This window comes from Salminus brasiliensis, chromosome 21 (genome assembly GCF_030463535.1).
Source record: "Salminus brasiliensis chromosome 21, fSalBra1.hap2, whole genome shotgun sequence".
Lineage (NCBI taxonomy): Eukaryota > Metazoa > Chordata > Actinopteri > Characiformes > Bryconidae > Salminus > Salminus brasiliensis.
The window spans coordinates 6,120,849-6,396,481 of NC_132898.1; the positions used below are offsets into that span (position 1 = coordinate 6,120,849).

Sequence of the window (275,633 nt, forward strand, 5' to 3'; positions counted from 1 at the left end):
GTCTTCAAATATCGTGATAGTATTTTTAATATATCGCCCAGCCCTAAGAAGCCGTGTCCAAAACTGTGCCCTATTCACCATACAGTGCACTACTTTGGAGTTTTCTGTGCGCTGTAACAATCCCACAATGCACTGTAATATATAGCATATAGACGATCTACACTAACGGACATGGAATACCTATAATTCATTGCGTTATCTGGTTTTAAGAATTGCACGCAGCTTCTTCGTTCAGACAGCTATGAGCTTGCACACATAACCAGGTGTCTTCTGCTACCTGTAATAGTGCACTACACAGGGGTGCTACCAAGGGTCTTTGGCCCCATGATGTAACATTGGGCCCCACAACTCACAACACCAAAATTCTCAAAGAATACATTTTTGGGCCCTCCTGCTAGGCCAGTTAGACACAGGCCCTAAAAATCACCCAAACTCCCCGGGTGGATGTTCGAACCCCTGAACCCCCCAGTTCATGTAACTCTTAAGCTCATGCCTGGAGCAGCATGGTCCAGGGTCCAGTGTTTGGAGGTCTGGGAAGGTCTGGAAACCTGAATGGGCAACTTGACATCGACTCCCAAAGCAGACCCATCAGCCTATGTCTTGAACCCTGCACCTCTGCAAAGACCTTTGAGCCTCCTGGCCCAAAAACAAATAAACAGGTTCTCAGTCCAGGCCTCTTTACAGTGGACAGCTAACGGAAGAGACTGGACTCATAGGGTAGGGTCAGTGTTGTGCTGCAGGGACGCCTATTAACATGCATACCTGTCTTGGGAAGCTGCATGCCCCCTATAATTGCCTCTGCCTGTCCGTCTGTGTACATGAAGGCAGTGTCCAGCTCCTGGTGACCTCGCTTCAGAAACTCTTGGACCATTTTGGAGCTCAGGTCCGCGTCTGCGCGCCCCCCGAACGCCATAGACCCCAACAGAGTAGCTGGGGGCTTGGACTGGGTGGTCTGAGACGACGACATGCTGACAAACCGGCCACAGTGTGGAGATCTGAGGCTGGAGAGGAGTCTGAGCGGAGTTGATTGCAGTCCGGCTCTCACTGTACACAGCATGTCAGCCAGCGTCAAGGAAGAAAGCCCAACGTGATCTGAGGGACCGTGTGAAAAGTCCCAACCCGGTTAAAAACGAAAAGGGGGTAGGACGGTGGAGCGAAAAGCCACTGGTTCACCTCAGGAGTGGACTTTTGATCATTCTAGACTTAACGGGACCCTGAGGGGGTGGACAAAAACTATGTGTAAAAGAATTCGATCCTTCTTTTCAATATCTGGTTACACCAAAAAAATACAACCGGAAGAAATTCATGTCTCACAAAGACATGGAGGAATTTCGGGACACTTTAGTGACATTTCTAGACCTCCAGGCATAAACCTCTCAGGTCCTGTCACACCATTTCAATAGGATTTAGGTTGGGTCCTTAGTTTCCTATGCAAGGCATTCAGGTCTCAGAACGTATCACTCCCGCCACCATGCTTCACAGTTAGTATACGGTTATTGGCTTATTTTGAAGAGCAGTATTAGGTTTTTGCTACACAGAGAGAGGTCAATGTCTCAAAATGATCATTTCGGGCCATATTTCACAGCCTTGGACCTGGAGGCCCACTGAGGTTCCCTCAAATTTAAAGGCTCAAAGGTAGATTTTTGCTAACCTCAGACATGCTAGTAATGGTTCTTTTTTTTTAACCTACTTCAGTTAATGTAAAATAAGAGTTTATACAGAATCATTTAGAGCATTTCTATTTACACATTGTACAGAGCAGATACAGGGTTCCAACCATGGAAAAAAAAACCCAAAATGGACATGAATGGACATACGTGTTTTTCACTGGACAGCAGCAATATACTGTATAAAAAAATAAAATAAAATATGAGGCTGGTATAGGGAGCAGAGCAAATACAGTAACGTTAAAGTTTAATAAATACCATTTGTATTTATTGACAATCATGAACTACCAGAGTAGTATCTGTACAAAAAAAGAGTACTGGTTGTATGTACTGTATATTGGCATAGGCACTAGAGGGAGTACATTTATGTAACTGAAATATTCACACGTTGTTTATAATGATAATACCATTAATAACAGCAACCGATCAATTATGCATTTAATTTTTTTTTTTATAAAAAAGGCATTTCCTGGTCAATAAAATGACAAAACTTTGTGAAAGATAAAAACAACATATTGTAGAAGTGCTCATTTAGAAGTCAAATTAAAGTGTTTCTTCTTAAATCTGGTCAGAGTCTAACGGAAGTAGTTTGGGCACTCATGGGCCACCAGGTCCCAGCCCTGCTTGAAGGCATTTACAACCTTCTTCTTTAGTGGACCTCCTTCAGCTGCTGTAAGGTTCTCTTGGAGCTGCTCCATGCTGGACATCCCGATGATAACACCATCTCCAAGATCACCCTGAAAATGCCAGAACCAGGAACATGTGATCAATCTGATGAATCACTCAAGTAGCACCCGATCCAGTTGTCCTCTCATTGCAACATAACAGCCTCTACTCTTCTGGAATGACATTTTATGGACTATTTTGAAACAATGCTGTGAGGATTTGATTGCATTCAGCCACAAGAGCATTAATTTGATTCTGTTTACTTGAGTATCAGGATTATATCTGGATAAGGCTAAGCCAAATAAGTGTAAACACAGCCAAGACACATTTAAACCAGATTATAGCAGTTTAAACACATCCGTCTTTCCAAGACTCATTCGACGATCAAAACTCCTCCCAGTACAACCCAAACACCAGTAATAATTGCTGCACAGCGAGTGAATTTGCATATTCCATCCCACACAGCAATCAGGTTTCAGTCTGACTGACCAGAGACGCAGAAGTCTACCAAGTGTAAACGCATGTTGCTAAAATCTGATCAGGATATAATCCAGAGACTGGTCTCATGAAGTGACCAGGTGTAAACAGGTTCTCAGATGTCGGATGCTTAGTTCTACATCATAAACACCGGTAGAACTAATTCCATCCAGTAGCTGAACTTATTAATTAGAAGAGGCGTCTGGCTACTTTTGAAAATATCATATCTTTTCATGATCCACAAAAAATTCCAGAAGACCATATGTTCCTCAAAGGCCATTTCTTGTGGGTTGCCCAGATCATGGCCTTTTAGTAATGAGGAACTCTGACCTGTAGCTGAGAGTGATGATACATCCAGCGTATAGCAGCTGATGCTAAGGTTGGCTTCTCCGACCCATAGGCTGCATCAAGAGCCTTCAGCACACAATCAATGGCCTTGAAATGGCTCTCCTTCCAGTACCTGAAACAGTCACAGATAAAACAGTGTTTATAATAATGACCTTGGACACCTTGGACAGTTTCACAATCTGATAATCAAGGACTTCTTAACTGTTTAAGCAGCATTTGGACACATTCATTCCTGGCTGATCCACTAAATTTGGGAAAAAGGTAAAACTGTGCAAATGAATCTCTTGAACTAATCCCTTTAACAGTGAGAACTGGAGCAGAGATAAGTAAGATTTGAGAAGTTAATGCTGGCTGTATGATTACACAGAGAACAAGTGTTATTATCACCTGTCCAGATAGACAGCAGACCAGTGACTTTGAAAGAAGCGTCCTGCTGGCTGGCTTCCATCTTTTTCCTCATAATGATGCTTCCCAGTGAGTAGACCTCCTGCGCAAATGAAAAGTCCAACAAATGAAAAACTGCAGCATAAAAGAGTGGCCATAAACATTGAGAGTGGTGATGTACCTGCAAGGGGATTGTACGCATAGAAGCGGATGCCGAAGTATCGCAAGCATGGTAGAAGTTCTGTCTCCACTTGTCGTGTGGTGGCGTTGTACATTCCCTTCAAAAATGAAAAAAAAAAAGATCAAAACTTTTTAAAATCTGAATTTTTTCATACACCATGTGGACAAAAGTACTGGGACACCTGCTCATCCTCCAAATTAAGAGTATTAAAAGAGTGTCTCCTGCTTTTGTTGGAGTAACTGTCTCTACTGTCCAGGGAAGAAGGCTTACTACTAGAGTTTGAAAGCTTTACTGTGAGGATTTGATTGCAAGTATTAGATGGAGCGCCCAGTTCCACTGCTCTACAGCTCAATGTTGGGGGGCTTTATACCCTTCTAGCCCACACCTGGCAGTAGGCAGCATGGTGCCAATAGGTTTATGTTTATCTGCTCCAGATCTGCTCCTCCTATTCTACTGACGAGACAAGCTGTGTGTGCATTTGCACATTCGTGTCAGCAATGGGTGTAAGCTAAGTAAGCTAAGTAGCTGAATGCACTCATTAGCCCACAAACATTCGGACATACAGTGAATATTATGCGTGAGGAGATGCTTTCACGATCACCTGGTAGACTGTGGGGAGCACCCAATTGTTGTGTTTGCAGATGCAGTAGATTTCCGTCACTTCCCAGGAGGCGTAGTTCGATAGGCCCAGTTCCTTGAACTTCCCCTGGTGATAGAAAACATTGGGTATGCTTTCAAAAGATCTGAAAAACTGAAGAATAACGGTGAACATAGCAATGATAATGTCAGTCACGATGAGGTCAAACTCAAAGGTGCTTCCTCCATGTTATATGAAGCACCATCGCAAACTTTTGAACTGCTGCTTACATAATGTCGCTGGACTGCTGGACAGATCTGGAGAACAAACTTCCAGTACTGTTATGTCAGCTGACAGAAGCCCACACTGGCTAGCAGTGTGAGAGATGGGGGAGAGGGAGGGCCATTCTACTATTCTACTGATGGCTCTCTTGGACATCCAGCCACTGATGGCTGTGGTGTCATCTAGGATCAAAATTGGGATCCTCCACTCACTTAAGACTTGAGTCCAGGCACATTCGGATAAAAGGCCAGGATTGGACAATGTACACCGATCAGCCATAACAATAACAACACTGACAGATGCAGTGAAGTCTTCATCAACAGCTGAATATGTCAAGGGGAGGGAGATCAGTCTTGAAGTCAGTCAGTTCTTGAACGTGAGGTGTTAAAATGAGGAAAATGGGCAAGTATAAGAAGATCTGGACCACTTTGACAAGAGACAATAAGTGACGGCTAGACGACTGGGTCAGAGCCTCTCCAAAACGTCAGGCAGGTCTTGTGGGTTTTTCTGGTATGGAGTGGTCAGTATCTATCAAACGTGCTCCAAGAAAGGACAACTGGTGAACCGACGACAGGGTCATGGGTGCCAATGCCCTACCTCACAACTAACAGGACTTGAAGGATCTACTGCTAAATAAGTCCATGCCTTAAATGGTCAGATCCGTTGTGGTGGCATACTCACATATCAGGCTGGTGGAGCTAATCAGTGATAAGCAGAATCAAGGCAAAGTTTCTCCAGAGAAGATCCTGACATGAAGCACCTGCTAGTGCAAGGATTAGGCAACCTCTATGATCCGTAGTTCAGCCGTAATCAAGTCACAGAGCAATGAACAACTTCTCAGTAGTTCTACGTACTATGATCCTAGATTCAGGCCTTGATAAGACGGCGTATGGACAAGTTGAGCTGCCCCTACCTCTTTATGGAGCTCATTGCAGGCTTGTAGGGTGTCCCGGATGGGGGTCTGGTGGTCAGGGGCGTGCAGGTAGAAGATGTCCACACTCTGGGTGCACAGCCTCTTCAGAGAGGTCTCCAGCTGGGAGCGAACACTCTCTGGCTTCAGTGTCTTGCCTACCCAGGGGTTCGCTTTGGTGGAAATTCTAACTGGACGACAAAAATATGGAGTTTTCTTGGAGTGGACCTTTATCTTAGCTATGCGTTGCATATCTTTGAATCTAGGTATCAGCACAGACTTCAGGCAGTATTTTAGCTCAAGGTGATTTTAAACAATGCAGATATTGGGCAGTTTTTCAGATTTTTCTGAATGGACACCAAAGCACCTCTGGACAAGAACCTCTGCAAAGTGCCTTAAATGAAATGCATTAGGTTCAGGGTTAGGGTCAGTCTTGTGCTAGGCCATACCTGTCTTGGGAAGCTGCATGCCCCCTATTATTGCCTCGGACTGTCCTCCTGAGTACATGAAGGCAGTGTCCAGCTCCTGGTGACCTCGCTTCAGAAACGCCTGGACCATCTTTGAGCTCAGGTCCGCATCCGCGCGCCCCCCGAAGGCATTCGACCCCAACAGAGTAGCTGGGGGCTTCGACTGGGTGGTCTGAGACGACGACATGCTGACCAACCGGCCACAGGGTGGAAGTCTGAGGCTGGAGAGGAGTCTGAGCGGAGTTGAGTGCAGTCCGGCTCTGCACAGCATGTCAGACAGTCACCTGAGCTGCAGTAGACTGAGGAAACTGAGGAAACTGAGGGAGCGTGTAAAAAGTTACAATGTCGATTAAAAACGAAAAGAGGCACAGCGATACTGGGAAAACCAAAACGCCTGGTTTACTTCTGGGGTGAACCTTTTGTCGTGCGAGGCTCATGTGCTTGGTCTGCTCTCAAGAAAATAAAAATACACCTCTTAAAACAGGACCGAGTTCGTTTACGTACTCTCCACGTGTTGTTCCTCGTTTCACCACACGATGTCAGCAAAACACAAAGGATACAAGCGCTGAAATTGCGTCAGAAAGCCTAGTTAACAGCTGCTCACTTTACTAACAACTGGTGAATTAGTTGATTAAAAAGGTTCCCCTTATAGGAATAATTTAATAAAACGAGCCACGTCAACGTTAATAATGTTAAACTCAACTAGACATCTTTTCCAAGTCACCAACCGAAACCAACAGAAACATTTATCCTGCTGAAAAATCCAGCCCAAGACCAAAATCTGGTCACCCATGGGAAAGCATACCCCCTTCCTGCAAACCAGCTGCTTAACCAGTTTAGCTCTTGACCAGGATTGGCTGGACAAGTTGGTCGTCACACTGGTTAACAAGTTCGGTCATACTGTTCAACCAGCATGGTCATGATGGTCTTGCTGGTTGACCTTCATGTTTTTTAGCTTGGTAGCATTCCCATGTGAGGCCTGTATGAGTAGCCTAGTTTTGTCCATGGGTTTCAATGTTGGCCTCACATACGAATGCCCACTAGGGTCAGTGATTTGACCAGTTGGGGTTAAACATGGGCCCCTATCTGGGTTGTACACTGCATATGGGGCCTAGCAGGGAAGCCCAAATGAGTCCCAGTAACAACACATGTACCAACGCACTCAGAGCCCACCTGGAACTCACCTAGCCCACATTTCACACATGTGAGTCCCACATGAGTGTGCTGGCTGGTCATGATCCTGCTGGTGAACTGCTGAGGTCATGCTTGTTCATACTGGTCAGCTGGCATTGTCATGATGGTCATATTCGTCAAGTTAAGTTAGCTGACTGGCTGGTTGACTAGCTTGGTCAAGTTGGTCATGCTAGTAGACCGGCTAAACCACAGCTAAGCGAAAATATTCCCTATGCTGGTCAAGAGCTAAGGTGGTCTACCAGCTTGAACTGGCCAGGCTGATTTTTTCAGCAGGGATGTGTTGCATGTAGAAATGCTGAGCAGGTCCAGCTGACCTTGAGTTTTGATCATGATGGCCAGAGAAAATGATCTAAGTGACTCTAAATAAGGTTTCCTGAAGGGTTACAGTGTGTCTCAGTTATGCTGCAGGGGACATTTTGCTGGTATGCTTGGGGTCAACTTGTCCACACAGAGGACAGGTCACTGCCAGTCCAACACAAAGCTCCTCTTATTGATCACCTTCAACCTCTGATGAAACATTTCATCACAAAACATTTACCTCCACATGAGCCACTCTTTTAATAATGTAGTTCATTGGATGCCCAGTAGATGAGGATGTCTCTCCTGTGTAACCACTGTAAAGACACTGAAAGTCCAAAGGTTCATAAAAACCGGTGGATTGGTTTGATTCTACCAGCCATAACAGTTATCTTTAATGAATTTGGAGAGTTATATCATTTTTTAGGTAACTCTAAAAGAAATAGTCCGACTGCAAGGTCAACCAGGGCCTGCCACCTTCTGCCTTTTTATCTTCTCAATTCAAATCAGCTTCTTCTCAAACATCTCCTTACAATTTTCAATCGATTAGTCTCAGATTAAGTAACACAAAGCATGTTGAACTTAATTCAGTCATTAGATAGTTGTCAGAATTCTTTGTCTAACTTCACTTAGCACTATGCTGTTACCAGGTCATGCTGTAACTGATCCTGGTCATGGTCTTCAATCCACAAAGGTCCAGTGTGGAAACAGCAACAGCATTCAGCTTCTAATGAAGAACAACACACCTGTTTCAGCACATTAACCAAGAACTATCGCTTGGACGCATAGAGGCCCGGGAGGGTTTGGTTCTCCATTCCAAGAATGTTCTGCACAACTGGAATTCACAGCAGTGTATCAAGGTGGACGCTGAAGAAGAGCATGAACACATGTATAATTTGCAGATGTCTGCCTAAATAACCCCCAGTAGATCTGAAACACTAATGCTGTTGGTTCACTGTGTCGTGTAATACTGTATCTGAGAGCGTGCCAGTGGCAGTGGTGGTGTGATAGTGGCAGCATTATGTACAAGCTGTTTTGCTGCCCTGGGACTTTCTGCACTTTCTGAGGGGATCTTGCCGTCATTGAAGGAAACATGAGTTCTGCTTAACGTCAAAGAAATTCCTCACTGCGTAAACGTGAGCTGAAGCTGAATTGCACACGGGTCAAGCGCGAGCCAAAGATAACTGAAAAAAGCCTCCTCTAGTCAAACATGGTTTAACAAACAACAGTCCAGACCTCTGGGGGAACTAACCAGAATCTCGGAGTCCTGCATGGAGGGAGGGATGGAAATTTTCATTGAGTAAAGGAAGTGTTTGAAGGGGTCATTGCTGGTCAAGGTGATGTAATGTGTTGAGCTAAGAACATACTTAGCATCACAAATGAATTTTCTACATTTCCGCATAATTACTTTACTGGATTTGTCAAGAATTTGTCCTTCTGACTGGTTTGGTGTGAAAAGTCAGAATTGTTCATCAGCGAAGGGAACCAGACATTGAAAGAGTTGAATGCCTCTATAAGCTACATAATGCTGCCTGATGCATCTTATTGGAGGGGTACATGCAGGGTGTTGTGTGGCAAAATAGTCCCCAAAGAAAACAAATATGTAAATGTATTAAATGTATAAAATATATTAAATAATGAAATAATCTTATATATTAATTAAGGAAGTAATGCTGCATTTGTGTTGTAGACAAAGAGACCCAGAAAATGTGTGTTTTTAATTTTATTTAAGAACAAAGCCGTTCACATCAAACCACTCTGACTAACTTGCTTTAAATTTCAACCATTGACTTAATACGTTCAATTTAAAGCAAACATAAAATTAAAGCAAAATCTCTCAAAGCAAAAAATACCATTAAAGCAGATGATTTTTACAGTCCTGCAATATTCCTATTTTTCCAAAAATGAAAGCATATTGAGTCTGCTTTCATTTTGGTGGTTTGGGTTAGGTGGTTTAGCTGGTCTCCCGGGATGGCCAGCTTAACCAGTAGACCTATAAAGAATATGCTTCCACCTAGTCCTGCTAGATATCCAGCTAATCAGTCACCATCAATGTCCATCAAAACCCAACTTAGACCATCTGAAACCAGCTACCAGCAAAACCTGGTCTTAGATGTTTCAACAGGAATCTCTGTGACCATATCCTTTGTATTGCAAATGGACAACCCACATTGAACCAATCAGAGTGAGCATCCTTAAAGGTATTCCTGTAATCCAGTGGTGGGGAAGCGAGGACCAGAGTCCTGCTGATTTCACACCCACTGAACTCAGCAGTTTACTGATGTGTTGAATCAGGTGTGTTTGTGCAGGAAAATCACAAAACTGTGCAAAAATCCAGCCCTCCAGGACCCGAGGTCCCAACAACTAACCCAACCAATGTAAATTACTTTAGTCAAGGCCGATCTTTTGGGAATTTCCCCACTGCGGGACTAATAAAGGACTATCTTATCTTATCTTATCTTATCTTTATGCATGTCACATCATAAGCAGCATGCGTCTGCTGTAAAATAAGACATTTTAATGCCAATGGTGTCAGAATCACAATATGTGCAGTATAGTGATACTACTAGTATTTTGTTCATATCGTTCAGTCCTACTGTAGGTAGCAGTGATGTGTGAAAAACATACATCACTCAGTTTCCTGTCTGTGAGGTGAGTGCTTTTTTATTGGGTACTTAAAGCCCATGTTACTGTGATCCTTGCAGTTTTTTTTTGTTTGCCAAAATCAGCACTCATAAATATTGATCTTCGTAAGTGGAGTTTTGTTATGTTTGCCAGTGAAAGCTTTACAATGAAAACTGCTGACCAATCTTAAAGAGTAGTGATCTTCTTAAACATACCACCACTTCTTATATAGAGTGGCACTCAAAAGTTTGGACAGCCCTGCTCAAAATGTTGTTTAAATATGACCAAAGAGATTTAAGAGTTTTAAGCAATATTATAAGCAAGATTACCTTTTTTCCATCTGTTGCAATTTTAAAATAACAAAAAAAGATAAAGGGCCTGAGGGGAAGGGTTCCATAGTCAGTAAAACCCTCTTTATCAAGTATCCCAGCTTGAAAAGACTTGAATAGACAACTGAAAAGTCTTGTTTAGGGAATTTTCTGCCATTCTTCTTTGCAAAAGGTTTGTAGGTCTGTGTGATTCTTATTCCATTTTGAGCGCACTTTTAAGGTCTATTCACAGAGTTTAATGAAGTTGAGGTCAGGGGACTGTAAGGGCCATAGCCATGTTCTTGTCATCGTCAGATTTTTTAAAGATGGTGTGATGTTTGCTTTCAGAATTTGTTGGTATTTAACGGTATCCATTCCTCCCTCTACCAATGAAATGTTTGTTGTGCCACCAGCTACAGAACAAGCCCCCCTGTTTTACAGTCACAGAGGTTTAACACTTGCTTATTGTGGCCAAAATGTTCTAGTGAAGACGCAGGCAAGGTTTTCTTCGGATGACTCTTCCATGAAGGTCATATATGTGCAGGTGTTGCTGCACAGTAGAACAGGGCATCACTAATCCTGGTTTGTCAGTCTGTTAAGTCATGTTAACTTGAGAATCTTTTGCAGTAAAGCTGAGGTTTTGATTGGCTTTTCTACAAACTTTAATTTATTTAAACTTTAATTATCTGTTAACTGCCATTTCTTAGTTACATAAGAAACTATGGAAAATGGCAACCTGAAAAAAGTGCTGGGCAGGTACTTACATATGAGCATGCTTAATGTTTCATCTGTAACTTGGCACGACTATGCCTTTTGGAGATCACTTTGTCCTTCATTAACTTTTGACCAGGAGTGTCCAACACTTTGCATGCCACTGTATATATGGTTGCTTTCCATAACAATTGTAAAAACACTGATCAGTTTATGACAAATTTGAATACCAAAACTGCATAGCCCTTTTTTGCCCACCAGTCCCTCAAAACCTCCCCACATGTGTTTCCACGTAATGTGCATGCCTGCAAACTCACTCCCCCACCTGTCTCGAAATACCAGTAGCTGTTTTTGTAGGTGGAACCGTGGAAGGAGGCGTTGAACCTTGACTGGCATTGACCCTTGATATTTGAACCAGTGAATACTTTGCATGCTTTTTTTTAGCCCTGCTTTTACGGCCCTGTAGCATTTGTAATGCCTGGTGTATAACCCTCATTACCATTGCATAGGCTCTGAGCAAAAAGGGTTTTTATAGTACTGAACAATGGTTCTTGACACAATAGTGGAACCCTTTTTAGTAGTTCTGTGAAGCATTTGTAAAAAGGGTTTTATAAAGAAACATCTACAAGATGTTTTCCTTTATTTTTAAGGACCATATAACCAGTCAAGAAACCGCTTCAACATTTTAATGGATATTTGAGTTGTCATGTGTGTCCTGTATAGAACATTCCTTTGACTAAAGAACCCTTGAAGAACCTTTCATTAAGAGTGTAACATGTGTGAGACATCCTCTTGGCAAGGTGACTTCTCACTGACCAGGCATGGAGGAATCATAGACTGTATAGAGGTCATCAAGTTAATTAAATATTGAATTATTAGGCTATACTTTGATTTTGTGTGTTTTAAAGATGTGAACACAGATGATTAAACTCCTTAGCAGTTTCTTAATTTGTGGTTTGCACTGATTCATATTTCTTCTGATTGGATGAGCAGAAGAAACACTGGAATACCAAGAGAAGGACATGAATAGACAAGTTTCAGTACATGTTAGTTTTTAGCTTGTTCAGTAGTGTGAGTTCAGTGGTGTGAGTTCAGTAGTGTGAGTTCAGTGGTGTGAGTTTAGTGGTGTGAGTTCAGTGGTGTGAGTTCAGTAGTGTAAGTTCAGTGGTGTGAGTTCAGTGGTGTGAGTTCAGTGGTGTGAGTTCAGTAGTGTGAGTTCAGTGGTGTGAGTTCAGTGATGTGAGTTCAGTGGTGTGAGTTCAGTGGTGTGAGTTCAGTAGTGTGAGTTCAATAGTGTGAGTTTAGTGGTGTGAGTTCAGTGGTGTGAGTTCAGTAGTGTGAGTTCAGTAGTGTGAGTTCAATAGTGTGAGTTCAGTGGTGTGAGTTCAGTGGTGTGAGTTCAGTAGTGTGAGTTCAGTGGTGTGAGTTCAGTAGTGTGAGTTCAGTAGTGTGAGTTTAGTGGTGTGAGTTCAGTGGTGTGAGTTCAGTGGTGTGAGTTCAGTAGTGTAAGTTCAGTAGTGTGAGTTCAATAGTGTGAGTTCAGTGGTGTGAGTTCAGTAGTGTGAGTTCAGTAGTGTGAGTTTAGTGGTGTGAGTTCAGTGGTGTGAGTTCAGTGGTGTGAGTTCAGTAGTGTGAGTTCAGTAGTGTGAGTTCAATAGTGTGAGTTTAGTGGTGTGAGTTCAGTGGTGTGAGTTCAGTGGTGTGAGTTCAGTGGTGTGAGTTCAGTAGTGTGAGTTCAATAGTGTGAGTTTAGTGGTGTGAGTTCAGTGGTGTGAGTTCAGTGGTGTGAGTTCAGTGGTGTGAGTTCAGTGGTGTGAGTTCAGTGGTGTGAGTTCAGTAGTGTGAGTTCAGTGGTGTGAGTTCAGTAGTGTGAGTTCAGTGGTGTGAGTTCAGTGGTGTGAGTTCAGTAGTGTGAGTTCAGTGGTGTGAGTTCAGTAGTGTGAGTTCAGTGGTGTGAGTTCAGTGGTGTGAGTTTAGTGGTGTGAGTTCAGTGGTATGAGTTCATTGGTGTGAGTTCAGTGGTGTGAGTTCAGTGGTGTGAGTTCAGTGGTGTGAGTTCAGTGGTATGAGTTCATTGGTGTGAGTTCAGTAGTGTGAGTTTAGTGGTGTGAGTTCAGTGGTGTGAGTTCAGTAGTGTGAGTTCAGTGGTGTGAGTTCAGTGGTGTGAGTTCAGTAGTGTGAGTTCAGTGGTGTGAGTTCATTGGTGTGAGTTCAGTGGTGTGAGTTCAGTGGTGTGAGTTCAGTGGTATGAGTTCATTGGTGTGAGTTCAGTGGTGTGAGTTCAGTGGTATGAGTTCATTGGTGTGAGTTCAGTGGTGTGAGTTCATTGGTGTGAGTTCAGTGGTGTGAGTTCAGTGGTGTGAGTTCAGTGGTGTGAGTTCAGTGTGAATTGGTTCACAGTTCAGTAGACAGTAGTGGTGCACAGAAAAAGTCTTATCCGCTGGAGGAATGTCAATTGACAAACCAAGCTGGGCTAATAAGCTTCACGATCACAGCTCAGGCATCAAATGGCATGAAAATGATGTGATATTAGGCTAGTTCATATCTGAGATGTTGTTTGGTCATATTCAGAGGAAATGTTTGGTCTCTGAGGTGATAGTAGGCTATTTCATATCTGATATTATGTTTAATAATTTTCTGAGGAGATTTTTGGTAATTCTCTGGAGATGTTTGCTCCCTGAGGTGATAGTCGGGTTAGAAGTATTGTTTGGTCATTTTTTGAGGGTATTTTTGGTCTTTGAGAAGAGTTTTAGTGATATTTGGTTATTTGTTATCTGATGTAATGTTTCCTTTTCTGAGGAGGTTTTTAGTACTCTTTTAAGGAGATGTTTGCTTTCTGGTGTGATATTTGATCTAGAGGTGATTGTTGGTCATTTTTTTAAGAGATTTTTGGTATCTGAGGTGATGTTCGGCCATTTTCTGAGGAGAGTTGTGGGCTATAGTTTTTTTGGTATGTGATGTGATGTTTGGTCATTTTTATAGGAGATTTTTGGATATTTTCTAGGTAGGTGTTTCCTTGCTGAGGTCATATTTGGTCTAGAGGTGATTGTTTAGATGTAGATGTGTAGATTTTTGGTATCTGAGGTGATGTTTGGTCATTTTCTGAGGGGATTTTTGCTCTTCAAGAAGAGTTTTAGTTTAGAGGTGATGTTCGGTAATTTTCTGAGGAGAATTGTGGTCTCTAAGGAGATATTAGTTTATTCGGTATCTGATGTGATGTTTGGCAATTTTTTGAGGAGATTATTAGTAATTTTCTGGGTAGATGTTTGCTTTCTAAGCGTTTGCTTTCGTATTTGGTATCTGAGGTGAAGTTTGGTAATTTTCTGAGGAGATTTTCTCTCTCAGGTAATATTACGTATCAGACCAGTTTAAACTGGCTAAGACTAGCATGGAATTTGAAAAGTGATATTCAGTCACTGAGGCGATGTGTCTCAGGTAATGTTTGGTTGTGTTATCTGCCGTTTTCTGTCGGTATCTGATCTGATGTTTGGTGTGGTCTCTAAGGTGATATTAGTTTATTTGGTATCTGAAGTAATGTTTGGTAATTTTCTGATGAGATTTTTAATAATATTCTGGGTAGATGTGTCTAGAGGTGATGGTTAGTAATTTTCTGAGGACATGTTTGGTCTCTGAGGTGATTTTTGGTCCAGAGGCGATGGTTAGTAATTTTCTGAGGACATATTTGGTCTCTGAGGTGATTTTTGGTCCAGAGGTGATGGTCAGTAATTTTCGGAGGACATGTTTGGTCTCTGAGGTGATGTTTAGTCCAGAGGTGATGGTCAGTAATTTTCTGAGGACATGTTTGGTCTCTGAGGTGATTTTTGGTCCAGAGGTGATGGTCAGTAATTTTCTGAGGACATGTTTGGTCTCTGAGGTGATTTTTGGTCCAGAGGTGATGGTCAGTAATTTTCTGAGGACATGTTTGGTCTCTGAGGTGATTTTTGGTCCAGAGGTGATGGTTAGTAATTTTCGGAGGACATGTTTGGTCTCTGAGGTGATTTTTGGTCCAGAGGCGATGGTTAGTAATTTTCTGAGGACATGTTTGGTCTCTGAGGTGATGTTTAGTCCAGAGGCGATGGTTAGTAATTTTCGGAGGACATGTTTGGTCTCTGAGGTGATTTTTGGTCCAGAGGCGATGGTCAGTAATTTTCTGAGGACATGTTTGGTCTCTGAGGTGATTTTTGGTCCAGAGGTGATGGTCAGTAATTTTCTGAGGACATGTTTGGTCTCTGAGGTGATATTTGGTCCAGAGGCGATGGTTAGTAATTTTCTGAGGACATGTTTGGTCTCTGAGGTGATGTTTAGTCCAGAGGTGATGGTTAGTAATTTTCTGAGGACATGTTTGGTCTCTGAGGTGATTTTTGGTCCAGAGGCGATGGTCAGTAATTTTCTGAGGACATGTTTGGTCTCTGAGGTGATGTTTAGTCCAGAGGTGATGGTTAGTAATTTTCTGAGGACATGTTTGGTCTCTGAGGTGATTTTTGGTCTAGAGGTGATGGTTAGTAATTTTCTGAGGACATGTTTGGTCTCTGAGGTGATATTTGGTCTAGAGGTGATGGTCAGTAATTTTCGGAGGACATGTTTGGTCTCTGAGGTGATTTTTGGTCTAGAGGTGATGGTTAGTAATTTTCTGAGGACATGTTTGGTCTCTGAGGTGATTTTTGGTCCAGAGGCGATGGTCAGTAATTTTCTGAGGACATGTTTGGTCTCTGAGGTGATTTTTGGTCTAGAGGTGATGGTTAGTAATTTTCTGAGGACATGTTTGGTCTCTGAGGTGATTTTTGGTCCAGAGGCGATGGTCAGTAATTTTCTGAGGACATGTTTGGTCTCTGAGGTGATTTTTGGTCTAGAGGTGATGGTTAGTAATTTTCTGAGGACATGTTTGGTCTCTGAGGTGATTTTTAGTCCAGAGGTGATGGTTAGTAATTTTCTGAGGACATGTTTGGTCTCTGAGGTGATTTTTGGTCCAGAGGTGATGGTCAGTAATTTTCTGAGGACATGTTTGGTCTCTGAGGTGATTTTAGGGATAATGTTTGGTCATTATCTGAGAAGGTGATACTTGATGGCGTTAAAACAAACAAATATATAATATAAAACAGCATGTGTTGTGTTTTGAACATGGATATGTTGGTCAACCAGCACAAGACCAGTACCAGACCAGTTTAAACGGTCTGAAAAAGTGATATTCAGTCGCTGAGGTAATGTGTCTCAGGTAATGTTTGGTTGTGTATCTGAGGGATTATTAAATCAGGTATGAGAGATATTTAGCAGCTTGTGTCTCAGTTTTTCTTTGGTGTTGTCAGTTCGTATGTCTGAGGTGATCTATTCGATGTGTGTCTGAGGTAATCTGCACTCGTGTGTGTTTAGCTCACTTTCTGAAGTAACACTCGGTAGTGTGTGTCTGTGAGGTGGTACTTGGTCGTGTGTGTGTGATGTGTGGTGTGGGACTGGTCCCCTCCCCGTCCATCTCCGCTGCTGAATTCCGCCGCTGCGCTCTGGAGCTCCTTCCACACTGGTTTGGGACGCTGCAGCATGGAGCTCGGTTCAGCTCCCTTTTAGCTAGGATAGGCATTTTTGTAACACACTGCTCTGTTAACTAGCTACTTCTCTTGTGTCGCTCTCGACCGCTCACAGCGACCTCAGAGGATGGATATTATCCTCACACCTTTACTAATTATCCTGATTAGAGGAATTCAGGCAACATCTCGCTATGGAAGGGATCTCATGCCTTATATGTGAGTAAGCGTCTTTTTCTCTGGTTGTTGAGGTAAGTTAGTCTGTGGATTTCACCTCAGGTTCATCTTTAAAATTCTTTAAAATTCTTTAAAATTCTTTGAGCACTAGCTAGCTAACTTGTGGCACTTTTACCCCCGACGTTTACCCTGGAAATGTGCCCTTGTGAGAACTTGTTGAGGTGTGAGCCTCAGGTAAATTTGGACTGGCTATATTATATATAGATAGCAAGCTATATACTATTTTAAATAACTTGCTGTTAATAACGATGCTAAAACTTTCAAAAATGTAAAATTACCCTACAAAATACACTGAAAATTATGTTTTCAATGATTTTAGGTGGCTGTAAATGACTAAATATAGACTTTTCTGACAGGAACTGTGTTACTGTAGCTAGCTAACACTTAGCACTACTAGCTAAGCTAAGTGTAACCATTTAATTCATGGAAATTATAGCAACAGTACCATTGCCCCACCAGTCCAGGTCCCAGTAAATATATGTATTAATATATTTATTAAATGCTTATTAAATTTGTTTATTTGTGACGTTAAACTCTAAGGTGTAAGTGTATTAACCTATTTTTGTATGATTTCTGGATGTGTGTGTATTAAATGCATTAAAGTGACTGTGCTGCTGTTATACACTGTGAGCAAGATGTAAGGTGGCAACTACAACTGATGGTTCTCATAAACCACATGCTTAAAGTACTAGATCAGACCTGCATCTGTCGCACACAGTCAGCAATTATCTAGAACTTCAAGAAAGGAAAAAAAGGACAGAACATCTGTTGACTTACAGCACGTGTTTAACAGGAGTCAATGGGCAGATGCTGAATCTTAAGCTCCTGCCCACCGGCCTCTTTGGAAAGCATGTTTAGAGTCAGTGGGTTTTCTGTTCTTTTGCTAACTACAGAGAAACACACTGTGAATTTACTGTAGTGATGGACAATCGTGTGCTACAGAGCTGATAAATGGTGATAAATGGTGATGAGCACCTAAACCTGGGCTATCATCGCTCAAACTATTCAAACACCTTACAACCCCTGTTTTACATTAGATTGGTTACAGAATTTACCTCAAATGAAATCTTTCCCCTCCTCAAATATCATGTACTTACAATCTCTATCTTTGCACTGTTTCCGTATCTGCTCCAATGACATCTGGAGATGGAGCACTTACTCACTCACATGACAAAGTGGGCTCAAATCAGATGAGTAACCAGGGTTCGTAACAGGTGGGATCTTGCAGAGTATTTGGCCGACTCAGATACAGGGTGCTCAGATGAAGCAGCAGTGAAAGATCAGCAGAAACACTCCTCGACTAATTGTGACTCATCTGCCCCTCAAGCGACCCTCTCTCTGACACACTGTCTGTGCATGTGTTCCCCGGCAGGCCTAACGTGTGCACGGAGCGGGAAGTGAAATTGGTGGCTCAAATGCAGCCCTGCGTCCAGGCCTTCACCCGTATGGTCAAAGTTTGGAAGCAAGGATGTCAGGGACAGACCTGGTGCATGGGCTACGAGAGGAGGTGGGGCCCGTCCATCCATCCATCAGTACATTTTTTCACTCACTCCACAGATGTCAAGATGCAGATGTTCTATAACATAACCATTAGAAGTTATATATCTCATATATCTGTAATGAATTTGCAGTATGACCATATTGTAGTATTATGACTCAATTTTGTAAATGTGGACATCATCTGACCCGTTAAAGTGGATGCGGTGCAGTGATTTTTGAACAGAAACAGTACAGCTCTGAGTCGTCAAGGCATGGACTCCACAAGACCTTTGAAGGTGTCCTGTGGTATCTGGCATCTAGACAGATCTAAGCAGCAGAAGTCCTGTAAGTTGTGACTTGGGCCCTCCATGGATCACACCAGTGAACCCTGGGCACTTGTGACCCTGTTCCCGGTTGTCCTTCCTTGGACCACTTTTGGTAGGTACTACTGACCACTGCATACCGGAAAAACTCCATAAGACCTGCCTGATGTTTATGAGCTGTTCCGACCCAGTCGCCTAGCCATCACAGTTTAGTTCTTGTTAAAGTGACTCGGATTCTTAGGCTTGCTCGTCAACTTCAAAGCCGTACTTGCTACTTGCTGCCTAACACTGTATATCCCACCCCTTGACCATAGTGCCATAGTGACTTCTAGGGGTTAACTCCACACACGCTATTCTATTGCTTGGTGTCTCAGTTTTATATTGAGAAAATCATCAGAATCACAGGCTAAAACCAAACCACATTTTCCTCATTCACACTTGTAGACTGGGTTACTCCTTGGCAAAGCATTTTTATTGAAAGGTAACTCATTGAATTCTCATTGTATAATTAACACACTGACACATTGTCAGTCCACCTACATTTATTTAGTGTTTGGAGTTACAAGGCTGATATACCTAACAAATAATGGAGGCTTAATTCTTAGCAATTCAGATCATGCAGACCGTGAGTCTGAATGATCACACACTTCCCTCACATTAAATAACATTGTTAAGTAATCTCAAATAGACTTACTGGCTTACTGGGACACACTGATATGTATGAAAGTAAGACACTATGTTATAAATAGCTAGAAACAGTATTAGCGACAGAATCAGGCCTGTACTTTGTCTAAGTTTGTCCACATATTTTCATAACGACTGCATTTACCATAAAATATTCTGCAGTAACTTTCTTAATTCTTAATGTTAAAACACGTATACGAGTCGTCTGTCTTTTTTGCTTGCCCTTTGTTTATCTGTCCTTTGTAATCAGTTCCTTTAAGTCTTTCCTTAAGGTCCCAAAATGCAAGGTGTAGCCACGTTCTTTCAGAAAGCTGCAATTTGACAGGCATCTCCCATAGATCCAAGCATACCCCTAAGGCAAGAGCCTTAAGCTCACCCTGCGTCCCCATGACCTTCCCCCACCTACTCCCTCTCTCCCGCCCTCCCCCCGATGCAGGGAAGTTCCTTGGTGCCTTGCACAGGCCCGCTTTCTCTGTGTACTTAGCATGCTAGCGAGTTAAGCCCTGCTTTTAGTAGCCACCAGGCCTGCAATTACAACCCATAAACAAAGAGATGTTAGCATAGTCTGATGTAGCCAGGCTCCAAGGGCTCCAAACTACAGGGCCGGCCACTCTGGCTTTAACACAGGCCCGTGTTGGGTCTCCTGTTTGTGAAAGCAACATGAAAGGGTGGAGGGCAAAAGACGCGTCGCTAATTATACACCATTTGTGTTTTGTGCCTTTTACACACCGAAGCTCATCCACAAACATTAGTCACAGCCCAGGTCTCTCACTTGCTGCCTAACCACAAACACGACCCTCAGGCAAGTGTTGAAGTCCCCTTTACACATTGAGCCCATAATCAACTTCCAGAAAGGGCCTCAAATCAAAGCACTCAAGGAGCTAATAGAGAAGCTGGTGACTGAGCCACATGGCTTGAGAGTGAGTCATTACTAATGGCCCATGATGGGATAAAGAGAGACTAAAGTCATGTTGAATGTGAACATAGTAGAGTATACTGAAGGATATGTGCCTTTTGTTGCAGGACAGCCTACTATACTGCATACAGACAAGTGTATCGGCAGGATTACCAGACAGTGCATAAGTGCTGCCCAGGATGGTCACAGCTCAACGGGGAGGCTGGATGCCTGTATCGTAAGTATCAAATCACATAAAATGAAATCAGTGTTTACACACTACAACTAGCACAGCTAGCTGGTACAACAACAGTGAAGTGCTTCAAGACTCATCATATAATATACAAAATATAAATATATATGATAAACATGTACAGTACAGTTTTAAGGTGCAGTATAAAATATGAATGAGGATATGAAGGGTAACGGTAGAAATATTTCACAATTGAAAACTCAACTTTTTTTTCTCATTTTTTTATATTCAAACAATAATGGATAAATAGTTAAGATTTTCTGATACTTGAATGCAATGTAAATGGACTTTTCTTAACATTTTACAACGAAAGTAATGCATTTCTCATTATTTACAAATTAATTTTAATAGTAAATAAATAAATAAATAATGTTTTATTCTGTATACAGTGATCAGGCTATGTATTTAAAATATGCTGTTTTTACAAAATATTATATTTGGCAATTTTCTCTTACTGACTCCTTGACAGCCACAGAGCATTTCCATTATACATGTCATGTATTTTGTTATTATGGCTCACTTTACAAAGAAAACATTATTCAGCAATAAAAATGACTAATTTAATATTTATATTATTGTTAATTATATTGAAATAATAATTAAAACATTACATGCTTATATTATTGACGATAAACAGATATTTATTATCAGAATTTATTATCATTATTGTATTACACACTCTAGATACAATCTGAAATGTATATCATATGGAAGTCTATTAAAGAGACTAATGGATTTCATTTGACATCTGAATGGGCTCTATGTTTGGATCATAAAGCGTCTGATCGTGTTAAGTGTCGCAAACAACTGTTGAGCCACTCACATAAACTGATCATGCATGCCATTGTGCTCCTTTACAACTTATAAAAAACCACAGCGGAATTAGGAACTTGTAAAATGCTTAGTGTCAGACTTGCTGTAATCCCCTTGATGTGCTGGAACTGCATTGTTCTTTGTGATCCTGGCAGTTTGTCAGTGTCTACGAAGTAATTTCCCATGACACTGGAGAGCAGTCTTCCTTGCATGTGTGCACAGTGTCTGTGGACAACAGCTTGTGACATAAGCTCTTTTTGAGCTGGATTACTTTTACCTGGGTGGTAGCTGTAATTTAGGCAATTACCGACACATTCAGTTCTTTTTTATCTGTTGATAATGTAAAATAGTTGAACAAACAGCAGTACGAACACCATCTGTATTTACTCTTTTTAGAGGGTAGAGCTGTTCTATTTACGGATGCCATTCAAATTGTCCTCAAGGGGCATTTTTAAGAGGCCCATCCAGTTTGGCTTGGGTCAGAGAATTTTACAGGTCCACTAGCTTGCACTGTCCTGGTAACAAGACAGAAGAACACAAATAGCTTGGCACCCAGAGGCACTGGCTCATCTCCTTGTAGGAGCTTGGCCTTGCATCTAGTGGACCAGGCTGGAATCCTTTGATAGGATTTAACAGTGCTTGAACTCATTGGCTATAGCTTGCATACCTCAGCCAGTGGCCTTGATGCAATCTCTATCTCCTCAACCCTGTATGCTCTCAGCATCTCAGCTGATGCCTTTAAACCAGTCCAGTTCAGGTTCGGACATCATTTCTCAAATATTTGTCAGGTTTGGGTTGAGTTTAGACGTCACTTTCTGATTTCTCATCAGGGTCAGATTAACTTGTGGGTTAATTGGTGCTGAAGTCCCAAGAGCCCACTGGTTTGGTGCCCCCAAAAAGTCTATTTACTCTGAGCTTCTGTCTGTTCTTAATGAGTCTACAATACTCACTCTCATTTAAGATTTAGTAACCTGAATGGACCTCTGGGCACCCTGTCGTTAGTTCACCTGTTGTCCTTCCTTTGAGCACTTTTGGTAGTTACTGACCACTGCATATCAGGAGCACCCTACAAGACCTGCCTGATGTTTCGGAGATGCTCTTACTCAGTTGTTTAGCTGTCACAATTTGGTCCTTGTCAGAGTGGCTCAGATCCTTCTGCTTGCCCATTTTCCCTGCGTCTAACACAAACGCTCCAGCTGTAACAAAGTTACATCTTTTTCCACTGAACAAACCTACTGTTGAAGCTGCATTCCCTTCTGAACACAGTAGCTTCAAATGCAGTGTCAATAAAGCTCGATTCCCTAGTCAGACCCTGGGCCAAAGATCTTTCACGCTCCCCCCCAATCCCCCCCAGGTTGTGATATTTTCACCGGCGTTTCATTACCGGAGCCGACACTATCCTCAAAGGCCTCTTTGTCCATCGGCGGAGGTTACACTGCTCATTATGCTGGCAAGAGTGAGGCCGCCCGTTCAACCCAGCATGGGTTTGTTTTTAAACTCACTAAAAAAGTCTGTCGACACACATTCCTGCGTGTTGCTTAACGTCTCCATCCTAAGTCTCCGGGTTTAGTTTTCCTTTTCCGCGACAGTATCTGCTCTCTTCAAGCAGCGGTGCCGGAGTACGCTGGGGCTTTTATCTTTGTAACTCAAGACCTGGGTGCACTCGGCAAAACGTGGACAAGCTAATCACTCTTTTCTCTAAGCCACTGAACAAGGATAAAGCAGGAAGAAAGTGGAGGCTCAAACCACCACCCCCCTGGCAGCCACCACTCCACTGGCTGCACACCTAGAGATCCTCTATATTTGTGGCATTTCATTCAGTATGATTCAATCTTCAGGCTTTTTCCTGGTAAGTGTAAGTTCTATGTGGAAAGTCTAGGCTCTAGAAGAAGCTGTTCGAAATTGAAGCAGCAGCAAAGGGTGATGAAGGGGAGATAGATTTAGATTTATAGAAAGGCTGTCTCTAGGGTGCTGTTTTCCCCCACTGGTAGATCTGTCTCCAGGGAGTAAAAGCACAGCTAGGACAAAGAGACGATGCAGTGACTGAGGATTACTCCACCCTCCTGCTCTAAACAGCAGGCTAAGCTAATTAGCCTAATGACCGTCATTATTATTGAGCTGTTGCCGGTGATGAAAAACAAGTATTAGGACATTTAAGACTTAGGAAAAAGAAAGAATGTTTTTTGGTCATTTCTTCTCTGTATCGTTCTTGTGATTTATTAAGCACTAATTGGCCTCTCTTCTCATAACCTGATCTTTTTGGGGACTCCTTTAAGCCATTGTAATCTGTCCCTAGAGTAGTTGAGCTGCATGCATGTCCATGTCAGTCATTGTAAAATGGATCAGCATGTGGAGCTGGAGCTTTCTTATCATGATATAAAAGATAGTAAAATATGGTGTTGTCTTTATTGTTGCATGCACAGCAGTAGCAGTAGTTTGAGTTTTAAACTCAGTACTTTACGAACAGTCTCCTGTTTGTTATACATTAATTCTAGTAATTTAACTGTTTAAACAGAATTTTAGAAGCTGACCTAAGGTTCAGCAATATTTAAGAGCATTGGATATTTACCCACTGTTGTAAAAAAGAAATGTCTTCTTAAAACCCACATATGTAGTTTTTATGATGATTCAGACATTCACACATGTTTTCACATTTGTTCAATTTATGAGGGCGGTGAGATCCACCATTATAGAAACAGAGCTGTTGGTTTAAATACACAGCATGATTCTGAGAGACACGTTTTATTTTTTTATCAGGAACAAATTTAAGAAAATTCTTAGGAAGGTATTGGTGAATGAGGCCCATTATTTTTTTAAGGAAACTGACTGAAACTGTTCTTTGAAACAATCTTAGAAATAAAAAAAAGGTTTTTGAGGAATAACAATTATATTCTGATAACTGCAGAGAATCAGATTTTGTCAATAATCAGATTATGAGTTATTAGGTAAATTACGAGTTATACTTGAATAATTAGATAATCTAAAGAAAGAAAAAAAAAAGCCAATAAACTAATTGCAGTGTTTTTTATACAACCAGCCACAATATGGACATACATCATCTAGAGGATGAAGAATATTTACATCCTAGTTATAGTTTCAGCATCACTCAAAAAGTGTTCTTACTCCAGACCTTACTCCAATCTAAGAAATTGGAATATGCTGTTCACACAACCACTTGAATAATCAGATAACTGCAGAAATCAGATTGCAATTAATGGATTTGTGAGTACATGTAATTGGAGTGCACTCAGTGTATTTGTTTTATCTTTTTATCTTACTTAAGTATAAAGAAAACACTTCTTTTTAAGACAGTTTTGTGAATCCAGAGCCAGAAGCCAAGCCAGCTGTTGCTTTACACAGGATTAGCAGAACCACTTGTGAAAAGAGTCAAATAGAGAAAAGAGACCAGGATGTCCAGATTGACAGTCCCTAAAAATGCCTTCCCCATTCTCCCTTAAGTACCTAACAAAACAAGCCCTGCAAGTGCACGCAAATGGTCCTTTTGACTAGCATGTTTCCAAGTGTGCTTATAGAACACTTCTTTCTCTGTCCCTCAAGTGCACCAGTTGTCTAAACGACTCCTTGACTCTCTTCGGCCAAGAGCCCTTGGCAGTCTAAAAGATGCTTATGGAGACTTCCTTCCCCTTGAACAATATTTCCACTCTTGTCCTCAAAAAGCCTCTGTCGGGGAGACCACAATGGCCGAGAAGTAGCAGAACCTGATCAGGGAAATCAGAAGTGAGTTACAGACAGTAACTTTGATTGAGGGTGATGAGGCGTGTTGAATGCTTGGGACCAAGGCCTCTGCCACTCTCATTTGCCGTTCTTGTTAACCGGTGGATGGGAACGGTTCTTTTGTTGGACAGAAGTCCATGTAGATGGAAGAGCTGGAATGGAACAGTCTGGTTGGCTTTGGTGGGTGGTCTTTGGGTCCTTCTGTCCTTCTGGTCAACAATACCAGTGGTCACAGGGACCACGAGACTGTTCATTCTTTTAGTGCTAGACACAACGCTTTATTGACCCATCGTCTCAGGGTCTGGTCTTTGGTGTTTAGTGCATTCTCAGATGAATGCCCTTTTCAGATAGGCTCATTCATGTTATCCCCTTTGTTAGACACTTATCTGATTGAAAATGTTTATATATTATTGTTGCTTTGAGGTAATAGAATGACTGATGGAAAGATGTCAGTTTCTGCTGAAATATAATACACGTTTTAATGCTATTCTTAAGGATAAAGACTGGTACAGTTTCTACAACCAAAATTTTAAACATTAACATTGTTCAAAACCTGGTAGACCACCAAAAATATCTATATCAAATAAAGTAAAGTAAGATGATTCTGTTCATCATCATTTCAAGGAAAGATGATGACTGCATGCAGTGGGCTTAAAAATATGTGGAGCTGATTCAAGAAGCTATTACTGAAAAAGCAAAAAGACAAAAAAACAAAACATTTGATTAAATCAGCTGCAGTAGGTGCTGCTGTTCTAGTAACAATGGACTTTCCAAAGCCTGTTTCGTAGTGATTTGGATAAAGAGACGGAGAAAATGCTTCTAAAATCCTTTGAGGTGTGGAAAAGTCGCTGCAGATTTCTACAGAAAAACGAAAGAAAGTCTCTAGAAAAAATTGGTAGTTGTTATAACTTATTAAACAAACGAAAGATAGGCTCTAGATTTTACGCAGTACCTTATAGGCCATGTTAAACTTCCTAGAACAGTGCTTTGCTTCAAACGACAGTTTAGATCATCTTAAAACATCTACTTGCTTTATTGAAATGGCCCTCCAGTTCTGCACTGTGTGGGTGCAGGCCATTAGCATGTGCTGTATTTACTTTGTACCTTTTCTGTGCTGTCTTTGGGTGCCAAGTGTATCCATAGCAGCAGAAAATTTGGGTAAAATTGTGACCTCTCTTTTGTCTGGTCTGTGGGCTTGTGTTTCACTTCTGGCATACAGCGTCGCTTTGTTTGGCTGTGGCATACACATCCAGCATAACAACAACGCAGCCAAGCGTCTCCCGTTCTCTTCCTATATATGAATTTTCTGAAGGGGATTGTCCCCCTCAGTGCATTCCTCAACTGCTGTGTTTTGCAGCTAAGCAAAGTTTATGCTCAACTTTCCAAAGTCAGAGCATTTACAACTTTTTAAAACATATCTGTGACTTAAAGAAAGCTCTAAAAATGTAATATTGTTAATTTATTATTAATATTATTCTTATAATTAAAATATTTTTAAGGAAAAAACATGATTGCATGAGATGCAGCTTTCAACTGCTCTTCTTGTTTATTTCGCAAGACTTATCAAGTCAGTAGTAACTAAACTCGGAGTATTAATTACTATTTTGCCCATCCCTAAAGGAGCTTACCAACTATAGCCAATCAGGAAGACACATTTGGTGTCCATACTTTTTAAGCTTTATAAGGTTGAAAGCTAATTGATGACTTTAAGCTTCCACCATTTGTTAGCAACATTAGCTTGATTGCTCCAAGCCCTTTTTTGGCTAAACCTTTACTTTAAAGCTCATTATATTGCTGTAATGGGATTTCTAAAAGGCATGAACTTGACACCTTGTTTCCCTGGACGCTCTGTTAGCCCATCGGAGACCCACTGACCCTTCCTAGATCCGAGGACGCTTCTAATCCTCTCAATTAAGGTGCCTTTGATGGAAGAGAATGTGCAATCACACGGCCCGATTGAACCACGTCTCCAGTGCGTGCAGTTAGCCAGTCATTTCAAGGCAGATTATCCAATGACATGGAGCAGGGGGCTCAAGAATGCACTGGTCAGCTGCCAGAATGTCCATGTCTCCCACCTCACTGGGAGGAATAGAGGGACAGACTTTAGTTTTCCCACCCTACTTTACTGCACTGCACTGAGGCAATGATGGGAGAGTTGTTTTGTTGGTTGGGGTGGGGGGTGTCCTGTGGTCTGGTCTTCCTGTCTGGCGCTGAAGCCCAGGGCTGATTCTGAGCACGGTGAAGATGGGATGGCTTCGTGAGGACACTTGCAGCTGCGGGTGATGTCATGGTCCTGTTGGGTTGGAGACAATTAAGCTCAGATTATATTATCTAGATCCACTCCACAGGTCTTATGGCTTTGCCAGCTTTGTGCTAAAAAAAAGATACACTGTGAATGTCAAACTTTATGCTAATGAAACATTTGATTGTATGTTTTTCTTCATGAATGAAAAGTTACAGTGTGAAAGGAAGTCAAATATCCAAAGAAAGCAAAGTGTCCCCAAACCTAAAGAAGTGAAAAAACCCCTCCTTGCTGCAAGACTCGTTTCTACTTAATTACATTACATTTCATATGAAGCTTCATTGCATGGTCATTATCATAACAGCATCAGATGTCATCCCAAAGGAATGCCTGAAATGAAGTAAATGATTGTTTTGAGGAACTTTAAGTTGGGCTGTTCCACACTGTAATTTCACTGGGAGATTTGCTGGAGTGTTGAGCGTTTGAGACTTGATGCTAGGCAGGTGTTGGAGTTCTTATCATTGGTGAAGATAGGAATTGATCAACACCTGCACTGTTTTAACCTCGCTGGAACTGCCCCATCATTTTTTTTTAATTGTAGTCTTTGGTGATGAGCCCACATGATTTAGGTCCCAAGCTTTTAGAGGGATATGTACACTTATCTGTTCTTCATATCAAACGTAAACAGAATTACTTGGTTTTGTGGGACTCCCTTCCCCACAATGTAGTAATTTTTAGTCCCCACCTAACTACTGAGATCCTTCTGTCACATGAGGTTGGAGGCTAGCATGTGCTTCCTTTATCCTTCCTTTACCTTTAGAGTCCTTTAGAGCAAACCACTTATTTCTGAACGGCTGCTGTACAGCTAAACACTTCAAGAACACTAACTGCCAGTTCTGCTTACAGCTGGTATCAGCTAACAGGTGCCAGCACTGGCTAGCATCAAGGGGGAGAGGGAGGTCTGTCTTATCCACTCAGGGAGAGTGATGCCACTTAAACTCTTTGGGACTCTGATAGCTGTGGCATCACCTGGGATCAGACCTGCTATCTTCTGATAAGGCCACTCCAGAGCCACAGAAATGAGAAAAGACGAAACTCAAGTATGTCTCGATTCACCCATGTTATTTTTAATTTGACTTGATTGTACTTTGACCGTCTCGGCTCAGTAAAAATCAAACCTCTAACTTGATATAAAGCAGAAAGCATGAAATCAGTTTGAAAGCTACTGAACTATGTTAAGGAGTGTTACAGTAACATAGTTCAGTAGCTTTCAAACTGATTTCATGCTTTCTGCTTTATATCAAGTTAGAGGCAGCACACGCGGTAGAATAATCTCCACAGTGTGACTTTGGATTAGTTCAAGAATGCTCATCGTCCCTCTGCATAGATGTAATGTGCAAGAACTCTTGGGCAGAGGCAGAGCATACCAGTGGGGATTATTAGGAACGCAAATTCAGTGATTCTGCTGCCGCTTAAATATCATACTTTATACTGACTTGGATAGGCTGACTTGACCTAACTGAGCATAAAGACGCAAAAACAAGCCATAGAGCCTGAACTGGGAGTGCATGTAGTGCTAATAGACTGGGCTGCTTGATATGGACAAAATATTAGTGTGGAACCTCAAGGGATGGGATCTACATATAAGACAGCAAGTGAACAGTATGATCTTGAATGGTTAAGCATAAGAATCTGAGCCACTTTGACAAGTACCAAACTGTAAGGGCTAGATGCCTGGGTCAAAGCATCTCCAAAATATCAAGCAGGCCTTGTGGGGTCTGCTTTCCAGTATGCACTGGTTAGTAGCTACCTAAAGGGAAGGATCATGGGCACCCAAGCCTCATTAATGCAATCTATGGAGACCTCACCTCACAACTTACTCGACTTAAAGGATCTACTGCTAATGTTTTGGTGCCAGATCCCACAGGACACCTTCAGAGGTATTGTGGAGTCCATTCTCTGACAGGTCAGAACTGTTTTGGTGTCATGAGCAGGACCTCCACACTATTAGGCAGCTGGTTTTCATGTTATGGCTGATCAGTGCATTATATAGCATTACTCACAGGCCTAACCAAACACAAACACCTATACATACACCTGAGACATGCGAGGGATAATAGGTGTGAGAGCTATTTAGTTTGAGTGATGTGAGTTTTTGGAATCTTACATCTGATGCAATGTGTTTGCCCAGGAGGCACAGAATATCCAATGGACTGAGTGTCATTCATGCCTTGATGGTTTCAGCGCACATCAAGAATGAAAGAATGCTTAGCTCGGGGGACTCAGTGGGTCTGGCTGTAAGACTTCCTCACTGATGACACTCTCTTAGCCTCTGTTCTCTACATGTCATCTCACCACTTGAAGGTGTTTAGCTGTGAGGATTTTTAATTCTTCTTTTAGCCTAAAAACTTGATGGACCACTTTATAGCATGCACCTACCTCGTTTGTGCACCTTGCAGACATGCAATTCAGAGGACCACAGGGTGGCTGGATCTTCCTGGCCTGTTAAGAAAAACCCAGCAACACAGCTGTGCCTGATACACTCGCACCAATTCAACTACCATGGCTATCATGCCAACCAAATAATATCTGCTCAGTGGTGGTCCTGTGGTAGTCCCCTACAGTTGATGGACAGGGTAGAGTGGACTGTCAAACTGTGCAGCAACAGATGGGCAACAGTCACTGATCGTAAACCACCAATGTGCTGCTATATAGTAGATATTTCTGGTAGGTGTACATAATAACTGCCAAATTATTGTATAATGAGCAAGAACATTATGACTAAATGCTTAAAATGAGATTTTTTTTTATTTGTTCCCTTTTCTCCCAATTTGAAACTGTCGATTAATCCACCTGTTAGTAACCCTCCAGAACTAGCAATTCTCCAGACGCTAGAAGGATCTCCTCCGATACAGGCAAAGCCAGCCTCCACCTCTTTTTGAACTGACAGCTGTCACGCTCAGAGGAAAGCGCCAGGTCTCAGTTCTACTGAACCTGCCAACATTGCTTAAAAGTGATGAGGGGAGAGAGCGCCATCTATCCACTCGGAGAGAGCATGGCCAATTGTGCTCTTTCACACTCTGGCTGCTGATGGCAAAACAGCATGGCTTGGGATTTTAACTCCTGACACCTGGGCCATTGTAGAAGCACATTAGACCGCTGAGCCATTTGGAGCCCAGATACAAGGTTTTCACGTGAGTGCGACAACATATCCCAGATTGCTGACATGCACTGGTGTACAGTAAGTAATAGAACAGATGTTTGACTTAGATTTCTGTTTTTTTGGGGCACCAAAATAACAAAGGACAGCAAGCATCAGAAGATCCCCAAACGACTTTCAGTGGATTAGGTTTCTGAGCATGACGCAGCCTGTATGCCTTGCTGATGGAAATCCCTGAAGTACCCCACCTGAGAGCGATCTATAGAACACAAGTGTAGGATTTTTTTGGGAATTTGAGATTTGGCCCAGTGCCTGACAAGCGCTCCTAATTATTTGAGGAGACGACACTCCTCTTGGAGCTGCAGATCTTGTAAGTAGACCTGATATTTTCCGATAGAGCAGGCAGACATCAAGAGCCTGACCATATCAGGTGTGGACAGGTTGATGATGCATTGGGGGAATGAGGCCTAAGCGGTTGAAAGCTTACGTCATGTGACAGCTGTCAGGTGCTTTTTCATTGCTGGTATCTGTTTGTTCTTTCCTGTAGCCGTCTGCAGCTATGGTGTCTGTTTCAATGGAGGCCGGTGCAGAGAAGGATCCACTCAGCTTTGTGACTGCCCTGTCGGCTTCAGTGGGCCCAGCTGTCAGTATGGTGAGTGTATTCAGTTTATGTTGACATCCAGACTACATCCAGATTGAATGATAAACATGCAATTCATGTGTTTTGTGTGGACCTGATGCGATCGATATGAGACTTGAGCATCTATCCACAAATTGCTTTGCAAGTGGCAACCATTGGGGCCCAAGCACATGTGCCATTTTGGAGCCAGTACAAATGATTTAATTGTTCTAGAATTACCTCTAATTACAGTAGATTTCAGTGTGTTTGTACTTGTGAGCTTTGGTTTGATTAAAACGATCCCTGGTGCGATTGCTCTGTTAGTGCATAAGTGTGAACGCTGCCTTTTGACCTCTTGGCCTGTGCAGGTGGATCTTTGTCCATTTCTAAAAGAACTCTGGTGCGGCATCTAACTGAACCAAATGAAGGATGGGACTTCACATGATTGTTGTGTTTTAGGCATTCTTGCAGCTGGAGTTGAACACTGTGCAGTCTCTGTGCAGACTTGCCCACCTTTTTATGCTTTAACTTCTACAGCTTTTTGTCATATGTGCGTCATGTGTATCTTTTTTCCCCCTAAATTTGATTTGATTACAAATATGTCAGTATGAAGCAAAGCGAATCAAAACTAAAATGTATCAGTGTGTCATTTTCCTGCTTGGTTCAGACCAAGGGAATCGAACCTTTGGTTAACCTTAGTCACCCAGTGCACCATATGCTTTACACAATTTCTGTGTTAAAAACCACTGAAGTTTTCCATTTGGAACAATGCCGCCAAAGCCTGCTACAAGGATTTGATAAGATAAGATTAGATAAGATAATTCTTTATTAGTCCCACAGTGGGGAAATTCACAGTGTCACAGCAGCAAAGGGATAGCAAGACACTCAGATGGAAAACGTAGATAAATGACCAATATATACACAATATAAATAATAGAAGTAAAAAAACTCACAATAACAACAGCAATATTACAAACACAGCAATATTATTTACAGATTATTTACAGAAAGTTAGGAAAACTCAGAAATGAGAAGGAGCTGCTGCATCAGGCTGCCACTTCCGCGGCGCCATCTTGGTGATGGTGTCATCTCATCATGTTTATAAATCAGTGCATGATGAAATTTAAATATTTTTAAAAAATTGTAATTAATTTCAATGGACCCAAATATTCCCAAACTGATTCAGTTGAATCAGCACCATCATACGTGCCAATGAATTCTTTCACGCATATTCAACATTACTCTTAGCTGAGTCTTGTTTGTCTTGAGATAGTAAGGCCTGGGTTTGGTTATCTGTTCTCAGGAAATCATGTAGATTTGAAGAGGAAAGTTATTTCCAGCTGTTGGAGCACATAAGGGGGGCTTAATTATGTTCAACAATAACTTTCATCAGCTCTGACTTAAATCAGATAGCGCTATACTATGCATCTGCACAGTATCTTGGTGCATCCTTCCTTGTATTGATGTCACTGGCTGGAGTGAATCTGAGTTTCCTCCTGTCTGGTGTTGGTCTTTTGTTGCCAAGTGGTTGAAAGCGAAGAATTTTATCTCTTGCAGTTGTGGAAAAGAGGCCAGTCCAGCAGCGTGCTGGTAATGGAGGACGTTGTTGCTTTTGTGATATCCACACACGACAGGAAATTCCTGACAGACGCCCTCCCCACGAAATTGTCAGTCAATTCTATTATTTGCCTTCAGGCTATTAAATGCTTGACACATGTAGTGACCCCACCAAATTTCAAAATGCAGGAGATTGCATTCCACTCATGTTCACATGGTGTGTCAGTGGTGTTTTAAAATATTTTTAATCATAAGTCATATATTAAGAAAAATATTCTAACATGAATTATATGAATTACATACAGTCCTCTCAGTTTACACAAATGCACAATATTCAGAATTCAATTTGAAATAATATAGTTGTGTTATTATTCAGTGCATTTTTTCAATACAGCAAAATATAGAAGAAGCTGAGAATATGCTATAAAAATGATGGTAATGAATCAATATAATTATATATCAATGCATCTATTGTCAGTTTATTTATTCAACATTATAAACGTACAAAATATGAAACAAAACCTAAAAACCTGTGTCTAACACTTTTGTCACATGCTAATATGAGACAATATCAGAAAAAAAGAGGATACTGGGACACATAGTCATCCACTGAGGTTAAGGATATTGTGGTTGGGGGGCTTCAAGTAGCTTAGGTTGTAGAGACTGTGGCAGTGTGTGTGTGAAGGACTTCATATGCATTTAAAAACATGTCTTTAACAAATGATGTTAATGAACTTTAATACATAAACATTTACTTATTTACCAAGTAAATAAGTAGCCTTAAAAGCCAACATGCCAATATCATCTCCTTTCATTTCAATCAATTAATCAGTCAATCAATCAATCAGTCAACTTTTATTTAAACTCTGAATACATTGAGGCCACCCTTCATTTACAATCTAGCCGAGCATTATACGGAGGGGATTGAAATTACATTTATGATGAACACATATAGCAAAAACATGCGAATAAGACCATGAATTTAAAACAAAGATAATAAAACAGACCTACCAAATTAAAAAGAAAAAACAATAATAATAATAATAATAACAACAACAATAATAATGATCAACATTTCAACTCACTTTCAATTTCCAGCCTCACAAGTCACAAATTTTTATATACATTTTTAGAGGATGCATGGTCTCTGTATAATATGATAGCCCCAAGCTAACTAACTAGCCATGAGTTATGATACAGTGATACAGTATAAGACACTCTGATACAGTATTATTACATTCAAGACATGTTTTGCAGTGAAGCTATGATGCTAAACAGTTGTCCATCTTACAATCTGACAAAAACTGTACTACAACAGTAGCAAAAAGTAAAAAAAATACTTTATTAAATAAACTATTAAAAGTTAATAAAAAATCAAGCAATTTTTGTACTTTCAATGACTGTGCAATGGCTGTCACACAGTACTTAATATATGTGGAACAATAACAAGCATGAGAAGATAATGTAACCTCCCTGAAAAACAGACTCATTTTTGCATTCACTCTAAGCGTGTCATCCTTGGTCCACCACCATAAGGACATGAAGATTCACTGGTCATCTCTTCCTCTCTCGTTTATCTCGTTTATATATGTTTAGAATGCAGATATGCGGAATGAAGCCACTTAACTGTGTGTACATTCTCTCTCAGAAGGGAGTGAATGGACTGGTACAGAGACAGACACTGAAGTAGGTGTTGAAAGTGGAGCCCTGCGGTCGTCATGTTTGATGTGTGAGGGACTTCCTGTGCTGGCAGGGTGTCTGAGGAGCTCCTGTGGAGTCAAGGGCGGAGGAGAGGGGGGCCGCCAGACAGCTTTATCGAGCCCTCTGCGTGAGAGATAATTGCATTTGGTTTAAAAGAATGTGAACTGTAGAATTTAACGACGTCTCTTCTACAATGTCAGAAGACTGTTCACATTTGTTTAATTCTGAAGGTTTACAATTTTAATTACTTCAGTAAATATTTAGACAATTGCATATTTATGCAATTTTCCGCTTTTCATTCATGTAGCCCATCAGCAATGACGTGTTTGCTTCTTTAGTTCAGCACTACGAGCTACACGGATAATTTAGCTGTCAAATAACAGAATCTTGCAACCAACACTTAGCATTGTGCAAACTGCATTCCTAACTCATCACACACTTACCTGAAACCCAGCTGAGTGGCAGGGTAATGTCAGACAGGCTCCTCAGCAGGCACCGGGCATCAATTTCACGTCAAAAAGATGTTGGGACTCATTTGCATTAGCATTGGACAAGCGATAAATATTAGTTGAGAATGAAAACGGGTTCATGTCAAAACCCAACGTTATACCGGCGAATTTGGATGGAAATTAAAGTCACATATCTGTCAAAAAACAACTTTGGTTTGATATCAGGCACAAATGTTATACGGACGTTAAATTTTGGTAACTTAACATGGCAAATTAACATCTGACACTTTTAGAATTACACATCATGGAAACATTAACGTGCAAGTTTTGTAATTTGGTCACTATACCTCAGAACTAAATGCTGTCATTTTATGTCAATAAGATGTTGGAATGTGGCATTTTTAAGGTGTTGGATTTCAGTTACATCACTACTTATAACCAAGAAAATAGCAGCCTCTGATGTCGTCACTATTCTACATCAAACCAATGTTGTTTTTCCTGATGCTGAATTTTGGTCACCTGACGTCAGAACATACTTTTATCTAAATCTGTTCACGTTGGTGGCCAGATGGGTTGCTTATGTTTGGCACTATCTATAAAGGGCAAAAACAAAAATACATTCCACAAAATAAAGGCTCTTCAAACTAGTTCTACGAGCGATGCCATAGAAAATCTCCTGTTAATTCCATAAAGAACCATGTTTGTAATAGAAATATTTGATTCTGAAAAAGGTCTAAACACACATCACACATCTCTATTAAAAATAGAGAGATATTATTTCTTTCTTTAATTATGTGCGTATATATGTATATGCCAATGGTCAAGCAGTCTGGACGAGAAGCAAAAAAGAGAAGCCATTCCCCCTTGTGTCCTTTTGTGTGGACCAAAAGGCACTTAAGCTTAAATTAAGACCATTCGTCAGTTTCCACATGTGGTCGGCCCCCTGCCTCTAACGTGACTGTCCATGCATTTGAAGTCGTAAAGGAAACATCAGCTCCGCATGGCTGTTCTCCACCATGTCGAGACCTGCTGCCATTATCAAGCCTTTTGACTGATAGCAAGTCTAAGTGGTGGAGGCCTTTGACCTCCAGCCTTTGGGGCGTAATTAGCTTATGAATAGTGCGCTGGTTGTATTACCTTATGATTGACGTCATGTTGTTCACCCCCTTCTGATTGTGGAGAGTGATTGGTTTAGCTTTACCAGTGACAATATCTCATTGGTTGTCAAGGCTTTCAGAGGTGGAGTTAGGGGACTTGTAGACTCATTGTTGTAGCTCTACAGAGCAGTAGGTTGCTCAGGCTTGGAGAAAAGTCATGAAATGGCCCATACTGATAAAGAACAATGGGGTCAAGTAGCGTAATGACCTCAAAGACCTCAAAGATATAGAACGTTCCAGGGTCCCTGTTCTTCTGCACAACCTGATGAAATGACAACTTTAGGAGCACCAGGAACTGGGATTAACTTTTTATAATTGACCAATCTGTCAGTTATTATGTAATCAATTGTCTAGTCCAAAACTAGACTACTTGTGACACACAGTATGAACACTGTGAAGTAGGCCTGGATTCTTGTATTTCTCTCTTGGAGAACAGTTAGCTTGTCTCTTAAATAGCTGGTATGAATCATGTATAAGTCAACCTTCACTGTAAAAAATAGGCATTTAGTCTACTTAAAAAAAAGTTAGGTAATAATTTGCATGAATCTTTCTGCATTAGTTAAATAAATTCACCTACATCAGTTGAACCAATATAATAAATTAGACATATTAGCATATAAGACAATAGTTTACATTTGTACAACATTAAGTTTATTCTCCATAGTCCCAGTTTGCCATAGCTAACCAACATTTACTTCACCTTGAGTTCACATCATTTCACATTGTTTTTTTAACTTCAATATAATTGATAAACAGGGTCTATATTTAGTTGACTATATCCTCTAGTCATGTTTGCATGTGGTTTATTTTGACCTAGTAACACAGTGTAAAATGCTCCAGGTTTAAAAATGAAGAACACATCACTGACATCACATTGACTGAAAGTTGACAATATCGTTGACTAGAGGTTGGGAATATGACAATATTTTATCCTTGTCGTCATAAGCAATTACGTTTTGTAATATAATATTTAACCATATTGTCTGTCCAAAACCTACCTCTACCAACCTTTAATACCATATGGTTTTGCTGCTGAACTGCTCATCCATTGTTTCTTCCAAAATCAAGGGTCTCAAATCAAAGAGATCTTTCCAAGATCCAATTTTTTACTGTAGTTTACTTTATACTCAGCTGTCACGAATGTTCCGGAGTGACTTTCTACTAGATTTTGGAGCATTGCTGTGAGGATTTGGTTGCATTCAGTGACAAGAGCATTAGTGAGGTCAGGATGTTAGAAGATCACCACTCCACCTCAACGGCAACTCCTTAACTTATCCTGAAGGTACTGGATGGACCAACCATCATTCCAGAGAACACAGTTCCACTGCTCCACAGCTCAATGCATGTGGGCATCCCTCTAGCCCAAGCCTGGCATTAGGGCATGGTGCCAATAGGTTTACGTTTATCTGCTCCAGAGAGTCTTATTCTGTTGGCAATTCTTCTCTACAGGGACTAAATAATCTTTTTGCAGATGGGAGCAACTTAAAGTAGGATACGTTGTCCGCTAATTGTTGCACCCTTACTGGAAAGAGTATGAAGGCACTTTCTGTATTTTGTCCTGAAGTATATTTTTTGCCTGATGTCTTTAATCAGTTATCACATTCACACTTAAAAGGTATTATTAAGCAGCTGATGATCTAATAGTATCATGGGAATGGCCTGCTTCAAGCCATAGAAGTGACTAATTTAGTGTTAGTTGCTTGTTCTCTGATAGCATGCAAATTTGCTGTTACGCAAAAGCCTGATGTTGGCAAGGAAGTTGCTACACTGAACAGCAGCTGTAACCCCATTGTCCTTTATTCTGTGATTCAGTGATACATATTTTTGACATTACAAAAGCCCTCCAGATGAAGTACCAAAGATCCATCTTTTTAAGTAGCAGCTGAAATCTTATAAAGGAGGCCATACATCTGCTAACCTCTTTAACTGATGTCCAGTAGCATCATTCATTCACTCTTTTTTATTACAGCTGAATGGACAGCCAGTGTCATGTTGATGATATTTTGACAGGGGATTTGTAACAAACCAAGACCCTCATACTGTTTGCTTTATCAGGTTTATCAACTTCTGTGGGTGATTGATATGAACTCCTCGAGCTTTCAGAATATGTTGTGGTGTATGTGCATGAATGGCGTCCCCATAGAACTCTGGATAACCTCTGAAAAGATTCGCTGCACAACCTTTTTCAGCTTATGAACTTTTTTGACTCTTTTGTAAGTCTGCGGATCAGCTTCAGTGACACACTGAGCACCGTACAGCTGTCTGGAGAGGTTTGCCATCATAAAAGAACAGAAGTCTCTGGCAAGTGTACTGCCGTTTGTTTCTGCTCTGGGATGTGAAGGATACTGCAGAAGTAAGCGTTCTTCTTTATTGGAGAGTGGAATATTAAGCTTATGAAAGATGTTATTTTGAAAGGCCATGTCAAGTTTAGACTGTATTGACAGTCATACGCAAAACATTTGGCCATCTTACAGAGTCAAGTTTTTCAGTTGTGGTAGTTGGATTTTCTTCCAGCTCTTCTTTGAAGAAGGCCTGAGAAACATTCTGAGATACACTTTGGTTGTCTTACTGCACAGCTCGTTTAAAGTCTATCCACAAACTTCCTATGATGTTTAGCTGAGGGGACAATTCTGAAAGCTTCACCTTGTGTCTCTTCAGGTACTCCATGATAGTTTCTAAGGTATGTTTCGGATTATTATCCTGTTGTAAAAGCCATTGTTTTTTCAGCTTTAGCTTTTTAACAGATGGAGGGATGTTTGCATCCAGGGTTTGCTGATATTCTGTGGAATTCATTCTTCGCTCCATCTGTGCAGTACTGCCAATACCACTGGCTGCAACACAACCCCAAAACATAACAGATCCAGCTCCATACTTCATAGTTGACAAGGTGTTCTTTGGCCTATTTTGACTTCCTCTGTCCACAGCACTTGTTTCAAAAATGTGTTTTGTTTCGCCGGATGTCCTGGGACACACTTCAACTTCTGAGTTGAAACATGAATACCATGTTTATGGTTTTCTACTCATGAATCTTCTATGAGGTTATATTTGCAGTGGAACGGTGCACCACTCTCTTGGCTCAGCTAAACTCTTATGTAGGTTCTCTGCAGTAATATGGGAGGTTGGATTTGCCTGTCTTACCAGCATACAAGCACTGTAGAAGCTGCAGGCTGAACAAATGTCTTCTTATAGCCTTCTCTGCCTTGTGTGAGAGAAGGCTATAAGAAGATCTTTTTATCAGACTGTTGATAAGTGGAGCCCATGTTCGATTAGTGTTAGTACAAAATGGTATTTATTTTTACTATTAATAGAGAATGACAAGTAGGCTTCTTAACATCATGCAAGAGTTTCTGGATAATACACTGTTGTTACTGGTTGTTACTGCATTCCTGCGCAGTGTACTTACCCATAATGGCGCACCATGTGGCAGCAGGTGATGACATCTGACATATTCATGTGGTTTTAGCATGTAATGGAGTCAAGAAAGAAGGATGGAGTTGGCACGCCATGAAGGATCTTTCACAGAGTTTGTCCTCTCGGCTAAACCCCTGTCATTTTCCCCCCGTGGCTAGCAGTCAACTGCTTCTCCTTCTACTCTCTGTTTGACTTCTCATCACTACGCAAGTGGTACCCTATGAGAGAAAAGGATTTCTCAAAGCCCAAACAGGCATTTTAATCTAATCCAACATCTGGGATTTGTAAGACAGTAATGTCTTGTGTGTGGAAAATGTCTACTGTGTAGGATCAGAGTCTAAAATTACCAGCTTCACAAGCTGTTGAAGTGATCTTTAAAATTGGAGTCCACGATACACCAGATGAAAGCTTAATTTGCTTATAATAATTCATATGTTCTCTTGTATGAAGACACGAATGATGGCTTTGTGGCTTTGTGCCTGCAAACTTGTCTGGATTAATAAGGCTGAGAACATCTCTCAAATGTGGAGGTAATTAAAAGGGGAAACAGTTGGAACTGGACATGTGATGGTGAGGATCTGTGTCAGAGTTGTTGGGGCAGAGTTTAGGAAAGTGATAGAACGTGATACAGAACTATATTTCTACCCCACTGTGTCTTTAAACTGTTATCTACATATTTATTGTTCTCATTAATACTTACCTACCTACTTTCTTGATTGTGGTTTACGGTGATAACTCGTCTAAATCCAGTGTTTATTAGCAGTGTTAACCTGCCATCTCAAATGACAGATTTCAAACATATCTTGGCTGATATACTGCATCTGGGAGAAGTGCTAACTCATGTTAAGTCTATTATTTCACCAAACGATTCCTTTAAAATATACTTTTATTGACTCTCAGAAAGCAGAGCACCCTTAGCTGGAAAGAGATATGTTTATTAGGAAGACAACAAATCTTAGAATCACAATCTTAGGATCACAATAAAGCCTGACCTGGCTCTTTTCTGATTTTGTACTTATGTCCCTATTGATATTCAGGGGTTGTGACTGCTCCCTTTCAGTGTCGAATGCTTGTAGTTCTTTCATTTCAGGGTAGTGATTTCTGGACCATGATTGTGTGTACTAATCTGGAGGTCAGGAAAGTGCAAAGTTACTTAATAGCCTCAGGGACTACTCGGGAGAATTTCTTTAGTAACTGGACAAGGCTGTTGTACCTCAGTAATGTCTGCTTGAGAGCATGCCAGCCATGCTCTCCAAGGAACTTTCGGTACCTCTCCTTCCCTTAGTTTTGTGTTATTTGTGTAGTTTTGGCATGGCTTTATTCGTGTCAGACTATCTCTGGTCCTTGTTTCAAGCTAAATTCCTGCTAAAAGTATGGTCTTGTTTGTGTTAGGATTCCAGTGGTAAGTCCTTGCAGATCCAAGCTAGACCTACGGCCTAGCAGTGTTGGCATTCACCTAATGAATAGATGAAACTCCAGACAGAGAGGAGAACACTCCTAACCCTTTTACAAGTAGAGCCTCACTGGTAGGATTTGCTGTGGGGTTTGCCTATTGGATTCTAGTCATATGTTAGTGGCTGTTTCCACCAAGTGGCATCCGAAGGTTCAGCTTTTGGCAGTGCCTAATTGTGCTGGTGATTAATCTGATGGGTTAGGCCCTCAGTTCTTCTTCTAACCATTAGTCCTTCTCTGAAGGACTAGAAGGCCCACAGCATTCACCCCTGGATATATTTAAGCATCAAGATTAGCATCTTTTCCATAAATCCATATCATTTGTGAACCTGAGGTAGGAATTGTAATTATTAGAGTTTTTTTATTTTTAAGTTGGACTGGTCATACCTATGTTTGCTGTTATAAAGTGGAAAGAGGAAACTGCAGTTAAACCACTTGACATTTTGGCCTCTTTAAAAAGTATGGCACATTATCCACACTGGGAGGAATGCAGTAGTTCTTCCTATATACAAACACAACACAACCTACTGCTGTTCAGCAGTATACCACCCAAACATGAACCATGACTTCTCAGTCCTTCTGGCTTCTTCTCACTAGCTTTATAGTACAGTCCTTCACCTCCCATCTGTGCTCGGGGGCATGGTGGCAACCATTTACCGCCCCCCACTGCTCAGGGAGTGTAGCAGTGATTGGCACAAAGAAGCTTTAGGTCTAGATACCACTTCACAAGTCCTACTGTGCAATTTAAAGAGTTTCCCAAGGGAGACCTTTATCCTAAGGCTATGGTTGTGAACTTCCTCTTTGTAAGTGTGAGAGAGCCTCTGTCAATCTCTCTCTCTCTCTCTCTATATATATATATATATAAAGAGGTATTAGAAGTCAGTGGTGGACAGAGGTCAGAAGGCAGCTCAGACTGGACCTTCAGAAGATCAGAAGATGATGGCATGGGTTAGATTTCCTTTGTGGTTCTGTGCTGCTCAATGAAGTAGTGTTAAAGCTGTGCTGGAGTGACTGAGTGGATCATATGGCCAGTGAGGCTGCTTTATGTCAGGTCAGTAGGGTCATCATCTGAAGGCCTCACTAGTGAGACCCCTTTTCTGTGGAAACCTTCACCCCTACAGTCTAGCAGCATGCCTGAATAATTTTATCTGCTTTTCTATGTTTTGCCTCTTTAGTTTTGTACGAGAGCTTCAGGGTTAACGTGGCTAACAAGTAACAATACAAACAGGGGGGCTGGAATATCTGGCTGAGACAAGGAACCTCTGGGAGCTTCTTGTATCAATTCAGTCAAGAATCCAAAGCAAATGTATCTTTGCTGCTAGCCAGTAAGGACTGAGCTGTATTCATAAGAAGCTGCTGTGTCTTTTTGAGACTTTCTGGTGCTATAAGTTAGTCTCAGAGGGAACTTGTGATAATTGGATCACAGCATCTTTACTTGGAGCCTCGCAGGGACTCCCTGGAAGGTTTGAGCGTTTATCTCTCCAGCTGGACTGAAGCCTACCCATTCTGTCATTGCTTGTTCCTGATTCCAAGCTGCACATAATAAAATTAGCCATTGTACTGACAACAGTTCAGTTGAGAAGTGTGAGATAGCTCAGGTGAGCCAAGCAGGAGTGAGCAGTTTCTGGGCGAAGGCAGTCTGCAGATGTTTTATTTACTTTGGTGGTTTGTAAAGGTGAACATTAAACTTTACAAAACAGACAGCTATGCTCATAAAATCTGATTTACTGAGGCACTGTAAAGTACTCAATATAAAAAACATGCTGTATGGCTGCCCCATAGCCTACAATTAATTGCTGTATTGCAATATTTATATATATTACTGAGTATAAATATAGAATTTTAAAAATTCAGTTCCTTTAGGATAAGAAAAAAATAAGATAGTTTTTTATTAGTCCCACAGTGGGGAAAGTCACAGTGTCACAGCAGCAAAGTGATAGCAAGACAGATAATAACAGTCAGAATCTCTGAGAAAAAATAATATTACTGATGTTTTAATACTGATGTTTTATTTAACAGATACTTTATGTACCTACTTTAATTTCTTGGATGTGGTTCCAATAGAAGTTATTTGTCTCCGTCATAATTATTTGCTCTTTTTTAAAGACATGCTTTTGAACCAGAGAGATTTACCCCCCTAAAAAGTGTTATTACACACTTCTGTTACCAAAGAATAGCCCCATCAGTTTGTACAGAAGTCCGTGTAGTTACTGAATAATACACCTTGGAGTGTTAAGGGGTTAATATCATCGCTGTCCAATGAAAAACATGTATGTCCAAAATGGAGAAGGCAAAAATAACTTAAATAATAGTTTATACAGAGTAATTTAGAGCGTTTCTATTGGTCCATTCATCCAAAATTATTTACACTGTGTACAGAAGCAGCTACTGGGTTCAAACCATGGAGAAAACTAAAAACAGAGAAAAATGAAGATGAACATGGTTTACATTGGACAGCAGTGATATGTAACCGGTCACCCTTCACGGCCCTGTGCTTCTTTTGCTTTTTTTTCCAGACATGTTACATGCAGAGTTCACATAAAGCTGTCAAGCATTTCTCCCACACTGGAGAGGAGTTCTGATGAACGTGTTGGTACTGATGGTGTGAGATTGGAGGTTGGGAGGCCTGTAATGAGGGTTTCTTATTACAGGGTGCTGGCTAGCTTTGGAGCTGTGCTTAATGAGAAAGTGACTTGTTCCAGCTGTGGGTGGCATCAGTGTGTTCAGACGGATCAGAGGAAAGCAGGAGATTTGGGAATAGTTTTGTAAATGACAAGCCTCTGTAGTCTTTCCACACTGAGCTTTGCGACTATAAACGAAGGGTGCAAATCTCTGACCTCACTTTAAGCTGGCTGCTGGTCAGTCTCAGATTCCAGCAGAAATTCAGTTTATATTCAAAAGTGTTTTAATAAATAGACCTGATGAAACAAATATAATAGGTGGAACTATTTTACCAGCAGTGAAATGTGGAATTGCACATGCATGTTATGTAAAAACCAAATCGGAATGTTTGCAAACTGTATGAGTTTGTGATGCCGGATACTTGACCTGTACAATATACCGTTTAAGCATCATCATTGCAATGTGGGCTTGCGCAGTAGTCACGCTGGACTGATATCTGTTGTTGTTTGTCGACTACTGGTGTGAAATAGCTGGTTTAGCGTTAGCGTTAGCCTCCACTCGGTTCTAAATGTGCTCTTCAGTTCTCCTGTCGGTAAAACAGAACGTTTCAGTGATAGTTTTATAAAATGTTTTTCATGTTCCACTGTAAAATAGCTCCACACTGCAGACTCTCAACTCTTTTATTTACCTTCTGAGAACGTCCGCACTGCTGCCGGCTGGTCAATAGTGTCCGTTTGTGATCCGTTAAGGAGATGTCCTTAACACTGTTGACAGAGATGGCGCTCTGAACACCATGGTTAAAATAAAGGCTCTGAACTGGATTGTGATTAAATTCGATTCCCGATCTCTTACAAATGCCTGTACCGGCCTCCGATCCTGAGTCACTGGATTGGATGAGGACATCTCTACCAAAATACTAACTTTACATGAGCAGGAATAAAACTTTTAGAACTTTTAGTGAAAGTCATGCAGAACAGTTCAGTGGAAAACTGTCAACAAATGAAAAACTAAGATTGAAAAAAACAAACAAAGCAAAAATGGAGATACAAGGTTTATGTAGTAGTGGTGAATGTGAATGAAACAGACTAAACCAAGCCCTAAATAGTAATCAGAGTAGTCAGAAGTATGAGTGATTTTCTCCATCCTAAACACTTCGTTTAATTGCAGCTGTGCAGTCTTGTATGATATTGGCCAGGATGCTACAAAAACTTCTGTAAGTGTGGTAAAACCCTGTTGTATTGGGGGACCTTAACGATATTGGGAGCATGTCATTTGTCAAACTGTCATTATTTTCAACAAAATACTACAAAATGTATTATTTACTCATAATATCTGCTTTTGTGTCTTGATTATAGCATTCTTAGGTAACTCTCAGAATTGCGGCACAACCCTGTGTTTAGAAGCACCAGTGTTTCTACCTGCTGTGGCCTCCTATGCAGTCACGTCTGCTTTGGTGGATCCTAAAATTGTTCTCTAGTGTTAGATTAGTCTTAATCAGTATCTGCAGAACAGTTTCTGCTGTTAACTAAACATAAAATACCTACTTTTTTTTTTTGGCAAACAAATCTGCCCTCTTGGCATCTTGCCACAATGGAATGTGATAGAAAACAGGGTGGAAGGGGAAGAGGAGGTGAACATTTTTGGCCTCAGGACCTGTTTCACACTGTGAAGGTTAAACATTTTTGACCAGAGCTTGCTCAGGGCAGGCAAACTGTTTCTCAGATCAGTTGTCAAGAACTGTATTGAGACACTCAGGACTTCGTCAGGCTTTCGTCCTGGTTTGCAGTCGTGGCCACAGATACTAGTAAAACTAAATTATGGTTGCAATACTCACAGTAAGCATTCCCTTAAACGCTTTGGAATTTGTGGTAATGTTTAAAGGAGTTTAACCCTTAATGGTCTAGAGTTACTTTTGGTTTCCTCTACTATTTAAAATTCAAATGGAGTTCTTTTCATGAATTTTTTACTCTTTTGCTAACATAACTTTACGCATTGCAGCCAAGTTGTTGTATTTCAGCTTTATTAGTTCACAGAACAGGTTTCCAAAATGCATCAGGCTTGTAGAGCTGTAGCTTTCCTAAAGGTGAGTGTTGACAAGTCATAGGACTAACAACGCAGCGCTAACGTCTGGAACCTTGTTATGAGAGGTCAAAACTTTTAGATTGACCAAGCTTTTAATGCCAATGTATAACATTAGTCTTTAGTTTCATGCATGACTTTGAAAGAACCTGAAGGAAGTTTAAGTTATACTAAAATAGAGCTGCTGCAATTAGTTACCGCAGTCAATCACTTCGGCTCTGAAAATGCATCAATATTTTTTGCAATATCAATATTCTATATTATATTATATATATTATATATAGCATAGTTTTACCATTATTTAAAATTTTCTTTTTCAATGACCTGAGCTTAAACTTTTTAGGTCTCTAAAACACCTCAGGTCAAATAACAAACACTTTTCATCATTTGGTCAGCTCCAGTCAAAGCTACAGTTTAAGAGAACGTCTAGGGCTGCAGCAGAATCCAACCCAAAGCATCAGAAGTATGAGATCACGTGAAATTAGCACCAACACACATACACTTTAACCCCATAAATAGTCTATGGCTTGCCGGCAGGCTGAAAGTGTTATTACAGACTTCTGTTACCAAAGATTAGCTGTGCCAGTTTGTCCCTGAAGTCCCTGAATATAATGCCTTAGTGTGTAATAAGCCTGGGAGTGTTAAGGGGTTAATAAGCGGCATAAATACCCCACTGCCTTAACATGTAAACCTTTATTCACAGTTTGTCACAATAAAAGGAATTTTATTTGAAACTTTTTTGGCAGAAAATTAATTGTTTAGATTAATCAACAAAATAATTGATGGATGAATCAATAGAAAAGTAGTCGTTAGTAGCAGCCCTGTAATAAAATATTTTAACACCAAATAGCTTTCATAACTTGTATGGAGTATGGATATTTTAGCAGCGCTTATTTCAGGAACTTTATTGAAACGTGGGGAATTCAGGTCTATGTAACCCTTCTTTCAGACATTACAAAGCCTGCTGAAGTCTGTGTCAGCGCACTTGTACTTGAATAGCCCTGTCCAGACCAAATTGGAGAATCTTTTGAATCTCAGTCATTTGCATTCAGGGTGTGGAATGTCAGGGTGCATAATTTCGACTTCCATCTTTAAATAGACTGGTTCATTCACATTCCAATCACATTTTTCTGCATTGTGCTGCTCAAGGAATTAGTCAGTTATTAAAAGTCTTGTTGGAGTGCAGTGTTCCATGACCCAGCAAATGCTGTCCAGATGAAATGACTAGAGCGGGACAATAGAGGGCGAAGGGGGAACTGGGGCGCACCGAGCCTTAGTTCTCCCGGAGTCCTATTGCTGAAGTTTTCTCACACTCCTTTATGTTAGTTAGTCTCCTCTAAGTGCTGTAATGGGATTTTCTGGCTTCTTTTTCCATGTTTATCCAAAATTATTATGTTTTATGCATTACATTTCATTACGCTTTGATTATTCAACAATTCCAAGGAAAATACAGTTTTCCTTCCAGTTTATCAACCATAAACTCAGTATTTGGGCCACTAATAATACGTTTCCTGTGCTTTTATCGCATGTTCTTTGGCCCTGTTGTTCTCGTCAAGCCACAGCTATTGTCTACTTGGTGATGAGATCATCATAACTCTTCAATGGGGGTAGCTGTGGCCTGAAGGTTAAAGAATTGGGCTTGGAACCACAAGGTTGTTGGTTTGACCCCCTGGACTGTCGAGATGTCAGGGGTGGCTTTAAAGAACACCACTTTGGCTGCTGCCAATCATTCAGTGATCTGACATGCCCCCCTTCCAGTTCTGACTGCAGCCCACAATTATTTTTTATACCTTTTTGTTGCTCCTCATCCTCTAATATTTTAAAACTCATGAAGCTTAGAGGTCTTACAGCAGGCCGTCCAAGTGCTGAAAGCCTGCAGTCAGAGTTGTGTCTTTTAATGAGAGTTCTTCTGCTCTCTAGCCCTCCTGCCTGGCACCTTAATCTCGCTTAATTGCCCTGCTTTACCTACTCAGCTTGGAGTAGCTCATTACGCTCCATACCATCGCTGTGAGGAAAGGTCCCTCCTGGCTTTTGCCGAGGTGCCAGTCTTCAAGTGCATCAGGGGGTCAAAGCTGACAGGAGTTTGCAAAACACAATTACCGAATAATCTCAGGCCTCATCTCCTACTGTCTGAGCTGTGGGGTTGCTTTGCTCGCTTCTGTGGCTTCTCCTGCTTCACTGGAGCTGTACAAATCTGGCTTTGTTCTTTTGGTGTCTGTTGTTTTGGCAATCTGCACTCTAGAGATGGGGCAGATTGAAGATGCAGGTATTTAAGCAGCCCTTATTTCATTGTCTTTAGTGAAACGTTTGGCAATTCAGGTCTGTTTGCATCTTCTTTCAAAAAGTGCAATGCCTGCTGAAGCCTGTGTTGGTGTGCATGCATTTGAATAAGTGTTTTCACAGGAGATCGGCTCCAATTTGAATATCTTATTAATTTGCATTTACGATTTGTAATTTCAGTTGGAAAACAGGCTGTACAAATCCTTTGGTATTTTATATTCAGTTCATGAAATCAGTCACCAGCATTACTATTTTAAAACCTTTTTACTCTTACTGAAATACATTTGTTTAAACATTAAAATGAAAATATTTACAATGTACTGAAGCACATTAAAACAAATCCATCAAATGTATTTTTTTAAATAATTAAAAAAGCAAACTTCTAATTTCTTTACAACATAAAAAAAAATCAATTAACTAATTATTTCTCCCTTTTCCTTCAAACTTGATACTGCCAATGACCCCCCCCCCCCTTCAGAGCTCCCCCTAGTACTAGCTCCCGACACTAGGAGTATTAACACATGCCTCTTCTGATACGTCCAATTATATATATATATATCACAATTATTCAGAATTATATTTATAGTTATATAAAGTACTTTATATGCTGAAACACTGTGTTTAGGTGGTTTATAGAAGTGCTTGGTCTGAATTTCTGCATACACTCATCATGGACATGGTACATCATATATTATAATGTCATGGTAATATATGTGTTTTTATCTCCACTTTTGACCACTGGCAGCAAGACAGCTCCACAGCATGTTGCTACCACCACCATGCTTAACACTAGAAGTGCTGACATGTAAGTCCAACAAACCACTTCAGACTGAATCTGAATGAGCTACACAGAAATGTAGAAAAATTAGCAGACTTTTCTGTTAACCCCTTAACGCAGAAAGGCTTATTACACACTAAGGTGTATTGTTCAGTAACTACAGAGACTTCTGTACAAATTGTTGGAGCTATTCTTTGGTAATAGACGATTGTAATAGCCCTCTCGGCCCGATGGTGGTGCATGGTGCTTCCGCTGTGTACTGTCCAGTTATAACTACGTAAACATGTACTGTGCTGGTGCTAGCATTACAAGGACATTGTTGCAGTGGGCTGTTTACTTTATTTAATTATTCATACAGTACACCAGGTGGGGTGCTGTACCATATGATATAAGCTTTGGTGCCACAGACATAAAGTTTATTTGCACCCAGAAAATACAAAAAACAGCCCATGTGCTGGTGGCCTGTGCTAGGCTACATGTAAACAAGCTGAAATGAGAATTTCAACTTTGCCTAAGATATTAAACTTATAACTGTACTGCCTTCACGTTCATGACTATCTGTCTTACTTACTGTCATCACTACAGGGGAACGGATTCCAGTTTTGAAAAGACATCAAGCTGTCGGATGAAAAATTGTTGTGACCTCAGTACATGTTTTCTGGGCTTCGTTCCCCATGTGGTAAACTCCTCAGCCCTGCTGATAGTTTCGCCCTGCTACTGACCCTCAGCAGGCAGATGTGAACTCCCTGGTGGGTTCATTGCGAGAGGCACGTCTGCATTCGGCATGGCAGCGGTTTGAAGACATTCAGATCGACAGTTCTTGCAAGAAAACAGGTTTTACCTGCCTTCTGTTTGGAAGTGCAGTGGACTCTGCCTCTCACATCGTCCCACATGCCGGCCTTGTTGGCTGACTGTGTCTGCTTTGATAATTACTATGCCCCTGGGCTGGATTTGACAGTTATTAGATCAAAGCCAGCAGAACCTGAGCCAACACTTGGTCATCCTCCACTGCACCAGAGTACACACACAACCGTCTTAATCTTCTCACACTGTCCCCTTTTCCATGCCCTCGTTTATTAGTAGTGCTGCCCTACAGGAACCCTCCCTATTATTCTTATCTCACTTATTCTTAAAGATGCCCGGTGTCTTCTTAAAACTCACTTACGCAGTTTGACGATGATTCTGACGTTTACCAACATTTTCTTATTTCGGATTTGTTGATATTGGGCAATCCATCATTATAAGAACATAGCTCTGAGCAATTCTGCAGTTTAAAAACATCATAATCTAACATAGACTATTTGTTAGGACTTTTTTTCCCGTTGTTTATTCAGGAAAAAAAAACAGTTCAGGAATTCCTGATACTTGATATGTGAATTCCTGGTGTTAATTCAGCTTCTTATCCACTTCTTCATTGTCAGGGTCGTGGTGGCTCTGGAGTCCACCTGAAATCATTGGACATGGTTTTTTAGCTGTAGGGTGGCGCAACTGTCTAACTGCCTGCTTGTCAAGAGATAGGAGATCCTACGTTCGACTTGCATAGTAAGAATAGAAAGCCCTCACCCCATGCAATAGGGGGAGTTCGAACCTGCAGATGGGAATAAACAGCAAACAGTCTGAGGGGAGGAGCCACGGACTAAACATCATACACACTATTTAATCAGTATGAGCTGCAACTGCAACTTTTAACTAAACTGAGTTAAAACTCTTACCTAACATTTTTACAGTGAGTCTGTTTAAGCATATTAGCCCCGATTGTATAGCATTCTTTTTGAAAACTAATAAATAATAAACAGGACTGCTGTCGTGGTGGACGTTCCCTGTCAGCATATGAATTACGGCTTAGGCAAGTCGAGAAGGACAGCGGTAATTGAGGCATTCCTCCTGGTCTCCCCATGTTGCTGCAGGTTTCTACACTGCACCTACACTGTCAAAGGTCAAACTGTCAGGCCCAAACAGGCAGTGCAGCACAGACGCAGCACATGCACAAGGTTATAGTTCACTCCCAGAAGGTCTGAAAAGCATATTTTCACCCTCTGTTTACTCCACATGGACCCATAAAGCTTACTAGCGGGGAGCCAACGGTGTAGCTGGCTGAAGGGCATAAGCAAGCTTTGTTTTTGTCTGGATGTCAGTGTTTCTCATCACCCCTTTGGAAAGAACAGGACTTTCAAATGTAAGACGCAAAGAAAAGGGCGCAAAACGGTGGAGAAAGAGACCGTCTGTTGGCGGCTGGAAGGGGGCTTAGCTCTTGCAGATTATTCTCCTTTGTGCTGGAGCTGATGTGATTCAGTTGGGCTCCTGTGAGAATCTTGGCTTTTTCCCCTGCATTCTGTAAGTCAAAAAATAGTTCCCCAGGGAACCTGGAGTGGTCCTGGATGCAGGCGCTATTGCAGTGTATTCTGATGCGATAAGATAAAAGGCAGACAGGTGAAGTGCACATCCATATGCGTACAGTACTGTGCAAAATGGAATTACTGTTTAAAAGGTTTGTTAATAGAAAAGCCTTTTTAAAATATTTTCCACTTTGAAATTTTCACAATTTCAGCTTGGTGGTGAAATTTAATGAATTCAAATATGTTGTGAAGTATACAGTACTGTGTAGACGTTTTAGGCACCTAACCACTTACCTCAGCAATAATTGAGTTTTACCGTAAAAGCTCCAGATCCCCTCAGAACAGATATATTGCATACATATTGCTTTGTTCAGAGTGAGGTAAATAAGAGCTGTTGGAGGTTTGCAGAGTTGTATATTTAAGGTTGATAGTAATATGTGTTACTGACTAGCAGTGCTGTATGCTTTTATAGCAGATGTGGAATTGAGCGCTATCCAGTAGGAGATGCTGGAATGGTCCACAGACTTGAATCTGCTGGTAATACCATTGGTGCACTAAGGACTAAGGTGAAACACTAAGCACTGTTCGGCATGTTCGGCAATAGGCATTAATGCTTTAGCTTAACAGTTACTATTGTATATAGTACAACAAAATTATTGTTATTATATTGGTCCCATTGACAAGTCACCAAAACATCCCCAGAGCTAAGCGTCCTGCTTTTAAAGGGTTCTGCAGGAATTCTGATGGATTTTTAAAGCTTGGTTTGAAAAGGAATGTCAAAGCAACACTAATGGAACTGATTAAGTCCTGTTTTACCTCACTGAACCTTAGACTGGATAGCTACAATGTGGGAGGCATCTGCCTTTTATTTACAAATAGGCCAAACTCACTACCTCCAGACTTCTATTCCGCAGTCTCCTTTTCATGCAAAATTGATTAGTAAACACCAGACCTGTCTCGAATGCTTGAATCTGGAGGCTCACACATTGTAATACTGTGGTCATTGTTATCTTCTAGCAAGTACTTTGAAGTGCCGGAAAACAAGCTGCTGATGGGTACGTGTTATCCACAGAAAGATGGAGGTTATATGTCTGCCGTGTCCTGTCAACACATGCCTTGGGAACCAGAAATGTGTGAAAACAAAATGCAGCTGGTTTAAAAGAGAGATATGCAGAGAATTTGCTGAGGGAGGGCCGAGCCTATCTCCTCTATGAGAACGGCTCTTGGAGGCATTTGATGGTTTTAACTCTTTTCTGTCTCATTAATAGAGCTGCCGGAATTGATCTTAGTATTTCTAAAACTGATCTTAGACTAGCTAAATTGATCTCTATATTGTCATTTTTGAGATGATCTGAATTTGTAAGGATGATGGGAATTGACCCGGATGCTACAGCATTTGTACTTTTTAGGGTGTGTTTATACTTGTGGTTGGAATCCCTTGGTCTAGAACAAGCAAGAAAATGATGTTAAATTTTAGTTTGCTTTGAAAGCATAGTGACATATTTGCAATCAACCAAAATGCAAAAAAGGTGAGATATGACGCACATATGACAGAAGGCTGCAAGTCTGCGGCTCCTGCGTGATTCACACCATAACTAGCAGGAAAAATCAAACTGCTGGATCCTGAAACCTTTCTTATTAAGTAACGTCATCTTAATCTCAGTATTAAACCATGATTTTAATAACGTACACATGCTCATTTATTTACTGAATGATGTACGTTAAAGTTGTAAAAAATTACCGTTTTCGTTACCAACCCACACCTCTTCACTTTATTTAGGCAACTACGCTAATGAATGCAGGTCTAATGGTGGCTAGTTGTGAAACCCTGTGTAGTAGTGTGCTAGTGTGTGATTTGGGACACAGTCCCGCTAAACTAACTAAAGCATCAGCGTCAGAAAAAGTTAAAGCATAGTAGTGTGGGCAGGTCTGCTTGTGGACTTACCCAAGAGGAAGCAGGCAGATGCGGGTGGCTCGCCGTTTGTGGAGCGAGCGGGTAGGGTTGGTACTATATTTGTGGGCGGAAGTGACACTGTGCAGAACCTGTGTTCCTTTGAACAACTCAGTGTTTGGTTTGTTTAGATGCCTTTTGTCCGTATTCAGTTTATACTTCAAACAAAGCACAACAGGGTTCATTTTAATTGAACCAAAGGTGACAAGTATGAATACACCCTTAAGAGAATATCTGCTGTTTAAGAAAATCGACAATTAAGATGACAATCATTTTCCCATTCAAAGTTGACAACTGATCGTTTCAGTCAGTAAGGCAGGCCTTTGAGGAACTCTTTTTGAAGGTTTTTCAACACTTTTCCCAAACTTTAAAAAGTTTTAAAAACCTGAAAGCTGTTTTTTTAAAACCAACAGTGGTCCAGAGTACTGATCCTTGGCCCCACTAAGGTGGTCTGGCATTCGTTTTAAGCGAACTCTGATTTGGTCTACAGGATGTGTGGAAACTGCAGCATCTGCTCCAGGCGCTGCAGGTCAAACAGACTCTTATTTGTAGCTTTCTTAATGAGAACATGAGGACAAGTCACCCATATAGTAACCGATGTTTTTCACTGTCACAAAGCAACATAATTACCAGGGCATCTTTTAATAAACCTGGCATCCTTTTCAAGGTTTGGGCCTATTGGCAATCGCTGTCTGCTTGTAGTTGAAAACATTTACATTTACATTTACGGCATTTAGCTGACGCTCTTATCCAGAGCGACTTACAAGGTTACTCGTATTACAGATGTGGGCCAATGTAGTGTTAGGAGTCTTGCCCAAGGACTCTTATTGGTGTAGCGCAGCATAGTCACCCAGACCGGGAATCGAACCCTGGTCTCCCACATGGTGTTGTTGTAACTCAATGGCAGGTGGTGGTGTTATCTGTTGCGCCACACCAATCACCAGCAAACAGCAAACGTGTCTCAAAAAGAGTTCTGTATAGTACTGGAAAAGGGCTCTTTGACAGATAACAATATAGGAACCATGTTGGGACTATATAGAACCATTTTTTAAAACAAAGTACTGCTGCAAGATGTTTTCTTGGTATTTGGAGAACCATTCGAACAGGCAAAGAGCCATCCACACCACAGAAAAATGACCTTCACTGAAGAACTCCTTTTTTAAGGTAAAACCTGATTGAATTTCTGACTTATTTTCTTGATAAGTGCTTCTCAGAGCTAGCATTAGCCAAGCCCGAAGTGCAGTCAGTATGTCATTTGTTGTTTTGGCTCTGCAGTCTTTCACAGTGATTATGAAATATCATCCTTACTGGATGAAGACTCTTCAGAAATCATCAGAAGTCTCTACTCTGGACAAAGAGCCACACTTCTTTTAATCCATTCTTTCACATTGAAAAAGGCTTTAATGTGGTAAACTCTTGGAAACTCTTCTTCAGCATTGAGACAACCATAGTCATACTGTTAAACACTGTTCAAAGCCCCAGCAGCTCTTAAACTAAATGCTATGCATATGTAGATCAGAATGCTAGTGGTAGAAACCGAGGCATTGAATTTAAGTGGTTACTGGAAGCTGAACCTCAATGTCTTACTGGTTAACAAACATGCTTTTGACCTTCATACATTACAGCTGCAGACAGACCTGTTAAAAGCTGAAATTCTTTGCATGGTTTAACATAAACAGATGGCTAAGATTAGGCAGCAGAAGTGTCTGAACAGTGTGAAGTTTACACTGAAGTGTATAACAGCAGAATGCCCTGTTTAAACTCCTGTATCATCAGATAAGGGAAATCCAGAGGGAGAGAGAAGGAGAAAGACGTTCAACACGGATCAAACACACATTTTTAAGCGTGGTAATGAAGCGTGAGCAAGACATTGTACCTTTAACAGGTACGTATTTCACACCCCAGGATTTCTCCTTTAACCAGATAACCTATTCCCAAAGTCAAGCCTAGCTAAGCAATTTAGGGAACATTCCTGTTAGAAAACCTTATTCCAGTTAAAGTTCTTTTCTGAGAAATCCGGGTTTGTGGAGTACCTATGTATATCAGGCCAACAGCAGGGGGCAGTGTATGCTCTCTGATGATCCAAAACGAGGGTGCACAGGAGCCTTTCAGTTCTCCTGACGGTGGCAGCTACATTGTAGAACTCATCCATATGTATCTAAATTATAGGTCACCCCCCCTCCTTCTTCTGGGTCAGTGCTTTCCCCATCTCTCCAGGCTTTGTGTGGTCTTGCCCGTCTTATAGAACATGCTCTTTAACATGCTTAAATACAATCTTATGTAAAAGGTTAGATACCCGTAGTCAAGTGACACATTTTGATGATTGTGTGAAAGTGAGAGTAGGTGAACTGATAATCTACATGTAACAAACCTGGAATTTTTCTTCACATTTTAAACACAATTTCTAAATTTCTAAAGCTTGAACATTTAATCCAGCTGACAGTTCTTAATTAGAAATTTGTGACATGCCTCAGGCCTGATTTGCTAAATAAGATCTGAGACTTTGTCCAAAATGAAATGACAGTATTTTCCCAATTGATTTAATGAAATCTTGCATATCTTCACATTTTAGACACAATTTCTCATTTTTGCTGAATTTAATATATTGGAATAAATCATAAAATTAACTGGCCTACACTATTAGAAATAAAATTGCAATAAAAGGACCAATTTTGTTTCCATAAAGAACCGTGTTGGTAACCTTTTAATTGGTAACAACCTTTTAATTGGTTTAATGTTTTTAGACCCTCAAAAACATTGATTGAGCTGCTAATGTGTGTCACTGCACTGAATCCATGTAATTTATCTAATTATCTAATCTTCAATATAATGATGAACTCAGTTGTGTCATTCTTTGGCAGTTGTTTCTTTTCATGAATCCATTTTTTCAGCATCAACTGATGCTATCTAGTCCTGGTGGTTTTCTTTGGCTTGTGTTCTGTTAGTGTAATTCTTCAAAGCCAAGCTATCAGTGCTACATTCTACAGAGCAGCCTTCCTAGCTGGCTTCATTACAGCAAGTCATACAATGCAAGCCTGGAAAGTAAGCACACAAATCTTTTCACCAGTCATTTTACATTTACATTTACGGCATTTAGCAGACACTCTTATCCAGAGCGACTTACAAAAGTGCTTTGCTATTTACCCAAGCAAAACCTTAACTAGTTAGAATAGACTAATAGTTCAAAGATACCTCTAAGCTTTAGACATTACTAAGCAGAAGTCAATAAGGTGACCATAGTACTCAAAGTACAGTCAAAGAGCCCATGGACTGGAGACTGAGAGACCAGGCTGCTGTAGTATCGTTGGTGGTCGTGTGGTATTCGTTAGGATAACAAAATCCTGAGCTGACTGTTGTCTCCAGCTTTTCTACAGCTTGTACTGGCATTCGGTAACAGTTCCTCTAAGGTAATGAATGTGTTTATGGACTATGCTGCTATTCCAGCGAAAGAGATCCAGAACTGTTAAGTCCTGAAACTGATGGGATGGCTGGAACTGCCTGGACTCAGCATTGGCCAAAGTCTGGTGCTCACGTGCTTTGGCCCAAAGACTGAGCTTCACAGGAGGTTCAGTAAATCTGACCAGTGGCTTGTTTAAATGCATGAATCCAGGAAAGTAAACACCCTGTGACAACACTGGACAGAAACAGCTAATAAAATTAACAATGAATTCTTTTAAGTGCACAGATTTAAAACTTTAGATTTAAAAGAATTAAAAGTTAAAAAATACAAATTTGTATAACTCAATGTACAGTAAATAGCAAAGCACTTTGTAAGTCGCTCTGGATAAGAGCGTCTGCTAAATGCCGTAAATGTAAATGTAAATGTACAAAAAAGTTGTATAAATCAATGTACATTAATAACAAATGTAGATTTTATTTCTGTTTTAGTAAAAAAGATCTGAATTAAAAAATGAATAATCCAAAATACGAAAGACGTTTAGGCATTAAAATTGTTGCAGAACCCATATACATTAAAAAAGAAAGCTTCTAATGATTTATTGTCTTTTATATTAATTTATCAGTTACTACCTATTTACTTTACACTTTATCAATTTGTTTTGATTCTATTACATGTTTTCATTGATTTATCTCTCAGTTTTGTTTATGATATGAGTGGGGTGCGTCTGCCTGGGTGACAGCTGATCCATCACTGGCTAAAGATTTCTGCATTAAGCACTAATGTTTCTGAGCTGCATGATTGACTGCTCTGTTAGCATGGCATATGGGATGAGCATTTTTACCAACCATCCTTTGGGAAAAAGTTTTAGTACCCCATGACTGTATTTTTATTATTATCTTGTTTTAGGAGCCATCCTTCTTTCAGCCTTTTAACAGTTCTTTTCATTTTTGAGCGGCGTTCCTCGTCCTGCAGCTCTCATCTTGACCTCCACAGTCCTTTTGCAGTTACTTCAAGATGCCCAGGTTTGAAGAGTCAGGGAATTTCTAAAGCTTGAACATTTGATTCAGCTGAAAGTTCTTAATTAGAAATTGGTGACATGCCTCAGGCCTGATTTGCTGAATAAGATCTGAGACCTTGTCCAAAATGAAATGACAGTATTTCCCCAACTGATTTAATGAAATTTTGCACATATTTTCCTGTGACATGGCTAACAAATAATTTCAATTTTGTTAATGTAGACTGTTCCTTTCAGTCAACAAACTGTGAAATATATATTTAAAACTGATGGTTGAATCTGCTGTTGCTCACATTGCTGTTAGGTATATATTGGAGACGTTTATGAGCTATTAGGCTCTGCTAGGTCACACTACAGCCTATTGAAGAGGCATCTTATATAGAAGCATGAACTCAGCAATTAGCTGGTGCTGGGGAGGTGGCAGCCTGTTGCAGCAGTAGCAGCTCCTGCTCATTTCCAGTTTTCCAAAGTTATTGGTAGTTTAGTGTTGCTCTTGACTTTATGCACAATGAACACTAAATGTGTGGTGCTTGTGAATTTCCCCACTGTGGGAATAATAAAGAATTGTCTTATCTTATCTTAAAAAACTGTGATTGAAAGTGTGTTCTATGACTGACAGGAGAAATAGTTCTGGCTAGCTCTGTTATTATTGTCTGCCTGCAACTTACACAGTGCATACATTTATGATCTCTGGCAGTGGTTAAACAGTTTTCAAAAACAAAGATGTGAGCTAGACTCAAATGATATATTTTATTCTAATGTCTTCTGAAATGATCAAAATGCTAGTCATTCCAATTGACTTTGTTTCAGTGAGATTTTAACTGGCCAGTGACCATGCAAGACTGAGGAGCTTTTTGAATAAGTCGAAGTATGCTCTGAAACTCAAAAGACTCACCAGGAGCCAAACAAAGAAATAACCAGTTAGTTAGGCACTGTTTTCATTCAGGAAATAGATGGACAGATGGACAACAGTGCAAGCTGACTGAGATATTCTGAAGCTACAGAAGAGGGAAATTCAAGTCTACGCTTAGGGTTAGATCGAGTCAAATAGATTTATTACCATGAAATTTAGAAATTCTCAGTGTCACAGGTCCATATGCTATACGCCCTACCCTTGGGACACGGATGTCTTCTAATAAACCAGCAGGACCCTAAATAACCCCATCTAACATAATAGAGCAATATTGTCTCAACATTCTGCGGACCTCATGGCCTGAAGCAACGGATTTTGACCCTGACCTTTATCGTGGGAAGGCTGCTGATTGCTTTGTCTGGGCTTCGTGATCCACCTGCCTCTAGGGCTCAAGGCAAAACGGACCTGCTTCCCATTTGCCAGGCGCCTCTCATAATTTCGACATTACAGCAGTCCCAATTATTTGTCGATTATGTGCTGTTGAGGAGACCAGAGATATCAGTGGAATACACCCCTTAGTCTGGGCCTAAAATGAGCGAGGGGGTTTGGAGGTATCTTTGAACTTGAAGAGGAATGGAAGGAATTGTGGACGTTTTTAAAGAGCACGTTTGTCACTCAAGGAGAGTCTGGCTTATGAATTTATAAGATGTAAATGGAGAAGTAAAGGTGGTGAAATTGGGGGCATATATACACTATACACTGGACGCTAGGCAAGTTCATCAAGGGGTCTGGGAACTCTTCATTTCTATTGGCAGTTGAGTTCCATCGTCTGTATATTGGAGTTTTTTTCTGTTTGGGTACAAAGGAACTGTATCTAACCTGTGAACATCATGTTATGTACTTCTTGACTTGTTTCTTATCTCAGAGCTCAGGGAAAGTTTTGTTAACCCACGTCACTCCTCAACACACCACAGAAAAGTAGGAATTGAGTAGTGAAAGAAGAAAATTGTCAGGCCTAAATATTAAAGTCTTTCCTATGAAAATTCTTTCCTTGTTCACCTTTAACCTTGAGGATATTAGCTCGGATTCCAGCGCAGTGCATGCCAAACGTGTTTTAAACAGCTTCTTGCTCTTGACCTCTGGAGTCAAGTATGGGCATATCCTGTGCTAGACACTCTGGGCGACCGAGGCATTTCAGATTTCAGAGGTCCACTGGACCATCATCTGGAATTGAGGAGTTTTGTCAACAATGGTTTCCATTCACTTAACGGCCTTGGATGGCTGGATGGCTTGTATGTTGGTTTTAAGTTGTGCTGAGGCGGCCGAATGCTGAGATTCCATCATAGCTAAACAATAGTTGGCCGATAAGACCCACGACCTTGTTGACCTTGACTCACTATGGGTCATTCTGAAAGAGCCATCCTATCCCAGTGAAGTGTGTGTGGTCTGGGATGGATGAAGGCACTTAAGCTCCCTCTGGGCCTCTATGTCATGTACTTGATCTACTAACTGACCTAGGAACAGGCAGAGGGCAAGACCTCACACAAGGTTTTTGTATGTGGAAGACAGCTTACTTAAAATATATATGGCCTAGCATTGTCAAGCTGATCCCTACATAAATAGTCTGAATTTAACTTTCTATGCTTAATTACCTTTGGTCACTAGTGACCCATGACCTCAGTTTCACCCTCTAACTTAGCATCACTGTCACTCAAAACGGGTTTGCTTATACCGTGTACACATTACATGACTTCCAAAATGGTCAGATTTGCTGTACTGTTCACACTACACTGCACACAACAAACAAAAAGTATTGGGACACTTGTACCTCCTTTGTTTCTTCTGAAATCAAAGCTATTAAAAAATATTCTGCTTTTTGTTGGAGTAACTGTAACCTTTTTACTAGATTTTAGAGCACTGCTGTGAGGATTTGATTGCATTCAGTCTAGGCCTATTCAGTAGGCAGCACTTCTCTGTGGGGGCTAGACAAGCTGTGTGTGTGCATTTGCACATCTCTGTCAGCAATGGGTGCAACTTAAAAGTGTGAATGCAATGAATGCATTCATTAGAAGGGGTGTCCACAAACATTTGGACATAGTGAATCTAGATATTGCAGCTTCGAAACAGCTTTCTTTTTAGCACCACAACACTTTATCAACTTGTAATTGTATGAACTTTTCAAGGTGGCATTCAAATCCGTGAAGAACACATATAATTTCCCCCTCTTCCTTTAACCTCTTTACAAGTTTGGAATTGCTCCTTGGAGGCCAATGTGGTGAGGCGTTTACTGAGATTTGGGAAATGCACAGCAGCATAAACCTCTCCATGTGTTTGAGGAGAGTTGCATGCGTGCAGTGTAATTGGGCGGTTGTAAATGGGCATAAGCTGCACTTCGCTGGGCTGGGCACTGTGCCTAAGACTGGGTTTGCTTCCTCTGGAAGATCTAGTAAACTTCTTTTGCTCAGCTATTCCAGTGGTCATGGCCATATTTTGAAAAAGTCTTTATCATTGGCAGCTCAAAATGACTGTGATCTTATATTCCCAGCTTATATTCCCTTTAACAGGATGAGTTTTTGTCTTCCCAGATCGAGATGTTGTCCATGTACATTTACATTAAGATCAGTTTGATCTCCTAATCAAAGCTTCAAACCTCATTTTCAGTAGCTACTGCAAAAAAGTAGTAAAATCCAACATAAGTGGTGTAAATCCAGTAAAACCCAAAAATGTGACTAGCCTGCCGCTGCCAGTGTACAGCATCGGAAAATTAAAACTCTGGAAGTTGCTACTTTTGCCTCTCCCAGGACTACTTGGACCTTCTTGAGATGGAAGGATTCAGGACGGAAACAGGATATTATGGTTTGATAATTGTTCCGAATTTCCAACACTACTGATTCCAAACCGCATGAAACAGTCCTGACATTTTATTGAGAACATTTTGGTTAATCTTCTGGTTGCCAAGGTTGTAGCCAGGACACTGGTTGTGATAGAACTTTCCATCACTGCTCCATTAAAAAACACAGCATACCCTTTTTGCCGTCGTCTGTCTACCTTCATAATATAAATGTCAATGGTGTGTAAAAAGTATCCCAGATCAGTATTCTCACTCTGGGAAGCTTGATGAAGATGGGACCAAATGTGAACCCTGTATCCAGGTTTCTGAGCGGCCTGTTTTTGCTCTTTCTGTCAGATGTCAACGAGTGTGAGGAGACTAATGGAGGATGTGAGGTGTTATGCTGTAACACTATTGGCAGCTTCTACTGCAAGTGTCCCTCGGGCCAGGAACTCAAAGAGGACGGCAAGACCTGCCAAGGTAAGCTCCATACGTCTTCTGTTAGCGAATGAGTGTTGCATGTTTGAAACCTCATCTGGGGTGACCTTTTGTCGTTTAAAAAGGTCTAGTCTAAGGAGTTTAGATATGGACCCAGGGGACGTGGTCCTGTGCACTGTATTCACACTAGACTTTTGATACTTGTTCAAGGCCTGGAGTCCTAAAGTTTCTCAAAGAAACTCTGTGTGCCATGCATGCTGTACATATATACACACACTCATCAAAACCACCTCCCTGTTTTTCCACGCTCACAGTCTAACAGCTCCACTTCCTATATAGAAGCACTGTGTAGTTCTAGAATTACAGACTGTAGTCCATCAGTTTCTCTGCACATTTTGTTAGTCAGCCTCCTTTCACCCTTTTCTTTAATGGTCAGGACCCCACAGGACTGATCACCACAGAGCAGGTAGTATTTGGGTGGTGGATCATTCTCAGCACTGCAGTGACACTGACATGGTGGTGGTGGTGTGTTAGTGTGTGTTGCGCTTGTACTAGTGGATCAGACACAGCAGTGCTGTTGGAGTTTTTAAACACTGTGTCCTCTCACTGTCCACCCCTACCTAGTTGGTCCACCAACCAACCATCCAGTTTGTTTATGTTGGACACTCTAGTCCTTCATCAGTACTGACGGGATGTAGCCAACAGGGCGCTGTTGGCTGGATCTCTCAGGTTTGTGGACTATTCTCAGTCCAGCAGTGACGCTAAGTGTCCAGCAGCACTGCTGTGTCTGATCCATTCATACCAACACAACATAGCACCACCATGTCAGTGTCTCTGCAGTGCTGAGAATGACCCACCACCCACATACTACCTGATCTGGTGGTCCTGAGGGGTCCTCAGCATTGAAGAACAGGAGGGTGAAAGGATGCTACAGAACAGAACTACAAAATGCTCCTATATGGTAAATAGAGCTGATGGGAGCTTAATGAAATGCCCCAGTCTCTATGGTTTAGATGATGCTCATTCATGAAGTATGTAACCACCGTTACAAAACTAACCTCAATGCAGCCACTGCTTAGCTGTATACACCCCTAACTGCGGTGTTTCCAGTAATAGAAAGATGTGAAACACAATACTTACTGGGGTAAATAATGTCCTGCTGTTTTGCTTTATTTGTGTATATCTGGAAAGAGTTGAGATGAGATCAGTGTTTCGCCACTGATAGTAAAGTAGTGTTTGTAAATTGCCACAGCTTATCCGAAGTTTAGATTTCCTTAAGCCACTGTAGTCATGTGCAATGGACAAATGAGGCACCATGTAAAATCTTTCAATCTGTATATTTCATTAGTGCGTGACTAAAACACTATGCTCTGGGCTTCAGAGTGGCGCAGTGGTTCAGTCCCTGGTGATGCCTCTGCTCTTTGGGTGGATAGGATGGCCTTCCCTCTCCTCCTTCCCTCTGTTATGCTAGCCAGAACTGACAGTTGACATTCATTTTCTGCTGTCCAGATAATCCCTGCTTCAGCGACAGTTCAAAAAGATGCATAAAGTAGTGCTGTATGTGACTCAGAGGAAGCGCATGCTACCCTTCACCCTCCTAGCACTGGTGGCATCATGTGACAGGGGAATTGGAAATGACTACAGATCACTTGTCAATGAATTGGACAGTGTAGAATCCTGTACCTATTGTACTATTATATAGAAACCTCTTCACTACAGCCTCAGGACACTGGAACCCAATATGTTAACCAAATGAAGTTGGACATATTGGCTGTGTAGTTAGATTCTTCTTTATGGCTGTATTAAAATTAAGTAAATTAACTTTAAATGAAGTGAAATTAAGTAGGAAAGGGTGTGATGTGTTGCCAGTTATTGTTATGAAGTTATCTAAAGATTTTAGAAGAATTCTGAACATTAGCATTGCCTCCACGTTGGTCCACATTGGTGAGCATATTCAGAGCTAAGAGCTTGCCTTCATCTCCATATCTACTTCTGTGTGACTGTGTTATGTAATGGTAAGTGGCTTTTTACTTTTTCTTAATGATCAGACTAATGTCCAAATATTATTTTTAGCTTTCTGAGTCGAAGAGCCACACCAACCTGTATAAAAAGAGCATATTCTGCCAGCTTTACTCATATAAAAGAACTCTATTTGTATAAATACTGTGTGATCACATGATGGATATGAACTGCTATTTATCAGTTTATAGATCTGAGCCATTTGCCAGCTTATAATGCTTCCACTGTGAACTCAGGACTAAATTCTGAGCGTCAGCACTCAGAGTGCCAGCAGTGTAGCGGGAGTTCGAATTCAGATGCCAGGATTTCTTCCCAGCTTGCTTCTTTTCCCTGTTCCATGAAACCGTAGTTTCTGACTGTTTGTGTCATTCTCAGTTCTAACTTCGCCATGTTTGTTCCACTGTAGCCAATGTGTCGGTTCACTTACATACAGCATTTGAGCTTGTAAAGCGAACCATAAACAAACTATCGGTTAAGTCACTCACTTCTTTGCTTATCTTGAGTTATGCTAAAGGTCCTGATGTTTCTGGAAACCACTCTTATTTTATGGCATTGGTGTTAAAATGCACACACAGCTTGTATAATCTCCATGTAAAAGCTTTGAGGAATAAAACATCACGCTCCAGAGCAGCTGCACATGCCAAGTGTCAGATACAGGGCTATTAAACCCTCCAGTACTGGGCTGTGAAGTGGTGAAACGGTGTTCTCTTGAGTTATAGAGCTCCATCCAATACTTTTGGGATGAGTTGGAGTGGAGTTTGTCAGCCAGAACTAATTATCTGACATCAGTACCCTACCACACTAGGGCTTGTGTGGTTGAATGCAATCAGATCCTCACTACAGTGTTCCGACCTGAAGAGTATAAGCTGTTCCTGCAAATATTGACCAAATTTTCCTTACTAATTTTAGATAGCTAATTACCCAACCCAGTCGTTAGTACTCAGCAGCATGCAGCATTACCCAGGATTCAAACTGGTGATTTTTGGGTCATAGTGAAGCATAAGATTTTTTATAGGACCATCTAAACATGCCTGATGCCTTTGGAAAACAAGTCCTGAGATGCTGACGTTAAAATATTACTTTTTAGCTGCAATGAGCAAAGGTATGTTTGGAGAAACCTGGGGTGCAGCATTTAATGTAGAGAACACCTTTCCAACTGTTAAGCAGGGGGATGGATTGATCATGCTTTGGGCTTGTGTTGCAGCCAGTGGCACAGGGACCATTTCATCAGTAAAGAGAAGAATGGATTTAGTTAAATGATAAGAGGATGGCTTCTACAGCAGGATGATACTCCTAAGCACACCTCAAAATACACACTGGGCATCCTCAAAAGGCGTAAGCTGAAAGTTTTGCCATGGCCTCACAGTCCACCAGCCTAAACTCAAATCATAGAAATTCTGTGGATAGATCTCAAAAGAACTCACAGAACTATAGAAAGCTTTTTGAAGAAGAAAAGGTGAAAGTCATTACTGGCAATAGCTCCAACCTGCAAGAGTTTTAACACTTTCCAGCTCCTTGTCAGTTGTAAAGAAATGATTTGATTGGACGTTCCAGACCCCATCAGCTTCTTATCTTCCTCTGACCGTATCCAGTATCTCCCCAAACCACCTCCCTGACTTACTTCTGGAATGTGTATTCTAATCGACCCCAGACTTGACTTAAGGGCATGAAAGATTACTCTTCCCCAGCAGACATGTCGGCATGTAGGCACGTGGCACCTAACGACGAGTCTGGAGTGGGTCAGGCTTGAACAAGCAACTGGGCTTTGTCTGGTTGAAAGGTCCATCTTACACATGTCACAGATCTATTAATGAGACACTTTGTAATGTGTTTTGGGTGAAGTTCATATCAGCTCCACAGCTTAGGCCAAGTTTGAGGAGTCTGCGTGAAGAAGCTGTTTGAAGTCTGGAAATGAGCTGGTGTGAAGGTGCAGGTGATAAGAACATTCACCAATAATCTAGAATTAAAGGTACATGAACAAACTGGGGTAGAAGAAACATATGCCAGTTTTCTGAGCAGATCACTATGGTTTCAACACAACATTGTTGGGTTTGATTGTGTGATTAAGGCTTGTGTACAGTTTTGTGAGTTTTGTAGTTTGTGGGGTGCAACAGTTTGTGCACCATTCTTATATCAAGAGTTCATTAGTAACAAAAACAACCCCCCTTAGATATGGCAGCAGCCACTTCTGCCACAACAGACTAGCAACCTCCTGGAACACCATAGCAACTGCTTAGCAACCACCTAGCAACTACTAAGCAAGTCTATAGCAACCAGCACCCTGGCACAGCAACCAGCTGGCAACACCATAGCAACCACCAAGTAGTACCATAGGTCCACCTAGCACATTAACCATCTGGGATACCATAGCAGCCATCTTGCAACCCCATATCAAACACCTGGGATATTAAGTAACTGCCTGGGATAACACCTGGCAGCACCACCTGGGATACCATAGCAACCATGTAGCAACAACATAGCAACCAAATAGCAGCACTAGATTAACAAACTTAGCAACTATCTAGCAACCCCATAGCAAACACCTGGGATATTAAAGTAACTGCCTGGGATAACACCTGGCAGCACTATAGAAACCACCTAGCACATCTACCATCTGGGATACCATAGCAACCCCTAGCAACACCATAGCAACCAAATAGCAGCACTGTATTAACTACTTAGCAACAACCTAGCAACCGCATAACAAACACCTGGAAACTTAGAATACCTGTCTGGGATACCATTATAACCACATAGTAACCAAAAAACCCACAGATGCCTTCTACCAACCCCATAGCAACCACCTGGGATTCTTCTGCAACTGCATAGCAAGAACCTAGTAACCACCTGGCACATCATAGCAACCACCTAGCAAAAACAGTTTCACCCTAGTGACCACACAGCAGCACTGAAACTGTGCTTTCCCTAGCTACCATTTTCCTTTGATTGCGTTCATATTCTGCACAGCATTCTTAGATAAAAGAAAAGAAGAGCGCACTGAAGACGCTGAGGAATGCAAGATCAAACACCTGTAACTTCTGTCTCATCACATGCCGAGAGCGGGCAGCAAATAGTACTCATGTGTGCAGCTCATCCTTTAAAGCGATGACGCAGTCTTAAAGATTTGGGCGTCTCTGTGATGTTTGATTTGTCTCATTACCTGTAATGGATGCGTGTGGGAGCGTAGTCAATCAACTCGAAAATGTCAAAACTTGTTATCTGTATTTTGAAAGCATATTTATGACATGAAAACTGATGTGGAAAGAAGTCATTTTGCTGCCAGTATGTAGTGCTACTTTTTTATCCGGTGTGCAATTTTCATGTCAGCATGATCAATAAAGGCTGTCCGAAGCTAGGCCAAGATATGCCTAGCTAGTGTGCCTTGTTAGTTAGCAAACTGTGATCTTAAAAGTGCACACAGATGTGCATTCCCACCCTGAACATGAATGAATCGGGGTGGAAATGTGAGTGGAGTGGTACATCTGTTAGAACCTCAAGACAGTGCGTTAGCCTCCTCCAGCTGGGATCAGGGGTGGGAACAGTAACAACTGTGAGGGGTGCAAGGTACTTTAATTAAACACACAAGGCTTTACAGGACACAAACACGTGGATCACGTCAGACCAGACAAATAGATGAACAGACAGACACGGTGGTGATAAGGGGCAGAGGGAAGAGGAGAACATGGACGGTACCAAAATGACAGGAAATAAGAAAACATTACACTAACCTGACTACAGCAATAAACCCACAGCTACACTGGGCTAGACTAACAAATACAGGGGGTGGTACCCACCCTTTAACCTGATGTGTTTAGACAATCTTGTCGCTAGGTGGGCACAATGTAGGTGCGCACACATCTACCCTGTTCCCTCTTCCTAGGAGATGGTCATCAACCAACAAACAAGCCTAGTAGCCTAGACTGCCACCAACCACCCAACAATGAGCCAGGAAGCTAACAGGCTTACTTCATGGAACAGCTTAAATACTAATGGTCCCACCCCGCCCCCATTTGGACCAGCAGGGTTCTTCTGATTGGCAGGTTGTAGAAGGGTCATTGAAGGCCTGTCTCTCACCTATGAGCAAAGAGGTCTGCACTGCTGCAGCTCCAGTAAGCTCCACCCACTCACACCGAGGTTAGAAGGAGTGTTTCAGCTTGGACTACTTTCTTCTTGTTGATTGAGGCACAATACAGGATGACCCATAAGAATAAAGATGCTTTACTAAAAGACAAAGACAAGCCTAAAATACAACAAGCAACCTCTTCTGTCTCAAGGCCGTGTGCATCGCCATGGTAACATAAACAGATGCTGTACACTAGTGATAGAGGCCTGTCAGTCACGCACGTCCATTAGAATATTAAAACCACGCCCAGGACCTTCTCAGAGAGGCGGTTTGGTGGTTTATGAGGCTTTAAATGTAATTTTCAAAAATTCTTCCTAATAGATTGAATTATGGGAAGAATGTTGAGTTTCAAAGCCTACAGTATGTGTGACTGGCAGTTGGGGCCGATAAATGTATTACATTTTTATATAAAAGAATTGATTAAATGGATGTACCTGAAATCTTATGAATGTAGTTCAAGACTGAGACAGGAGTGCAAAGTTGGAGAAAAGGAGGGGTATGGGTAGAACATTGTGGAGGAGGTCTAAGAGAGAGAGGGAGAGAGAGAGGGCTAAAGGAAGTCCTAATATATGTATATGAGGGAAAGAGAGGGGGGGGGTGGAAGGAAAATAAAAACTCATGGTCCTCATTTTTCTTCTCTGACAACTCAAATTCACTCTGTCTTCACCGTGACTGCTGCCTCCCTGACTGCTGCACGTATCTACACTCACGTTCATCATCCTGACCGAAAGGTTCCTCACCATGTTATCACCCAGGTGGTGGCTCCTGTGTCTTGTCAGCACTGGACTTTATCTCTTCCCTGTCCAGAGTGCCTATTATTCTGGCTATTGGCAACCGTTCAGGAACTGCTATAGGCCTCCGTGCTTCCATGTGTATAACAGGTTCAACATGGGATACCTGAGACAAGGTCAGTGTTGTTGTTGTTTTTTTTTATTAAATCCTTATCCTTGTCAGATGCTCTTCTAAGATATTCTTCTAAGAAGAACAACGCCATTGAAGAACACTTCTGGTTTATTTTTAAGGAAGTTTTTTGAAAGAAAATAATATTTCATGTGAGATTAATGATAACATTTCTGGTTACTTAACAACTGTTTGTGTAGTTCTTCATCCGTTCTTTAGATGCCTTCACTCTCCATCATCTCATGGCTCTCAAGTAGTTGCAGACAGCTTTTGAAATGCTATGTCTGGTTGTGTATGTGTGTGGTTCTAATCTACTGAAAGATGCATTGGGCAGAAAGCCCGGTTTGGACTTCTTGCAGGCGGCGTGCTTCTCCACTCAGAGACACAAGCTCAGTTTTATCATTCACTCCCAGTGTACCACCCAGATAGGCCCGCCACTCCAGTCTTTAGTGCAGTGATACTGTCAGGCATTTCCCTCATAATACTCAGGGAGGATGGAAGGTTTATCTGTGCTGAGGTTGCAGCAAGTGCATACTTGGCTGGCCTTATATCTTACTCAGCCAAGTAGACCTCAGTGTTGGCTATCACAGTTAGTAAAACTGTAAGGACATGAAGACAGAAAATACAGTTTCTTTTACAGAATGCCCTCCCTGTTACCTTCCTGGATGTGTTTATTTTGGACGTTAGACGCAGACGTGGAGGTTTACGTTAGAATAGCTTACAGCAGTGGTTCAAAGAGGCTGGATGTGCTGAAGTTCAGAACGTTCTTCTCATTTTCCTGCAAATTCTTGCTGTTGTTTCTCTACACTGATCAGCCATAATATTACCATTAAACCACTGACAGGTGAAATAGCAAGTGAATAGCAGTGATTATCTTGTTAAAGTGGCATCTGTCAAAGTGTGGAATATATATTTTAGGCAGCAAGTGAAGGTCAGAAGGTGATATGTTGAAAGAAGGAAAAATGGGCCAGCATAAGAATCTGAGACACTTTGACAAGGGCCAAATTGTGATGGCTAGATGACCAGGTCAGAACTTCTCCCAAACACCAGCAAGGTCTTGTGGGGTGTTCCTGGTATGCAGTTGTCTGTACCTATCAAAAGTGCTCCAATAAAGGACTTGAACGAGTGAATAGGGGAGTTAAGAGTAGCCAGTCTGGTCGGATTCCTTTAAAAAAACAAGATTCTCAGACCACAGTGATAACATTTTCAATAAGTTTAAACAAGGACAACCTACAAACTGATTAAAAGTTCTTCAACAGAATTTCTCAGCTTGTTTCAATTGAATTTAAATGTGGGAAATTATGTTTAAAGGGACAACATAGAGGACCCTGCATGAATAGGGTCCACAACAAGTAGTGGAAAGCCAAGAGCCTGCTGTGACAACCACATATTATATTGTCGTTGTCCAATGAAAAACATGTATCTCAAAAATGGTGACTTTACAGCATAAGGCAAAGATGTTCTGAGCTTTGAATGGAAATTAATGTACAATAAGAGTTTATTTCAAGTAATTTAGTGCATTTCTATTGGTCCATTCATCCAAAATGATTCACACAGTGTACAGAAGACCTGCAGTGTTCCAAACATGGAGATGTTTACACTAAGGATTACTAGTCGGTAACGACATGCAAAGCAGTGCAAACTGGCTGAGTTGTTCGTAAGTTACATAACAGTGGGGGAAAGGAGTAGGAGAAGTAGGTTGAAACTAGAGTTCTGGGGCAGTGTTCTGCTCTTTCTGTGTGAAAACACTGAGAAAATGCAAGATGACTGTTGACTGGAGAGTTCCTGTGTTCTTCAGATGTTCATAACTGAAGAAAACAATGGCTTTTCACCAGAAAGGAATTTCACCAGAAAAATAACAGATGGCTTTACACGTAACTCCTGTCACCAAGACGAATCAGTGATGAAGTGATCTGGAGTCTGCTTACATTAGAGAGGCAGGTGGTGCTCCACTAAACTTCCACTGAATCTCGCTGCACTTATATCTAACATTGATGTTTCCTCTCCATGATATTTCCTCTGTTTCTTGGTCTTGGTCTGCCGCTAACATTAATTAATCTATTGACTACTTTATGGATTAATCTCAATGATTAATTATCCTCCAAAATGTTTCTTTTATTTTGATACTATAAACTTTGTCACTGTCTCATCATGCGTGATATTTCCTCTGTTTTTACTTGGTCTGCCGCTAACATAAATTTTTCAATCGATTAATCTATTGACTCCTTTATCGATTAATCTCAATGATTAATTATCTTCCAAAATGTTTCTTTTATCTTGGCACTATAAACTTTGTCACTGTATAAGGCAGGAAAAAGGTAAAAATTTATATGTTAAAGTGTAACTGTAGGTTTAGACAGGAAACTCCAGTGTTATCATCAGCAGTGTAGTGGGGTATTTATACCTCTTATCAAAGTGTTTGTGCTCTAGTGTATTAATGACTTTCCTTACAAGTTATGGTGGTGTTGCCGTTTCTTGTGGTCCATTGTCCAAAATAGAGCATGTGTATTTTCTCCTCAGCTCATTGTGTGTTGCACGAGTGCTGCCGTGGTATGCCATCGGATCGATGTACAAACTACCTATTTGATTTGTGCTCATTTTAAGTATTCCCGGACTTTCAACACCTTGGATCTTTGGAAACTTTAAAAAAAACTATTTTGCAATCGATTTAGACTCTGCAGCCACCATTCATTTTTTAAGAACAGTAGCTCTGTTGGAGCCGACTGATGACTGGAACCAAAAATAACTAACCACATGCAGCGATCACATAGTGTTATTTGAGCTAAAGTGATTTAAACACCTAAATTAACAACAAAAAATAAAAATAAAATAATAAAAAAAAAAAATGTGTATATATATATATATATATATATAATTTGTTGGTTTAAAATATTGTTAGACAGTGTTGTCACTCAACTCTTCTTCATTTCTGTGTACTATATGTGTTGTATTCTATTCCAGTGTTCCAGTAGACCACAGTGAAATGACCAAATTCCCCTTCAGTTTAAGATCATGCTGGTTTAGTTTGGAACTGATGGTGGAGAAATGGAGCGCAGGAGCACGAAAGAGTGATATTAAATCAGCTTAAATGTCCCTGTGTGATCCTTTTCGTCCCACACCAATTAAATCCAATGTTTTTTTTTAAAACTATTTGTGGAGAAGAGCCCCACATTTTTCTGTAATTTAGTTAAAGCCCCAAATCAAACAAAAGTATGCTGTGTGAATGGAAACTAAGCTGTAAGTCTGGCAGCTCTCCTGCATGGAGTCGCAGTCTGTGCTTGCAGGGGTTGAGTTTACAGCTCCAGCTCCACAGTTTTGGTACTACAGCATGTGGGGGGTAGAAAAAGTGCTTATAGTAAAGGTTAGCTTGGTGGGTCTGAAGACCTGTGAAGCCCATAGACACTTTAAGAGCTATGCTTTACTAAAATGCTGTTTAAAGGTGAACTACAGCCTCTAGTGGAGCTTCAGTGGGTGCCATGGGTGCGGCTCACTCATGGCCAACTGTATAGACAAGCTTTTGGAACATATTATTTAGGTAGAGTATTGTTTTAGGTTGATTAAATCTGCTAGTATGAAACATTTCTGGCCCTTGTTTGCGTGGATGCGCTCTTTGAACTATTCTTCATTTGCTTCATGGGCTCATGCAGAGCATTTTTCATCTGACAGAAAAGTAAAACACATAATCATATCCTAATAACAGGACAACGTGCTATTACACACACTGATTAAAGAGGGCTTGCAGTCTTCATTTTGACCTGCCCTGTCAAATCTAAATCTAATATTGGGTCTTTAAATCAGGTTGTCCAAATACATCATACCACAGAGGAAAGAGATTCCTGAAGACCTTAAAAAAAGGTTGTGGATGCCTGTCAGTCTGGGAAAGGTTACAAAGCCACAAGGCTCTAGGTCTCCACTGAACCACAATTACTGTCCAAGAGAACTGTGGAACGGTTATCAGTCTTTCCATGTGGGGAAATCCTCCTAAAATCTGTCAGGTTTAAAATCATACAAGTGACATAAAGTGACAAATATCCAAGAACAAAAATAGCAGGGTCAAAGGTCAATGTTCATTACTTAACCATATCTGGGATCCATGATGGAATAGCACAATAGAAATTATTCCTCACCAAGAAGAATATAAATGCTCATGCTCAAATGTGAAAAAACCTAACACTGCTTTTCAAAGTAAGAACCTCATACTATCTGTGAAACATGGTGGTGGAAGTGTGATGGTTTGAGAAAGCTTTGCAGCATCATTACCTCCTTGATGCCCTGCTGCCATTGAGGGAACTATGAATTCTGTTTTGCATTAGTGAATTCTTTAAGACATTGTGATCGTCAAGTCATCTGTTTGTGAGCTGGAGCTGGAGCTCAAGCAGTTGGGTCATGCAACAAGACAATGATCCAAAGCACCCATGCAAGTCTACTTTACAGAGATTAAACAATAAGAAATGTACATTTTTGGATTGGCCTAGTCAAAGATTCTAACTAAATCCTACTAAAATGTGGGAATACCCTTTCAGTCTCTGCATCTACTGTAGCGTTTTCACATGTACAGTTTCAGAGAGCTTACAAATATTGCTTATGTGCTTTGATAGAATGGTGAGTAAACCTAATCAAGTTTCACATAGGTAAATCTATCAGACAGTTTCTATTAGCCCCCATATTTACTTTCCTTTCAACGCCAGGTATCCTACAGAGGCAAGAATTCTCCCGACTGCATTTACATACTGTAGGTTATTAATGGCACACATCTGGCCAATTGGCAAACACACAAAACAACATTCCCTGAGCTAAACTAACAGTGTGTCTGTTGAGTTTCATGGAAGTGGTTTTGTTTATGATTGACTGAGTGATTGAAATGAAGTTGCAAAGCCTTTCTATAAAGTGACTTGTAAACCATTTGGCATTCATTACCCAAGGATGGCTCCTGATGAAAAAATGGTGCCAGGAAAAACAAGATAAAGGTCCTGCAGCGGTGGCATGAAGATACAGTATCACAAGCCTAGTCGTTAAAGTATAGTTATATGGGCAAAAGTTATGCTCACACTAGCCTTTTGGTTCCCTTTGGAGGGAACAGTGCTTACATTGGCACAAGAGATTGCAGATTTAGTTTGAAGAGAAAGCAGAGACACACGGGGCAAGAGACTTACCCATGTGTGGATCCAGCTGGTGAAGAATGAGTCATTTTAGGATTGCGTCCTTCCCAATGGGAAATGTCACCCTCAGGAGCTGGCAGCTCCTCTCTCCGCACCGCCAAACAAAAGAGAAACCGCACTGACTGCACCTCCAGTAGGTTGCATGTTTGAATCCCTCATTTGTTTTCTCTGGACCGGACAGACAAGCTTGAAACCAGGCGTAATGGTCCTAACCTGATCTAGGAAAGCCTTGTTTATCTTTACTTTTGTGGTATTTAGCATCTATCATTTAAAGAAGGCAGGTTTCAGCCACCAGTAGAAAGCAGTAGCTGTGTTTACATGCAAAGATTTTCTCCAATCCAGATCACGGATTAAGACTGAGGTGCTCATACAGACACTCTGCTCATCAATATGATGAAAATCTATGTTTACATGCATATTTCAATCCAAATTTGATGTGTGGAGTAGCACCTAGTGTACACATTACCATGGCAGTGAGCGTCACACGAGTCCAGGCAAAGTAAGATAAGCAGCACTAGGTTACCTGAGCTTTTAATTGGTGTGTTTGTTTGTTTTTTCATTGTTTTTAAATGATGTACTTCACATTCACTTGTTAAACAAGGACACAACAGTCATTCATGATTTTATGAGACTTGGTGAAAGATTATCTGTTCTAGTGTTGCTGTTGCCATGTACAAGCTAGGTTCTTGCGCCACATTATCATGTGCAGAGTGATCTTAAACGTTACGATTGGGAATTTAATCACATACAGGTGCTTACATGACTATTATTATTACCATATCATGCCCATATGGGGCCTGTATGTCCATGTGTGCCATGTTGGCCCCACCAGGGTTAGTGATGTGACCAGGAGGGGCCCCATCTGTGGGCCCCAGCATGTGACCAGCACGGGCCCCATCTGTGTTGTACACTGTGCATGGGGCCTAGATGTGTCCCAAATGGGTCCCAGTAACAACACATTTAAAAACCGGCTCATAGCCCATGCCCACCTGGAACCCTCCTAGCCCACATTCCACCCATGTAAACCCCATTAACAGACTATCAGGCTGCATGTAAACTTGGCTAGTGCAAATCTTTCTGAGTAGCGCTTGTAAGCACAGCTGCTTATATCGTGAGTAATGGGTGTTAAAGGGAAGCCTCAAATGAATGCAGGTTTTCTGTTATTGCCTCAGTACAGTGCTCTGTTTTGTGGCTTGTAGTTAGTAGCATAACTTCGATGCCAGTTAACTTTACATCAAATTTTTCATATTTCAAATGAAATCTTCTGTTTTATTCTTTTCAGCTCTATTTCTTTCTTAATAAGCCAGTCTTTCTTTTTGAGGAACACAGTGCACAGAAAAGACAGATGTTTGAAATTGCTCTGCCAGAACAGGGCATTTTCTGGCTCAGTTCTTTATACTGGTATTTTAAACAGCTAACATATTTATGGTGCTTTTGTAAAAGTAGTCTTCTGGTCAAATGGTTTCCCCATATTCACTCTCCTTCATTGTTAAAGGTTCCCTAGAATGGAAAACTGTATTTTCCTTGGCATAGTTGACTAATGAGATTTCGCTACAAACCATGGCAAACCATGAACCTCAAACACTGTTTCTAAAACATCTTTTCATTCAAAGAAAATACAAAACAACCAAAACCAAGCAGTAAAAAGGGGCAATTCCAAAACCCCAAACATGTAGCCAAGACACAAGACACAACCCCAAAATGTAGCCAAGCCCAGCCCACTAATGAAAGCTCCATATTTTAAATAAGCGAATAACCTGATTTCAAAGTGCTGTTGTTTGATTATTTTATTATTATTTATTATAAAATGCAACAAATAGGATCTAACAAAGCCAACAAAGCATTCCCAAACCTTTACACTAACACCAAAACACTTCATGGCTGGTACAAGGTTCTTACTATAAAAAGTCAACAATTTTTCTTGAGTTTGTGTCTCAAACTACTGCTGTGGTGAATGAAACAAAAGAAAAGTGGTATGTTTTAATCATCAGTGGTGGGATATCGTTACCCTGACCTACAAGAACAATAATAAGCACTTGCCAATCTAAATTGTGTTTTTAATGTGATTCCACACTCTCTGAGACAGGACCAGCGCTCAACCATCATGTCCTCATTCTGTTGTAAGTATTATTATAGCCATAGAAAACGTAGCACTGTTTAAAATCCACAGATTTGCTCAATTTGACCAGCATGAAAAAGCACTTTTTATGCATGACCATATTATCATACACTTATATAGACGTACTTGTGTGATTTCTGGCACTGTATGTCATACTGATATCTATAAAATAGCAGGTTTTCCTCGCCGTATTTAATCTGGCCTTTGGGTCCTTTAAGTGTTTGCATTGTACTTGTTTCTTATATCCCTCAAGAATGGCTATAAAATACTGTATGTTTGTGCACTACTGTTAGTCTTACCGCCAAACTTTCTTGAGCAATTTTTGCAAGTTTGTCCGCTGAAGTCATGGGAATGTAGTCTAACTGCTCTTTTGCAGCGACGCTGGCCTTCTAAATGAGCCATGGCCCCTATAAATCTGATCTGAGTTCAGTTCTTGCAGAAGGACAATGTCTCTGTAAATGGAGCATGGCCTGCTCAGCTCTGATCTCTGTGGAAGTCTGCTTTGAAAGTCATAAAGCTATTAGCAACCCCTCTGATTCTCAATGAGCCGTGAATGAAGGCATAAGTCAGAGTGAGTTTGCAAAGTTTTTACCGGTTCCGCACAGAGCATGAAAACCAAACAGCCACTTTTCTTCATTTGTTTTCAATCATACTGGCTGGTTGGATGGAATGCATGCACAGACTCACCGATTCATGATGTCACTAATCATCCTGTTCACATTCATTTTGAAAGTTTTCAGAATTGCCTGAAGTATTGGAAGATGTAGGCAGTGCTGTTCAGGTGGCTGCAGGATGACATATTCTGTATTTTTCATAGCAGATGTGGGAGATTAGATCTTACATCAGTAATGCTGCTCAGATTGCGTGAACTTTATCTCTGTCTCTTCAGGAAGTGTGTGTTTGAGGAATCAATACAACATCTGCACTCTTTATATTACTTTTTTCATATATAAAATATTGATATATTTTTATTATTTTTTTAAATTTGTGTTTCACATTTTATGTTTTTTATGTTTTAATGCTTTTTGTAATGCTTTTAATATATATATAATTTTAGTGAAAACAAACATTTGTATATAAAATGATTTACTGTAATTGTAATTGTGATAAACTGTAATTTTCTCTGTTCTAGTGTATGCCTTTTAATTACATATTAGTAGTAATTTTGCAAGCTTGTGCATTTGATTTTCCTGCAGATATTGATGAATGCCAGGTCCATAACGGAGGCTGCCAACACAAGTGTGTGAACACCAGAGGCTCCTACCACTGCCAGTGTAATGCGGGCTTCCGCCTGCATGTGGACGGACGTACCTGCATCAGTAAGTAATACATAGTCGTTTTAAGCATTTCCATTGTAATGTTGTTTATTATACATATATTTTATCTAAATATTATGCAGAAATATTTTACACAACAGTGCTTAAAATACTATACCCAATAATATGTACAATATTATAGAAAACAAATCGTTTTTGTTCAGGAAAATGTTTTGGCTTGTTGCTGCTGAACTGCAAGATGCGAATATAAATGTTAAAGTTCTATTTGACACCATATACCAGTGGTTCTTAAACCAGTCCTGATAAACAACTACTCTACTCTAGTTCTGCTCACCTTTTTCCACCACGCCTGCTTCCAAGGGTTTGTTTCTTATGTCTTTCTTTCTTTCATTTCATATTAAATGGTTTATGATAATTAAAGTGAATACAGTCTGAAGTGGACTTCTGCTGTGGACACTGCCCATAACATATCTAGCCATGCTAAACCTAACTTCCCAACAGTCTATTTAATGCTATTTAGAGCTATTTATACCAAGCTGACTAGCTTTCCAACACAAAAACAACCAATACAAAAAGACTGGGGTGTTGTGGGACACCACACAGTACATTTGCCAGTGTTAAATCAACACTGTTAGAGTTAAATGAACACTATTGGTTTTAAAATGGAACAAGACACAAGTTTAAACTTGTGGAAAACTTTATTATTATAATGCTCCAGTGGATGCTTGTGAGACTGTCAGGTAAGATGTTAGCCTTAGAGCTAACCCAAGAGCCTCACTAGCACCTGCCACTTCACCTGAGCTTTATAACCAAGCCATTGTTAGCCATTCTCCGGGTTAGTTGTGGTGTTGATTTTCTCCCCACGAAATGATAAGAGCAGATGTATGGAGGTTTGGGTGGATGTTTTAAATTTAGTGTCTTCAACCTCAGATGCAGATTCTCTTCTATGGAAGGCGGTGGATTTTGTCCTGGCCTTGGTGTGGCATGAGTGAGAGGAACTTGTGGGAAAGCCACTATTCTCACCATGATATCTTTTCTGCAGATAAATGATAGGAGCAATGAACAGGCTATGGTGCACATGGACGTTAATTGAAATTGACCATATTATTTGAAGGTGTTCATCCGATAATCATGGATGACATGCAGCATAATGAAATTCAGCTTTCCTTCTCTCTGCCGGGAAATCAGAAAGATGTTTTCACTGCAGTCCGCACCTGTGTCCATCACAAAACGCCAGAGCAATTACACTTAACAATTTCACTTTCCACAGTGTTTCTCCGGAGAGACGGGAAGAGATCAGGGGAAGGAAGGAGATTCTTGTCTAGCACAGTTTGAGTCTCATCATTATGTGGTCATCTAATCAGATGTGCGACCCTCCACTGTATTTGTACAAGGTTACTCAACTGCAGACTCACAGGAGATGGATCTGTAATTGTTGTAATAGAGATCATCGGAACTGAAATGAGAATGAACATGTTCTTGGATTGTGGTTCCTTTAGATGTTCTGAGCTTTTGATCAGCTATTACATTAAAGCCACCTGTCTGATATTGTGTAGATCCCCCTCATACCACTAAAACAGCTCTGACCTTCTAAAGGCATCCTGCGGTATCTGCAACCAAGACGTTAGCAGCAGGTCAGCCAGTTGCCCGTCCTTGAACCAAGCCTTTTCACCATTTTTCCTGATTATTCCAGAGAACACAGTTGCACTACTCCACAACTCAATGCCGGGGGCTTTATACCTCTCTAACCCACACCTGGCATTAGGCATGGAACCAATAGGTTCATGTTTATATGCTCCAGAGAGTACTGTTCTATTGGCAGCACCTCTCCACAGGGCTAGACAAGCTGTGTGTGTGCATTTGCATTTGCATCTGTTTTAGCAATGAGTACAACTTAAAGTAGCTGAATACCTTCATTAGAAGGTGTGTCCACATTCAACATTTGGACATATAGGTAATCAATGTTATTTACTAATAAAACAACCTTTGCTTTAATGTTTTGGCAGTGTTCATGCCAGAGCTACGTATTTCAAGGCAGATTGATCTCATTAACGATGTGTGTGTGTGTTTGTCTATGTAGCTGTCCACTCCTGCAGTATAGGCAATGGAGGATGCGAGCATTACTGCGTCCAGCAGACAGCAGCTCACTTCCAGTGCCGCTGTCGACCCAACTACACGCTCGCAGAGGACGGCAAGCACTGCACCTGTGAGTGTGTGTCTACTTTCACTGACTTTCAGCTGTGAAACTTCCCCACGTTCACACCGAGGCTTCTACATTCCGTAACACAACACGTCACCTCACACTTCCAGACGTTTACGTTATTGTCTTCTGGTTGAGAGCAGGGCTCAAACGCGGCCTACGCATATTTGACTTGTGAACTGCCAGTGTGAGGAAGGAAATAGGAGAATATAAGAGTTGTGTGAGAAAATGAGGAATGGGAATACGTCATGTTAGACTGCGCTTCATTTGAATTCGCTGCTAATACTTCAGCTTGCAACACTGTCTCCATCTGGGAGGCGTAAAGGAATACTCTGGTGTATTTCAGGTCACACTCTCTCTGCACTGTCTGTATCGATTATCACAGCACAGGATTTGATGTCTTCTCTTGTACTTTGAGGTTGGCTATCACAGGAGAACTGGGAAAAGCATCGAAATGACTTTTTATGCAACTCGGCCGGTTCTACAGATCCGAGTCTCAGAGATTAGGTTGCAAACACTGAACTGCACCTTTAAAGGAAGGTGCAGCCTGTGCAGAAAGATAACACCGGATTGGCTGCTAATGCTAATTGCTATTGCTGCTAATGCAAAGCTAGTATAGACCTTTCTGTCTTTGTATGTCATATCTGTCTCTGCTCTCTCTCTTACTCATCCTTTCTTTCTCTTTCTCAGTTGAGCTCTTTGCTCTCTCTCTCAGCTCTCTTTCTTTCTCAGTTTAGCTCTCTCTCCCCTCCCTATCTCAGCTCTCTTTCTTTCTCAGTTCACCTCTCTTTCTGCTCTCTCTCTCAGGTCTCTGTTTCTCTGGATGATTCTCAGTCTGCATTCTTGTCTGTGCTTGTGTTCCTGTGGACTTAAGAAATGTCATCAGTCGCAGCCCAAGTACTGCTCCTTCAAAAGCTCACATCTAGCCCAGTACAGTCCGAATACCTAAATGTGTTTTTGTTCCTCCCATGTTATCAAAGATACATCAAGATGTGACTTGTGTGGACATGGCACAGACAGATTTCCCAGAATGCACTGCACACCACACTGCTGTTCCAATTGCAAAATTGCCATACAGCGCCCTCCTGTCTTTTGGAGTTTGTACTCATGAATCGAACTCGCCTACATACACCAGAGTATTCTAGTCCAAACTTGGCTTACTTTGTATTAAGCAGCCCTCTCTCTCTCTCTCTCTCTCTCTCTCTCTCTCTCTCTCTCTCTCTCTTTCTCTCTCTCTCTCTCTCTCTCTTTATCTCTCTCTCTCTCTTTCTCTTTCTCTCTCTCTCCCTCTTTAACTCAAGACAGCACAGCTGTATTCACCATTAGTGTTGAACACAGATGAAATTCGGCCTCTGCCTTTAACCCATCCAAGCAGTGAACACACCCATATACATTAGTGATCAAACACACACACACACACACACACAGTGACAGTGAGCCCATTCCCAGAGCGGTGGGCAGACATTGCAGCGGCGCCCGTGGAGCAGAGGGGGGTGAAGTGCCTTGCCCAACAATGGCAACTTGCTGAACCTGAGTATCGAACCCATAACCCTGTCATTAATAGCCCGTTCTAACCACTGAGCCACCTCTCTCTCTCTCTCACTCTCTCATTAATCAGTTTTAGTCGATAAAGTTCAACATACATTCAGTTTATAACTCAAACTGTATCCTGGTTGTTTTTTGGGAGTGTACATTCAATCTGCCTTCACTGTATAACATACTTCATTCCTCTCCCATTGAAAAGCGCTGACCTGTGCTTAAACACATGAATTTGAATGCTTCTATACCATCCAGCCCCTGGGGTATTCTTCAGATTACATGCATATGTGTGTATGTGTTTGTCTCTCCAGTGGCCGACCCATGTGCAGTCAGGAACGGAGGCTGTTCTCAGGAGTGCCGTATTGACGGAGGGAAGGCCCACTGTGACTGCAGTCCAGGCTTCACGTTAGCGGAGGACGGCAAAACCTGTGAAGGTAAAGTGAGTGATGGTGGCGGTGGTGGGGGTAGTGGCATGACACAGGCTTAGGACTGCTGTAGGTTGTGATGCACTGAACTATAGACTGGATAGATGGAAGGAGCACCATCATTCCAGAGAACACAGTTTCACTGCCCCACAGCTCACTGCTTAGGGGCTTTATACCCCTCTAGTTCACTGTTCAGTGTTTATCTGCTCCAGAGATGGAGCATTAGTATTTTAAGGGGTAGTGCTTCTCTACAGGGACTAGACAAGATATGTGTGTGCATGTGCACATCTGTGTCAGTAATGGGTTGGACTCAAAGTAGCTAAATGCATTTATTAGAAGGGGTGTCCACAAACATTTGGACATATTGTGTAAGAAGGTAATCAGTGTTATTCACTATTAAAACAACATGTTAGATGTCAGGGCGGGTGTGTGTGTGTTTGTTACACATTAATATTAGATCACAGGTAGTCTGTCATGCCAGGATCAGTACTTTCATCACATTGCAGCAATGCATTTCTGCATTCAGAGGCCGCTGTACAGCTTTTCGGTCCTTTAGTTAGTTTGTTAGTTGGGTCTGTTGTTTATTTCATCAGTGCCAGCTGCATAGCTTACCCTTTCCTGAAGGGGATGGAAGTTTTATGTGCACAAATGTCTCTGTGGCATAAATTAAGCAGATGTATTCAGGGCTTCTTGAAGCTTCTAGTGGCCTTTCTGTTGACCAAGCTGAACTGCCCTGAATTTTAACAGTTCATGTATTTTGTGTGTGTGTGTGTGTGTGTGTGTGTGTGTGTGTGTGTGTGTGTGCGATTTGTATGCCTTTCAGACATCGACGAGTGCCAGACGGGTCAGGCGGAGTGTGCCCATGGCTGCCGCAACACCAGAGGCTCTTTCGTGTGTGTTTGTAATGCTGCGTATGAGCTTGGAGCAGATGGCAAACAGTGCTATAGTGAGTTAACACTGAACTGTGCACATGTCAGACATTCTGCACACGTTTTATGTTCAAAATCGAAGATCAAAATACAGCACAAATTTCACTTTAAGAGTATCTTACAAACATAGCGTCATCAGCGTCAACCTGGTGTTTTCACATAATTTGAATCTAGCATTGCAAATTTAATGAAGAATGGACTAAAAGGAAAGCTCACAAATAACTGGGAATAAAATGACTTTCAGAGTTTGGGTCCGCATTGCTAAAAAAAGAAGTAAAACATCTTAAACACATGCAATCTTCATAGACAAACACTGGGATTTTTAAAAAATCTTTTTTTAAACTTTAGACACAACTTAAATCTTGTTTTTTACACAGAATTTCATGATGAATGGACCAATAGAAATGCTCCAAATGACTTGAAATCTTTTTTTTTTTAAATCTTTCATTGAAAGAATATTTTTACCTTTTTCCTGTAAAGTAGCCATTATGGAGATACAAGCTTTTTGTAAACCCAGATGTTTTGCTATCACTATCTTTCATGTATCAGAGACTACCTTTCAGTTAAGCTTAAATATCTTATGCAATATCGTACCACACGCCGGAGTCCTCTTTCTCTTCTGGCATCAGTGACCTGTGGAGCACCACTGTTATGCCATTGGGAGGTAGTCGTTTTCACTCTGCTATAACTGACAGGGCTGCTCGCTTATTTATATGTGCAGCAAACCCAGCAGACATGGTTACATTGTGATAATGGTGTGACAACCTATTGTTTTGGTGCCCACAGCGTCGCCACAAAGCTGAAATGCTCTATGCTGTAAAATGTATGATGTGATCCATTGTCAGAAAATGGAAAATTCATGATTGGAATTTTGAAAAGTTTAAAAATGTAGTCTTATGACCATATGCTGGGAAACCCCATCACGTGGTAACTGTGACATTCCAGGTCAAATTCATTCTAAACCAGGAGTGTTCATAATATCCTGATATGACTGTGTGTTACTGTTTGCTTCTAAACACCCTGTCATACAAGAAGTGTTTGTTGCATTGCTTTGCATCTCTTTTTATGTGACAGGGATTGAGATGGAGATTGTGAACAGCTGTGAGGTCAATAACGGCGGCTGCTCCCACCACTGTCAGCACTCCACCAGTGGGCCAGTGTGTAGCTGTAATCAGGGCTACCGGCTTGATGATGACCTGAAGACTTGCATTGGTACAGAGAAGTGCAGATGGCATCAAACATTAAACATTAAACTATCTGAATTACATTGATGGAAAGTTTTATTCTCGTAGCATTGATGTGAAATTGTGTGTCAGATCTAGATGAGTGTGTAGATGGCAGCTCATGTTGTGAACAGGACTGCACAAACTACCCAGGAGGCTATGAGTGCTACTGTGCTGCTGGATATCGGCTCAACTCTGATGGGTGCAGTTGTGATGGTGGGTTGCATTCTGACAACTTCATATACTGTGTGACCAAAAGTATGTGAACACCCCTCTTATTATTAAGTTATGAAAACAATGTATATCAAATCAAACACATGCAGTCTTTGCTAAAAAAAAAAACACTGGCAGTAGAATTGGTGCCAAGCCAGTTAATGAAATTCCTGTCCTGCTAGATCTGCCCCAGCCAACTGTAAGTGCTATTATTGAGTATAGAATAACAGCAGCTCAGATAAGTGTTAAACCATGCAAACGTACACTGCCACTGGACTCACATTCACAAATGAATCACATTTTTCTGTCTGCCAGTCTGATGAATGAATCTGGGTTTGCCGGGTGCCAGTAGAACACTACCTACCTACTGTATTGTGCCAAAAGTAAAGTTTGGTGGAGGAGGAATAATGATCCTAACCCCTTCTTAAATCTAATTGAACTGGAATATGGATTCCCAGAAGATTGGAGGCTGTATAAGATGCTAAGGGGACAGTAGCATGTTAATGCCCATGGTTTTGAAATGGACTTTGGCCAAACTCATGTAGGTGAGATGGTCATGTAGTCTGTGTCTTAGAATACTAGGACAGTGTTTCATATATTCATGCATTCAAGGATTGACCTTCATTAATTAAAATAATGTTAAATAGGTTCCTAATGATCAGTAATTGAATTCTTGAAATTCTTGTGAGATTCAGGATGTACACCTCCAGTGTTTACCTGGTGCAGTTTATATATGATCTTGAATAAGATCTTTTTGAATGAATGTTTTGGAGCTGAGTGATGAGGTCTGATGGGTTTAACTGTGGTTGCAGATATAGACGAGTGTCTGGCTGAAAACGGAGGTTGTGATCACACGTGTCAGAATAGTGCTGGATCATTTCAGTGCTACTGCAGACGAGGTCATCGCCTGGCTGAAGACCGCCGCTCCTGCATCTGTGAGTCAGACTCTCCCAGGAAAATAACCAGCTGGGCCATTGATGAAGCTGCACTCAATATGACCATGGAATGCTTTACAGAGCAAAATAGCCCTTACAGTGTTAATTTAGTCCAGCTGGATACAAGTGAACACAGTGTTTTTTATCATATCATATAATATCATATATGTGTATTGATATATACAGTCATGTGAAAAAAATAGGACACCCTGATGTTTTTATGGATTTTGGAGAAGCCTGTCTTGTTTAAACCTGGTTTGCTCTTCGATGGCAAGGTGAGTGTTATTAGACTTAGACTTCAGCCGCTAGCTACCTCTGTCCACTAAATCATTCACAAGTGCAACAACTGCCAGCATGGCCAGGTCAAGCTGTCCTAGCAAGTTCAGTCCAACAGGAGACCACAAAATGAGTAAAGAAGTCTCCAACAGTCCTAAAATGTAATCACAGGATCTACAGGTAGCTCTTGCTGCTACAGCTGAAGTCGAGTTACAGCATCTACCATCAGAAAGAGACCACACATTTTTTTCATGGCAGGTATGCAAGAAAGAAACCCTTGCAGTGAAACAATCATCAGACCAAAACTAAAGTTAAGACTAAACACATAGACTTCATTGAATAAAAAATGTAATGTTTGCTGCTTAGTTTCAGTTTATCAGTTCTCTTTTAGATTTTTGCTCAGTTTAGTCATTGCCAGTTCCCACCCACTAGGTAACACTCTGTTCTGTCTGTGTGTGTTTTCAGTGATAGAAGGAGCAGTTGAAGCCCTGAGCAACGGCCCGGCCGTGGAGAGACCCAAGCCACAGCTGGCTGTCCTGCAAGACTATGAGCCTCTGGAGCGCTATGATGACTATGAAGAGGACACCAGCGAGCTACGAGCCGAGAGCACATTGGCTGAGAAATTTGGTTAGACATGGTTTTCATATAATGTCTTTAGATCAGCTCTGGAACCGCGCTGAAGTGAAGTCCCAGCTAGACACATAGACTTGTAACTACCATGTCAAAGCTAATGAATAGAAAAATAAGCTTCAGGATTTGAGACTAAGCTTTAACTTAAGAGTAGAACGAGGTTTTGTAATTAGGTAAGTAGGTATACATTATACAGTATGGGCAAAGGTCTGCAGACTCCTACTCCAACAGATCTTCTGAAATCTGGGGTATTATTAGGGAAGTCTCTCCATTTCTGCAGTAACAGTCTATGCCCTTCTGGGAGACAGATATCAGTACATTGCTGTGAGGATTTGATTGCATTCATTCCGAAGAACATTAGTGAGGCTGGGTGATTAGTTCTGGATCAGTTGGCACATGTTAAATTAGCTACATTTACAAATTAGAACTGGAAGTAGTTGAGATTGTTTGATGAAACTGTGTTGATCTGTGTTGTGGAACAAGAAAGATTCTCTTTCCTTTTGGCTTTCTCTCTCTCTCTCTTTCTCTCTCTCTCTCTCTGTCTCTCTCTCTCTCTCTCTCTCTCTTTCTCCAGTATGTCTGAATGACTCCTTTGGCTTTGACTGCAGTTTGACCTGTGAGGACTGTGTAAATGGAGGCTTGTGTAATGCCCATAAAAGTGGCTGTGACTGTCCAGACGGATGGACGGGAATCATCTGCAACCAGAGTGAGATTTTAAGAACAAAATCAGATGGGCCTGTGTGATATTACATATGTAGAAATGCCTGTAGCTTATTTGTTCTGTAGGATTTGATGGAATCTCTTTTGTGTATTTGTGTATTTTTTTCTGTGTACATGTACTGTATGTATGATGCAGCGTGTCCCGAGGGCTGGTTTGGCCAGAACTGCAATTTCAGCTGTAAATGTAAGAACGGAGGTGTTTGTGATCCGGTGACTGGAAGCTGTCGTTGTCCACCAGGTGTCAGTGGAGAGCTCTGCCAGGACGGTCAGTCCAGATGCTTCTAAACGTTTCCAAAAGACAAAACAGAAATGCGTGACTTTGTACCTGTAAGAAAACACATAAATGAGACTGCTACAATAGTAACTGTACTGGGTTGAACCAGTTAGACATATGTATACATAGTAAGCTTGTCCTTAGTTACATTACTGGTTTACAGTAGCAGAGCTACCTACTGTAAAGTAAGTATTGCTGTAACTAGTAACAACTACCTAATGTGCAGCGCCAATAACAAGTTCAGAACCAATGAAACAAGCTGCCATGGAAATTAAGGTTTTTTTTATTCCTGTATACCCTGTAAATACTCTGGACAGTTACCGCATGTAAATATAATTATTAGGGATGTCCTAATGAAGTTTTTTTATATTTAGTAACAGTTTCAATAATCAGACTAAATTCTAAACTGATCTACTTTGTTTGGAGCAGCTTTTTAAACGACTGTTTTCAACTCTATATAGTGTTGTATAATATCTTACTTTGGTCTGGCTGACCATTCAGCTCCCAGTCCCTTTACAGCTCTGCAGCCAAATGACTTAGCATATGTGTGTCTCTATGCTAAAGTTTTCCTCTTCCCCCAACTTTCTGTTCCACTTTTAAAAAATGCAGCAGTGGCGTACACACTGTAACTGCTGCAGTACTTAAGGTGGAATGTCAAATTAGGAGCAAACTTTATCTTTAGTTTTGGCTCCTAACTGGTAACATCGATCGCACTTATCAGTTAAAATGAAGCTCTGTTTTGTTTTGCTCTCTGAAATAATGTCACTAGAACTCTGTCTAATGTAGCTTTCGAAAAAATGAGAAAGCTACTTCTGCAGCACCTGATGATCATTTCTATTAATGCTGCCTAAAGGACCCATATGGCACTCTGCTACAGCAAACCTAAGAATCAGATTTAGAAGATCCATTAAAAATACCTGGATCTGCCCCGAATCCAGAGTTACTGGATTATATCAACACATCCCTATTGATTATTGATTTAATCTGACTTAGTAAAAATGTCATTATACATATGGTCTGAATAACTTAAAACTTTCAACATAGCATTGTGCTCTTAAATGCGGGTCACAATAATAAACAATGCAAACCAGTAGGTTAAGCTTTCTGTTGTTTTAAGGTCACACATCTAGATTTATTAATACTACATAATAACCTGAGTTACAGGACACAGTTGGGTAATGAATAAAGAAATGAGGCTATAATACAGATAACAGAGGCATCTATGTATAATACTGCCTATAGAGTGGTGTAAGAAAAAACAAGAGTATCTGGGTGCTCAGAGGATCCTCATGCAAACTCCCCCCTGGGATTCTCTCTCTGAGTTGTACTCAGATACTGCATTTTTATCTCGACCATCTTTAAACAAGGACTAGTCTAAGCAGCCAATCTAAACCCACAAGTTACAACCCCTGAGTGAGTGATCATTTCTTCACTCTGTGGTCAGTATTTTGTAAATAAATGAAAATGATATGATTGAATGTTGAAAGAACGCATTTCTTGTTCACAGGCTGTCCTAAAGGCCTGTATGGAAAGCACTGCAATAAGAAATGTAATTGTGCCAACAACGGTCGCTGCCACCGGACTTACGGAGCCTGTCTGTGTGACCCAGGACTCTATGGACGCTTTTGCCACCTGCGTAAGTCAGAACTAGAGAAATAGAGTTACTAAACACATGGTGTTCGTTTTTGTGTATTGTGACAATTCATATTTATTGTTTTATTATTATTATTATTATTATTATTTACCAATTTATTATTATTTTTGTCTCTGTCTGGAGCAGCATGTCCTAAATGGGTGTTTGGACCAGGCTGCTCTGAGGAGTGTAAGTGTGTGCAGCAGAACACACTAGAATGTCACCGCCGACACGGCAGCTGCATCTGCAGGCCTGGTTACTGGGGCAACAAATGTGAGAAAGGTCAGAATCCCCCTCGAGGACTAAAGCATCTTCATGTTGCAAATGTGAATAGGATCACTTCATTACAGTTTTAATTGCAAAAATCTTTAAAAGTTTGGAAGTTAATTTTTTTTTAATTAATGAACATATTTTTTTCTTCTTGCAACAACTAAACAGGAAGCTGTTCTACTTTGTGAATAACACCAAAGACTAAGCGCTTAAATGTGATGTAATCTTTCAGGGGTTTTAACCACCTTTGCAGATCAGCTACTTCGACAATTAATAGACAATTGTGAGATAATTGTGATTGTTATGGAACCGTTGCGTTACTTGTTACGCTGTCATTTAGTTGATCTGTGAACCAACATGTTCTGTCTACAGAGTGTGATGCAGGCTTCTATGGCCAAGGCTGTGAGAAAAAATGTTCCTGCCCGTCTGGCTCTACGTGTGATCCTGTGACTGGTACATGCCAGCAGCAGTGTCCAGCCGGCAAGAAAGGAGAAAACTGCCACCAGGGTCAGTTCAGTGCCTCAAGTGTGTACTGTTGAACCAGTGAGATGATATGAAGTTCGGTGTAATGTTGTCTGTTGTTACTGTTGTTATAGATTGTGAAGTTGGGAAATTTGGGCTTGGCTGCTCTCAGTCATGTGACTGTTCAGGGGCCCCATGTGACCTAGTAACCGGTCAGTGCAAATGTCCTGCAGGGGTGATGGGTAGCCGGTGTGAGACAGGTGAGCTTGTGATGAATGAAACCCCTTAAGGGATTGCATTCAAACAATTTAAGAGACAGTACTTTACAAAAGATTATATTTTTAAACTACACTGGAAACTAGAATGAATGTCTCTCTTTTACTTTCTCTCTCTCTACCTCAGAGTGTCCTGCTGGGCAGTGGGGTGTGGACTGTAAGGAGACATGCCCAGCATGTGAAAATGGAGGAGAGTGTGACAAACAGAGCGGCATCTGCGTATGTACCCCTGGATACATGGGCAGACTCTGCCAAAACTGTGAGTACAGCAGTACTGACTCAGCAAATTCAGAAAGGAACAGCAAGTTCAGAAAGAAACAGCACATTCAAAAAGGATCAGCAAATTCATATAAAAAAACCCCAACATATTCAGAAAGGAACAGCAAAATCAGAAAGGAACAGCAAATTCAGATAAAACACTTCATATTCAGAAAAAAACCCAGCAATTTTAGAAAGGAACAGTAAATTCAGAAATAAAAACTCAATTAGAAAGGAACAGCAAAATCAGAAAGGAACAGCAAAATTAGAAAGGAACAGCAAATTCAGATAAAAAAACTTCAAATTCAGAAAAAAACAGCAAATTCAGGAAAACAATAGCAAATAAAAAGTATATTTACAGTCTGCATTTGAGATGAGAAAGTTTAAGTTCAAACTAAACATAAGACCCTGTTTTGTGTGTGCATGTGTGTCCAGTATGTCCCACTGGGCGTTTTGGTCAAGGCTGCCAGCTGAAGTGTGTGTGTGAGAACAGCGGCCGATGCCACCCTGTAACTGGCCGCTGCACCTGCGCCCCAGGCTGGACTGGACACAACTGCAAGAAAGGTATGTCAGAAACACCTGGAAAACTTCAGTACGTGTCTCATACAGAAAAAACAGTTATTATTAATTTATCCGCAGTTCTGGGATTGGTTTTACACCATTTGATCAAAACCAACTTTATCTCTCGTAAACAACCTGACATCAGTGATGAAATCCTCCTGTGTTTCGTAATGCTGCAGCCATTCCTAAGGGACTTTCTTCACCTGCTACAACAGTTCAATGTCAGATGTTTGGCATTAAAAAGCAGTCTTTAAAAAAAAAAAAAAAATATATATCTTTTGTGTGTGTGTGTGTGTGTGTGTGTGTGTGTGTATTTTGACAGCATGTGATGCAGGACACTGGGGACCGGACTGCACGAGAGTATGTGACTGTAAGAACAGTGATGGCAGCTGTGATTCTGTGACAGGCCAGTGTAGTTGTGAACCTGGCTTTACAGGAGTTCACTGTGAGCACAGTGAGTGAGCTTACTCTACCACCGCTGAATTCACAGCAGTTTTCTTTGTAATTTCACATTGATAATTATTGATAATTATATGCATTTTTAAGTCTCTCTGGATTAGTTTTAGGTCAGAACTGTATTTTGAATCCTAAAGAATATGAAAGGATTATTGTGAAGCTATTGTTCAAGCTAACCTTGCAATTAAAGCAGCATTATGTAAGCATTGGTATTATTTGCTCCTGGGCTCCCCCTACAGTTGGGGAGCATAATTCACTTTTACATTACATTACATTCTGTAAATACAAATTACACTTTGAGTGCCCCCTTATTGGCAGCTGTACACATGCATTTGTTGACAAGCTGAAAGATACAGACTCGTCCAGTAATATGACGCAGTGCTATCCAGTTATGGAGAAATGTCTCCACTCCATAGTGCACCAATGTTGCTTTAATACCAGTTTTATGAACAGTTATTGATACCTGAAATTGAAGGGAAAATATTGAGCTATCTAAACACTAGTTAATGTTTATAACATTTTTTGCTGTTTGTCCATAGTATGAACATAGTCTTTCATTTCTGAAGACCACATACACCCTGCTTCTAAACACACTGTCTTTTCCAGAATGCCCTGCTGGATTTTTTGGGCTGGGCTGTCGGCAGCACTGCCAATGTGACAATGAAGCGTCATGTGACCATGTGAGTGGAGCCTGTACCTGCAGAATGGGCTGGACAGGAACATTTTGTGAAAAACGTGAGTTCTAATAACTTTAATCTAAAAGTAAAAAAAATCAATTAACTAAACTAATATAATAAATCAACTCCTGAAACATAAATATCATTGCCGTTGTTGTGTTGTCAGCCTGTCCGCAGGGTTTCTATGGACTGGACTGCCAGCAGAAGTGTGCTTGTCTGAATGGTGGACACTGTAATCATCTCACTGGTAAATGTGTTTGTCCAGCAGGCTGGCTGGGTCCCAACTGCAACCAGAGTAAGCACACCTAGCATAATATAACCTTTAGACGTCTTTGTTGTCATTTTCATCTAAACATATTATTTACGTTACATAAACAACCAGATTAATTATATTTAGTTTACATTCTGTATCAGCAGGTTTTATTAAATTCAGGATTCATATTAAATATCTCCTCTTCAATTTGCAAACACAAATTATGAATCCAGTAAAAGTTTAGTTTTTGCCCCTTCAGCAAAATATCTTGGCTTATTTCAAGGAGCTCTGCATAAAACAAATATTTAAAAATGTAATCTAATGCATAGAGTATGTGCTTCAGGGGTTGTGTGAGTATGTGTCACGGTTAAAACAAGATATTTATCCAAGGCTAATGTGGCTGGTAATTAATCAAACCAGCTAGCACTTTCTCTCATTATTACCCTAAGTGCACTGTAAGAATGACACACGTGCTAAAAATGCACATCCTTTCCCCACTATCATTCATTGCTAACCGTTTCTGTGCTCCTTCCAGCTTGTCCCCTTGGCTTTTATGGTGATGGCTGTTCACAGACCTGTGCTTGCCAGAATAGTTTGAGCTGCCATGCAACCAGTGGTCAGTGTGTGTGTACAGCAGGTTGGGCAGGTCTAAATTGCTCCCAAAGTGAGTAATGAGCTCCAGCAGTGCAAGGCTGGGCCCCTCTGTGTATAATGTAGCTAAATATTCTGGGCTTTTAAAGAAGGCAGATTCAGAAAACATTCAGATTTATAACATTACAATCATTGTGTGATTTTGCGCTCTCAGAATGTCCAGAGGGCTCATTTGGAGTGAGCTGCAGCCAGCAGTGCCTGTGCCAGAATGGAGGGTCATGTGACCACGTCAGCGGACAGTGTTCGTGTGCCAGCGGCTGGACAGGGACGGCCTGTGAACTGGGTGAGTCCAATGAAGCTCATAAGTGCAAATTCATAAAAACAGAAAATTCATGAAAAAATAAACAGAGGAGCGAATTTCAAAAGAAATACAAAATTTAGAAACAGATGAAATTCAGGAAAAACAGCAAATTTAGAAACAAAATAGGACATTCAGAAAAGAGCAAATTCAGAAAAGAACTCAGACATGTAAAGACAACAGCAGAGAAAATCAAATTGATCTCTGATAAAACCTCATCTGGATATTCTTGATGACTTTTTGCACACCTCTCAAAGATCTTCCAAAAGCTCTTATTAATCAGCTCCACTATAGAACAGTAATTACAGTTTCCAGGTTACTAAGGTAAGTTCAGATAAACAAGTTTCACCAATTCTGATGGCCTGGTACACTTTCAGACATGCTGCTGCTCTCTCTTACCTGTAGTCTGAAATTTGAGTTAAATAAACACAAAACTCATAAAAGCTGTCAAGTCCAATCAGACAAATCACTTAATTGCCATAAAGAGTTACTGAACATGTCATCCGAAACAAGCTCTGACTGGACTTCATCCAGCTCTGTAAAAACATAACCCTGTGGCATTCAGCATGGGGATCTGCTGTGGTCAGCACTTGCTGCCCCATACTCAGGAAGCAAATTAGCCACCATAGCTTTCAGTCTTGACATCATTTGTTTTGCCTCCTGCTGGTCTTTGGCTGCTTGTTAGCTCTTGTGGCAGACGTTCAGCAGCGGTTGGGACCGCAGACGGACTTCTAGACCTCCTCGATCCGTCTGCCCCGTAAAAACTTCTCAACCGGGTTGTCTTTCCTTCACCACTCACCTCATAACTTTCTGGACTGTAGCTCCAGGGTGTAAATTTACTCACATTTCAGCAAGAACAGACCAACGAAGCCCACTCTACAGGAAATGGCAGATCCCACATGCAGTGACCTGCTCAAACGCAATTGTACCTCACATTGCCAAACATAAATACACTGAATTAGTTATGAACCCCTGTGGTCAGACATACAGTTACTCAGTTTTCTGAGTAAAAGGCTAATTAACCCAGTCTGACCTGTCATAATAGTGATACAGTATAAATACACTGTTTATGTGTCCCTTAATGTGACGTAACTCATTAAGCTCTGTCTCAAGAGGAGGCATCAGTGTACACAGCCTTGCTGGTCGTAGTAAAATGGATCAGTGTGTGGAATTTGAGGTTTCGGTGTGCTGCTGTGTCACTGTTACTGTCACTTTATAAACAAAGCTACAATGCAGATGCTGTGTATATAGTATATCGCTGCTGTCCAATGAAAAACATGTATCTCCATTTTTGTCCGTTTTAGTTTTCTCCATGGTTTCTATCTTCTTATAGTCTTCTGCTTTTTGGGCATTAATTAACGTTCTGAGTGCGAGGCAGCTACTTAGAGGAGCCCTTGCCTGCTTATTGCTTAGGCAATTATATATACACTATATGGACAAATGTATTGGGACACCTGCTCATTCATTGTTTATTCCGAAATCAAGGGTATTAAAAAGAGTTCATCCTGCTTTTGTTAGAGTAGCTGTCTCTACTATCCAGGGAAGAGAGCTTAATACTAAATTTTGGAGGAGCATTGTTGTGAAGATTTGATTGCATTCAGCAACAAGAGCGTTAGTGAGGTCAGGATTTTGGATGATCACCACCCCACCTCATCATCCCCAACTCCCCAGCTCATCCCAAAAGTATTGAATGGAGCACCATCCAGAGAACACAGTTCCACTGCTCCACAGCTCAGAGTAGCATTCATTAGAAGGGGTGTCCTTAAACATTTGGATATGTGGTGGTGTGTTGTCAATATAATACACTGACCACTCTTTATACATTTCTGTTTGTCTTCAGAGTGCGCAGCAGGACGTTTTGGGACAGACTGTCATCGTAAGTGTGAGTGCGAGAATGGAGGCCAGTGTGACAGGCAGACAGGACAGTGTGTTTGTGGGCCAGGCTGGGTTGGAGAGCACTGTGAGAAAGGTAATAACACCATGTGCTGTTAAAACTACAGTCAGATGCTTCTTTTTTAAAGATGTCTTCACCATCTGTCATGAGCGGTCCAACTGTCTCGGCAGCTTTGTGAGTTGTATTCCCAGTAATGCCAAGAGAGTGTAAATCAGTGGGTAGGATGGTTCTGCCTCTCTTCCCTTATCACTAAACATGATGCTGCCCAATGCAGGTGCCTCCTCCAGGCACACTGAGCTGGAGCTTTTGTAGCAAACTGCAGTGTTGATGCAGTGTTGAAACACTGATGATTAAGGCATGCAGGCATGAATCAAACTTTGGACACCAAACATTTAACCTCTGTCTTATTAGCATGTGTGCCCGGGCGGTTCGGAGTGAGCTGTGAGGAGCAGTGTTGGTGTGAACATGCCGCTCCCTGTCATCACATTTCTGGAACTTGCATGTGTCCTCCTGGTTGGAGAGGGGTACACTGTGAAAAAGGTCAGTCCATTCATTGACAGCTCCATCTGCAGCCTAGCCTCACATGTTTACATTTAAGCTGATGGCATTCAGCTGACGTTCTTCAGAGTGACTCACATTTGAATCACGTGGTGTGGTGCAGCACTGGCTTAGTGGTTAGAGCACCGAACTATTGGTGACAGAGTTGTGGGTTTGATACCTGAACTCTGCAAGCTGCCACTGTTGGGCCCATGAGCAAAGCCCTTAACACTTAAGTCTCTCTGCGACCCAGGTGCCGCGGCAATGGCTGCCCTCCGCTCCGGGCATGTGTGTGTTTGTCAATAGTGTGTATGGGTCACTAACATGGCTGTATTGTTACCCAATACACTGAACACAAAACTGTCTGCATTCAGCTACTTTAAGTTGCAGAGCTTGTCTAGTCTCTGTAAAGAAATATTGCCAATAGAATATGACTCTCTAGATAAACATGAACCTTGGCTCCATGCCTAATGCCAGGCGTGGGCTAGAGGGGTATAAAGCCCCCAGCATTGAGCTGTGGAGCAGTGGGACTGTATTCTATGAAATGATGGTGGTGCTCCATCCAATAATTGTGGGATGAGATGGGAGTTGGGGGACGAGGTGGGGTTGTGGTCATCCAACATCCTGACCTCACTAACGCTCTTGTTGCTGAATGCAATCAAATCTTCACAACAATGCTCCTCCAAAGTCTAGTAGAAAGCTCTCTTCTCTGGGCAGTAGAGAAAGCTATTCCAATAAAAGCAGGATAAACTCTTTTTAATACTGTTGATTTCGGAATAAACAATGAATGAGCAGGTGTCCCAATACATTTGTCCATTTAGTGTATATATTATTGCCTAAGCAATAAGCAGATCGATGAACTATAATCATATATAGTTAAGACTCTCTATATATTTAAGATATCTCTATAGTACAGTTTTAGTACACAGTTCTATATATCCAAACGCAAACAAATCCTCTAGCATCCTTTTGCATGAAAGAGGTTGACACTGAAGAGTTTGAACAGGAACACTGAACAACTGTCAGATTATGCCTAAGGTAAAGACTCATATACTCATAAGCACATTCCTAGACTAAGTGAAATTTGTTGTGATGATGACCATAATTGTAAGAGAGAGATCGTTAGTCAACCCAAGATTATGTTTATGTTTAAATCCAGACTTTGAGTACCCAAAAATGACACAAATAAATAAATAAAATGTTGCTAATACGATTTTCTTTTTCTCATCAGCCTGTTTGCCTGGCATGTATGGCAAGGATTGTGCTGAGCTGTGCAGTTGCCCTCAGGGCACATCCTGTCACCATATTACCGGAGAGTGTGGCTGTCCATCGGGCTACACAGGACACGGCTGTGAACAGAGTGAGCGCTTTAAAGATTCTGATGAAGAGCTGTAGTCGACTGATTTTTTTGTACTGTGCTATAATGACGTTTTCTTACAGCAACTCTTCAATTTTATGTCTGAAACAGCCTGTCTGCCTGGCACCTACGGACTCAATTGTAATCAGGTGTGCCAGTGCTCTGAGAGGAATCAGTTATGCCACCCGGTGTCAGGAGAGTGCTACTGCGCTCCTGGATTCAGAGGTGCAAAGTGCGATCTTGGTAAATCCTGTATTACTTTTGGTTGGGCTGGACATGACATTTATTTTTGTTTCTAAAGAAATGTTGAGTCTTTGTTCTGTATGTGCTTCATTTCCAGAGTGCGAGAGGGGGCGCTATGGTCCAGATTGCGAGAGGCAGTGCCAGTGTCTAAATGGAGGGGTGTGCCAGGCTACCACAGGTGCCTGTGAATGTCCACCTGGATTTATAGGAGCTCAATGCAACATCAGTAAGCCTTTTGGTTTTTAAGAAAAACATCATATGTGATCAATAAAGATGTTGCTTTTTTTATTGTGCATTGCTCTCTCATCAGCATTGTAAGGTGTAGCGCAAAAACATCTAAATGGAGACGGCAGTAGCTATTAGAAATTCTTGCAAACAGTTTACAATAAAGCTGGTACGTCTGGGGTATGTTAAACCAACCAATAAAATGGCTGCAACACCCAAACTTTTATACTATATTATCTTCATGTCAGGGAATTAATGTTTTAGGTAAAAAAAAAATGAAAAAAGAGAGAGAGCACAGCAATTTGTGCTTTTTCAGGCTCAGGGCGGCATGGCTCAGGATTCAAACTCACAACTCCCCAGCCATAGCGGCAGCGCATTAGACCGCTGAATGTTGAGCTGTTTTCTTCTCCTGAGGATCTGATCATTTAGAGCAGAGGAATCTTAGTCATCATCACCCATATATAACTCTGCAATATCTCCTGAATATATAGTGTATACTGAATGTAGCCATCGCACTGAATGCTGGGTAAACAGCACACCCCATTTCTTGACTTAAAGATTTAACTTCTTTATCTGCAGGCTGCTCAGCTGGCCGTTATGGGCAAGACTGTGCTCGTGTGGCCCTCTGTGGTGATGGAGCAAGGCCAGACCCAGTCACAGGGAGATGTGTGTGCACCCCTGGGCACCAGGGAGAAGACTGTGGTCAAGGTTGGTTGAATGACAGGGGAAATCAACAGCAATAGAAACCCCACACATCAAATGAAACATAGCGCTGTGCTGCTGGTTATCTCTGAGATACTGTGTTTGTGTGTGTGTATGAACTCAGGCTGTGCTCCAGGCTGGTACGGTGCAGACTGTTCTCAGCGCTGTAACTGCAGTAATAGAGGCCTCTGCGATTCTATCTCTGGGAACTGCACATGTGGACTGGGCTTTACTGGACTCCAATGTGAGAAAGGTCAGTCGTTATTATTGATTTTATTCCCACGCTGTTTTGTGTTCACAAATTTTGGCCACATATTTTATTAGAAACTTTAAACTTCTCCAAACTTCCTAGAAGGTGTTTTTATTTTCAGAATGAAGAAAACTACCAGCTGCATTCCATATTTCCAACTTTTGGAGAACTCTGAAAAAGTGTTGGGTTATTTCCGGATTAGGAGGAATGCTGGTGTAAGTCTTTGTAACCTGTGTGTGTGTGTGTGTGTTTGTGTGGCAGGGTGCCCCGAGGGGTGGTATGGTCCAAACTGCATGCTAGAATGTGTGTGTCAGCACAACAGCACTTGTGATAGAGTGACAGGAACCTGCCAGTGTGGACCAGGCTACTATGGACACCGCTGTGAGCATGGTGCGTTTCTCTCTCTCTCTTTCTATCGCACACATTTCTGTCCCTCAGGCATGATGTTAATCATCCGCCTCCATAGTAGTTTTCTCTTCAGGAAGTTGTGTTTTTGTATTTCAGTGTGTCCTGCAGGTCTGTATGGACCTCAGTGTCAGCAGCACTGTGACTGTATGAATGGAGCTCAATGCCACCCGAGCACCGGCCACTGCATCTGCCCTGCAGGGTACCAGGGACCACACTGCGAGAGAGGTAACACATCTACAAGTCTTGAAAGAGCAATTTACACAAAATATCAAATTTATACAATGTTCTGCTTACCTGATGTGAAAAGTTTTGATTTTGTTCAGGGGGTTATTTTTGTTTACCCCTCACCTCTCAGTGTTCACCCCTTTTAATGAATGCATTCAGCTACTTTAGGTTGCACCCATTGCTCACTGTAGAGAAGTACCACCAATAGAACTCTCTGGAGCAGATGAACATGAACCTGTTGGCACCATGCCTAATGCCAGGCATGGGTTAGAGGGGTAAAAAGGCCCCTATTGTTGAGCTTTGGAGAAGTGGAACTGTGTTCTCTGGAATTATGGTTGGTGCTCCATCCAATACTTCTGGGATGAGTTTGGTAGTTGTGGATGAGGTGGGGTGGTGATTATCCAATACCCTGACCTTGCCAACACTCCACTGAATGCAATCAAATCCTCAAAACAGTGCTTCTCTAAAATCTAGTACAAAGTCTTTCCTGGACAGTAGAGACAGTTACTCTAACAAAAGCAGGATAAACCATTTATAATACAATTAGGTGTCCCAATATTTTTGTTGTATGTTAGAATGTTACACAGGTACGACAGTGTGGTGTTAGGAGTCTTAACTAAGGACTGTTATTGGTGTAGTGTGGTGTGCTTGCCAGACTGCGGACTCGACCACAGGAAGGCGGTGTTGTTGCACACTATAGCATAAAAGCACAGCCAGTATTTAAGTTATGTTTGGTCTCTGATTAGGAGAAGAGTGTGGTTGGGCTATCAACTTTGGACAGCCCTGCTTTAGAGGATGTATAGTTTATCCCTTAATAATTCAGTGACTGTCTTTTTCAGATTGTGAACAGGGCACGTTTGGTCTCAACTGTTCTAAGTCATGTGACTGTGCAGAGGGTACGCCGTGCGACCCAGTGAGTGGCAGGTGTCTGTGTTCCTCAGGAAAGACTGGGATCAAGTGTGACAGTGGTAAGTTCATATACAGAGTGAGAACTGCACTGTTTCCTAAGTTCTCCCATTTATCTTCATTTTTCTGTTATTTTCTGGTGTGTGTTAGACTGTAGAGTGAACCAGTACGGGCCAGACTGTGCGCTAAGCTGCGAGTGTGAGAATGGAGGAGACTGTGACAGCCGAAACGGACGCTGCTCCTGTCTGAATGGATGGATTGGGCTCACGTGTACGGAAGGTAGTGTTGGCTACACTCGGGTAGTTTCTTTTCGCAGTATTGGTTTAGGCTGACTTGTAGGAACTGATGACAGGGCTCTTCCATAAGAAATAAAACGTTTTTCAAAGAACTTTATTTTAACTTTAATTTTAATTCACTCATAAATTACTTGACTTTAATTTTATTAAATTAAAGTTATTAATTAAGTTATTACATTTATAATAACTTTATTGGTTTATTTTGTTTTTAAAAACATTTTATAGTGGTACAGTCGACTAGTTGGTTTATCGCTGGCTTGAATCCCAGGTGTTTGTTATTTCTGTAATGTCAGTTATCGTGCACTGTGAGCTGCTGTTACCAAAAACAAATTCCTTGTATGTGTAAGCATACTTGGCCAATAAAGTCCGATTCTGATTCTGATGATTCTGATAAGGTCATGCTGCTTGCAATCATCAGCCGGACTCTGAGAGAACACAATTGGCCTTGCTCTCTCAGGTGTGGGTTGATGACAGTTCCTCCGTACACCACGCCTAGTGTGATGTCTGTCAGCACAGGTGTCTGTTAGCTGTTGTATCGGAGCTGGGAAGTCGTGCTTTCCCCTGAGCGCACAGACTGCCTAGCGATGCTGCATCAGCAGCAGTTCTAAAAGAGGCTGTGGCTGGCTTTACATGTGTCAGAGAAGTCATGTGCTATTCTCCCCCCTCCCTTCTACTGTTTAGGGGCACTGCTAGTGATGGGGGTTCACATGAACAGGTGTTGGGTAATTGGTCTTCCAAACTGGGTAGAAAAATGAATTAAGATAATAAATAAATGATAGAAAAAAATATTAGTGTCTTTTTGGACAATGAAAAATGTCTAGATTGTAAAAAGAGCAGGAGAGCTGTAAGCAGAAGCAAAATGACAATTAAAATGTTTATTTGAATTGATATGGTTACGTTGTGTGATTGAGGTGCTTTGACTGTAGTTATTGTGCCTCTAACTGATTGTGCCTGCATTCCTAGGTGGACCTCCACAATCCACCAGCAGGAGCAGCAGACAGGACCAGCCACACCACACCTCACTGTAGGTCTCTCCTTCTAATCAGCTCACATGCAGCTACTGACCTGTCCTCTAATAAGGGGTCCTAATAAGACTTCTGCTTCTGCTGTACGGGAACAGAACAGTGTCTGAACACACACCTGTAAACTCTCAGAGGAGGACAAACCCATTATGTTGTCATTATGTTTGTGTACAGTGAGTAGCATCAAGAAAGCAGAAACTGTTTGGCTCACTGGTGAAGCCGCTGGCTGGTTTCTTGTTGACCTCGAGCAGAAGAACATTAAAGCTAACAGTGAGGTACTGATGATCATCCCATCAGTTTATCAACCTTATGAAGCGATCCAATTAAATGAGGACCAGTCCTAAAGGCGGATGTCAGAGATGGACCCATGTTTGAAAAGGTGCCCTCAGAAGACACCACAGCACTTTACCTCTGACCTGGACCACTAGGTGACAAAGTGAGTGAGCACACTCCAGGATTTACAATTACGATGTACATAAGAAGCAATAATTGATTCCAGGTCAGCTCTCGTAAGTCTGAAATTTGATGCAGAGCATTGCTGGTCTTTTTATATGGTCACCTAGAATGCAGATGTTTCTTCAGGCATGTGCTCATATTTATAGCTGTTATTGTATTTCAGCGTTTATGGGTTATCCTGCTGTTTCAGGGCATTTATGTTTAAGTGTTTATCTCCAAGTCTATATGGTGAGGTTGCTCAAATCCACAGCATTCAACAGAAGTCAGCTGGTAATGTAGAGAGTAAATACTGTACATACTGCAAACAAGCATCGCCATCATGAAAAACCTTGTATCTTCCTTTTTGACACAATGTGAATCTGGCAGTTCTTCTTTACATTGTGTCAGACGAAGATGAGTGGACCAATAGAAATGCTCCAAAATGACATGAACTAAACGTTTTTACATTGTTTTTACACAGTTTTTTCCCACTTCTCCTGTAAAGGTGCTATTTTGGAAAGTTTTTAAAGAGTTTAAACACGACACCACAAACCAAAACACCACACCACAGTGTCATCATTCACACCTGACGTAGTAATTCTTCTACTTTATGCTTTAACAGAATTCATACTGCTGCACTATTTTGGGTGGGCCTTTATTGTGTGAATGCCATTATTAAGTTGCTGTCTGTTCTGTGTGCCTTCTTAAATAACATGGTGCTGTTTTACCCTCTGCTCTCTACAACCAATTGGGGGATAGTACATTTATATCATAATTTATCCTCCTGAACGATGATTATCAGGGATATCACTCAATAATGCAATACCCTTGCAGTCAATTGTCCACTGCTCAATCTATATGTATAAAGTCCTGATGTATTTCTGTGTTGTAGACGTGTACATTTTTGTGAATTCTATATTGATGTGAATTTGTAAAATATCCTAATAGGAAGGGTTTTAATGGTTCTGTTTTTGCCACTTTGAATTTGTGGAGTAAGAAAACAAACACAAACTAGAAACCTTATATGTTTGGATTTTTAGCATTGTACTCATCAGTTTTTTTAATTGGACGAAAGACAAAAGAAGACAAAAATATCAGATTTATCATTTTTATAATCTCCATTTCATAGATACTGAAGCTGTACATGTCTAAATTCAGATTGAAGCACAATGCAGTTAGCAATGCCTGTCAATGAAAATAAAAAAGAAGAAGAAAAAAAAGGCCAAAGTGATCACAACCATTTATATGTATATATGTACAAAGGTCAAACTATATACAGATATCTGTCTCAGCATACAGTATCTCTCCACACAGGGTGGAAATGTAAGCTTGCCATTGTTTACATTATACAGTTCTTCAAAATGCATATTCAGTGCAAATAATTGCTCCTCGTTGTCATCATCATAATCATCACCACCACGACCACCATCAATGTCATTATAAATCAGGGCAACGAAGAATGGTAAAAAAATAAAATTATTTTCTCACCCTTTTCCTAAAATACTGAACATAAAAAATAATCTCTTGGGAAATAAAGCATGATGCTTAGAAATAAGCACTCTTATTTTTGATAAGAGTCTTAATTTGATATATTGATATATTCAGGGAATCAGTGCTGTACCCCTTTCCTGTTACACTGCTGTGGCATTAGGTAATAAATATTAGCATTAGAGGTGGATGAAAAACAAAGCCAATGTCTCTTAAACACCACTCTTGGTATATGGAACATAAAAAAACTCCTGCGTTGACGTACTGTCGTGGGTAAATACTGCCCGGTCTCATTTCTGCTTTGGGAGACGAGAACACTAGCACTGTACTTGCCTTGTGAACAAGTCAACAGCAAGCTGGTACCATTGGTATGCACCTTGCAGCCAGTTCACACTGATATGTTTTCTAATGTAGTTCCTAACTTACGACCAAACGTAAGTTCTAGCTCACTACGAACATCTTAAGTGCTGAACTAATTTCTCACTGTGGACAACAAACAGTAATGCCCTTCCTTCCTGAGAAAACCTCTAACACAGAAACAGGGCGACGCCATAAAAGCACTAATAAACAAGACAAACAACAGCAGACTGTCTTTAGGAGCTAACCCAAAGCAGACACATAAACATCTGGTCTTTTTTTGTAGCTTTTTCCCTTTTTTTTACGCTTCAGCATTTGCTGCCATAACTTCGTTTAAGCTTTCCTAATTCAAATACAGTCGCTACAAACAGTAGTAAACTGTACCTACCGCAAAGAGCACACAGTGATGCGCACTGTCTTTGACAATGAGACTTCACTAAAGGTAACCGACATTTTAAAAAATGAGGCCTAAATCGTAACCTAACCTAACACTCTTACTAATAGCTTTTCAAACAGCTCTACTCTTTACTGAATGTGGATTCAATCTGGCATGTATTGGAGCATCTTCTCCAGTGAACTGAGTCAGTTTGGCTTGCTTGAAATCTCTCCAACATCTTTTTTTGGTAATAAACACAAAGCAACTGTAAAAAGGGGGTCAAATGATCTGATGAAATAACTGGTAAAGTGCAACTGTTCTGAATGTGAATATGAAGAGCTGCACTGGTTTCATATGAGAAGCAATGAAAGCTCCTTCAAAGGGGACAGAACGGATTTCTAAGGTTGCGGCACAAGCGCTGAACAGACCGTTTATTGACTGATGTGTGAAACGGAACGCGGCAAAATTCCACGCTGGAGGTTCATCTAAACGTGGTCTGTCTTAGAACAACCATGAAGCAATCCGAGAAACGGGCACATCCACTGATGATCCGACAGACTATCCTGTGGTTTTTCAGACTGAACTCCCTGAACCATTAGCATCATCTTAACTTCACGTTCATAACTTCAGTTTCATTGCTGTTTGACCTTTGTGTGGGGATACCTGTACAGGTCTGTCAGCCAAATAAACGCCCTAAGACGATACAGACCTGCGAGTGTAACAGTGTGTTCGTTCCGTAATGGCTGAGGGTAGAGCATGCTTTAGAAGTAAATGGACCTCATGCAAATAATTCCCTTGTGTTTACCAAAGCTACGGATCGGAGTTTGAGAGAGATTAAGTGCAAGGGTCATGGATCAGATCTGGATCTAAATCTGAATCAGTTGTCTGCTAGATAATGTGATTAATAAACATCTCTTTAGAAAACAATCTAATGACTGCTCATCATTCCTAACATAGAGGATGCACTATGTAAATATGTACTTCTATCGCTAGACGGCTCCACCAGAGAGAATATACAAGTGAAAGGAGAGATGGTGTAGCACAGGTAGAAGCCAGGAAATACATGCTGCTTAATGATATTGTTCACCTCCAGATAGAGCTGGAGATGCAGTGAGAAATGCCGCAGGCAGAGGTGGGATATATCTTTGGCTTTAGCCACATGTAATGTCACTGGTTCGTAACAGTTATGTCCAGTGTCCAGAAGTGAGAGACATTTAGACAGTGAGTTCTGCCTCCTGGCCACGCAACTACAACGACGCATGCTCAGCTTATCACTCGCTATTGCGCATTCACACACTCAGACATACTCGCAAACACACATTCTGTACCAGTCCCTGAGCTGCTGACGCAAACCAGTCTATGCTCCTATGGGGGGCAGGAAGCTAATGCCATTGAACAGTCTATGCGTTTACTGGCTAGGATCATCCGCCAGTTTACCGGTGTGTGCTCTAATAGGCCACAGGTGGCGTTAACTGCAGGGTTGCTACAGACCTCTGTACTTCGGCACACTGTCAGAAAATAGATTCTTCTAGTTTTCAGGTTAAAATGTCCAGGGGATTTAGTCAAATTACTACATCAGAAACTGCAAATCCAAGGCATATTTAATTTCTGCTACAGCTGTCCACTTTAACACGTCCAACAGCTGTTTGTGCAGCAACGCCTCAGTTTAGCCGAGTTATCTCTTACGGCCCTGCTGGAAAAGCCCCGCTGGTCTCTTTTGGAGCCATAACTGTGCTGTAGGCCAGTCAGCAGGGAACAGACGCTAAGACAATGCCCTGTGCCAGAGAAGGAAAAGCAACACTGGACGGCGATATTGATTTCTTTTCCCTCCTCACGTGTAACATCAGCGCCTCCCATAGCCACTCCCTCAGACGTACTCCTAAAGTGCTGATTGGCTCATCTGCGAAGGGACACATGCAATCATGACGCAGACGACACAGTGAAAGGTATACGGGGATAAACTGTTGACGATGTGACCGATGTCCGCAAAAACAAACAAGCGAACCCTTGTGAGTGGCTATGGGAGATGTGTGACGAGTCTGAATTGATTACCTATATTGTCAAATATGCATTCAGTATCAAAACCCAAAAATTAAAATCATTAAAAAAACTGAACTGCGAAGAGGAAAACGGAATATTTCCGACAGCCAAGCAAGCGTGTGCTATTTTTTTTCTTTCTGTCTTTTTTCTTTGTTAAATTCTGTTTTTAAATGACTTTTTTTCTGCAGTGTTGAATGGATAACACTTTACTCTAGGAGCTCATATTCCCACCGGTTAGGTGAGGCTCGTTCCTTTTCTCTGTGAATAACACTTACTCTCTATGGGTTTTTTTGTTCTCTTCTTTTTTTTTGTCTTTTGATTGTTTTTTTTTCTTATTTGTCTTGCCCTGTATTTTTCTAAAAGGCTTCCCCCCTCAAAGGTCGGGGGTGCCTGCCAGTCTCATGCGCCGCTTACTCATTCAGTAAAAGCTCAAGCAAACAGAGGAACAGGCAAAGGTCTGTGCGGGATGGCCCCTGGTCTCCCCCGCGCACTAGGAACGGTAGTCCTTTTTACTGTAGGGTTTATTCCCCAGTATGCTGTCCACTTCGTGCACGATGGAGGAGGATAACTTCGGAAGGACCTGTGAGAGAGACAGTACAGGTAGTTTTAGTTAGGCTAAAATTCAAAACCAGGTACCAGATTTTGCCTTTTCACATTTTGTATAAATCATATTAATTTAGAATGAATTTATAATTAACAATGGTTTCAGCCTCTTGACAAGTCTGTCCTTACACTGGTACCATTCTCCAAACTGTACTGGTGGCATTCCAAGTTGCTTCACATCAGCGAGCAACCAACTGCAAAACTGATTTACTCCATGTTTTTATTTCAAATGACGACGAGTGTTTTATAAACTTTAAATTAGTCAAACTTTGGCGATTTGTGGCACAGAAATGTAAGTGTCTAAAATGTTAGTGCATTAGATGTATTCTGGCCTCAACCATCATTTCAACATTTGGCTATTGGAGATACTCAAATGTGGCAGAACAAAATAGTCCTATGCACTGTTTAAATGACCCTAAAATAGCCACTAGGGGGAGTGTGTAAGCCAATATAGAGATTGGCAACATTATTTTGATGGTCCACTGTAGATACTTTGTTAAAGCACACCTTGCTTTTAACTGATACTGAATGAAATAACCATAAAAGGCACACTAACCTCAAGCTCCAGCCTACACTCTTGAATGTAAAGGTTTTACAAAGGGGTCTTTGAATGATGCCATAGAGAACCCACTTTTGGTTCCATAAAGAACCTGGCTTTTTTTTTTTTTTTAAGATTTAAAGAAGTGGATGTATAGGTTCTTCACGCTCACAGCTGCTTTACAAAAATGGGTCTTTAGGAACCAAAAAGTGTTCTTCTATGGCTTAACCCAGAAAAACCCTTTGTAACACTTTTATCCTTAAGAGTGTAGACCTAAACCTGTCTGTGATCCTAACTTTAACCACAACTAATCCTAAACCTAAATACAACTGCAAATCTGTAGCAAGACATCAAAACATCATTGAGGTCATGACAGCCAATGGGCAGAATTCTGAGGCCAGTGGAGTTCATTCTTAAAACATACACATACAGAACGACCAGAGTTACAGATACAGAAACATATATACTGCCCATACTGTGCTTTCTCGACAGCATCCCCAAACACCTGAGGTTTTGGCCTTACCTGTATTGCGCCTATATTCTCCATGAGTTGATCAGTGTTGGAGGCTCCTAAGAGCACAGAGCTGACTCCTTCATTCCTTAGGCACCACGCTGCAGAGGACCAGTACATAATCACACCCAATACAGCACCATCAGCATCACCAATACAGCAAACACACAATACGCCTCCACCTTTTCACTCCCACACACACACACACACACACACACATATATATATATTCATAAAACTACAGTTTAAAGACAGATCACACCCAACCCATCCACTACAAGCGCAAACCATGGAAAAAAGAACTAAAAACATTTTAAAAATTAAAAAAATAAAATAAAAAAATACTGTATCTACTTCTCCCACCTACACACACTGAGGCATCTCACATAACACACATAGGGGAAAAAAACAGCTGCCAGACCACACTGTTACCATGGCTCCCAGCACCGGGGTATACAGTACGAAGACAAAAATATCTTAATTTTTTGCGTGTTGGCCTAAGAAGGCAAGCGAAAGGAGCGTTCGGTGAGAAAATGGCACTGGAGGACAGGTTCGGAGAAGAAGAGGTGAGAGAAGCCATGTACTGCTACAGCCCCCAAGAGACGGCACATGCAACACCTCAGCCACACACACTGGAAGGGAACTCTGCGGGGATTTCACTCCTTGAGAGAGAGGAAGAGTGTGCGTGTGCGTGTTTGTGTGTGTTCCTGTGCCATCTGTGGCTCTGCCACACTGTGTGTAGGCACTACTGTGTTTTGTGCGTGCAGGAGAGTAAGAGCGGCCATTTGGTTGGAGTAGAGCGTTAATCCGCCCTTAAGCTGGTGTGCAGCGACGATGCCCTGAAACAAGATTCCCTAATATATGAACTCCTTACAAATACGACCCTGAGGAACGCAGCAAAGTCTGTTAGAGGGTGTGTCTCGCCTTTGATTCTCTACACACATACACACACACGCATCAAGACTGCAGAAGCATCTCATCCTCTCACACTGATGCTACAATAAAAGGCTTTTAAAGTCTGTAAAAAAACAGAAAATGTTCCACTGTGGCTTCACTCCTGTGAAGAGCAGAGGATGCCTGCTGTATCCAACATTAGCAAAACATAAATTCATTCTAGTCTCCTCTTTACATAACCTAGCGTCTGAAATAACCAGCAGCAAAAAGAAAAAATACTCACATACTGAACAGTGTAGCCTCTTAACTCTCTGTATTGGCCTGTATTTCAATTCCTCACCCTCAAATGACACGAGTCACATACCAGCTTCATAGCCATACTGAGTACTTAGAATACTTAGTAGTTACAGGTCTTAAAATTTGTTACTCAAAAATAAGCCTAGGTTTTAAAAGGGTGCTGGTGCAAATGCCTTTTTCACTGTTCTGAGATCAGTATTTTGAATGTTAGTATTCTGTACACAGAGAGCTGATTGTATCTAAAATGGGTCAAAAACCAATTATATCATTTTATTTATTACCTACCCTGATGGCATGACACCTAGGCTTACCTGCAGTACCACTGATCAGCCATAACATTAAAACACTGACAGGTCAAGTGAACTGCTTTAATTATCTGGTGACAGCAGTCAAGGGTTTTTTTATGCACTATTATTATATATGCCAGGTCAGGAACTTGGCCACAAGAAGAACTGCTGCCATATTAGGATAGAATTTAACATCCCGTCACATACAACCCCATCCCATTTTACTTTAAATAGGGCTCCCATGTCTAAAAAAGTATAGTATTTTATTATAAAAAATAATTTATGTAATATGCAATAAAATCATGAATAATATATTATTAATTCAAATATTATTTTAAATGTTAAGTCAGAGAAGGGTAAACTTTTTTGGAAGGAAAGAAACTTATTTTTTGTTGACAATTTCATGATGACATTTGAAAATTGCACTATTCTTTAATATTTTATATTTCTATAATAACATTTTAATATTGTTATTAAATCTTTTAAAATGTTTCCTTATCTACTCTACAATATCTTTAAAAGGCTATGCATGGGTTGTTACACTTTAGGCCCTTTTTAATGATTACTAAACCCTGATTTGGTAACCTGATCACTAAATGGATCAGTAAAATATTCGGTAGATTAACTGATTACAAATGTAATGGCTGGTGACAGCCTTAATGTACATGAACTGTAAATATGACCCAGTCTTTATTTCCTCAATGGTGCCAGCTGTATGAATGAGCAGGGATGCCTTTGGCTTGATCATAAATTAGCCAACTGGAGCCACGCGGGGAGAGAGGGATTTATAGTGATTGGAGAAAGTGGCACTCGCTAATGGGGTGTGAAATGTGATCTATGGTGCTGCATCACACGGTGGGCCGAGTGAGAAATGCCTGTGGGGTTGAGCTGGAGGAGCGAGGCCGAGGTGTGCTCTAACGGGCTATGCGGGAGCGTCACCGGAGGGGGATTGAGGGGCTGTCGGGGGCCGCGCACACACCTTGCCTGCAGTGTGTAAATCAGCGGTGCTGTGCTGTCAGGACTGGGTGTGGGTTTTACCGCTGCGGGGAGCTTTTAGCGCCGACAGGAGGGAAGAAAAAAAACCTTCTCTAACTTGGGTCTCATGAGTCAGAACTGCGAGGGATGACACACACACACACACACACACACACACACACACACACACACACACACACACACACACACACACACACACACACACACACACACACACACACACACACACACACACACACACACACACTCACTCCCCATGTAATCCATTGCTATGAAACTAATTCCACCACTCTGCTGAGCCATTAGACTACTTCACTCTCTCCAGACTTCACAAACCACCTACACGCCTCACACCCAAAACTCTCTCAGAGACAGAAACCCACTCACTCTGCACTTACAGGACATTTAGGGATATGTGTGCGTGTGTGCGTACAGGGATTAGAAACGGCAACTAAATAAATGACATAAATGAAAAGAAAAAAGAAAAAAAGAAAAAAACTTAATCCAGTTTGTAAAATTTAGTTTAAAAAAATCCATATATAAAAGTGAAGCTGCAAACACAACCTCTTCTTTTATGATTGTTCTTGTGATGTCACAAAACCAACACATTTGCAAACTGTAGATCAGCCTATACAACTGTTTAGCCATGCATTCATGCTGTAGTTTTCCAGCACTGCATTTGGAATCAGAACAGATGTCATTTACATATCTTGAACTAACAATAACAAAATAATCTGAAAAATAAAGACTGGGAAAATGTAAAATGACTGTTTGGAGCATGCATGTGTTCCTATCCTGGTGACAAGTTTGAGCTAATGCCAAGTACAGCAGCTAAGGAGTTTTTGATGACTGGTGTTTTTTTGAATGCTGATATGTGGGGGTGTTGGGAGGTGGAGGGAAAACATGCTAAGCTATTACTGATTAATAGCTTACTTTGACCAGTGACATGAAGAATAAAACAAGCAGCAATCGATCTTGTGGCAATCGCTGTGAGACCAACACTGGCCAGACATTAGACCAGCACAGACCAGATATTAGACTAACATTGGCCCAGATATTAGACTAGATATTACACTAGGCAGTGAACACTCTCATTACTCTTGTAGTATTTAATTCAGTTTCAGCAGCGTCTCTGTATCACTACTGTTAGTAACAAACCAAAATCAAAAGTATTACGTTTCTAATCCCCGTGTGTTTGTGTGTGAGTGTGTAAGTGAAGGAGGGAGAAGATGACGTGGAGGGAGGAGCGAGGTACAGGACGGACGGACAGACAGACAAAAAGAGAGAGAGCGGCAGTGTGTCTTTAGGAGGTATTGCGTACCGATGGCTAGCTGTGGCAGTGTGCAGCCCAGCCGCTCGGCGATTGCCTGCAGCTCTTTCAGCTTCGTCTGCTGACGCCGGCCCTCCTCGCTCAAGATCTTGTCCTTCAACCACTGGTAGCCCTGTCAACAACACAGCACACCTGCTCAAAAACAGGGGCCCCTGCTGCACGGTGGTGCTCTCATTTACTCACTCACACAGACACGGTCATACACACACACACACGCTGGAGAAGCATACATATATACACACCAAGGAGCACCTTTGCGAGCAAGGGCCTGTTTTTAAACACGTGACTCTGTCTTTCCCCGAAAGATGACCAAGCCATGGGGGGGGCCTTACTGCTTGGACAACTTTAAGGGTTAAAAGTGATTTCACACACACACAAACATTTATGAAAAGAAAACCCATGTTTAGATGGTTATTTTCTTTCTTTAACCCGTGGGAGTCCAGAGGTATTTCTGTGGAATTCACATACTATGTACTTATACTTATATATAATTACAATTAATATAAATTAATTATAATTATAATAATAAATAAGACAACTAATACATATTTTCTGACTGTCTGAATGTCTAACAATGGTAAAAAACGTCCTGCAAATGTGAAAAGAATCTACACTTTACCCAGCTAACAATGGACGCCCTCTTTTAACATTAGAAATGTTCTATTTTAGCCTGCAAATAATGTTGCAGAAGCACTGTGAATTTCAAACACTGATCTTCTTCTTTCCATCAGAAAATTCAGCCAATTAAAGGAAAAATTGCCTGTTGTTTTTTTTTAGGCAAAGTAACAGGGTTGTAAAAGTGCATCTGAGCATTTTCAGTCCAAACCGAAGTCTACAACCTAAAACACTCAAAGCACAAGCGTTGGGAAGATGTTTTACAGGACTTTAAAGGTGTTTTTACACTACTTGTAGTTCGGTTCCCTTGGTCCGGACCAAACAAGAAAATAATACACTGCTAGTTTTTAGTTCTGGGTTGCTTTGCCTTTATACCATATATTTGCAATAAAACCGAAATTGATCAGTTTGTCTGCGGGTCCTGATTTACGCAATAACTAATGTTAAAAAAAAAAACAAAAACCCACAACACTACTTGGCTGGCTTGTTAAATCTTATCGTCTTAAAATTACTATTAAACCCCATTCTTATTTGTTTGCCACGGAATGACGTACGTTAAAGCTGTAAAATTTAACATTACTGTGGCTGCATCCCACCTCGCACTGGTTTTTACTTTACTAAGGCAGCTACACTAATGAATGCAGTTTTAATGGTGGGTAGTTTAGAAACACTGTAGTAGTAGTGTGGTAGTGTGTGGTTTGGGGGACAGTCACGCTAAACTAAAGCATTAGACCGAAGAGGTTAAAGCACAGAAACATGGGCAGGTCTGCATGGAGGCTCAATCGTGCTCAACTCTAGCCGCAAAAAAAATTCCCATAAGCAACCATCTTGTGAAATCACGTCCTGTGTTTGGTTCGTTTAGATGCATTTGGTTTGTGTTCAGTTAATTAAGACGTGCTTAGGTGGTCTTAGTCTGCTTGTTTGTTGCGCCCCAGAGTTTGAAACATACTCTAATGAACTGCACTAACAGAGCAATCGCAGCAGGTTTCATTTTAATCAAACCAGTGCTGACAAGTATAAAACACACCCTAAGTGGTAAGGTTTACTTAAAAAAAAAAAAGTTTACATCATCTTTTGGTCGCTACAAAATAACGTCTAACAACTTCTGAAGCCATGCTGAGAAAGGCTTGAGGGTGGCAGGTTGTTTGCTGGGTAATGATAGTTCTTCTTCTTGTTTCAATGAGCTGAGTAATAAAAGCTAATATTACTTATACGCTTTTAGCCACTGACTTCTACGTCTTCCAAGGGTTAATTCTCTAACAGAGTCTCCAATAGATGTTTTTTTATTTTTATTTTGTGAACTAATCTCTTCATGAGATCATCAGAATAATGACAATGCATGTTTGTGTGTGTGCCGGGATGGGATAAAGCAACCCGGACAGTACATGATTGGTTAAGATTAACAGTGGGAAGGGTCCAGTCTGCTCTGATGATCCAAGCACTCATAGATCTGAAATGAACAGAGACCCATCACTGTCCAGATCACCAGCACAGGACATCACTCAAGTGTCACTTCATACGTGATGTACACACAGTGAAAGAACACAGTATGAACGACCCTGGTGCTTTCATACTGAGGGGACGGGTGGATGAGGGGGAATGACTGGTTCGGGTCCAGCAAAGACTGAATGACTAACAGCAAAACAATGTTGCATGCCACTCCATCAATACACAGCTACACAATTACAGTACTACTGCACTGGAGAAATGTTGTTGTGGGTGAGTGTAAGACTGTGTGTGTGTATGTGTGGCAGATCCACCAAAACTCATTAAATAGCCTCCTCAGAGTTACCACAGTAACACTGTCACATGACAAAACAAAATGTTGAGAAGATTCTGGTCTGAAGGTTCATGCCACAACAAAGAACTTTCACAGACAAACACATCTACAGGGGGGAAAAAACCCAAAGCTAGAACCTGGAAGACACGAACACATCCATTAGAACACCAAGGACCAACACAAGGAGCCACTTATGATGCCACAGATGTTCTGGGAACACTAGAAACAGCGAGGCAACAGAGGGACAGATGGGAAACATAGTACCTTAAGAGAGGCGCGGGAGTACGGAGGCACCCCGCTGTCATATTTCCCTGAGATGATCCCACAGGCCAGTGGAGACCACGTCATTGCCCCTACACCTACAACACACACACACACACACATGAACTGTTTATTTGCTGTTTATTTAGAAGCACAGTTGAAAATATATGGTCATACATTAAAACCCCAGAGCAGCGAAAGAGCAACAAGTCTGGTGGAATCATTCCTTGGAGAAAAGCTGATCTTAACATGAAAGTTCTGGTACACTGTGGTGCACCCTGAAACTAAAACACAATGGTACTACTGTGGAATTACTAAGTCCATGTTTAACAACTACCCAAAATCTCATTTTAAGACCCCACATCTATTATAAATGAAGGCAGTCTAAAAAGGCAGATGTTCGTATTTGCATGTTTGACTAAAAAAAAAACCCAAAAACATTAAAACCTTTTCAATTTGTTTATTGATTTTTGACACTGTTGGGCAGCCAACACTCTCAGAGGAAAGTGTCAGGTCCCCAGCTCCACCGCAACAGCTAACGGACACCTGTGCCAGCCAACATTGCTTTGAGAGAGCTGAGGGAAGAGAACGCCATCTACCCATCCGGAGAGAACATGGCTGCTGAGGGCAAAGTGACATGGCTCACGATTTGAACTCATGAGCCTGGGGCCATAGTGGCAGCATGACTGACTGTAGATGGTTGGTTCATTCTTGGTTCATTCTTAAACATTTTACACATGGTAAAAGGCAGCTGGCATTTTCAAATGTTGTGAAAAAGGAGAAAAAAACATTAAATACTTTAATGTTGTTCATTAATAGATATGCAGCAAATACACTGTGTCAAAAGTTTGATGACATCCGTTCATCCAACATGTCTTCTGAAATCAAGGGTATTAATATCACTGTTGTTCCCTTTTGCTGCAGTTAAAGCCTCTACTCTTTCTTTGTCCTACAGCAGAAGACAGTAGTACATACCTATCTTATGAAAGAGCTCAGGTAGCTGCACCTCCACCTTCTCTCTTTGGAACATGTGATACTCCGCCTGCTCGCAGATTGGGGGAATCTGGTTAAACTGTCGTGCCACAGAATACGCTTCCTGCAGGACACAATAACAATTCCTTTTGTTAATTCAGCAGCTTTCTTACAGTCAAACTGGAAGTCACAATTGGAGGGAAATTGCAAAGAAAAGAGGGGAAAGTAAATACATGTGTGGTTGATTAGTGACCTAGTGCTTACATCTTAAACTGGCATGATGGACTATACCTTTTAAACACCTAACTGATAATAACAAAGCCAGAAATTAAATAAAACATTTTGTTATATTTAGGTTTCTGCCTCACTGATGTTAGTCTGGTCTTAGGCACCATTAGCGGGCCAATATGAAAAGAGTGCAAGCTGTGGGAAAGAATGTAGAAGCTCAGACAGCAGGGCAAAGCTGTGTAATGCTTTAAAATGTAAGATCTAGACGTTACTGTAAAATGGCCAGTGTAATTAACAGGCAATGGGTATGATGTGCTGAGTGTGTAAAACTGCAGCTGTATATTGAGAGAATATCTTGTATTTACCAGAAATGCTGATGAGAAGAAAATTACTGTAATACAAGTGTGACTAAGCATAATCCAGGCTGGGTTATGAGGTAATGAAAAGGTGAGATAGTGACTAGCACTGCAAAGGCAGTAAAACGTGTTTGACCTGAACAAGGGCTTCAGCGCATCAATACAACTACTATTTGCCTGTAGTTACTGCAGATTGCGGTGTCTGACTCACTGGGTTGTGGGTGGCTGATGCTTTCAATATGATGCTTTGGTGCCTGGAAGCCATAACACAAACCCATCCTTTAATATACTCATTTCAAAGTGCCTTTAGGTGAGGCTGGAGATTTGTTTGGGTGATATTCATTAAGAAGTTTCTCGTATAGAAGCCAAAATGTCCTATGAGTACACCACAATGTTAATGAGAACAAAAACAAGTGAGTTGGAGAGAGAGAGAAAGGGTGAGGAAGCTAATGCAGGAGTGAAAGCATGTGAGGTGGTGAGGGTGTATCTGAAGTGACTCACCATTATCTCCATGGGGCTCCAGCGGGACGTGCCCCAGTACATGGCCATTCCCTGATTGATCACGTGGGTCATCGCTCGTACCGTCTCTGCCGATCAGAACACATTGACCCAAATTAGTCTGAGAGCATGCAGAATGTCACAGTTTTACCACCATTAAGCACTAGCAGGTCTGTTGGGAAACAATAGCGGAAGGAGAAGGAAACACTGGATTGATTTAAGAAACAGAAGCACACCCTTAATGAGCTCTTTGGCAAATTCTGCGAAAATGAGCTGGCTGTTGTAATCAATGCACTTGAAACAAACCAAATAAACACCTCCAGCATCTGGGGACTTGTATGGGGGAAAACAATGGCACCGATGAAAATAAAGAAAAAACTGCTAGTGCTAATAAATAATGCTTGCTGGCTGAGCAGGAGAGTCTGGAGTGCTGGCAAGTCATTTACAGCTGTTTCGCTGATGGCCACATTTGATGAAGTGCACTCATCTGTTTAGCTGGAAGAAAGTTGAGGAGGAGAAAGAGAGGGAGACAGAGCATGAGGGATGAGAAAGTAAGAGACAGTGAAAGAAAGACTTTGTCACATGTATGGTGCAGCATCAGGGAAGAGGACAAAGAGCAGAAGGCCACAAACGCTCCAGGCTTAGGTTATGAGCTACTGTGAACTTTGGTGAACTTTTGAAAGGGCAGCTGGAGAAAAAAAATACATATAGACAAACCTTCTGCCTTCATCTGAAAAGACTAGTCACTTCTCATTGCATAACTGCTTGGTCACATCAAAATCTGTCTGGCAAGGGTTTAACCAGATTCAACAAACTAGAAACAAGGGTCTTAGCAGTAAAGTTCACACATAAGTATCTCCAATTGTGGGCCTAATCAGAAAGTATGGCCTGGCATTTAAGAAAAGAGAACTGTGTATATTAAAAAGCTTCCCCAAAATGTGTGAACATTTAAAATATTAGGTTATTGGATTTTTTAAAATCTAACTCTTCATTAAGAAATTAGAAATTTGGCGGTTAGCATTAGCCTCCAAGCATGCTGAGCTGTCCAATGACTTTGCATTAGCATCAGTTTGAAAAGATACAGCTCTTTTACGTGGTGGAAGAGGGCCATAAGATCGGGATTTACAGATCTTTGCTTGGTCTTGTATTACTTGTAATAATACTGCTTGGGGCAAAAAAAGGATACAATGCCCCTTAAGGACTTTGGTTATAACCAGGTGATGAATGAGGAGGTGACAGAAAGGTAAAGAAAAAGGACTATAGAGAGAGAGAGAGAGATTACACAATATGAAAAATCTCATTTATAGGGCTTATATTGAACCTCTCACCTATCATGTTCCACATCTAATATCCTGTATTTTGTCTGATACAATCAGTCGTCCACCAGGTCTATTTTCATCAGTTTGCCGATAGGCATTTAGCATCGACCCTTGGTGTATATTTCTTTGACTTCTGCTCTGCTCTGATCTGAGTGCCACTGTCTATATTGATAGTATTGATTTTTATTAACATTGATCACTGCTGTTCTGCTCTGAAAGCAAAGCACTAAGTAAACATATTTTCAATAAGGTGCAGAAACTGAAAGGGTAACAAACCCACTTCTCACAATTCCTCACCTTCCATAGGCGTGTTTGGGTCTGGTCTGTTCGCAAACACCACGTCCACATATTCTAACTGCAATCTCTCCAGTGAAGCTTTTAAACCTACAGAGGAGAGGTACAACCTCAGTTAACCACAATTACACTGTTAACAAGTCACTGACACTGACTTTAACTGAGTACCAAACAATGTTTGCTGGTTTCATTACAGTAAACCCCAAACACAAGGGTTGTATCCAGCAACTAAAAGGATCCTTAACCTCCAACATGATCATGTTGTCCTGGGAACAAGCCACACTAATTAAAATAACTCTCACTGCACACACTTGTAGCACTAATAGTGCTTGCTCTGGAAGCAGAGCAATATGTCTGATTCAAGCTTACCTTCTATAATGTGCTTTCTGGACAGACCTCTTTCAGTCTCTGCCCTGGTGAAGGGGTGTAAGCAACAGGTTATATATGTACAACATGGGAATCAAAATCCACTCTACAGTTTTACACAATTATTACATCAAAACAACCTCAAGGCGGATTACATAAATACAATCTTAAACATTACTCTGGTTTAGAACACCCATAAGAACTCCAGGTCTACACGAACAGGGATTACCGAGTCCTGTGGTGAAGAATGTGTGAAGATGTGTTTCAAACCCACTATGTTCTGTCCCGTGTACACTTTCCTCACGAATGCCACTAGATCTTGGGAATTACGAGGTCGCTGACAAGTTGAAATATGCATAGCTAACACTACTGTGTACTAAATTGACATGAAAACAGTAACAAATGAGTAGGCTTAGTCAAATATTAGTTATGTTGCTGTGTGTGTGTCGCTTCAGTAGTTTTATCATAGTTATAATAGTTACATAGTTAATAGTGCTAAAGGTACCTACTTAATCCCACTGAGCTTAGACCTGGACTTCCTAATATGGGGGGGGGCACAATGTCAACAACTGAATGAATGTCAGTGGGCTTTTGTGCCACTTGTTCAACTTTAAATACAAGCTGATTCTAGTCATCACATTTTGCAGTTGTTACAAAATATTTCAGACTTACTTTCCACCCCAAAAGATTTTTGTAGTGATCACTAAACTGGAGCGTCTGCAAAAAGAAATGAGTGTCATGTCAATACGGGACACAATTTGTCATTTAGGCTCTAATAATGCAAAATACTGTAACACAAACGCTATGTAAGATTATACCGTCTCAGGCAAATACTAAATAATACATGGTTTAATTTCAAAACACACACACAAGGGAACTTAAATAGGCCTGTGCTCTCTGGAGGTGACTGTTGCGTGGCCTGATATTGATGCACTTTGGCAGGATGACTAAGCTGCAAGGCCACTAGGTGAGCACACAACGCAGTACCCTGCGCACGCACGAGCACACACACACACACACACACTTTTTATGATCATCTCCTAGGGAGAGCTCAGTTACTTTCTGCCTTATCATTGGAGCCCAGCCACACTGAGAAGCCATCCTTGCCTTGGCATTAGCAGCTTAATTTCCAAACTAGAATTTTTAATAAGCAAACGATGCCTCTTTGAACTGGAGCAGACAAACATACTAAGAGATCAACCGGTCACAAACCGAGGGCTACAGACATGTATCTGTTCCATAATTCAAAAAGCTACGAGGCACAGTGATGGCACGGCTCCTAGCATTAATATTTCATATCTTCGCCTGCCTGCCGTACACTGTGCCAAACGCCGTATTGTTCTCCTCCATTCCTCTCCACCAGGCCAAGTTATCAGGCAGAGATAGACGGATGACTGAGCGGATATTAAAAGGTGCACTCCTTCACAGACTTACCTCCATCCTTTCTTCTTTATGATGTTGCCCAGCACCACCTCGGCTCTGGAACGGACAGAAAGACAGATGGTTATCAGTGTCATTCATTACTCTTTTGCCGAATGGACATAAGCTACCAAAACCTAAGCACACAAACATGACTAGTGCATAAGGGGGTCCTTTATAGCTGTATAACATGTTAAAACCCTCAATCTTCTCAAATATAGTAACACTCATCACAAAGGGAAATGCTGTTGCCAGTGTAATGAGTAATTACTGATAGTGCTGCCTCAAAACTGATACTGTGCGGAAATCAGTGAAGATACTACAGTATACTTAGAGAACACCAATGCCATTAGACAGTTCTGACGAGAGTCAGCACTGAAGAATTATTTCTTACAAACCATATATAGCAGTGCATTTTATCTGGTTGAAAGTGTTTTGAGTGTAAGATGTTAAAAGCTGTGTACTGGAATGTGAAACTGCTACATAAGCACTTTTAAACTGTAGCAATGTCCTTTTCTCCTTTTTATTGCTCTGAAATGAAGCTGTTAACTCCAGCGCTGAAACATTAAAAATATGAAGTTATTCAACCATTAAATGCCATTCGTTCACACTCATTATGTTTTGTGACAGAACTTTTTCAAGATAAAAGATTCAAAAAGTGGAATGGTATAAATAACAAGTGGCTAGATTAGACAAGAACTGGTATAATGCTGGTAAAGGGTGGGGATAAGTTGTATCCCTTACTTGCTGAATGTAAAACTTTGCATTCCAACCATTTTTATGTCTCTGTCACTAAGCAAGTGTGACCTTCAGGCTCGAAATCTGCTCAAATGTTTATCATCTTTTAGAGATATCAGTATGCCATTCAATGGCAGAATAAGCAACTCTGTTTGAGGCAAGTATGTTATAATTTAGGCATACAGTTTGCACAGTGCTAATCAGTAGAGTATACTCTTGTTGCCATTCCTTATTAGCTGAGCAAAACGAAATAAAACTTTGACCACCAGAAGTGCTTTGGCTGAACGATCACATTTGCGGTTCTTGTAACGATCACGTTCCCATCCTAAAAGCAAGCCACTGCTTAAACGGACATTAATGCAGAAAAATGTGGAACAATTAGTAAGAAATGATCTAGGCGAGCTGAGATCACACTGCTCTTTATCATTCGGAAGATTCTCCCCATCTCGCCACAGGCACTGACAGCTTGGTTGCTGCAAGTCTTTATGGTAGCCATTAGCAATGCAGTGGCTGCTAATTGGGCCCCAGTGTAGGTATGATCAGGCCTGCGACACGCTCTGCTAGTGGGAGTTAGCTGGACTCCAATGCACGTCAACCGTAACGAGCTGTCCTGCCATAACCTGACCTCTGTGCCGCCTCACCAGCCAGCTTCTTTCTCTCGTGCGCTCTCTTTCCACCCCAAAGTGTCCATCTTGCTGCTCTGAACACCCCCTCCCTCCCGCGCTCTGGTTTGTGTGTAGTACAGTAGGCTGATAGGTGGAGGAGTGGAGGAAAACAGAGCTTGATAGCGGTTATCCAATTAGTTTGACCCTCAGGTCTTCCTTTTTGAAATGTTCTGGTTTTTCAGCCCAGCTCCGAGAAACGCCGGCTTTCAGAGCGGCCATTCAGTCGGGTTTTAGGCTGAGGTCTAAATGGAATGTGTGCTGAATGCTTTTCTCAAAATTCAGTGGCACAAGGTGAAAATCAAACCTGCACAATTTTCCTGGCCCGTATCTTGTCAGTTTGCTTTTTTTTTTAACGTTCTGCACTAAACCAGGAATAGCAGCTATCTATCTATATGGGCATATCTATCCCTATCTAGCTCTATCTCTTATCTGTAATGGCAAAAGCTGTGACATTGCCTCAACATCTGCTCTGCCGTTCCATTGTTTCTTAAGTAAGAAGTATAAGAGATTAATTAAAAATCTCATTAATTAAAAAGACTCATTCATAATCTCATAGAGAAATGCTCATTTCACAGCTCACTTAACCTGTAGTTGTTTGGAAGAAGTCTTTTAATGTCAGAAAATGAATACAAACCCCAACTTTTTATTCGCTGCTTCAACTCCTCCAACTCCTCCAACTATCAGAAAAGGCAGCCAATGTACCCTACAGGAACCATTTTGTTCTTTGAATATGGTCAAATTACCTTCTCGCTCCCGGACTCAGATCTGCCACCCTTGAGTGCCTTAAAACGTTCTGATATCCATGTACCCTAAAATAATTCTATAATACTGTTACTGAGTATATCTACTGTGATGTCTTCTTGTTCAAATCTGTATTGCAATTTCAAGCTCCGGAAATCTTGTAATTTGTTTATGATTTTTTTTCTCTACTGTATGATTTTGATTTTAACTCTACTGTAAACCGAGTTTCAGCTGATGATGATTTAGTAGATATGGTGGGCAGGCAATAGTTAAAATACTTAGAAAAACATTAGTCTAATGCTGCATTTACATTACAGTGAAGCAAAAAGCTTACTCCACCAAACAGGGATGCTTTTGGAGCAAGTTGCTAAAATGCAGGCAGGTTTGTGTAGAAGCCTCTAGTTCTGAGCTCAGATGAAACTCAAATGAGACCAATTGTAATATGTTTTTTTTTTTTTTTTTAAAGGAAAACTAGTGTAAAATCTCCCCCTAATATCTCACTTATGTTCACAACACTGAACACTGAAGTTTGAATGTAGACATGATGCAAACACAAATCTTACTGCTCCAACGTAATGCTAATACAGCACATGCTGCCTTTATTTTGGGGCAGAACGGTTGTTTTACAGTTTTAGTTACTTTACCTTGCCTTTGATCATTTTCATCGTTCCAATTTAGTCATTTCCCAATTTCAATTCCCATGGCTAACTCTAAATCAATGTAAGACAGAAAGTGCTTAGAAAAGAACAACAGCCAATCCAGTTAGATCAGCTAATAGACACCCATGCTGGTTAGCACTGACCTAATGATGAGGGGAGTAGAGGGACATTCTACCCACCCAGAGAGAGCAAGTCCTATCATGATCCCTAGGACTACCTCTTTGCCCATTCTTGAACATAAAGGTGAGGTAAGTGTGTGATGATTTAGGTGTACGGTCTGCGAGATGCAATCTAGTGGAGCAAAAGCTTCTGTTTTCAAACTGAAGCAAATTTCAGACCCCAAACCTGGCTTGGCTGATCAATTATATTTGGGGAAAAACAACACCTGTTCCAAAAAACACTTCTTTTAATAGCAACTAATTAGACATAATACATATAAATATTAACCAGCTCAAAGCCAGTGTCCATCAGATGTCTACAAGTGTGTGTGTGTGTGTGTGTGTGTGTGTAAGGGAGATGGAGATAGAGGCAGACGGGAGTGTGGGCGGCGCAGGCTGTGTTTTTGTTTGCTTATGTGAGAGGGAGAGGGAGACAGAGAGAGGTTATGAGAATTGATGTGTGTGTGTGTGTGCTCTCACACGGCAGGCCGTGTACATGTGCGTGCCTGTGTGTGTATGCGCGTGTGCATCTGTGTATTCTGTCTGTCCTGCCAGGCTACAGTGAATATTTACCCCCAGGGTGTTTGCCCTGCCTTGCCACAGGCGCATGACCACGACCATGATGCTTAACTACTTTAGAGGCAGCATTCGTTCCGTTCCAAGCTGCAAATCCGGAAAGCAAGCTGCTCTACGATTAACTCTCTCCAGTCACTCCAAAGGACAATTGCGTTTAGCACCGAGCTAACAGCAAAGTGCGCACTCGCTGCTCTCCTCCACCCTTCATTTGCACAGTTTGTTAATGAAGCATCATGTGTCAGGCCGTTCTTCTCGTTCAGACGTATTAGCACTCGAATGCTGGCTGAATTTTGCTGAGCACTGCTTAGTGTCCTCATACGTGCGCAGCATCCACAGCGCTGCAGGGAACAGAGGCGAGGATCAGCCAACTTGAGCAATTCGCAGCGGCGGCACTGTCATACAGTGGGTTTCTCACGTTAACACTCTCTCAGTCTGAATTTGTGAGGTCATGGCTTTCTGGGCTGGGGACAGTAACATCTTGTGACACCTTAGGTAACTATTGTAGAAGATGACGCTGTATAATAATGTATGAGCTGATTTACTGACCTCAGTGACATTACATACTGCAGATAACTACAGAAGTTCCCACTTCCAGGCAGTTGCTAGGCTGTTACTATGTTGTCAGTAGGGTGAAACTGTTTTTGCTAGTTGTTTGCTATTTAGTATTTGATTGGTGGGTGCTATGGTATCATAGGTGGTTGCTGTAATATTTCTAGGTGGTTTGTATAGTTTTGCCAAAAGGTTTCTAGAGGGGTGTTATAGACTTGCAAGATGGTTGCAATGGTGCTTCCTAGTTGGTACTACAGTGCAGCTAGGCAATTGGTTGGGTGTTACCAATATATAGGGGGAAAAAAAAAGATAAAAAAAATCAATGTGAAACCTCATGTCCATATGTCAGAAAGCTGAAACAATCAGACCGTTGATATCTTAAAAACGGTGAGATGAGTTACATGAAAAATACGACAGAAAAAATAATAATAAATGATGATCATGACCATGATGATACTGGGTAAAAGTCATGACATCGCCAGATTTACTGTAATTTTAAGAGCAAATAATGTTGCAGTAACACATCTGCTCTTTCACAGACAAGACTTACTAGAGGTTTTACTGCCCTTTCACCTCATTTGCGTGTAGCGTTAACGTAAGCCAGTCCATCACATAAAAAATTCTACATGGATGAACCTGATGGTATGAAATGTCCCAGTAAGAAGTTGAAATTAATTAATGACTTTTCCTGTTTTCAATGTCTTGTTTACTGACTTTAATGGTTTGACTGGAAATTGATTATATAAAGGGTGGTCTCTGACTTTTACACAGCACTGCACTTACAGACCACTGAGCCACACAAGTACATTACAGTGTAGTATGAGGTAGTACATGATGTGCTGTTGTGTTATATGGTACAAAACATATTAGTGGGGTATGGAGATGTGCAAAGCTGTTGTGTATGTTTTGTTGCTGGAAAGCTTGTATTGTTGTCTCTGATTCAGATTTTGATATGATACTGATATGGTATAACCTGTCAAATTGTTACATTATATAAACTGTAAATACTATGATTATTGATAGTTGGTATCAACCGATACTGTAAATTAACCACAAGTCACCAGCAGTGATATGTCTAATATTTGGGCCCCAGATTCTTCATGGTTATTTTCTAACTCCCTCCCAGAACAAATCATGGCACAATAAGGAATAGAGATAACTCTAGGTTGTGCAATCTTAGTTATGGGCTGCGGGATCTGTAGGAGGATAATCCCTGAGATTATTGTGCTTCATCGTGCTCACAACAAAGACTGGTTGAGGTTAAGCCTCACTAAAACGTGTTATTGTTCGATACAGGATATTCTAAAGCATTATGCTTTATCAGTCTTTTGACCTTTAATCTTCAATGACACATTTTCAGGGCTAGAAAGTGACATTTATTTAGAGTTTTACTGCTGTGCCTTGACCTCTAATCCACGACTGGCTGGTTTTAACGGCATCTTTCCACGCGAGGCTCATGTTTAATCACTGACTCAAGTCTAGAGGTGAATACAACTTTTAAAGCATGGCTGTTCATCAGTCACACTATCATTTTGAGTTGGAGTTTATGTTAAGAAATTTCAAACTAATTGCTGAAATATGTTTTTATAAAAGATCAGTTACATACCAAAAATGTGTGCTTTAAACTGCTTTGTCATAATCTTTCTTTATCTGGTGTGTTGGCTACGTAACACCAGTGTATGATACATGTGCATTTCAGCAATTAACGTCAACTGCCAGCATATATGACGTTGTACCTCAGTTCTCCTGGAGCCATTTTAATTATGTAACATGTTGGGCTGAACTGAATCAGTGGCATATGTTCTAGTGTATGGCAATGTGGATAATTTCTGCGTGATGAGGTGTGCTGTATGTCAATTTTGGCTCACTCACTTTCCTGCAGCGTAGACCTCGGCTGTGTCGAACAGATTGATCCCGTTCTCATAAGCCAGAGTCATCAGCTGTTCGGCCATCTGTTAGAGGGGAAGAGAGGAAAGGAGAGGAGTGGATTGAGGGGATAGCGGCGTTTAAGGTGCTTCAGTCTCTTTAATTATTCAGCGCTTTCCATGTACAGCGCACCACACTGCCTTCTAGCTCCATGTGAGCTCAGTTAACGAGCCGACCAGAGCATAATTTCAATAAGCACTTTATTAAGAACATACTATACATACAATAATACTGAGTAGGGCTGTCCTTTACTCTCAAAACAGCCTCAAATCTCTGTGGTATGGATTCCACTAGATGTTGAAAGTGATTCCTTTAGATTCTGGTCCATGTTGACATGATTCATGAGTCATGCAATTCCTGCTGATTTTTCAGGAGCAATTTAATGTCGAATTTCCTGCTGCACCGCATCCTAAAGGTGTTCTACCGAAGTCAGATCTGGTGACTAGGAAGCAACTCAAGAACACTGAACTCACTGTCATGATCGTGAAACCAGTTTAAAAGACTTTTGCTTTGCGGCATGGGGCATCATCATGCTGAAATTAGCTGTTAGAAGATGGGTACATAAAGGCCAAGGCTATGAAGGAATGCATGTGATCAACAACAATACTCTGAGGTTGTGGCATTCAGAGATGACAGACTGGTATTAACCATTCCAGAAAAACATCCTAACATCATTACACATCATACCTTTACCAGGCTGGACAAATTCTGTTTGACTTCGCAGAAAAGCAGAAAGCAGTCTTTTGTAGATGTAGCCCATCTATTTCAATGTTGGACATGATGCTTTTCTGCTCACCATGATTGTACAGAGTGGTGATCTTACCAGTCTGGTCATTTTTACGCAGATCAGTCTCATCAACAAGCGTTGACCTCTGCAGAACTGCCGCTCACTGCATGTCTTTTTTGGATGTCTCACTGTTTCAAACTTTACAAACTGATGTGCTGAAAATCCAGGTAAAATTTCCCCCATTCTGCTATTCCCCTCTCTGTTTTATTTTATGCACTGCACTGCCGCCACATGATTGGCTAATTAGCAGATGATGAAGCAGATTTTCCTAATCAAGTGCTTGGAGAGGGTCTATTTCAAATAAGAGCATACAGAACAAATGGAGGTGTTTAAAAATGTGTCAATATGCCTTAAATAAATCAAATCAGCAGGACTGTGTCTTACCTCGTCTGTGATCTGACCGCCAAACGTCACCCATGTTCCTGTGAAAAGAAAGCTGGAATCACTCCCTGCTTTGCACACAACAGATGCGCTATATATGATTACTATTTTTTTCTGATGCAGTGACTGTTCTGATACACCATAATCTAACAGGGATGAGCTTAGTGCTTAAGATGCAAAGCAGTGGGAGTGAAAAGATTACATCAGCATCACCAGGTCTCACCAGTACTTCTTAAAAAAAGGGGTCCTCTTTGACCTCCTCACTTTGATAACTTCCATGGCCTTAATAAAAGTTGTCAAAGAACACTCACCTAACCCAAGGCATGACACCCTCAGTCCAGACTTCCCAAGATTTCTGTGAAGAGAAAGTACGTTATTAGACTTCTTTCCTGTTTTTCAATTTGGTTCAACAGGGATAAGCTGCGCCGCGAGTCGGAGAAAAGGAATTAGGGTTATTAGAGAACTCTTGGCGAAGTAATTTTAGGCAAAGTTTAGGCAAAATCCAATTATAACCTCTCGTTCCTTTATCTTGGTATATCCTGCAGTCATTAAGGTTAAGGAATAATGGGATTACTTTTTAAACCACAAAACTGTAATACTACACAATAACCAGATTACCAATATGTTTTTATAAAAAAATGGTAATAACTTTTGGGATTAAATCCAAACGCTGCAGGAGAAAAGGGAACAGAACTTCATTGCATGTTTTCTCTCCAAAGCAAAAAAAAAAAAAAAAAAAAAGACATTTTAAGGACACAAGAATGAGCCCATGTGGAACGGCTGTCAGTAGATGAAACAGCCTAGAAGTGGTGCCTTTCAAAGTCAACTCTAACTCCTCTAATAAAATGAACAACAGCAACGCTACATAACCAGAACGTTTTCAGACTCATCATCAAAGTAATGTTCCTAACCCTCTTGGTCAGCAGTTAAATAGTACATGTCTAGAGAGTGCTGACTGAGGTTTGTGGCTGTAGAAACAGGGAGTACAGCTTATGGGATGACTTCAGAGTAATCTCCACAATCATGGTCATCGTGCCCTTTGTAATGACTTCTGGATTCAGCACAATTTTACAGCAGAATTGGAACAGGCCTGATTTATTGTATGCATGGCGGTCCATCCCAGAATGACAGTACATCCCATTTGATGAGACCTGTGGGGACCCTGAATTGACTTGCTATTTGACTTCTGCTCCTCCATCTCCAGTCATTTGAGCTTCACAACTTCACAGGACGAGTACAGAGCCTGGAAGTGCCAGAAGCTGTAGGGTTGAAAAGAACAGAACAGAAACCAAAGCAAAATGTTCACTCGCCCTAAGGGTACTGTGCTCAGGGTGTGACACACAAGTCGAGTCTATTCAACTGGGGCATCCTCTGTAGAAAAGCTCACGGCACACCAGAGAACAAGCTCTGAAAGCCTCTGAAGTTCAAAGCGCAGTTTCGAGAGCCAAGTTTGAGCTATCTGAAGCCATACATCTGGGACTGTGTTTTGGTGCTGAAACCTGCCACCTCCAGGAAAAAACTGAAGGGATCCAGAGTGACAAACTAACAAATTATTTTTATTGAAAAGTTGAGGGATTTAAGTAAAATGTATGTTTGAGTCAGTGATCTCTGCTGCAAAAGGCTTTGTTTTCATAGTTTGCATTTTACAGTGCTTATGGAAATGTATGTATGTACTGCAGTTTTGCGTGATTATGTTCGTACAGTTATCCTAAACAGAAATTTCAAACAACTTTGCTGGTATGGGAATAAATAGGGGTATATCGGATCATTACATTCGGTTCGGGAGTCACAAATTTTTCAGATAAGCAAAAACACGGTGTGTGTGTGTGAGTGTGAAGAACCTTTTTAAAAAGGTCTGAAAAAACATTGCTTAATGCAAAAGACCATTTTAAAAGTTCTTCACATTCACACATATTACATGCTTCTTTATGGAACTTAAAGAGAAGGATCTTTTTACGGCATCGCTCACAGAACCATTTCTTGTACTTTAAGGTGTCATATCGGGTCAGTGGTGTTAAAAGCCTTTACTTTGCTTCCTCACAAGGTACGTTAGATTTACACTTAACACTCAACAAGTAGCGGAGTTTAGTGTGATGTTTGTTTTTGACAGTTGCAAGCATACCGGAATCCAATACAGGTTTTCTGTAGCTGTGAGCGAGGTCTGTATTTCTATTGAGTGATTTCTACAGGATCCTGTGACTGGGGGTCATCACAAGATCGGCTTGATCAGAAGTTAGAGATTTTTACTCATATGGTTTTCTAGCGGCACAATGCCTACATTAGTTCAGCTGTATACTGGTTTTGGGTATACCATTAGATGAAAACTGATGGTTATCATACCGTGTTGCTTAATGTGCTCAATACCAGTATTTAAAAAAATGCAACCAATCAAAGAATTTTCTTGTTAATGTCAGAGTTTTATAAACCTGTCAATCAATTATTAGAGAAAATAATCAGCAGATTAATATAGAATGAGAATAATCACTAGCTAGAAACAAAATAGTTTTAAAAATCTCTATCTCATGTGTACCCAACTGAGTTACTATTATTTATTTTATTATTAAACGGGAGACTTTTTATATTTTTCTTATACTTCCATTATAAAATATATAAGTGTTTTAACTATAGTACAACATTTGTTCAATCACCTTCTGTTTTCATTCCTTGAAGGGTCGCTGTATCTGATAATAATAATAACAATAACAAGAAGAAAAAAAAAGAAAAAGAAGTAGTAGTAGCAGAAGCAGAAGAATTGTCAGACACTGTATAATGTGATACCCTAAAACCATGATATCTTCTGAGATGATTATCATACTGTTAAAATCTCATTCCGTTGCAACCCTACCCTACATAGTGACTGTTTTGTCCACACGCACCGTTCACATGTGACACTGCCTGCACATTTTTCTTGTAACTCTGCATCCAGATTTAGTCGGCAGTAAAACCACACAGTTCCATATAGTTCCGGCAATTAATCCACCGTTCACATGCGTGTCAAGCCGCGGTACGTGATCCAATGGAGATCACGGTCCGCTTCACCACAAAAAATAAACACTGAATCTGGAAGCCGCGTTGCTAATATCAGGCAGTTTACAAAGGCGAAGTCAGATTCCAATTACCAAGACACTGAGACATGACCTGAGAGGTTCTTTATTCAACATGAAAGATGCAAGACCTTCCACCGTTTATCCTTCAAGCTAAGTTAGTAATGCATTCAATTTCATAATTTTGGAGCTGAAAACGTACTGCTCTGAGGCAGGAACAGCTACTGAATTACAAACCGTAAACTGCTGGCCCTTTTGTGTGCATGTTTTTTATTCACCATGTACACAGATAAAGACATGTATCGGGATTAGGGATGATATAACATGCTGTCTGTGTGAGTAGGAGTAAGCGGCATGCATGTGCGTGTTTTTATATATATATGTGTGTGTGTGTGTGTGTACGAACTAGTGTGTGTTTACGCTCAAGTAAGAGCATATGAGTGAGAGAAAGAGAAATGGAGAGAAAGCGAATGGGGGAGAGAGAGAGAGAGAGAGAGAGAGAGAGAGAGAGAGAGAGAGAGAGACAGACAGACAGACAGACACACACAGAGAGAGACACACAGAGAGAGAGAGAACATGTAGGCCTGTGTGTATATGCATTTGTGGAGGTGTGCATGAAGAATTAGGAGTATGTGGGAGTCCAGTGAGTGAAAGGAAGCTAAGTTAAACCAATTGCAGTAGGTTAGAGGGGGGCGACACTGAATTTGAACTGGAACAGAAGCAGCCATCTCAGGGCACTCTTGTGGAAAGTACACAGAGTTTAACGAATGAACAAACAAACAAAAAACACCCCTCAGAGTGAGCAGCACTCCCCAGCAGTTCAGCTGAGAATTTACTGGCTTCTATAAAGCATGCATGGTATCTACCATGCAGCTAATCCTTAAAAGCACTGGGGGATCTGACCAAGCGGTGAAGTTAATAAGTGCTTGTCATTTATCAGCCATGCTGCATCCTCTCAGGAGGAACGATAAGACTATCTGCTCACATGTGGTTCTGTGTGTGTGTGGTGGGTGATGGTCGTCCTTAAGTCTGGGTCGTCGGTTATTATAAAGACTGTTAAAGAAGTTAGCTCACCCCCTGCAAGTGGAGGAGTCTACAAATTATACAAATGATGAGATCAAGTGTTGAAAGGTGGTAAAACCCTGACAACAAGCAAGAAGCATATTTCTGTCCTGAGATCTGTGACTGACCAGCATTCCATCGATTTGTCGTTTCTTTCTGGACACCCAGCCCAACAATGGTTAACGGGACTGGTGAAATGTGTGAATATAATATTCCAGTACTTTAAACATACACCCAAAGAACATTACTAAGAGTTAGCTTTATGCTCTTAAATATAGGTTAGAATAATAAACAGTGCACGCCAGTTGTCTATTTTTATAATAGTAAACAATTACCTGAGTAAGAGTTCCTACTCAGAGATCCTGACCTTATCATTGACCAGATAGTCACCTCTTACACAAGCGTTGGTCTAAGCAGCCAATCCAAAGTGCCCACATGCTGCAACCCCCACTGAGTGAACATAAAAATATAAACATTAAAATATAAAAATGAAAGACAAGTCTGTCTCCTAGTCAGCAAATAGTTGTTGATAGTGCCACACAGAGAACAACTGTTGACGGGTCACATATTAACTTGCTAAGGAGGTTTGTAAGAAGTCCTCATTTTATTTATCTTCCTTTGCACAGAAATGTTTAAGGCTTACTGCTCAGCTTTGTCAGCAAGTCTGATGATGTTTGGCATTGGTGATTGGTGGGACTGGTGCGTAATGTAAATTCACTCACATGAACGTGTTGTTCTAACAAATCTGGTGTTTGCTAGTGCTAGTCCATGCCCCGAGATGGAATGGAAGTTGGACGCAAAGTATTTTTGGCTTGGATTTCTGGTTGGCTTTTGTGGTCTGTGCGTGAAGCCCCCCACCCACTGGTGTATTGAGTGATGGAAGAAAGGGAAATCGGGTAGAGATTGGTGGGACGTTTGTCCGACACATTGCTGAACTGAGAAGTGGAGGTATATAAGGAGCTTAAGAGGTCAAGAGGAGGAGGAGTTTGGGGCGTAGTCCTTCACCCAACATTTAGTTATGTCACAACAAGTTATCATTTCTTGTACTTTAAGGTGTCATATCAGGTTAGTGGTTTTAAAAGCCTTTACTTTGCTTCCTCACAAGGTGTGTTAGATTTCCACACTTAACAAGTAGCTGACTCCACTTTACAAGGAGGTCCATTTTCCTCACAATTTCTTTGTGTACTTTTATGAATGTTGGGAGTACACATTAGGAGTGTACTATATGTTCCTATGTAGGCTCTCTATCTGATCTTTTCTAAAATTAGCCAACAGTTTGACTACTCAAGATAATACCATCCAGAGAAAAATAAACAGCACTAAATTCCAATGTTTTTTTTTACCATTAGCTAACACTGTGAAGTGTGAAGATCGCCCCCTTATCTGTTAAAAGTAGGGCGGTGAATTAGGCTTGGATGTAGATTATGTCAGGGCCCTTTTCATGGTTTAAAGTTTTGTTAAAATGATTAGCTCAGCCATGCTCAGAGCTCTGTCTCTGCACTTGACAAGCTTCTAAACAAACGATCTGCTCTATCGCTAGCTGGACCCAAGCACTGGAGAAATTGATGCAGTTAGTGGTTTAAAAAGTCTTGAATGTCCTGCTGTGGTTGTAGTATCTCTTTGTTAGCGCTGTCGCACTGAATATTTCAGGCTGCAGCTAAATACTGCATGATGGACAGTTGCCCAGGCCGTGGCTTAGCAGAGCCCAGTTGCAGTGTGGAAGATTGGGTTCACACTGAGCCACCGGAAAGGAAAGTGGCAAGAGAAAAGGTCATTTGTGTCTTTTAACCTGGAAAACGATGAAGCGAGCTCACAGGTGTTCCAGGAGTCCAGGGCAGAGCGGTGACCAGCGGGAGAGCTGACTCACTGGGACTCCTCATGAATCACACCTCTCCGAAAGCGTGCAGTGGACAGCTTCTCTGTCCAGAAAGAATGTTCATCAAATGATCAACTTTTAAAAGATGAGGTTAAGGCAAGTGGTAGTCAGATGAGTGAATGCTACAGTCCCCTTGTATTTTATGTTAAAACAGCAGTGACCATGTGGAGTGCAGAAATATTATTTCTGGGCCATTTAGTTAACAAGGGCCAACAGGGGCTAGCTGTCTGTCAGCTGGCTTCCAGGCACATGAGTGAACAGTGCGATGCCACACTGCTGAAAGTCTGCGACTGGCAGACTGAAGATTGAAGGGGGATCATGAGGACGCTGGGATTTGAAAAAGGGTCACGTAAGGTTGAGAAAAAAGCAGACTCCCTCAGTAGTTCCTGTGATTTCAGCTAGTTACAGGCTTCACAACGAAGACTGGATTAGACACTTCACAGTGGAGTCAAACCCAATATTAATAAGAACTAAAAAATACAATTTTAGGACGTATATCCGTATCTCATCCAGATCCCTTGGTTCCCTGGATTTGCTTATGAAACACAGGTCAGCTCCTCCAACATGGAAGGAATGAGTCCACTGCCCTTTTCAGGCTAAACGATCACATGGACTCGAGAAACCTGCAGGAAAGAGTGCCTTAAAATATAAATACACACTCCAGAATGCAAAGGCGGGTGCGCACATGCTACACGCTGCTTGAGTGCAGTGTTCAATGTTCCTTTGTTCATCAAATTTTGTGTTTACGTAATATTATTCCAGGCTCTGAGTATTCCACCTACGTCCTCTTCAAAAAGCAGCAGGCTCTACCTGAGATGAGTAAGATGTGCTTCAGCTGTGCTTTGGGAGGAGTTACATTTCAAACCCACATTTAGCGTTTTCTTTCTCTCACTCTAGCCCCCACAAAAAATAAGCAAAAGCATACAGACCATACATGTCTCACTTAAATAGAGGAGTTAATGGTTAACCGTGGTTTAATTAATCACCAATAAGGGTTTTAAAGTGTTAAAGTGGTTAAAGTGTTTCTCCTAATAGGCTACTACAGGCTAATCTTAAACTGGAATGCCAATTTATTCTCATTAGAGCTTACGCGAAGTGAGTGGGATGATTTATTGCAGTAAATTAGATCTGTCGCTTCTGATTATGTTTGAAATCAAGTAATCTACTGGTTATTTTGAAGATTATACAAGTAATCAGAAATCAGGTCTAATGCTAGAACTATGAGCAATACGAACTAGAGTGTAAAAACTAGAACAGTGACCCAGTCCCAAGCTCCCAAGGATGCCTCAAATCAAACAGGGACTTAAACCCTGAACCCTCAGTTTAAATGTCAAAGATTCAAAGATTCCTGGAAAGCCTTTATAAAGAGTTCATTAAATAATATAAACATTGCTTTTAAGTGGCGCATCTGTTGGTCCCATCATCATTTTTGTGATGTAACAGAAGCATTCATCTGTTCAATGACAGCAGCAGTTGGCATCATGTGTCTCAGGAGTAGCTGTACTAAACCTCACCCTGCCAGCGCTAGTCGTATCATGTGATACATGGAGTCCTCGCTAGTGGAATAACTGGCAATGAAGAAACTGAGGAGAAGATCAGAAAATAAACAAGCCACTCATTGGCATTACAGGGTGTGTCCATTGCCTCGTTTCCAGAAGGGAAATTATGCATCATGCAAATGAGCAACTTTTTTTCTGAAGGCTCACGGAAACACAATGGACTTTGCCTTGGCAGAACACACGGACTGAGAGCCCTGACAGTGAGATAAAGCTGTTAAAACAGCTTTACATACATAACATAGTAGGCAGGTTATTGTAGGTATGTTGTTCATCCTGTACAGTAATGCAACACTGACCCTCGTTCGGGGTGTTGAGTTTCCAGTTTCCAAGACGTGAGTGATGGAAAGCTAGAACCTGATCTTTGCAGCTGACCACTGCATCTCAAACCGCAGACAGAAACAGGACTCCCAGCCTAGTTAACGAAGTTTAAATAGGCAGCATACCCTTCATAACGGCCTCGGAAAACTCCATAATGGATAGTCAACATGGGTGGTCAATGCAGTGACCAAAAAATGAGGGCTGAATTTGTGACTCTAGTGGCTTATATAAATCACTATATTATTGCTATGGCAGAATATATTTAGGTGTTCTAGACATTCTATCCAATTCTTAACCAAAGTCTTAGCTATCAAGATCAAACCAGTACCTGCTAGCAGCGTTATCAGGCTTCAGCTTGATCTGACTGAACGACTGAAACAGATCAAGTAATTCATGAATGATTTAGTGGAGATAAGCAGAACAGGTGGAAACTGAAACTGTTTGCAGTGTAGATCGAATCCAAAGACAAAACATAAGTAATTTACAAGCAGTCAGTGTAAATAAATGTGGTCTACTGCAGTAATGCAAAGCTAATTAGATGGGAGATAAATAGAATCTTACATGCCTATTTCTGGTAGAATGTGGCTCGGATTAATAAAATCTATTTTTGGACAACAGCATTCCGCATGTGAGAGTGTAAATATGATTAAATCATACACATGCATATTTTAATTAAACCCAGCACAGCACAGAACATGCAGAACCCTTCAGTGCTCCACGCAGCAAAGCATGTTCTTATCAGAGCTGAGGATTAAAACCCCAATGCATAATCATATGTCCGCGCTTAGGCTGTGCTGGTGAACTCGACTGCAGCAAGGCAGTTTTGTGGAACAGGCAACTGTTAGCACGGCTCCATCGAGCATTACTGCCTTTGGTATTTGCTCTTAACAAACATCCATCTGGCCATATTTCATGTAGGAGTGAGGCTGTACCGGGAGCTGGAACAGCAATAGTGAGCACCACGAGTACTGTAAAATCTCAGCACGCCTACTCACCAACACTTACAGTGTACGATCACCTCGCATCTTCTCAGCGTTCTGCAAACCCAAACACACTGGATGTGCTGTGGATGGAGGATATCCACAAACCATGCCAACGCTGTGCAGGCTGTATTTCTTGCAAATCCAAACCAAGTGCAAATCTTTGCGGATGCAGTGATGTGGAAAAAAATCAGGACACCCCATGAAAACCTCAACATAATATGTCTTTAATATATTTAAATATATGGACATTTGATCCTAATTTGAACAATAGGGGAGACTGAGGTAGAGGTGGGCAATATGACGATAATCTTTTTTTTTGTGATGCAAATGAGCGTATTATGAACTTTATCAGTGCTTAAAACACAGTGATCAACTGCACATTTCATTAAAGACAGCATAACCTGTGCTGTTTAATTAGATAAAGGGCAGCAGATGTTGCATAGGAGAGTATCTGAACAGCAGTCTTTAAGAATCTGTCACTACTAATGCTTTTTGTCTTCATGTGAAAATATTGAGATAAATATTGGGTATCTAAAGTCTTTAAATATTGTGATAATATTTTTACAATATCACCCACCACCAGATGGAGGTCATATAACTAAACACATAGAACTGAAATGCCTTTTAAAAATAATAGTTTAATGTATAATGTGAAGCAAAAGTTAGAACACCCCCATTTACTACAATGTAAAATGTGCAAAATTAGACTGAGGCGCAGCACATCAGCTGCAGATGATTAGAACGTGGCTAGTGCATGGGTCTTACTTAAACCTCAGACATGTTTGATTGACTGACTGACTGATTCGCTCTTGACTGTTGTGAAGACTGTAGTGAAGATCATGTCCAGATCCAGGAGCTCTCTGAGGCCTATAGAAAGAATATTGGCGATGCAGATGAAGAATCTCTGAACAATCAGAAATAGGTTGTTCCATAAATTATAATATATAATATAATATACATAACTATTAATTTTATTTTAAAAATGAAGCTCTAAAGACATTTCTTCCGTTGTACGGATTTAGTTATATAACCCTCATCTCTCCACATTGTTCAAATGAAGGTGAAATCTCCATATGTTTAAATATGTGAAAAAGATTTACATGGGGTATCCAAATGTTTTTACATGACTGTATGTTCCCCATTAGCTGGAAGCTCTACAGATTCTGTGCTCGTCAGGAACTGTCAAAAGGCATCCTGGTTCTAACGGCCATGTCTGTGATCGTGATGCTACACCATCTGTCATCATTTCTGTTAAGGAGCTATTTTGATGACACTCTTGCTGACATTAAATTAATTAGGTTCTATAATTTAACAAACACTTCCATCTGTAGCAGCGTTACTTGCAAATGAATAAGAAAGTCAACACGACTGCCGGCGATGAATTATGTAAAGATGTGGTAGAGCCGTACAATTTATAGACCATCTGCACTCCGCCGGCACCGAATAGTGTGAGGATGTCTGAACTACCAACTTAAAACTTCAAACTTTAAATCTGGCTTGCACAGCAGTTAACTGCCAAAGCAGACAGGCAGTAAATCAGCGCTTCTAAATTATACACAGATACAAGTGGCAATGGGAACTCTTCATCTTTTTATGAGGCACCAGAGTAAAGGGAAGACAAGATTCAGATGCCTCACATGCTTCACTAGCCCAAAATATATATATTTTTAAAATCGCACAGTTGTATAGCGTCCATGAAACTAAAAAAAGTACACTTGCATTAACTTGAGAAATTAAATAGGAAGCTGTTTAGAACTTGTCGACAAAGGCCCTTCTTTGGGAATAATGCCAAGGCCCACACATTTTATACCCTTGTTGAGATGTTTGAACTCATCAACATTCAAGCCTTTCAGATGTTAAAACCACCATTGGGCCAAACGAGTTTCAGTATGTGCTTTAAACAACAGCTTTCGGCAAAATTTACTCTTCATACCAAGATGATTTGAACAGGAAATGAAGGGGAGTGGGTATTAAGCACGCTCACTGAGCACTTTGTTAGGAACGCTATACTAATACTGAGTAATGCTTTGTGACATGGAAACATCCCTTTGAGATTCTGGTCCAGGTTGACATGATGTCTCACACAATTCCTGCAGATTTTTCAGCAGTGCGGTCATGCCCATCTCTCCCCTTCTACCACATCCCTGAAGAACGCTGAACCCAAGGACCTTGCTTACACCTGGCCACTTGATGTGACCAGTATCTGGGTTGTATCCTTAGAAGATTTTAGCCACATGCTTTTACACTTGGTAGTCAAATGACATGGTCTAGTGCTAATGCAGCCCATCTGCCTCAAGGTTTAACATGTTGGTCATTCTGATATGCATTTTTGCTCTGCACAATTGTACAGATCTGAGTCACTGTAGCCTTTCTGTTAGCTCAAGTTGAAATGGACAAAAAACACAAGCAGTGAAACTTTTAAAAACGCCATCTAAATTTGTAATTAGTGCAGTGTGTCATGATATTAATGAGGCATCATTGTACAGTACACCCCTCATAACTTGCTATAATGCCTCACAGCAGTTTTTCATCCAGTTCCAAACAACTAGTGTCTATCATTAGACAAGATTAAAGACTGAAAACAATGAAACCAGCCTTTTCGTGTTTCAGGGAAGCATGTTTCAACGTCATCCACTTTTCACGCTAGAGGATAACAAAGAATGTGCTGTCCTCGTTCGCACATGGTGTGTGCAACCAACCAGACCGTCTCTCCACAACTCCAAAGTGGAAAATACACCAGGTCACTGCCGAACCATGACAGCTGGGACCTGTCGAGACTACCCACTGACCAGCTTAAAATGCAGGAAATATGTAAACCAGAGGATCTGCTGGGACCGACTCTCCACCTGCTTTGCTACATCAGGTAGTCAGCAGCTCTGCATGGACCGCCTGCTTTAATAATAATAATAATAATGATGATAAACCGTTTTGCTTGCCTGGCCAAAGCCATTTAATCAATCTGCAGAGTAAAGCTAAGGAGGACCCCTATCTCTCTGAGAACGTGGCTGATATTAGGATGTAATGGTGTGATGGTTTTCACCTCCATTAAAGCAAAATGTCCATCTCAGGACCTGCTCCCATAACTGTGCTCCCCATCCATCTCTGCCAAATACTATACAGATAGAAGCCAGAGCATCTCATCGTCATCTTCGCCAACACAATCGCCATCTTCTGCCTCCTAAGGGATTCTCATTTAAAGCGTAATGAGATCACACTGATTCGTTTTTCCCTGAAGAAAATAAAAAGAGACATCCAAGGAGCATTACACTGACTGATGTCAATCCTTTCTGACTCTAGGGCCATTTATAACCATCGCAAACAAAATGAATATGCACTTCCATTAGCATATATATGGGAAATGAGTTAGCATTAATTAAGCAATAATAACACTCAGACTATGCCTTTTGAGTTTGTAAAGGGAGGATTTGAACAGAGTGGTCTTGTGAAAAGCCTGTCCATATGAGGAGCACATAATCTCTCCAACAATGTTCTGAGGTTGCGTGGAATCAGTTCTGGTGGCTAAGCTAGAAATCTTCATTTGAATTCTTCATTCTGATTTCCCTTTTTAATCTGTCCTGCTGAATTATATTAAACCCAATTAATCAACTAGTTTAACTGCTTAACTGTAAATATAAGTGTAAAACACCAGTATGTCTTCTTGCAGGCAAACCTTTACATTTAACTTTATGTGCAGAAGGATCAAATGAACCTGAGACAGGAACAGGCATGCTCCAGACCATCTTGGATTCCAGGTAGTGAATCCACACGTATATATCCAGTGAGGTGTTGAAATGTACTCGACAGCTGCGTCTATTTCTCCTGGAAGATGTGCACCCCAATATGACAGTGCCAAATTGAGCCTCTGCTGTACATGAGAAGTGGTTAATTCTACACATGTGGAAGACTCTACTCATTACACTAATCTGTTATGTCACTAAAACCCTTTATTAACTCAACTACATTAGATCTGAGCTACTGCATAACCAGATAATAATATGCATAACTTCAGAGGTTTCACTCTGGAACCCTTCAAGGACATCAGAGTGCAGGCAGTATTTATTGTTTTTATTGTTGTAGGTTTGAAAAGACTCTCAAATACTGGATTTTTTGGAATACTTCATTTAAATCCCAATTTTTACATATTTGTATATTCTTTTTATTAATGTTTATTGTATTTCTATAAAACTTAGATTTTATTTCATCATCATTTTTATATAATTTTTTAAGATGAATACGATACGATATTAAGCCTAGGCTCTTTTAAAATATAATAACATTTAAACAGAAACGGCTCGTTTTAGCAACCATTGTAAAAATAAAAAAAAAGTAGTGAAATGTTAAACAGGCCAATTATGTAGACACTAGAGACCTAATATATAATGTGCAAACACGTTTCCACCAGCAGTGAACTGGACCAGTGCTTACATGGAAGTGGACCACAGTTCTTTTTGTTTGAGTACAGGTGGAGTGTCTCCCACCTCTCAAAGCAGACCGAACTAAAGAAAAAAGTTTTAAAAGACAGAACTAAACAAGGGAGGGTTAAAAGCACCCCAAGACAAGACTTAACAGCAGATTATTTTCAGCCTACGCCTAGTCTTCATCTGATTCTGGGAATCTAGCCCTACATGTACAGATTCCATAGCAATCTGAAGGAATTACTAGATTACAAAGACAAAGCCAAGGCAAAAGTGTACAATTACATAATCTGTCTTTTAGTTCTGTTACCTCTAGAAAACGTGCTGCATATCTTAAACTGAACAGTTTCTATCAAGGCAAAAGGATGGTCCAACCTGTTGCTAAGCAACATAACTTTCCGATGGCTTGCGTTTAGCCTCCCAACTTCAGTCAGTTTCTGAAATCTCTCTCACACACACATACACATACACACACACACACACACACAGCACTAACTAACTTTGTGTGAAATGTGTTGTGTGTAAAAGCGCTTCTTTTTAAGCGCTTGTTTTTGGAACATCTGCTCATGTTCTGCTTGACGTCCAGCAGTTCTTCACGCACCACCTGAGAAGCTCATTTGCACATCTAGTACTACTTCTTTCTGGAATCCTTCCTTTCTGGAACTTCTTTCTGGAAGACTTTTGATAATATCAGCCTGAAGTTGGACAGTGCCATTTCATAACTGCTGTCTGAAGCTCTGAGGAGCGTTTACATTAGGGTGCACATGATCCAAATTCACTCTGACAAGAACAGCAGCACAACTCAAGCTGCTTCCTCCTCTGGGCAATTACACACACACACACAGACGCGCGCACACACACAAAAATTCGGAGAACCCAAGGAGGGCATATTCTACTATTCAGCATCCATATGGCAGTATGTGTGCAAGAGAGCGAAACAGAGAGAGATAGAGAAACACAAATTCATTAATTCAGTAAATGAAGAGCACACACACACACACACACACACACACACACAGAAACATTGGTTTTGTGGGCAGTGGCTTGACCTGCTCTCTCTCTGTTTCTCTCTCCCTCTCTCTCTCTCAGCATCATTACAGTAGATCTGCTCAGAGCCATGCTCCTGTATGTCCAACAGCTACCCAGCCAGCCACTGGCAGAAATTCAGATGCCGACCCCACAGTCAATATGGGGGCTTCCTGATGCCGGAAGGATCTTTGAACAGGTCCCTTAGGGGGCTCAGAGCATTCCATGACCTACAACATCCAGGAAGGCAACAGAAGGGACGAGCATCAAATTTCCAAACAGGACAGAATCAGACACTTCTAATAAAATTTTAATGTAAAAATATGCTAGACCCCTCATATTCCTCACACAGATTCCACCAATGCTTTGTCCTGAGATGTCCTTCAGTCATTATTAATGATTTATCCAGAATAAAATAACACATTTTAGATTCTGTTAACAAACTAAAAATCTGACCAGAGTCTGTATTTGTTATCTTTTCAATGTTGATTAGGATTAAATGAATTTTATTCATTCGTTATTATTCCAGATTTGTTCATGATTATTATTCCAGAGTTCTCCCCACAGTACCAGATACCAATTCATAAATACTGAGCATGTTTTAATATTAATGATTTGAGATCGAGGCAGCCGCAACTGGACTGGGAGCAGATCAGATTGGTGAAGACTGGACTGTTGACACTCCACACCACAGGACAATCTGAGATGATAATACTCAACCAGCCAGACCCCGGGACACCTTCTGTGATTGTTCAGAAGGTGAGAATTGGGCCACACAATTAGGCCTATTTTAAGGCTGATTCGTCCCTTCTGACTATCACAGAAGGCTGGTTTAAACGATCGTCTTCTCAGATCATCTTGTGAACTAGGCGCGGGCGATATGGTGAAGACATTTATTTACTGCAACATTTTGATACACAGATCAAACGTATTAGCAGATTACAAGCTAATTCTATCCCATATTCAGTACGGTGTTTTTTTTAATTAAAAAATTTAACTGAACTACATCCAACGGGACTAATTAAACAGGACTAATTATGCCATACATTTTCATTTACATTACATTCATGGTAATTGTCTGATGCTCTTGTTCAAAGCGACTTCTATTTGAATCGTGTTACACACATAGGCAAATGTAGTGTTAGATGTCTTGCCCCAGGACTTACTTAGTGTAGTGTGGTGTGCTTGCTCAGCCAGAGGACTGAACCCTAGCCTGCACTGTTGTTAATAATAATTGTATAATAAAATGTGCAATGTGCAATATTCTTTAAGCGTTGGTGATATCAATGATATGCTCAGGAAAAGCATATTGTGCATAACACTATATAATTACTATTATATTATTAATTATTCAAAATGATTGAGATGTTTGGACACTGAAAGCCCTGATTTTTTGGATTCTTAGTGATGGACTTTACATCGAAATAAACAATATCCATCTCTCTCAGACTCCCCATTAAAGACAACACGCATCAAATTGTGCATCATTCATCTCAATGTAAATCGGTCGGTTACAACCCTTATCAAAATGAGAAAAAGCTCCATTACAACTATCTTGGGGAATACAACAGTATTCCCCAAATAAAAGCCAAAACCAGGCATCCTTTTACCATGGCAGTTACAAGAGAATCACAATAAAACGCCATAGAGAAAGCCTATGATGTATTGTGATACTGATCCTATTTCTAAGTATTATTTAATAAGCTCTACTTTATTTTTTCATCAAACTGGGGAAATAGAAGAGCATGCTGGGAAAAGCTCTGGGGTTTTCATGAAGAGGCTGAGCTTGAGACACTGAAGTATTATTAATATGGATTGCCAGAAGACAATTGGGTTATGATGATTAAAGAACACAGTTAGCATCAATCTTAAGGCTGCATTATGGTAATACTGCAGGATCCGCTGCATGGTTGGAGGGATAATTGCATCAACAAGCTGAATTCATTCAAAACAATCAGGGCACTCTCCAGAAGTAAAACGCTACTGCGTTGATTTGATATGCTTCTTGATGGGACAAATCACATTGCTCTGTAAAACAGATAAAAATGAAATTTTCTGTCTTCAAACACGAGTAAATAGTCTTGTGCATACTGCTGCTGTCCAACGAACCCTGAAGCTGCTCTGTACACTGTGTGAATAATCCTGGATGAATGGACCAATAGAAATGCTCGAAATTACCTGGAATAAACTTTTACTTCACATAAACGTCTATTCAAAGACGAAATTTTGTTCTGCCTTCTTCTGTAAAGCCACTATTTTGGATTTATGTCTTTATTGTTGATGGAATCCTCGGACCTATTTTTATGATTTAAAAAAATATATATTTATATATTTACATATAGCGGGATGTGTCTGATCACCTTTTCTCTTTAAAAAATACATCTAATGATACTGGAGCTGTTCGAACAATAACTCACACCTGTTCATGCAAAACATTTGTAAAAGTTTGCCAAAATCCTTTACTTCCACTTCCACACATTCCTCAATTTATTAAGAGCAGAAGGGTTTCCACCTACAACCAGCTCTGGTGTTCCCTTCACTGCCACACAAGCGTTCTCCTACCTATACTTCATGCCGGTCCTCATGCTCTGGTCACTTGAGGAGGGTACGCTCTGGACGGACAGCTGGCCGAGGCTGCGGGCCACCATGGCCACGGCCCTGAACTTGCTGCGGGTGCCAGTGTTTGGGCTGTTGGCGTTCTGCCGGTTAAGCCTGTCGTCTGTGCTGCGGCTCATGGACCGATGGTCCGTGCACACGAAGGACACCTGCATCCTGGCCTGGTGGATGCAGGACGATCAGGAGAAGTCTGAATATGAATCTCCAAATTCCAAAAGACGTTTCGTTATCAAGTCCAGCAAAAGCACTGTGGGACGAGACAGGGGCAGAGTCACTGTCCTGCTGAAATACACTTTGCCTCAAAGGTCCAGCAACGGCGAAGAGGGGCACAGCAGGGGTACAGGAGACGAAGGACACAAGCTCTTTCTAAAACACGCTCTGGCAAGTCCTACTGCAGTCTGCAGTCTTAATGGACTGTGAGGTGAGCTTACCCAGTCAGATGCTTCAGTGTCCCAGCCCTGGGTGGGAGCAAATGAGGTGGATGGAGGGAGCAGAACAGAGTGAGAGGTGGACGAAAGAGCGCAGGATGAAAGAGCGTTGATCCGTATCTCAGCCGTTCAGCCCACGATTACAGCAGGAGACGAAAAGCCGCCTCAGCGCACCTTCAAGCGGATGAATCGTCCGTGGAACTTCAGCACTTCTCCAGGACCAGCAGCTTAGATCCCTTAGAGCCACATACGCTCCCACAATTTCAGCTTCTTACTCATTCAAACGTCCACAGAGAGGTGGGCTCTTTCCTGATTTCCTTTTTCAGCAGCGCAGCTCAGCTCAGCATAGTCCAGTTATCCCCATTTTAAAAACCGTGTCTGCTGGTGTCTTCTTTCTGTTTCAATTAGCAACTGACTCAACACGAGCCAGACTCCAGTGCTGTAAATACTGCTAACACGTAGTGCTCTTAGGATGAAAGAACAACAAACCTCGTGCAACTACAGGAGACATAGAGACGTCTTCTTTTGCGGGACCCCCTGGCGATTGTGTGTTTTCCCGCTGTGAGCGAATTTGCCCGTCAGTCAAAGAACTGCCTCACGTTTGCTGGTGCTCCTTGGCAGGGATTAAACTTATATGTGCCTGCCGAGTGCGAGACACAAAAGAGGCAGAGCGTGTGTGAAAGAAGGGGGGGGGGGGGGGGGGTGCAGCGAGGGTGGGAGGGATGGTGGAACGAGCGCTGGAATAGTGGGAGGTGAGAGCGAGAGAGATATAAAAGGAGTGAGAGCAGTGAGGCAGAGAGGACAAGAGCGAGTGTGTGCTGCTGAGAGGCTTGGGCTTTGAGGTTTTAGTCGCTGATTTGGTGCGTGACAAATCAGAAAAGAAAGACCGGGCAAGTGCTGCGAACTCCAACTCCACGTAAAAGCAGGAGCTATCAAAATGTATGTGCAGCCCAGGCACATAAATATACACACACACACATATTATGCAATGTCGTCCGTCCCAGTGCGCATCAAACCTAGAGCTGTTAAGAGTGGACTGCAGCCCATTATTACAGTTCACCCACCAGTCAGCCTGTCCCAATCCGACAATACACCCAAACACTTGGCTCTAATTTATGTCAATTCTTCTGGACTCCTTGTAGGTGCTAAATATTCTATCCGCCTGTAATTGACAGCCGTTGCGTTTGACTGTGTGGCAAAAATACCCAATTACCACAGTACTACAACAGGGTGTAATATGGCTGATGACAGGAAACAGATACCAGTAACCAATTAGCTGAGAAACACATGGCAACACATGGAAGCTGTGGCTATAAATAATAATGTTGGCAGGTCAAATAAAATGTCATTATAATTGGAGAGAGTACAGGGTTGAGGAGAGACGGCTGTGGCACACATTTGTACAGTGATGATATAAAGAAGTTTAACTAACTCGGACCTGCCACTAGTCTCCTGAGGAGACAATTACAGCCAATGTAAGAGCAGAAGACCACAGATATACAAGAACTTGGCAGAGTTGTGTTCCTCCAGTGAACGGATCCAGCAGTCAAGCACACCCTTGGTCCTTAACTGAACAAACCTTATAGGAAAGCATTTGGTTAAATGGAATGGAATTTAGATTATTCCTTATGGTGTCAGTCCTTCAAAGGAATTCACAGTAGATACTGGATGATAACAGGTCCTAGAAGTCCTTCAAAAAGCCTATACCTGGAAAGAGAATTTTTGAATATTGAACAGTCATGACTAGGGATGTCCAAATAAAGGTTTTTTAACCCCAGATCCAACCCTACTTAAGACGTGCTAAGACACACTAGCGAACACCAGTGTAATCAATATTATTAGTACTAGTTTCTCGAGTCAAGTCAAAAGGCTTTTAGTGTCATTTAAACTATATACAGAGTACACAGTGAAACCAAACAACGTCACTCCAGGACCATGGTGCAACACAACACAGTGCAGACAGAACACGAGTGCAACACAGAATACAGTGCATATAGTACAGCACAATGCAGACAGTCCAGACGAGGCACAGAGTGCAGACTAGGCCTGTCGCGATAATTACGTTATCGACTTATTGTACGATAAATGGAGGTGTCCACGATAAGTTTAGCAGCCGCTGATAATAGGCAATTGGTTTTCGCGCGAGTTTGTTTACATTAGAAAAAAACGCTGCAAGATTTCTGCAAGGCGCGCGGTGCAGCTCTTTCGCAGGCTCCCTGTCTAAGGCAAATACATGTCTGGGCCAGACAGCGACATCTATCGGTTGGGAAACGCATGCGTTGCTCACAGAGGAGGCAGACGCAGGTGGAGGCGTGTTAGCTGGCGAACATATTCAAGGCTAATAAGAATTTGCAAAAAAAAGTTACACAGATCCAGAAAGAAAGTTTGGAGAAGTCATTCAAGATGGACTTGGTTTCAAAGCCACATAGCACTGCTCCAGTGTGGGAACACTTTGGCTTTAAGCCAAATGAGCGCGGAGAGCCCATCAACTTTAACGAGGCGGTATGTCGTCTTTGTCTAAAAACAGTGGCAACAAAAGGTGGTAATCCAACTAACCCAAGAGCCCATTTAAAGCACAACCATCCAGTTCAATTTTCCAAGCTGGAAACAAAGAACCCGGTTGGAGAGGGGGGCGTCCAAGCAGGTGACTATCACGGATGCCTTTGCTCGACAGTGTAAATATAAACGAGATAGCGAAAAACGGCGCACGTTTATAAATAATGTAACTCACTATATAGCCAAAGAGATGCTGCCGTTAAATACGGTGGAAAAACCAGCATTCAAAAACATGCTGAAAACGTTTGACAGGCAGTACGAAGTTGTACTGTAGGGGGAGCCCAGAAGCAAGAAAAAATTATAGGACCTCTTTAAAATGACAAAATTATCGTTTATCGCGATTTAAGAGACGATTAAGACTGACTCTACGTCAGTAGAGTGCAGCACAGGTTAGAAGCTATTTTTCAAATATGAATAACAGATATATGCAAAACGCAATGTGAAATCTATGCACAATAAATGTGCAGAGTCCAGTGCCGTAGTGAGGTAGTATGTAGTGCAATGCTTTCACATTGTCTGGGATTCACATTGGGTGAATGAGTGTGTGTGTATGTGTGTGTGTATGGAGGTGTCAATCCATTTAATCTCTGGAGTTGAGAAGTCAGATTTGTTGTGGGAAATAGGTGTTGCAGAGTCTTGTTGTGTTGGACTGGATGCTGTGGTTCCTTTTATCTCAATGACAGGAGGGAGAACTATAGTCAGACTAAATTCTAATCTGATTTACTTTGTTTGGAGCAATTTTTTAAACGACTGTTTTTAACTCTATAGTGTATAGTCTTATGGTCCAGTCTGACTGACCTGCTTGACCACTCAGCTCCCAGTTTCTTTACAACTCTGCAGTCTAATCACTTAATGTGTGTGCATTAGCTTTTGCATTAGCTTCCTCCTTGGTTCTGAATGCCGTTCTGAAGAGCTGGTTTAGAACCAAAGAAAGGAGCGTGGTTCTCTTGCTGGTAGAGCAGAGCTTTTCCACCTTAGTTCAAAGCATAATTCAAGAGGAAAGACGGGATGGGAGGAATATCAGATTTTGATAGACTCTGACTTTTTAATATTTTTAAGGTAGTATAGAAACACTACTGCTTCTGGCTGTTACTGCCTCAGCTGCAGTGGTTGCTTGATAGCAGATGGGACAAAGCACATTTCACACTGCAGTACTAAAGCATAATGAACCACAGGCTACAAGCAATTGTCTGTTTATCTTACAGGCTTTAGATTCACGCCTTTCTTAATGTAAACAAGTATCACTTACTATGGAGCCGTGGCCTGGTTTTAATAAAGTACTGTAAAAGTAAGCCGGTTAGTGCGGTCACTGTCATGGCTGGTGTGTGGTAGGCTAAACAGGCAGCCTAATCAAATTTGAGCAACATGCCCATTCTCGAGTATGTATAAAAAATAGGCTTCAAAACATGTTACTCTAAAACGATCTTTTTAACTGTGAATACATTTTAACTTCACCAAAGACTCTTTTTAGCTGGCCGTTCACACTGAAGTCAAGTCTAGAGTCAAGAGGCTTTTATTGTCATTTCAGCTCTGTGCAAGTACAGAGTGAAATTAAATGACATTTTTCTAGAACAAGGGTGCGAACGTTGAAGTGATGAGGAGTGATGATACTGCAGCGGTGTGATACTTATTGGAAAACAGTTAAATGTTGTGATGTTAAATGTATTTATATATTGTTTTTAATAATGATTGGTGAGATTCAGGTCCAAGCCTCTTTTGAGCTTGTCAGTGGCAACAGTGGCAAGGAAGTGGAAGTGTCCTCCTCTGGTCGACACTGCATATCATAACTGATAACAAAACAAAACTGCAAGTGTCTTAGTCTTGCGTCCCTCATAATTCTGAATCTAACGGTGAACATTTATGTACAGTTTTAGTTCCATATCTGAGATTTGTAAATAAAGAGAACTCCTTTGAGGCTAAACAAACCTTTCAAAGGATTTTACTACTCCTAAAAGATTCTTAATAAAGGTTCTTTGCACAATGCCAAGTGTAAAACTAACTAGACTTCTAACACCACTAACCAGATTTTGAGAGTCCGTAACTCAGCCCAGTACAGTGAGTATCAGTAAGTAACTGTTCTGCAGTTCTGCATGGGAATTCACAGCTCTTGCAGCATGTGTTTGGAATTCAACACTAAGTATGGCTAAATCCAAATAGCAAAGGTCATTTTATCTCGAGAGGCAGATTAAGCATGGTTCTGGAAAAAAACATCTATTAAAACTGATGCAGAAAGTAAGTTTCTTGTATTTTTTAAGTATTAAAGTGTTAAAAAAATTAAAGTGTTTAAAACATTTAAAGTGCTTCACATCCTTCACTGGATCATTTTATTTCATTTCCGGAAATGCATCACTGCAAGTATAGTCTTACGCCTCTAAAGATTTCAGTCTGAACATAACGGTTTGTTCTATACTTAATAAATATAAATAAATAAATAAAAAATACCAAAGGATAGACGGTTTTTTTTAGATGAGTCTTTTCAAAGTGCAGTAACAAAAACAGATTGTAAACTCAACTAGTTTACACCTGCAGAACAAGGAGTATGATTCCCTGGGTATGCACAGAATGCCTTTATACACACACATTCACAAGCACACCTGAAACGTGATGCCCCGGTACGATACGCTTCAAGGGACAAGGTGCCAAGACAATACACTGCAAAGCCCATAAAGGCCTTTTAAAGGCAGGGAAAGGGTCCGGTCTTTCCCGTATTGGGTTTCAGCTGCACACACAGTATTGAATTGTAAAGGACACCGTGCCACTGTCACACAAGTCTCTGCACGAGCTGGACCATCTGGGAAGCTGCTCATTTTAAATGGCTCTTGTGCTTTGACCTGCACATGGGACGCAGTTGCCAGGTAACAGACGATTCATAATCATAACCACACCGCTGCAAGCATGTCGATTCATCTGGGCCGTTAATTCCCATTCACGATCCAACACGTTGCGATAGATGCTTGATCAATAAAAAAGTGCGACATCCAGCATCGCGTTCGCCTGCTTAGAGATTCATCTGACAGCTGGATCAATAAGAGAGCGCATGATGCAGTGCACATCCCTTAAGCCTTTTCAGCTAAAATCTCTGGATGTGGGTGTTGATGGTCAGTGCATTTAGCTGATCCAGGGCATATTTTCAGATTAATCTAAAGGAGGATGTGAACAGAAGATACTGTACTGTACTGTAGCTCAGATCACTTGGTAGAAGCTTTATTCACCAACGTTTTGCTGTTGGCAAAGCTTTTTATTTTTATTTATATTATTATATATTTATATTTTCTTTTGAACTTGTTCTAGGAAGGATTACCCATTGAGTCTTTGTGGAATGCCACAAAAAACCCTTAGTTCCATGTCTCAAAAGAAAAAAGATGCTTAAAGCTTCAAGGCTTTTTAACACCATAAAAAATAAAGGTGCCAGAAAATGGCTTATTACACAATGACACAAAAGACCCCTGATTTTTAATGGACGATGGTTTAGGACTGATACTGATCGAGGGCCTAGCGACTATTCTTCTATCAATTAATCGACTGATTATCAAGGAGTCAATTCATCTAAACAATTTACCTCCAAAAAGTTAAAATTCCTTTAAATTTTGACACCATAAACATTGACACTGTTTAATGCAGCATGAAACAAAAAATAAACAAAGATTTAAAGTGTAAAACTGTAGCTTTAAAAAGGAAACTTCAGATTCTAACCCTAGCATTTCCTCTTAGTCATGTATTCAGTGGAAATTTAAGGTAGCAGCCAGACGAATATCACTTTAATAACGAGTGCATTTTGCACGACAAGAAACAATTGCATATTTGGTATGAAAATCAGCAAATACTGCTACACAGTTCATCAATCCTTCTATCAATCTCTATGAAAACCTTTAAATATTTTTTTTAATTAAAAGAATTTCCACATATTGCTTCTATAAGAATTTATAATGGTTTATACTAGGACTTCACACTGGCTCATTAGGTTCTTGCACATCAGGTTCTTTAAAGAACTACATTTTGAAAGACAGCAACAAGACAGAAACGCTATGATTTGATTTCTCATTAGAACAGAGCTGTGTTTAGGTTCGTTAAAGTATTTAAATCTTAGGTAGTTTTGATAGTTCTCAAAACAGCTGTATTAAAGATTAGACTCAAAGCCTTGTTATTATTTCCAGTGATGCACTCATGTGGTTTACTGGATCCATATCGAAATGGGTATCTGCTAGACCTGATCCATATTCAACACTGTTACTTCTAAAAAATTAAAGCACATTACCCAGTAGCTCACTTCATTTATGTATGTATTTTATCCCCTATGATAAGAAGTTGTATTACATTACATTTACATTTATGGCATTTAGCAGACGCTCTTATCCAGAGCGACTTACAAGGTTACTCGTATTACAGAGGTGGGCCAATGTAGTGTTAGGAGTCTTGCCCAGGGACTCTTATTGGTGTAGCGCAGCATAGTCACCCAGACAGGGAATCGAACCCTGGTCTTCCACATGGTGTTGTTGTAACGCAATGGTAGGTGGTGGTGTTATCTGTTGCGCCACACCAACCAAGTTGTATAGTTAGATGTAATTTCACATAGCAAATCCATACAAACCTTAAACTGAAAGAAATAATAAAAAAAATAAGCAGGGTATCTGTAAATAAACTTTTTGACTAAACTGATTTGATCCTGACTCCTTCAGCCAAATACCCTTCTTAATAAAAACTTCTTCTTCCCTTCTTAATAGGGACATCTAGCACTTAGTTCAGACGCTTTTTCACTAAAAATAATAATAAATTTAACCACACAGTAAGGCCCAAAAGTCAATAGAAAGCTTCTACTTTGCATTCTTGTTTAATCAAAAACACATTTCATCATTGGAAATGTTAAGATAAGCTGAACAATTTCAGTAAAAGGCAGAATCTGTGAAATTCATGAATTTCTCAATGTTCGGTATTCAGTTTTAACATCCAACTAATTGAGGCCCATTCTGTTTTAATTACAGCATGTGTAAAAGTCTTGAAAGTTCTCAACAAAGTAGAAACAAAGTTTCAAAGAAGTAGAAGAGACAAATTTGAAATCTTTACCTTTAAAACATTAGCTTAAATATGATAAACCATTTAAAACCAACAAATTTTAAATGGTTGTAAAAAGTGCACTGGTATCTGATGGGAGCTCTGCATCAGCCAATACCTTGATCAATAAGAAGATGGCTCTCCAGCACTCGGTTCAGGGATCAGAATGAGCATCATGGAATGTGGGAGGTGTGTGTGCAGCCCTATTATTTGCTTCAGTCCTCTGCCTGGCGCCACGTCTTTACTGAAAGAACTATTCCGCATGTTCCCTCCTTTCAGTGTTTTCTAATATGCTTTTGCTTTGTTCCTCACAGAGAGAGCTAAATTTGGAGGCTTGCCCAATGCAAGGAATAATTCTGCGTGGACAAGCAAACACAGTCAAAAAATTTACAGACAGATAAAGACACACACACACACACACACACACACACACACACACACACACACTAATGGACAAAAATGTTATTATGCAAATCCTGCTAATCACGCTTAACCAACAGCTGGCATGCTCACAGCTGTCCTACACAGTTCTGCAAATAGAGAATGAATGTTAAAGCATAGCATTTACTACAGAGAGATGCTAAGAGAGAGAGAGAGAGAGCGAGGTGGGGGGGGGCTTTGCTAAGTGGTAATGAGGCTTGGTAGAATTCACATGCACACTTCCATACTGCTGATTAAAAAACACGCTGATCGTTATGCCACTATATCATAATTAGAGATATCAGGATAGAAAATTTAAAAATCTGTTCAATAATTAAAACCAGTAAAAATCTTTTTTACACTGAGTCTTGAATCACAACCTCTTTATTGTTTTTATTATTAAATAAGTGCATATATTAGTTTGTGTATGTATATCTATCTATCTATATCTAAATATATATATCTAAAAAAAAATATATATATATATATATATATATAGATATAGATATATAGATAGATAGTTGTACATACACACACACACACACACACACACACACACACACACGGTTTGTCCCAATTTTTACTTAATTGTACACCATCCAGTCTGTCTAGTCCCCGTAGAGACGTACTGTTAGATAAACATGAACCTATTGGTGCTCCATCCAATACGCAATCCAATAAACAATAAGGTGTCCTAATACTTTTGTTTACTTTATGCAGTGTATAAATATAAATATAAATATGTATAAATATACATATAACATATGCAATACAGGACCTTGCAAATTTATGCTGTTTGTTACGGCTACAATCTGGCTGATCTTTAAAATGAAAAGAAACAAACAAACAGTAAAATCATTAACTTTTTTTAATGTTTAGCTTTTTTTAATGTAAACTTTAGAGTTTAAGGCAACTTCATCAAAGCAAAATCATCTGTCTTAATGCCAGGTGCAGTCCTAATAAGCATCCAACTGCGCAGCAAGCCAGCGTGCTCTCAGCTGCATTTGTTTGTGAAAATAAATGAAAGCGTGTTAGCTAGCTAGCATTCGTGAGCAGCAGGGAGTTTGGACTGCACCTGGTGTTAATGGTGCTAACAGTAATATAGCTGAGTGCAGCCTATGTTCTGGTAGAAAGCATTGCTTAGCAGCTTTAAGATAGGATCATCAATTTTTAAGTCAGGACAGGGGAAAATGTGGTCTCTGTGGATGTCCCAGACTCTGGAGAGGGGAGAAAAATGAACAATAGCAACATTTAGATTGAATTCGTTTATCAGGGGATGTGTCTTCAGTGATAAAACTCCTGTATACGGACGGCAATAAAACAGACAGAGGTTAATAAGTTGGATCCAAACAGTCAAAGCGACACTGGCTCTTATTTCAGTTTGGGGTGAAGAGAAGTTCCAATATTTAGTTTCAGAACTTTTTCATTTTGAGACTTGAAGTGTTATAGTGTTATCTATCAGAGAATCTTGGATATGTGCTCTCAGAATAAAATACAGCACATACAAGCAGCCAAAAGCCTATTCTTCCAGTGAGAGGACACAACTTCCTTGGAAAGCACAGAGATGTGAATCCAGACGAGACTAAAAGACTAATTTTCTTATAAGAGGGAGGACAATCCTGAAGCAAATAAAACCACAAAGGAGCTCCTGATAAAGAGAGATTACATCAGGACCCCATGTACATTTAACCCCTATCAAAATGAATCATCAACATTCATCAAAGCGGGATAAGGAAGCGTGACTGCCTTCTTGACTGCCAGTACTATGTTTACAGTTGACCACAAGTTAGCATTATAGCTATTAAGTAATGGAAAGTTTTTCTAAAAAATGTACAACTGCACCATCAACTACAATGGCTTACAAACCATTTGTAAAGTATGAAAATAAGATAAGAAACTGAGTAACTGTAGATCAGAGTAAACATCAGTGTGACTTTTCTTTCTTTTATTCATTCATTAAAAAACTGAACAGATGAAAGTATTTGATAGCTGCAGCCTGAGTCATAATACTGCAGTATCTTGTTTCTACCTTCTCTACAAAAAGCCTTTAATGGTCTGCTGTATCAAATGTGAAGCACAATAGCCAATATCAAATAGAAAGGCAGCCTTCATCTTGTCTCCTTCCACTCTGAGATTCCAATTAAAATCTCCTGCCTTTCCTGACAGAGCTTGTCCATCAAACAATTCCCGGTCCAACAGACTTGGAGCCAATGAGTGTGGGTGGATTGGGCCTTTCATACACGGACAGCTGTCGGCTGTCAGTCAGAACTCACAGCCAAAACACAGCCAGGGGGCTGATGATCTCAACAACTGCTACCTGGGGTTTCCGTCCAAACAATTCTCTATTACCTACCACAGTGAGAACCCTGCAGACTGCACTGACTGCACCCTTAGAGTGGCCAGTCGTGGACAGAACGGATTAATTTCCATGTGTCCGTTACACCACGATGAGCATCTAACTCTCCCCTTCCTCTCGTTATTGCCATTAGCTGTGAGTTAAGCTGTCCGTGTGGGATTAAAAATAATCTAAAAATGACTAAACCCCAGGAAGGATAAAGCTCTTCCGTGCACATCTGCAGTGATTTCATTTGAAACTCACTCTGCACTGAATTAGCTTTTGTAGATGACTGATTTGTGGTGTCAGCACGAGTAATTCTGATTCACTCTGAGGTTCAAATGAGTTTCTGCCTGGTCAGAAAGAGGGTTTCCTCTCGCTTGCCCACAGCGGAACTGCTAACTTTCCTCTCCACTGTCACAGTCTCAGCAGCTTCTTTTTGATTAAGAGCCCAGCTCAGGCTTATCCAAAAATCTGCTAAGCTGATCAAATCCCTCCTGGAATCAGAGGGTACTTGCACACAATGCTGACAATACACAATCCTGTTGGAAGTGTAAAAGTAACGGTGTAAAACATTACACAGACTACTTTGGAGTGAGGGTCACAGCATTGAGCACATGACCATTCGAATTTAGGCACCAATGTGTCCAAGGACCTGTTTGTTCGAGAAATGCAAGAACGGTAAACAACCAAGACCAAACAATCAGTCGAGAAAAAAACATAATGAGGAAAGTTCAGTGAAATATGCAGATGGTGCAGCTAATGACGCATCCAAAACACAACTAAATCCATCATTATTAGGACCATGCGAAGACAATTCTGAGAGCTGGATGGCAGACTGAGCCCCAGTGTCACTCATTCAATCACTCAGCCACCTGCGCTGAGCAACCGTGGGTGTCTACAGGGACAGGAGGCTCCGCACATGTCTTGCTTGAGGCTCCAGGCACAGGTCAATCACATAGACAACGCAATCACTCACCAGAGAGACAGGCAGTCTGATAGCAATCAGCTAACTACTTCACTGTCTGACCTGTGACGAGGCTTATCAATCAAATTCCAAAAACAAGAGGGAAGAAAAGCATGGACAGGCCAAAACACTCAGCCATGGTTTGAACTAAAAAAGCTGGGCAGGAAGAACATAATACCACCATGACTCTTTAGCCTTGTACTTTCCAGCTGCACAACGGGGTAGCCATAACAAGCCCACAGAGAATCACAATCTATACGCTTCCTGCCCCAATGCAAAATCCCCTAAACCAACCTGGAGAACAATGAGAGGGTTATATCGAATTCCTATGGGCTTCATTAAGGAACACTTCTGAAACAAAGTTGTATATGTGGCAGGAACGACCTCGCTATTCATCAACCCATTTTAGTGTATGAACTGCTTTTAATGCTTTTCTAAAATTGGAATACAATCTATGGCACGGGGCTTCTGCCCTGTGTTGGAGGGACCTTTCAGTTCAAGTCAAGTACACGCGCTACAACAGAACAATTGAAGAAGACAGCAACACAAACTAACCGCAATAACTTCATCAGGCAGTGTCCAGAGCACTCCAGGACCAACACATGACAAATGAAATGAGTAGTTCTGACACCAGCTGTACACTGAGGCACTGTGTTGTGGGCTTAAATTAGTTCCTAACCAGAGATCTCTCAGTATATCGTTGTTGTCATGCAAAAACATTACCTTTTTGATTTTCTGACAATTTAATGATGAATGGACCAACAGAAATGCTCTAAATGAACTGGAATTGATTTTTTTTTTTTACACTGATGTCCACTGAAAGTTTCAAGTCTCCTGTAAATTTGTCATTCTGGAGACATTTGCATGACAGAGGTTATGTATGTGTAATGCGCATTAACAACCATCAATGCTATGCTAACTAGAACCAGTAGTACTATTACATTTGGGATTTGGTTTTGTGTTTTGATGGTAGGGACCTGCCATGACAAAGGCCTTTTTAAAGTGGTGGATAAAATCAGCTAAATGAAGAGAAATGGTTGATCATTAGAGGAATGCAGGCTGGCAAAATGTGACCGGTTCTGTAGGTCCGAAAATCTGGAATATTTGCTCGTTAATGACTCATGAATAACATAATATCAAACAGAATCAAAAGAGACATACAAAGGAGTGCAAAGGAGAAAAAACCCAAATAATGCTTAACCTCTCTTCTACACTTTAGGTTAAGACCACAGAAAGACCTGATGTAATGTACAATGCCCGTCAATGGCACAACAGGGCAATCCAAGGAGCATTTATTATTCATTCTGAAGGTTTCTAGGTCATGCAATCAAAAGCAGAAACATCTTCAGACAATGAGGGAACATACGCTGCAGTATTAAGACTATTATTAATGCTTAAGAGTTCACAATAGATCTGCTGAAAATTCGGAAACAATAGTCTTGATCCTTAGCACAGTGCAATGGCCTGCAGGTCGGCCTGTTTTAAGATGAAGTACATATCTGAGACATAAACCCATCTTTGTCAATCTGCTAATAATCATAAAGGTACAGATGCTTTCCCAGTGCAGTAGGTCATTGTTTATAATAAAGTGCAGGTGGTTCCCTAAGAAAAATTCCTTAATTATTATTTCTGATGATATTTTGTTGTAGATTCAAAAAGGAAAACTCCCATCGTGATTCGTCCATGTCCCTGGAGACTAAAACGTGAGACTGCAGCAGAGAATCTCAGGGAAGCCCTACATTACGTAACGTCGCCTTGATCACGTGGGGTGCCTTTGTCACTGCTAGTGAGGGTCACGGGGATGGTCTGCTTTTTCCCTTTCTCTTTCCCAGTGACAGCTTGCATAACAAGGTGTGGAGTTAAAGCACGGGCCTCAGGGGACCATGGATGCTAATCTACTGACGGCTGGCCTGGCGAGGAAATGAAGGGGGAGTAATGCATGCTGTATGCAGAACATACGGAATTCCCAGTGCTGGTGATTCTGCATTAAAAACATCAGGTGACTTGTGAGAGAAAAGAGATTGTAAAGATATACATGGACCCTCCGTATGTTATTATTCGATTGGTCTGAACCTCTGCCTGAATATGTCTATAATGAGTTAACTTAGTAAACCAAACTATGGGCAAAGATGGATGTTCAATTATATACAGTTGTGGTTAGAAGTGCACAAACAGTCCTAATAGTGATGCATATCATTGCAATATTGGGCTTTTAATCATTTCTGTGAACTGTTCCTTTTTCTGGGGTGGAATAAGTCATATAAAATATACACAAAATATACAAATACCACACCTAATATTTGGTCAAATGTCCCTCAGTAAGTTGTACCTTGACCAAACATTTGTGGTTGCCATCAACAAGGTTCTGGACGCATTTTGACTGGATATTGAACCAGTGTATTTGGCAGAAATGTCTGAGTTCAGGGCAGTGGTGGCTCAGCGGTTAGAGCGCCGGGATATCGATAACAGGGTTGTGGGTTCGATTCCCGGGCTCGGCAAGCTGCCACTGTTGGGCCCTTGAGCAAGGCCCTTTACCCTCTCTGCTCCCCGGGCGCTGGAGTTGGCTGCCCACCGCTCTGGGTGTGTGTGTGTACTCACTGCCCCTAACACGTGTGTGTGTGTGAGTGTGTATTCACTACCAGATGGGTTAAATGCGGAGGACACATTTCGCTGTACAGTCCACACTGTACAGTGACGAATACGTGCACCTTTATCCTTTATCCTTTATCCTTTAAACTGGCTAGTTTCATGGCATGGACCATGGCAGTTTCATGGCACGGTCACTTAAAACCAACTTTTCAAGTGACCAAAGGACTCCAAACATGATCCAACATCATCTTTGTCTCATCTGACCATTGAACCATAAATCTGACCATTAATCCTCCAGAAGGCTTTATCTTTTGCTTGGAAGAAGCTGATTTCTTGGACAGCAGCCTCTTGGTCATTTAAAAACAAAAAACAGAGAAGCTACCAGCTGTAGTCAATTGTGATCAATAACAGTTACTGCACATCACTAGTATTAACGAATACTATGGCATGACCGTCTAAGTGTTTCCCTTATTGTTGGGTGATTGAAGTCTGATGGCACTGCCATCCATGGCTAGGCTACCAAGCATTGGTGTATGAGCTGATGCAATAGAACTGGCAGTTAATGTTCTCCCCCAAGCCTCTGTCCAGCTGTCCAGTGACACTCTGTTGGCAGCAGTTTGGAAAGATGTGGTGCTTCACACGGCTCAACGGACATATCGCTTAAGCTTCAACTTCCCAGTATTAGTAACATTGAGTGATGGGGGGGAATCTAGTAGGTGGCCAGAAAATGACATGACTGACTGAAGGGGGAAATTAGGCTAAAAAGTTTTTGTGCACCATTAGTTTAAAAGGTTAAAGCTGTAAAAATGCCCAGGTGGCCACTTTTAGACTTACAGGTTTTCCAGGGTTATAGAAGGAGTCTGAGTGTGCAAGTCCAGGGAAGATTGCAGCAGCAGGGACGATTGCTGCTGAAAGTTATCTGTAATTGTAGGTGTGTGCTTATGTGTGGGTTAAGGGTGAGAGCTGATGCAAATTTGCTGACTCGTCTCCAGCCTCTCCACAGGGGCCACGCTGGGACATGTGACACAAGCCTCCACGTGTTTTGGCAGCTCTTGGGATGTCACCTCAGTTCTTTTGTCAGTGGGATGCCCCTGTAAATTGTTAAGAAACGTGTTCGGCTGAACCACAAAGACCCTCTGGGCACAGCCCGAAATAGAGGTCTGGCAGTAACCTAAAAGGATGTCAGGCGTAAAAGGATGGGGGTGCTGTGAGTATGTGTACACTTTCTTAACTTCTTAACAGGGCTGTTCGTGTCTTAGAAGACGCATAAACAAACCACGGAGGGCGCAAATTCTATGAAGTTTAAGGGTTTTTTGTGTTTGTTTGGATTTTTGGCCAAAGTGTGCAAGCCTAGCAAGTTATGCAAGGCCTTGAGATGCGACTGCCGCAAAACTGGATCCAGTAGATTTTCCCCAGGGGGAGAGTGGCCATTAATAATACATGGAGAGACACAGAAAAAGTGAAATGTTAAAAAGAGCAAGTAGAGCAGAAGAGCGAACTAGATGGAGATGGGTCCTGATAGAAAGAGAAGCATAAAGAGAAGAGAAAAACTGAGATGGAAAAAAAAGGGTACGTTCCAAACCCAGGGGACAAAGTGTACTTTAGTTTTCTTCAGGGTATTATTATGCTGATCAAATATATAAGTAAATGAATAAATAAACAACTATACAATTCATTATTCAGCCAAACATAAAACAAGGTCAGCAAATATTCAGTATGTCTACGCATGGGTACACAACGTCCAATCTGGAGGTTACTCTCGACCTGGACGTTTCTACTTGCGCAGCATTTTCTGCTCACGACACTTGGATGCACAGTAAGATGGACTGAAACACGCACACACACATATACACACACACAGACTCAAATCAGGCAACAGCACAACAACAAAGGCTGTCAACAGCAGGGTCCAGCAATGCTCGCAGCCTCTGCAGAAGATACAAAGAAGACTGGAGTGACATTGTGTCACGGAGTTGAAATGCAGTGATGTAAAAACACTGCCTGTGGACAGCAATATTCGCACTAGCAAATGTGATGCAATGTACACGTGTTTGCGCAAAAACAGGTCTGCACATGCTGGCCATTCAATGTCTCTCAAACTAATCATTATGATCCTCCAACGGCAGACAAGTACTGCCACCCGGTGGCTCACAACAGCAATGCACCACAGGGTTTTCCACTTAAGCTCACTTTTAATGAACTATGCACTGCCCCAGTTAGCTTGGACAGCACTGGAGTGGAGTGGTTGATGAGCCAGTCACGAACGGGGTTCAGTTTGTTTCCCAAAATCAATACGCCACTGCCACAGATCCAATTTTCCTTCACAATGAGAAATTAGACCCCTCAGTCTATATATACATAATGACACCAGTCAATGATCCGAAATGATGGATGCAGACAGCATCACTGAGACTCAAACTCACAAGCATCATGTGTTTGCTTTTCACTGATACATTACCTCCACCTACTGGTTATATCTGGCATCACACCCATTTACATACTTACGGCTTATTCCTCAGTTACTGAAAGAACTCTTGAGTGTTGCAAAGTGGAAAAAAGTCTTTGAACAAAACTGGAATTACCTTCAAATCAAATCACGTTTATACTTCACACAGTGCATAGTAACAACACAAATATATACACATTAACTTCCACTATTAATTTTCTTATACAAACACACACACACACACACTATACATTCACTATACATACAAAGTGAGAAGCAGGTGTTCTCAACATGTATTTACAACAGATGTGAGGAGTGATGATGTCATGGCTAAAACAGGTTGTGAAGTGCTGGTTTTACCATTAGAACATGAAACCAGTCTGCATAACTCTCTTCTGGTTTAACTTACCGACATGATAGAGGCATCATAAACACTCTGCAGTACGTACAGAGACAGAGACAAGATTTATTAAATCATAAAACAGGATATATATTAATAATATAACATCATAATATTTCATCATATATTTTGGAAAATAAAACATTAAATAATATATTGCCTAAATGTATTCATCATTATCATAATTTAGTCTTCATCAAACTAACACAATATAACTGATGACTCTGTGTCCTTCCTTATTTAATACTAAATCAGACGTCACCAAGTAAAACCAACTGAATATAAACCAACCACATATATTCCATCCAGTTTTATAAATCATAAGAACAACTTTTCAATCTTCCCTCAAACTAAAACTTTCCAGCAAGTCAACACTCAACACCTCAGCACATCACATTGCTCTAGTCAGCATTCTGCCATTACAGTAAATTAAAGAGTTATACTGAGGCCAAAAAAAAAAAAAAGCCACAGGAGATGACATGGCTTGAAATGTTCACACAAAATTAAACAGGCAAACGCTAATGTTCTGTTACCCCACCTAACTTCAGTAGCATCGTCTGTTTTTGTTGGGTGTGAGCACAGTAAGCTTTAGAAAGGGTAGTAAACTCATACCAAACATTAGAAAAGAGAGTCAGCTTGAACCTGGTGTTTATCAGCACTCTCATCACAGTGCATTCTGTGTAGCATAGGCCAGCTTTGTTCTGTATCTGATATGCTATGCTACATGATGCTAAACGGCATTGTGCAGGGAGTCTGCTACCCGGTGGGAGACTGCTTTAATGGAGAAAGCTGAGCTGAAGAGCTAAGCTGTTCAGCACATTGATTTGTGCGTCCTTAAACATGACTATTATTCAATAACGATGGAAAAACAGTTCCATTTCTAATTAATGTTACCTTAGACAAACAGTTTTAGAGTCCACCCTCCCCAAAGACTGAGCCAAGACCAAATGAGGTTGAGACGAAGACTGCTTGTTTATGGTCTCAAGACTTGAGACTTGAGTCTTGAGACTAAGATCTGACCAGAGTAGTACAACACTAGTACGTACCCTCCCTAAATATAGAGATTAGAGGTATTATTACAAATGACAAAGGATTAAGGAACCTTTACTTATAGACTCAAACAGATGGAGATTCAGTTTATCTGTATTTTTGAAAAGGTCTGTCTGACCACAGACTGCAACTGACTGTAAAACAGCAGAACAACCAAAGCTGGGAAATAAGGTAAGGTACCAGTACTGTACTGTAGTTTATTTTTAATGATATGTACTTTAATTATTTCTGTCACAGAACAAATGTGTACTCAAAAAGCTGAGCTTTGGTTCTGTAACCTGATCAAAAATCGTTTCCAAAATGATCTTTGTGAAACTATCAAACAGATAACCTCTAACTGACACACTGGCGAAGCCGCCCAGCCCCATTCCACGCCTTGCGCCTTAAGTTCATTCTTCTGGCGTCACATGTTCGGGTGAGTTCTGTGAGTCCATATCTAATGCAGTCTGCTGTATTATAATGTGTTCTTCAGATGTAGCCCATATTACTGTCGACATCTGTCGATCCAAGTTCGATCCAAAGAGAAAGTGTTATTGGTGTGCTTTAAAGATGTGTCTCAAAGACAGAAACACTGAGGAGTGAATCAAATGATATATAGAGCAGTGCTGTTCCAAGTAAATAAGTTCCCTAAATCTGACAGCCAGGTAAAACTACAATGTTTAACCTACTGTTTTCCCACTGTTATTACTCAGGGTACTCAAAGGCATCTATACACAGCTAGCCAACAGTGTTGAATTGATTGATTTATGCTGGCAATCGGTTAAATCAGTTACTGCTGTGGTGGGAATACTGGGGTTTTCAGTCTGAGAAGCGACTTTCCAAATCTGAATGAACAACAGAGGTGAACATTTTACCAGTTTTCTGGATAAACTGTGTATTTCTTAAAACCAGTAAATAACTGGAAACCAACACAGGTTTATTTACTGGCTGTTGGTTTCAGAAGGGTGGTGTCAGTTTTCATTTTGCTAGTTTAAAAGTGATTTTGATTTGAGGTAATAATGACACCAAAGAAATACTAAAACAGCATTGCCTACAAAAGTAAATTTGTTCAAATTGAGGCTTTTAGTGTTAATCGCATGTTCAGGGTATCGGGGCTGAGAACTATATATAACCTAATTAACTTGATAATGAACCGAACATGAAACTGGGTATTTTTTGTTTTTGCTGAACAAATAATGTTGTGGATGATGATGCAGTTCTTCCATAAACCAGTATTTACTCTCAGAGTTCATCTGTAATTCAAAAACATTAAGAAATCAAGAAATTAAAAGTTCTTTTTAAACAAATACTTTTACTTTTCCCCACTGTGGACATTTTGGAGCATGTACTTATTTTTACTTGAGCAAAATTAATTCAATTTTTATTTAAGTATCATTTTACAGAGCTCGGTCAGACATACTTATGTACTTAAGTGTGCCTTGCAGCTACAACTACTTGTTTACAGTGTGTCTAAAATGAAGTGTTTTAAAGCTGTAACTAATCACAAAGTATGTGTAGGACCAGCTACTAAATGTGCTGCGACTACAAAGAGCAGGGTTCAAAAGGCTCAGCGAATAAAATGCAAGTTCAGTGACAAACATACAGCAAGTTGTTTCCTATTTAAACAGGGGTAATAGGGAACATCAATGCCATAGCAGTCAGTAGGAACTATGGAGGGGTTCTGAGCCTTGAAATAATGTGAATTTGTGGGTAAATATTCTTCCTGCATGCCTTCCAAGCCTGCGCTTCTGCCCATCCGCTGCCATTATTTAAAAGAAAATGGACAACAGACAAACAAACAAACAAACAAAAAACAGCACAACACTTGTCTTTGGGACACTTCTACTAATTTACACTTGCTTTTAATATTTACATAAAACTGAGCACTGAAACCTTAGTCCATGGAATGGAATATGCAATCAACCAATCCTTTTTCCAGATACATACAATATAAACTGTGCATACGTACTCCAGTTACGTATGTAACGTATACACACAGTTCTCCAGGCAGAAGGCGTCCAGGGAACAAGGGTCAAGGAACAAACAGTGGAGGCTGGATGTAGCATTCATTGCTTATTTATGGCTAATCAGTGGTAAAACTGCACCTATTAGAAACTGCTGATCTGATCAGTTGATGTTCCACTAACATTGTAACAAGAGGAAACGTTGGAGTAGATGTTTAATAAGAACAACAGCATTTAAGGTTCTTAAGAACAACAGCATTGAAAGCCATGCCATTAGTATGCTTCCTGTTGCTAGGCATGTGTAAGCCAATCTCTGTTGTGGCTTACCTAATTCTACTGAGTGCTTCAGCTTAAAGATGCGACTGTTAAGTTCCTATATTTAGGTCTGCTTCGTTGCGGACCAATCAAAGCCTAGTCTGGGTCGCCCTTTTGCTGATAAGAGATCTGTCCATGTTAATTGTGCGACAATTTTGTGCTTGTGTTACATGAGTGTGACGCCGTCCCTCTTAAGGGGGAGCAGTTCAGGGTAAAAGTGCCACTCTCTCTCTCTCTCTCGTTCATTCTCTTCTTCTCGTCTCGCTCGGTCTCTCGACCCTTGAAATAATGATGAGAGTTGTCGGAAATGCGAGTTCCTGCCTGACCCAGTTGCACCGATCGGTAGCGCGCAAGGTATGACCGAGGCACACTGGTCAATTAGAGTGAACGAATCCCTCACTTAGGTGCTCCTAGCCTCGGGTGAAGCAGCTAAAGTTTCTGACAGTGTGAAATTTAAGACCACCATTTCAACCATTTACAAAAGGTTTCCTAACAAACCAAAATTCTTCCTGCTGGAATGAACACACCTAGGCCTGTTTGACCAAATCAACTGAAGATGAACAGAAGATGCAAAAAATAAATAAATAAATAAAAAATACTGAAAACAAATACTCAAATCTTTTTTTAATCAACCTTTAAAACATTTTTTTTTCAACACAGTTGAATGGGATAATAAACATATGTCCTGTAACTCGATTCTGGTGTCCAGAACTGACATTGGATCAGATCTTCACGGCTGGTTGAGTAAGCGTTACAGTGAAACACGTCGAATGACGGCTGTCCCTGACACAAAACACCAGACTCAGCCTTCTGACCCACTATCCAGTGGCTTGATGTATGTTGCAATGACATGCCCGTTAACTCCTCCAACATAATTCACGTGATCGCTTCTCATTATAGTAATCTTTGTGTACAACACCAATTAGGCAGATTGGCACAGAGACCATATTGGCATCACTGCACCGCAGCATAGCAAGTGCCAAGGACACAGCTGTTGAATACAGTATTCGTTGCTTAAGAGAAGTCCATTCTTACTGTAGAGCAAAACTATACACACTGCACTAACCTGTCAGACTTGGAGATGCATGGATTTTCATACTTAATGACCAGATGACAGGTGCAAGGACATTAAGTATATAACATAACCCAGTGCAGGCAGGCAGGGGATAAGGCAGTCAAGTTGAAGAAGGAGGGACTCTCTTCACACTATCTGAGCATTGCTCTCTTAACTTTTGCCTCAGAGACTGATCTGCCCTTCCCTCATTGTTGGGCAAATATGCCAGCGACCTAGATGATGAAAATAAAACCAGCGCTTCTAGCATGGCATGAGAGGAGCAGGCTGGCTGGAAGAAAGTATTACATACTGCAGCGAGAGCGCTGCATAGGAGCAGGGACAACAGAACAGGAAATGCTGCATCTGAACATCAAGTCTTTGAGCTGGAGCAGCACAGGTGCCTTCAAAAGAGGATAACTGCCTTGAGAATGAACCTGAATAAAAACGACTGCATTAGAAGTACACAAATCCATTAAGACATAACGGAAAACTACGGCAAGCAGTTGATTAAGCTACAGGCTTTGAAAGACTCTCCTGAGTCTGAAGCAAAAACACAGAGCCAGACTGGCGAGTGCTAAGTGCTTAAGATCAGTCATCATCTTGGCACTCCAGACTTTCCGGCTCGTCTCAGATTCCCCAACTTTCCTGATTCTCCACCATCTGATCCCAGTACCTTACCTGTACTTCATTCCCGTCTGGTAGGACACGCACTCCTCCAGGACCAGGCCATTCATCTTAAGGAAGTCTTCCATGTTCTTGATCTGTGCGGCCACCCTCTGCTCCCTGAGCCTCTGAAGCTCAGCCTGGTCCGTCTGCCTTTGGGCCTGGCTGAGCCCCTGGTCCGAATGGTAGCGGCTAATGCCGCTCCGGATGCTCTCGCTGTAGGACATGGACAGCATCCTGCCTGCGCTACTGCTGCTGCTGCTCTTCCGCACACCACCACCCGGCACGGCCGGTTTGGGAATCTGCAGGTTTTCGGAAGGTAGGACGGATTGGCGCCGGCCATAAGGCCCCCCCGGGTGCCCCCCTGCATACCCCCCTGCAAACATGATCCAAACCCTGTTCCCCTACCACCCACCCTTACAATCACGCCCACCCACCCACACACAGGTGCCTTTCTAGCACTTTTCCCAACAAACACACACACAAACTAAATGTGAACAAGCTCTGGGAATCTGGGACCGGGGCGGGAGCTGACAGCTAGCCGGGTTCAGCCATCGCCTTAAATAGAACAGGCTTTCAGGAGGGGCCTAAAAAAAGGAGGGAGGGGAAAAAAAACAGCCTAGCGTCCCAACTATCAGTGGAAGAACTGTGGTCATGCATCTTGTAATAAGACCTGATCCCGCCCTCCTTTGTAACAGGCACAACAACAGTGGAAGCAACAGGCAGGTGCTCAGAGCCTCAGGTGAACAAACACAAGAGGGCGGACGACTCTCGGACAGGACACATGCGAGGGATGTCCGTCCAGACTGCAGAGGGATTCTGAATTCAGGCATGCTATCCAGACTGTCCACAAAAGGCTGACATCATTCATGTGCAGACAGAGAGGTTGTAGAAAGAAATTAGCAGAATAAAAGTCTGTGGCTAATTGGCTTAAAGCATTTTAAAGCTTCCCATTATCTAAAGACAGGCTGGTAAATTGCGGTGCACTCTGGTGGTTGGTGCAACAGCATTATAGAAAGTAAGTTTCAGCAGAGAAAAACTGAAATACTGCTTCTGGCATATGTGCATATTAGGGGTGTAACGGTACCCAGAAGTCCCGGTTCGATTCACACCGCAGTGTGAACATCAAAGCCAAGTACGGGTTCGAAACATGAAAAAAAACAAAGAGAGAGGCAAATAACAACAAAAACAAAACAGAAAGGCATAAGACTAGGATTCCTTCAATGTCAATGTATCTAAAGCGTTTCCACACACATACCCTAAAACTGTCAAACAACGTCAACACAGCGCTTTCCCTGGATCCACTATTCATTTCCTCTCCCCTGCTGTCCCCTGTTCACTGAGAATTTTACAACACAGATGATTTGATAGAAGGAGGTCGGCCTTTTAGCTCCTGTATTTTATCTGCACTTGTCAGACGCCAATCAGCCTAGCTTAGGACTTGCCACTTATGTTTTACTTTCAGAACAGTGAGCGGCCAGATAAAGAATATAAGGATAACTCATTCAAGAACTTCTCTCAACAAGCAGCTTCAAAGGGCAAGAGAGATAACAAAACTACTTCTACCTTAGCACTACAATTCCCACAATTCCACATAAATGCAAACTTTAACCGCTAATGTTCTCAACACTTGCTAAATCCATAGCTATGCAATACCGCTTTTGCTCCGTACAACTGCATGCACCAGGATAATTACGAATACACGTAGCATTACACCCCTAATATATATCGCTGCTCTCAAACTAAAACCTTGTATTTACAAAACTGTAACCTTCTCAACTTTTTCCAGATTCAAACCATGTCAAAATGTGAAATATATATATATATATATATATATATATATATATATATATATATATATATTGCAACGACAAAGTAGTCTGAAATAACAAGAAATTCTAGATATAAATGTAAAATACTATTATTAAAGTGAAATCTTGAAATTGAGGAGACTGCGTGTTCCCCATGATGCAGTCATTGTATCACTGTACTTATTTAATTAAATCCAAAGTTAAGTCATGCCTCAATTATTTAGTTGTCAGTCTGTAAAAGGTTTCCTGAAGTATCATAAAATTAATGAAAACCAAGTAATAAAAAATGTCAAATGTAATGGTCTGAAATTCACATACCACTGAGAAACCAAGATTTTTATAAAAATCCAATAACGCATCCATTTAAAAGGGCAAGAAAACAACATCTATATGAAAGAAAGCAAAACTGTATTATACTGCAAAACATTAGCAACGACTGCTAAAACTCAGAACATGATCTCAGATTCCATTTAGTTTCATTGCATTATCCACTGAGGTCCGATATGCAGAGGATGTTTTCCTTCATTTACACGTATTGATCCTTTAAAAGTCTACTGAGTGCTACAGGCACTCAAACACCACTCTGCTGTACTGAACGTCTTCTTATGCTAAACGATTTTGACAAACATGGTAACAGTAGCATACAGAGAAACATTCATAGGAACCATAGGAAACTTTTTTACCCATTTTAAAATTAAGTTTAAACCAATTGTCTCTTTTGTGTTACTGGTTTTACCAACTGTTCCACTTCCATTCTAAGCCTTATGATTAATGGGGTGCAATAAGCATAGATGCTACTGGCAAATATTCCTCTTCCGAATCTTGATTTCAATTTCTACTTTCTCCATCTAAAAACATCCCAAATCTGGAGGACTATGCATTGTCCAGAACCATGCAGTTACAACTGTTTAATAACCAAAACCATGCAAGGACACAAACACAGGTGGCCGCACATGCACAGTGGACACAACAACATCAGCGATCAAATCGGAGTGGAACTCACCCGAGGTCTTGGGGGTCGGCTCATGGCTTATGGGTGCCACTCTGGCCTTATAAAGTCAGACTGTGACCAGCATTGCAGTGATCCACCCAAACTGGGAGTGTCTTACTAGCAAGCATCTAAACCAATTAGTGAACGAAAGAGTATCCCCCCACCCTTTCTTGCTCCATCACCCCTCCCTGCTAGATTCCATGAGGGAAATCCATTTATGTAATTTGATGGAGGGGTGGAAGAACTTGTTTTTGCAAACCACAGCAAATAATATCAGGTCTAAATTATTCAGAGGCTTTTGTGCTAAAAGCTTTTGATTGTTGTTCCACAGGAGAGAATACACAGAGGCATCGCAATACATAATGAGACCTGTATAAGCTTATGGATCTATATGAACACCTGCACACCCATTCACCCCACACTCACAAACTCACAAAGCCTGTGCTACGGACACAGAAACCCCCAATTACAGCGCTATAAATTACAACATTTACTCTCCACTTTCACTGCAAAACTGACAGAGGATAAAAGAACGCACAAGAAGACCTGAAGTTTAGGAAGGTACAACAACCTTTGACAGTTGCTTCTTCAGCATTCTCAGGTCACTGGTTTCCTCCGGGATGAGACCATTGGCATACATAGCATTTTTTTTCTTCAGAAATTAACTATGAAGAGAGAAATGCTTTCACAAATACAACAAGTAATTCCTAGGGGCATATTTACCACAGAGTGGTAGTGCGTGAATTGATGACTAAAAGTCAAAGCATCATCTCTGTATGTAAGAATGTGCTTCAACATCATTCAACAACATTGAACACGACAAACCACGTAAAGCGGGTAAGCTCCTATAGGCGGTCATTCTCCGTAGATCTGGGCAGATTTAATGCTGGCAGTAATGCAATTAACAGGCAAATAAAAATATATGTTCTGTATATCTCTGCAGTGCTTGTCGAAACACAGAAAGGTATGACCATATCTTGTGATTTATATAGGCCAATCTTTTGTTTAAGCGGTATTACCTAATTATTGTGCAACTTTTTTAGAATCTAAATGACAAGTGTTCAGTTTGATGATTAACCTGATTTATTTATATTTAATAAGGTTTAATGACATTTCTCTTTTCATCTAAATGTAATTCAAATCCTAACTAATTTATTTTGTTAATTTTATGTTTAAAGAGAAATAAAGCAGTAGGTTGGTTCTGTTAAAGAAGTGATTTTAATGTTTAAACTAAAAATAAAAAATAAAAAAAGGCTATAAGAGCTTATTTCAAACATAAATACACACAAATATGCAAATCCATAGGGCAACATGTCCTTTTACAACATGTTCAACATGTACTGTCAACGTGTACTGATTTTTAAATGCTTGAAATTATATTTCCATATAATAAAAAGAACTATGAACAAATAGTCAAATCTTCGTACTGAATGGCCAAATCGAGTCGGGTACAGCCCTTAATCTAATAGGAGCCCCACATTTCTATCATCCTTCAGTTCATGCGCAAAACTGTGGAAGGAAGTACAATTATTATTATAATTGACCAATTGAAAAACAAACACCCTATATAGGCAAATACTGGTGATGGTAGAAATCTGAGGAATCATATTAACTCAAACATTAAAAGAGCACTGTTTCATCACGTGTTTGATTCAGTTTACATACAGCACAAAAAATGGCTTAAGATACAAATAAACAAATAAATAAATACAATCCCAATCATGAGCACAGACACAGTCAATACAACGTATACTTTCTAAACGGTCTGAAAGAGCTTGTGTTTAAAAATTCATTTTGAAATCAATTATTGCATGACTGAATACATAAGACATGTGAGTAGAGGGCTAAGAGCCCATTTTCACCAGAGGAAACACATGTACTTCCTAAGGTAGTAAAGGCATACAGGACTAATGTATCAGTATTGGTAAAGGTCTTAGTTCACAGTATTTTACTGTTCTGGTAAACGATCCATTCTTTCACTGTAATGCAACATACCACCACGACCGCTACAACCCTGGACCTCACTATCATGCTCAGGGGAGACCAATCCGGCAAAAACTTGTTGAAGACATTGAAAAGATGACTCCTTTTCAGGTTGTTGAAAAGAGATCTAGAAAAAGACGAGCATTTGTCAAAAAGCTCTTTCTTATCCAAGATGTCAACATATGAGGTTTTTGAACAACGGCTATTATGTTCAGAAAGACTGGTTTGGGATGGACATGACGTTTGCATTCAATTCTTTTCATGGCTATATTAGGGCTATATGTGGTCTGGAAAAGACATTCACTTTGGGTTCAATTTGGACCAAATCCATTGGATTAAAAACAGCTCAAATGTCTCTGTTTGAGGCTAAATAAAGTTCATAGCACAAAAAACATCCATATGACATCTGGTGCTATTATATTTCTGCAGTTTGACTGATTACCTGACATATTTCCAAGAAGCTCATATTTGGAATTTTGGGTGAAAGATGACCATCAGCTTGAATAAAGAATGAACTCCTGGGTGGATAAACTCATTTGTAAACTAGCTATCAGAAACGCAGTTAGATATTGATCATTTACACTCTTAAGAAATAAAAGTGCCAGAAATGGTTCTTTGAGTAATGAATTATAAAGAACCATGTTTGTAAAACAGAAACTTTATTTGATGAGATTCTATACCTATAATGGTCCTCGAACAGTTCTGTTACTTTCACAAGGCTGATATATGTGCCAAGTTTATCCAATTAACCAATCGAGTGACGGTAGTGTTACCAGGGCAGATTTCGTGATGCAAGTTGCTAAGGTTTAAATGGCTGATTGGTACGGGATAAAGCTTTTGTGTGATTTCCACAAATCCCCAGACATAGTCCAGGCTGAATGGACTTAATGCAGGATAACCGCATTACATGACCGTCACCACACTTACAATAGACTAAAAGCACGCTGCATGGTCTCATAGCAGGTTTATTTAGTACATTAACATGAGGTCAATTCCCACATTACTTCTAAGGGAATACAACTATTACTGTCAGACCGTAAAAACTACACACAAACACACAGCAGATTTGTACTGAATTAAAATCTTAATAGTCACCATAATCATCAGATAACAAGTTAAACCAATCCTGCTTGAACAGGGCTGCAGTTTCAGCTTCCAGCGATTAACCTCAACAAGTAATCTTGTTCTATCCAGGACAAACCCTCCAATACAAAATCACTCTGAATTAAACCCACAAGTCGCTGCAGGGCTAAAGGAATATTAGAAGAGGTAATCCTACTTTCCCGCCACACTGCCTCAGCGTGAGACGCATCAACGCGATGATCGATTCCTGCCCAGCTATGCTGGAGGATGTCAGCTGCACGCTTTGAGTTTAAAAGGCCAGAAATCTGTGAGGCAGTGAAATCAAAATTCAATAGAGAGCTCATTACCCCCCGGATCTCCAGAGTCAGGAGTTTTAGAGCCCCATCAGCACAATGCCCTTTTATCTCAGCCCATAAAAATATGGTCCTTCGCTGAAATGGAAAGTACAGGACACTGGTGATTCAGATAACAGACTGGCGAGAGAAGGAGAAACTCATTCTAGAAAATGAAAAATATTCTGGATGAGCGAGCTGGGGGTGTTGCAATTCAACATTTTCATGGTATCATAACCCATTCAAGAAAAAAACTTTCATGGCATAAAGCAACTATTTTATAACACACAAGTAAAAAAATTATGAACTTCAATCTTCAAACTTTCATGTTTAACAAATTAATTGAAATCTTCAAGTGCTAAATATCTCTGTGCCTCCTAAATAGAATACAGATAATCCTACAGATGGTATGTATGTATATAAAAGGCATGTAACCCGCTGGCGTTCCCTGTCCACAATTCGGACAATCATTTCCTATAGCCTGGAATTTCTGTGAGGTTGAGGCCTGTGAGATCATATGCATTATGGTCTGCTTTGCGCTGCACTGTACCACCTCTTCTTGATTAAGGGCAGTGCCATCTGCAGGAGCCTGAATTTACTACCATCTTAATACCCGCAAAATGATTCGTTTTTGTTCGGGGAGCCAATATGTGTATATAAATATGCTATGGAAAGACAGCTCTTTACAGTTCTATTTTGGTTATGCGAATCACTTTTCATTATGTTTTATAATGTTTATATGTATATGTAATTGTAATGTTTGTGTTACACAAATATGGAAAATGAATGACAAGATATTTAACACACCATAACACACAAAAAATGTAAGCAAACAATATATAATGTATATTTTTTATTCCTGTCCAAGGGCGATACTTAATAATTGGACAAGATTATTAATCCCATACACAATTTACTCCAAAATTCATCATAATATTTGCATATTTTGCAAGACTTATGATACATTTATCATTTATCTAATATTTTTTATTGATCTGCCTTTATTATAAAAATGTCTAAAAGTGATGTTTCATATAGTGGATAAGCATTGTTATGTTAAAAATCTCAGGATCATTCTACAAAATAAAATCTCAGTTCTTACTGTTGCTGTGATCACAATGCTAGAGCAGTACTGCATGTGCTCAGTAACCAATCATATGGACTAAACAAAACAGTGATCTGAATTCTTGCAGAAACACCTCAGACTGCTCTACACTTACCTCCGAGATCACTGATGGAACCTGATTAAGGGCGAACTGATACGTGTTTTACATGTAATCTGATGAGAAACACTCACTTACAGTCGGTAATGGCATCCGACACCAAACAGTGTTACTTACGTGTAGCACTAATTCTGTCCTCAATGGAAGTTATAAATACTATTAAACACTGATGAGATACAAGCTTTCACACATACAAACAAACACACCAAAAATGCATGATTGACTTCAATGTGCCCTCTAAGTGAGGAAAAGACAGCGAACAGTATCAGATATCAGCAGCTAATTAAACAGCAAACAAAGAGGTACCTGTAGAACTGCAGCTGTCGTTTGGGGCTCCCATACCGTGCACTGAGGCCAGCAGGAAAAAGAGAAAAGAAAGAGGAGGGCTGAGTTTAATACAGCTGAAGGATAGAAAGACAGACTGGGGGCTGGAAAGATCCATACTGCAAGTTTCACGTAATAGCGTATAAAGACTGAAGACATCATCATGCATGTGATGAGTATCTTTTCTATCATCACTGAGGATCTGATAGTGAATAACCAACAGGATTAAACACTTGAAAACAGAGAGAAAATGCATATTATACCATATTAGAAAACAAAGAACAGACAATGAAGGGGTAAGAATAGCGTGAGGAGGATGTATTAGTACATTATACCATTATACATTTATAACACTGGCCTCCTGAAGCATTTTTTCATTTAAACACAATTACAGCCATTAATCGATTAGTGTATAGATTAAGATTAAATAAATAAAGGTTGTACAAGCAATAAAACTGGCCATTAGATACACTGTATGAACAAATGTTTGTGGACAACCCTTTTAATGAATGCATTCAGCTACTTTAAGTTGCACACACTGCTGAGATAGATCTGCAATGAGTTAGGTGGGGGGAGGTTGGGTATGAACCTCATCCTGACCTCACTAATGCTCTTGTCGCTGAACACAATCGGACCCTCACAGCAATGCTCCTCCAAAATCTAGTAGAAAGCCTTCCCTGGACATTAGATAGAGGTACTCCAACAAAAGCAGGATGATCTCTATTTGATACCCGTGCTTTTGGAAGAAAAAGTGAATGAGCAGGTGTTCCAATACTTTGGGTCATATAGTTTGCAACTCATAAACTATAAACTAATAGTTTCCACTCTTTGTTTTACCAGACTTTTACCACAACTTCTAGATGTTCTATGACGTTCTATAACACTTTTTAATGATGTTGAGTTTTGAAACGAACCCCTTGCTCTGTTAGTGTTACTCTGGACGCTGGACCTATGCAGGTGGACCTTTGGTCCATTACACCATACTATCCAAAGGCGACGAACCAAAGAAGGACGTTATGTCACAAGATTGTTGCTTATGGGTGTCCTTGCAGCTAGAGTTGAGCACGGGTGAGCCTCTTTCTGAACCTCCCACATTTCTGTGCTTTCATTTCTTCTGTCTGATGCTTTAGTTTAGCAGGCTGTGTCCCAAACCACACACTACCACACAGTGTACTGTGTACAGTGCACAAAGTACTGCAAAGCTAGCCACTATTTCAATAGCATGTGTTACTGTAGTTGCCTCAGTAAAGACATTTGCAAATTGGGACACAGCCATGGTAATATTCAATTTTACAGCTTTACCATAAGTCTTTCCATGGCCATCAACAAATTAGCACTTGTACAAAAATCGTGGTTTAATGCTGAAATTAAGAAGACATGATTTTAGGTTTTAGGTTTAGGGTCCAGGGGTAGAATACATTTTACTGCTAGTTATTGTGTACATCACACAGGACCCGCAGACACACCCACGATGTGCTGACCTCTATAGTGTCCAGTCATATGTGCATCATACCTCGACTTTTCCCCCCTAATTCTGGTTGATTGCAAATATGTCGGTATGAACGCAAAGCAAACCAGAACTAAAATATTAAATATATGATTTTCTTGCTTTCTTTTTGGTCTGGAGCAAGGGAACCAAACTACAAGTATAAAACACACCCTAAAACCACTGATGCCAAGAGAAGTGAAGTGAATTACATTGATTATCTTGTTACAACACCACCTGTCTGGAAGTGTGATGCAGATTACGCAACATGAGAACAGAGAGTTCCCGAAGGTGAGATTTTGGAAGCAGGAGCGTAAGAATCAGACAAATTAAGATGGCTAGACGACAGTGACGGTCAGAGCATCTCCAAAATGTCATGCAGGGTCTTATGGGGTGTTCCAAAGTGCTGGACAGCCGGTGAACCAGAGACAAGATTATGGGCGCCCATGGCTCATTACTGAGCATGGGGAGCTACTGTAAGACAAATTGTTAAATAAGCTAAAGCAGGTTAAGTCTTTGGCACCATGAGGGGGACTTACACTTTGTTAGGCAGGTAGTTTTAAATGTTATGGCTGACCGATGTATATTCCCCAATCACTTAGCAGGGAGCTTCACACTCAGATAAGAAGAAATCACGAGACTAATGCCGCAGCCCAGTTTTTTTACGAAAATAAGAATTATTTGAACCTATAGCACCATCTGCTGTTCACAGTGGAAACAGCAAATCCTTGAGGAATGCATTTCTGTTCATGCAGAACAAGGTGACTGTCTAAGACTGGTTTAAAACTCAAATGACAAACAAATAATAAAAAAAAAACCCAAACTTGTGGGCATCACACAAACTGGGCTTTACCAAACAGTTCAACTCAATCTATGTACTCGCCCACACTGCATAGTCCCTACAGAACAATACAGTCATGTCATGTCTAGTCTGGTCTCCATAGTTTTTTCTGAAATCCTGGTAAAACAAAAAGGTGTAGATTAATCAGTGTTTGTATCAGTTACTGTTTTTTAAACTTTCAGAGTACACACACATGGATGTCGCTCAGAGACGTCAGGCATAGGGCTGAAGTCTCTTTACCCCTTCACTGAAACTTTGCTTTACATACTGTATATACATATACTGATCAGCTATAATAGGTCTGGGCGATATGGACAAAAAAATAATAATAAAAAAATCATATCTCGATATACTTTAGTTGAATGGCTTTCAGATATATTATACAATATTATTTACTTCATAAAAAAATAAGGTGAACAAAATATTTTATGAACATTATAAAAACACAGGTCAAACCGAGTCACCCTGTCATCATCCATGCCATGTCCTGTAAAAAATGAGTTTACTTTTTAAGAACTGTAGGTTAAATAGAACTTTGTTGTTTAAATGGAAGCTAATTTAGCCCTAATACAATATGATTAACCCCTCAATTAATTTTGTTACAATGTTAAGTTAGTAGGCCTATATAAAATGCTTTTGTTTTTAAAAATAAAAAAACAGTAGGGTATACTTCATTTTGGAAAAACTATCTAGTCTAATGACATTCTCTTGACACATCTTTTATTAATCACTATTTATGTAAAGCTGCTTTGTGACTACATCAGTTGTAAAAAGCTCTATACAAATAAATAAACTTGACTTGAATTTTACATTGTATGCTGTAGCTAACTTAATAGAGTAACAAATACTTAACTAATAGAACTCATTGTAAATGCATACAGTTAAATAAACTCACTTCAACTGCTTTGAGAAATACAACAATACAGCAGTTAACATTAATTTGCTCAAATATGCACTTACCAACTGACAGATAAAGTCGAAGCCAAAGCACTGCATCCTGACCAATATCTTTCATCTAGGCAAATGTTTTACTCGCGCGGGCCCGTTGGAAAGGGTCTGTCTGACTTAAATGTGTGTGTAAGGTAGCGCTTCTTATGTAAGGAAATAGCGACTGGGCAGTTGGTATCATGGGTCAAGAGTTTATCAGCTGTTTGAAGCCTCTTGCTCTGCTGTTGAGACCGGGAGAATACCTTTTGCTATGTAGTAAACTACCGCCTCAGTAATACCATGCCACTTCCTGCTTTTCTTTTCATAAGGCACAGCGTTAGCAAAGGAGGCCTGGAACACTGTCTGAACTGGTTTAGGGGTACTGGGACATAAATGCTTCAGAAGAGTAGCAGCAGCAGCTCGGAGTTTAACAGATTCTCTGTACAGAAGTTTGTGCTGCTGTTGTGAGTGGTGTAATAGGTCAGTAGCTCTCCCACATTTTGATACTAGCTACCTCCTTTTGGTATTTCCTGCAGATAATACGCTTCTGCTCCTCATCTGATCTGTAAAATCCCAACCATTTCCATATAACGAAACACTGTTCTTTTTACAGACTAGTGCTAACTCGTCTTCACGCTCGATGTTACTCGCCTTCATCGTGCATGTGTGTGTGTGTGTGTGTGTGAGTGAGCGACAGCGGGTGGGCCGGATGGGACTGTGAGCAGAGCAAAGCAGACAAGCTGAGCAGAGCACAGACTCATAATGAGAGAACAGAATAAGGCACTGTACAAGATTTAGACTTGAGCAATCAAATATCGATAATAACGATATTGCCCCACACTCCGTATCCCACCCTGCTTATATCCCGATACATTTTAAATATCGATATATCGCCCAGCCCTAAGCCATAACATTAAAACCTGGCATGAAATGACCGATTTTCTGGTTAAAGTGGCACCTGTCAGGAGGTGGGATATATCATAAGCAAGTTAATAGTGAGTTCTTAATTGTCAATTGAAATTAAAAGTCAACTCGTTGAAATGGGTATAAGCGTAAGGGCTTGAGCAAGTATGACAAGAGGTCTTGTGTCATGTTCCTGGTATGCAGCTGTTAGTACCTACCAAAAATGCTCCAAGGAAGGACAACCAGTGAAGTAGTGACAGTGTCATAGGGCACCCAAGGCTTACTAAATGGAAAACTCTCAGTTGACAACCAAGGTCAATCGTGGCTTTCTTCCACTGATCAAATGGTTGTGGCTGCTCCTTGTGTCATTGGAGAGAAGGGTGATCGCATCTATTCTCTAACACATACGGACATACCCTCTGGACAGTCACGCTGAGGTCTGGGAGTATGTGTATGTGTTTGACAAACCCCTGAGCTCCATGTCACACATCTCAGATAACACCGTCTCATGGCCTTTAAGGCAGGAGAGACTAGAGCTGAAGGGAAACCATGACCTCCACATATTCCGTGAATTAGTGCACCTCTGTGCTGCGCCACAGCCGTGAATCAACAACTGACAGGGCACTGCCTGTTGTTTCACAGGTTAAACATATGTTTATACAGACACACAAAGACACGTGAGAGAAAACAGGTGTAAGCTACATTCTCAGTACACAGAAAAAGCACAAATGAGAGAGACAGAGTAAGTGGGTATGTGCATGTAAGACGCAACCAGACAGACAGATGTACATGAATGCATGAACGGGTGAGAGAGACAGATAGGCAGAGAAAGTAAAAGAGAGTGGGTAACACCTCTAGTGCATATATGGGAACCTAGCAGCAAACACAGCTCGTTTTCAATGAACTGTTTTTGTGATGTCACGTTTACATAGACCAACAATACAGTGGCAGCAAGGGTTTGGACAATGAATTATGGCTGTTTTTTCACTACATAAAGAAGTACAAACAAGTTTAAATGAACCTCAAGATAAATAAAAACATTGATATGAATATTTTTATTTATATCAAATAAAATATTAAATACACATAGATCTTGTACCTGTAGATCATGCCTGGCGAGCCGGTCTGTCGGAGCGAAAGGCGAGCAGGAGAGTCGGTGGTAGATTCAGGATACATGGAGGCGGGAGAGTGGGGAGCGTGGCCAGGCTGCCGGGGGGTCTCTCTCTCTTTCCAAACCACCAAGGTCTGTCTCTCACCTCACTGGGCCTCTAAAAAACAAAAGACAAAAATAGAATGTGAGTACGTGCCTTTGGTTGTGCTCAAACCCTGCCAGCAAAAACAAAATAATCCTGAAAACAAAACAACAAACATTTGTTTTGTAATGATCATGAAATCACACTGAAAAACATCACACATCTTCGATTGTATGACTATTTTAGAAGTACACTAGTATTGAAGGCTGCTGCTTTGTCATACTTTCATTAAGCTTTTTTTTTCTTAAGGATCTTAAGGAACTGCTTACCACACAATCTTCACTACCATCTAGATGCTATTCGGTTATTGGATTTTTGCTTACATTTACATTTATGGCATTTAGCAGATGCTCTTATCCAGTGCGACTTACAAGGTTACTTGTATTACAGAGTTGGGCCAATGCAGTGTTAGGAGTCTGGCCCAAAGATTCTTATTGGTGACCGGAATCAAACCCCAGTCTCCCACATGGTGTAGTAGCTCACTAGCAGGTAGTGGTGTTATCTAATGTGCCACACCAACCACCACTTAGATGATAAATGATTAGAGATTTGATCATGTACATTTACTGAACTCCAGAAGAGAGCAAACATTTTATTTATTTTACATACACATGAGCAGATACTGTATATGAAAAATAACATCAGTATTAGCTGACCCTACAACACCTGTATTGAAAAGAGGTATGACTTCTTGATTAGTCTTTTAGCAATATAATTTTTTCCTGTTTTGCCTGAACAAGAGAAATCCTAATTTTCTTAACACATAAATGCAACTTAACATAGCAAATTCCCCTATCATGTGTTTTTGGTGAGGCAGAAGGAACACTGGAGTACTTGGAGGAAACCCGTACGGACAAGGGGAGAACGCACCAAACGGTGACCGGAGCAAGCGTCGGACCCACAACCCCAAGCCCCCGGAGCTATATGACACACGCACTACGTGCAGCACCCCAATGCCGCTACCCCGTTTGATCCTATGAAAAATTTGTTTAAAAAATGTATGATCAAAGAACTGCATACAAGCCAGACTTGCATACTATCTGACTGCACAATCTGGAGTTGGAATGGAGCAGATATCTGCGGGACACGTTTTGCAGAACAAATCCTGACAGAAAGTGTTGCTACCATAGGGATGATATGACATTTTTGAGGTGGTAAAATTAATGATCCTGTTTAAAAATTATTAGTTAAATAATAACATATAATAATGACATAAAATCACATTGGTCCCCGATCGCTTCTAAGCAATTCCTTCTGACTACTAGTGAATTAGATGCAGGAATGCGCACACACCACTAGATAGTGCTGTTCCTTTACAATGAGCACAATGTGGGCAAAACCTGTCAGTCATCTCCACCAAAACACATCTGTGCAGCTGTGCCATATAACAGCAAAGGCCAAACACACAGATCTTGGAAGCACTGCTGTATGTATGTATGATCTGTCAAGCATCAAACCTTGCATGATTTGTCACTGCTCTGCAGAGCAGTTCTAAACCGTTCACACACACACACACACACACACACACACACACACACACACACAAACACACACACACACACACACAGCATCAGTCTGCTGGTACCCTACACCACGCTGTCCTGCCCTTGCTGAGCTTCTTCTACAACACGCCATGTTCCTCGTGCATTATGCATGAGCACTTGCCCAAAGCAGGGCACTGCCAGAGAGAGAGAACTCAGAAGAGAGAGAGAAATAGTGTGTGTGTGTGTGTGTGTGTGTGTGTGTGTGCGCGCAAGAGAGCAAAAGAGATAGAGAGGTTACAGAGGGGCTGAAGGAGAGATGAGACGATATCGATGAGAAGGGAGACAAGCAAGGGCTGTGCAAATAAGATAAAGATGAGAAAGATCTGCTTCTACGTGAGACGGCAAAGCCAGGCGACTAACATACATCACCCCCCACCCCCAAAGTTTAGATGGGCTTATATCACGGAACGCTACATTCTCCCTGCTCTTCTGAAATAAATCAGCTTCATGCAGTATGTAAACAATGCAGCCATTCAAAGCCCTCACCAAACCATTCCATATAAGGACATTTAACCATGGAATCGGCTTTGTTTTATTAAGACATTTACATATAATTGGCCACTGTGTCCAAAGCACCTGTGCACTGTGTCTAAAGGCTGATGTCTCTGAGGATTTAAGTCGGAACTTAACAGCTTGCTCCACTTTTCGGCCCAGATTTCTTCTTGAAAACGGCACACAATGCAGGGCAGTCGATCAGAACAGAGGTTGTTTACATCGACCACCTTTAAAGACAGGAACAGCCTGTGCAGGGATACATTCACTGACATTCAGAACCTCTACTTGATGTAATCTTGACCATTGTCAATTATTTCCTTTTTTATTATAATTTATTTTTTTATTTTTTTATTCTGTTCCCAACCGTGTCAATAGTCACGTGACTCTTCCTCGTCCAGTCTGCGGCATGGAAGCAACATGGAGGAGAATTTAATTACAGAGCCAACTGCGCAAAACCAACACATAATCCTTCCTAAACTCAATGCCTACTTGGAGAGAATATGGAACCAAAGCTAAAAAGGCTAAAAGCTAACTAACTGCACACAGTACAAACTGGACACAGAGAGGACCCAGAGAGGACAGCAACACTATTCCCTAGGACTCAGGAATAATTACAAAAAAAGTTTGTTAGTACTTGTTCTTGTTACAGTGCTAAGCTATGCTAGGCTATGCTATGTGGCTGTGAGCTTTTATGAAATCCACTAATCAGAGCATTTTTCCGCAGCAGAGCATTTTTTTTTTATAAAAACATTTTGGCAGCTTCAGGATAAGCATCCGATCCAATTACCTTAAAGTTGCGTATCAGCTAATGCACTGATGTGTGTGTACTATGGTCATCTTAGATTTTTGTAATCAAGTAATGTAAACGTTGCCCTGTGGTGCTGTGCTGAATTTTGTTCATACTTTCGTGCATTTTATAGGATATCAGTATATCAGTCTCACACTGCACATGAGAGTGCAAGTCTTCTTGATATGATTCAGTTGAGGCAAGAGTGTGATGATTTAAGCAAGCAGTATAAGACCAGAGCGCCCACAGGGAATTTTATACAGCTCTGCAGTTACTCCGGTAATTTCTACCTGAGGCTGCATTCGGAAGAAATGCCGCACCACAAACACGACTGCACAACAACACGTCCTTTGCACAAATCTGTCATTTCACTCATCATTAAACTTAAATGAAAACTGAACACACTGGCGCGCGACACTGCTCTGCCTCGTCAAGGTGACTTTGTCCTTACATCAATTTCCACATCAAGCGAGCTTTAAACTGGAAATAAGGTCTTCACTTTGCCCAGGGGCTCATTTTGCAGCGCAAACAGTGGAGAACCACTGTTTCAAGTGTCAAGAAGGGCAACTGAGAATCTGTAGTCCTTACTGTAGTAAAGATCGAGACTTTAACCCAGCAGTTTATCTCCCTTTATTTGGTCATCTGAAATAGCTTTGAAAAGTAAGCTTCAGAAACGCAAAGGGACATTATGCATTATCCTGCATTAGAATATAAGCAGAGATCCTGCAATATAATTCAAAGTTACCTGCTAGAGAAGCAGCTCAGGCTACACTAGCAAACATCTCACACACACATTTTTAAGTTGTTCAGATGAATAATTCAAAGGTTTGCTGTGAAGACAATGTGAGGACACTACATTAAAGCCGGCAAAGTTGTGTCTTGTGATTTCCTTGTCTTCTAATGACTCACAGTCGATCTTCCTATATTTTACAAGAAATGTAGAGAACTTCGATGATCTGGGGAGACGCCTATAATGGTTCAAATTCATTTTTCAGAATGATAGACCTTTTAAGAATGCGGTTTCTGGTACTTTGTGATGTGGCTGATTATGGTGAAGTTGCAGAAAGTCAGACGGATGATTTGGCTTGGAAAAAGCTAAGATGTTCTGCTTGTGTGTGAGGGAAAATCTTCTGTTCTCTAAGATAACTGTAGATTTAATGTCCTCTGAACACTCATTTCAAAAGAATTAAAATTAAATGGGGTCTTGGGGTATTACTCCCTTTTACGGTGGCAATGCTGTGATTTTAATCCCATTGACGATGCTCATGTCTCATGTGTCTTTCTCCCTCATCTTCTGAGAAAAATACAGGCCAAATTATCAACCATTTCAGTGGAATTCAGTGGTAGTCTGATCATTTTAGTCTTGTATTTAAAAACAAAAAAAATATTTCTGTAATATACATCAATATTAAAAAAATACAGGACTGTTTTCACTGGATTTCACCAGCAGTCAATAATCCTACATGTAACAAGAGGAATAATGCACTTTGTGTATCAAAGATTGGAGTAAAATAAATGATACTGGGCAGATAAAGTCATTCTCTGGTAGATCAGTCACACAGTCAGAACAGTGAGAAGCTGCAACAATTAATTAGGTTTGCCTTACATGTCATTGCACATCCTGTTATGTGGCTATTGCATAAGGCCACACTGCGATGGCAATGCTAAATACGATCTATTGTACAGCCCCAGTATTTAACCTCTAAACATGTATCACGTGCAATGACATTGCTTTTGAAACTTTGCTTTGCCCTGAACTCACTTCAACCGTATTGATGCAACTGCTGTGAATGTTATGATATGTCAACTTAATGCAACCATCAGGCCTTCGTTTATCATGCTGTCATTTTATTGCCATCCAGATATGAGAGTTTTTTCTAATAAAACTATCCAATTCTAATAGGACTTAGTTTTTTATATAGAAAAGTAGTTAAAAAAATTAGAAAGCTAAAACCATCACAAAGGTTCAGTAAATAAAAAAATAAATAAATCAGTAAAAACACAGAAGTGGCTCAGCGGTCTAATGTGAACCACTATGGCCCGGGGGGTCAGGAGTTCAAATTCCAAGCCAAACCACTTTGCCATCAGCGATAGTCCGAGAGAGCACTATTGGCTGTGCTCTCTCCAGTTTGGTTGATGGCACTCTCTGAAGCAATGTTGGTGTGATGGAGCTGGGGACCCGACGTATTCCTCCAAAGGTGACGGCTGCCCAGCAATTCTGCATTGGTGACCGCTCGAAAAGAGTCGGTGGCTGGCTTTGCATGCATCAGCAGAGATGTGTTAAATCCTTACCACCTTAGTGTTGGGCACATTGCTAGTGCTAGGGACAGTTATGAATGTGTGGGTTAACTGTCAGTAGAACAAAAGGAAAATTCTGACGAAAAACATTTTAAAAAAGAATAAATTAAAAGGATGGGGTCACAAACACCTACCTGCCTGTACTTCTACAGTGATCATGAAAATAGCTGTAATGTGTTGGCTTTATTTAGTACAACACAACACTAAATAATAATCTCCTTCAGCATAGCTAGGCATGAGTATAATTAAATATATTAAATCTTTTAATAACATTTATCAGCTTTCTACAGAAAACTTCACAGCACATTAATGTTGTTGTAATTCCACATCCTGCTAGTAAATGTAGCCAAATCCAATGCTCATATAATTTAGCTAACTCCATAACACTGAGATTATGAACACAATCAAGGCTCTCTCAATTCTCTCTCCCCTTGGCTCTTATTAAACATTAACACAATAAACAGAGGACTGCTGACATTTTCAGGCTTTGGCTCATTCGCTAGAGTTCAAGCCCTAAGCAAAGTCTGTGAAGTATAAAACCTGGTCCCTAGCAGCTCATTATGGGTACAGCGATACAGTGACATCATGGCTGCTGGTGTAGAGAGGCTGCAGCATTGCGGAAAGAGAAGAAGTCTCAGGCTCTGCAAAAGCTACAAGAACCGGAGCTCAGAATCACTGCTCTAATGGATAGACACTCAGCAGAAGAGGAACACACAGAGGTCTTTTAATGGAGATGCTCTCTGCTTGTGCAGCTGCTGCTCGAGTAGAAAAGGGATGGATGCACTCAGATGCAATACTGTAGATCTCAGTTAAACTTCAAAGGGAATAGAGGAGATGAGGCCAGGAGCTGATAATTATGGCTTTGCAGGTTGTAGACAAGAGCATTTGGGGACACAAGAAGACTTTGCTGAGTGTTCTGATGAACAAGGTGGACGGATTTGAATGCACTGCTAAATAGACACTGTGGAGACAGAAGGATAGTCTTGGATTCTACAACTGGCAGGTCTTCATGGCTTGTACGCAAAGCATATTTGAATATTATTACTCTGACAGTAGTTTTAATATCAGATACATGCAAAATGAAGAGTTATCTGAGGGCATATGGATATAAGTCTTACTTGAGCATTTCTGAAAACAGCAAGCATTGTGTAAGAACCAGCAATACTGCCAAAAACGTCCGGGTTTTCTATTGATCAAACTCTAGGCACTGGCATGTGTGGTTTAACACCACCAGAGGCTTTCTTCTGCCAAGCTTTCCAAATAGTTGGCATGGAGGTGGTGAAGTTCTGGAGACTTCTGGCCTTGCTAAGCATTCCTAGCTCAGTGCATGCAGGAAACATACACATACGTTCTCTTTGCACTTCTTAAACTGATTTGCCCAGAATCTCAATCAACCAGCCTGTACAAGATTAATTAATTAATAGAGTAATTCCAGGGTCTGAGATTACTCAGGCAGTTGAGACACAACCAGTCAGGTTCCACTCCCCTGTATTCAACAGTAGACTGCAGCAGGTCCGAACGCAGTGCTTGATCACAGTTGTCCTGAATTTCACAAAGAGAAAAGGGATGACTCCAAAAACAAGTCTGAATACAGAGAAGCAGAAAGAAAGGCTTTTGGTCTCCTTTTATGCTGGATCACTCTCTGTGATCAAACAAAAGAACCTAGTGTGCTTTATCAAGCTCAAACACTGCCACATCACATCCAACTATTCTGGAGATCATACCAACAGGTTGTATTCTTCTGTTAGAAGGTTAAAATGGTCAAAAGTATGTTTACAAGAGAGATGAATGAATTATCTTTTATATTTAGCACTTTAGTAGGTTCATAGCCTTGTGGTGAGAGCACGCTAAACATACAACATAAAGTGCACTCTGCAGGTGAAAAGGCAACAATTCTGTATATAATTATAACAATGCTGAGGACGATTTCATTCTTTAAATGGTTCTTGGTATGGGTAAAAAAGTTTCTCAAGGATGGAAACCCTCTTGTGTATAGTTTTATAAAGAACTGTTTACAATCTATTCTATACAGCAACAAAAAGGGTTTTATGGTTATCAAGTCAAATAACTCCTTTTTAGTACTACATAGAACCTTTGTTGTACATATTAATCTCAAACTAAATGCTTTAAAGATTAATTTTCACAAGTATGTTACAACCTGTGGGATTTGCCGTGGCTGGTCTCGGATTAAAATGTTCCCATTCAGATCACTTCCTGACAAGATGCAGCTCACTAAAGGTAAGGGGTGTTTATCAATGCTGTGAAACGATAAAAAAAATAATCTAATGAATTACATGCCCTGTGATTTAATGTATGATTTGATATAAATTACATTCATAATTTTTTGCTATGAAAGTATTTAGAAATGAACAATTCTAATTAATTTTATCAGTTGAGTAAATCAATGAATGAATAATTGACAGACTTTATTTATTTATATCTGTAAAACCTCGACTAGCCCTCGGTCCTCTACCATTGAATTTGGTCTACAGTCAATAGCTATCCATTTTTAAACTGAGTTGCTTAGCCTGTTTGCAGGCCTGACCCAGTGTGGCTTGACAAAGTTGTCTGCTAGCTTTTGCATCAGACGCTGTGCTAGACTGGACCTCCAGGTTCGCCTGGGTTTTTCTAAAAGCTAAAAGCACCATTAATGGGGTCAAGTAGTACAGTACTGTTTGCTTCAGTCATGTTATACTGATCATAACTGGTAACGATGCACTGGTTCAAAGGGTCACCAAGGAAAGTGATTAATCTGTGTTAATTGTTGTAACACATCATTTTTTTATGATTAATCTAAATTACCACATTAATTTGACAGCTGTATTGTGGAAAATATCGATATATAGATATACATGTTCTGCAATTTTGTACTGATTCTTAAACAATATCATTTTTAGTTAATATTTTAAGATTTTCAACATTTTGTGTTGTGTTTTTCATACTAGAGCAGTTTTTTTTTATAAAATTCAAAAAAAAAAAAAAAAAAAAAAAAAAGCAAATGTAATGAATTATTACCCTGTATTGTAATATGTATTGTATCGCTAGGTCCTTTCAAAAACACATCCCTATTACCTACACAGTACATGTGAGGAGAGCAAACCTTTTTGTAAATGAATGAAATCACATTTCCTGTACACTGAACACTATGGCAATTACAGAACCAAGCAACAGGTGTATCACCTCAGCACGGTCTCCAATTAGCTGCATCGATGAAACTAAAGGTGAAAGTCAAGAACAAGAGGATGAGGTGAGAGAGGTGGAGAAGAAAAGGGTCAAAGGGAAGTTTGAAGAAAAGTCAGGAACAAAGAGCAGACGACTCCTTCAGTGGCATCACAGCAGAGACTGAATAGAAAGGTCAGCTGACTCAGCAGGACAAAAGTCACCCAGGACACAGAGGGTGTGCAGGACAAAAGGTCACCAACAGGACTCCTACATGGATGGATAAGTGGTTCAAACTGTGTGAATGATATAGGTACCAGAGGGGTTCAACAAAGTATTCAACCAAAGTCATTTGTAAGAGAGGCAGCAGGAGCACAACTGCAGGTGCAAACAGTCTGGATGGTGGGTTCACTCTGGATGTTGCTATAGCAAATCTTGTCTTGTATTTTGTTGCTTCAAATTCCAAGGCACAGTGACTTGGTGGTCAGCATGTTTATCTTCCAGCACTGTGGTCCTTAAGTGATCCTTAAGTGGTCCTTAAGTCTTGGGTGACGTTTTCCTGTCCTCCCTGTGCTTACGTGGGTTTCCTCTGGGGACTCCCAGAGAAGATTTCAAGTCATTGTGGAGCACTGTGTATATATATACACATATATATATATATATATATATATATATATATATATATATATATATATACACACACACACACACACACATATACATATACATAATGTTTAGTTTTTTTTTTTTTGTAAAGTTGAGTTCATAAACGTTCAAAATAAATGATTAAAATAATGCAGTAATGACTGGTCTTAGATCAGATATTTTTTTACAAAATAATAAGATGACACATTTGTTGTTGAATATGTGCATTACTAATAACATAAATCACTGTTTACCTATAAAGACAGGCCTACTGTTTCTTATAGGATTCTATAAGAAGTTTATAAAGATGCCATTAGTTGATTGGCAAAAATAGAGATTATATGAATAAATTAAATTATTGTGCTACACCGTGAAACCATCACAATAAAAAAAGAATACCATGATAGGCACACACCTATAATATAGGAATTTATCACAAATGTATTATTATTGTAACTTAAAACATTAAAAAAGCCAAATCACAGCTGTCATCAATTGTATACCTTTTATTCATTATTACGACATTATTATTCCATCATTATTGCTTTTTAAAACATGTTAAGGTTCACTTTGACACAAAAATGTCTGCTGTACATCTGTGGTGTCAATAACGAAGATGCTGCCAATATCAACCCCTAAAAACCACTATTCCCAAAGCTGTTGCAGAAACAGTTAACACTCATCTGTGCATTCCACCCACACAGGAAAAAGTCATAATAATAGTCAAGCTTCTGAAAATGGGACTCTCTTAGATGAGACATAGGGTCCTTGATTACAGTAGCAGCATAGGTCAGCTGTACTGCATCAGAACAACTGTCAGGGGAGAAAAAAAGCATTTATGTAAGTAGCCTATTTCAAATGGACAGTTTCGAACATGGGTACTCTGTTCTTGTTTTGCCGCGTTGCAGAGATCTAAGCTTTGGTTTAGCATAACTGTGCCTTGTGGTCGACAGGGCATACACAGTAATAGTGTCGTGAACATACGGAGCAATGTAATGTGGCTAAAGGTTTCATGTGTAAACAAGTATTTAATCCACCTGAATTCCCTCGAGAAATACAAAAACAATGAGTTGTTTAAAGTTTACAGTTTATAAAAATAAAAATATAGTTTGTTTATAGTATGCATGTTTTATTAGAAAAACAACAACTAACAAACTTCATTTTTAAGTTATTTTGGAGCATTCCTATTGGTTTATTAATCATGAGATTTTGATACAATGTACAGAACATCTGCCAAAATTTAAATCATGTCAAAAATTAAAAACAGGGTAAACTGAGATCCATTTTTGTGTGACAGCGATAATATGCGGGATTCACTTGGCAACTATTGTGGTCTCCAGAACTCTGCTACTGTCTGCTTAATATAAGAGCTTTTTTTTTCAGGGAAACATCAATGTCTCTGACATCTTAAACAGACACAGTGATGACCAGTGTCCAGACAGCTGCCCAAGAACTTCTCCCTAAGGCCAGTATCAAATAAAGCCAACATAATCCAAACACTGTCCTATTTATGCCCTCAGTCGGTCAAATCTGACTTCACTAAACCTTCGTCAAGCTTTAAATAGTCTGGATGCTGGATTTAATAGTATCCTGTAAATTCCTGGGTTTAGGGACACTGACAAAGGCATGAGGACAGGAGCATGTCGATTGTATGTCATTAGGGATGCATCAATATGGGAATTCTGAACATATTTTTATGCACATATCTGTTGATGCTGATGCAGATGACGATAAATACACATTTAGAAAATATAGAGATTTCGGAGAAATGCAACATATATTTATGTATTTATTTGTATTATATGTGTATTTTGCTGCACACCTTTCTATGATTTTAAAACAGCAGTGAACAGCGCAAAGTGGACAAGACTAATGCATTCAAATTATAGAAAACCAAATGAAAGTGTGTTCATGACATTCTAAAATGCTTAAGTGCTTATAAAATGTCACATCAATAGTCAACGAAAACCAACAGATATGAGATCAAAGTGTGTGGCACCACACACACAAAGTGATTTTACTGCAGCATTTAAAGTAACTGGGAGCTGAATGATCAGGGAGCTCAGTCAGACTGGATTATAAAGATACAAAACACACTATAAAATGCTCATTTTAAAAATGAGGCTACCTAAATAGATCAGAATATCACATAAATCAGAATATTTGAACTGTTTACCAAAAATGTTATGTGATTATTAATTAGCAGCACATCTTCCCTAACTTATGTGACTTGTGTGTAATTATTTATAGAAACATAAATCAGATCAGAATCGGATGGTACTCAGAATTAGGGTGCTGTATCGTAGCAGGCAAAAAACTAGATCAGGACATCCCCAGTAGATAGTAGTGCACTGCATCTAGGGTTGAGCGGTATCCACTTTTTGTCATACCGCCTCAAAGTATTACTGCAGTAAAGGAGAAGGTTCTACATTTACTTCAGACAGCTTCTGTGCCATCTCCACCCTGCAATATTTTAAAACTGAGAAATGATCAAACACTGCACAATTTGAAATCAATCATTCAATAAATGTTATACCATCAGTCTAACAACAAAGTTCAATGTTAAACTGCTCTGAACCAAAAGAGAGAAGCTGGTTAGTCTTAGCTCACCTAACTGCTCATCACAACAACTAATTCAAGTCTATCTGACTGAAAACCCACAAGAATCAGATTGAGCAGCTGCTGAAAGAACAGAAACAATTTGCTGAACTTAAAGTTTCCCATGGTTTTGAATCTGTAGCCCACTCGCTGAGGTTAGAGATACTCTGAGTATCAGAAAGCCCAGAGGAGCTGCTCTGCTGACTTCACTGTTGAGTGTTAACCATAAAAGCTTGTGCCTGGAGAGCGAAGCCAAGGGACTGGTGTTGGCTACCTGTGGCTTCTTTAAATGGAAATGAAGAAATTAGCTTATTTGGCCAGGTCCTAGACAGACACGCAACCAAAATTTGACACATCTAGCCTAAATGTATCACTACTTCAAAGTTAAAAAACAAAAAAAAAAAAACACTGTCCACACTTCTAGACATAGCCCTTAAAGGGTTAATGACGGCAGACTTGATGTTTCATCAGATATTAGTTGGAATCATAATAAAATGATTTCTATAGTATCATGCCTTGCTAGTCATCATCCTGATTTTAATGGACAATCTTCACCAATGATACCATATGAGGATGATGCCTCCTCAAACTCAGCTATGCAGGTCAGGTTGATTAAGGCAGTGCTTTCTGGCTCACGGTAAAAGCAATCTAAATCAAGTCACAAATCTCACAGCTTTTCTGAGATTCTAGGTTATTAGGCTTTATCTAGCAACCACTGGGGATGCCAATGAGGAAGGATGGAAAAGTGTGAATGACTGCTGAGAATCAATGAATAAATGAACAAACTAATGAATGATTACCCTACAAATCAAAAAGCTCCTTGCTACAGCAACTCTGTAAAAACTGCAGGCTTAAGCTTTGTGCAATATACCAGCATTACGAGCCTTCATGCAGGGTATAAATAAAAGCCTGAGCCGGTTATACAGCAGGATGAATGTGTGTCTCCTGCCACTGCTGCAGTGGGGCTGGGGAAGCCCTCGCTGGCTCTCACTTACTCTCGCTACTCTTTCACCAAAAGCAGAGACTCGCACTGTGCCAGCTTCACGCCCCTGCGCTTGGCACAGTCAACCACACAGCTACACTCATTCTGCCGGCCCCGTAGAGCGCAGTACTACTGCTGAGGTACTAGGCTTGGTTGGAACCATGTCTTTGTGTGTGATTTCAAAAGCACTGTTCTTGCTCACTTGAATACAATAGCTCTTTGGTCTTCAAGCTCTCCAGAGCTGCCACACAATGCAGATGCTAAAAGGACTAAGGGGTTATACCTATAAAGGGAGAAGGAGATCAGATTCTGCATGTGTGTGCAGTAACGAGGAAGTGGGGGTGGATTAAAAATAACTCAGAGTGAGATGTACGCTGTAACATAAAGAGTAGAACAAAGATCGATCTCAGTTTGGAGAGGAAGGACAGTTCTACCAAAAGGGGCAAACGCCATCTTTAACAATGGAATGGCAGAGATGGTTATTGATATTTTATATACAGCTTTGGCAAAATCAGACCAATCTTTGACTTTTTCTATATTAGTGTATAATTTAGTCTCACATTATTTCACAGTATTTCTATGTATAAAGGCAATTAGAGGTTAGAGATTTGTATGACAAGATTTCATAAAGGTAAAACAGCACTTTTACATGATTTAATGGGAGGGGGGGTTCTGTCCACGCCCCAAAAAATGTCCAAATACCAAAAGAGTCAAAATAGCACTATGGGCGTTCTGGTAGTTCTGATTTTATTCACTCTTCAAATATGCAAAAGGCTTTAGTTATGTCACTCCATAAAACGGTTCAAAGTAGGCAGTGTCTATGGACTGAGATTTAGAATGCACTTCAGCAGGAAAATTTGTTAAGTGGAGCCAACTACATTTCCTTCAATTTCTATTGTATGGGAGAGTGAGGCACAAAGTAATATGGGGTAAATTGCAGTATAAATCTTTTACAATGTATACCATACATGAACTTTTTAAAAGAACTCTCTCCCCTAGGGAGAACAGCAACTGTCATGGACTAAGCAATGTTTTAGCAGGTTTTCCCAGCATCATGCATCTCTATGACATATCTTCTGAGAGTCACACTAACCAATATTTCCTCAGAAGGTTAGATTTTGTCAATAACCAGGCTTTCTGTGCCTTTACTTAATGCACAAAGCACATGTGAAAGCCACACTTTCTAATTGGAACTTCTTTGTGCTAATAAGTTCTTAAATATGTCAAAAGATCTCCAACCAGTAGGTTTGGAATTAAGGCATGGCAGTAGTTTGAAATAACTACATTAATATTAAAACATGAGCCTCTATGGTCATTTAAAAGCTGTTTTTGAATAACAGAGCTACAGTCATGGGTCTTATTTTATTGCTGCATTTTAATTCTCCAACTTCGACAAGAGATTCACCTTGCGTAAGCACATCACACCTGAATTACACAAAAGGCGAACTCGTAGCACAAGTACAGGGTGTACAAAATGTGTTAACGGCATGAAAATGAGGTCACTGTTCAATATCATATGCATTATTTGGTGCGTTAACACATTATTAACACAATAACTTTGACAGTTCTCACATTGGGGTGTAACGGATCACAAAACTCAAAACAGTTCAGATTGTATCGTGTTTTGACGTTTTGAAAAAATACAGCATTGCTTTCCAATGCCAAATTAGAGGGATGTCACTTTATATGTGTCCAGGCTCAATGTACTGCCATTGTCATACTATATAACACTACAATAAGACACTAAAAGAACTGTACTGGGCTGAGTAATGCACTCTTTGGTGTCGTATCAGGTTAGTGGTGTTAAAAGTCTTTACTCTCTATGAGGCATGTTAGTTTTACTAATTTTACTATTGAGTTTGAGCCAGTCATGAGGAAGAAACTGCCAGGCAGACGCAGTGTCATGCAATACAGGATTTCTGCAGCAGCGAGTAAGGTCCGTGGTCCGGATTTATTTGCGGCTTACATGAATGCTGAACCGCGGGACAATCCGAAAGGGTCACAGATTAACTGTGGCCTGTTTTACCACAAGTACTTAGTACATAGTGCGTCCAACCTCAGGCCATGTGTAAATGAAGCAGATCATCCAAACTTACAGTAGGATTTACACGGCTGGAAGTAGACTGCCCTGCCCACCTTGGTGCATCATCAACGACAATGCACCCTTACACAAGAGTGGAGCCAGAACAGCCTGGGGATACTGTTAATCCTTTTGGTTTTGTAGCAATTGCTTTTTGCTAAGGTTCTTGTGTCAGTCACAAAGAAAAAGGTAAAGGAGTGCACCGCTGCAGACATGTTTAAAATAGATCTTGTAAGTGCACCCCTTCCCCCAAACACGTCACTGCTAAATTATTCAGCCAGTACTTTTTGCTGTATTTTGTCCCGTTTTTATATTTTCCAGCTCCTCCCATTTTTAGTAGCACGAGCAATAACCGAATTAATCTTTTCCCTGGTTGCTGAAATGCCATTCTGATGAATGCCGTTGCTAGCTGAGGGGGAAAACGCTGCAAGAATGGTCCAGAATTACTAATGAAACGTGGCACAAATGCAGCAAGCCTCACCAAGCTCTGCCAGCAGGATCAAAAACGCCTCCAGAAGCAGCTGCCCAAAACATCCTGAGGACAAAAAGGGAGGTGAAAATAAGGAAGCAACCAGGAGGGATAAAAAAAAAAAAAAAAAAGGAAACTGCAGTTGAAGAAAGAATCAGAGAAAAGCTGACTCAGCAGAAGCAGCTGTCCAAGCACTGATGAAGAAATAGTGAAACCACTTTAGCTTTGCTCATAAAGAGCTAGCCTTCCCTACGCTCTTACTTAGCAGGTCCTTATGTACAGAGTGTTGGGAAGCACACAGTGTATTGATTGAACTGAAGAACATGGGGAAGTAAAACTACTATATATAGAATTTGTTTCTCAATCATCACAAACGGTCAACTCACACTTTGATTGGAAAGTGAACAGACTATCCAGCATTATTACACTTTAACTACAGATGGCACAATATCATATTTTCTTTCTGGAAATCTTGAGTAATGGCTGATATAGACACAATTTTAAAAAGCTTTAACAGTACGGTTATACCTTTAGTTTGATACTGTTGACAGTGTTGCACCGATGTAGATACTGTTTCTGTAGCAACGCCAAGACGGCACCTTAAACACTGTGCTAACCCAACATTCTAAAATGTTAAATAACGCTATTCAGAGCTGTTTAGAGCAGCACTTAACTAGCTTTCCAATACAACACAAAAAGAAGAGTTTTGTGGGGTACCACATTTCCTCCACTGTTTTATGGAAGGAAAACCAACACTTGTGAAGCTGATGTGTTTGGTACTTGTGAGGCTCTTAGGTAGGTCATCAGGTAAGACGTTAGCCCACACGCTAACCCACCCAAGAGCCTCACAAGCACCCAGTGTGGGAGCTTCATAATCAAGCCATTTCTCTGGGTAAAAGTGTTCTGGTGTTGGTTTTCCCCCCACAATTCAGTCAGAAGAGACTTTTTTTGTAGTGCCTTTAATTATAAACACAGGTCTTCTTCTTTGGAAGGTGGTGGATATACGTTATGTGGCACTCCTCATAGTCCAAATCATTCCTTTGATAAAATAGATAAAAAAGGTCTTCAAATGTCTGTGTTTAATCTACAATAGCTTAATAGACACACTATTATACATATACACATTTTATATATTTAATAGTATTAATGAAAAGTTGAACAAAATACATATTCTGTATGTTGTCATTCATAATTCTTAGAAAGAAAGAAAATCTGAGATGTCCAAAAATCTGAATCAGCCATGTCAATTGCAATTAGTGCATTTCTAGTATCAGAAGGGTAAAATTGCGGCATCGCTTAATTTTGCATTTCAGTTCTGGTGGGTTTGCAGTGGGTTCTCTAGGGGGCTTTGTTTTTTATATTTTTGACTTCCTGGATTGTGCACACCCAGAATGCAGAATGCATTTTTTGTCTTTTGGTTGTGTGATGTAAATGGAAATTGCGGATGTCATCAATTTTATGGAAATGGAAGATTTGTGGCAACACTTTTTTTTTTTAAAGATACAGACACAGATAATGTTTAGTTGCAGCAGGGCTAATTAAATTTCTTATTGGTATTGGAAGAGGTTATTATTTTTGGAGAATGTAATTAAACTAAAGTGTTATATTGTTTAAATGGGCAGGGGTATTGGACATTAATTTGAATTAAAATGTGTTTAACATCAATCAAACAGATGTCTTATTTGTACATAAAAATATAATGCATTGCTGTGTGCTCATAATTTTGTACAGGTCCTGAACATTGCTGGTCTTGACTTGGTCATCTTCACTACAGTGTTGGTGTGAACTTTAATGCAGAAATGTTTAACAAGAATACAGTACCCAGCTCCAGCAGCCAAACCAAGGCTAAGTGTTTGACATCATGTGCTGGTTGCTTCTCCCTCCCTGGAGGAGTTGACCAACATCTATTTATAATGTTCGTAAACGCATGAATAAAGCACACAGGTCATCTGTCTAATTACATACATGTCCACATGTGTGACTCACTGACGCCATAGCCGGCATAGCGGCACATTCGGCCGCGGGACATCCCGTCTCCAGACTGCTCTTAAAAGCCATTATATGCACTTAATCAACATCCAACGAAGTGCTTGAAGAAACCCAAGCTATGCACAAACACATTATTATGTGCTAGCATGAAAAGAGCATGCAGTGGTCCAAGAATAGATGCTTTAGGAGCATTGAAGGAGAAAAACGGCTGAGGAGCACTTAACAAAGCATGACCACTGCTTAGACAAAGCTGCATCATAGAAGGATGGATGAATGAATGAAGAGAGTCTAGTTCTTTAAAAAAAGAGAAACGCTTACAGCAGGAAATTCTTAGGTTTTTGATAATGAATTACAAATAATTAATATATTTTGGTTTAAATCTTGTCCCAACAGCCAGTGATGTGAATGACAAAATTCAGAAGCTCACATTATAATCAGTAAAGCTGTCCATACCAGCTGTGAGCCACAGAGTGTGATACGATGTGCTGTTTTTGACAGACGGCCCATTTCTATTTCTGAGGTGCTGCTGATGTTCCATCTCAACAAATACTGCAGCAGCCAGTTTTACCAAAACACAGCTAAAGAGCCAAAAATGATGTCGGGGACAAGAGTGTGACATGACCCTTCCTATAATGTTTAATATTAACAGCTTACAGGACATAAAAATGTTGGTTTATACCCTCTGGAATATTTCAGTCCTGTGAAGATTTTCCCCACGTTTCAGTTTAGTACCCTTATTTTACATTATAGGATGGGTTTCTATAAACCATATGGATATATGCTGTACATGTGATGGAGTGAATGCAGAGGGTGTGGTCTCAATGGCCCCGCAGTGTGTGATGTGCTTGGGATTGAGAAGCAGCTTTGTTATTCGAATGGTTTGGTATCATTTCTAATTATTTTAGCCAGTATTATGCTTCAGTACATCTTTTACCACCTATATGTACGCTTCTCACATTTAGCTTTAAATATTCCCATTTTATTCCCATTAATTCCCATAATTACCTGTTAATTCTCAAGGTAAAGTTCCCAACTTTGAAAATTCCCAAAATATTGATAACATGAAACAAAAGCTACAGTTGCACACAGAGCATGTATAGTTTGCCATACATAGATTATAAAAGAATACAATACAATACAATGGGAAGCTCTAGACCTCCCACACAAGAGCCAAAAATCACTATGCTTACAGCCAAGAATCAGCTAGAGAAGTATAAACTCCCATTTATTGAACTGTGAAGTTCTGTGAATCTGAATTGATAGAACACAATCTATTACCTTACGGATTAGTTTGAGTGGCATTTGTGATCCAGAACTAGCCATCCAACATCAAGTTTGACCTCAGCAATGCTCTTCCACCTCTAGTCTCAAGGCATTTGTTGCTGTGTTTTGGTGTGGTTCAAAGTACACCCAGAGCTCTAAATGGCTGATGTGGTGTGTTCTGCTGAGGCACCATCAGTATCACATCCAAGTCCCCTCGAAGGAGCGAAAGGCTTAATATGTACCCACTCTTCAACCTACACATGCATTACCTCTCAGTCAGGACGCGGCAAAGCAAGTGTGACGGTCACATCGCTGCCTGTTCATGTACACACGTGCATGAGTGCTGCAACAGACGTGGAGTTTGATCTCATTGGTCAGTTCAGTCACGCAGCATGTTGTCATTGGTCAGAGACCAGCTGCAGAGCAGAAAGCTAGCGCTTTACTCAGCATTAAAGTTAAACTGCTGCACCCTTCCATCCAGTCCTTTACCTTGCTGTCTCTCTCCTTTGCCTTTCAACGTATCCCTGCACCTCTCTCACAGTCCATTTGTGTATGTGTGTGTGCGGGGAGCTTGTGTGGGAGTGTGTGTCCTCTTCTGCTATTCTCCCGGCCTCCCCTCTTTTAGCCTTGGGCTCTCCCTGTAGCTGACTCACGTGTGGGTGTAGAAAGAGCCGTGCGTATGTAATGTGACCACTTTCTTCAATCTGTTTCAGTGCAACACTATCCAGCAGGCCAGCAGACATTCGCATTTCACAAATACTGCAAGCACTGCAGAGCATGCCGCAGCCATTGTGTATGTCACAGCAAGTACGGGAGCCAAATAGATCTGGAGATAAATTATGCGGTGTGTGAAGAATTATTGTCACACACACAGTCAACACAAAGACATAGGACTGAATCATCTGCTCCCAAAAGACAGTCAAATAACTCAGACAGTTAATAAACTCAAAGTCAACACCATGACATGGGAGGTCAGCAGGTTCTTGCATCATGCTTTACCTGTAGGATTGTCTCACTGAAAAGCTACTACACTACGTTTGCAGTTATTCTATTCTAATCAGTGTGGGATGGTTATGTTGGGATGGTCACTTTACCACTGACTTTCCCAAAATGCAAAAAATCCATTTTCGTTTATGAGTTATCCTTCCTTAAACCAACAGTTCTCACGTTTTTTGAGATGAGAATGCTTACACACCCCCCCCCACACACACACACACTCACTGTATCACACGAAGGCTGGTTCATACCTAGCACAGACTGTCTTTTAACCCGCTCCGTGGTGTTTGACAAAGTGCGATCAGTGTGTTTACATTTTTTTTTGTATTACTCTGGGAACCAGGGACATGAACTTCACAGCACTGGTGCATCGTCTCTGCAGTACACACATGCTGCACTGCTGCATAACAGCTACCAAACACACAGAAAACGCAGCATAAATGGACTTTTTAGTTCCATCAAGATGAGCCCTACTGTAGCATTAAAGACTACTGGAATACCATGCCGTGCATGTCTATGCGTACACTGGACCCTTGTCTGTTGCACAGATGGTAGCTTTGTTACCCACTACACCAAGGGTTTCCAATCGTATCCGCCTGTTTTCATTTTAAATAAAGATGGTCTCAGTCTTCAAACCACTGATCACATGTGCATTGGCCTGGATGGGATGAAAACCTGTAAATGACATCCCTGTGCACTACACTACACCCACCACTAAATCTAAAGACCACCATTAAAACAACCACTAAAGTCTCCAGATCCAGAGTTTACAAACAGGTCTGACAGGACTATATCTGTGTTTTGTTTGTTAGATTATTGCCGGTAAGCTATTCTGTGTAAATGTTACCTAATATAGATACCGATACCAGAGTACCGACACGGATACCATACTCCATGGATGGCTATAAAGTCTGATATTTATAGTGTTTTACTTTTTATAGGTTGTTCGTTTCTATATCTTATCCCAAATATAAATTTTTCTAAGATTATGTTAAGATATAATGCGCTTGAAAGCTTGAAAAACAGCATTTACTGGAAGGTAGGGAAGCATTATCTTATTATTATTAGTTATTACTAGTTTTTGTTGCTTAGGACAAAATGCAGTACTATCAGAACTGTGGTATAATTGCAATAATACACTCAAAGTTGATATGAAGTGGATGTTGGCACAGGTGGACTGATCTTTGGTACTCCACTCAAGCATTTTTGCATAATTCTGAATTAAATATCTTATGGCAAAATTAAAGTTTGTGTCAAAATGCATCAAAGCCACAAAGATCACAACTTTTTATTTTCAACCTTTTTCACTAAAGAATGTCAGACAATTGCAGTAAAACTTGCAATGTCAGCTTAGCACAATTGATTAACCAGCCTTCTTTCAGCTGGGCTCATTAAAATTCATAGGCTATTTTGCTCATTTTAAATGACTGAGCTCTTTTGCAGTGAAACCATTTGACAGAAGATACAACTCTACCAAACTGGCATGCAGTTCCACCTGACGTTCACAAGATTTTAACAGAATTATTTTTGCTTTTACAAAAGAAAAAAGTAAAAATATACAAGAGTAAATCTTCTAAGATAATTTAGGTTAGTATTATACACTGCCAGAAAATGCCTTTTTACAAAGGCCAATTAATAGGACATTAACTCCAATCTGGACCGGCTGCTGAAGGAGTTACCCGGATACATTTAAGAGTGATTAGTTTTTGTTCCACATTTATCCTGTTTTTCAATTGCAATTAATGTATGCATCAGTTAGGATCAGTTCAAGCCTTTATGAAGAATAAAACCGTTCAGAACTGAACAGCTAAATGGTTGTAGGACTGTACAACTGATCAGAGATTAAGTAGGAGCAATAACAGTGTTTTCTGGTCAATATTTTCAGGTACAGTGAGTAACTAGATTTGTATAAAGAAAATGTTTAAAAAATGCATTGAAAACGGAGAGTAACATCACAAACGTTCTTGTGCAAGCAGAGGTGTGGGAAAGACCCTCAAACACCAAGACATGCCCTCAGATAACCTCCCTTTTTACAAGATACAGCACCACTCAATTCAATGTGAAAAATGAACCAGCACAGCTTTGAAAAAATAAGCTGAACATAAAAACGTGAAAACAGCAGACAACAGAATATGTAACAAATATATCTGCCAATAATTCAAAACACTTCATCCATGAGAACTGCTGGAGGCAACGTCACAGGGAAAGTGCACTGGACCTTAAATTAAATTTTGCGACAATGGCAGAATGATTTCTGAATGTCACAGAAAGATCTTGTCTGCTCAATTACAAAGGGAATGCCTAACAACTCACTGGATAATGCTCCACTGTGCAAGGGGATAATGACCCAAAGCAGAATGCTTTGGAAACTAACTAATAGACTAGATTTTTATGTCCTAAAAGGAGACATGTCTGGCATGGCAGGCATTGAAAATGTCCAGTCTGAATTGTTTGTTTAGCCAAATCAAAATTTCTAAATGTATACAATTTTATTAAATTAAATTAAAATGGAATTATTCGTAAAGAATTTAAGTGATAGTTTCTTTAGAATCCACCATGTCAATCATTTTTAATCATTATTCAATGAACTATAAAAGTAACCCCAGAATATATTATCTTCAACAAACATGTAAAAACAATTACATGCTGATATATATTTCATTTATATATTTATATGGTGATGCTTGTAGAGGCATTTATGTGCTGCAAACAGCAAAAATAAAGCTAGTCACTGCCTGTAGCAAATGAGAAAAACCCCAAGCATTGTATGCAGACAATATTCAAGTCTCTAATACACTCCAAAAGACTTCACAGAGCACAGCTGCTTCTGGCAGGTTTAGGTTAGTTATTATGTAGCATAGCCTACAGCCTTCATATGTGCTACAAACGTGTAGCTAATTTTCAAAGTTATTGTTATTACTATGGATTGTAATCACAGTTACAATAAATGTCACAATTTTTACTGTGTTACAGAGATTGTGTGGGTGAAATTTAGACAAGACAGCCCCTACACTCTACACATTACTGTCACACCAAATAAATCCTTGTGACAGTCACTTCCATCTACCAATAATTCTCATCTCATGTGAATCAGTCGTAAATATTACAGATGTTCTGTGTGTTTCAACAAATGTTCTTATTCTCGATTATCCAAGTAGGGAGCTCCATCAGAGGCATCTGACAGTGTGTGAGGAGAAGCAAGTCAAATATTAGTCCTCCGATATTTTCAAGCAAGTTTGATTTTCATGACTCAAAAGCAGTCCTAAAGAATGAGATGGTCAGTAGTATAACTGAACAAGGTATTGTTCAGGCTGTAGGCAATGAGAGCACATTTAAAATAAAATAAAAATAGCAACAACAAAAGAACGCACAGGGACAGAACGCCACTTAGACGGACGGACAGACGCTTCACTGATCCTGAAGAAAATTTAGCAGTGTCCGATGTTTATTGTTTTATTGCGAATCTAACCAAAATATGTTTCACTATTTATGTGGTACTCAGAAAATTCGACATCCCAGTTCAAATGGAATGCAGCATAAGCTATGGGTGCGGAACTCTAGACTCTTTTATGCTTTTCCAGCTCACCTGTTCATTGCCAGATTTATTAAACGTGAGAAAATCAATTAGGACAGCTAAATCAGCAAACTGCGCCACACTTACAAACCCCTATCCTAAGCAATTCAGCAACCTTTGTTGGCGGAAGACAATAATCCTGAAAGCAAGCCTGAAACAATGTTAGGGGCTTCTAGGCAGATTATTTATTTTTTACTTCATGATAAAAGAACAGAACACCTAAAATGTGTTATTTTGAGCTCTATCACAGATGTGGTGATATTATTATTCATGATAATGTACTCTCTCTCTCTCGTGCTCTATTGCTCAAGTGTCCAATTCATTTCTTAAGATTGATTGAGAACTCAATGTCTGTAATCCTGTTTACTTAGCCTTCACAGGACACGGGCACACTTTGTAAGAGACATGTAATAGGCTATGCAATTCTGCAGACAGGTGGAGAGGAAGTCTGTTTCCTGTACCCCTGCAGAGGAAGAATCTGTCCTCTTCCTCGTTCTCTCTTGCACACACAGAGGTCTGTCACTGTGCGTCTGCCCTCAGTCCTGTCCAGAATCATACAAACAGTACACTCCCATAATGTTGTTTGCCAGTCTCCTTTGGTGGTCCTAACTAGAGAACAAATATGTGCTGCACACCACACACACCTGCTGAGCAGACAGGTGTGATAAATACTGTGTGTTCCTCACACCTGTGAGAGCACACCTTTTTCCTGCTATACAGCCCAATGAAAACTAATGAAGCCAGACAGCTTCTCTAAATCTTTACCACAGGAGGATTGGAGAGAACACTTAAGAACGTCTCAGAGGAAAGCTATATACACTTGGAGGCTTTCTCTTACACTCTAGAGGACTACAGGCTGGCAGCTGTTAAGACCTGAGGACCTTGACTTTAAAATTATTAAAACAAAAATACGTGTTATCCAGCACCTTCTAGTTAACGCTTGTTTTTAATTCAAAGTCCATTCCAGCCAATTGTCATCTGATTTAAATGGTTGTCACAAAATCAAGACACCTAAAAGGACCTCCACTGCTGAGCACTCTGAGCTTTAACTGTAATGGATGGCATTCAGAGACCTGTCCTTTTCAGAAAATACATCTGAGCACCTCATGCACTAGACCAGAAATGTTCAAGCCTCAGAGGGGCGTGAGACTGCACATTACGGTGGTCACTTAAGGACACTGGCTTAGAGATACTTCTGTGGAGAGTTTCTTTTTGTCTTTGCATCCAGCACACATTCAAAACTTAAATAGAAATAAAAAAATTACATAACATTCATAACTGACCTGAGTGTGGCCTGATATTATAATGAGCATGATTGATGCGCTCTGTCCTCTGTCCAACACTCCTAGCATGCTGTGACTGTTTGGCACCACCTCAGCACACCCCTTGAGGCCAGAGGCCCACAGTTTGAGAACCACTGACCTATAATACTGGAAACATGGTCATGAGTTTCACAGTAGTAATGCACAGTACTAGTAAATCTAGCTCTTGTGCACATACGTTCCATATACCAGGTCATGTAAACATACCCATCCTTGCAATGAGAGAGAGTTTTACTACAGCAAAGAAAGATTTTTTTATGGTCCAACACCAGCGATCAGCAACCTACTGCTCTAGGGATTCATTTGGTCATTTTTTTTTAAATTACCAATCAAATCTGTGTGAAAGTATGGTCCCAAGTCCTAACCCCAATCTGGCCACTCATAATTGGGGGCACAGTCAGACTAGAGGGATTAAAAACTAAGAGCATTTTGCACCTAAATGGTCCGGCTGACATTGTGTCCACATATTGCAACAGATATTCTGTCTATACTGTTTGACAGATTCAGTCTGACAAACATTACATAAACCTGACTCATATTTTGTACATTTCAACTTATCAGAAGTGGGAAAAAAAATACATAAAAAATGTATCCAACACCCAGACTTCATAAACCATATACAGAAACTAATTTACATATCTCCACCCATTCAGTCTACAACAATTAATCCCCCCCCACTCATACTGCAGTGCTCAGGAGTGTTTCAGGTCTGAGTGCTTTTGAAACAAGGTACAGCCAGAACAGAGCTCATGCATATCCATCTTAAGAGTGCAGTAACACAAAGAGCCTGTTTAATTATAAGGAATAAAGATGGACAAATGTTTGTGGACACTCCTTCTAATAAATGTTAATAAATAAAAGTTATTTAAGTTGCGCCCATTGCTGTCATAGACGTGCAAATGCACACACAGCATGTCTAGTCCCTGTAGATAATTATTGCCAAATAAAGTAGGACTAACATAAACCCACAGGCACCATGTCTAAAGCCAGGCGTGGGTTAGAGGGGTATAAAGCCCCCCAGCAGTGAGCTGTGGAGCAGTTTGGAATGGAATCTAAAGTGATTTTTCTATGGCATAACTCAATAAACCTTTCTTAGTGCCTTTATTTTTAGGGGTTTGGTCAAAAGCAAGGTAACCTACTGACAACAGTTGTTGTTGTCAATTTGAGTCTCTCTGAAGGGATGACTTTCAGCAGCACCTAGACATCTAATGAATTAGCTTTGTTCAAAGTGGGCTTACCAACCTAGCAATGCTACAGAATTTTACATTGCTAATTTAGATGGATCTTGTTTATATGGATAAGTCTTGTTTGTGCCATTGTAATAACACTGATCAACTATAAACTGCAGTACAAAAAGCATTAGCAATTATATGTGTATAGTATAGTGCAGCATTATGTCTGTGTGATTTGTATTGGGGAAATGCACATTCCTATTTGCCACCATCTGGAGACCCCACTGCAGTAGTGGAACTCAAACAGTAGACAGTTCCAGAAGCTAGCTGGGCTAGCCTGAAGGGTCCCAATTTCACCACCTACTTTGCCCACCTAGTAAACAAGCTGCTTCGGGGCACGGTCTATTTACAAGCAGTAAAAAAGTACTAAAGCTGACATCTACAGATCATGTGACCTTGAGACAAGTTCTTGTTGTTACTTACACAAAATTGGTTATTTGGTCAAAACATGGTGCAGGTTGGGAATGACAGAGTCTATCATTTCTAAAAATATTAGTAATAATCAATAATCTACTCCAAAATTAGTGACGCTTAACTGTTACATCCACTGTGCTGTTCTAAATGTATGGCCATTACGTTATTCACTGCTGAATATTACAGCAAAATCAAACAGACTAAACAACAGTCGGTTGGTGCAGAGTGTCTACAATATCTGATATCATAATTCAACAGAAAAATGCCAGATTATTCAAAGCAAACATTTACTGAACAAGATAAAAGAAAGCATGTTATGTGGCAATAGTCAACATTATGGATGTCTGCATTTTAGCACAAGCTCACGATCTGAAAAGCTCACGAGAACGCTTGCTTAAGGCAGTGTAGGCACCTGATTTCTCTAGCAGTGCAGCTCCCCTCAACAACTTACTGCACCAAAACCCTGCAACCTGCGCCTACCTTCCCTTCCCTAGACTTGGCCCTGTGCCCAGAGGCTGAGCAAAATCCATCTACACCATCCCAGCATGAGCAGCAACTTCCCTTTCAGCAAACGACCCCGAGAATGTCAACGAGCCTCTGCGTTCTGCTTGAATAACAAACGACCCATGATAACGTCTTCACGTTGTGATGTCCACAGAAGGCTGAGCAGAGTTTGTAGCATCAAAACTGGACTCTGTTGCACAAAAGCAACATTTGTACGTAACAGATGGGCACTGCAGCAGGTAGGATGAGTGAGGATTCTTCGATTCAGATAACGAATGGCAATCATTTTCATGCAACTGAGACAGTCTTTAAATCATGTATGCTTAAATATGTGTTTAAAAGGCTAGGATATGCATTAAATATGAAATACACAGGGGGAGGGGGGCATAGCTGGGCAGAAATAACTGCCGGTGCAATACACTATGCAGATATGCCTTCCAATGCAGCATTTATAACAACCAGACTGAAGAGGAAGACAGATAATGATGAAAATTGATGAGATGCTGCTGCATCAAATACATGCACACACACACACACACACACATATATATATATATACACATATATGCGCCGAAAGCCCAGTCCTTCAGTCTCACGCTCCAGCAGACGGAGGATGAGGAGGAGGAGGGAGGGAAAAAAGCGAGGGAAAGGGATGACAGACCTAGTCATGGTGCTCCCCTACCCACCTCTGTCCTCTGCCGATGCCTGACGCAGCGTTCCCCGCTCGGCTGGGATGGAAGAGAGCGGGGTGGGTGCAGCCAGATTTCCGCTGTCGAGCGGTGATGAGAGAAAGACGGGGAGGTGGGGGGAAGGTAGATGGAGGGGTGGGATGAGAGAAGAGCGGTGAGCGGCGGCGTGCTCCGCTGTCAATGTGTGTGCATGTATGCCTGAGTGGTTAAGTGCGTGTCTGTGTGAGAGAAAAAGAGAGAAAGGGAGAGAGGGGAATGCAGGAGAGAGGGAGGGAAGAAATGTGAGGAGAGAGAGAGAGAGAGAGAGAGAGACAGAGAGAGAGAGAGAGAGAGAGAGAGAGAGAGAGAGAGAGAGAGAGAGAGAAATTGTGAGAAACAGAAAATGTGGTGAGTGAGTGAGCAAGTCTCAAGAGTATGTGTCACTGAACAGAGCACGGCGCAGATGCATTAAAGGCAGGCTCCCTCCCCTTCACATCACACCAAGCGCACACACACCTCTATGCACAGTCAGCGTGAGCGAGTAAGCATATGGACAAGCAGTGGGTGCAAGACACAGAGAGGGAGGAGACATACACTGCCGAAGGCTTGCTGCTTAAAACCTATTGCAGAGAGGTGACCGCATTGAGAAGGCTCTCAGTTTGGTCAGACACTCGTTTTAAACTGTCAGTGTGTTGCAATACAGCAGCAGGAACAATGCTGCCTACCCGGCATTTTCCAGAAATGTTGAGCCACTGCAAAGTCAAGGCCTTGCCAGTGCACCTGAAAGAACACCTGAGCTTCTTTTTGCCATTCGCTTTATTTTCATAAAGCTGACGTAAAGATTTGAACAGAGGTTCATATTTCCCCAAATTGCTGAAAAAGAAGGTCACAAGATACAGCAGTTCCTTGTTCAAACACAAGATGATAATTCAGACCTCACTTATGACTGCAAAATCCATTAAGTCCAATGCTGACGTTTGCAGTGTGAATAGTCTGATGTTCTTTTGTTGTTTACCAAATCAAGTACAGAACATGCAAAACTAACTCTGCCTCATTGGGGAAACAGAAGACCTGATGTCATTCAGCCCAGTACAGTGAGTATCAGAAGAAAGCAGAACTAGCAATGCATTACCAATCTTGCACGAATATGTTAAACGCTGAACGACAATCAGTTCATCTCTATACTCTACTGTCCAGGGAAGACTTTTACTACTACACTGCTGTGAGGAATTTATTGCTTTCTGCAACAAGGAAATTAGTCATTCCCAAATGCCCAGCTCACGTCAAAAGTATTAGACAGGGGGGTTATACCTCTATCCCACACCCTGGCATTAAGCATGGTGCCAATACTGGTTCATGTTTATGTGCACCAGAGAGTCCTATTCTATTGGCAATACTTCTCCACTGGGACTATACAAGCTGTGTGTGTGCTTTGCACATCTTTGTCAGAAATGGGTGCAATGTAAAGTAGCTGAATGCATTCATGTCCATAAACATTTGGACCTATAGTGTGCAAGAGGATTTCCTTGTATATGAAGAATCATGTACCAGAAAAAGGACTATTTAGAACAAACTAGTTGTTGGGTTTATGTGTCTCAGAGGAAACACATGCTAGCCTTCACCTTTCCAGCATAGGTAGCATTGTGTGGTAGGGGAAATTCTAGTCATTGGGTGAACGTCAACAGAGCTAAACTAGGACAAACATTAAACAAACAAACAAAAAAAAAACAACCTTACAAAAAGTATGGCCTTGTCATATGCTACATCATGAATGAGCTGATGTAAGGTTACTGGTGATTTTGACACTATTCTTATATGTTAGATCTTATTTTTGTTCACTACCTCACTGTGCAGTTTTCAAGATATCAACTCCCCACCAACTCTGGAATGACCTGATCAAGAATGGTGTACTACAATACGGCTATCTGACTTGATAATGATGATTAAGCGTTCCCCCCCTAGTGATTTTTCACCCCAGAACCTTTTTTGCTAGAAAAAGTCTGTGGCACCAGCTTGTCACCCCTGATGCTTCTATAGTCTTGCAACGATGCAACCACCCAACAATGACCTTGAATACCACAGCAACCACCTAAAAACATCCTTCCATCAACCACCAGAAATGGAACAGAAACTGGATAGCATAATCTAGCAATAGAACAGCAACCACCTAGTAAGACCCTAGCAGCCGTGTGAAATGTCATAGTTACACCATTGACACATTCTGGAAAGTTCAAACTTGTTTCTGAAGTGATGCGAGTTACCTAAACATCTACTACAATGTCAAGGCCTTGCAGGTGCACCTGGGAGAACACCTGTGGTTTTCTGATTTTTATTACGATGGTGTACAGATTAGAATAGAGGGTTTAACACAATTGCTAGAAAGTCCTTGAAAGACTCTTAAAAGGGCTTCATTTGATTAATTACATTAGAAAAGGTCAGCATGCTATGATGCACTCCGATATCACATTATCAATGCTTCACAGACATGGAACCAGCTCAACGAGTAACGCTGGCAGGATATTTATCCTATTCTGCTTTAAAGAACACGCAGAGTTACTCGATTCAAAATTCATGAAGGCAACACTGCAGCACTCACAGCACTGCTGAAAGGTCTTTTTCAAATTTACAACAAATAAATGTCCCATCAGGGCAGTTTGATCTTTGCATTCTTGCTGTGTCCATCTCTCCATTCAGAATTTGACGCTATAATGCTTGTCTCACTTTCCACACAGATTGTATTAGCGCATGCCTCGATGTGAATTCCTAGCCCCGAGCCTTGGGGACTGCAGCAGCTCCAATGTTGCGCACCACTGTGTCTCTGGTCCCTGGCTCACTTCCAGCCCAGACACGGCATCACAGGCTTCGGCTTTCCTCTGCTACCATTCCACTGCCTCCTCTGTTTAAGCATGTCCTTGCAGCAGGGCATCCATGTGAAATTTACCATCATATGACCACTTTCAACACTTCGCCTATGCGCTGCAGCAATGCAGTCGCCATGAATATATAAGAATAATGAGGATGGCCTTTTCATGTACCGCAATGTAATTGAGCTGATGTAATGTTTAATGGACGTTTAAAGCCATTAGACTGACACAAAAGTTTTCTTTTGATCTTGTTAATGGGTATTTAGCCCATAAATAGCTTTTATTACAATATATGCTGTGTTATTTTTCAGTTTTATTAGAATTTCTCAGGGTAAAATAAAGGTTTCTAAAAGTGAAACTGTACCTCATTAGTAATGATGATTTGGTTCACATAGGAAAAGACATTTTTATTGGACTGGAAAAAATGGCCTGAAGAAAGGCGTTATTCAAGCACCTCCAAGAAAGGTCAAACATATTTCTGAAATGATGTGGCGCTGGCTGAACGTCTACTGAACAAGTCAGCTGTCTTAACGTACCTATAAGCTGTTTTTTTTTTTGGAGATGCACCAAAGCATGAGCAAACGCCTTAATATTTCAGATTTCATATAGATAAGAGCAACACAGCTGAGTACTTCCAGAATGCCCCTTCCCGTTTTGTGTGAAAGCAACCCTTCTGACTGGTGGTAAATACAAACTAATTTAATAGCAAAATCCTATGGCCAGTGACGCAAACATGTATGGAAAATTATGACTCTCCTGGCAGAGTTAAGGCAACTTTGTCAACACAACAGCTACCAAACACCCTGAAAAGCACCATAAAAAAAGATTTTACTTTTTACTTTGCCCAACAGCTTCATCGCTCTGACTAATGTAATATGTTTACCTGTAAGGGTAAAAAGCAGAATTACGTTTCTCTTCTTTTTTTCTAGGCTCTGCCTCAGATGGTAGTTTTCTCACAAGCCAACACTCCGAATATTCTTGCTCTGTAACACAGTGAGTTAATGATCACAAGTACAAGCTGCCGGTTTAGTTAACCAAACTGACTGCCGACAATGAATCACATTGCTAAGTTGGCTTGATGATGTTTGCGATTGCTGTTTACATCATGCGACCAAAAGACAGAAAGACAGGTATGAAAGGAGGACAGAAACACTGCATCCATGGCACAGGCTCAACAGGGCAGCACAGTAAGTGACATACACTCTACACTAGCCAACCATGTGGTCAGAAGCCCAAAACAGCCATTGTGGTGTTTTAAAGCAATTATCATAGCAGCACTATTGCGTATTATGTGAAAAGCAAGTTTTTGCTCTATGGCCAATGTGTAAGCACAGACAGTGATTATGTTCTTAGTGAGCGCAGTGTAAAATAGGGCTGACAGAATAATCATTTTTTTAATTGAATGCACATCATTTTCTTATCGCAGGAGCTGCAATCTGAATTAGCCAATATCCTGCAAGTTTTACAAAAAAAAAAAAAAAAACACCCAGTACCAAGCTCTTTAGATTTTGTAGTTTTTGCTTGCTTATAGTTGGCAAACAGAACTAATTATATCAGCCCTAATACCCAAGATTAGGACCTCACGGTTTACACTAAAAGGGGGTAAACGTTATTTGTACTTTATAAATGTATAGTGTGTTCTTACTTAAGAACAGTTAACCCAATTAGAAAGACAACATGCCTTTAAGCTATACCCAACTACTGTTTCTGGCTGCTGTTAAGATACGGCCACAGCTGTGATTTTACAACCTGGAACTACATCAACATGGTTTCCAATATTAGAAGAGCAAGGTGTATTCAGATCTTACTACAGTGCAGTGTTATTACCTTAAGAGGGTTGTTAGGAAGACACTCTGGTCTTTTGGGGTTTGAATGTGTGACAAGGACCTAATAAAGCCCTGCATCTCTGTCTGAGATTACTACATATGACAAGTATTTGGCTTACAAAAGAAAGGGTTGTAAGGCACTTGGTTATGAAGAATCTCTGACTTGAACTTTGGTTACCTTTGTTTTGGGGGGATTGGGGGATGGGGGGTGGATTAGTGTCTATGTCACTCCCTCTGACCACAGCGGAGGTATATTTAAATTCAAGCCCCCAGTGCTGAAGGTATGTCATAAATATTTTCTTCTAGAAAACAAATAGAGAACATGATGGCTAAAGAATGGCAGGGTCAAGACAATGTTTCTGCACCCAAAGGTTGGATTGAACTGGTATTCTAAAACTAGGCCAGGTGCTTTCAGTAAGCCTCGATCCAGGGGACAGAATCCTTATAGCATTAAGCCAATGTTACACTTTCACAGGTAAATAGGGCAACTGGTGTACATGTGCCCCACTTAGATAATTAGAGTTTTGAAGTTTACAAAAGTAACATAACATAAATTTGACTTTTTATTAATTTAGCGTAAACATAAAAACAGAAAATTTGTTCAGCAAAAAACACAAGCATTAGCATTAAAAGATTACAGATATTACAAACTATAGTTTTAAACCAAAGACATCATAGGATGAGCTGTCTATTTCAAAAAGCTTCCAAAAATATCTAACAGCTAATCTGAAAAGGGCTAGGTACTGTATTACTAGTGTACTATCTAGCTGCATCACCAGCATTAAGCAACATTACAAATTTATAATTGTAACCTTGAAGAAAAAAAAAACCTAAAACAAGCCAATGGACCTTCTGCAGTCAAGCACTGGCCTATCTAGCTTGAGAAAACTACCCAAGAGTCTCTTTTTATAAGCAGTGGGCTATCTCCTCTTCTACTCGAACCACTGAAAGGGGAGATCCAATCAGGGGATGCACTGAAGAGTTTTGTAATTGCATCATTTAACCAATGACTCAGTCTGGATGATCTCACCCCTCTCTGTGGAGAGAGCCAGGCCACTGGCTCGCTACTGTACAGCTACTCAAGCGGGAGAATGCTAGTCTGTACTGTATGTGCCTCAGATCAAATGTTAACGTTCTAGAAATATCTCACAGGAAGTCGTGTGCAAAAGGAACAGGAGGGGACAATTCTCCAGCAGAGTATGCTGGTGCCATATTTTGGAGGTTGGGCCACAATGACGAATAAGCAGATTATTCATCCAGCTGCAGTACTTGTACTTGCAGTTTCTGTACGGCACGCTTGGAGGTTGCACAATGTATTAGAAATGTACTTGATTTTAGTTGATTTACAAAGTGATGAGCATAATGATGTTTTGTCATCTCTCATACCATTTATCTTTTGACTCATAACAAAGCTTGCACGTCCTCTTGCTATATGACAGGGAGAATCATGGCTCTAGGCTGCACAACAAACATTTTCACCGTATTTTCCAGTAGAAGTTTTCCAGTTAGTTTCAGCCCCTCGGATATTGACAGAAAGAGAAGTGGAGACTCCACTTCCTTGTGTCATGTCATTTAAATATGCTGTACTAGTGAAATGGGAAGATTTGCCAACTTGCCTTCAGTCCTGGGTTGGCACCTCTTTCAGTTTATTTCTATCCAGTGGTTCTGAGTTCAAATTCAAGAGGAGGGACACAGCAAATAATCAACTTAAATTTAACATATCTATCTTAGCTAGTTAAGGATTTCTAGTAGTAATACAAGTAGTAATAAGGTGGATCAGGTAAAGTCAATTAGAGTAAAACGTTGCTGATCATTAGGGTTTCGGTTATGTTCTTGTGAGATAAAAAATAATGAATGCTGAATGATTATATGGACCCTCTCGGGGTCTATACATTAGCTGTTAACTCACTTAAAAAGTAAAATGTAATAGCTTTGCACTATGTTTAGGTTGGAGCAAAACACATCGTACTAGGCTGTGCATAAAAAGATGAGCTGGGAACACTGCTCTATTACATGTTTCACATCAAAAACACATATCAATGCCAAAGCAAAACAAATATTTCATATAACTTTCCAAAGAGAACACTGAATAGACAACAGCATGAATTGTAAAAAAATGTCATTAACATTTTTTTAATCTAATGATAAAGTTAGGATTGTTAACATGCAAACAAGCTTCTCTTTAACATTATGTGATCTCAAACTGACCACAGATAAGATACAATAAATACGTTTTTGTCTGAGATTCTTTTCTGTTTGATCCAAAAAAAGAAAGCGCAGAGAGTCTATCACAGCCAGCATAAAATATTGAACGAGAAACTCGTTCTGTCCCACAAAAGTGCAGTTGTAGCACACAGGAAACCAGCAGCCTGTAGTAGTGGTCAGTAGCCTGTAGCTATTTTAAAAGTTCTTGCGTGTTCGTGTTGTGGTGCTGGTTGGAGTAGAAAGCAAATACACAGTACTGTAGGCCAACCTGCCCATCAGCCTCTCTGTTTAAAGTTTTAATGTTTTTCTCTTCTTGATACAATCTTCTAGAGTCTAGATTCTCAACACAAGAATCAGCAGGACACTGACTTTCCAGATCAAGTCTAAAGATCTACCACATTAAATATGTAAGAAAAACACTTGTCTTCTAGCAAACATGCATCTACACATGTATGCTGTACACGGCACAGTGTTTTGTCCACCACAATCAAAGTGCTCTACATGCTTAGTATTCCATTTTGAAAAACAAATAGCCCTCTGAATTTACATGACTTAAATGAGGTAAGAAGTCGCAACTGAATAAAACATAAAACGTGCACATGAACATATTCATTGTCAAAACTAGTGAATCTAAACAAAGTAACTACATCTGATGCACTACATGCCCAAAAGACAGATGCTCATCCAACGTTTTATCTGAAATCTATGGTACTCATAGGGAGTTTGTTCTCTCTTTGTTGCAGTAACAGCCTTCAGTTTTCTGGGATGACTCTACACTAGATGCTGAAACACTGCAGTAAGGATCTAATTGCATTCTACCATGAAGGCTGTAGTGACAGCTGTAGAGTCTATGGTAGTGGAATGTATCTAGGCCTTTGGCTCATTACTGTTTATACCTGAAAAATATTGGACATGGACACCCACAACTCATATACTCACCACTTACCCCCTAATATCCCTAATCTAGCCTAGCTGATACATTATGAGTACAACAGCCAAGATATTGCCCATAAAACAGCAGTCGCCAACAGGCAAGGTCATGTATTCGGTTTTGTGCATTTCACACATGTACCAATCAGTCATAACATTAACACCACCTTGTGCTGCCACAACCGATGTGACATTTCGAGGCATGGACTCCACAAGACCACTGAAGGCATTATGTAGTATCTGGCAGCTAGATGTTAGCAGCAGATCCTTCTCCCTGGCCTCCAGGGATTACATCAACTCCAGGGATTACATCAACTACATCAACCAGTTGTCCTTTCTTGAACCACTTTTAGGAGGTACTGACCACTCCATTGCAGAAAAATCCAACAAGACCTGCCTGATGCCACTGTAGATGATCAATGTTTTCACTTCCTCTATGCAAATGTTAAGGCTGATTGGCGCATAATCCAAGAAATCACTGGTCACTGCACAGCACATCATTTACTAAGTGCTTCAAATTTCCTCCAGATCATTCAAGGCATGGACTCCACAAGACCTCTGAAGGTGTCTTGTAGTATCTGGCAGCTAGACGTTAGCAGCAGATCCTTCAACTCTTGAAAATTGTGAGGTGTGGCCTTCAGGGACTACATCAACTAGCCTTAGGTGCCCATAACCCTGTCAAAGGTTCACCAGTTGTTCTTTTATGAACCACTTTTGGTAGGTACTGACCACTCCATTGCAGAAAAACCCAGCAAGACCTGCCTGATGCCACTGTAGATGATCACTGGTCACTGCGTTAGCAGCAGATCCTTCAACTCTTGTAAATTGTGAGGTGTGGCCTCCAGGGATTACATCAACTAGCCTTAGGTGCCCATAACCCTGTCAAAGGTTCACCAGTTGTCCTTTTATGAACCACTTTTGGTAGGTACTGACCACCCAACAAGACCTGCCTGATGCCACTGTAGATGATCACTGGTCACTGCGTTAGCAGCAGATCCTTCAACTCTTGTAAATTGTGAGGTGTGGCCTCCAGGGATTACATCAACTAGCCTTAGGTGCCCATAACCCTGTCAAAGGTTCACCAGTTGTCCTTTTATGAACCACTTTTGGTAGGTACTGACCACCCAACAAGACCTGCCTGATGCCACTGTAGATGATCACTGGTCACTGCGTTAGCAGCAGATCCTTCAACTCTTGTAAATTGTGAGGTGTGGCCTCCAGGTGCCCATAACCCTGCCAAAGGTTCACCAGTTGTCTTTTCTTTAACCACTTTTGGTAGGTACTGACCACCCAACAAGACCTGCCTGATGCCACTGTAGATGATCAACGTTTTTCACTTCATCTGTGCAAATGTTAAGGCTGATAAATCACTAGCACTAACTGAGATCTACCTGGTTCACATTTCTATCATCATGCTCCTTTTGGTTTAACAGTTAGGTCCTAAACAGGCTGCACCAGGTTTGTAGGACATTCTTTTAACGTTATCACAGAGACTCTGCGACTTCAGGAAGCATTAACTTACAAAATATCACGATGCTGACTTTTAGCACCACCGCCCAATACTACACAGCAGCAGAAAGGAGTCACAGCCAGAGCACAGCATGATGCGGTCGGAGGCTGTGGAGCACTGTTTAGCTCACCTCCCTGCCGCGCGGAGCTGAGAGGTCACACATGCAGTCCTGCGCAAGTGTGAAAACTAGCTGCTAGCGCCGAGCCTTTCTCGGCAACTTGGCTGTGTTTCTCTGAAGGGAGGAAGGGGAAGGCTGGGTGTCTGCACTGTAGCCTTATGTGTACTACAGATTTAGCTAGCTGTGGTCTATTTAAAAACGACATAAATGGATAAAACCAGACCGTGTCAGTGGTATACAGCTATAGCTAGCTGCTGATATTGATAAATAAGCGTTGCCTCCAGTCTTGACTCGGACCTAGTGCACCTGGTTTGGGCTGATGCTGCAGCACAGTGATGCTCACATAGCCCTATCCCCTCGTTCCGGCCCACGACATCACATAATTAGAGTTTTATTAATTAATAATTCACTGAAACTTATCAAAAACACTTCGGCTAAGGGTCTCGCGACCGTCCGTTGGGATCTCTGAAGTACCGTAACGGTTAGCTAACTAACGTTAGCGCCCCACAAAAACCCTTCATGTCGTGACTGATATTTTAAGCCACTTTCGCCCTCATGCGAACACCATGAGGTGGCGGCTCGGTGGAGCTGGCAACACACTCACCTTTTAGGACGAAAAGTCGCACTCCAGCCGGGAATGTCGTTAATCTCAGGACCACCACAAAGAAACTCCGTCAGCCCGAACCGTCGAGGCGGGGAGGCTCTCTCGGTTTTGCCGCTTCGCACCTTCGTTGCACGCGAGGGCTGCGCTCATTGGCCGGTTCAAGGACGATCACTGCGGAGCAACGTCTGTCATTGGCTGTCGTAACTGCCTGTCTCAGAAAAACAGCTCCGAGCTTCTCCAACTGCTGACGAGTAAACAACTGTCCCCGCCCACTGGAAACGGCATTCCTGCACTGCTATTGGACAGCGAGGCGCTACCAGCAGTTATTTGCGACTTCTGCTTCTGCAATTCTTACACAATAATCTTGTGTGTTAATTTAAAAAAGTATTATAAGTACATTTAAATTAAGCTACATATTATACTTTTAAGTTAAATATTATAAATAAAACAATACTCTGAACAACGTAGTGAATAAACATCACTTTGTGCCTTTATTATAATTTATCATGCCACGTCACAGGCCTATTCACATTAGGTTCAGCATTACTACATAGCAAAAATAAAGATCTGAAGTGCCTTAAATCGAGTGCATTAGTTCCAGCAAAAGAAAAAAGCAATTTATTCCTTGGTTTTATTTTCTCAGAAGCTAACAATAGTGAGAAAATGTTGAAATTCTGCTCCACATGAGGGATAACTAAAGGATACCTGGGTTTTGTGTATTCGTTAATGGATCAGTCATCAGTGAAGAGGTTAATATTTAAGAGATTAATCTTTCAGGATCAGTGGTGCTTTGACTTGAGAAGCCACCTCAGCACCCATAAGCTCCTCTACTATTGTCAGAGCAAATTCGAAGCTGGTGCCTGGACCACGGCTGGTGATGAGGTTGCCATCCTTTTGAACACGAGCCTCTGAGTACTTGTAGTGATCTGAAAGAAAAGCAAATGCCAAAATGACCAAATTGTACATATAGTTTAAAAATAAACAAGTGTCTTAAATATATTTATGGTAAATTAATATGATTAAAGTAATATTATTAATATTATTAAACTTTGCCCTTCGCACAACCATGGGCATAGAATGCAATAGGCATAGAATGTGATGGGTATGATAATAGGGTTGCGGGGCAAAGGGTTGTCCGTGAGATGTTCTAGAGCCGCAAAAGTGAAGGTGTACCAAGAATTGACTTTTCGCACTTTAAATGTCTCAACAGCATTACAGTGGTGCCCCATGCCAGAGGGAGATGACGACTGGTACAGAGTGGTACAGAGCAATCAACACAACACTGCGAAGCAGCTAGCCTCCATAATGAACATTATCCATTACCTAATACAGTGCATTACAGTGCTGTATCATAAATTAATAAGTAAAATTGATTTGAATTGAATTTGAATTAATTGATAAAATTGATGCAACCTTCTGTAGAGGGTTACAGAACAGCACCTGCTGGAACATTCTGCTAACAACATGATCCAAATAACTAAGAAAGAGAAGTGTGAAGAGAAGAGCTTGGGTTTTGAAATTGTGGACAAAGGCATTACCTCCAGTCATCATTTTGTCCTTGGCACCAGGGTGGGTGGTGACTGTGCTGCCATAGGCAATGCCATGAGCCAGAAGCGCAGTGGGCCCTGAAACCAAAAGTATAATTAATACTCAGACCCCGTTTAGAAACTGGATTGCACCCTGATAAGATTTTAACCACATGTATTACACTTGGTCAGACTGCAGACTGCAATCTGCTCGCTGTTATTACTGGTGTTTTGGCTGTCTTAGTCTTGGAGAGACCGATGCGTTTACTCCGCTATAACATGGCTCAAATGTGTCTTAGAATAGTTGGTCTTATCCACATACAATCCTGAAACTCAAGATGCATGAAGTGACCAGATGGGTCTCATTCTACAGCACATTCACAGTTCACAGAACTTAATTAGCTTGTTAGGGTGATGGCTTGTTCATAATCATCATCAGGAAAGGTTAAAACATTTAAACGCCTTATATATTCTCTGACGCTTCAATCCGTGCCCATACAATCTAAGCAGCTGTCTAGCACTTTGAACATAAAAATATGGCCCCTGTAGTCTACTGACTTAAACACCCTTAAAAATCTGTGGATAAAACTTGATGATAGTTTTAAGCTGCTACAAAAGTGTTTATAAGCTGTGATACTTGCTAAAGAGGGTATTTGGTCTTGTGCAGGGATGTTCAGTGAGTCAGTGAAGGGTGCCGATCCAGGTATTTTTAATGAATCCTGTATAGGCTTTCGATAAAGGTGTAGGTTCTGATCCCCTTCCAATTTTTTTGCTGTAGCAGAGTGCCATCTGGCATCCTCTATTATTAGACACAATCGTCAGATACTGCAGGTGAACTCTTTTTTTTTCCCGAAATCTACCCAAAACAGAGTTCATCTGTGACATTATTTCAGTGAGCAAAACAAAGAGCTTTATTTATACTCACAAGTATGGCAACGTTACCAGTTAGTAGCCAAAACAAAAGCTAAAGTTGGTATTTAATGCTAACTCTTCATTCCACCTTAACAACTGCCACAGTTACAGTGTGTACATGTTAACAGCAGAAGGGAACTGCTGAATCATTTAAGGAGGGATGGAAAGACTGGATGGTAAGACATAAAGCACTATAGAGTTTAAAACAGTGATTTAAAAAAGTAGATCAGTTCAGAATTTAGTGTGATTTGAGAAACTGTTACTAAATATATTGATGTTACTGCTGTTTAATATTGTGTATTAGCACAGCTTACATAAGTTGCATAGAAATACAAAGATCAGATCAGAAATGGACAATGGCCAGCATTAAAAACTCAGATCGGGGGTAAAAAAAACCTTGATAGGGACATCCCTAGTCTTGTCATACTTAAATATGTCTTTAATTGACTTACATATTCATACTCTAACATATATCTACAAAATAAATTTTTTTCCCCTGTTTAACTGGTGCAAACATTTAGGAGGTTACCATTCAGAATGTTTGGACTGCACCTCGATTTTCAGACAACGGTCACCTCTAAGAGCTACACAGAATATGAATATCACTATAACCTATCGATACAGCCACGCCTACAATTACACACATATTCAGTTGCCACTCAGTTCTTCTGGACGCATTTAGAAAAGGTCTAAAGATAATGCACCCAATGCACTGGATTAACATTGGCAGCATGCTGACGGCACGGTGAGCTCACCCAAAGCACTAATAAAAAGACAAGCCCTAATTATTGATTTTGCAGCTTGGCAGTCATCCAACACAGTTTATGTTTTACGGTTTCTCTGGCAGGGCGGATGCTGGCCAGATAAAATCCTGTTACATGAGTCTTAAGCTGGGCTCCAATATCATGCAGTCTCCTCCTGAATGTGACAGAGGTTAAAGATGGCGTTATAATCAACGTCCCAAAGTTTAGTATTAATCCTGACCTGGGTCTGCACTATATGGATAATACAGATACAGACAAGGATCTGTATTGCAATTATACCACTGCTGACTAATCAGCATTATGGCAACCCCCCTCCCGAATTCATCTCTATGAAAGCCAAGGAGGTGTGTTCCTAATGGCCTTCAAAGTTCAGCACCTTCATTAGTTTTTCCTTGACAGTTTGACACCTGCTTATTGATGCAGCATATTAAGAGCACATGCTTTAAAATAAGCTGGGCCTTGTGAAGGAATGCCAAAGGAGCCACTGCTCACTCATTAGAGACTCCTAAGGGAACTTGAGCAATTTTCTAGGACGCTCTCCGGCCCGCTCCGCAGTGGCACATGGGCTCACTGGCCTCATTCACCATGTCCTTCCAGTGTCCTTCACCAGCACTGCCGACGGCACAATACAGTTTGAATGGCAATACATGGACACACCTAACGCATGCTCATGCTGTCTGACAAAGCCAGTTCAAGCCTCATTCCCTCTATTTACATTCATTATCATAGGTTTAAGTCTGCAGTTCAACAACACTAACTACTGCTTCTTTGAGGCACAGTATATCCACAGCTTTATCCAACCAGCAAAATAAACAGTGGTGGGAAAATGATGAATCACTGCGCTTGTGGTTCCTGGTCCTGTATGTGTGCTCATCACGTACTGCACAGTCAGTGTAATTGTTTCTAAGGGAGGTTAATGCGTGTCCAGGATGCGGTGGGCTAAACAGTACCTGCACAGATGGCAGCAATCAGCCCCTTCCTGCCCTCCTGCTCCTTTAACACCTCCTTCACAGCAGGAGACTACAAAAAAGAAGACACAGACACCATACTTAATGAATTACCAGAGCAATAGCATCAGCACCCTAAGCATACTATGGAAATACTCACATAACTATAAAGAACTTATGGTATTATTGTGTTATTATGCAACTCAGGTATACATTTAAAGCAACAATATGTAAAAATTCTGACCTTAAAATAACTTAAGCTTAAGTAATTTTGATGGTACATCAATTGTAATGGGGAAGATGGTGTCTCAGCCATTGCCACCCATGCCGGAACGCTGCTACTGTACTACAGAACTTATAGGAGTCACATTAGTTTGAAATCCTGAAATATTACTCTACCGCCTCAGTCCACATACTTCTTTACCTTCAGATGCTGGTTGTGTATCTGTAGCTTATAAAATGCATGTGTACAGAAGTCCATAAGAGGGAGCTTGAGCTTGGTGGAGTGTGGTCTGTACTTCCAGTCAGTGGTATACAAATTAATTACACTCCCCAACAGTAGAGGGAGCCCAGGAGCAAAAAAGCAGCAACTCTCGCATAATGCTTCTTTAAGTTCTGACGGCTATAAAAACATTTTTGGGCGATACTATTTGATAACACTTTAATTAATATAGTATAAAATAATATTCTAATAATGTAGACAGTCTTAAACAATGCTTTACTAGACAGTATTTTTGTAGTTATGGCCCCAGGGCTATTCAGAATTTGTTATGGTCCTGATTTTTGTTAATTACATCAAATTTCTGTCATATCAGTTCCCTACGCAGTAGATACCGTATTGTGCTGTATATGTAATTGTTTGGCACCACTGGACAAATGATACGTTTAGTTGATATTTAAAATTTAAATAATTGACCAAGTCTGACAGAAAACGTAAAACTGTCAGGCCTGCGTTGTCCGGCTCTCCCCCAGGACGATCCCCAGACCCAGAACCCGCCCCGACACCCAAATAAGAAACCGGGGATTCCGGAAGCCAGAACCTCTGTACCACAGCGTTCTACGGCCTACTCAAAGGGGAAGTACACTGATCTAGATATTTCATGTTTGGTCTGACTACTGTTGTTCACGTTTCCCTGTTTGTCCTGTTATTCAGGTCCTGTTTGTTTGCCACTGTTTCTAGCTGTCTTGTGTTGTCGTTTGATCCGAAGCTTTGCTTCGCAGTTCTTGGTTACCTGTTTTGTTTTGTAGTGGTCTGAAGCCATGCTTCACTATTTAAGTTCATGTGTTTTGTCTTCTGTATTACCCCTGTCACCGCCCCTTAGTTTGTGTCTGCTCAGTTCATGTAGTCCCAGTTATACCGTTCAGAGCCCTCCCAGTCCCAGGTGTCTTTTGTTGCCCAGACTAAGTTGTCAAGTCCTGTTTGTTGTTTTCATGTTATGACCCTTAGATTGCTGTACCTCTGAATAGGCTTTTCTTGTTACTTTGTTTTCCCGTGTTCCATTGTTCATTAAAATCTTGCTTCGTCCAACCCTGCAAGTCTTTCCCTGTGTTCTCACTGCCGTGCCTGACCCGGCATGACAAAATGCTGAAATATATTTAACTTATTTGCACATTTTAGAGCAGAATTCCTATTTGATTTCTCAATTTCACATATCAGAAAATTATAAGACATAACAGATTTAATGTGCCGTTACTTTTGCACACGTTACGTGTAATGTTTGTTTTTTGCTCAGTTGAACACATCGCAAAAACAAGTCATTTTAATTTAGAATGAGCAGAAAGCATGTGAACTTGGGCTACGTTCACACAGCAAGTAAAAGTGGCCCAAATCCACACAAAATGACATAGATGTGTTATCAATACACATCCGACACGACAAGGCAATTCAGTAAGATCAGAAATCATCTCATCAACGTCAATCCAACTCGATATTCGATGAGAAGAAGGGAAAAACAGACGACTGCAGGTTTTCAGTGGCGGACTGGCAAGGTAACAGACTCGGATTTTAGTGGTGATATCTTTGTTCAAACTATTTTAGAAGGCAGATTATCACAACCGCTCCATGTTTAAAAAAATAAAAAAATAAAGAAGTAAATGGCAAGACGTGGCCACAGGAGGGCGCTGCTGCAGCATCAAAGGAAAATAAAAAAGCTTAAGTGGTGTGCCCTTTTTACATGGAGCATAAAAGCATGCTCTGTAAGAAGCCCAGCTCTCCGACACTGGAACTTTTTGATAGATCCTGTGATGCTAGCAAATATATAATCTGAGCCTTATGGGGTGCATAAACTTTTGCATAAAACTGTATGTCTGTGTAGGTTGATCTAATGCTAAAGTTTAGGTTTGAAAGCATTTTATCAATATTGTAGGTTTGTCTTCAGATTTCAGCCTGCATTACAGTTGGGCAATGTGACAGTATTTATGATGATCAATTACATCAGCCTAATTACATCATAAAATACATTCAGACACTTCCTGACAAAACACTACCATGGCTGTGTAAAATGTAGCTACTGCATAAGAATAACATGTTAACAACAGTTTTTTTTGTTGTATCTGAAGCATTATTGAAAAATTAGGATAATTAACTACAAAGAATTCTGAGTAGTCCCACTGCCAGAGCTACAATATTATATATTTATATCTATTTTAGACTGTGAGTTTGGCTAATTTCTGCATGTCAAGTTGTCTATATAGCCCAATATACTATATCAGTGGGGCCCTTTCATCATTTTAATTAGTCTGTTTGTACTGAAATGTCACTTTAATATAAAATATAAATAAAACAGGAGATTAGGAATAATGATTACTTACCTCAGACAGGTTCTGGGCACCAAGCGCTCCTCCAGGCAAAAGGATGACATCATATGGACCCTGAAAGCAGAACACATTCGGAGTCAACACATTCTGAGTCAAGTGCTGGCGATTCATTATTGCCATGTATATCAATAACCACTGGCCCTCTCATTTGCTGGTGTAATGCAATTTTATGCAGAACACGGTCTGTAGTGCTATGAATACAAATCTATACCCTTGTATACAGTTGTGCTTTCTTACAGAACCATGTGCATATATATAGCAGGGGGACACGTCACTCCATTTACAGTCTAGGAAGACCAGGCACTGCAGATTTTCCACTCTACCTGGTCAAGTGAGATGTTTCACTGTGGCGTTTATTTTATTTTCAGTGTTTAGTGGAAAAATGAGAACGGAATTGAGATCCGAGAACCACATACTTTTTAGTCTGTGCTTCATAGCCACAGTCCTGAGAACAAGCCATCCTATTATTATGTCGTATTATTAAGCCTGTCTTTTCCACACAAGTTTCATCTGTATCAGTTATTTTAAAATGTGCCTTATAAACAAAAGTTACTTGCTTACAAATGTGCAAAACTTCCACAAACATACCTAAAGTCCTTTATTAATCATATTAAAAGTCAATGGGTCAAAAGTAGTTGCATCAGAAATGCCATTAGCAGCAAATAGGCCAGCTTAATTCAGTTTATATTTTTAAACAGAACATATAATGTCTCTTTCCACATAAATACATTGTTAAGGTTTACACACGCAGTCTGAAGTCCTTCTGAATGGTTCGGTGTGATATGCTAAATTTTACAAAATCTTACAGAGTCCACATTTTTCACAGTGGTGCTGAATGGAATCAAACATCTGAATATTTCATTGCCTCTAAAAGCTAAAGCTAAAGGCTAGTATATTAAATATTAAAAACACTGGTTTAAAGAATAAGTTTTAGTCTAAAATCTTTTGGTAAATGCAACCCTAAGCAAAATAAGACCGTAAGAAAACCAATTTTGTCAGATTTATCATCATCAACAATGCTCATAAACCTTAGAAACAAATGTGGGCTCTGGTCGTTTTGAGTTGGAAGTTAAGTCAAATGTACTGACTCGGATTTCTTTACAGTGGTGATAATAGGAAGCAGAGGGTCATGATGACTACAACACAAATATAGCCATATATTTGCCATCTCTGCTTCCTATTATCACCACTGTAAAGAAATCTGAGTCAGTACATTTGACAAATAAAATAAACCTTGTGGAGCTCCCTCTTTTAAATCTCAAAAAACATCAAATACGTCATCAAATGCAACCCTGTTCAGAATAAAGTACAGAGGATTACTGACAATACCTGAAATGCAGGTCTCTCACCTTTTTAGAGGCTTCCTCCAGGCTTGAATCAGGGCAGATAAGGACGTCCCGGCTGCACTGGACTGGTTCCTTCCCTGTCAATCCTGCCACAGTAACAGCAATCTGCGAGACAGAGGGAGATGCAGAGGACTACTGCTCACTACTGGACAACAATAAGAACCTCTTTCTTACACCAGGATTTTAATATCTGGCCAAGGATGTGTGATTAGCATGTAACTGCCTATGGCCTAGGTCTTGAAGACTGTAATAGCAAAGCCTAGAAAAGCAGGAAAGCACACTAATCTTGGGAGCTCGGTAGGGACAGGCCTGGCCAGACAGTTGAAAATAGGCAACTGACAATGCAAGGGTGGGACAATGACAATTCTGTGATACACCGTGGGGCACAACTGTATGACTTCCATTGAAAACCACTGTCTGTTGACTGGGCCACACATGACCCTACAGCCTTCATCTCCAAAGTAAGGCAGTGGCTAGAGCAGTGGTTGAATCCTGCGGGTAACTACTCCAACACATGAGCTTCCACTCAGGAAGGGCTTGCAATTAGTTTATTAGCTGGATCAGATGTTTTCACAGAAGGCTGGGGGTTCTCCAGGACCAGGCTAGAGGGGTTTGAAGCCGGACCCTGAGCCGTGGGGCAATCGAATCCTCACAATAACAGTCCAACATCTAGCGTAACGCCTTTCTAGAGGAGTAGAGGCTGTTACTGCTGCAAAGTGAGAGACGAGCACGGTCAATACCCTTGAATACAATACCCTTCAATACCCAGTGTCTACAGACTACTGTCAGATAGGTCACGCACAGTCTGTAGTTTAGTGAAGGAGGCCAAGTAGCACAAGTACCAGTGAAAACCAAAGCCCATCCCACCATGATAGCAGCAAACTTTGACATTTAGCTACAGTGCAGTTCATCTCCACAGGCTGCCAACTGTCCAGACTATGTCCAGTCTCTCAGCTCACCAGAAACTGACAAGACTGTGGTTTTGCCTGATGCATTTCACACTACACATACAGTAGCATTTATGAAGAAAAGGGTTTGTTTTACAGCATTTACAGCCTTTTTTGGGACATTTTCTGCTTAGATATGATGACTTTTATGAAGAATTTTCCGTTCCACCTTAAATGGTGCAGCAGGTTCAGTAGCACTGCTGCACCATTTAAGGTGGAACTATAAAATTCCAAAACTAAGAAGATTTTTTAAAATTATTATTATTATTATTAATAATAATAATAATAATAATAATCAGATTTAAATAAATTAACAAACTTCTATAGTCTTATTCACTCTTATTTAATCATAATCTGTAAACGTGCTGTCCCTAAACAGTGCTTTTGCAGCAGCTATTCACTTGCGTCAGCACCCAGTGCTGCACTGGACAGCTAGCGCTATGTAGCTCGCTAGCTAGCTGCTACTGACCCCGGCTCTCCGCATGACATCCACAGGTATGACCGTCTCCATCTCCTCTGCGCCCTTCGACAAAATAACCAGAGCTCGTTTCGCAGCCATGCCTGAGCAGAGCAGCCTCCCCTGCGGAGCAAAGAGCAGAGTGGAGTGGGCTGTGGCTTCAGCACACAAAATAAAAGTACCGTTTCCGTGAAATGAGGAAGATGTGAAAACACTGGGCAAAATTAAAGTCCCTCAGCTGTTTGGAGTGGATGGTGGAAACAGGTTAAAGAAAGCCATTGAATGCATGGATTCAGTATTTTAAGATGGTTGTAATGTGATGTATCAATAGTAAGCATGTTTGGTTGGGCAAAAAATGCTGTTAAGTTTACAGTAGAATGAAACAGATTGAATCAGATGAAATAGATTTTCTTTTTTTACAGAGAGCGTGTGAAAAACTAAAAACTTAACTAATCTAAACTAAAAAAAAAAGCTCTGCTTTTACTGGCTGCACTGGCACTGCAGAGGCTCACAGGAGCCACGTCTTTTTAACACTGTAATTAATTAAACAGTGTAATAAAAAACACTGTCCTCTCTGATTGGCTCTTTCTGGCTTTTACTTTGTCGGAAAAGGAAAAGCCACAGGAAAAGCCATAGTCATAAGGCCTGTATTTCCAGAACTAGCAGTTATAGCAGCATGTCTGGAGGTGATGTACTGCTCTCCAGCATCATCAACAACCGTAGGCCAGTTCTGAGTAGGGCTTTCACTAGTGGGCTGGGTTTATGTAAATTGTACCGGTAAATATAGTAAGTAAAGACCGTTGGGGGTGGGGGGTGTAATTGGCCTGAAGGAGGAATAACAGTGTTTAAGGTTAATGGAACGTCCCTTCCGTGTATCGAGCTCTCATTATTCAAATAGACCAAGATAAGAACAGTTTGACATTCTAGGGCTGCTTTACACGTCTGCATTGTCCCAGACACCTACAGTCCCAGAGTCCACCTGCATCACACTGCGTCTCTCTCTCTCGCTCTCTCTCTCTCTCTCTGTTGTATTCTACTTCACCTCATCTGACTATCTTTAGGTTTCCAGCACTTTAAACCAGGATCTATATAAATTTAGACTGCTTTTTTAATTTTCTACTCTAATTTTCATTATCTGAGCATTTTTCACACCGAGCAAAGTAAAATACTAATATTTATACATCAAAGAACAGCTTACAATACTCAATAAATGCGTTTTGCGGCACCGTTAAGTGAAGGACTTCTATCACACAAGCTTATTTTAAAACTCAATGTCAGTATAGTTATCAGCCGACACTCAAGATTTCAATACTGCCATTTCTACAGGTCTTATTCTCAGGGCCAAAAAAACTCTGACTCCTTTGGGCAATTTCTGTATGAATAATTTCCCTCTCCTACCACCAGAGTGCAGTGCAGGCTATGAAATAGAACAGGCCCGGTTATTTCTTAACTTAGTACTGTAACAAATAAACTCTAGGTTTTCAGTTATTAACTTTTAGATTTAAAGAAAGCATAATTGTGGGACTGTTAGATATGTATTATTGTGCATTATAACATTTTTGTTCTATTTATTTTTTCCCTTAAGATTCACTGACCACATTTGTGTGATTATAGGTGTCAATCAGCCAGTATTTTATTTTATATGATTTTCCAACCACTCTTTATCACTTAGAGGCTGTTTTTATCACATGGTTGAAACATGGCTAGGTGGGTTCCAGGTGGGCTCTGAGGTGGGCTCTGAGTAGGTTTGTACTGCTGTAGGTTTGTTTTTACTTCCCAAATGGGCTCCATGCTTACAGCCCACTTTAATCTCACATGGTCCCATCTAGGCCCTGTATGCAGTGTACAGCCCAGATGGGGTCCATGTTTAACCCCTCCTGGTTCCATTACTGACACTGTACTATATAGGAGCCAATGTGGAACCTGAGGACCAATCCTTCTGGTTCTAAGCTGGGCTACTCATACAGGCATCCACCCAAATGGACATCTTAGCTTAGAGTTCTGAGCTGAGCAGACTGGCTGAAACACTCCTAAATTCAGCACAATTGTTGTGACCTGAATATGCAGATATATGCAAATATGTTGATCATCTGACATCACAAAAACAATGATGTAAATTAAAATGAGCAAAATTCCTAAAGAAATGTCTTCACACTCACGACTGCACTGCTTCTGTAAAGAGTTGCCGCAGTGCAAGTGCAAGGGCACCTTTTTCCAGGTTTAGCATGGCTCTGCATGCTTCACACACACACACACAGATGTGCAATCGCCTATATATGCAACAGACCAGAGTGCTATACAGCAGCAGATTAGACCGAAGCGTGGGGTTCTGGCAGCGGCCTGCTCGCTCTGTGCCCGTGCCCAAATCCACCAGGCAGCAGCGATTTCCCAGCATATGCAGCTGGGATCAAGCAAGCCCACTGCTTCGCTCAACATCAGCTCATTTCCCTAAACACAGAATTTATTTATTTATTTCTACCCCCCCCTCCCCTTGCCCCCCACCCTTCCTTTATATAAGGAGCTTATAGTATGCAAAACGCCTATTAAAGTTGCTTGTAAACCAGGTAACCTGTGAAGGCCCCGGATTAGGCTGCGAAACACTGACGATGCAAATTCACCCCCTGAACCATCTGTGCGGGACGGCGGTGCGGAATTAGCCACAGCAGATGCATCCACCACGTACACTCAACTTTGTCTTGGCTGCTGGAGCGCTGGTTATGATGCACAGGCACTTTCCAAGGCCAAGCGTAGACAGAAGTGAGCATCCGAAATGAGTTTCGGCTTTTCTGCATCGGCCACTTTTATCCGTTTTCACTAGTGAGGCCTACCGGTATTTATTGTGTGTAATCTTTTAATATGCCCTGCACATTTCATGCCACCATGAAATACCTGTAGTGATAACAGACGATATGCTGAATTCTTAAGGCCATAGTCCCAAAGTCAGTGGTAATAAAACATGGAATCAGTCATTGTTTAAGTTTTATCCCTCTACCTTTTTATAGCACAGTGCGGATTATGTTTATTACAAGTAGAAATAGAAGGAGAAGTAGAAGTAGAGTGGTGTGGGGAGTAGGGGTGCGATTTTCCCCTCACCCCAAGTGGACTGGTACCCTATCCAGGGCACCAAGGCAATTCTGCCGTGCACCCAATGATACCAAGCAAAACGTTAGACAAGAAGATGGCTTGTTTGAGGTTCGCCTAGGTCTCAACTGCTAGAGATGTGAATCGTACAAATTCAGATACGCATATGAAACTACTGCTACCCATCAAATTCATTAGCAACAGAGGTTTTCTATACTCTGACGTGTTCCTCAGGCGTGTATCTGTATAGTGTTTGACGGTAAATCAGCCGTTCAAGCATAATTACAGGCAGTCAGAAAGAGAAAGTGAGAGAGAGTCTAATGGTTAAAGCAACGCTATTAAGAGAGTAAAATTCTCTTAATATTTTTGGTAGCTATATTAGCGTCAAGCTAACCAGGTTAGCTTGGCACTATTTGTTACGAAAGAAAAAAAAATTGTAAAGAAAAGACATTTACAGCTCGTATCAGGCTCACAAGTAGTGTACTGTTGCTGTTGGATCTACAAAAATCTTGTATCTCCATGTTTGCTGTTTTACAGTTTTTGACATAATGTAAATCTGGCAGTTGTTGTTTACATTGTGTCAAAACTTCATGATAAACGGACCAATAAAAATGCTCCAAATTCCAATTTTTTTTTACACTGACTTCCATTGAAAGTTACATTTTTTCCTTCTGTAAAGCTGCTGTTCTGGAGTAAAATGGTTTTTGCGTGACAGCGACAAAATATTCCCTTCTATGTCTGTTCTTAGAAAGTGCCTTACTTAACGGATTAAGCTGGACGTTTTTTTTTTTTTTACTATAGCTTTAGCCAGTTAGCCAGCTAGCTTTCTCCTACATGCCCAGAGAAGATGTGTCCTGTGATAAGGAAATTATTATATATATATAAAAAAGTTGATCTGAGTCTGTCAGGAGTTTGTTAGGAGTCTTTTGGGATAAAATAGTAATGCTTCACAATAAAGTACAGTAACCTAAACAGCATACACACCATAGCGCGTAACATGAGCGCTAGCTATTGTCTGTACGAAGCTCTGCGATAGGCTTCTGTACAGTCAGGCTTTGTTGTCTGTAACAATTAAATTAGCTAGCGATAGCGAACTAAATTTTTAAAAATGGCTAGCTTGTGCTCCTGGTTTGCATTGCATCATGTAGAATAATAATTCAAGGGTTACATGTAAGGTTTTAGTCCTTACTCGGCTCGCTAGGAACCATGAGCGAGCAGGTACTAAAAAAGTACCCGGTTCCAGATACCAGGTCCCAATTTGTTTTTAAATGTTCAAATTTTCTCATTTTCAAAATGTGTCTAATGGAAAAGCAAAAAAGCTGAGTACAATCGAGTAGAGTCGTGTAGGAACCATGCAGTGGAAAAGCACTATAAGAGAGGGAGCAGAGTCAGGCTGTGAGAAGAGAAGCGTGAACTGATGGTTTGGTCTGTTTCTCAGGGCGCGGGATGTACAGGGCGCATGTGACAGAACAATTTCACATATAAATCCATAGATCTACATCTAAGCTCCTACCTCACCAATCCACCACAGACAGTCCAATCATATGATATTTTAGGGAATAAATTCTAATAAAACTGAAAGTGAAAAACAAATCTGAGCGCAGCAGAGACAAAAAAGGATTCTCTTTGGAAATTTGAAAGTCGTCTTGAAAGGACACATACTTTTACTCTGGCCAAAGCCTGGCGGACTCATCCCATAGACATCTTGGAAAGTCTTTTATTTTATACATTTTAAGCAACTTTAAATTTGAAATCACACAGAGTTTGGGGCCTACTTGCTAAGGCAGCTAACGTGAGAGTGATCGAGCTAAAATGCTTAAAAGTGAGCTCATATGGATCACTGCTGCACATTATGACAATAATAAAAAGCAGAAACAGCACAAGTCTACATGTCTTTGTGAGCTTTTGGGAAACGATATGATATATGATATACTGATATTCATATGGTTCGTATGGTTTGATATAGATAGGTACAAAGGTACAACTGCACTTATTCTGTCAAAAAAACGAAGTTAGTGGTTTGTGTGGTCCAGCGCACTAAGGCACTGTCACTGTGATCAGAAGATCGCTGGTTCGAATCCCGATCACGTTGCTTGGCCTTGCTCTCTCTAGGGTGGGTGGATGGCACTCTCCCCCACATCGCATGAATGCAGCGCTGGCCGTCACTGGTGTCTGTTAGCCGGAGTGTCAGAGCCGGGTATATACAGCGCTTCCCTCCGGCGTGTTGCCTGGTGATGTTGCACTGGTGGCAGTTTGAAAAAGACGTGTGGCTGGCACGTGTCAGAGGGGCGTGTCGTGGTCTCATCCTCACTAGTGTTGGGGGCATTGTATGTGATAGGGGAGGGGGAGGGTATGTACGGGTTGGGTAATTGGTGATCTAAATGGGAGAAAATGGGTAAAAATCTGAAATAAAAAATGGTAAAAAACGCAGTTATCACAATGCCAGTGTGAGTAAAAGCTTCTCTTATTTGACTGGTTAGCTACATTGGGCTTGTAGCTAACTTGGCTAATACCTTGGCTACATTTGTGTAAATCTGGCGGTATGTTTAATCTATGCACATAATTTCACATAAATCTGTATAACTGAGCTTTTGACCACTCACAGTCTGCTTATGTGATATTTTAGGCTAGTACGTCAATGGCTAGTACGTCTATGGCTTGTATGTCTATGGGTACGTCTAATACCCACCAGTTTTTGCGTATGTAGTACGAAATATAGATAAAAGTCTATACAATGCATACTTAGAAGTGGTTGATTTCTGAGTGTGCTTATGATAGACTCTATTGTCCCACAGTGCAGTGCGAAACAGAAAGGTAGGAGCTTCTCATGTCTGGAAAAAATGGCAGATAATAATGCAAATGACGCGTCAGTCTCAGGAGAACCTGCTGTGACCTATGTTGGCACAGCAATGCTTCACCTCGTGTTAATACGCTAATATTTTGAGTACTAACCTGCCAAACCTGCACTATTAAGATTAGTACATAACATTTACCTTCCAGTCTTAGTGGTTAGTATGCAATTGGGATGCAGCCAATGTGTAAACATCTATGTTTTGTCTGAACTTTTACTCTGGAGCGGGGCTAATGTGATAAGTAAAGTATAGCCATCGATTTAGCTTTCCCAATTTGCTGGTGTGTTCTTGCTATGTCTGTGCAATGTGATGTGCATTTGCCCATTTTAGTAGATAACAGTATCAGAAACTGCATAAGCAAGACTGTTCGAGGTTATTTATTTATTTAAGTGTGTAGGGGGTTCAACCACGCTGCATCCTATTCATTTCAATGGGGAGCGCCAACGGATCTACTCAGCAAACAATTCTGAAAACATCACAGCATAAAAGTATAAATCTCTTGTGTAGCAGTGAAACAGCACTAATTACTGCGTTTGTAGTATGTTAGATATGATTCCTGCCCTTTACCTTCATTTCCATATCAAAAGCACAGAAACGCCCATCAGCCAAAATCACAAATATCCTTATTAACTTTGCAAAATGCTAAAGTGAGGCCCGAAAGGTGCGTACCAGTACTCATTAGCTACATTAGCCTCATAGCTCCAGTACTCGTCAACAGAAAACCAGATGGACTGGCTGACAGTGGGGCAGTGGTGGCTCTGTGATGAGCCAGATGATGACAGAGTTGTGGGTTCGATACCTGGGCTTAGCTGTTGGGCCACCGTTGGCCCCTTGAGCAAGGCCCCTTTGCCATCTCTGCTCCCCAGGTGCCACAGCAATACCTGCCCACCGCTCCAGGCTTGTGTGCTCACTGTCACTGCATGTGTGTTTGATCACTATCGTGTATGTGTGTATGTGTGTTTACTGCACGGATGGGTTAAAGACAGAGGCTAAATTCCATATGTGTCCAACACTAATGGTGAATATGGTTCACCCTCGTTTAGTGACTAGCCTATGTTTGTGGTACATTTGAAGCCATTGCTTCGGTGTGGCTATGCTAAACATACACATGTGACTTGTGTGATGTACAGCTGAACGCTCATGACGACAACTAGCAGCAGATATCCTCCAGTGTTTCTCCCAGCAGAAAACGTGTGGACAGATAGAGCCTTGTGAACGTGGTCTGGTTCCACTTAGCTGTCTATGGAGTTCAGGAAAGAATCGGGGGAAGAGCCTGTGCACCATCAGAACACTTTAAAGATCCCAGGCAGCAATCGCCACTGACGTTCTTGGAGCCCCCCCAACGCCATGTCCCACCAACACAGAGCTTAAGAGAACTAATACAAACCAGATTTAACGCCTGAAATCTGCGGAGAACAAATATATAAGAGGGGACAAGAACAAGTGTCAGCGCCTTTGATCTCGCTTTGGCAGGCCTACAAAACATGATGGCTTTTTCTCCCTCTCTGTTTCCTGGTAACTGTATGCGTTTGAGTGATTGGGTATGTTCAGCCCACTGAGTTGCGATGGGATCTTTTTTTTTCTTTTTTTTTTTTTGTCTAATAGAGTAGGAGGACCCTCAGCGCTCCTCATCGAACTAGCATGGCTTATTATCTGGCGCCCTCCACAGCAGCCCTGTGGTTGCCAGGCGCTCTGCAGACTCAGCTTTATCTAGTGCGGCACAGAGGTTTCCTCTCAAACCTGAGGGGCTTCTGGAATCTAACCACTGGGGATTCTTTAATACTGGGGGATTTTTAAAAAAGAAGGCAAACCAACAGACACAAGAAGTCAGGGAATTCCACAAATTCTTGTTTGTCACTAAGTAATCCTGTTACCACTGATGTGAATATGAAACGGTGTAAACATGGCAATAAACACTTTTTTTTCCCTTTTTTTGCCGGGGCGAAAATACAGGCGAAGACCCTGCTCTGTTCAGATACAGGGCCCGTAATGGTATCCTCACATAAGATTTCTCCAGAAAGAGGCGACGCAAGTCTCCAAAATGGTCACAGTGCATTTGGTTTACAAGAGCAGATTAAAATGTTATACTCAGTTGAAAAGGAACCTCGGAATACATTAAAGTGGCGGAGTCTCGTATGTGCTCTCGCACGCCAGCCAGAGAACACTCATTATTCCCATAACTTTCCAATTATTGCAGTGCTTGCGCTCATCTAGACTGCCGATTATAGAAACCTTATCTGGCCATCTAGGCCTGGAAACAGCAACGTGACCTGGCTGAAGGTTTCAGAATAGAAATTTTCAATCATTAGGTGGAACACAATTGTCTTAAGACGGGATGGAAGTGATAGAGGTTTTAAAAAATGAAGATTAAAAATGAAGATTATGTATTATCTGCAGAAATGTAGTACACTGATAAAGCACGACACTTTGTTTCCTTAAGTTTCAGAACTCTATGAAAGTGCTTGCAGGTAGGTGCGTTAATGGAACCATCAAACCAGGGAGGGCAATAAGAAGGTACACTATATGTCCAATTGCCTGTAAATTGCTGACATAGATGTGCAAATGCACACACACAGCTTGTCCAATCCCAGTAGAGAAGTACTAACCTGAACCTATTGCAGCCATGCCTTATGCCAGGCGTGGGCTAGAGAGGTATAAAGCCCACAAGCATTGAGCTGTGGAGCAGTGGAAGAACTGTGTTCCCTGGAATGATGGTTGGCGCTCCATCCAATACTTTTGGATGAAGTGAAGTGGGGATGAGGTGGTATGGTGGTTATCATCATCCAACACCCTGACCTCATTAACACTCTGGTTGCCGAATGCCTTCAAATCCTCACAGCAATGCTTTCCCTGGACAGTAGAAACAGTTACTGCAACAAATGCAGGATCAACTTAAGAACAAAAACTTGATTTCAGAAGAAACAACGAATGAGCAGGTGTCCCAATACTTTTGTCCATATTGTGTAGCTGTCAAATGCTCCGCCCAATCATCAGGGGCATCGCAGGTTCGATCCCTAGTAATGCCACAGCCTATCTATATTTGAATATCCTAATGGAAGCTAAACAGGCCTTGCTACTTCTGGCAGGACGTTCCTCTCCCCCTATAGCTTAGCGCAATATTAGCCATTGTGGGTGTCTATTAGCTGACCAAACAGAACTGGCAGTGAGCGCTCGCCTGCAGGTGCATTAACATAGTCACCTGTACATACATACACCAATCAGCCATAACATTATCACCCCCTTCAAATATTGAGTAGATCTTACTTGTACCACCATAACAGATCTGACCAGAGCAAGACCTCTGAAGGTGTCAAGACATTAGCAGCCAGACTCCACCAGACCTTTAAAGCAGATGTCTCAGACTCTTATGCTTGCCCATTTTCACCTTATCCAACTCTTGACAGATGCCACTGCAGATGAAGATAATTAATGTTTTTCACTTCACCTTTCAGTGGTGTTAATGTTATGGCTGATCTGTGTTTGTGTTTTCAAGATCTATTTGTTCATCTAATGGTTATATATATTATATATTAGCCCAAGTTTGATTATATATCTGAGACCAGGCTTATGACAATCTGAGGCCTCTGGACACCATCCCTGCAAACATAGGCTTCAAAAATTAGCATCATCATTAAGATGCTTTTACTTCTTACTTTTTTTATTGACTCATTTTGCCTATATATAATATTAGATTCTCCTTCTTGTTCTTGTTCTTGTTCTTCGCTCATTTTTATACATTTTGTTGAATTAAATAGCCTTTTTAGTTTCCTGGTGCATTTTGTGTCATTCCATCTCCAAAAAACAAAATATTGCTATACACATACATGTATATATATGATGTACGATGAAAAGCTCATTCCAGTTTTCTGATACTATTGACGTATCGCCAACCCCTGTTGTTTTCATTAATATCTCAGTAGCTCGGTTTCAAATGCCAACATTGCTCCGAGGCCATACGGGTTCACAGTGATATCCTTGCCAATAGACTAAAGAGCTCCCCCACACTGTATAAGAGGGATTTAAAGCTCCCCTCCCCTTCTCACTGACTGCCACCATTAGATCATCTAATACCACACACTGCCTATCTTCAAACACAGCACGCTGATGACATTCAGACCCCGAGCATGGCTGTGGCTCCTCAGCAGCCTGGAAAACGTGTATTCAGGGGTGAAGGAAGAGAAAATGGATGGATTATTGTGGCAGAGCATGCCTGACAATGACACTCATCAGCTGGGCTAAACCCACCGGCTGCTGTCATACCTGGGCCACCCCCCCTCCGTCCCAGACAGCTCAGCTGAAAAACATGTGACGCTCTCTGTGTGTCTGAAGGAGGGATTTTTTCAATTATGTTATATATTTTGGAATATTTATGAATATAATCAGTCGCAACTGAATTATCTCCACTTTTTTCTTCATCAACCAGAATTAAAAATGTATTTTCCTACTTTTTTCTTTAGACATGGGAGCTATATTCATAATACGATGTGACAGGATGGTAAATGTCATCATAAAATCCCTATGTATTTTTCATGACAGGGTGGTTTGGTTGAGCTGGACAGACCCAGGCTAACGTGAAAACATGCCTTTTTTGTTCTTGGCTGCTTTAAAGACTATAATTTATGTCACTGCTACTTTGTGATGTCATTTCCTGGATATCAAGAGCCCACTAACTGCAAGGCTAGCAGTCCACTGTCATTTTGCTCAGGGCTTTCTGGGTGACCCCCCGGGTGGCAGTTAAGCAACTCATCAATCCATATTTTCTTATTTTTCCTTCATTTCTTACTTTTTCTTACTTCTTATGTTTCAGCAACTAGCATTTTATATCAGACCTAGTCATTATTATTTTTCTCTTAGTTGTTTGTAATATTAGTTTTAGGTTATTTTCTAAAATAAAAGTCCCTGTGCATTGAAAAGCGGATTATAAACTAGTTCGGTCGTGTACACATGACAATTACCTGGGTGGGCCAAGGGTGGACCAACAGTGGCAAACAGTCAGACCTTATCATATATATATTTTTGCTGTCTAGGTTAAAGTATCAGTACATTTTTAGGGTAGTGTGACAGGGTGGTAATCATGGTGGAACAATCATACAAATGTTTAAATAATCAAAATAATAAAAGTTTGATTCAAATATTTTGCATTGGTCAGTTCAGACATGTGAAAACGGTCATGTACAAATGATTAAAAACAGTATGTTACTCTTTAAGAAATGTCATTTTCTCATATATCATGTGAACGTATCTCAAGAAATAAATAAATCCAATAAAATAAATATATAAATCTTAAGAAAATGGATAAATGCAATATGGTGTGTGCTCACTTTCTGGCCAAAAGTTCTCAAGATATTCTCACATGCAAAAATGTAATGAATTCATGTCATTTTACAGTTCTGAATTGGGGGAAACAGTAAATAACGTGTCTGCCCTGTTTTAGTGTTGTTCAAATTCATAAAGATAGTGGTCTGAAGTAAGGGGCCCTAATCCACGGCCAGGCCGAGATCATCAACGTCCGACAGGGACGCACTCCAGGTTTATTGAGAGCCGTTCAGCAACCATTTCAAAGGAAAAGAGGCAAAGACGAAGGAGATTACCATACGGCTAGCCTCAAGCATTGTTAGCGGCTAGTCTTTGATGCACACTGGACAGTGCTGATGGACAGATGTGTATAGGATGAGACAGGTGAGCGCTGCAGCTGCTCCTCATGTTGTCCCTAAAACAGAGACCGTGACCGATCCTGACAGATCCAGTCTCCCACACACACACACACACACATACACACAAGCCCCTCATCACATGCTAGCTGTCTCAGGCCGTGTAACGCTCCGGTTGCTAGCTGGCTCCTGTTGTGGTAAGGCTAATGTAATTTACTCTAGAAGCCCAAGCCTGTACGCATATGGACGGTATCAGTGCCCCCGCTACACCCCCCTACACCACAGGCCACACTCCGACAACATGGAGACACTTCCCTCCAAAAATCTGTTTGCTTTTTACCTCAGTCACGCTAGCAAGGATTCACATGCTAGCTGATAGGGTGGGAGGACGGACAGCACCGGTTCTGTTAATACTTGGCTAAGTTTACACGTTCATTCACACTTGATTACACGGGGCAAAGAGTCGCTTCGGGAAATAGCGGTGGAATCGCATGAGTTCCGCCATGCTAGCATGCTAGCGGTAGCACCGCGGCTCATATGAAGGAAATGTGTCTGGAACTGTCCTCTGACAGTCAATGCTGAACCTCTTCATGTGGTTAAATAAGGTTCTGTGTAAAATCCTTCATTTTCCAGCTGAACACAGCCTTCGTAAAATAATTAGCTTTGAAATATTAGTTCTCTTTCTACGGAAATAAGAGAAAACTTAAAACTATAATGCACAATTAATGTTTATTTATTTACTTAATTTAACACACTGGATAAAATATAAAATATGAAATGATGACATGTACAAAGATTTTGGCACATTTCACATGGGTTACTTTTTCCAATAGGTTGAATTTAGCAACTAAACAGTAACTGTGCTCTAAAATGTGGATTTGTTCACTTATTAAATGTATTGACTTTGCATAATACATATTTACACAAAGTGAAATATGTGAAATGATTATATGCAAAACTGGACTTTTCAATAGGAGGTAAAAATGTTAAATTTAATGTTACATTTAAAGCGTTTAATGTAGCGGGATGGGCTTTTAATATTAAGTCTACAGCTCAATACATCCTGACATATTCACACAATACAAATCCTATATTTGAATCTGACAACAAAGTTTGCTTTTTATTGAATTTATTGAATGATTTATTTATTGAATGAATTTATTGAATGATAATAATATGCTGATCTGTGCTAACATAGCCTGCATTTTTTATATCTAAAGTAAGCATTTGCTACTTTGCCCTAAAAGTGAAACCTTTTGATTTTGTTTTGCCGTCATTCAAAAATCTCTATTTTCTGCCATTTTCAATAAATGGACCAATAGAAATGATCCAGAATGTTTTGGAATAAAACAGTTTTCCATTAAAATGTGAAGTTTTTTTCCTGCTCCTGTAAAGTAGCCATTGTTGAGATACAATGTTTTTGAAGGACATCTATGATTTAAAATGCCATTAGTGCAAAAGTAAGTCAGTATTTGATGGGAAATTAGGCAGCAGGCCTAAACAGAGGTGGGATTTCTGACAATCAAAAATGTATGGATGCTGTTGTACATCCATACTAATTGGAACCAATCAGATTACACTCCTCTTAATTCCACAGTAAGGCTGTAGAAGAGGCGGATCCAGACGCCTTCACAGAAATCAAGACAGCTGGAAACAGGACTAGAAATGATTGCATGTCAAAGTCAGTTTGGGAAATCAGTTTGAACTACTGTTAGGTTCGCTGTGAGACTTCATGTAAAACATTCACAATATTTATGAGATCATTTCGGCTAATATCATCTTCTACAATTCTTGTAAGGCCACAAAATGCATGTTTAGTTGTATAGCATATCTTAATCTGAATACACGATTCAATTCAGTGCTTTACATAAATAAAAGCAAAATTAAAAACATAAGAAAACAAGAGACCTAAGATAGACAGACATGATACAAACATTCTTTAGTCTGGATGGCCACTTCTGAGATCTTCTGGCAGCTGTTTTTAGCTCTGCACAGAGCTCTGAGCTCTGCACAAATGCTGTGTTTGACTCTTATCCACAGCGACTTACAGAAGTGGCTTATTGTACCACTCAGAAAAAATACCCTGCTACTTTTCAAGCTTATGTTTTGAAGCTTGTTCCACCATCTTGGTGCCAGGACAGAGAAAAGTTTAGATGCTTGTATATTCCCTTAACTGGGATTTCCTACTCTTAAAGTTGGTATATTATTCTCAATAATTATAAAGATATATAAAAGAATATAGAAAATTTTGTATTCAAATTGAAAATTTTGAAACATCTGTTACAGCATAAAAAACAAAACATAATATTTTACACACAATAAAACATTTAAATATAGCCCCAAATCATAACAGAGAATCAAACTTAACACAAAATTTTATTTTTAATAAAATGAAAAGCCTCAAATATAACCTCAAATCTATTAAATACAAAAAATAAATTATGACCACAAATCAAAAACATAAAATGAAACTATAACTTTAAACTTATTAAATAAAATGTAAAAAACCTAACCTTTAATCTATGAAACAAAAATTAGAAATGTAGAACTCTTTTAAATAAAATGTAATAAATTCAAACATAACCTCAAATCTATATCATAAAACAAACAAAAAAAGAATTCTAACCTCAAAATTTATTTTTGGTGTCATGTTTTTGATATGTCTGATGACTGTACCAATAAAAATGCTCCAAAATGAGATGGAATAATTGACAGTTAAAAAAGGTTTATTTCCTTTGCCTGATGACATTGTGCAGATGCAAAGTTTTTACCGGTTATAACTATGTTGTAGTTTAGTTAGTGCAAAAGTACGTAAGTATTTAAGAGAAATCAGGAAATTAGGCAGCAGGCCTAAATAGAAGTGGGGTGTTTGACAATCAAACATGTATGAATGTAATTATACTGTCTCAAATGTCAGCCTTGTTACTTTCTAGTTGTCAAAAAAGCATTAAATATTACATAATGTAGGACTGAACATTTCAGACAGAGAAATTCAAGTAACATCAGGGGCCTTTGTCCCTGGACAAACCATGTTTGTAATGGAGAGATGAGAGTGTAAATAACCTAAAGAACCTTCAGTTCATGTAAAGGTTCTTCACACTGACACTGATCTCTATTATAAACATATCTCTTCAATGGAACCAAAAGAGGTTCTTTTATAGCATTGTTCAAAGAACCACACGAACAATCTTTATTTTTAAGAGTGTATATCTGCCTGGGTCAGACTGCCTGGCTCCAAGTTTGCTGCTTTCTGTTATCAGACCTGAAACCTCTCTCTCTATCTCTCTCTCTCTCTCTCTCTCTCCCTCTATTTCTCTCTCTCTCTCCCACACACACACACACACACTCTCTCCCTCTCTCTCTTTTTTTCAGAGCAGGGTCGAAGCCGGGCCTCTTTTTGCTGAAGAAGTGGGCGGAGGAGAGGGCCGGGCCCTTGGCGCATTCATGTGGTACACACCGCTGGCCTATTATGCACGGATAACTGATTAGAGGAGTAGCATGGCCGGCGTTGGATCTTGATGGCGCTGCTGAAATGTCACCTCACTGATGTTACAGTGGCAGAGATATTAAAGGAGCGCGCTCAAAGGCTTCCAATCCAGTGTCTTCCTCACCCACTGCGTTCTAGAAGAGAGGCCTGTTTGTCAGTGGGGCCTTTTTTCCCCCCTTCTTCTTCTTCTTCTTCTTCTTCTTCGTCTCCCTCTCTACTCTCTTCTCTTTTTTTCCCATTTCAGTTGCTTGGATCACGCACACATTGCCTTATCTGCACAGGACACCAGACCTGCTTCTATCAGAGCATTGAAAATTTCCAATCGGGCCGTCTGCACTGTTCTTTAAAGTGGAAATCGCAAATGTGGGGAGCAAGTGTTGAGAAAAAGACATAATTAAGATATCGGGATGTCTGTGTGCATATGCAGAAGATAGAAGAGAAGAGAGAGGACAATAAAAAAAACAACATTCCGCTCTAGGCTGAAAGTTTCCTCTGAGTGATAAGGACGGCTTTTGTCGGAGTGTTGCCGTGCTTGTCTCGGGGGTTGGCTGTTTGCTGTAGAATTGAGGGAATGTGTGCGAGAGAAACAGCCGAAACTGCCACTGCACCGACACACTGATTTCGAATGAGAATAAGAAAGGACAACAGCTCAGAATGAAGCATTTGGGAATAACAGAATGCCTTTTGACAGCGAGTGCTTGGGTTGAGTAAGCTGGCTAACTGAGTCTGTGCAGTTATGGGTGAATTCCACAGTTTTCCATTTCCCAAACGCTGCCGTTCAGAGGGGTTTAGTGTGAAATGCAGATTTGTGCATAATGGTGGTGAATGGAACCTGTCCCTTAAGCGTTTACTGCCAAAAGCTCCTACTTTAGGTTGCACCCATTGCCGACACAGATGTGCAAATGCACACAGACACATTTGGACCCTGTACCCTGCCAGTAGAATAGGACTCTTTGGAGCAGATAAACATGAACCTGCTGGCACCATGCTGCCTAATATAGGGTAGAGGGGGCTAGAGGGGTATAAAGCCCCCCAGCATTGAGCTGTGGAGCAGTGGAACTGTGGAACTCTGGAATGATGGTTGGTGCTCCATCCTGTTGGAAGGAGTTGCAGGGATGGGGATGAGGTGATGGGTTGGTAATCATCCAACATTCTGTCCTCACTAACGCTCTTCTCACTGAATGTAATCAAATCCTTACAGCAATGTTGCTCAACAATCTAGTAGAAAGCCCTGCCCTCTGTCCTGGACAATAGAGACAGTAGCAGGAGAGACAAAAAGCAGGATAAACTCTTTTTAATACCCCTGATTTCAGCAGAAGCAACGAATCAGCAGGTGTTATGGTAGTTATACAATAAGAGTTTGGCCTAAATTCAGAATTTTTGATAATAATTAATTTTGGAAAGGTACATGCAGGGAATTGTATGGCAAAATAGGCCCGAAAAAAACATAAATTTAGCATCAACAGTTAAAGATAATGTTTAAAAAGTTCTTCACACTCACACAGCTCATTCCCAAGAGTGTTGTTTTTAACAAATCATCCATTGAAATGTTCTTTAGGTCAGTGGTTCTGAAACTGGGGCCCTCAGGGATCCATTTGCAGTCCAGATTTTTAGTCCAATACAACTCACAATGCAAAAATAGATGGCTGTTGGAATTGCAACAATTTGGACCGTCTGGGGGACTCTGGAGGACTCTGGAGGACCAGTTTGAAAACTGCTGCATTAGTGAACCAAACGTTCTTCTTTCTTATTATCATACATGTGTATAAGCAGACCAGGACGTGTTTGTGTGCAGTCTTAAAAATAAAGATACTACAAACACTTCTCTGAGTGATGCCATAAAAACAAGGGAAAAACTTTTGGTTCCATAAAGAACCATGCTTGTAGAACAGATCCTTTAAACCGGTGAAGAACTTTTACATCAAGTGAAGGTTCTGTAGACCTTTGCAATAAATGATAGCTTTAGTTAACATCTAATTCCATCAACATATAAAACATAGATCATAGATCTGAGGTCCTTCTGAAGCCTTTGAATCCATACACTGATCAGACATAACATTAACACCTTGATTCTACACTCTATTGTCTATTACATCAGCCTTACTTACCATATACACTGTTAAAAGCATCCTTGAGGAACTTTTGTAAGTTCCTGAATTTGCAACTGTGGAGGAACCTCTTAAGGTGCTTTGAAGAACCTCAAGAAACGTTTTTTTGGATGAAAAAGGTTCCTCCAAGAGTTCCTTCAAGCATTTTAAGAGGTTCCTCCACAGTTGCAACTTGAAGAGACCCTAAACGTTCCTTAAGGAGCTTATGCTTTAGGAGCACACTGTAGTTCTATAATTCCATCTGTTAGTCTGCATACTTTATTAGCCTCCTTTCACCTTTCATCTTCAATGGTCAGGACTCCACAGGACTGACCATCACAGAGCAGGTAGTAATTGGGTGGTGGATCATTCTCAGCACTGCAGTGACCCTGACATGGTGGTGGTGTGTTAGTGTGTGTTGCGCTTGTAGTAGTGGATCAGACACAGCAGTGCTGCTGGAGTTTTTAAACACTGTGTCCAATCACTGTCCCCTCTTATTAGACACTCCTACCAAGATGGTCCACCTTGTAGATGAAACGTCAGAGACGTAGCTCATCAGTTGCTGCACAGTTTGACCACAGTTTGTTGGTCATCCTTTTGTCCTTCATCAGTGCTCACAGGATGCTGCCTACAGGACACTGTTGGCTGGATATTTCTGGTTGGTGGACTATTCTCACTCCAGCAGTGAAGCTGAGGCGCTGTGTCTGATCCACTCGTACCACCAGCGCAACACACACTACTAACAAACCATCACCACCATGTCAGTGTCTTGGCAGTGCTGAGAATGACCCACCACCCAAATAATACCTGCTCTGTGGTGGTCTTGTGGGGTCCTAACTAAGTATGCAGAGAAACAGATGCACCACAGTCTGGAACTGTAGAACTACAAAGTGCTCCTATATGCTCAGTGAAGCTGATATAATGGACGATAAGTATAGAAACAAAGAGGTGGTATTAATGTTATGGCTAATCGGTGTATATACTTCTATCTCTGTAGCAAACCGCTCAACAGTCTGCTGCTGCAAGCTAACAGTGGCTCCAAGCTGCTCCAGCAGGCTATTCTATAGATCCATACAGTCTTCATGCAGACGTTCTGGCCGCTTTCCTATATGGTGGCATTACCTGGCAGGCCGTGTCTACCATGGCTTCTGCAGTCCACCGCTCCTGTAAGCTCCTCCGCTGAGCCGAGGCAGTGGCCGAGGAAGCTCGGCTCCAGTGCTGTTCCTGGCGTGTTTAACAAACGGCACTGGCCTGCCTCTTCATTTCCATCTGTATGCTATCACAGAGCTGTCAGCGCCCAGATTGGCCTGCGGTTCAGAGGGATGAAAGGCACTGGGAGATCCTGTTGAGTGAATAATCTCGGCAGTTTACAGAGAGACGAGCCGGAGTCAACTTGACAGTTAAGAGTTGCACACAGGTTTGGGGATTCGCGGGCAATCCGCTAGTCTCTTTACGTCTGGACGGGCGAATGTGAAATCAATGGTACACCCATGTAAGAGTTTGCTTGTGTGGCCCTCACTGGCTTAGAAATGGAATAAAAGTCTCACATTTTTCACCTTAAGGGATAAGGGATGGTATTAAAACGGAGACTGAGCTCGCTTTTATGAATACAGAGGCGCATGGATATTTTGCATTGACTTTGCAAATCTTAGCATTCACAGCTACTGTTACCCAGAAGAAAATGGCTATGGATTTACAGAAGGAACGTTGTCGGTTGACGAAGCAAAAATCATTAAAGCAGTTGAGGCAAACTAATAGGAACTAATTACAACTGTTCCAAACCTGTGGTCTAGGGGTATGGTTGCTGAGCCTGCAACCAGAAAGGTTGTGGGTTCCAAACCCAAGAATGACTGGCCACTGCACAAGCAAAAGGCACTCAAACCCCATTGCCTCAGGCAGTGCAGCTTTGTTGGCAATGCTGTACATGTACATTTACATTGAAGGCATTTAGCAGACACTCTTATTCACAGCGACTTCACTGTTTACTCCGATAATACCATAAGCTAGTTTGTTTAGGCTAGCATCCAAAAAATATCTCAAGCTGGAAGCTGCCAGATACAGTGTAGATACCTAGACGCTATACTCTACAGTACTCAGGAAAAGCTGTACACCCAGGGGAAAGTCTGTTCCACCACTTCAGTACCAGCGTAGAAAAAAGTCTGGATGCTTGTCTTTCGTGGAACTTAAAGGATGGTGGGTCAAGTCGAGCTGTACTTGAAGCACGAAGCGTTCTTGGTATAGATCGGCTTTTAACCATTGCCATCAAGTATGGAGGGGCTGGTCCATTTTTGGCTTTTTAGGCCAGCGTCAAGGTTTTAAATAAAACAATAAAACATGGCTGAACTTTGAAAAACTGAAGACAACCAGTGGTGCTATGTTCTGGATCAATTGCAGAAGCTATACTGCAGTCAAACTGGGCATCATTAGAAAATGACCAATTTCCACTGTAAACAAATCAATAAAGTATAACTTAACAAATGGGAACCTCCTCAGAAACCTCAACACTATATTTGGGACAAAGCCCAAACCCATAGCATGGTTTCATCTGTAGGTGGCAGCATTACAAAAAGCCTGAACTGCAACATTCCACTCTGGTTGAGAGACATCAATCCTGGTCACTTTCGTGTAGCTAACTGACCATCTCCTGCATTATTAGACATAGCTTTGGTTAATAATACATACTAGCCATTGGTTTCCTTATAGGTTGCAGATCTTGCTATTCTGTGCCCTCAGAAATTCTCAAATAGAGCAGAATGCTAGCTTTAAAAGTGCTAGCGCTCTTCCTAACCTTCTTGTTTGCCTTATTTGAACCAATTCTCTGAAAAATAGTAATAGCTAGCCTTTCCAAAGTTTTAGGGCCCACAATAGTTAGCCACATATCCTCCACCCTTCCCTGCAAGGCATGCTCCGTTAGCAGCAGTCCAGCAGAACTTTCAATACGAAGTATTGCCAGGGTCCTCGGTTCACCTGCATTTTAATGTGTAACAAGTCTATTGACACCCCAGCGAGCTAAAGCTAAGCTGCGGTGCATCTATCTCTCAGAGAGGAAGCAGCAGGGGCTTGGCTCTCCTTGCCTCCACTTCATATGCAAAGGAGAGAGGGGAAGCGCCACGGTCCCTGGGCTAAAGTACTTTCCTCCTCGCATAACCTAAAGTGACAACAGCGGCAGGAGCGCGGCCAAGTGCGAGGTGGCACTCACTAATGCATAATGCACTTAGCTCCCCTCTCGCCTTGATTGTCTGCATTACAGAGGGAATCGAACATGAGATAAAAAACAAATGTTACTGTTCACTTCGGTTTGCGCAGCGGCAAAAGCACAAGTCTTTTAAGTGCCCTCTCGCTTTTTCTCCATTCATGCTGAAGTGAACGAGGAGCTGCGAGGAGCTAAATCAGGGCAAAAGGAGCAGATTACTGAAGGAGGGCAGAATGCTGATAACCAAAAAGGCCTGAAGATGATCTTGCTAGGCAGTAAAATTCAATACTACACTTTGTTTTTGATAGCGAATGTTAGTTTTAGAAGTGCTAGCTTTCTTGCTAACTTTTTGTAAGCACTATCAAGCTAGCAGTCCCCAATGTCTGCCACTTTCGCGTATTGCGAAAGTTTTTAATTTCATCCAAGCGATTGGCAAAGAAAAAGAGCAGAAATCCGCAATACTCGGAAGTGGCCGATATTGGGAACGGTTTATGTTAGGGGGCTAAGTGCTAACTAACTAAATTCTCTGGGGAAAAATAGCTCAATTCTAATGGGTTTTAACTCAAAGGACGCATTTAACATGGCTGAACAGACATTTGAGGCCTAACACACAATGTTAGAACTCATTGAGCTAGGAAGTGTTAGCACCCACAGAGTCCTCCAGCCTTTAATGCAAGAGCAGTGACTGTTAGGTCAGTTTGGTTGTAAAGCATTAAGCTAGTAGGATTTTTTCAGAGTCTTCAAAGTCAATCAATTACATACAATTACTGTCTAATTGTTGGGAAGAGTTGTAAAATGGTCTTGCAAAAGTAATTGTGACAATTTTAGTACATAAAACCATAAAAGAAATTGATTACTTAATTAACATTAATTAGCATTTTTCACTTTTTGACCAGGGTGAATCTGGCTGCTGTTCTTTACATTGTATCAGAATTTTCAATAGATATGCTCCTAATTGCTTAACAGCAACGATATATAGAAATGGGCCCTTAACGTCTTACACCATCCCTAGACACAATGTATAATATAGGCTCTTTAACTTCTCATTTAGCCCTAGGCTCAGAAGCCCTACAGCCGTGCCAGAGGCTACATGGTGCTCCGGGTAGTCTCTTATTAGACAAGCTCCGATAAAGGCCTGCAGGTAGCTCCCAGGACCATGCTAACATAGGCCTGTTTGGTTTCAGTGGTTTTTATTAGAATGGATCGAGACTTAAGCTCCATATCGGTGCCTTAGCCCCTCTCCCAGACATAGGCCCCCTTCCCCCTGCTTTCCTTCCAGCCTCGCTGTGAAACTATATAAAAACAAAGCCCTTTGAAACTCTCTTGCTTGCTTTCCCTCAGAAAGATTATTCTCTTCTTCTCAAAACAGGAATCCTATATACTGGAATGCAGTCACTTCCTTCATGCGCAGAGAGACGAACCAATACTTATTAATGGCAAATATAAACTCGGCACAAATAGGAACCCCAGGCTTCCCTCATACACGTACACACAGTTTGTTTGTTTTTATACAATGAAGAAGATGAGGTCTTATGAACTTCATATATATATATATATATATATATATATATATATATATATATATATATATATATAATGAGCAGCTGTCCCAATATTATTATGTCCCATATTATAAATAAGCAACATATGCGTGTGCCTGTATGTATGTGTGTGTACATAATATAAACTGTATCACTGAAAGTATCTAAATATTGGGGTTCCCGAGTGGTGCAACTGTCTAAGCGTTGGTCAAATCACTGGGAGACTGGGAGTCTCAGCTACAGCTGGGGCTCCAAAAGAGTGTGATAGCTCTCCTTTTTTATTCTGCCTTCTAAAGAAGGCTGCTATTACCTTCTTTATGTGCTTGGATACTGTGGGTTTACACAGTCTTGGCAGCTTGCATCAACATCATGGGGGGTATTGGGGATTGGGGGGGGGGTCCTTCCTCTCCGATCACACAATGGTAGCTGATGCAACAGAACTGGCAGTTAGTATTCTTCTTTAAAGCGTTGAGCTGTCCAGTGCTGTTGTGTTAGCCCATACCATAGCCTCCACCATCCTAGCGTTAGTGGCATTGTGTGATGAGGGAAATTGCTTCATTCAATAAGAACTGCTTAGATGTAAATCCTGTATGTCCTCCTGATGATCAGACGCTGTGTTGGACCGTAACTGACTGAAGATCTGCCACAACACTGGAGTGGGCTGAGGAGTGAGGACTATCAGGTGATGTGAGGGCAACACAATCACCATTTAAACCCCATTGAGAACTTGTGGAAGTGTACTGGGAGATGTGTGGGAAGAAGAAACACCCAACCGCTATAGGAGTTGTGTGGACAGCAGTGAAGGATGTGTGGGACGCAGTTGGTTGAGATTATTTTAAGAAAATAGCACAAAAATATGATAAAGCGGTGTGAGGCGGTGTGTATTAGGGATCATTTTCTTGGTCCTGTTGGCTACACAAACACACAAAGACACACATACACACTTCCTCCCCAAGGCCTCAAGTATCAGTAACGTGTGACAGCATGCCTGTGACTTCAGCCTACAGGGGGGCTCAGTGGGAACGGGACAAATTCCAGAGTCTTCCTCCCACTTCTCCTTACATCACCCGGGCCCATTTTCACCATGGCCTCCAACACAGCCAGCTGCCCACCCGTGACATCATTTTCTCCTCCAGCTGTGGCGGTATGGCAGCATTATCATGGGCAACCTGTAGCTCCGCCCACTCCACAAGCCTTCACCATCTGTCTCCAACAGTTTACTACATTTTTAGGGCATTGTTTCTTCTCCTTCGCCTTGTTGTTCTTCTTCAGCCCATCTGGCATGGCACTGCTCCTCCATCTCTCCCTCCCATAGACCTACAGTATGACTGTATGTGGTACACTACAGTACAGGACACAGAAAAGACAGTCCAGCTGTTTTATGCATGGCCTTGGGAACAAACACTCAGTTTCATCTTGGCCTACACTTCAGTCCCATTTACAGACTGTTCACCGTAAAGATCTCAATAATATTCCCTACACCATTACACCACCTCCACCAGCCTGGCCTGTTGACGCAAGGTATGTTGGATCCATGGATATATTCTGTTGATGATCAACTCTGACATAACAATCTGAACCTCAGCAGATATCAGGATTCCTCAGTGTTCAACTGTCCAGTCGTGGTGAGTCTGTGCTGAGCCACTGCGTCCTCAGCTTTCTGTTCTTGGCGGACAAAAGTGGAACCCACGTGGTCTTCTGCTGTCGTGGCCCATCCTCCTCAAGCCTGGACATGTTGTCTTGTTCTAAGACGCTTTTACTTTCTACTATGTAGCCTTGTTGTCAACCTCCAACCAGTCTGGCCATTCTCTCATAAACAAGGCATTGATGTCTGTAGAACCGATGCTCAATGGATGGGTTTTCTTTATTACACCATTCGGAGGTAACTTGAGGGACTGTTGTGCTGTTGAGATCGGCAGTTCTAGACATACTCAACCAGCCAGTCTGACACCAACATTATGTGAAGCTGCTGGCCTGTATCTGCATATTTTATGCACTGCTCTGCTGCCACACAATTTGCTGTGATCAAGTAACTGCATAATAACTTGCCTGGTGGGTGGATAGAAACCAAGCTGCATAAACAGCCTGTGTAAATCCCTGCACTTTTAAGTACCCACCCCTTCAGCCAATAGGCTAGGTATACCACAGTTTGGCTCCTCCCATTCATATCGAAGTTATATGGAGTGCTTCAGCCTGGACTGCTTTTTGAAATGCAGAGCAGCCAATCAGACCTCTAAATTTTTACTGGCCTCATTCTATGGATACAGACACAGAACCGATTGCTTAACAATACACCTCACCAGCTTCCATCAGCACTACTCTACGACAACCCTGAGGCCCTTTTCCCCACTTCTTATGCATTCAGCTGATTGATTTCCAGTTAGCAAGTCAAACAATCCCCTTCCTGTAGTTTCTAATGTTTATTTGACATCTATGCAAAGGCTGTATGGTGTTCTCACAATCCAGACCCCACCCACTGCCCAGATAAACACTTATCTATTGACTTTTGTACAGTTCTCAGTTTGAATGGCTCTGTAGTTTGTCCGTTCGGTGCGGGGCACACACACACCACCCAGTCTGAGGCTGGAGAAACTCCAAAACAAAGTGCTTTCTCCTTCTTAAAAGTAGATCTCTATCTCTCTAACATGGAGATACTTTATCTCCAAAAAGCCTGAAAGCGCCTACGCTACACAACACTCTCATTACAGCCCCCTTTATCCAGCTGAAATATGTGATTTGGCTCCTGATATGACTTTTCAGTGCTAGAAGTGCTTGCCCACTTTTCCCAAACTTGGTAAACTTGGCAATTTCCCTATTGTTCTAGGGAGGGATGAAAATAACCCACTAACACCCATACATTTTCATTCCCGGGGCCTAGCAAGGGACTTAAAATGAGACTTTATGTTTCATACACACCAGCATCTCGGTCGCTCCAATAATCCTGCAAATGAAATCGATTCCCCCCCTTCTCCCTTTCTTCAATTCAGAGCCCAGCTGGGTTTCCCATATGTGCCAGTAATGAGAGAGGGCGCGCTCGATCTCCTTCCATCGGCGTACCTGCTAAAGCTGGCCCACACCAGAACATCCAATCCTTTGTAATTACCTTTGATGCAAACCCCTGACGTATTTGAATAAAGCTATGGCTGCGTATTGTGTCGCCGTCGCCATAAATATTGATGCAAGAATCTAATGCAATTCATTACATGGCTTTTAGCTGTATATGCCAGGACTCTGGGGGGACACAAAAAAAACCCACAGCAGAGTCAAACAGTGTGATAGAAAGTAAATAGATATACAAGTTCGACACACGTGTCCTTATAAGATTATTTCTATCCACTCAGACTAAACCTGATGAACTCCAGCACTTCAGACAGAAACAATAACAGTCTCTTCCTGCAACACCTGCACGTGGTATTTGGTGACAATCGCCACATTCGTGTTGTTGTTCTGCTTCCCGAATCGCAGAAGAAACTGATTTTCCTCACACTTCTTTCAGATGCTTTCCCACCATTGACCTAGTTTATGTATTTTTCGTCCAGCTGTTGTCAGTATGAATAAGCGCTCATTTTATGGCTGGACTGGTCACCAAAATTAGATTATGCTGGCCACCCCACTGCCAGAGTCCATCTTTCTGCTTCAGAGGAAAGAATGATGTTGAGACGAACCAGCAGTTCTTCCCATTCTTCATATCTGCACATGCCTGCAGCAGATGGGGGTGGTCAAGTCTGGTTAAACGTGTCAAAAACAGTGTCCCGCTATTTATGCTGGACTGGTAGCTTGATCCTTTACTGTTTTGCACTGAAAGCTGGTAAACAACAACAACAACAAGCAAATAAACAAGCAAATACATTTATAAAGTATTATTTTGTGTACTTTGTAAAATACGTTTTTCACAAACATATTTAACTGTAAGTGACAACCAGCGCATGATATCGATAATGTATGCTTAAGTACATGAGTATTAGCTAATTACATCAGTATTTGTTTCTTTATTTAATATTTAGTATTAGAATATTTTAAGCCATAAAAACTGAACCAAAACTACAGTAAATTTCATCATCAAAGGCCTTTAGACAGAATGGGCACCCTGAATATACAGAAAATGGTAAAATGCCTAAACTGTAAGCCTGGATAAGTTTGCCCAACTCAAAAACTTTGAGGCAGCTCGTTACATTAAATAAAATTTAAATGTTAAGCTTTGTTGAACAATTGAAAATGTAATGTAATGTAAACTACTAAACATTGTATGTTAGAACAACTCAAATTCATTAGGTTAATATAACTCATAAAGTCTTAATGCCTTAAAATCTCTGAACTGAAGTATTAACACTAACAGTAAAATCTTATGTGCTAATGTGTGTGTGGGTGAACACTACAGTACTATATATACAGTCAGTATATAGTTACAGCCTCAGCATACCACCCTGAGGTCAGACCACAGACCATCAACCACTATATAAAATAATGTGTACACCCATGAGAAGGTAGCATCTGGGGAGCGACTACACACTAAAAATGAGCGAGAGGGAAGACACACCCAGTATGCAAATGGCAGGTGCCATGAGCCAAAGGCATGAGTTTTACTCATCAAGGCTGCACACCCTAAAAGTAGGCATATTTCATATTTCATAACTCGTTTCATAACTAGTTGAAATAAAATCACCTTAACTCAAAATATGCCAAAATGTTCATGTGTGTATCTCATGTAAGCTTAATCAGCTTAAGTGTTCCCATATTTCTGTAGAATTTGGGTTATGATATCTTGGTTCTAAAAAAAAATACTGCAGTTTGGTTCTACTCTAATTACATGTGAGAATCCTTGCTTATTGCTTTGTATATCATCTTTTGCAACAATTTGTGTGGCCTACTCGAGAAATGGTGCTTGGACCCCACAGATTGCCAATTATATGATCCATAATCTCAGATTATACATTTTAATGTTTATTTAATATATATATATATATATATATATATATATATATATATATATATATATATATATATATATAGTTAGGTTACATTGTTGCAATGCACAAATTTAGGACACCCCTGGTCAAATGACATACTGCATAATTACTTTACATTACATAATATACATATATTAATATACAGTATGTATGCAGTCTTGAGCAGACCATGAAGGAGGAAATGTGTGGTGTGTTTATGTGTGAGTGTGTGTGGTGAGCATGCATGCATAGATGCATAGACACACTGCCATTGCCATGTGTCTGCTCCAGGGTCTCAGGTGTGTTATCTTGGTCAGTGCCTCTGGGAGCTCCTCCAAAGCGCTGCCCGTCATCACGCCCTGCTCTGCTGCTGTAAATGGCTCACTAAACAGCCCTGCAGTGAAGCCCTCGCTCTAAAGGGGAAATCAATTATTTGACCCCCAATCCCCCCCGTACATTTCACAGTGCATCTTAAACATGCTGGAGTGAATTAAACCCTACCAGAAAAAAAGACAGCACTCTGTATGCAGTTCCCATGATGAGCACCATCTTGCCGCACCACAGACACTAGCTGTGCTTCAGTTACTGCACCTAGTGTGTGTGTGGAATCCTAGCTGCTATCGCTAGCATGTCCCAACTGGTAGTATGTTAGTACTATAGTTGGAGTCGGCTGTGGTGGGAATCAGTTTGACCAGTCGTTACATGCAGATGCAGGTACATACCGGTCAGCCATAACATTAAAAACAACTGCCTAATATAGTGTAGGCCCTCCATGTGTTACCAACAGCTAACAGCCTGATACAGTGAGGCATGGCCTCCACAAGACCTCTGAAGGTGTCCTGTGGTGTCTGGCACCAAGACCAATGTTTGCAGCAGATCCTTTACGTCCTGTACACTGTGAGGTGGTTCCTCCATGAGCATCATTGACTCACTCATGTCACTTTTGGTAGGTACTGACCACTGCATCCTGGGAACACCTCACAAGACCTGCCTGATGTTTTGGAGATGTTCTGAATTTGGTCACTTAGAATGTTTTCTTACTTGCCTGTTTTTCCCGCTTCCAACACATAATATGTAGATCCCACCTTTTGACAGGTGCCAGGTACCAGATAATCAGTGATATTCACTTCTCCCATCAGTGTTTTAAATATTATATCTGATTGGTGTATAGACCAATTGTGGTTGCGAGTAGGCGGGGCTTAAAGAGACATATGTATGTGTAAAGCTGTAAAACTCCAGACAGAGAACGGGTGGTGACTGTATCAGTGAGAAATCCCAAACTGCATATTTTACACAATTTAGAAATCCCAGCCGGATGTTTTTTTTTTAGATCCCAAAAAGAGGACAAGTCCAGTAAAAGGAGGACGTATTGTCCCCCTAAGCCAGTGTACAAGTGTACAGACTGCATCATCTCCAATCAGTACACATTCTGTAATGCTGATGCATCTGTTGATGCTACTTTTCCCCCTCAGAGCTTCACTAATGCACTATAGGTGCTTCACTAATAATGAGTCTCCTAGTGATGTGGTGGAAGTGTATGTGTGTGTGTGTGTGGGGGGGGGGGGTATCCCCTGTCCACCGCACCAAGAGACCTCTTCGCCAGCTGACGGTGAGAACTTGACAGCTCTAATGAAAGCTGATTACCGGGAGGCATCCATTAATTTGCCCCTAATCACGACAAAGAGAGCGGCAGCACTTAACAGCTGTGAAATGGCAGCCGCTGTTCGGAAATGAGGCACGGGGGGGAAAGAGAAGGGGGCCGAGGACGAGGGGTTAGCGCCTAGACTGTCATTACCTGCCTGCTATTGTAGAACTCTTCCACCCGACTTATCTGCAGGTAACTTTATAGCGGCGCATTTGTCCGCCACTTCACCTGGAGCCTTTTGTGTGCGGGGGGATCCGTGGTGGCGGAAGAAAGAGAGCTGGTTTGCACCTAGCTGCTGCAAAGCTCCTGTGATCCAGGTGAGAAAGCTGACAGTAACAGGTTTAAGCTCCCCTCCTTATCTGCTGAGTGTCAGGGATTGGACGCTGACCCGGGCTAGACTGATGAGGGACAGGAAGGCCATGTGTGCTGGGGTGTTAGCAAAGAAAGCATCGGGTATTAGCAAAGACCTTTGATTAATAAAGGCCAGCAAGGGACGTCTGAAGATCGTATGGCGAGTGTATGGCAAAAGAAGCCTTCCTTTAGCGTGTGCATTTAGACGCAACATGTTTGTCGTGGAAGGACACCAAATGCCAGGATTATGAAAAGCTGGTGCGTTTGTTCCTGAGGAACATCCAGCCAAGGCTTGTGCTAATGAATATAGCCTGTTTTGTCTGTCCATGCCTGAGCTCCTTCCAAAAGACCATTTTACATACAATCGAACCTAGCGAGCCATCTCTAAGCCAATATTTGTTTCCTTGTCTGGAGGATTCAATAGAGGCCTTCCTATAGGAGCCATCCTAAACCGCCTGAGTGGCTAATAGGTTTTATATAGGACCCCTGGGAATCCCTGTGCGTCGGCCATTGTGGCTGCTACAAGGGGTCTGTGATCTTCCAGTGCGCAGGAAAGCATTCGAATGGAGGAAGGTGGATTTCGCATCCTTGTAATTATCTTCCCATTGTGCTCCACTTGGCCAAGGAGAGGGCGGCCGTGCCACAGGCACACGCTAGAAAGAGAAGAAAGCAGTGCACGAGGAAGGAGAAAAATTCCGCTAGCTGGCAGCTGCTGGCAGACGCCGCTCTGTTACCTTTTATTACCGTCATAATTAGCGACCCGCAGTGCCAGGCTTGTGGAGAAAGAGGCTTTTTGAAGTCACTGGCTCGCGGGGCGTCAGGAGGGACCAGGAGAAGAGACCAGAAAGAACGCACTTAATGGAGGCAGAGCTGAGCTCCGGAGCCGGGATAATATGACAAACAAGGCAGAACATTCCGTGTGGCATCGTTTGAATTAATCAGTCAAACGGCGGTGGGCGCGTTGGGCAAACAGACGTCAGAGTCATTTCGGGGGGCCCTGATGGGGGCCAGTGATTAAATTAGGGAGCTTTGAAACACTGCACCGACATGTCAGAGTGTGAGGAGTGGAAATAGGCCTACAAATAGGCAACTAGGTGTTTAAAGAGAGTTCGACACACACTGACAGGCTAATGGTTTCATTGGCCACTCTTAGCATGGTGCTAATTACCTCGTTAATGGCTGACAGAGCAACTGCTTCTAGTTGCTTCTGACCATGTGGTAGATGATACTGAGGCTTTGGGCCTGTTAGCATCACTGATTGCAAACAGGAATTAGCCACACTGTACTGATCCTGTCCCTGGAGTAAAAAGGGAGTGACATGCTAACCTCCACAGGCTAAAGGTAACGTAATGTGAGCTTCCACTGGGCACTGGCAAACCATACTGTACCTATGGACCAGTGATTTTGGTTACCTCTTGTTTGGTTTCATTCAATTAGCAGTGTAGCTAACATTAGCTGACAGCCTCATGCTAACTCAGGAATAATATCTGCTCTTGTCTTTTAATGCCTCTCACTGATTTCACACCAGCACCTCAGCACCTGTATGCAGCTTTTTATGGATCTTTGAAAGTCCCGCCTTCTCACCACCACTATTGGTCCACATGTACTTGCATTTCCAACACAGCCGATTGGCCACAGCCCAAAAATGCCTGAATGCAAAGGTAAATAAACACAAACAGACTTTTATATTTTTATAAATTTTATTATTCATAACATTTTAGGCTAGTATTTAATGCTATGCTTTTAAAAAAAAATAAATTTGCTAAAAGCCACCAAGTTGAAATGAAAGGAGATGATTAGGTCATGTAGGCTGTTGTAGTTATGTATTAGTTTTGGTAAATTGTATGAGTTTATGTATTAATGCTCATTAACACGGTTGCCTGATTTTAGAGACCATCCTCGTACATACTCATTTCATACTGTCTATAACGTAGGCCTACTTGAAGGCCACAACATCCCAACCATGTGTCCCCAGTGTCCTCTTTTGAAAACCAAAATATGGTCACCCAAGGCTGGTACCTGTACCACATCGTGTCACACTGCCTGGTGAAAGTAGCGCTTGTATCTGTCAAGCACAAGATCAAACCCACGGACAAGCACCAGGGCCGTGAACAATGGCCCATTTAATAAACCAGTCAGCTGGTCAAGGTAAGCTTCCTTTATATCACAAGCTAACGTGGATGCTAAGAGAAGCTAACATTAGCGTGTCTTTGCTGGCTTCTATCTTAACATGCTTCATTCAGAAGCAGATGTACACTATATGTCCAAATGTTTGTGGACACCCCTTCTAATGAATGCATTCAGTTACTTTACATTGCAACCATTGCTGACACAGATGGGCAAATGCACACACACATACACACAGCTTATCTAGTCCATGTAGAGAAGTACTGCCAATAGAATAGGACTCTCAGGAGCAAATAAACATGAACCTATTGGCACCATGTCTAATGCCAGGCGTGGGCTAAATAGAGGGGTATAAAGTCCCCTGGCAGTGAGGAGTGGAGCAGTGGAACTGGGTTCTCTGGAAGGATGGATGGTGCTTCATCCATGAGTTGGGAATAAGCTGGGGAGTTGAGGGATGAGGTGGGGTGGTGATCATCTTTCATCCTGACCTCACTAACGCTCTTAAATTACAAAAAACAATGAATGAGCAGGTGTCCCAATACTTTTGTCTGTATAGCTGATAGAAATCGCCTCATTTTTCGTTATAAAATACTTTTGACACTAAGTGACATTTTTTTTATCTTTCTTAGCTGAAGTGCTACAGTCAAATAGACGCTAAACTAGCAGGTTCGCATATTTTCCCATTTCCAGTAGTCTCTAGTAACCCAGGGGACTGACCAGGCTGCTCTAAAAGCCACTGATCCACGCAGACATCCACAATTACACTTGATTTATCCTATACAAGCAGATGAGAGGACAAGATAATACACTTATCACTTATATATTAGGTCTCATCACTCTGCTGGGCTAATTCATTACTTAGCTCATTGATATTAATTATGCTATGTCTGGTTCACCTCTGGCTTCAATTATGATTCAAAAATATTCGCATTTGGAGTCGCTTACAAGAGGTCTCACTAGACCGTGGCCAATTTCTTAACATCGAGGGTAAATATATGGTGTACGCAGCAGGCTCCCGTGCACTTAATGGCCTTTGAGAGCTTTTTCTAAGCCATGTTTCCCAGTCCGTATACAAGCCAATATTACTGTAGCACTGAAAGAATCGCATTCTTTCTCACCACAATGGAGCTGTTGTATGGGATTAAAGTGTATCTCCTAGCAAAGCATGTGCACACAGTCATCTCACAGACTCTCCTGCAAATCCTCATCTTATTATGAGCAAACACACATTTGCCATTAGTAATTGAACTCTGCTGAATCTAAATATTGAAGAATGTAATATTTTCTCAGGTCGAGGGCAGCGTTTGCCTGTGGGCTTCGTGCCGCTAGCACATTGGACCTGTAAACACGCACACACACACACACACACACACACACACCCAGGCGCATAGGCGACGCTTTCACCTTCGCGTGACGCTCCCAGCTCACTTGAGCACCCAGTAAGCCACTTAAGCTCCGTTTCCATGGCAGCCTCACAGAGGCTTTTTAGCAGCCCGCCGAGGTGTTGCTTTTTGCGGTTGAAATCACAGCGCGCACCTCCAATATTAATGAGCTAATTACACGAGCATACATCCTGACTGCTGTTTAGAAACACTGGATAATGATGCCTATTTACATAAGTTAATTACGAGAAGTTAATGCGCCACTTTATTCATGCATTTCCCGACTATGGAAAAACTCCTGAACATCCTGAATAGCAAATGGGAGCATTCTGCATAAAAAAAACCAAGCTCAGATTAACTGCGCCTAAATGGATATTTGTCTTTTTTACTTTGAGGCCTGTTTGACTATTAAGCCTAGTTGAGTAATACCGATTACAAGACAAACCAGGCAAGCCTAGTTCTGCTGGACCGCCATTGAATCATCAGTGGCATTTGGGATCAACAAAGCTCTTCATTGTGAAAAAGGTTCTGTGGCATTAACTGACTCTTAAGAGCGTTATAATATTTACTAGTTTTTAGATGTGAAGGGCCAGGGCTTGTGACTAACATGGCTTGTGACTAATGCCGTCTTGGCAATACTGGTGAGGCCAGAGGCCAGCATAGTAGTGATGCTAACGCTGTGATAGCAATGTCACCGGCACGGTAGTAATGCTGGATAAGGCCAGAGGTCTCGCAGTGCTGGTGTTAAAGCCGTGGTAACAAAGCTATTGTCACAAAAGCAATGCTGGACGATGCCGGTGGTCACCGCAGTGCTGGGTGAGGTTGGCAGTTGCCATGGTGGCGATGCCAGCACAGTAACATATATGCTTAGACAGAGTGTTCTTAGTGGCAGTTACTCCAACAAAAGCCCTCGATTTCAGAATTAACAATGAATGAGCAGGTGTCCCAATACTTTTGTCACAATCTGCGTGTCTTTAAGGGACTGAAATGTCTATAATACAGTTTTACGGAACCATTCCACCATCCATTTCTGCCAAACTATAGCATAACTGTTAGCATAGCTACATAGGGGTGAAATATCTATACCTCTACAGAAAAACAAACACACACACACACACATCATTACAGGGAAAAAAGGCAAGGGCCCTCCCACAGTGGCCCCCATGCTGTGCACCCTGGCGCTGCATCACAAGAAGCTTGAGACAATTCCCTCTCGCCCCCGCTAAGTTCGCAAAAGTCCAATTTTCAGCTAATATGGAGGTCGCGGCAGCGGGCGCGGAGGGCCTGGTAGGACATAATGGCTGCGGAATTGTAAATATTGGTTGGAGAATGGACCCAAATGGAGGGGGCAGACGCAGTGAAATTTCCATCGAGCGAGCGCACACTCGCGGCTCCACCGGAGGCCCCGGCGCGGCGGAATAGATTTTCCATTCTAGTGTGTCACATTAGATTTTCGGAGGTGCTGGGTGGCAGGTACATGTCATTAGTAACACTTTAGCGCCGTAATGAACCTTTTTATTTATCCGCGCGCTCCTCTCATGAATGCATAAGGAGGCTCTCAGCCGTGCCCCCTGGAGAGAAAGGCAGAGTGTGGGAAAGCACAGAAAGGGCCTATGGAGTGTATGGAGGGATAGGGACCAGTGGAAACTAATGGCTACAGGCATGCTATGGAAAGCTTAGATATTCACAGGACACAGATATAAAGACACACACAGACTTGCTATTTCTGTACGTTATCAGGATGTAGGTCACACATATGTCCCAAACACTTGATTCTTGGCTTAATTGGTATGGGCGTTTACACTAGTCCTATATTACACATCACTAGGCCCTCATTACACAAACATTTACATTTACAATCCAGAGCGACTTACAAAAGTGCTTCGCTATTTACCCAAGAATAACCTCAGCTAGTTTAAATAGACTAAAAATTCAACCTCTAAGTTTAGACACGACTAAACACAAGTCAATAGGGTGACCACTCCACTATTCGCCCAAGTACTCGGAAGAGGTGGGTCTTCAGTCTGCGTTTGAAGATAGTGAGCGACTCTGCTGTTCGGACACCCAGGGGAAGTTCATTTCACCACTTCGGTGCAGGACAGAAAAAAGCCTGGACACTTGTCTTCCGTGCACTTTAAGGGATGGCAGGTCGAGCCGAGCCGTACTTGAATCTGGCGCAGTTTATAAACACTGGTCAAGTTTCAGGATGTACTATTCACTCTCCTCTCCGCTCTCATACAACCTTTTATTGGAATGACTTTGAATGGTTTTGTGATGTCACACATTTAACATATCTCCACCTATTCAGCCCTTAGCAGCCCTCAGCAGATGCTGCAGATATAATAGCTATAAATATTTCAGTCTGGACTGTTTTTTCTTTGTTTGTTTGTTTGTTTCTTGTAAATCAGGCATAAAAAAGTGTTAAGCAACAAATACACAAATTTATTAAGCAGCAATTTGCTGTTTAATAGTCAGTATATATATACATGATACATGAAAATATTATGACCACCTACCTAATAATGGGAATAACCACCCTCGGATGGCTCGGATGACGCTAGTGAAACGTCATGGCATGGACTGCGATGGAAGGTGTTCATCAAGGTTAACTGGTCCACAGTGGAGCATCAATTGCTTTGTACCACTTGCCAGAGTCGTTTTTCCCCTCTATGGCATCTATGGACCAAAAGGCACCACTGTTATGCTGTTGGGAGGCACTCCAACTCCAACTCCATTCTCAGTACACCTTCACTACTGCAGCTCTAGAACAGCCCACAATGTTAGCGGCTTCCGTGATGCTACCACCCTTCGCCCACTGTCACTGTCATATTAGAATATTATGATATAATACATGTATAAATAAGCGAGCACACCAGTCAGTTGTAGCAGAGTGCAAAACTAGTGGCACTGGTAAAGGATGTGACAGGACAGATGTCCAAAAGGGTGTTATAGGGTACTGGGTGAAGAGTGGTAGCAAAAAAAAAACTTCGTGGGATCTTCAAGAGCGGTGCACCAAGAATGGATAGATTGCTAGATTGCTATGTATATATATATATATATATATATATATATATATATATATATATATATATATATGATACGTTTCACAGCCTAACCTTTCTGAGTGACCAAAAAGAAAAGTTCTTCTTCAGTTATAAAAGAATTAGATGTAGTATATTTCCAAAATATTCAGGACCATTGACACTGTCATGGCCTTGACACAGTAGGTTATCCTGTCTTTTTCTGCCTACAAATACACCAAACACACACACACACACACGCGCGTGTGCACCTTTCCACCTCAGTGCCCAAGGGTGCTGATCCGACAGTGTATTTACACACTCACTTTCACTCCTCTCCTCCATTGGTGAACCTGACAGCCACTTAAGGAACACATCACTCAGACGAGCCATGGCCCTGCGGGGCAAAGAGAAAAATACACGGTGGGAAGAAAATGGCAGTCCAGTCGGGTTTGTGTCTTGAGCCAACACATCGCTGAGCCAACCAAAGCAAATGCTTATTTAATGGAAATTCCTGTGTGGAGCTGGATGTGGATTTTATTTGTTCGTGTATTTCCACATTGGTATTGCGAATTTCCACAGGCCTCAGGGCTTATACTAGAAACACTGGTCAGTTTTAATACACACACACACACACACACACACACACAACCACGCAAAAACCCTGAATATTTCCTGACCATCAAGTGTGGACAAAAACCGTGCCAGCCCAGTGGCCAGGGGGAGCTGTGACATCGACTCTCCACAGAAACTCGCTCCATGTAATTTTTCGGATTCGCTGGGTGCTCTGGAGGTGCTCAGCTTCTGAATCCATTCAGACATTTAACAGGACATGGCTGGGGTCATCAGGGCCAGAGGGGGAGTTTAGTTAACTGATTTGGCTTGTAGGTATTACATTATTTGCGGGAGTGAAGGTCTGGTCTGGTGATTCTTAAAGGTTTTTTAGATGATTCTGGCGTGAAATCAGTTAAAATCACGTTGTCTTTTGGTAACGTGGTCAGTTAGCAACGTATGAGTGGACACTTCAGTGAAACCCGCCTGCGGCTAACAAGGAAAGAGAGCTAGCAGGTATTTGTCCTGTGAAGATTTGAGAATGTGAAATCACTTAAATCCAAAATTCACCAAATTTTGAGTAATTAGAAATCAGCCACAACATTTAATTAAAAAAAAGAACATAGCCATCAATGAAAGAGAGCTAGCAGATCAAGAAATCTGCATGTTAGCATATTAGCATGATTAAACGTGTTCTGTGGAGATCCAAGGATATGAAATCGGTTAAATTCATGATGAGTGAATCGGATTATTCGGTTGAAATCCATCTCAACATTTTATTTTATTTAACCTACAGATGCAGCTAATGATGGATGTGAGTTAGCTAGCATGTTAGCATAACTATGTGTCTGTCTCCTGTGCAGTTTTTAAAAGATACATTTTGACAGGAAACCAGTTCCATTTATGTAGCACTTGGTTTGGTTTGTGAGTGGACAGTCATCTAAAACTCACCACAACATTTATCTCAAAATTTAAATACTGAAAGCCCACAGCTAATGACGAATGATAGCTGGTCATTCAAGGAAAGGTGTACTTAGCATGTTAGCATAACTATCTGTGTTTGTAGCTATATGCAAAAAGTAGGTCATTAAAATATGTACTTTTAATGTGATTAATGATTCTTTTATATTCTTTTATAACTTTAAGAATGCACAGGGAGCAGTCATGCTATGTTAGTTTGTGCAGTTTTCTAGTTAAAGCATTTTTTATGTGAAATCAGTTTAATTCGTGCTGGTTTAAGTGATTTAGTCCTTTTGTGTCATTTATTTGAAAATAAAAACAATAATGAGTGAAGAATGAATGGGGAATTAGCAGGTCAAGAAAGGTCACGATTAGCATGATGTCATTTGTATAATTTTTAGATATTTAATAAATGTACTGAAGAGACGAATGGGACAAAAAGACAGGTATGGGATACAGATGAAAAAATCAATAAATCAATAAGCATTTTTTTTTTGTTTTAAATCATGTGCAGATGCATTTTTACAGCCTTCATTTTTAGCCTCATAATAATTTCAATCAAACTATCATTAGCATAATGTTAACCAGCCTTTTGTAGCCCACCTGCACTGCTAGCCACATTAGCATTTCTGCTCAAACTCGTCCTGTAACTGGTATTAGCGGCTCCAGCTCACTCAGCAACAGCCCAGCAGTGTTGTGGTGTTGCTCCAGAGGTCATCACCACACACACACACAGACACACACCTCTGCTCAACATCCCTTCCCAGAGTGCACTGAAGCGGGTCAGTCAGCCCGGCCAGGGCCCCATGGTCACTCCAGCGTCCTGCCTGTTCATTTCCCTTTCATCTTTGGTGTGAAATTGTTGCCGGTGTGCCACTGACCCGCAGCATTAAGAGGTCGGCTATTGAAATCTGATGTGTGCCTCTTGGTTGACAGAATTCCACAGATTGAGGGGGGAAAGGAGAGGCGGGGGAGATCGAACTTTAATAGGCTCTCTTTAAGCTTTGTAGTGGCCGTGCTGTAGCACATATATCGTTCAGTTATATGATCAGGGAGTGGGGGGATACACTCGTGGCCTCTGGTGGCCCATTATAACATCACCGGTCATTCATTTCTCCACTTTAACCACCATCTGTGCTGCGTTGTTCATTCTTAGATGTGTACAGAAGGCTATCATTCACTGCCCTATGGATGTGTACATGCAGTTTGTAATGCAGCAGAAATTCGTATGACAATTTTGTGGCAGATATTGATTTATTGAAGTATAATAAAAGTATTAAAAAAATAATATATATATATAAATATATATATATATATATATATATATATATATATATATATATATATATATATATAAACTGGTGGAGGGGCCTGAAATATTTTGTCTTGGCCTCTGTTAATTATCTGGTCTTATGTTTTATTTATTTGTCTAATTTGTTGATATATTAAGTTCTGGGTTTTTTGGTGCTAACAAGGGGGCTTCTATTAGGGTTCTTTAGTAAAGCCAATGGTTCTATATAGAACTAAAACAACTTAAACACCAATCTGGACACAAGGGTTTTGCTATTTTCTAGTTTAAGAACCCATTTTCAGCTCTATATGGAACCTTTTTGGCTAAGAGTGCAGTCAGAGAATCATGTAAACATTCAAAAGCTTATTTGTGTTGTTATGGTTCTAATGCCTTTACTAAAGAGCTATTGAATAACCCCCTCCATTTAAGAGCATGGAGTAGTCACTTTTGGTTCTCTGAAGAACCGTGTTTAAAAGTGTTAAGAACCCGTTTAAGAGTTTCGAGGACCTTTATAGTATGTGGGGTTCTTTAGTCTTTTAGAAGGCATTCAATGCCATAATGGTCAAGCAGAATGATCTGAGTTCTCCCAAACATCAGTCAAGTCTTGTAGGGTGTTTCTGGTATGCAGTGGTCAGTACCATCCAAAAGTGCTTTAAGGAACAGAACAACCGCTCAACCGGCGACATCATTGGCGAGTCATGGGCACCTAAGGCCATTGATGAGACGCTTGGAGGCCCCACCTTACAACTCACATGACTTCAAGGATCTCGGTGCCAGATACCATAGTATGCTTTTAGAGATCTTGTGAAGTCAGAGTCTCCTCAATAGGTCAGATCTGGAGTGTGCCGACCTAAAGGGGACCCACACTATATTAGACAGGTGGTTTCAATGTTATGGCTAATTGGTGTGAATAGGTTGAAGACAGTTTTGTGTTTATCTGTACAAACTGTTTCAGTATAAGCCAACAGGAAGTAAACACGAGCTGAAGATCTCTCTCTGTATGCAGTGTGTTTAAACTCAAGCAAGTAAAAGCGACTAGTTACCAGTTAGGCCTCAAAAAGTTCGACCTCCAAAACTTGTGGAACTTCAGGCTGCAGAACCCCCCAGTATGTTTCATTCAAAGGGAGTCCATAAGCACAGATACACAGAGAGAGAGAGAGAGAGAGAAACAGAGTGAAAGTGAGATGGGGTGTGGGGGGGTGTGGGGGGGTGGGTGCAGTCTATCATAGAAGCAGATAACTGCTAGATATGATTCTCCTGATAAGGGCCCATAATTTGGCTTTTAGAGATAGCTGCAGGGGTTACTGAGCCGAACGACGCCGATTTGCGGTGTGCACGGCCGTGTTTGGGCCGTGTGTGTGCATGTGCGTTTTCCTCTCCTCTTTCACATGTTTTATCTCCTCCTCCATTGAAGGGCTTTTCATCTCTGATGATTTTTCTCTCCTTTTTATGCTTTATTTCTTTCTTTTTTTTCCCTTTTTTTACCCCCAAAAGGTGAGATCACATAGCCACAGAAGCCATGAGTGGCATGTTTTAAAGCGATGGACAAAATACAAATATTTGAAACTGTATTTCATGGCAATTATGTCAAGTTTCATGGCCCCGGCACAGTACTGAGGCGCAGCCTGGATGCCTTAATTTGTATAGAAATTGTAATCATTTGTTCATTTCAAGGTGAAAATTGCATTTTTTAATTTAAATTGTATCCTGCGTGATAGGCTATTATCTAGAAAAATTGTCTCTGTGTATGGCGGTCTATGCCCAGGCGTCATGCCTGTTAAGAGCTCACTTCCATTCAGAAAAGGGGGGCTTATGTACGTCTCCCCCCTAACAAAAAAAGGGTTTCTTCTTCACTTAGGCACTTAGGGCCTCCTCTGTTTGGAGCTCATTTCCATTTTAGTTATTAATATTAATTAGCCTCTGTGAGCCAAGCGCAGATTTTTTATATGTAAATCAAAACCGGGCTCTTCACAGCGATTCTTATCTTGAACGAGCGCTGCTCAGATTTCCAACTTCCCAACCGCTCTCTTATCTACTGAGGACGAGAGATAGGTGTGTGTGTGTGTGTGTGTGTTTGTCTGTATGTGTGTGAAGAAATAATAGATGTGAATTGTGAAGTGTTGAATCATTTGTATGGGGGGTGGGAGGGGGGGGGTACTCCCACCAAAGTCAACATAGGTGGTCTAAGCAAGGCCACGCTCACGACATTCACTCTCTAAAGGACAAAGTAGCAGATTTTAGTAGCAATACTAGCACTAAAGAGTGTAGAGGCCAGAATCCAACGATCTCTGCAAACGCACAGTTCTGCATGGTTCTGCACGGTTCTTGCATTACTGTAACGTTTAGACAATCAGGGCTCAGGGGGCTGATCGAAATTTAAACTGGCCCGCTATGACACATTCCTGCAAAGGGCCGTCCACAATCCGCCCCCCAAATGAGCAAACCAGCAACACATTTGAAATGAATCCACTCTAATGAACTCAAAGCAACACAGTGAAGAATGGGCATTTCTTGCTCATGGGCTCCCCCTATTTCTGCTTTCAGTCGCCACTAAAGGATGCGTTTTTCTGGACAAGCTGAAAGATACAGAACTGTCACAGAAAGTGAAAGAGGCATATAACTCTATAACTCCATATAACGCATATAATGCTAAAGGATTCTACACAAATATGACTCGAGTCCAGCGCTAAGCAGTTCTCGCCATCAATGTCTTGCCCGCTTCTTTAAAGTTCTTTACTAAAGTCTTGAGGGCGACAGCAATGCTGCCTTGACGAACAGTCGCATTCTGCATTCTGACCCAAACAACAGCATCACCTTCGTGATTAATCAACTCTAAAGATCACCCCTCCCCCCCCAATTAGATAGATAGTTAGGTAGATAGTTGGCCAGTGCGAGATATGATATGTAGATATGGCTAGTATGTTAGTAATCTTCTCCTGTTACATGTAATGCTCCCGACACTGAGATGCTGAAGACTGACGCATGCCTCCTCCGACACATACACAACCAGCCACTGCCTGATTACCCAGCTCTGAAGCAGCAATGTGGGGATGTGTTGAGAGAGAGCGCCATCTACCCACCTGGAGAGAGCGAGGCCAGTTGTTTGGAAAGATTTTATTTGGTTTGAATAAAAAAAATTATCAATTAATTTGTTGATTTGACTACTAGCCTTGTTTGCATTCCTGGGTGGAGAAGTGCTTGAGTAAAAGTGCAGCATTTGTTTCCTTGTTGGTCATTTCTGATTCCTTTGCTGAAGTGCTAGCTGCTAGCCACTAGTCTGCACTAATAATCTACTGTAGTCGAGTCTTCGGTTATATGGTTTAATAATGTCAAGTCAAGTCAAGTCAGATTTATTTGAATAGCGCTTTTTACAACTGTTGTCGTCACAAAGCAGCTTTACATAATTAGTACTTAATGAAGGACAGAGACAGAGAAGAAAGAAGAAATAACATGAAGGATCAAAGACCCCCCGTGAGCAAGCCAACGGCGACAGTGGCAAGGAAAAACTCCCTCAGAGCTGGAGGAAGAAACCTTGGGAGGAACCAAGACTCACAAGGGGGACCCGACCCATCCTCCTCTGGTCAGAACTATTTAAACATTAATGATAAAAATTACCAAACCAGACACAACAGAAAGTTAATAGTGGTGATATTAACAGTGGCAGACAGCCACGAGTCCATCTAGGTTTCAACACGGCCACCAAACAGGCAGCAGCGGCAGGCGGGTGAGCCGCCGGTCCACCATGGGTGGTGGCGGGTGCGGGGGCCCGCTGGCCGGACTGGTAGGTGGCAGCTGGTTTGACGCAGGTAGAGGGGACCTCAGCGGGCAATCTTCCAGCAGGTCGGGCTGGGTGGCCATTTACTCAAAGAAGGTAAAAAGAGAAAAGTTAGTTCTGAGAGGATTTTATGGAGAGCAGAGAATGTTGAGAATCAGCATCAGAGTGTGTCTGACGACTCCGGCAGGTCTGATTATAACAGCCTAATTAAAAGGAGAGAGCCAGAAGGTAACACGGACACGGGAGCACCCTGAAAACACCAGCATCTATCTGCTCCACCGTCAACAAACCTGAGTGATCGCGTGTAAGCAGCGAGATGACAGCTCCAGCATCTCAGTGTATTACAATTCCCTGGGTCCGCTAACCCCTGGACCTGCAACCTTTGTCTAAGAAACATTAATTACCAAAAGCTAAACTAAACATAGAAGTTTTCAGCTTGGATTTAAAGATTGAGACTGTGTCTGAGTCCCGAACATTATCTGGAAGGTTATATTACAGAGTTGGGGGGCTTTATAAGAAAATGCTCTTCCCCCTGCAGAGGTTTTCTGAACTTTGGGCACATAATGTGGTGAAACACCAGTCCTCCCCGCTTCACTTGACCCATATGTGTGTCAGAACTAAAGCCAGAAGATCAGAAAGTAGAGCATTTATGGCTTTATTAAAACACATTCAATACATTCCCAACTGCTCTCTTATCTACTGAGGATGAGAGAAAGTCTGTGTGTGTGTGTAAGTGAAAGTATATATGTGAATTGCCAAGTGTAGAAGAATCTGTTTAGCTCAAAGTTAACATAGATGGTCCAAAAATGCCACATTCACAATACCTCCCATCCTTAAGGACAAAGTAGCACATTTTCATAGCACTGCTAGCGCCAAAAGTGTCTTGGGCACGACAGCAACGTTCATTCAACACGCGATCCGCGATCCGCGATCCGCCCCGAACGCCAGCCACACGTTTGCAATGAATCAACCCTAAAGATCTTAATTCACCCCGCTTCCCTCCATTCCTTTAGCATACGATTAGCAGTCTTTTTATAAAGCCATATTAAGTAGTAAAAATGGAATATGTGCCTTTCAGACGGAAAAATCTCCCGCTGCCAGACGAGTGAGCGAAATCCCCGCTTACAGAGGCCTCCGTCTGCGCAAAGCCGGAGTCGGAGTGGGAAGTCAGACAGGCCGCGGCGCAGGTACATTATGTATCCTGGAATAATTATGGGATTTGGGGAATTACGGGCTGCTGTGAGTGCTTTTACCGTGACAGCCATGAGGGACGACGACAGCGACGTGCACTCTTAAGGCACGTAAGCCTCGGAGAAGAAGGCCTGAAGTGTAATAAGGCTGGATCATTTGCTTTAGCGTAGATATGCGCCATTCTTTGTCCTTTATAACAGAGCTGTTGTGGCATTGATTATTCATGTTTTTTTGGACTCAATTTGTAAAAGTTGTGCAAAGGATAAAGTTCTAGGTTCTAGATACTGGTTAGCATTGTTAGATTTGTAAAAGTTATACAAACAGGAAAGAGCTAGTCGGGTTGTCTCTAGTCTGCATTGACTGCAAGCCTTTTTGGCATTGTTAGCTCCTTTAAGTTCTGCAACTGAGACAGCGAAAGCTCAGTGCTCTTGTGTCATAGTTTGGTCTTCTTTGACAAATTTCTGATAGAAATTATAGATAATAGAAAAGTGCTAGATGATGGTAACTGCTCTCCTTAACTAATAGCCATATTAGCTTTTTTGAGAGAAGAACAGCTTGACTAAAACATGGCACTTGCAGGATTATTTGGTTATTTTTGACTCATTCAGCGAGCGTTATACAAAAGTGAGCTTTGCTGGGTGAAGACCGGCTTGAATGCTGGGCACTGTTAGGTCATTTGTACTGACTTGCTTAAAGTTGTGAAGATGTTAGCTGCATTAGCATGGGTGAAAGCACAGTGCACATATTATATTTGGGTCAAATTAAGGAAATTATAAAGCGAGTTGCTAGATATTAGTCTGCTTTGCCATGAGGAATGTTGGTATTTCTAGGTGAAGAACTGCTCGGCATTTTATGGTCACAAAAGTGAGGCAAATTGAACAGTCTCAGTTGAACACCAGCCATGTTAGCGTTTGTGAGTGGAGAACTGCTTGAATATATTGCATTGTTTTTTTAATGCAAATTTAAAAAAAAAAACTAATAGTCAATACAATGACTGCAAGCCTCCTTATCATTTTTAGGTAAAGAACTGCTTGAATTTATGGCCCTTGTCCCATTGATTATTTTTTTTTATACTCATTTGGTGATAGCTGTGCAGATGAGATGTGCTAGCTGCTACTAGCTACTAGTGTTAGCTGCATTAGCAGGGGTGGTTTATTTGATATGGGTAAAATCATCGATCAATGATAAGGTAGTTGCTTCGACTGCTAGCCTTTCCTGGCGAAGAGTTACTTAGAAATACCAGCGCAGTGTTTGAGGCATTTCTCCGTTTTGAAAGTTTTGACTGGCAGCCATAAGTCTGCAAAGCCTTGTTATCATTCCTAGGTAAAGACGTGCTTGAATGTATGACACGTTGAACGTTGTGCAGATAAGAAGTTCTAATAGCTGCTGTTTTTTGTTTTTTTTGGCTGCTAGCATTATTATCATGGGTGAAAGTACAGTGCTGTTGTACCGTTGTTTGGACCACTTTGACCACTAGCCTTGTTAGCATTTCTGGGTGGAGCACTGCTTGGATAAAAGTGCAGTATTCGTGGCGTAGTTTGGTCTTTTTTGACTTATCTGGTGCTCAAGTGCTAGCTGCTAACCACTAGTCTGCACTGATAGTCTACTGTTGCGGTTCTTTGGCTGTTTTGGTTTATTAATGTGGTGAAACACCAGTCCTCTCCACTTTCTTGACCCACATGTGTGTTAAAGTTGAAGTCAGAAGATCTTCAGAAGTGGAGCACCCATAGCTTCATTAAACCACCTTCATTAAACTTCATTCTCAGCTCCAGGTCTCTCAGCTCCTGGCCAATCAGGCCCACTCTGGTGTCTGATTCTCCATGCCTGTCCAGCCTCGCTTCGTAGCGGCCAGCATTTTAGCAACCCCCCTGCTCTTCTCAATTAGATCCAAATCGAGGTCCATCTCTCCCTCTCTCTCTCTCTGTCTGGAGCGCTCTCTCTCGCGCGCCACTCTCCAGGCTCAGTCCAATGCGGATGGCCCTCTGCCTCCTGGGAGATAGCGGCCCACCGGCATCCCTCTCTGCTCCTGGAGCTCAGGAGTTTCATTTCCATCCCTCTGATCTAAACAAGCCCATTACCGGCAGGACACAAGCCCCAGCCCCTGGAGAAAGTCGCAGAGCTAAGCCACCGTGGCACCTAGCCACCTTCTCCGACGGCCGTACGTCTAAGAGCAGGCGGCCGTATGTGGAATGTGGAGCACCCGGGACCTTTTTTTTTTTTTTTTATCAGAACCTTTGCAGAAGAGGCGAGCGGAATTGGCTCTTGTGGGTTCTGTTTATCCCTCCTCCTGTAGTCAATCAATTACGGCATCAAAGGAGGGGAGAGGAGAGAGGCACAAAGCGGAGGCACAACGGCGGACGGAGGGGAAGGAGGGAGAGGAGACGAGGGACAGAGGTGGAGGCCTCAGGATGCACGTTAGAGCTGAAGGGACAACCATAACACACGCTTGGGTCTAATCCTGGACACGGCAGAACACAAGGCAGGAAAGGGGCTGGTTAGATGTGCCACCCACAAACACACACACACACACACACACACACACACAGACACACACAACTGAAGGACTTGAGTGACCATAACTCTAAGAGTAGATGTTCTGTAGCTCTGAGGAACAATGCATGCATTTACCTCTTTCAGTACAGTTGTGTTAAAGAGTAACAGCAATGACCTCTTGACACGCCTCCCTTCTCTGCTGTCCTTCAGGCATTCGGGATAACAGCTGTTGGTTGTTGTGATGTAATCAAGAGTGGGTCACACTGTAGAAACAAGCTGTAGAATAGCTGTTTTAGCAAGTGTTGACCGCAGTCTAGTGCAGTGATGGACAGTGGCAGCAATACAGTTTCAATATCTATACACGGTCATATCAGAATGTCATGAACACCTACTCAATAGTGGGATTGACCACCCTTGGCTCGAATGACACTAGTGAGACGCTGTGTATTAGGTGACAGAAGGTGTTCAATATAGAGGGTAACCGCTCAATGGCGCGTTGATTGCTTCGTACCATTCGCCAGAGTTGTCGTTCCCATCTGGCATCAGTGGCCCGTGGGGCACCACTGTTATGGCATTATGAGTCCATTCATGGTACACCTTTACTTCACTGACTCTAGAACATCCCATGAAAGTAGCCGGAAAGTTCTGAGATGCTACCACCCTTTATCCACTGTCACTGTCAGCTCAGCCTGGGATGTCACAGATGCTACTTGACAGGGTTTGCTGCAGGTATAAAAGAGCGAGCACACCAGTCAGCTGTAGCAGAGTGCAAAACCATCTTCATGGGCAAAGGGTGCGATTTGACTGATATTGAAAAGGGCATGATAATAGGGTACCATGTAAAGGACAGTAGAATTTTGGAAACAGCTAACTTTGGGAAGATCCATGGATTGCTGGTTTGAATCCTTGGTCATGCTGCCTGCCATCGGCAGCCAGAGCCTGAGAGAGCACAACCGGGTGGATAGATGGATATCTCTCCCAACATCACTTTAATGTAATGCTCTGGTGGGATGCATCAAAGCTGGGTAACCTGCCGCATACCTCCGAAGGCGTTGGTTGGCCGGTGTTACATCAGCAACGATGAATAATTGCGCATATATGTATATATACAAGCAATATGGGCCCAATGTCACCATGCCCAATGCAGAGTGTTGTCTAGAGGGGTTGGGTTGGAGTAAAGTGTGTGATCCAGAACTAATCATCTTCCAGTAATTTCAGAAGAAACTCTGGATGAACTCTGGTGTCTACAAACCTTTGGACTTCTACAAACCCTACCGTACATTAAGTGTTTCCAACAATATATTCCAAAACCTCTTCAGCTTATACGTTATATGCTCATATGCACAAGATAAATGATAAATGATAAATGACTGATGAACACATCATTACCAACTTCTATCCCACCATCCACAAATGCCATGAATGCAGGGAATGTCTATTTGGCGAGTCATTAGAAGAATGCATTTAGTGTCAGTCATGTCAGTGGTATATGTGGAGCAGCTGAAGCTTGCAAATTCCTTTGTGTGTGTGTGTGTGTGTGTGTGTGTGTGTGTGTGTGTGTGTTTGACATATCTTGCTGGTCTGGAGAGACTTCAGCAGTCTGAGACATCAGACCCCAGCCCATGGAGCCAGGCCAAAGCAGACAGACATTAGCAAGGGTGGGATTTCAGCGCTGGGCGCTGGTGGAATGAATGGCTTCCTCCAGCTGTGCACAGTGGTGCGCCCCCGAGCCCAATTTACACACAGGCAAAGAGCTGGGAGGTCCTCGAATGAAAAACGTGGATATAACCGCTGCCGGACACGATTGCCGTGATTTAAGACCCTCATCATGAGACTCCGTGGTTACAGGCAAAGAGTGCAGTAACCCTGTACACATGTAGCTTTCTGAGGGTGGTGTTGTAATCAGGGCTACTGAAATTTGTTACTCCTCAGATCTTCAAAATAGGACCACAAGACCAAATTAACAGTGTTAATTTTGGCAGGTATTTTGAATTAGTTTCAGTCTTAGTCCTTTTTAGCCTACTTTTAGTTTACTACAAATATTTTGGTCACATTTAAGTCAATTAAATACTCTAAAATATGTATTAATTAATATTTATTAATTTAAACATTAAATTCTAAAATATTTTAGTCAAAGTTTAGTCATATTTCTTGCTAACTTTGCAAATCCATAGCTTAAAATTGTTGGATTTAATAACACATTAACATCAAAAATCTGAAATTGAAAGATATATTTCAGATTTTCTTCAAATACATTTTTTATTCAACTTTAAAATGCTGACAATTTCACTATGATATAATGATAATCTAATATATATTAGAATATCATTACTATATATCTAATATATGGATATGTCTAATTAAACAGATACAGAACAGTTTGTACATATAGTATAGTTTCACTGTGACTGAGGAAGCACTTCTCCCTTTTAGACCCTTAGTTTTGCTATGTTATTCATTTTTATTGATTTTAGTGATTTTACTGCACATTATTGAGCTCAGTAAAGTTAGTTAGCTATTAGATATTCAGCGGATATTTTTAGTTTTGTCCTTCCTAGATTTTAAGACTATATCGCAAACTTGCTGTGAATGTTTTACAGTGTCCTGCTGAAAAACCTCAAGCTTAAAAACAGCTTCTTGCTGGTAGCTGGTTTTAGATGGTCTAAGCTGGTCTTGTTGTTGGTCAAGGTGGTTGATAAGCTGGACATCTAGATGAAAACATAACCTATGCTGGTAAGGTAGCTGGTTAACCAGCTCTTGATCAGCATAGGGCATGTTACAATTGATTTTGATCATCCTAGTCGTCCAGCTTGGTGATGCTGGTAATACTCGCCAACCAGCTTGATGATGGTGGTTATGCTGGTCAGCCAATTTAGTCATGCTGGTCAACCAGCTTGGTGATGCTGGTCATGCAGGTCAACTAGCATGTCATTCTGAAACTCATACATAAGAAGCATGATTAATGGTGCTTATTAAGAAAATAAATAACACTCCACGATCAGGGGTCTGTTTTAGAGCTTTAATTGGTAACATTTACGCCAGTGTTACAGGAAAGACACCAACAGGCTGAAGGAAATTACCAAATACAAGTTTCCCACTACTCTACTACGTCATACAGCAGAATAAATTATACCATGAGAACGTACACACACACATGCTGAACCCAAATGGAAGAAAGCATAAACACAAATCCTAACAAAAATGTTTAAGGGGTGTTGGGCGGGGGGTGGGGGTCAGAATAGGGGGAGGTAATACACTTTTAATATCCAAATGATTAACGCACGTTAGCCACGGATGGTCAATGCCTGAAGCACTTTAGTCGGGTTCCTTAATCCTTAATCGGGTTCTCTGTAAAAAAAATTTTTACACAATCAGGGAGAACATGGATCATCCTTTGATCAGTGCGGACATTAGTACAAGTTTCGCGACGCGTCGAGGCCGTATGCTGAGGCCTTATTGGGAGTCCTTTGAGACGCCGGCGACCCTAGTAGCACCAAGCATGGCTGTGTTCCCTCCACAGTCTTATTGGTCCAGCAGAAGTTTTTCGTTCATTCGTTCTGATGTGAGTCATTTTATCAGTCTTTTAGCAGTGAGAAGTCTCAGTCTGTTCAAAAGTAAGAGCTATTCACATGAAGGACGGTCTGGGCGTGTGCCATCGAGGATGAGATCCACGTATTCCATCTGTTCGGATCAAATGGTGGTGGCGAAAACAGTGTCCAAAACAGTACATGTTCACAGTTGTTTTGGGAAATTTGGGAATGAATGAATTCTGTATCATATTTCATCAAGACCTTACCACAGTAATCGAAGATAATACACTTCTTTCTATTTGTAAATGATACATATTGAGCGATCGAAATCAAATAGGAATAGAAAACCAGTAAAGGTAACACAAACAAAAAAAGAATAAAAAAAAAAATACATTAGAAGACTCACGCAGATCCCTTGTTTCATCTACCACTGAACATCATTTTTTTTGTTTTAGTATAAAACATACTCTTTATAAACAAACAATAAACAATCTGCTTGGTCTACTGTACAATTCCATTTATAAGCAACTAAACAGACTGTGTTGAGGTGTGATCTAACAGGGCTACACAGAGGTCAAAAAATTCACTAGTTCATTTAGGAGAAAAAAAGGAGATTTTGTACATGTGTGTGAACGCACAAGAGTTCAAATTAAAGAAGCCCTGCTGGCTGGCTGGCTGGCCGGCTGGTTCTCTAGACTGAAGGTAGGTGCGGGAGAGGAAAAGAGCTGGAGAAGAGAAAGAGCGCGAGAGTAGAGTCGAAGCATGGCACCACAGGAAATGAAAAGAAGGGAAGAGAAATGGAAATATGAGCGAGAATTTGATGTGCCGCTACCGGTGCCCTTTAGCTGTCCGAGAGGATTATTTGATTTGCCAAAGTGCATGTGAATGCCACAGCCTGTGGGCCTCTATACGTTTCCCAGGAGCATTGAAGAGTGGGGGTGAAATGGGGTGTTGGGGGGTGGGGGGATGTGGAATGCTCCAGAAATTCATACTTGGTCATACAACCCTCCACATGTGCAAAGGTGTTCTTTCATCTTGAGGTGTGAATTTCGTCCGTTTTTTTATAGATAACAGTGTGTCACACCGTGTCAGAAAGCACATAAGCAAGTCTATTTGAGATTACTTAACAACTCGACACGGTTTGAGGAGAGTGTGTGATGGTTCAGGCATGCCGTTTGTGTGATGCTAATGGCTTGTTATGCTAATTACTTTTATTAGCTTTACCTAAGCTTTCCAGCTCCGGTGCTAAGCAAAAGAAGTAAACTTCAGAGACACCGAACTTCACCGAACTAGTCTTGCGTTAGGAGCCCAACTGTTCCTTTAAACCGAGGCTTAAATTTGAAAGGGCGAACGTGTGTGTGTGTGCATGTGTTGGGTGTTAGCGACTTGGGTCCTTCCTTAACAAATAACATCAAATGCACACAATTTCCCCCAAATCCTCTTTCCTAAGACAATGCCCTTTCCCCCAGGACAGCTAAGGACAGGACAGTCATGGGAGGGATGGGGTGGAGAACATTTGTCTTGCAAAAAGACGACGCTAATTCCCAGCGGAATGCACTTAGCCAGACTTCCCACAGAGTGGCCAAGTTCGTACGGAATGTCAAGTGAAATATGAAAGTGAAGGTCAAATCGCTCAGGAGCGCTGGGGCTCCGGGACGTGGGGAAAGTGGAAAACCATCGGCCGCACGCTAGCATGCTAGCCAAGCACACAAGCTAGCATTTCACAGGATGGAGGAGGAACAGAATGGTGCGGATGTGTTTGGAAAGCAAAAGAAAATTACAATCATCGTAATTAC

At 41.0% G+C, this 275,633-nt stretch overlaps 5 protein-coding genes across 9 annotated transcripts in view; 1 reads left to right on the top strand and 4 right to left on the bottom strand.

Annotated features, from left to right (window-relative positions):
- The window catches only part of LOC140542825 (aflatoxin B1 aldehyde reductase member 4-like), a 5,625-nt gene extending 4,557 nt beyond the window's left edge, over window positions 1-1,068 (bottom strand). Inside the window, exon 1 of the mRNA XM_072665766.1 lies at window positions 763-1,068. Coding sequence (XP_072521867.1) covers window positions 763-1,057 — 295 coding nt within the window. The 5' untranslated portion in view covers window positions 1,058-1,068. The remainder of the gene's footprint in view (window positions 1-762) is intronic.
- A 951-nt stretch (window positions 1,069-2,019) lies between these two features.
- LOC140542956 (aflatoxin B1 aldehyde reductase member 2-like) lies at window positions 2,020-6,224 on the bottom strand. The gene is made up of 7 exons (XM_072665922.1): window positions 5,942-6,224; window positions 5,496-5,683; window positions 4,325-4,429; window positions 3,724-3,820; window positions 3,546-3,645; window positions 3,141-3,270; window positions 2,020-2,404 (listed from the first exon to the last, which is right to left on the bottom strand). Exons 1-7 carry the CDS (start codon window positions 6,144-6,146, stop codon window positions 2,243-2,245), a joined length of 987 nt encoding a protein of 328 aa, XP_072522023.1. The 5' UTR covers window positions 6,147-6,224; the 3' UTR covers window positions 2,020-2,242.
- A 10,501-nt stretch (window positions 6,225-16,725) lies between these two features.
- megf6b (multiple EGF-like-domains 6b) lies at window positions 16,726-100,468 on the top strand. The gene is made up of 38 exons (XM_072665862.1): window positions 16,726-16,829; window positions 18,220-18,354; window positions 20,357-20,466; window positions 30,979-31,083; window positions 61,279-61,401; window positions 76,876-76,998; window positions 79,037-79,162; window positions 81,007-81,129; window positions 81,944-82,066; window positions 83,124-83,261; window positions 83,366-83,488; window positions 84,298-84,420; window positions 85,162-85,323; window positions 85,901-86,032; window positions 86,183-86,311; window positions 87,828-87,956; window positions 88,101-88,235; window positions 88,596-88,730; window positions 88,820-88,945; window positions 89,088-89,219; window positions 89,654-89,782; window positions 90,102-90,233; window positions 90,842-90,970; window positions 91,079-91,207; window positions 91,701-91,829; window positions 91,971-92,099; window positions 93,955-94,083; window positions 94,420-94,548; window positions 95,777-95,905; window positions 96,014-96,145; window positions 96,243-96,371; window positions 96,950-97,078; window positions 97,197-97,325; window positions 97,584-97,712; window positions 97,827-97,955; window positions 98,795-98,923; window positions 99,012-99,140; window positions 100,121-100,468. Exons 1-38 carry the CDS (start codon window positions 16,741-16,743, stop codon window positions 100,183-100,185), a joined length of 4,785 nt encoding a protein of 1,594 aa, XP_072521963.1. The 5' UTR covers window positions 16,726-16,740; the 3' UTR covers window positions 100,186-100,468.
- Window positions 100,469-101,708: 1,240 nt separating this feature from the next.
- kcnab2a (potassium voltage-gated channel subfamily A regulatory beta subunit 2a) lies at window positions 101,709-215,056 on the bottom strand. Of its 5 annotated transcripts, none has more exons than XM_072666583.1 (16): window positions 214,967-215,056; window positions 177,737-177,905; window positions 172,463-172,504; window positions 125,931-125,974; window positions 125,623-125,660; window positions 124,398-124,477; window positions 118,455-118,499; window positions 117,693-117,737; window positions 117,024-117,067; window positions 116,658-116,744; window positions 115,045-115,130; window positions 113,963-114,083; window positions 112,991-113,085; window positions 110,323-110,443; window positions 106,540-106,628; window positions 101,709-105,455 (listed from the first exon to the last, which is right to left on the bottom strand). In XM_072666583.1, exons 2-16 carry the CDS (start codon window positions 177,811-177,813, stop codon window positions 105,366-105,368), a joined length of 1,104 nt encoding a protein of 367 aa, XP_072522684.1. In that variant the 5' UTR covers window positions 177,814-177,905; window positions 214,967-215,056; the 3' UTR covers window positions 101,709-105,365. The 5 variants fall into 5 exon arrangements, with proteins under 5 accessions (XP_072522684.1, XP_072522683.1, XP_072522685.1 ...); XM_072666582.1 differs by lacking the exon at window positions 214,967-215,056 and adding an exon at window positions 204,928-205,181; XM_072666584.1 differs by lacking the exon at window positions 214,967-215,056 and adding an exon at window positions 204,903-204,919.
- A 378-nt stretch (window positions 215,057-215,434) lies between these two features.
- Window positions 215,435-224,841, bottom strand: park7 (parkinson protein 7). Its single transcript, XM_072665900.1, has 6 exons — window positions 224,695-224,841; window positions 223,282-223,383; window positions 221,927-221,986; window positions 219,119-219,188; window positions 216,505-216,591; window positions 215,435-215,892 (listed from the first exon to the last, which is right to left on the bottom strand). Exons 1-6 carry the CDS (start codon window positions 224,782-224,784, stop codon window positions 215,732-215,734), a joined length of 570 nt encoding a protein of 189 aa, XP_072522001.1. The 5' UTR covers window positions 224,785-224,841; the 3' UTR covers window positions 215,435-215,731.
- Between the last annotated feature and the right edge of the window lie 50,792 nt (window positions 224,842-275,633).

Coding starts and splice junctions, on each gene's coding strand:
- megf6b (XM_072665862.1), top strand. CDS start 16,741: ATGGATATTATCCTCACACCTTTACTAATTATCCTGATTAGAGGAATT. Junction 87,957..88,100: donor TGGACGCTTTTGCCACCTGC/GTAAGTCAGAAC, acceptor TGTCTGGAGCAG/CATGTCCTAAATGGGTGTTT. Junction 88,236..88,595: donor GGGCAACAAATGTGAGAAAG/GTCAGAATCCCC, acceptor TTCTGTCTACAG/AGTGTGATGCAGGCTTCTAT.
- park7 (XM_072665900.1), bottom strand. CDS start 224,784: ATGGCTGCGAAACGAGCTCTGGTTATTTTGTCGAAGGGCGCAGAGGAG. Junction 221,987..223,281: donor TGGAGGAAGCCTCTAAAAAG/GTGAGAGACCTG, acceptor TTCTGCTTTCAG/GGTCCATATGATGTCATCCT. Junction 216,592..219,118: donor GATTGCTGCCATCTGTGCAG/GTACTGTTTAGC, acceptor TTTTGGTTTCAG/GGCCCACTGCGCTTCTGGCT.
- LOC140542956 (XM_072665922.1), bottom strand. CDS start 6,146: ATGTCGTCGTCTCAGACCACCCAGTCGAAGCCCCCAGCTACTCTGTTG. Junction 5,684..5,941: donor CATGCAGCTTCCCAAGACAG/GTATGGCCTAGC, acceptor TTTGTCGTCCAG/TTAGAATTTCCACCAAAGCG. Junction 3,271..3,545: donor TCTGCTGTCTATCTGGACAG/GTGATAATAACA, acceptor TGACTGTTTCAG/GTACTGGAAGGAGAGCCATT.
- kcnab2a (XM_072666581.1), bottom strand. CDS start 142,673: ATGCAGGTGTCCTTCGTGTGCACGGACCATCGGTCCATGAGCCGCAGC. Junction 125,975..142,464: donor AGGACCGGCATGAAGTATAG/GTAGGAGAACGC, acceptor TTCTCTTCACAG/AAATCTTGGGAAGTCTGGAC. Junction 115,131..116,657: donor CCCAAACACGCCTATGGAAG/GTGAGGAATTGT, acceptor TCTGATCGGCAG/AGACGGTACGAGCGATGACC.